This window comes from Phocoena phocoena, chromosome 9, assembly GCF_963924675.1.
Source record: "Phocoena phocoena chromosome 9, mPhoPho1.1, whole genome shotgun sequence".
Lineage (NCBI taxonomy): Eukaryota > Metazoa > Chordata > Mammalia > Artiodactyla > Phocoenidae > Phocoena > Phocoena phocoena.
This window is the reverse complement of record NC_089227.1, coordinates 29,834,701-30,123,058: the sequence shown is the minus strand read 5'-3', so window position 1 is coordinate 30,123,058 and position 288,358 is coordinate 29,834,701. Positions and strand designations below refer to the sequence as shown.

General features: G+C 40.5%; 3 protein-coding genes across 4 annotated transcripts in view; 2 read left to right on the top strand and 1 right to left on the bottom strand.

Annotated features, from left to right (window-relative positions):
- ABCB1 (ATP binding cassette subfamily B member 1) overlaps nt 1-105,806 on the top strand; it is a 114,912-nt gene extending 9,106 nt beyond the window's left edge. Inside the window, exons 4-29 of one of the 2 annotated variants that reach the window (XM_065883533.1) lie at nt 15,057-15,232; nt 22,190-22,194; nt 29,294-29,345; nt 32,216-32,407; nt 32,829-33,000; nt 43,471-43,595; nt 57,856-58,027; nt 59,080-59,193; nt 59,328-59,438; nt 59,835-59,960; nt 60,065-60,268; nt 60,959-61,129; nt 63,648-63,809; nt 64,853-65,029; nt 65,546-65,692; nt 68,172-68,279; nt 71,962-72,039; nt 75,556-75,639; nt 82,293-82,496; nt 88,329-88,429; nt 89,686-89,826; nt 92,499-92,655; nt 93,143-93,340; nt 100,976-101,182; nt 104,584-104,730; nt 105,522-105,806. In XM_065883533.1, the coding sequence (XP_065739605.1) occupies nt 15,057-15,232; nt 22,190-22,194; nt 29,294-29,345; nt 32,216-32,407; nt 32,829-33,000; nt 43,471-43,595; nt 57,856-58,027; nt 59,080-59,193; nt 59,328-59,438; nt 59,835-59,960; nt 60,065-60,268; nt 60,959-61,129; nt 63,648-63,809; nt 64,853-65,029; nt 65,546-65,692; nt 68,172-68,279; nt 71,962-72,039; nt 75,556-75,639; nt 82,293-82,496; nt 88,329-88,429; nt 89,686-89,826; nt 92,499-92,655; nt 93,143-93,340; nt 100,976-101,182; nt 104,584-104,730; nt 105,522-105,725 (3,735 nt within the window). In that variant the 3' untranslated portion in view covers nt 105,726-105,806. The remainder of the gene's footprint in view (nt 1-15,056; nt 15,233-22,189; nt 22,195-29,293; nt 29,346-32,215; nt 32,408-32,828; nt 33,001-43,470; nt 43,596-57,855; nt 58,028-59,079; nt 59,194-59,327; nt 59,439-59,834; nt 59,961-60,064; nt 60,269-60,958; nt 61,130-63,647; nt 63,810-64,852; nt 65,030-65,545; nt 65,693-68,171; nt 68,280-71,961; nt 72,040-75,555; nt 75,640-82,292; nt 82,497-88,328; nt 88,430-89,685; nt 89,827-92,498; nt 92,656-93,142; nt 93,341-100,975; nt 101,183-104,583; nt 104,731-105,521) is intronic. The other variant, XM_065883534.1, reaches the window with a different exon arrangement.
- A 25,665-nt stretch (nt 105,807-131,471) lies between these two features.
- On the top strand, nt 131,472-212,185 carry ABCB4 (ATP binding cassette subfamily B member 4). Its single transcript, XM_065883546.1, has 27 exons — nt 131,472-131,554; nt 135,568-135,622; nt 139,330-139,480; nt 150,012-150,069; nt 151,705-151,896; nt 153,233-153,404; nt 155,019-155,143; nt 158,305-158,476; nt 160,763-160,876; nt 161,928-162,038; nt 162,261-162,386; nt 164,767-164,970; nt 165,319-165,489; nt 174,499-174,660; nt 177,432-177,593; nt 180,249-180,395; nt 182,920-183,024; nt 185,246-185,323; nt 186,648-186,731; nt 187,756-187,959; nt 192,525-192,625; nt 194,346-194,486; nt 197,311-197,467; nt 199,258-199,455; nt 200,929-201,135; nt 203,925-204,071; nt 211,982-212,185. Exons 1-27 carry the CDS (start codon nt 131,472-131,474, stop codon nt 212,183-212,185), a joined length of 3,831 nt encoding a protein of 1,276 aa, XP_065739618.1.
- Nucleotides 212,186-217,201: 5,016 nt separating this feature from the next.
- Nucleotides 217,202-274,676, bottom strand: CROT (carnitine O-octanoyltransferase). Its single transcript, XM_065883865.1, has 16 exons — nt 274,562-274,676; nt 272,959-273,083; nt 271,330-271,511; nt 271,034-271,158; nt 263,366-263,474; nt 249,013-249,106; nt 248,003-248,128; nt 246,278-246,379; nt 240,455-240,538; nt 239,933-240,040; nt 239,576-239,706; nt 232,191-232,314; nt 230,622-230,700; nt 230,435-230,528; nt 230,194-230,313; nt 217,202-217,322 (listed from the first exon to the last, which is right to left on the bottom strand). The coding sequence occupies exons 1-16, from the start codon at nt 274,674-274,676 to the stop codon at nt 217,202-217,204; spliced, it is 1,839 nt and encodes a 612-aa protein (XP_065739937.1).
- Nucleotides 274,677-288,358: the final 13,682 nt, after the last annotated feature.

The following is a 288,358-nucleotide window of genomic DNA, read 5'->3' as shown; positions in this document are numbered from 1 at the left end:
CCCTCCCCTTTATTCCAGCCACCCTCTCACATCCTGCATTTTGCTGTTGCTTGAAACTGTTCTACCTCCAAAGTACCATTTTGAAGCAGCCAGACTGAATTAGCCAGCCATCTCCTCTCTCTTCAATCTGCTCACTGTTTTCCTTGGACCTTGAGTCCCCTGACCCATCAGTTTCCCAATCAGCCCCTTCCTGTTTCCATTCCCTTTCTTTTTTTTTTGTACGTGGGCCCCTCACTGTTGTGGCCTCTCCCGCTGCGGAGCACAGGCTCCGGACGCGCAGGCTCAGCGGCCATGGCTCACGGGCCCAGCCGCTCCGCGGCACGTGGGATCTTCCCAGACCGGGGCACGAACCCGTGTCCCCTGCATCGGCAGGTGGACTCTCAACCACTGCGCCACCAGGGAAGCCCCCATTCCCTTTCTTATCAGTTTAGAGCAATGGTCATCACTTTAGTGATACTCTTGCCCGAACTATAAACTTCCTTTCACCTGTCACTTGTCATGCCCAGCCCAGGCAAAATCACCCATCTGCTTTCTTGGTGCCTGAACCCCGACATCTGATTGGTGCTGGAGAAAAGTCTCACGATAGGCTGTGTCCCACACAGAAACCCTATTCCTCCTCTTCTCGCTGAGTATGTTAAAACTCTACTCAGATTTCCCACTTTTCCCCACCTAACCCCAACTCTTGGTGGATGACCTCTTTTTTTATTTCACAAACCGAATGGAAGCCACCTGACAGAAGTTCCTCAGCTCTTCTCTCCCAGTCTAACAAACATACCTGTACCTGGATCAGTTGCTTCTTCCTTCCCTCCTATTGTAACAGGAAGCATTTGGTTCTTAAATCTAATCACCCACTTGAACACTGTATTTTGGCTTCTATATCCTCTGCCTTCTCAAGGACCTTACGTTATTATTATTACTATCCTTTCTCTTCTGTATCCTCAATCTCTCCCTCTCAACTGGGTCTTTCCAATTGGTATTTACATGTCACCTGTCTTTAATGTCACTAATGCCCTCCTTAAAGCCATCTCCTCTAGCTTGCTTCACACATAGGAGCTGCCTTTGCTGTCTGTTTCACCTCCAAATCACTTCTTAACATATTATGATTTGACTTCTATCTCCAGCACTCACCAAATTCAGTGGACAGTCTATCCTGACCTTTAAGTAGCACCTGACCCTGTGTACCGTATTCATTCCTCTTGTTTGCATCTGTGATGCCACAGTCTGCTCATTTTCCTCCTAGTTCTGCGGTTCTTTTCTTGTGTCATCTTTGCCTGTGAATTTAGAGTTCTCCACCCCTAATCCCAGGGGCCAGTGAGAGTGTTGGCAGCTCTCTAGTTTCACGTGACCACTTCCAAATTGTTTTCATGCAAAACTCCATCCCTGTTTGAGTTTGGTTCTGGACAATTATAATATCTTCTATCCATTTTCAGTGATACCCTCTACTGATTTCTAGTTACTTTTGCTCCTCCATTGAGGACCTTGTCGTTGGATTGCTTTTACTTCGTTCGCCTATGCTCTCATTCTTCTCTTTTGGTAACCTTATTAATGCCTCCTAAGCTCCACATTCTTTGACCTCTTCAGTTCCAACAACCTTCATCCCTTCCTTCCTTTAGTAAATTACACTGTGGACAAAGACCTTTGGTTTATCATCCGGGTGGACTCCCACCTCTAACGCTGTAAACTCAAATGGATGTCTTCCATCCCCGCTTATGATCCTTCTTGCTTGGCCATTGTTCCTTATTATCCATTTTTTGACATTGCGTATTCATGTTCTATTGCTGTCGGAACAAAATACCGCTAACTTAGTGGCTTAAAACAACACAAATGTATTCTCTTATAGTTCTGGGGCCCAAAGTCTCACTGGGCTAGTCAAGGTGCCAGCAGGGCTGGATTCTTCTGGAGGCTCTAAGAGAGAATCTGTTTCCTTCCTTGTTCAGCTTCTACAGGCTTCCTGCCTTCTTGGACTCGTGGCCCCTTCCTTACTTCACTCTACCCTCTTGCTTAGCATTTCTCCTACTACTGACTCTGATCCCCCTGGCTCCCTCTGATAAGGACCCTTATGGTGACATTGGGCCCGCTTGGGTAATCCAGGATAGTTTGCTCATCTCAATATCCTTCGTGTCTGCAGAGTCATTTTTGCCACGTGAGGACACATATTCACAGGTCCCTGGGGTTAGAATGTGCACCTGCTTGGAAGCCGGAGCATTTTTCTGCCCTCCTACACCTGGTCAAGACTTCACTGTCTCAACCACTGTGTTACCTCCTAGTTGCTCTCCTCCATGTTTGCGCTTCTAAAACTTATTCTACCCACAGTAGCCACATCAGATCACCTCCGTTCCATCCTTCAAACCCTCGAATGCCTTTCCTTTACGCTTAGATGGGAAGTTAACAGTAAAACCAAACTTCCTCCTCTGGCTATAAAATACCCTCCATAATCTGACCTCTGTCTCATCTCTGATATCACGGCAGGCAGATCTCCTTCACCCTCTTCTTGCCACAGTGGTAATTATGTTTGGTCCTTGAAACACTCTGAGCTTGTATTCACCCCAGGACCTTTGCATGTGTTCTTTCTGCCTGGAACCTCTGTCCCCAGATCATCACGTGACTTTTTCCTTCCTGTCACTGAGGACTGAGCTCAGATGTTGCCTTTTCACAGAGACTTTCCCCGCCCAGCCAATCTGAGCCCGCTGGTGCTTCCTGTCACTGTGGCACATCACCCTGTGTGATATGTCTTCTGAGTACTTAACCACTGTCTGATTTCTTGTTCATGTTTGTCTTCTTTTTTTTTTTTTAAACATCTTTATTGGGGTATAATTGCTTTACAATGGTGTGTTAGTTTCTGCTTTACAACAAAGTGAATCAGCTATACATATACATATGTTCCCATATGTCTCCCCTCTTGCGTCTCCCTCCCTCCCACTCTCCGCATCCCACCCTTCCAGGCTGTCACAAAGCACCGAGCTAATATCCCTGTGCCTTGCGGCTGCTTCCCCCCAGCTATCTACCTTACTACGTTTGTTAGTGTGTATATGTCCATGACTCTCTCTCGCCCTGTCAAAACTCACCCTTCCCCCTCCCCATATCCTTAAGTCCGTTCTCCAGTAGGTCTGCGTCTTTATTCCTATCTTACCCCTAGGTTCTTCATGACATTTTTTTTCCCTTAAATTCCATATATATGTGTTAGCATACGGTATTTGTCTTTTTCTTTCTGACTTACTTCACTCTGTATGACAGATTCTAGGTCTATCCATCTCATTACAAATAGCTCAATTTCATTTCTTTTTAAGGCTGAGTAATATTCCATTGTGTATATGTGCCACATCTTCTTTATCCATTCATCCGATGATGGGCGCTTAGGTTGTTTCCATGTCCTGGCTATTGTAAATAGAGCTGCAATGAACATTTTGGTACATGACTCTCTTTGAATTTTGGTTTTCTCAGGGTATATGCCAAGTAGTGGGATTGCTGGGTCATATGGTAATTCTATTTGTAGTTTTTTAAGGAACCTCCATACTGTTCTCCACAGTGGCTGAACCAATTCACATTCCCACCAGCAGTGCAAGAGTGTCCCCTTTTCTCCACACCCTCTCCAGCATTTATTGTTTCTTGATTTTTTGATGATGGCCATTCTGACTGGTGTGAGATGATATCTCATTGTAGTTTTTTTTTTTTTTTTTTTGTGGCAGTATGCAGGCCTCTCACTGCTGTGGCCTCTCCCGCTGCGGAGCACAGGCTCCGGACGCGCGGGCCCAGCGGCCATGGCTCACGGACCCAGCCGCTCCGCGGCACGCGGGATCCTCCCGGACCGGGGCACGAACCCGCATCCCCTGCATCGGCAGGCGGACTCTCAACCACTGCGCCACCGGGGAAGCCCCTCAGTGTAGTTTTGATTTGCATTTCTCTAATGATTAATGATGTTGAGCATTCTTTCATGTGTTTGTTGGCATTCTGTATATCTTCTTTGGAGAAATGTCTATTTAGGTCTTCTGCCCATTTTTTGGATGGGGTTGTTTGTTTTTTTGTTATTGAGCTGCATGAGCTGCTTGTAAATTTTGGAGATTAATCCTTTGTCAGTTGCTTCATTTGCAAATGTTTTCTCCCATTCTGAGGGTTGTCTTTTGGTCTTGGTTATGGTTTCCTTTGCTGTGCAAAAGCTTTGAAGTTTCATTAGGTCCCATTTGTTTATTTTTGTTTTTATTTCCATTACTCTAGGAGGTGGGTCAGAAAGGATCTTGCTGTGATTTATGTCATAGAGTGTTCTTCCTATGTTTTCTTCTAAGAGTTTGATAGTTTCTGGCCTTACATTTAGGTCTTTAATCCATTTTGAGCTTATTTTTGTGTATGGTGTTAGGGAGTGATCTAATCTCATACTTTTACATGTACCTGTCCAGTTTTCCCAGCACCATTTATTGAAGAGGCTGTCCTTTCTCCACTGTACATTCCTGCCTCCTTTATCAAAGATAAGGTGTCCATATGTGCGTGGGTTTATCTCTGGGCTTTCTATCCTGTTCCACTGATCTATCTTTCTGTTTTTGTGCCAGTACCATACTGTGTTGATTACTGTTGCTTTGTAATATAGTCTGAAGTCAGGGAGCCTTATTCCTCCAGCTCCTTTTTTCGTTCTAAAGATTGCTTTGGCTATTCGGGGTCTTTTGTGTTTCCATACAAATTGCGAAATTTTTTGTTCTAGTTCTGTGAAAAATGCCAGTGGTAGTTTGATAGGGATTGCATTGAATCTGTAGATTGCTTTGGGTAGTAGAGTCATTTTCACAATGTTGATTCTTCCCATCCAAGAACATGGTATATCTCTCCATCTATTTGTATCATCTTTAATTTCTTTCATCAGTGTCTTATAATTTTCTGCATACAGGTCTTTCGTATCCTTAGGTAGGTTTATTCCTAGATATTTTATTCTTTTTGTTGCAATGGTAAATGGGAGTGTTTTCTTGATTTCCCTTTCAGATTTTTCATCCTTAGTATATAGGAATGCCAGAGATTTCTGTGCATTAATTTTGTATCCTGCTACTTTACCAAATTCATTGATTAGCTCTAGTAGTTTTCTGGTAGCATCTTTAGGATTCTCTATGTATAGTATCATGTCATCTGCAAACAGTGACAGCTTTACTTCTTCTTTTCCGATTTGGATTCCTTTTATTTCCTTTTCTTCTCTGATTGCTGTGGCTAAAACTTCCAAAACTGTGTTGAATAAGAGTGGTGAGAGTGGGCAACCTTGTCTTGTTCCTGATCTTAGTGGAAATGCTTTCAGTTTTTCACCATTGAGGATGATGTTTGCTGTGGGCTTGTCATATATGGCCTTTATTATGTTGAGGAAAGTTCCCTCTATGCCTACTTTCTGGAGGGTTTTTATCATAAATGGGTGTTGAATTTTGTTGAAAGCTTTCTCTGCATCTATTGAGATGATCATATGGTTTTTCTCCTTCAATTTGTTAATATGGTTTATCACATTGATAGATTTGCGTATATTGAAGAATCCTTGCATTCCTGGAATAAACCCCACTTGATCATGGTGTATGATCCTTTTAATGTGCTGTTGGATTCTGTTTGCTAGTATTTTGTTGAGGATTTTTGCATCTATGTTCATCAGTGATATTGGCCTGTAGTTTTCTTTCTTTGTGACATCCTTGTCTGGTTTTGGTATCAAGGTGATGGTGGCTTCGTAGAAGGAATTTGGGAGTGTTCCTCCCTCTGCTATATTTTGGAAGAGTTTGAGAAGGATAGGTGTTAGTGCTTCTCTAAACGTTTGATAGAATTCACCTGTGAAGCCATCTGGTCCTGGGCTTTTGTTTGTTGGAAGGTTTTTAATCACAGTTTCAATTTCAGTGCTTGTGATTGGTCTGTTCATATTTTCTATTTCTTCCTGATTCAGTCTTGGCAGGTTGTGCATTTCTAAGAATTTGTCCATTTCTTCCAGATTGTCCATTTTATTGGCATAGAGTTGCTTGTAGTAATCTCTCATGATTTTTTTTATTTCTGCAGTGTCAGTTGTTACTTCTCCTTTTTCATTTCTAATTCTATTGATTTGAGTCTTCTCCCTTTTTTTCTTGATGAGTCTGGCTAGTGGTTTATCTATTTTGTTTATCTTCTCAAAGAACCAGCTTTTAGTTTTATTGATCTTTGCTATTGTTTCCTTCATTTCTTTTTCATTTATTTCTGATCTGATTTTTATGATTTCTTTCCTTCTGCTAGCTTTGGGGTTTTTTTGTTCTTCTTTCTCTAATTGCTTGAGGTGCAAGGTTAGGTTGTTTATTCGAGATGTTTCCTGCTTCTTAAGGTGGGCTTGTATTGCTATAAACTTCCCCCTTAGAACTGCTTTTGCTGCATCCCATAGGTTTTGGGTCGTTGTGTCTCCATTGTCATTTGTTTCTAGGTATTTTTTTATTTCCTCTTTGATTTCTTCAGTGATCACTTCATTATTAAGTAGTGTATTGTTTAGCCTCCATGTGTTTGTATTTTTTACAGATCTTTTCCTGTAATTGATATCTAGTCTCATGGCGTTGTGGTCAGAAAAGATACTTGATACAATTTCAATTTTCTTAAATTTACCAAGGCTTGATTTGTGACCCAAGATATGATCTATCCTGGAGAATGTTCCATGAGCACTTGAGAAAAATGTGTATTCTGTTGTTTTTGGATGGAGTGTCCTATAAATATCAATTAAGTCCATCTTGTTTAATGTATCATTTAAAGCTTGTGTTTCCTTATTTATTTTCATTTTGGATGATCTGTCCATGGGTGAAAGTGGGGTGTTAAAGTCCCCTACTATGAATGTGTTACTGTTGATCTCCCCTTTTATGGTTGTTAGTATTTGCCTTATGTATTGAGGTGCTCCTATGTTGGGTGCATAAATATTTACAATTGTTATATCTTCTTCTTGGATCGATCCCTTGATCATTATGTAGTGTCCTTCTTTGTCCCTTTTAATAGTCCTTATTTTAAAGTCTATTTTGTCTGATATGAGAATTGCTACTCCAGCTTTCTTTTGGTTTCCATTTGCATGGAATATCTTTTTCCATCCCCTTACTTTCAGTCTGTATGTGTCTCTAGTTCTGAAGTGGGTCTCTTGTAGACAGCATATATAAGGGTCTTGTTTTTGTATCCATTCAGCCAATCTGTGTCTTTTGGTGGGAGCATTTAGTCCATTTACATTTAAGGTAATTATTGATATGTATGTTCCTATTTCCATTTTATATATTGTTTTGGGTTCGCTACTATAGGTCATTTCCTTCTCTTGTGTTTCTTGTCTAGAGAAGTTCCTTTAGCATTTGTTGTAAAGCTGGTTTGGTGGTGCTGAACTCTCTCAGCTTTTGCTTGTCTGTAAAGGTTTTAATTTCTCCATCAAATGTGAATGAGATCCTTGCTGGGTAGAGTAGTCTTGGTTTCAGGCTATTCTCCTTCATCACTTTCAGTATGTCCTGCCACTCCCTTCTGGCTTGTAGGGTTTCTGCTGAGAGATCAGCTGTTAACCTTATGGGGATTCCCTTGTGTGTTATTTGTTGTTTTTCCCTTGCTGCTTTTAATATGCTTTCTTTGTATTTAATTTTTGACAGTTTGATTAATATGTGTCTTGGCGTGTTTCTCCTTGTATTTATCCTGTATGGGACCCTCTGTGCTTCCTGGACTTGATTAACTATTTCCTTTCCCATATTAGGGAAGTTTTCAACTATAATCTCTTCAAATATTTTCTCAGTCCCTTTCTTTCTTTCTTCTTCTTCTGGAACCCCTATAATTCGAATGTTGGTGCGTTTCATGTTGTCCCAGAGGTCTCTGAGACTGTCCTCAGTTCTTTTCATTCTTTTTTCTTTATTCTGCTCTGCAGTAGTTATTTCCACTACTTTATCTTCCAGGTCACTTACCCGTTCTTCTGCCTCAGTTATTCTGCTATTGATCCTATCTAGAGTGATTTTAATTTCATTTATTGCATTGTTCATCGTTGCTTGTTTCATCTTTAGTTCTTGTAGGTCCTTGTTAACTGTTTCTTGCATTTTGTCCATTCTACTTCCAAGATTTGGATCATCCTTACTATCATTATTCTGAATTCTTTTTCAGGTAGATTGCCTATTTCCTCTTCATTTGTTAGGTCTGGTGGGTTTTTATCTTGCTCCTTCATCTGCTGTGTGTTTTTCTGTCTTCTCATTTTGCTTATCTTACTGTGTTTGGGGTCTCCTTTTTGCAGGCTGCAGGTTCGTAGTTCCCGTTGTTTTTGATGTCTGTCTCCAGTGGCTAAGGTTGTTTCAGTGGGTTGTGTAGGCTTCCTGGTGGAGGGGACTAGTGCCTGTGTTGTGGTGGATGAGGCTGGATCTTGTCTCTCTAGTGGGCAGGTTCACGTCTGGTGGTGTGTTTTGGGGTGTCTGTGGCCTTATTATGATTTTAGGCAGCCTCTCTGCTAATGGGTGGGGTTGTGTTCCTGTTTTGCTAGTTGTTTGGCATAGGTTGTCCAGCACTGTGGCTTGCTGGTCGTTAAGTGAAGCTGGGTGCTGGTGTTAAGATGGAGGTCTCTGGGAGATTTCCGCTGTTTAATATTATGTGGAGCTGGGAGGTCTCTTGTTGACCAGTGACCTGAAGTTGGCTCTCCTACCTCAGAGGCAGAGCCCTGCCTCCTGGGCTGGAGCACCAAGAGCCTTTCATCCACACGGCTCAGAATAAAAGGGAGAAAAAGTAGAGAGAATTAGTAGAAGTATGAGGAAAGAAAGAAGGAAAGGAGGAAAGGAAGGAAGGAAGAAAGAAGCAAAGAAGGAAAGAAAGGAGGGAGGGAGGGAGGGAGGAAGGAAGGAAGGAGGGAAAGAAGGAAAAAAAGACAGAAAGAAAGATGATACAGTAAAAATAAAATAAAGTATAATATAGTTATTGAATTAAAAAATATTTAGAAAAAAAAAAAAAGGGACGGATAGAACCTTAGGACAAATGTTGGAAGCAAAGCTATACAGAGAAAATCTTACACAGAAGCATACACATACACCTTCACAAAAAGAGGTAAAGGGGGAAAAATCATAAATCCTGCTCCCTGAGACCACCTCCTCAATTTGGGGTGATTCGTTGTCTAAAGGAGGGAGGGAAGGAAGGAAAGAAAGAAAAAACGAAGGTAAAGTATAATAAAGTTATTACAATTAAACTTAATTATTGAGAAAAAGAATTTTAAAAAAAAAGTCATGGACGGATAGAGCCCTAGGACAAATGGTGGAAGCTAGAGTATACAGACTAGATGTCACACAGGAGCATACACGTACACCTTCACAAAAAGAGGAAAAGGGAAAAAAATCATAGATTTCGCTCCTAAATTCCACCTCTTCAATTTGGGATCATTCCTTGTCTATTCAGGTATTCCACAGATGCAGGGTATATCAAGTTGATTGTGGAGCTTTAATCCGCTCCTTCTGTGGCTGCTGGGAGAGATTTCCCTTTCTCTTCTTTGTTCTCACAGCTCACAGGAGCTCAGCTTTGGATTTGGCCCTGCCTCTGCGTGTAGGTCGCTGGAGGGCGTCTGTTTTTTCGCTCAGACAGGATGGGGTTAAAGGAGCCGCTGATTCGGGGCCTCCGGCTCGCTCAGGCCGGGGGTTGGGGGATGGGGGAAGGAGGGGCACTGCGTGCGGGGCGGGCCTGCGGCGGCAGAGGCAGCGTGACATTGCGGCAGAGGCCGGAGTGACGTTGCACCAGCCTGAGGCCCGCCGTGCGCTGTCCCGGGGAAGTTGTCCCTGGATCCCGGGAACCTGGCAGTGGCGGGCTGCACAGGCTCCGCGGAAGAGGGGTGTGGAGAGTGACCTGTGCTCGCACACAGGCCCCTTGGTGGCGGCAGCAGCAGCCTTAGCGTCTCCCGCCCGTCTCTGGGGTCCGCGGTTTTAGCCGCGGCTCGCGCCCGTCTCTGGGGTTTGCGCTTTCAGCCGCGGCTCGCGCCCGTCTCGGGGGCTCGCGCCCTCAGCCGCGGCTCGCGCCCGTCTCTGGGGTTCGCGCTTTTAGCCGCGGCTCGCGCCCGTCTCTGGAGTTCCTTTAAGCAGCGCTCTTAAACCCCTCTCCTCGCGCACCAGGAAACAAAGAGGGAAGAAAAAGTCTCTTGCCTCTTCGGCCGGTGCAGGCTTTTCCCCGAACTCCCTCCCGGCTAGTCGTGGTGCACTAACCCCTTCAGGCTATGTTCAAGCCGCCAACCCCAGTCCTCTCCCTGAGCTCCGTCCAAAACCAAAACCCGAGCCTCAGCTCGCAGCCCCGCCCGCCCCGGTGGGTGAGCAGCAAGCCTCTCGGGTTGGTGAGTGCCGGTCAGCACCGATCGTCTGTGCAGGAATCTCCCCGCTTTGCCCTCCGCACCCGTCGCTGTGCACTACTCCGCGGTCCCGAAACTCCCCCCTCCGCCTCCCGCAGTCTCCGCCCGCGGAGGGGCTTCCTAGTGTGTGGAAACTTTTCCTCCTTCACAGCTCCCTCCCACTGGTGCAGGTGCCGTCCTTATTCTTTTGTCTCTGTTTTTTCTTTTGCCCTACCCAGTTACGTGGGGAGTTTCTTGCCTTTTGGGAGGTCTGAGGTCTTCTGCCAGCCTTCAGTAGGAGTTCTGTAGGAGTTGTTCCACGTGTGGATGTATTTCTGGTGTATCCGTGGGGAGGAAGGCGATCTCCGCGTCTTACTCTTCCGCCATCTTCAAGGTCCCCCATGTTTGTCTTCTTTCTGAATCTAAGCTCCATGAGGGCAGGTGGTTTTGTGTGATTCCTTCCTTGCTGTGCTCCAAGTGCCTAGAACCATGCCTGGAACTTTAATAGGTACTTAGATATTGAATGAATGTTGAATGCGACTCTTCCCTCTTGTACTATTTGCATACTACTTGTGTGGTTCTGGTTTGCCCCCTCACTTCCCTGTCAACATCTGACCAAACATTTTCCATTTCCTTGTACTTAAAGGGCTGTGATTATAGTGAAACTCCTGTTCTACACTTCACCTGATGTGTTACAACATTTTTTTTGTCTACCTGCTCCCTCACTGTAAGCTCCTGAGAAGTTTTATTAACTGTTAGGTTTCTAAAACCGATCACAGTACCTGCTTGTGTTGTATGTTATTATATCCAATGCCTAATAAGGTTTCTTTTATTAACTATCATTTTTAGCCTCATTACAGCTATGTGACGCTTTCTGTGTATATGAGTATCTTCCTCATTTTATAAATGTAGAAACTGAAGCTCAAGGTTATTAAGAGACTTTTTCCCCCCCAAAGTCTCCTTTCTAGTATATAACAGAGGCGGGACATTGCACTGAGGCTTTATGTTACCCCTTTCCTCAAAGCTTCTTGCCACTTTCCCTCCAGAAATCAATCCTGCCTCACCTCACAAATAAATATCAGGTTTGAACTGTCTCAACTTTACCCTCATTCTCAGACACTTGTTTGTATCTGTGCTCACTTTTAGCTCATTCCTTCTAGCCTGAGATCAGGAGACATGCCTTTGCCTGTTGGAGAACCAACCTGCTTTTACAAAGTTTTATTTTGATTTTTCAAACATATAGAAAGGTGCAGTAGTAAAATTCATACTCATATAACCATTATCTATAACTAATAATGGTTAACATTTTGCCACACATTTTAGCTGGAATTAGAGATTTCATGATGTTTTGTAAGTAACTACCTCTGTTTATATCTCTTAAAGATTTTACTACCAAACATTTTGCTCTAAAACATAATACAATGATCATATTTAACAAAATGAGCAGTAATTCCGTAATACTATCTAATAGTCAGTTATATTCACGTTTTTCCAGTTAGCTCCCCCAAATGTCTCTTATAGTTGATTTGTTCAAAACAGGATCCAGTCAGTGATGGTATTTGAATACTGTGTCTCTCCTGAATCTAGGTAGAACACTTTTCTCCTTTTTTGGGGCTGCACTGCACTGCTTGTGGAATTCTAGTTCCCCGACCAGGAATCTAATCTGGGCCCTTGGCATTGAGAGCGTGGAGTCCTAACCACTGGACTTCTAGGGAATTCCAAAGTTTTATCCTCTTTTTAAATGACATTGACCTGTGAAACAATAGTACCGATAGTCCTATAGAATGCTTCACTTTCTGGACGATTTTTATTTCTTCCTTATGGTGTCATTTAACTTGTTATTCCATGCCTTGTATTTCTTTTTTTTTTTTTGCGGTACGCGGGCCTCTCACTGTTGTGGCCTCTCTCCTTGCGGAGCACAGGCTCCGGACGCGCAGGCTCAGCGGCCATGGCTCACGGGCCCAGCCGCTCCGCGGCACATGGGATCTTCCCGGACCGGGGCACGAACCCGCATCCCCTGAATCGGCAGGCGGACTCTCAACCACTGCGCCACCAGGGAAGCCCCTCCAAATTGTTCTTAATCCACTCATTATTTCTTGCTAGATGATCTTGTCCACGCCCATGACTTCTGCTACATACGCTAGTGTCACAAAAGTACTCCTCAAACTGAATTTTCTCGTATTCCCTGGATGGGCATGAAACAGGACCAAATGAGATTTCTCTGCCCCTTCTCTGTCCCCTTCCCCCCATATCTTTGCCTATTCTGGTTTGCCTTGTCTCAGTGAAGGGTACTTCTTGGTCAGTTAGCTTCTTCCTGCTGCTTCTACACCTCACACCCCAAGCCTGGGAGACCCCAGTCTTCTCTGGGCACACTGTGATCATTCTTGCCTCAACTTAGCGTCCTTTCTGGTTGGAATGCCTTCCTCCTTGCTTTTAAGCCCTTGCTAAACTGTTAAAGCTGGGAGGAAGCATCACCTCTATGAAGCTTTTCCACAAAGGAGGCAATGACCCATTCGCTCAGTTTTGTATCTGCTCTACACTCTATACCATGCTGTCAAGGCATGCAGAATGTATATTGAATATACTTTTTTTGCTTTGCCTCCATCCTTTAAACACTCTGGAAGCAGGAGTTGTAACTTTGATATTTATTTCTGGCTTTTTTCAGTCATTGAGTAGGCATTTAGTAAATATTTATATTCATGGCCTGCTTGCTTTTATTATAATAGCCAGCGTTAGTTTTCGAGGTAAAATGTCCTTGGGGTTGGTGATGAGGGGAAATCCTTGTGTATCAACCATCTTCTCTTCCTCTACTGAGGAATTTGATACTTTGTCCATTTTATAGTCTCTGATAGAAGATACTAGATACTAAATGGTTTCTGCTCATCTCTAACTCCTTTTTTTTTTTTTCCTTAGGTGGATGAATGCTTAGTTAAGACAAAGTAAATAGTGGCAAAATTTAGCCTGTGTTTCAATGAAATACGAAAAAAAGGCAAAACGTGTTCTCCCTTAAAGGTTTTAATTTGTAAATAGGATGTTTTTAGATTATGGAAAATACGTCATTAATTTAAGCTCATTTGATTACAAATCCTTCTTTCTTTCCTTCCTTCCTTCCTCCCGCGCCCCCCCCCCACTCCTCCCTTCCTTCCCTCTCTTCTTTCTTTCAATTTGCCTGCAGTTAAAGAGATTATGCACGTCTGTACTGGTCTCTGGGAAGCATGCATCTAACTCATTTCTCTCTTTTTCCTTCTTACTATGGAGACCTAATTACATTAACATCATTTCACATTTGTGCTAATGCTGTTAGGTAGCAGATCTTTGACCCAAGCCACTTTTTTAAAGCCACAACACATGTTTCCTCAATGGTGATTTTTCTGGGTTGAAAAATCTTGAGCTGAAAAGTCGCTTCCATTCATGGAAATCAGAGTCACAAATGCTGTCTTTCTGTTACGGTGTCATTATAGATTTTTGTAATTTCCCAGAATGTCCTATGCTTCTCATGAAACCCGCATACGTAAGAGAAGAAGGCAGATGAAATCTGGCATGTTCAAGGTGGTATGGCTGTAACTTGGTGCAGCCCCTATGGAAAACAGTATGGAGGTTCTTCGAAAAACTACAAATAGAACCACTATATGATTCAGTAATTCCACTATTAGGTATAGATCCAAAGAAAAGAAAAACACTAATTTGGAAAGATATGTGCATCCCAGTATTCTTAATAACATTATTTACAATTGCCAAGATATGGAAGCAAACTAAGTGTCCGTCAACAGATGGATGGATAAAGATGTGGCACACACACACACACAGTGGAATACTACTCAGTCATAAAAAAGAATGAAGTTCTGCCATTTGCAACAACATGGATGGATGTAGAGTGTATTATGCTTAGTGAAATAAGTCAGACCTGAGAAAGACAGATACTGGATGTTAACACTTACATGTGGACTCTAAAAAATACAACAAATAAATATAACAAACCAGAAACTGACTCACAGATACAGAAATCAAACTGGTGTTATCAGTGGGGAGAGGGAAGGTAGGAGGGACGAGATAGGGGTAGGGGATTAAAGAGGTACAAACTACTGTGTATAAAATAAGTAAGCTACAAGGTACAACACAGGGAATATAGCCAATATTTTATAATAAGTTTAAATAGAGTATAATCCATAAAGTTGTTGAATCACTGTTGCACGCCTGAAACTAATATATTGTAAATCAACTAAACTTGAATTTAAAAAAAGAAGACAGACTGAGTCCAATATAAAGAAGAAGGTCAGAACTCAAAAAAAGAAACAAACACCTATTTCTTTTCTTTTTTTAAATTACCTCAATACATTTATTTTTATTTATCTATTTATTTTTTATTTTTGGCTGCATTGGGTCTTCATTGCTGTGCGTGGGCTTTTCTCTAGTTGCGGCGAGCGGGGGCTCCTCTTTGTTGCAGTGCATAGGCTTCTCATTGCAGTGGCTTCTCTTGTTGCAGAGCATGGGCTCTAGGCGTGCGGGCTTCAGTAGTCGTGGCACGCAGGCTCAATAGTTGTGGCGCACGGGCTTCGTCGCTCCGTGACATGTGGGATCGTCCCGGACCAGGGCTTGAACCCGTGTCCCCTGCATTGGCAGGCAGATTCTTAACCACTGTGCCACCAGGGAAGTCCCAAATGCCTATTTCTAATTAGGTTATCAGACCAAGGTGGTCGCAGTAGTAGTCTGAGAACTGTTTAGATTTCAGATATATTTGGAAAGTAGAGCTAACCATCCGTGAAGTTGTGCTAATTGTTCCTCTTCTCTGTGTTTTCTCATTCTTTAGTTTCGCTATTCGAGTTGGCTTGATAAGCTGTATATGGTGTTGGGGACTGTGGCCGCCATCATCCACGGAACCGGACTCCCCCTCATGATGCTGGTGTTTGGAGACATGACGGATAGCTTTGCAAATGCAGGACATTTAGGAAACCTAACGATTTCAGGATTAGCTAATGGAAGTAAGTATTGTTTGCTGTGCTGATTTTGTTGGAATCTTTGCAGAAAAATCATTCACTCAGAATGAAGCCTGTGGAGCCCTTACTAAATATGCACTAGAGTGTTTAGTGCTGTGGAGGGGTCTGAACTATAGTTCATATTTGTAATGAATCCCAGAAGATAATATTCACAAGCCTTAGAGTATACAGTGGAAGTGCTGGTAGAGATATGTAGAAAAAGAGAGAGCTCTGTGTGAAGTCAGAAATATCCCAGGCAGTTTCAGGAAGAGGTATAGGAACCTAATCTGGACTTTGAATGATAACTAGGAATCACTTGCGAGATTCTCTGACATATTAGACGTGGGTATAAGAGACAGGAGTTTAAGATGATTCAATAGTTTTTAGCTGGATAAACTGGATAAACTGGACACAGTTACCATCAGTTGAGATGAGGAAGGTGGAGGGGAGAGTATTTTGGCAGTAAACACCAGAAATTTAATTTTGGACATTGCCACAGGTTAGGCTCTTTGTTTTTTTCAAAGCCATTTATTTATTTGGTTGCACCAGGTCTTAGTTGTAGCTTGTGGACTCCTTAGTTGTGGCTTACAAGCTCCTTAGTTGTGGCATGTGAACTCTTAGTTGCGGCATGCATGTGGGATCTAGTTCCCTTACCAGGGATCGAACCCAGGCCCCCTGCCTTGGGAGCTTGGAGTGTTACCCACTGCGCCACTGGGGAAGTCCCAGGTTAGACTCCTTGGAAACATGAAAATGGAGAAATGGGGACAAGAGAAGTTGTGTGTGTGTGTGTGTGTGTGTGTGTGTGTGTGTGTGTGTTTTAGGATGAGAGAAATAACAGCTTGTTTGTATGCTAATGGAAATGATCCAAAAGAGAGGAGAAAGTGATGCTCTGCGAGAAAGGAAAGAAATTTGTTTGAGTGATATCCTTGAGAAAGGATGGAATCTTATGCTCAAGATGGAGTACTTGCTTGAGGTAGGAGCACAAATAGTTCACCCACAATAACGGGTGGGAAGAGAGAGTATTTGAGTGTCAATGCCCAAAGGTGGGTAGACGAGGACGTGAGAACTTGTGGAACTTTTCTTCTGATAACTTCAACTTTTTCAGTCAAATAAAAAGTAAGACATTTGGCTGAAAAAGAAAGGAGATCAAAAACAAGTTTATGGGAATTCCCTGGCAGTCCAGTGGTTGGGACTCTGCGCTCTCACTGCTGAGGGCCTGGGTTTGATTCCTGGCTGGGGAACTAAAATTCCATAAGCCTTGTGGCATGGCCAAAAGAAAAAACAAGTTTCTTAGGAGAGTGAGAAAGTGAATGGACTAGGGTGTCACACACACACACTTTCACACTCTTGAACTTGATTGAGGAGGGACTGGTTGATAGCTGTGAGCTCCCAAGTCACCTTTGGTCAAGCATACCCGAAGACTTACAGCCTCTTTTGCAGTCAAGGGGTAGAAACCTTGATGAGGCCTGTTTGAGAACACACGGGAGAATAAAGTGATGTAGCTTTTGCATAAGTCTCTGATGAATGCTATGAATCCTTTCCCCCAGAATATATGCATGCCAATTGGGGGTATTTATGGATCCTCTGATACCTGTCTGTGGATCCGGGGAGCTCTTTTTTGTGATTCTGAAGAGCACATTGTTTACCCTGAGGCGGGACTGCTTCAGGTCTGTGAAGACAGGTAATGAATTGGGCCAGAAAATTTTATAGTATGTTTGAGCTCAGTAAAATTCTTACGCATTTATTATGCCCCTTCATGGCATTCAAAGGGACCTGGCAGGGCTTCTCTGGTGGCGCAGTGGTTGAGAGTCCGCCTGTCGATGCAGCGGACACGGGTTCGTGCCCCGGTTCTGGGAAGATCCCACATGCCGCGGAGCGGCTGGGCCTCTGAGCCATGGCTGCTGAGCCTGCGCGTCGTCCGGAGCCTGTGCTCTGCAACGGGAGAGGCCATAACAGTGAGAGGCCCGCATACCGCAAAAAAAAAAAAAAAAAAAAAAAGGGACCTGGCAAAAGATGTTGTTCTACGTTTGGACTGGCACCTTTCTTTCATACCGTTCACCAAAGGGAAGCACTTGGTGCTCTCTGAGTTCATTGGTTCCCAGGCATGCTATAATTTAGCAATACTCTTTGGAGTTGGTTCTCTCACTACTTTTCAGGGCTCTGTGGCAGCTCAGCTGACTTTATATGTACATCTGTGCCCATTCTTATCCTACCCACTTTTTATGAAATCCAGACACACACATTGATCTAACTGTGGGAGGTGTTCTACTTATTATGCTGTGTACCTGCATACATTCCATGGAGGGCCAGCTGCTGAACTCAGCTGTGTTTATCAGGAAATATTGGGCTATTAACACAACTGTTGAAAATTGGCCCAGTCTGGGAAGAGTAGACTATTACATGGCTGCCTGAAGCTAGCAGAGCTGAACTTGGATGGGCCACAGTAGACTCACTTGTGCTATGTGGATTGGTCTTCTTCAAAATTTATTTTCTATTTTTTAATTTAAATTTTTTTTTGCGGTATGCGGGCCTCTCACTGTTGTGGTCTCTCCTGTTGCGGAGCACAGGCTCTGGACGCGCAGGCTCAGCGGCCATGGCTCACGGGCCCAGCCGCTCCGTGGTATGTGGGATCTTCCCGGACCGGGGCATGAACCCGTGTCCCCTCCATCGGCAGGCGGACTCTCAACCACTGCACCACCAGGGAAACCCCTAAATTTTTTTTTATACAATGTTTCATGGTTACTTTCTATTTCCAGTTATTACAAAATACTGGCTATATTCCCCGTGTTGTACAATACATCCCTGACCCTGTCTTACACCCAGTAGTTTGTATCTCCCACTCCTCCACCCCTATATTGCTCCCACACACACTGGTAACCACTAGTTAGTACTCTGTATCTGTGAGTCTGCTTCTCTTTTATTATATTTACTAGTTTGTTGTGTTTTTATTTATTTATTTATTCGATTTATTTTTGGCTGCGTTGGGTCTTCGTTGCTGTGCGCGGGCTTTCTCTAGTTGTGGCTAGCGGGGGGCTACTCTTCATTGCAGTACGCGGGCTTCTCGTTGTGGTGGCTTCTCTTGTTGTGGAGCATGGGCACTAGGTGCTCAGGCTTCACTAGTTGCAGCATGCGGGCTCAGTAGTTGTGGCTCGCGGGCTCTAGAGCGCAGGCTCAGTAGTCATGGCGCACAGGCTTAGTCGCTCTGTGGCATGTGGGATCTTCCCAGACTAGGGCTCGAACCCGTGTCTCCTGCATCGGCAGGTGGATTCTTAACCACTGTGCCATCAGGGAAGCCCTGTTGTGTTTTTTAGGTTCCACATATAAGTGATAATATCATACAATATTTGTCTTTCTTTGTCTGACATTTCACTTATCGTAATGCCCTCCAAGTCCATGCATGTTGCTGCCAGTGCCAAAAGTTTGTTCTTTTCTGTGGCTGAGTAGTATTCTATTATATATATGTACCACATCTTCTTTATTTATCTGTCAGTGGGCACTTAGGTTGCTTCCATATCTTGGCAGTTGCAAATAATGCTGCTGTGAACGTTGGGGTGCATGTTTGACTAGTCTTTTAAAAAAAAAAAAACAACCAAGTGCGTTAACATATACATACATTATATCTCCATCACCCAGATGTTAATTGACCTTTACTCTCATAAGGAAATAATTGATCTCTTTAAGTAGAAGTACTGACGATTACTATGTCTTGGTGTTTGTTACCTGGTCCACCTTTAGACATGTGAGATGGGCAGTCACCTGTCTTAGTTACCCAACAGCATACATAAGTTCTCAGAACGGTCCAGCTGTGGGGACTAGCTCCTCCTAGGCCTCTGCATTAGCTCGTAAGCTGGTGGTTTGGACTGCATCTTCATAGATGTCCGGATCATAGGGTTTCCAACGGGGGTAGTAGTTGACGTTGCATTTCTTGCCAATCCTTCCCATTCAGCTCCCTCTTCCAATCTTGGGAAAATTTAGAGAACTATTTGGAAGTTTTGTCTCTGTCTGTGTCACCTTCTTGAGGGGCACTGTATTCAGTGGTTAAAGTGCAGGCTCTGGAGTTGGGCTGCCTGTGACTGAAACCCCACCTTTGCCCCACTTTTTAGTTAGGTTTGGGGAATGTTTTCATACTTTAATCTCTCAACTTCAAAAAAAGGTTGGATAACAATAGAACCTACTTCATAGAATGGTGGTGAAAATTCAGTGGATTCTTTATTTAAGGCTCATGGAAGAGAATTTAGTCATAAAAACGTACTCAATGTTAATTATTGTTATTATTATCAACAGGAAACTCATACTTCCATGTTCCTCACAAATGAACCTTCGTAACCTGCAGTGATGATATGGTTCCTTATCTCATTTCATCTTTATAGAGCTCTGTGATACTACCTCAGTTTTCATATTTGTTGAAAGGCATACTGCAAATCACTCAGTACGTGTTATAGATGTGAATTACCCCTTTCAGCGGCATTTCCTTAGTAACTGTGGACAGCTAGGCAGGCCTATCACGGAAGGCAAAGGTCCTCAAACTTTGGCCCGTGGGCAATATCTGGCCTCTTGCCTCTTTTTATGCCACTTGTGAGCTCAGAATGATTTTTACGTTTTTAAATCACTGGGAAAAATTAAAAGAAGAATATTTTTGTGTCACATAAAAATGATATGAAGTTGAAATTTCAGTATCTATACATAAAGTTTTAATGGAACACAGCCATGCCATTCATTTGAGTATTATCTGTGGCTACTTTCACAACACAGTGGTGCAGTAGAGTTGTTGTGACAGAGACCATATGGTCCACAAAGCCTCAAGTATTATCTGATCCTTTACAGGAAAGGATTGCCAATCTCTGAGGCAGGGTATTGAGTAGGGGGTTATTATCTTCGATCAGTCCACCAGTGAATATGTATTAAAGCATTCTGTGAGCCAGCCATAGTATGTGTCCTAAGTATTCATTCCCATCCCCCAAGAAATTTAGCATAATGGGCAGAATGGACAAGGGAGCCAACAAATGCAGTTGGATATGATTAGTGCTATGATACAGAGATACACAAACTACTTGGGAAGGAGAGGATGGGTGTCTGGCTCCGTCTAGGAATCATGGCAGGCTTCCAAGAGGAGGTGATAACCAAGTTTGGTCAGATGGTACCTCTCTCATGCACAAAATAGACATGTTCTATGTGACAAGTAAAACCATTTAAAAACAAATATTAAATTAAAAAATACAGTTAATACCCTTCTCTCACCACCATTCCTGATTGCCACTCCCCTGTATATCCTTCTGTGTCTTTTCAAGGCTCCATGCTATCTCTGTTGTAACTTTTACCCTAGAACACTCAGTATCTTGTCATAAATGTGTTTGTAGATTCAGACTTCCAAATGTCCTGAAAGCTGCCTAGGTGAGGGGAGTGGATAGCAAAGGTTTTGATGCTGGTCCTGGAGCCGAGGGCAAATGAGCTCTCTGATGCTTCTGGTGGGAGGGCCAGCCTACTGGGGCCTCAGACACTCTCAGACCTTTCTTCTTGCCGTTCCCTGGGTAGAACCTCATGACCTCTCTGTGGGGGTAGGCTAGGTACCAGAGCCTCCTTGTTGGACAGGAAGTATTCCTTGCTTCAGGAGACTTAGATTTGCTAAGGCTCCTGAAAGCCTCAGAGTTTTACACTAAACATAGGATTTAACTAGACAGTTTGAAAAACTTTTTGAGCAAGCAGATCCTTTTTTTTTTTTTGCAGTACGCGGGCCTCTCACTGTGTGGCCTCTCCTGTTGCGGAGCACAGGCTCCGGACGCGCAGGCTCAGCGGCCATGGCTCACGGGCCCAGCCGCTCTGCGGCATGTGGGATCTTCCGGGACCAGGGCACGAACCCGTGTCCCCTGCATCGGCAGGCGGACTCTCAACCACTGCGCCACCAGGGAAGCCCCAGGCAGATCCTTTTATGCTGCTGTAATAGACCCCTCAAAGGCTTTCTCTTCTCCCAATGCCTTTCTCTGTTTATCAGACAGTGGCCTTCATTCTGTTCTTTTTGTTGTGGATCTGATTTCCTGACATCCTTCTCCCTTATATCTATCTTGTTAGGTTTTGCCTTTGCCTTAAAATCTCTGACGACTTGGGCCTTGCAAAGTCATCTGTGTGAACAGAACTTAACCACTGCTGAAATTCTGTAGTATTCTGTGAATTCTCATCTTCCTCATGAGACTATTCACTGCCTGCACATGAGCCTGGATAAAGGTGCTTGTGATTTTAGACACGTTGTGTTAAAGGTGACAAGTTGCGTACAAGTGTAAATGATATCCAGGCAGTTTAAGAAATGAGACTGAATCTTGGCATAAAGAATTGGACTAGAGATTTGACAACATTTGAGTTGAAGGAATGATAAATCTCCTGGGATAGGATATGGGGAAAAGTAAAAGGAATGGGGAGTTCTAAGCCTTGAGGAAGACTCAATTTTTAGCAGTAACTAAAGCCAATTTTTATTGAGCACTTAATATGTGCTGGGCACTGTTCTTAGTGCTTTACATATATTAACTCCTTTATTTCTTTCATGGACGTGAGGTTGATACTATTATTATCTATACGTTACAGATGAGGAAACCAGGGCCCAGAGGGTTGAGTATATTTAAGTTGCCTGAGGTCATAGAGTTAGTAATTAGTTAGTATTTGAACCCATGCAGACCAGTACCAAGTCCATGCACTGAAGGAGACAGAGGGACACCCAGAAAGGAAGACAGTGAGGATTATGTGTTAATCGAGAAATGAAAGTACGTGAGGGAGATCTGCCGTGTCTCATTGTGGGTAACACCCAGAAGTACTCTTCACATAAACTCTTCATTATTTATTGTCTCTAATGGTTCAGTCGATGGTACATCCACATGAATGGCTTCTCTCTTTCTCCATAACTATATCATGGTTGGTTTTGTTTAATCTCCTACCAGATTGTGGGCTGAGGAATGGAACAAATGAGATACTCAAATTCTAGTACAAGTTAATAATTCAGAGAAAAAGGGGAAATGTGGAACTATATTTATAACTTATATTTATCATTTACCATTTCTACTCTCACTTCTCTGAAACTCATATGAGGAACATGGAAATTTTGTAAAATGCCAGTTCTCAAAATAATACCTGTATTTTGCTGCTTAAACTATGAGCATGTAGGGCTTCCCTGGTGGCGCAGTGGTTGAGAGTCTACCTGCCGATGCAGGGGACACGGGTTCGTGCCCCGGTCCGGGAGGATCCCACATGCCGCGGAGCGGCTGCACCCGTGAGCTATGGCCGCTGAGCCTGCGCGTCCGGAGCCTGTTGCTCCGCAACGGGTGAGGCCACAACAGTGAGAGGCCCGCGTACCGCAAAAAAAAAAAAAAAAAAAACTATGAGCATGTAAATCATATGCAGATCTTGAATGTGTGTTTCAAGACTTTGGTGTTGTAAACAGAAAACATTGCCATCTCTGTCCTCAAGGCTAGCATTATGAGTATTCTCCAGACTAGAATGTTAGTTAATACTTCAGTTCTAAGTACTTCATAAAAATTTCTGTGATGGATGTTTTCTTTTCGTTTGCTCAAGGCTTTTTCTCTGCTGCTAACCATTTCATGGGAAAAATTCTGAGAGAGAAATTTCTGGAAAATTGAATACCAAATAATGACAGAATATTTAGAAGTATATTGTTTTGTGTGGCAGCTTATTTATTTCATTATTTTAAAAATTATTTATTTATTTCTTTGGCTGCACCAGGTCTTAGTTGTGGCACGTGGGATCTTTGTTGCTACGTGCGGGATCTTTAGTTGCCGCACGTGGGATCTTTAGTTGTGGTGTGCAGGATCTTTTAGTTGTGACGTGCAGGCTCTTAGTTGCGGCATGCGTGTGGAATTTAGTTCCCTGGCCAGGGATTGAACCTGGGCCCCCTGCATTGGGAGTGTGGAGTCTTAACCATCAGGGAAGTCCCAGTGTGGTAGTTTATTTTTAAGTTTGAGTTAAAACTTAAAATATGACTAGTTTTTCTGGAATAGTAGTAGTAGTGTAGTATGGTCAGATTTTTTTGTTTTTTTTGGTTAGTATTGGGGAAATGTTTCTTCGAGCCAAAAAGTAGATTAGTTAGAATGTAATCTCTACAATATATTATAAAAGTCAGCCAGAAAAAAATGAAGATAGACAACATGTGACCCATTATAGGTGCTTAAGAAGTGGGATGAATAAATGAAAGACAGAATCACAGAATTTTGTAGGTGAAAAAGAGCCTAGAAAATTATCTGGCCCAAACCCATAATTTGATAGCTGTGGAAACCAGTGCTCAGGAAGTTGAGACAAAGTGACCAGAATGGAATTGCTTCTTAGTGGACAGAGCTGAGTTCCTGGGTCAGGAATCCTGCCTTTTATTCTGGTATTTTTCCCACTCTACTTGTGGTTTCAAACTCTGCCTAAAATTGAAGCAAACGCTAGTACTTTTCACTTGGTCTTTTCTCTCCCTAAGGTGCCATCCTGTAGACTTACGTACTGGTATATCAGGCAGGTCAGCCCCAAGGCACAGCTCTTCAGGCCAGTGTGAAAGCAGCACACGTGAGGTGACTGTGGCTCTCAGAGTCACCTCTGTCACGTGCAGTCAGCTCAGCCACACTGTCAGGCAAGTGTCAGAGGGATTGATCTAGGCAGAAGGTCCAAATTCCTCTTGCTTGTGTGTTTTTTTTTTTTTAATTGGGGTATAATTGCTTTACTATGTTGTGTTCGTTTCTGCTGTACAGTGCCGTGAATCAGCTCTATGTATACATACAGCCCCTCCCTCTTGCATCTCCCTCCCATCCCACCCACCTAGGTCGTCACAGAGCACGGAGCTGAGTTTCCTGTGCTTTATAGCATGTTCCTGCTAGCTATCTATTTTACATATGATAGTGTATATATGTCAGTCCTAATCCTCTTGCTTGTGTTTGATGGAGTTTCCTGCACAAGACTGGGAAAACTGGAATCCTAGCATTCTTGAGCTAGAATGGACCTTGAAGACCATTGAAAGCAGTGGTTTACTAACGTCTTTAATCAGGGAGTCCCTGGGTGTAAATTACATCTGTCATGGATGCTTGCCAGGTAAAATAGCAAGGTTGCGGCATGCGGGATCTTTTAGTTGCAGCATGGAGACTTCTTAGTTGCGGCATGTGAACTTTTAGTTGCAGCATGCGTGAGGGATCTAGTTCCCCCACCAGGGATCGAACCTGGGCCCCTTGCATTGGGAGCGTGGAGTCTTACCCACTGGACCACCAGGGAAGTCCCTTACTTGGTTTTAGAAAAGGCTTTCCTTACCCCAGGTAGTAGGGTAGTGGTCTGTTGTCTCTCTGTTTAATTCTACAATATGTGAGACGCATATACAAAATAAGAGAATGGTTGGTTGGAATATTTTCGTAAATGGTCTGCATGTGTGGTAGCTCTGTGAAACCTTTGTACATCTTTGGGACAAGCTTGCGTACAGCAGGTAGAGCAGGGTGTGCACCGAGAGTACAAAGATAAATGTACCCTCCTGTTCTCTAGGAGGTCACACCAATGGGAATGGAAGGAGGAGATGGCTATAAACCATGGTATGTCTATTCTAGTGTTGATTTAGTAAATTGAATCGTGTCAGTCACTCTGGAATCCTGTCAGTCACCCTCTTTGGGGGTAAGCCACTTGGAAGGAGGTCATATTGAGCTCATTCATGGAGGAGAGGTCTTTTCCAGGAGTGACATCGTGGTGAAAGGGTAGAGAGAGGGGAACGAATAAGGCTTGGAGGAGGAAAGCTGTCATCACTTCTCTACTGCCTCTCATCTTAGTATGTGAAAAGTAGTTTTTAGTCTAAAAGGGCGGAGCTTAGTCTCATGAAATTTAAGCAAAATATTTTGTCGTGCCCATTTTCCTCTCTAGTCCCCAAGGGCAAAGACTTCAGGAACACAACAGTCAAGCAGAGACTTGGGCACTGTTTTCTTTTATGCTGCAGCTTCCCCGACCCCGACCCCGAGATGGTGACTGTGCAGTGCCCTGGCTACTGTGATGAGGTGAAAGGTGTGGGGTTAAAAGTCATCTGGAAAGTCATTGTGTGACTTATTGTGGTAAGATTACAAAGGGACCAATAGGACATGTGATGGATCCTGGACTTTATCCTTCATGCAGTGGACTGTCATTGAAGGTTATTAACAGAAGCACCATAATTATATTCTTGTTCCCAAAGATAAAATCTGGTGGCAATCTAAAGATCTGATTGGAGTAGAAAGACCAGTTAGGAGGCTCTTGTTAGAGCAGAGGTAAGAGATGACGGAGACCTGAACCAGAGCACTAGCCGTGAGGACGCAGAGCATTTTAGTGGCTTTAGGACAGATGCAGGAGTCACTGAAGCTGCAGAAGTGGTCGAGGTCATCCTGGGAGTGAGCATAAAATTCTGGGAAACACCAGCATGGAGAGAGGAGGGAGAGCATGAGGAACCGGTGAATGAGACCGAGAGAGAGATCAGAGTGGCGGGAGAACCAGGAGAATGAGGTTCTGGTATGTGGGCCTCTCATTGCTGTGGCCTCTCCCGTTGCGGAGCACAGGCTCCGGACACGCAGTCTCAGCTGCTCCGCGGCATGTGGGATCCTCCCGGACTGGGGCACGAACCCGCGTCCCCTGCATCGGCAGGCGGACTCTCAACCACTGCGCCACCAGGGAAGCCCCAGCCAAGTATTTTATTAAAATAAAAGCTACACTGAAATGTTTGCCTTTTCTTGTTGGGGGAGTGGGGATAAATTAGGAGGTTGGGATTAACATACACGCACTACTATATATAAAATAGATAACCAACAAGGACCTACTGTATAGCACAGGGAACTCTTCTCAATATTCTGTAATAACCAATACGGGGAAAAGAATCTAAAAAAAGTACATATATATATATATATATATGAATCACTGTGCTGTATACCTGAAACTAATACAACATTGTAAATCAACTATAATTAAAAAAAAGATTTGGTTTTAGGATAAAAAAAATTTGGCTTTTCTCTACTGATTATTTGGCTGATATTGTTATACAGCCCAGAGAGTTTCTGGATTTTCTCACTGAAAAATAATAATAATTTTGGGATACTTTTCCAGTATTCTTCTTTATAATGGTTGGTCTGGGCAGTAGCCCTTTGAGATCCATACAGGTAAAAAGTTATTGGGTTATATGATCTCTAAAGTCATTTTAGCCTGAAAGTTTTGGTTTTCTGGAAAAAAAAATGCCTCAGGATAAGAATTTTATGAGAAGCTCATAGAGGCAAGAAAAATCTCTGGGCCAGAGAGCTCTTAATTAATAAAAGTTGATTGGAGGAAAAGAAAAGTTGATTGGAGGGAGTCTAAAGAACATATCTTTATTTCATTCTTTGGTGAGTAGAGATCATCTCTGTCAGAGGACTTGAATGCTCCATTTTTTAATTTACTGGTGCACTTTGGCACCACCAAAGCACAAATAAAAGGTACTTGGTGCAAGAGTTGGTTTCTGATGACTGAAATTATATATATATATATATATATATATATGCACACACACACACACTGAGAGAGAGAGAATATTGTACACATAAACATAAAGGACTCAGTTTTGACCTTGAACATAATTTTTACTTTCTGAGCTGAATAAATGTGATGGTAGACCTAGAAGACACCGTTGCCAAAGAATGTTTGTTCAAATTCTCTTGGTCCCTTATCTCTAGAATTGAGAAAACTGGTAGTAGCAATGAGTAGAAAACAGATATTTAGTTAGACTTGAAAATTTGTCTTGATTTGGTTGTGATACACACTCTTGACATTTCCTGCCTAGATCATCTGCAATGAGAGATCTTCTGAGACTGATGTGGAGAAAAATCTTCACCCAGCTATCAATATTTAATATTCTGTTTTATCTTTGAAAATATGGAGCAGAAGCAATATCATAACTGATTAGAAATTTATCTGTACACTTATTCCAGTTGACATAAAGTGGAAGCTGTCGAGTTTCTCTGCTGCATGTTTTGCTACATCTCTGCATCTCTGTATGACTCCCTACTTTCTCTCTTACTCCTAAATGTAGCCGTCCGTGGGGTGCTGTGCTTGGTTGTCATTTCCTCCCTACCTGCCATCCTGTCCTCACAGGTTAGAAGAGATGGCTTTTTTCTTTCTTGAATTTAGCTATGACCTCTAAGATGTGAGACTGCTACATCTTAAGACCTAACTCTGTCTAGAACTGGAGGGCCACAGTTTGAATACTTACTGGACATCTTCAGTAGAATGTCCCAGGTACCACAGAATAAAGATCTTCAGAACTGAACTAATAATCTGCTCACATCTGCCCAGATCTCATGTTTTTGCTGACTTCTTATGTCCCACCATGGCATCACCCTTGTCCTGATGCTTAAACTCAAGGTCTTGGTCTTTTTTTTTAATTGTTACTCTTGCTACTTCTGTTCCATCGGTTGCTAGAGCCTGTAACTTCTCACTCTCTAAATCTTATGGGTACTTTCCTTCTTTCCTATTCTCATTTCCACCCTCTTTCCTTACTTAATTGCAGTAGCTCCATCTGTCAGTCTCCCCTGTTCCAGTTAAACTTACACATTTCTGGTAGCTAAGTCATCCTAGACCAAACCTCTACTCTTGTCCTTTTCTGCTCAAAACCAGGGAATACTTACTAGTTTTTGTACACCGTACCTGTGGGGCCTAGATTATCTTTCAACCATATATCCACCTCCTTCCATCCACACAACACACCCACACCCCTGCCAAAGCGGCTTATTCATTCTTCAGACATGTGCTGAACTTTTGTCTATGTTGTTCCCTTTGCCAGAAAAACTTTTCTTCCTCTTTCATGCACCTGTCAAAATCACACTCATCTGACCCAGGCTGTCTCACGTTACACTGTAACTTTTGAAATAACTACAGGATTTATAGTGTGCCTCCCTATTGATCCAGCCGTCTTGATTATGAAAACTTACCCTGCAAAAATATTCACCGTATTTAATATATATGTACAGGTTTAATGCAGCATTGCTTGTAAAAGTAAGATATTGGAAGCAACTGAAATAGATGCAACTTAGAAAAAATAAAGATATACATATATACACACATACTGACATGGAAAATTGGCCAGAGTGTGGACTGTGATTCTGCCTTTTAAAATAAGCATGTATGTGTATATGTGTATGTGTATACTTGCATACAGAAAAGAAAATCTGAAAAAAATTCATCCCAGAATAATGAACAGTGGCTAGTGCGTGCGTGTGTGTGTGTGTGTATTTAGGCGGGGGTGTTAAAGTTTTAATGTACCTTGTCCCAAAGCGTTAACATTTGCTAATAATGCATGATGAGCTGACTGGTATTTATGACATTTTTTTTTTGTATTTTCTCTCTATATATATATTTTAGCAATTCTTTTATTTATATTTATTTATTTAGTTGCGGCTCCCTGGCTCCTTAGTTGCGGCAGGTGGGCTCCTTAGTTGTGGCTCACCAGCTCCATAGTTTTGGCAGGTGAGCTCCTTAGTTGAGGCTCGCTGGCTTCTTAGTTGTGGCTCACAGGCTCCTTAGCTGTGGCATGTGAACTGTTAGTTGTGGCATGCATGTGGGATCTAGTTCCCTGACCAGGGATTGAACCCGGGCCCCCTGCGTTGGGAGCTCAGAATCTTAACTGCTGCACCACCAGGGAAGTCCCTGTATTTTATATTTTTAAAATAAAAATAAAAACTGGAGAAATGCAGTGTTCTATTTGAAATACTAAGTGCTTTAGTGTCAAGTCTGCACTGATATTTATCAGGACAAAGCGGCTAGAAAAGATTTTTCTCTATGTCATCTTGCAGTGCTATTGCATAAAATATTTTAATCCAGGGACACTAGTATTTCTGCTGACAGACTCCTTACTCAGTGTGGCTTTCTTCTTGCAAATAAGCTTCAATGAATTTAGTGTGTGTGTGGTTGCACACAGCTGGTAGTAAAAGATTTGAATGCATGCCGTGGTGCTTACACATAATTGAAGTTAAATCAGTTTGACCTATTTTTGTGTAAATTGTTAAGTGACACAAGTTTGATTCATTTTTAATGGAAAACAAAGAGACATAACGGTATATGCTTTGTGATAATCTAGGTTTTATGGACAGTACATATTTCGGCAAAAAGCTGGAGGAGGAAATGACCACGTGAGTAGATGTTTTCCTTACTATTGCTAAGTATTTCAGTCTCAGTCCAGCTGTAGCAATGTTTAAAATTTTGCGTTATTATAATAAAGATTCAAAGTTTTGAGGAGAGCAACATCATTGTTTCTAGGAGGATACAACGTAGGATATTTTTTTTTAAAGAAAATAATTTGCTGCATAAGATGTGCTAAAGTTAAGGTTAAGCCTGGATTGGACTGAGGTATGCATTGGTAAATATAGAATATCATCTATAGGGAAATTAGAGGAGTTCAAAGTGGCCTTATTTAAAATGCAGTTAAATTAGGAATCACATTATTTGCAATGGCTTTGTAATTATTAGTTTGATTCCTGGATATTTTTAGTCATGATATCATGAGATCAGTCAACAGGATTTTTTTTTTGTAACACAGCATCTAATTCTAATATATGAAACAAGGCGTCCCAGAATAAATATAGTCCTTTTAACCTTAAGTTACCTTGGGGAGGCTTTCATTAATGATTTACTTATCTTGAAGTTTGCTCTTAGAACAGCTTATAAAACATGTCCAAAGGTATTACTTGGTGATTCAGAAGATAATGATTCCACACTATCCTATAAATGGTTCTGTAGATTTGAGGAAAATGGAGATATTTGACCATATTTTGAAAGATGAGAATTACCTCCAAATACTCCTATAGAGAGGCATTTTTAAAATATTGATGAAAAACAGCATGTCTTGTAATCATTTTATAAATGTTTAAACACAGGTGTGTTTTGAGTAAACATAGACTGACGGCCTACAATACATTAATTCATTGTCAAAGCATGCATTCTACTTCTTAAATGAGGTTTCTTTTTAACTGTCTCGCTATATCATTAACACTTGGATAATAATTCAGTATTGTTATCTATTAAGTAAAATTTAGTATTCTAATTACATCTTCCCTGATAAATACTTTGTAAATTACCAGGTATAGCTTGGGGAAGATATGTTTACACCAGGTTGCAAACATTGACATCAGCAACTATATGGTTATCACACTGCCATTTTTTAAAATTTAATTTTATTTATTTATTTTTTAACATCTTTATTGGAGTATAATTGCTTTACAATGGTGTGTTGGTTTCTGCTTTATAGCAAAGTGAATCAGTTATACGTATATATATGTTCCCATATCTCTTCCCTCTTGCGTCTCCCTCCCTCCCACCCTTCCTATCCCACGCCTCTAGGTGGTCACACAGCACCGAGCTGATCTCCCTGTGCTGTGCGGCTGCTTCCCACTAGCTATCTATTTTACGGTTGGTAGTGTATGTATGTCCATGCCACTCTCTTACTTCGTCCCAGCTTACCCTTCCCTTTCCCCTTCCCCATGTCCTCAAGTCCATTCTCTAGTAGGTCTGTGTCTTTATTCCCGTCTTGCCCCTAGGTTCTTCATGACCTTTTTTTCTTTTTTTTTTCTTAGATTCCATATATATGTGTTAGCATACGGTATTTGTCTTTCTCCTGACTTACTTCCCTCTGTATGACAGACTCTAGGTCCATCCACCTCACTACAAATAACTCAATTTCGTTTCTTTTTCACAATGCCATTCTTATAGCTTCTGCATGGTTTATAGAAGCATTTTTCTTTGAGGGTGGCAAGTAGTGAACTTTTAAAAACTTTTAAATCCTGTATTTCATTTTAGCATGTTTGTCTTTACCTAAAATGTAAGTGCTTAGTGAAGCACATGAGTTGCTTGCTTTTTTTCAGCATGAAGACTCAGATGTGGAAACACAGATTTAGCATTTCTAGATGGTCAAGGGTCTGGATTTAGAAGATGCTCATGTTCTTTATTTTTAGAATTTAAACTGGAAGGACTGCTACTTGATTCATTAAGCATTTCAGGATAACTTATGATGGCCAGTTGGGCAGATGATATAACAATACTTTTCATTTTCAATTGTCCCGTGGCATCTAAGCTCTGCCAGATGAATAACCCAAAAGATCAGGGGACCATTTCCATCTCTTGGTTCCACTTTCTGGCAAATTCTGTCACTTGTTTCCACTCTCCAATGTGCAGAAACCACCCCAAGTGCTCATCAGCTGATACGGAGGTAATCCAACTACGCAGGATGACAGCGGTAGATTACCTGACGCTGTGATGCTTCAAGGCACCACACAAGTCTTTCACAATAACCGGCATTCTCTGGGTGCTAACTCTGTGCTGGGCATGGGCCCAAGTGTATTCATACGTTACTGTGTAACAGTTTTTTTTTTTTTTTAATGGCCGTGCCTCGCGGCGTGCGGGATCTTAGTTCCCCAGACAGGGATCGAACCCACGCCCCCTGCAGTGGAAGCGTGGCGTCTTAACTGCTGGACTGCCAGGGAAGTCCCACTGTGTTATAGTTCTTCTCTCCATTTTACCAGTCAGAAAACTGAGGCTTAGAAAGGTTAAGCAATGCTACACAGCAGTTAAGTGAAGAGCGGGGCTTTGAGCCAAAACAGAAACCACAGTCTTTTTTTTTTTTTTTTTTTGCGGTACGCGGGCCTCTCACTGTTGTGGCCTCTCCCGTTGCGGAGCACAGGCTCCGGACGCGCAGGCTCAGCGGCCATGGCTCACGGGCCCAGCCGCTCCGCGGCATGTGGGATCCTCCCGGACCGGGGCATGAACCCGTGTCCCCTGCATCGGCAGGCGGACTCCCAACCACTGCGCCACCAGGGAAGCCCTAGAAACCACACTCTTAAGCATGACACTGTAACAGGGCAGCCATAGTTGGATGCCGACCATCAACTCTGCTTGTGAAGGCGGTCAAGATAGCCAGACAACCAGAAAAGGCAGGATGAGTGGTCTGTTGTGGGAAGGTGCATTGATGAGAAAGCAGAGCATGTGCAGTTTTCTTGTCGTTTTTCAGGTACGCCTATTATTACAGTGGAATCGGGGCTGGCGTGCTTGTCGCCGCTTACATCCAGGTTTCATTCTGGTGCCTGGCAGCAGGAAGACAAGTATACAAAATTAGAAAACAGTTTTTTCATGCTATCATGCGGCAGGAGATAGGCTGGTTTGACATGCATGACACTGGGGAGCTTAACACCCGGCTCGCAGAGTAAGTACCTGGGTTTATGTCGAACTCCGACGTGCTTCTGACTCTTACAAAATGAAAGAGAAGTCATCAGATCTGTTAGGAGACATTAGTGCATCACTCAGAAGTAATTATGAAACGAAATTCCTTCTGAGCCGCAGTCGTGTCTCACGCATCTTTTCATTCCCAGAACCCTGGCAGGGTATGAGGGGACTTGCATGACTAGCAATGAATGAGGTGTTGGGCTTGCCAGACTCGAGAAAATCCTCTGGGAGTGTGCATTAGAGCAGCAGCGTGATGCTTGCTGGGGACATGACTGTGCAAGATCCTAGGTGTAAGCTAATTTACCCCACACTGAAACAAACAAGAAAACCAGCTAGGTTCAGGAGGAAAGTTCTGTGTTCACAATTCTGATGTTTATTTCTAACACTGTCTCCTCGTTTAGTGACGTCTCCAAAATTAATGAAGGAATTGGTGACAAAATTGGAATATTCTTTCAGTCAATGGCAACATTCTTCACCGGTTTTACAGTAGGATTTACACAAGGTTGGAAGTTAACCCTTGTGATTTTAGCCGTCAGTCCTGTTCTTGGTCTGTCAGCTGCTATCTGGGCAAAGGTAGGTGAAGCCTGTGAATCCGGATTTTAAACTGTCTCCACTCCCGAAACACCCCATAACTCCATGCAGCGGAAGGCTGTTTTTCTCACTTGATAACCCTGACTCTATATTTGATACTTGGTTTCGAACCTTCTCTTCACGATCAGTGGGAATAAGCAGGTGCAATCTCAGTGAGTCTTATAACTACCAAGGACTCTGTGCTGTCCTTGCCCTGCAGTTATTTGGGGAAGGGATGAGAAAGAAAGAAGTAGCTGTCCCATCTCATCCTCTGCCTTCATGTAAAAGGCGTGCTCAGCTTTTGGCGAGCTGTGTTCCCTGGTGGCCAGTTCCATATTCATAAGTAGGGATTCAGGAAGAGCTTCAAGTTCAATGAACAACACATAGGTCCCATTCAATAACCATTATTGATTTGAATGTTTTTGTAGATTTAATTTAATTTGGTAATTGATTGAACAGTTTTGTCAGCGTTATAAATGACTGTTTATACATACTTAAATCCCTTGGTGTGAAAACAGTTTTTTAAAAAGAGGTATCTTCTAGTCCCATATGCATGTCAATCCAAAGTCTACAGTTCTTTCTCCCAGTCACAAAGGCAGAGCAGTACAAACGACCCTCCCCACCTCCATACACAGGCCTTTCTCTTTCAAGACTGCGTGTGGTGTTCATATTAAACTGATTTCATGTAAGAGTGGGTGGCAGTGGAGAGATTGGCCCAGTACATAATTTCTTAGAGAAGAAGAAAAATTGGAGAAAGCATTACACATTTATGTGGCAAAAGGTCATAAAATGACAGAGGGCCAACCAAAGCCAAGCCTAACACAAAATAAATCAGGCTGTAAGTATTAAGAAATTTAAAAAACTTAACCCTGTAGGGTGGATATTGTTTTGTTATTGTAAACAATAACTGCCATGTTTTTAGTATCTACTGTGTCAGGCAAATACATATTTTTCTTTTTTAAACTTATTTTATTGAGGTACAGTTAATTTACAATGTGATAATTTCTGCTGTACAGCAAAGTGATTCAGTTATACATCTATATACATTCTTTTTCATTATGGTTTATCACAGGATATTGAATATAGTTTCCTGTGTCATACAATAGGACCTTGTTATCCAGATGCCACTTTTTTTTTTTTTTTTTTTTTTTAACGGTACGTGGGCCTCTCACTGCTGTGGCCTCTCCCCTTGTGGAGCACAGGCTCCGGACGCACAGGCTCAGCGGCCATGGCTCACGGGCCCAGCTGCTCCATGGCATGTGGGATCTTCCTGGACCGGGGCACAAACCCGTGTCCCCTGAATCGGCAGGCGGACTCTCAACCACTGCGCCACCAGGGAAGCCCATATCCCATTTTTTAGGTTAAAAAATCCCAGGGAATTTCAGAGAATAAAATAACAACATATTTTAATCTCCCCCAGAATTAGCAGATGTTATGCCTTTTGCAGTATTTAACTGTAATATTTTCTATATATGAAGAAGGAGGTTGTAGAATATTACAGAATATTTTCCCCTCACTCTATCATATTATCTTTTCTTCTTCCTCAAAGGCATGAAATACATATTTTTCTGAAGTATAGATATTATCTCATTTAATGGAGGAAGAAATTGAAGTTCTGAGAACTCTGTTATTTGTTGCTGAGACTAACACAGTGTTTAAGTGGTGTTCTTGGTGGCTAAATTGTATCTCTGCATTAGTCTGTTGAAATATTTGGCAGAAGCTTTTGTGTTAATTGATTTTCTTGTTTACTAGGATATTAAGCAAGTCAGATGGCAGATGCTTCATATCAGTATTTGTTGAAAAACTGTTTTAAAATATATTCACGTTTGTTCTAGTTAAGTTACGGGAAAAAGCAGTAAGTTAATCTCTTAATAAGTAATTGTGCATTGCTTCAGATACTATTTCTTTAATAAATGGAGCCCTAGACTTATTGCTGGAGACCTAAGTTCACTCTGCCATAAGCTTTTGGTATGGTTTCAAATAAAGTTCTTAAGTTACCTGGTTGTCAACCATATTAAAAAAGAAATGTGGCCCAGTTTAGGAAGCTCCTGTGAGCCTGAGGCTGTCTTCTCTAACCCAGAGGCACCAGTGCAAGAATGTAGAACAGGAAGGGACTTAGTCCCAGCAAGCTTCCTAGTCCAGGAGGCCTCCTTTGATCTCTACATGTAACTTTCTAACCCCACCCAGAGACACTGGGTCAGCTAGAGGGCACAGGGAGGGGAAGCTACCATATCCTGCCCCTACAAGAGATACTTGGTGGTCTGATCTTAAGAAATCACTTCCACTCCCTCAGGTAGCAGAAGCAGGGGCCCCAGCAGCTCTAGATAAACCATGCTGGCAAAAAATAATACCAGAAAGACTCTGAATGTAAAACTGCTACTGGAACCATAGCTCACAAAAGTAGGTCAAGAATTGCATGCTAAACCCAAACAGGGTAACTGCTTGCTAAAATAAAAGATTTATACAGGACTCAGAGTCTCCTAACATAATAGACAAAATGTCCAGGATATAATAAAAAATCACTTTTGTCATACCAAAAAAGAAAATCACAGCTTGAAAGAGAAAAAGACAGTTAATTGACCACTCTTGAGATAATTCATGTGTTAAAATTGTTCGGCATGGATTTTGGAGCAGTGATCATAAAAATGCTTCACTAATCAATTACAAATTCTCCTGAAACCAAAGAAAATAGAAAATACCAGCAGTGAAAAAGAAGTTATGAAAAAAGGACAGAATGAAATTAGAGAACGGAAAGATATAGCAGCAGAAATAAAAGTCATGATGGATGGGCTTAATCTTGTTAAGTGGAGATGACAAGAGAGAGGTAGAACAATAGAATTTACACACCCCCCCACCCCCAAACAGGGAAAATGAAAAGAGCCTCAGGCACCTGTTGGACAATAACAAAAAAAAGAATATTTGTTGCCGTCAGAGTTCCAAAAGAAAGAAAAGTAAGGCTGATGGAGTATTGGAAGAAATAACTGCTGAAAATTTCCAATATTTGTGAAAGACAAACCTTCAGGTCCGGGACTTCCCTGGTAGCGCAGTGATTAAGAATCTGCCTGCCAGTGCAAGGGACACGGGTTCGATTCCTGGTCAGGGAAGATCCCATGTGCTGCGGAGCAACTAAGCTCATGTGCCACAACTACTGAGCCTGTGCTCTAGAGCCCGCGAGCCAACACTACTGAAGCCCCTGCACCTAGAGCCTGTGCTCCACAGCAAGAGAAGCCACTGCAATGAGTAGCCTGTGCACCGAAACGAAGAGTAGCCCCTGCTCGGCACAACTAGAGAAAGCCCGCATGCAGAAATGAAGACCCAATGCAGCCAAAAAACCCTTGAGATCCAAGAAGCTAAGCTAACCTCAAACAGGATGAACTCAAAGAAATCCATGATTAAACAAATTGTAATTAAATTACTGAAAACTAAAGACAAAGAAAAAAATTAAAAACAGCTAAAGAGCAACAACACATTACCTACTACGGAACACAAATTTGAATGACATTATATTTCTCATCTGAAACTACAAAAGACCAGAAGGAAGTGGCAAAATATTTCTCAAGTTCTTAAAGAAAAGAACTGTCAACTGAATACTTGGTAAAAGTATTTTTCAGGAATGGTGGGGAAATAAAAAACATTCTCAGATCATGGAAAACTATAGAAGAACCTTCCATTAGCATACCTACTATTAAAGACTGGCTAAGTGAAGCTCTTCAAACAGAAGGGAAGTGATATAAGAAATATTGGAGCATCAGGAAGGGAAAAGGGACAATGGAAAGAGCAGAAATTTGGGCTTTTCTTTCTCCAGGAGATTTCTAAATCATATTTGATGATTGAACCAAAAATTATAAGTGGTAAAATGTTGATGTTTATAAGTCACATATGAACATTATAACATCCAGAACAGCTATTACAAAACCTAAGCAAAAAGATATATTCAAAACCACTATAAATAAATCAAGATGGAATCCTAAAACTTGATCAAGTAACTCTCAGGAAGGCAAGAGAAGCAGAGGAATGAGAAACAGAGGAAATATATAGAAAACAGATAGTAAAATGGTAGACGTAACTGCTCACATATTAATTACCTTAACTGTAAATATACAAATCAAAAAAGAAATTGGCAGAGTTGATTTAAAAAACATGACCTACCGAGTATCTGCTGCTTACAAGAAACTTCAAATTCAACAACGTAGGTAGAGGGAAGTAACAGGATGGAAAAAGATATACATGAAAACATTACTTTTTTTAGGGAATGGCTATATTGATATCTGATAATATAAACTTCAGAACAAAGAAAATTACTACAAAAAAGAGGAGCATTACATAATGATGATAGGGATCATTCCACCAGGAAGACATAATGATCCAAAATATGTATGCACCAAATAACAAAGCCTCAAATTAAATGAAGTAAAAACTGAGAACATTGAAGGGAGAAATAGAAAAACCACAATTATTTTATTATCCTTGCTCAGCATTGATAGAATTACTAGACAAAAAATCAGACTGTAGAAGATCTGACCAACACAGTCAACCAATAGGATCTAATTGGTGTTCATAAAACATTGTACCCAACAACAGTAGGATACACATTAAACATTCACCAATATAGATCATATCCTGGGCCATAAAACAAACCTCAACAAATTTAAAAGAATTGAAACCATCAAAGTGTTTTCTATGACTACAGTGGTATCCCACTAGAAACAAATAACAACACTGAGAAAGTCTCTAAATACTTGGTAATTAAACAATACATGTTAAAATAATCCATGGGTTGTAAAAGAAGTTTCAGAGAAAAAAAAAATAACTGAATGAAAACAAACCCATAAAATACCAAAATATTTGGGTGCAGCTAAAGAAGTGTTGAGAGAAATTTATAGCATTAAATATCTACATTAGAAATGAGCAAGGATCTAAAATCAATAATGTAAGTTCCTACCTCAAGAAACTAGAAAAAAGAAGAGCAAAATAAAACCAAAGCAAGCAGAATAAGGAAACAATAAAGGTAAGAGCAGAAATCAGTGAACTTGAAAATAGGAAAGTAATAGAGAAAATCAAGGAAACAGAAAGTTCGTTCTTCAAAACAAAATCAATAAAATTAGCAAGACTGACAAAAGGAAGACACAAATCACAATATCCAGATTGAAATATGGAATATTACTACAAATCCCACAGACATTAAAAAGATAAAGGAAATATTACGAAAAACTTTATCCTCACAAATTTGAAAACTTAGAGATCAACTCCTTGATAACTGCAAACTACCAAAATTCAACTAAGATGAAATAGACAATCTTCATAGCCCTATAATCATCAAAGAAGTTTATTTTGTAACTTCAGAGCTCCTGAGAAAGAATTCTCCAGGCACGGATGATTTTACTGGAAAAGTTTACCAGACATTTAAAGAAGAACTAACACCAATTTTATACAGTCTCCCCCAGAAGAAAGAAGACTTTTACTTCTTTCCCCCAAAGCAGGAATGCTTCCCAGCTCATTTATGAAACCAGTATTAAGCTGATACCAAAACCAGACAAAGTCAATACAAAAAAAAAAAGAAAGAAAGAAAATGGTAGATCAGTATCTTTCATGGACTAAGAATAAAAATTCTTCAATAACATATTAGCAAACTAGATTTGGCAATGTATAGAAAGAATAATTTACTATGAGCAGGTGGAATTTGTTTCAGCTATGCAAGGCTGCTTCAACATTTGAAAATCAATCCATGTTATCTACCATATCAGTAAGCTAAAGAAGAAAACCTGTGTGATCATATCAGTTGACAGAGAAAAAACATTTGACAGTATCTAACACACATTGATGATGAAAGAAAAACCTCTCAGGAAGTGAAGAAAAGAAAGATATTACCTCAGCTTGATGAAGATCATCTGTGAAAACTCCACAGTTAATATCATGCTTAATAGTGAAAGACTGAATGTTTTCCCCTTAAGACTGGAAATAAAGAAGATAAGGAAGACCATGCTCACCACTGTTTCAACAAAGTACTAGAACTTCTAGCCACTGCAACAAGACAAGAAAAAGAAATAAAAGGCATATAGATGAGAAAGGAAGAAATAAAACTATAGATAATGTAATCTTCTAAGTTGAAAATCTCAAGGAATCTACAATTTCCTAGGACTAACAACTGAGTTTGGAAAGGTCAAAGGATACCAGATCAATTGCATTTCTGCATACTAACAATGAACATGCATAAACCAATATTTAAATATTAAATTAAAATTAATACCATTTAGAGTCACTCCAAGTAAAATGAAATGCTTAAGTGTACATTTCACAAAACATATATAGGATCTGTATGCTGAAAATTATTAAATGTGATGAAAGAAATCAAGGCTAAATAAATGGAGAGACATAGTGTGTTCATGGATTAGAAGACTGAACACAGTAAAATGGTGATTTCTTTTTTCAAACTGATCTATAGGTTTAAGGCATTTCCTATAAAAAAATTCCAGAAAGGTTTTTTTGTGGACATAGGTAAGCAAGTTTATTTTAAAATTTATATGGAAAGATACAGGCTCTAGAATAGCTAAAACAATTTTGACAAAGAAGAATAAAGTGAGAGGAATATGTCTGCCTGATACTAAAGCTTACTATATAGCTATAGTATATTGGTGGAGGGATAGACACATAGATCAATGAAACAATAGAGAACCCAGAAATATACTTACACAGATACGCCCAGCTGATGTTTGATGAAGGTGCGAGAGCAATTCAGTGGCAGAAGAATGGTCTTTTCAGCAAATAGTGCTGAAACAATTGGACATCCAGAGGTTAAAGAAAAAAGGCAAAACTTCATCCAAAACTTCACACTCTACCCAAAAATTAACTAAAAATGGATTGTGGATTTATATGTAAAATGTAAAGCTATAAAACTTTTAGAAAGAAAATAGGAGAAAATCTTTGGGATCTAGGCCTAGGCAAAGAGTTCTTAGATTTGATTACTAAAAGCTTGATCCTTAAAAAGAAATTAAAGGGCTTCCCTGGTGGCGCAGTGGTTGAGAGTCCGCCTGCCGATGCAGGGGACGCGGGTTCGTGCCCCAGTCTGGGAAGATCCTACGTGCCGTGGAGCGGCTGGGCCCATGAGCCATGGCCGCTGAGCCTGCGCGTCTGGAGCCTGTGCTTCTCAATGGGAGGGGCCGCAACGGTGAGAGGCCCGTGTACTGCAAAAAAAAAGAAAAAGAAATTATAAATTAGACTTTGTCAAAATTCATAACTTTTGCTCTCTGAAAGCCATGTAAAGGGGATGAAAAGACAAGCTACACACTTGGAAAAAAATAATATGAAAATCATATATCTGACAAAGGGCTAGTATCGACTATAATGTAAATATAAAGAATGCTCAAAATTCGATAGTTAAAAAAAAAACCCCAAATAAACCAATTAGAGAATGGGCAAAGGACATGAACAGACATTTCATCAGAGAGGATATACACGTGACAGTTAAGCACATGAAAGATTGTTTAGCATCATTAGCCATCAGTGAAAAGCAAATTAAACTGCAGTGAGATATCATACATCTACCAAAATGGCTAAACTAAAAAATAGTGAAACACCAAATGCTGCTGAGATGCAGCGAAACAGGATCACTCATAGATTGTTGGTGGGAATGAAAAATGGTACAGCAACCTGAAAAATAGTTTGCAGTTTCTTATAAAACTAAACATGCAATTACCATACAATCCAGCAAATTGTACTGGGCATTTATCTAAGAGAAAAGAAAATCATGTTCATGTAAAAATCTATAGTCAAATGTTCATAGCAGCTTTATTAGTAATAGCCCCAAACTGAAACAACCCCAGATATTCTTCAATAGGTTAATGGTTAAACAACTGTGGTGCATCCATACTATGGGTACTGTCCAGTGATAAAAAGGAAAGAAGTATTGATATACACACACCAACCTGGATGCGTCTCCAGAGATTTGTACTTGGTGAAAAACGCCAATCCCCAAAGGTCAAATACTTTATGACTCCATTTATATAATATTCTTGAAATGATGAAATTGTAGATAGAGCAAATTAGCGGTTTTCAGGGCTTAGGGATGGTAGGGAGGGGAGAAGTGAGGAGTAGGGAAGAAAGTGGCTGTGACTACGAAAAGTAGCACTGAGGGATCCTTGTGATGGAATTGTTCTGTATCGTGACTGTAGTCATACGAATCTACATAGGTGATAACATTGCTTGGAGCTAAACACACACATACACACACACGAGTGCATGTAAAACTAGTAAATCTGAATAACGTTGATGGATTAATGTTAAATGTTAAATTTCTGGCTGTGATATTGTTCTGAAGTTTTGAAGGTGTTATTTGGGGAACACTAGATGAAGGGGATATGGGCTCTGACTGTATTGTTTCTTATGACTGCTTTTATGTCTACAACTATCTCAAAATATCAAGTTAAAAAAAAATAAAGCATGTATAAATTATCTCAAACAAAATAAAACAAAAACCTACATTGAGAATTGGAAAAAAGGGACAAAGATGAAGGTCCAAACATCTGTGGTGGTCAAAACTATTGCTTCTGACTATATTAGTTTGAACAATATAAAGTGGCCGATACTAGATTTTAACTTACAGGAATAACAATTTCATGTGTCTTGCACTAATTCAGTTAGGCCTTGTTAAGAACTTAACAGCCTTTGGAATAAGGGATGAGTTAGTGATATTTTATATAGTTTATGTGGGTCATTGTGAAGTATCACCATTCTGTTATTTTATATTAGAGGAACAGCAAGTTGGCTTTCCCTATCCCTCAGAATATTTTGGAGGTTATTTTCTTTCAGTAAGCATGATATCTTAAAAAACAAAGAACGAAACAAAACACTTAATGAAGATTCTACCATAGTCTTGCCTAATCATATGCTTATAGTTATGGAAGGTTGTAGAGAAGCCAGGTATATTGAATCAATTGGAATGGTACTTGATACTTTAACAATAAATTAAAATAGCATGTTTTGCAGCTCCTAATTCAAAAATATTTCTAGTAATCTTTCTGTTGTCAGCTGCTTCTGGTGTGGTTGATAGTTGTGGGGTGAGATTTCAAAAGGAGCAGAGAAAAATAGCCAAAGCATATTGTATGCACCTCTTGCATTATGCAGACCTGTTTGTTCAAGAATGACAATGACCTCCCTGACTCAGCCCCAGCGCTGTGAGTGATTCTGGCAAGTGTGCTGGGACAGCCCTAGGTAGGTCACTTTGAGAGGTCAGGAAGGTCTAGTGCATCAGTGGGTTGTTGTTTTGGGTACCAAAGAAGAAAGTACATACAGCACAACATCTGCACATAGAATCTAGTTAATAAATGTTCATTTGCCTTCACCCACCCATTCCTGCATCTATCATAGCTCCTTTTACTTTCACACACAGCAAAGGAAGAGATACACTATTAAAATCAAAATAATTTTGAGCTTTTTATGACATGAAGAAATACACTGTTACTACGTACACATACGAGTCCACAAATGCTGTAAATTATTTATTGAAAGAGTGTAATACTGTTTACTCAGAATTTTATTTGAATTGCTTGTGCGTAATATTTAGTTAGGTGGTTGACTAGTCAGGTATTCCAGGTTAAAATATTAACCTTAGTCCTTTGCCCATGCCAGTTGATCCAGTTTTTATCACAGGGCCATCTGGGTTCCCAGAGGGGTCCACGTGTCAGTGGCTGGTATTAGAAAGATTCACTCCAGTGGCTGTTAATTCGTGCTTTGAAGCCTTGAATCCTGGCTATTTCACATATTAGGAAATTACTTGACCTCTTCATCCCTCCATTTCCTCATGTATAGAGTGGGGAAAATAATACCTACTTCACTGCGCAAATGAGAAGAATCAATGAGATCCTGTGTATACAAAGGACCCAGTACTGTTCCTTCCACAGAACATGCTCAGGGACCAAACAGAAGGATCAAAGCGCATCCACAAAACAGAGACCTCCCTGGTGGATTAACGTATTGCTCAGAAACATCAGCAGAGAGAACTCTGCTTCCCCGGCATGTGAAACCTTCTTAAAGTCCTGTCACTACTCAGTACTTGGTCCCCTGCGTTCTTCTGGCCTCCTACCTTGATATTTCTGAGCTAGAGTACAATTAGCAATTGCTGTGTTGAGTACACACCCTATTTCCTTGATGTACTGCCCCTTTTGCTATATTGGTTTATGTTAATAGTATACACCTTCTGAGATTTAAAGTCCCAGATTTATTTATTTATATGAGGATCCATGGGGTATAGTGAGAAAATAAAAATTTTAATTTAATTTGTTTTATACCATCTCAGTCCAAAAAGAATTTGAAGTGGCTTATAATATGTACACTAAAAAGTAGGACATGATGACCAAAGATGAGTAAAAGATTTATATACAGTAACATACAAGGAGCATTTGTGTATATATTTATTTTTTCTTTACAAAAGATACAATTGTTAAATTTTAAATTATCTGCAATTGTGTTTTTAAACAGATACTATCTTCATTTACTGATAAAGAACTCTTGGCATATGCAAAAGCTGGAGCAGTAGCTGAAGAGGTCTTAGCAGCGATTAGAACTGTGATTGCATTTGGAGGACAAAAGAAAGAACTTGAAAGGTGTGAGTCTCTTTTTTTAAGTTGGTAGAGATGTTAAATTCTGTCATTTTATATGCCCTTCCGGTTGACGGTGATGACTATAAGAGTACTCTCTGATATATATGTTTCCTTAAGTAGCTTCATGGATATGTTACAGCATAGTTAATACTCTGGAAAAGTTGTAATTCTAATTGTACTCTTCTTATATCTGCTTATTCAAAGCATTTTCTAGAGTCTTCTAGGTCATTAGTGACATAAAATAATACCTTAAGGCTGAAACATAGTAATTCTTGATTCTCTAAGAATGAATGAGTATTTTGTGTTAGATCTATGGGGTCATTAAGTCAGAATAATGGTTACCTCTGGGGGAGATGAGTTGGTGATAAGAGAGGGACACAGGGCCGGGGGCATCTGTGGGTCTGATGGTTTGCTCAGTTGTGCACAGTGACCTCAATTGTGCTTACGTGGGTGTTCACTGTATATTCTTTAAACTGTACATATGTGTTTGGAGTACACTTTGTTTATATGATATATTTCATACCCACAAAGATATCCTCTGAGAATGGTTTGTGATGGCTATGTACCTACCATAGTTCAAAGGGAAGTAATATCTGTGCTCCACCTCAGTTTTTGCTAAGGTTTTTGCTTTTGCCTTAAAATATGTCTGACTAATAAAATGTGAAGTCTTGCTTAATTACCTGGCAAACATCCAATTAAATGAAGCCTCTCTTCTCTTGGTGGTGGAGGCGACAGGTCCAAATAACCACAAATGAACAAAATATCGAACATACCAGTTAGGGTAGATAACTATTTGGGGAAATAAAATACTCAATGAGAGTCATAGGGGAGTCTTTACTATTTAGAGAGATTATTCAGCAAAGTCCTTTCTGAATAGTGAATGTTTGAATAGACACGGAATGAAGTTTTTTTTTTAAAAATAAATTTATTTATTTGATTTTTATTTAGTTTTGGCTGCTTTGGGTGTTTGTTGCTTCGCGCAGGCTTTCTCTAGTTGCAACGAGCAGGGGCTACTCTTCCTTGCAGTCCACGGGCTTTTCACTGCGGTGGCTTCTCTTGTTGTGGAGCATGGGCTGTAGGCTCATGGGCTTCAGTAGTTGTGGCTCGCAGGCTCTAGAGCGCAGACTCAGTAGCTGTGTTGCACGGGCTTAGTTGTTCCCCGGCATGTGGGATCTTCCTGGACCAGGTCTCAAACCCATGTGCCCTGCATTGGCAGGTGGATTCTTAACCACTGCACCACCAGGGAAGCCCCAAAATGAGGTTTTAAACTTGCGATTTGTTTCCAGTTTTCCTCAGTGGAAAGCTGGACCAGAAAAAGAATGCATCCACCAGCACAGGGAGACAAACAAGGCCTATCTGCTTCTGCCTAGTTTTTGAGCTGGGGGAAAGAATCTCTCCATAGAAATCAAAGTCTCAGGCCTCACCTTCAGGCGCTGCTAGAGTCTGAATTTATAATACTCTGTGGACTAGGGAGCTATCTCTTCCTAAAACTGAGGATTTCGCATTAAAAATGAATCCAAGTCCAGTGCTACCACTAGGGTGTTTGGTAGAAGAAAATTTTAAATTGCTGAAAATTAATGAATCAAACAGCCAAATTAAGGACTTAGAAAAAGAACAATAGAGAAAAGGAAGTACAAGAAGGAAATAATATAGATAAGAGCATAAAAATAATTTAATAGAAAAAAAGATAAAAAAGCAGAGTTGACAAAAATCCATAAACTAATTCTTTGAAAACACAGTTAAACAATGAAGTAGTATTTTGTAAGTTTTTAAAAATTAATTAATTAATTTTATTTATTTATTTTTGGCTGTGTTGGGTCTTCGTTGCTGCGTGCGGGCTTTCTCTACTTGCAGTGAGTGGAGGCTACTCTTCATTGCGGTGCAAGAGCTTCTCATTGCAATGGCTTTTCGTGTGGAACACAGGCTCTAAGCACGCGGGCTTCAGTAGTTGTGGCACGCAGGCTCAGTAGTTGTGGCTCGTGGGCTTTAGAATGCAGGCTCAGTAGTTGTGGCACACGGGCTTAGTTGCTCTGCAGCATATCGGATCTTCCCGGACCAGGGCCTGAACCTGTGTCCCCTGCATTGGCAGGCGGATTCTTAACCACTGTGCCACCAGGGAAGCCCTTTGCAAGTTTAATGAGGAACAAAATAAGAATGAATAAGGAAAGAATTGCTACAGATTTTTAAAAATCTATTTAAAAAATTAGTTTTATACCAATAAATTGTAAAATCCTGATGAAATAGACAATATCCCAGAAAAATATAGGTTAAAATTCTCTTAAGAAGAAAACTTGAGTAGAACTATAATCATTAAAGGAATCGAATCCAGTTTAAAATCTCCATCCCTTGCCTTTACATATACGTACACACCAAGTAGAAACCACCAGGTCCAGATAATTTTACAGGCAAGATTTTAACAAAACTTCAAGCAAGAGATAACCCCATCTTACACAGATTGTTTGTGAGAATGAAAAATATATATAGAAAGTTGTTAGTTCATTTTAGGAGGCTAGTATAACTTTGACACCATACCAGACAGCAGGTATATGAGAAAGGAAAATTGTAATATAGTTTCACCTAAAACATAGATGCAGAAAATCTAGATAAATTATTAGCTAAATGAATCAATGTGAAAAATATCAGATTTAAAAAAAATCCTGAACCTGGTGGCTTGATCCTATAAATGCAAAGATGATTTAACCTTAGGAAATCTATTAATATAATTAACCACACTAGCAGATTGAAAGAAACATTTTGTTTTGATGGATGAGGAAAAAGCATTAATTGCATATGATTCTTGACAAAAATTTTCTTAATCTGATAAACCAGATACCCACAGGAAACTTTGTATTAAATGGTAAAATGTCAAAAGCATTTCTTTAAAATAATGAATGAAACAAGTATGTCCGCTAGAATCATTTCTATTCAATGTTGTACTGGTATTACATAATAAAATGAAGGAAAAAATAAGAGTAAGAATAATAAATAAAAATAAAGTGAAAAGCTCTAAGGGCTGGAAAACAAAAAGCAAAACTGTCATTATGTACAGATGATCTGATTGTCTACATAGGAATTCCAGTAACAGTATAGTAAGGTCTGCAGACCAACAATGTATGGTAAGGTCTCCGGGTACCTGATGACAATTCAGAAAAAAAAATGGCATTCCTGTGAACAAATAGAGAATATGTAGTATTTCATCAATTCTGAGATGCACATTTTTCTCTCACAATTCATCATCTCTGAAATTCAGATAAATCCTACAGTCAGAGCCATCTAACAGTTGCTATGGGACTGGATTGAGAACTCAAGTTCTGCGGGAAGGATTTGTGTTTGCTTCTGCCGTTCACTGGGGGCACTATTAACCTGAAACCACTTTTGGGTCCCAGCTGTATATGGAGTGCCCTATTAAACTCCTTTTTTTTTTTTCCATTTACTTCTCAATGTGTGAGATTTCTTTTTTTCTTTTTAAACATCTTTATAGGAGTATAATTGCTTTACAATGTTGTGTTAGTTTCTGCTGTATAACAAAGTGAATCTGCTATATCCATATGTATATCCCCATATCACCTCTCTCTTGCATCTCCCTCCCACCCTCCTTATCCCACCCCTCCAGGTGGTTGCAAAGCACTGAGCTGATCTCCCTGTGTTGTGTAGCTGCTTCCCACTAGCTAGCTATTTTACATTTGGTGGTACATATCTGTCAGTGCTACTCTTTACCTTGTCCCAGCTTACCCTTCCCCCTCCCCATGTCCTCAAGTCCATTCTCTGTGTCTGCATCTTTATTCCGGTCCTGCCCCACTTTATTCCGGTCCTGCCCCTAGGTTCATCAGAACCAATTCTTTTTCTTTAGATTCCATATATATGTGTTAACCTGCAGTATTTGTTTTTCTCTTTCTGACTTACTTCACTCTGTATGACACTCTAGGTCCATCCACCTCACTACAAATGACTCAATTTCGATTCTTTTTATGGCTGAGTAATATTCCATTGTATATATATGCCACATCTTCTTTATCCATTCATCTGTCAATAGACACTTAGGCTGCTTCCATGTCCTGGCTATTGTAAATAGTGCTGCAATGAACATTGTGGTACATGACTCTTTTTGAATTATGGTTTTCTCATGGTATATGCCCAGTAGTGGGATCGCTGGGTCCTATGGTAGTTTTCTTTTTAGTTTTTTAAGGAACCTCCATACTGTTCTCCATAGTGACTGTATCAATTTACATGCCCACCAACAGTGCAAGAGGGTTCCCTTTTCTCCACACCCTCTCCAGCATTTATTGTTTGTAGATTTTTTTGACGATGGCCATTCTGACTGGTGTGAGGTGATACCTCATTGTAGTTTTCATTTGCATTTCTCTAATGATTAGTGATGTTGAGCATCCTTTCATGTGTTTGTTTGCTATCTGTATATCTTCTGTGGAGAGATGTCTATTTAGTTCTTCTGCCCATTTTTGGATTGGGTTTGTTTTTTTGATATTGAGCTGCATGAGCTGCTTGTATATTTTGGAGATTAATCCTTTGTCTGTTGCTTCGTTTGCAAATATTTTTTCCCATTCTGAGGGTTGTCTTTTCGTCTTGTTTATAGTTTCCTTTACTGTACAACAGCTTTAAAGTTTCATTAGGTCCCATTTGTTTATTTTTGTTTTTATTTCCATTTCTCTAGGAGGTGGGTCAAAAAGGGTCTTGCTGTGATTTATGTCATAGAGGGTCCTGCCTATGTTTTCCTCTAAGAGTTTGATAGTGTCTGACCTTATATTTAGGTCTTTAATCCATTTTGAGTTTATTTTTGTGTATGGTGTTAGAGAGTGTTCTAATTTCATTCTTTTACATGTAGCTGTCCAGTTTTCCCAGCACCACTCATTGAAGAAGCTGTCTTTTCTCCATTGTATATTCTTGCCTCCTTTATCAAAGATAAGTTGACCATATGTGCATGGGTTTATGTCTGGGATTTCTATCCTGTTCCATTGATCTATATTTCTGTTTTTGTGCCAGTACCATACTGTCTTGATTACTGTAGCTTTGTAGTATAGTCTAAAATCAGGGAGCCTGATTCCTCCACCTCTGTTTTTCTTTCTCAAATTGTTTTGGCTATTTGGTCTTTTGTGTTTCCATACACGTTGTGCAATTTTTTGTTCTAGTTCTGTGAAAAATGCCATTGGTATTTTGATAGGGATTGCATTGAATCTGTAGATTGCTTTGGGTAGTATAGTCATTTTCACAATGTTGATTCTTCCAATCCAAGAACATAGTATATCTCTCCATCTATCTGTATCATCTTTAATTTCTTTCATCAGTGTCTTACAGTTTTCTGCATACAGGTCTTTTGTCTCCTGAGGTAGGTTTATTCCTAGGTATTTTTTTCTTTTTGATGCAGTGGCAAATGGGAGTGTTTCCTTAATTTCTCTTTCAGATTTTTCATCATTAGTGTATAGGAATACAAGACATTTCTGTGCATTAATTTTGTATCCTGCTACTTTACCAAATTCATTGAATAGCTCTAGTAGTTTTCTGGTAACATCTTTAGGATTCTCTATGTATAGTATCATGTCTTCTGCAAACAGTGACACTTTTACTTCTTTTCCAATTTGTATTCCTTTTATTTCTTTTTCTTCTCTGATTGCTGTGGCTAGGACTTCCAAAACAATGTTGAGTAATAGTGGTGAGACTGGGCAACGTTGTCTTGTTCCTGATCTTAGAGGAAATGGTTTCAGTTTTCCACCATTGAGAATGATGTTGGCTGTGCATTTTTTGTATATGGCCTTTATTATGTTGAGGTAAGTTCCCTCTATGCCTACTTTCTGGAGGGTTTTTATCATAAATGGGTGTTGAATTTTGTCAAAAGCTTTCTCTGCATCTATTGAGATGATCATATGGTTTTTATCCTTCAATTTGTTAACATGGTGTATCACATTGATTGATTTGTGTATATTGAAGAATCCTTGCATTCCTGGGATAAACCCCACTTGATCATGGTGTATGATCCTTTTAGTGTGCTGTTGGATTCTGTTTGCTAGTATTTTGTTGAGGATTTTTGCATCTGTGTTCAGCAGTGATATTGGCCTGTAGTTTTCTTTTTTTGTGACATCTTTGTCTGGTTTTGGTAACAGGGTGATGGTGGTCTCGTAGAATGAGTTTGGGAGTGTTTCTCCATCTGCTATATTTTGGAAGAGTTTGAGAAAGATAGGTGTTAGCGCTTCTCTAAATATTTGATAGAGTTCACCTGTGAAGCCATTTGGTCTTGGGCTTTTGTTGGAAGATTTTTAATCACTGTTTCAATTTCAGTGCTTGTGATTGGTCTGTTTATATTTTCTATTTCTTCCTGGTTCAGTCTTGGAAGGTTGTGCTTTGCTAAGAATTTGTCCATTTCTTCCAGGTTGTCCATTTTATTGGTATATAATTGCTTGTAGTAATCTCTCAGGATCCTTTGATTTCTGCAGTGTCAGTTGTTCTCCTTTTTCATTTCTAATTCTATAGACTCGAGTCTTCTCCCTTTTTTCTTGATGAGTCTGGCTAATGGTTTATCAATTTTGTTTATCTTCTCAAAGAACCAGTTTTTAGTTTTATTGATCTTTGCTATTGTTTCATTCATTTCTATTACATTTATTTCTGCTCTGATCTTTATGATTTCTTTCCTTCTGCTAACTTTGGGTGTTTTTTTTCTTCTTTCTCTAATTGATTTAGGTGTAAGGTTAGGTTGTTTATTTGAGATTTTTCTTGTTCCTTGAGGTAGGATTGTGTTGCTATAAACTTACCTCTTATAACTGCTTTTGCTGCATCTCATAGATTTTGGGTCGTTGTGTTTTCATTGTCATTTGTTTCTAGATATTTTTTAATTTCCTCTTTCATTTCTTCAGTGATCTCTTGGTTATTTAGTAGTGTATTGTTTAGCCTCATGTGTTTGTTTGTTTTTTACAGTTTTTTTTCCTGTAATTGATATCTAGTCTCATAGCGTTGTGGTCGGAAAAGATACTTGATACGATTTCAGTTTTCTTAATTTACCTAGGCTTGATTTATGATCTAAGATATGGTCTATCCTGGAGAATGTTCCATGAGCACTGAAAGAAAGTGTATTCTGTTGTTTTTGGATGGAATGTCCTGTAAATATCAATTAAGTCCATCTTGTTTAATGTATCAGTTAAAGTTTGTGTTTCCTTATATATTTTCATTTTGCTTGATCTGTCCATTGGTGAAAGTGGGGTGTTAAAGTCCCCTACTATGATTGTGTTACTGTCGATTTCCCTTATTATGGCTGTTAGCATTTGCCTATGTATTGAGGTGCTCCTATGTTGGGTGCATAAATATTTACAATTGTTATATCTTCTTGGATTGATCCCTTGATTATTATGTAGTGTCCTTCTTTGTCTCTTGTGGTAGTCTTTATTTTAAAGTCTACTTTGTCTGATATGAGAATTGCTACTACAGTTTTCTTTTGATTTCCATTCGCATGGAATATCTTTTTCCATCCCCTCACTTTTAGTCTGTATGTGTTCCTAGGTTTGAAGTGGGTCTCTTGTAGACAGCTTATATATGGGTCTTGTTTTTGTATCCATTCAGCCAGTCTATGTGTTTTTTGGTTGGAGCATTAATCCATTTACATTTAAGGTAGTTGTCAATATGTATCTTTCTATTACCATTTTCTTAATTGTTTTGGGTTTGTTATTGTAGGTCTTTTCCTTCTCTTGTGTTTCCCGCCTAGAGAAGTTCCTATAGCATTTGCTGTAAGGCTGGTTTGGTGGTGCTGAATTCTCTTAGCTTTTGCTTGTCTGTAAAGGTTTTAATTCCTTCATCGAATCTGAATGATATCCTTGCTGGTTTAGTAATCTTCATTGTAGGTTTTTCCCTTTCATCACTTTAAATATGTCCTGCCAGTCCCTTCTCGCTTGCAGAGTTTCTGCTGAAAGATCAGCTGTTAACCTTATGGGGATTCCCTTGTATGTTATTTGTTGCTTTTCTCTTGCTGCTTTTAATATTTTTTCTTTGTAGTTAAGTTTTGATAGTTTGGTTAATACGGGTCTCGGCATGTTTCAATTTGGGTTTATCCTGTATGGGACTCTGCGCTTCCTGAACTTGACTATTTCCTTTCCCATGTTAGGGAAGTTTTTGACTATAATTTCTTCAAATAGTTTCTCAGACCTTTTCTGTTTCTCTTCTTCTTCTGGGACCCTGATAACTCAAATGTTGGTACATTTAATGTTGTCCCAGAGGTCTCTGAGACTGTCCTTATCTTTTAATTCTTTTTTTCTTTATTCTGCTCCCTGCCAGTTATTTCCACCATTTTATCTTCCAGCTCACTTATATATTCTTCTGCCTCAGTTATTCTGTTATTGATTACTTGTAGAGTATTTTTAATTTCAGTAATTGTGTTTATCACTGTTTGTTTGCTCTTTAGTTCTTCTAGATCCTTGTTAAATGTTTCTTGTATTTTCTCCATTCTGTTTTCAAGATTTTGGATCATCTTTACTATCATTACTCTGAATTCTTTTTCAGGTAGGTTGCCTATTTTGTCTTCATTTATTTGGTCTTGTAGGTTTTTACCTTGCTCCTTCGTCTGTCGTTTAATTTTTTTTTTTTTTGGATGGGTGGTGCTGTAATTCTGTCTTACTGGGTGTTTGGCCTGTGTCATCCAGCACTGGAGTTTGCAGGCAGTTGGATAGAGCTGGGTCTTGGTGCTTTGATGAGGACCTATGGGAGGCCTTACTCTAATTGATATTCCTTGGGTTCTGAGGTTCCCTGTAGTCCAGCGCTTTAGAGTCGGAGCTCCCATCGCAGGAGATCGGGCCCGATCTCTTGCCCGGGAACCAAGATTCTGCAAGCTCGCGGCACAGTAAGGAAAAAAAAAAAAAAGCCTTGGCTATGGGGGCGGAGTTTAGGCGGGGTAGAACTTAGGCAGGGGTGGGGTTTAGGGTGGGGCGGGACCTAGACGGGTTGGGGGATGACGTTTGAGCATTTGATAGAGCCTAGGTGGGGCTGTGTTCAAGCTTGGGGCGGGGCGTCTGCTTAGGACCTGGTGGAATGGGAGAGGCATCACCCAAGGAGGGCTTCTGGAGTGTGGCGTTCCGGAGTTTGGAGGTAAGTCCCTGGTGAGGGTGTGTGGGTGGGTTTTAGGCCGAGCTTGTGGGAGGGCGTCTCTGAGTGTAGAGGTAGGGCCCTGGGTGGGCGTGTAGGGGCGGGGCTTGGGCTCTGCGTGGTAGGAGGAGGGCAGAGTATTAGGCCCAGGAGCTCAACAGGCTTCCCCGTTCCTAAGTGGTGAGGGAAAGAGCTGGCCCCGTTTACGTTACTTCGTGGCCCTCCCCCACTGTCTCGCCCCGGATCTCCCCCATTGCTGCTGGACCCCTAATGGTGGGTGGGTCCTGCTGGGTGTAGGAATTCCTCCCTTCCCCTAGCCGCCCCTCAGGGGTGCTGGTCCCAGAGGTCTGGCCTTTATTTTTGCTCCCCCTTTTCTCCTTCCCACTCCCTCAGGACCTGCGCAGCTGGAGGGGGCCTCAGTGGGCAGAGGATCAGGCCTCGGATCTCAGCAGGTTCCTGGGGTTCCAAGTGGCAGGGGAAACCTGGCCACGCTCCGTTTTGATCCTCTGCCCTCCCAGTGGTCCCCCAATTTCCCCCTTCGGGCGTTGGATCCGTTCCCCTCCCCCAGCTGCCCCTCAGGGGTGCTGGTCCTGTCCTGCCTCCACTTCTCCTCCCCCCTCCCCCCACTCCCCACATCCTACCCGGTCGCAGGGGGTTCCTCCCATCCCCTTAGGTGTCCATGGTCCCCCAGGGGTGCCTGGTAGGTGCCCTTTTTGTGAGGAGACGCGAATTCTGCGTCCTTTTAGTACGCTATCTTGACTCCACCTCCTATACTCCTTTTTAATGCTACATAAAACAACAAAATTATAATACTTTTTATTTTTTATTTTTATTTTTTTGGCTGCATTGGGTCTTCATTGCTTTGCACTGGCTTTCTCTAGTTGTGGCGAGCGGGGGTTAGTCTTTGTTGCAGTGCGCAGGCTTCTCATTATGATAGCTTCTCATTGGGGAGCATGGGCTCTAGCCACGCAGGCTTCAGTAGTTGCAGAATGTGGACTCAATAGTTGTAGCATGTGGGCTCTAGGGCATGCAGGCTTCAGTAGTTGTGGCTCCCAGGATTTAGTAGTTGTGTCTCTTCGGCTTAGTTACTCCGCAGCATATGGGATCTTCCTGGACCAGGGATCAAACCCACGTCCCCTGCATTGGCAGGTGGATTCTTAACTACTGTGCCAGCAGGGAAGTCCCTATAATACTTTTTAAATTAATGGCATCCAAAATTTGAAGAACATAAGTTGAGAAGATATTATTATTAGCGATGAAAAACAATAATGATGTATGTGATGTCACCTGGGTAAGGAGGGAAAGGACATAATAGGAGTCAAGTCCAATATTCAGAACTTAGATAAATCTGATCATTTTAGTTCACTGAAATTTTAAAAGAATTGAGGTTTTTTAAATGGAGTGCTTTAAGTAATTAGGTACAAATTTTTTTGTTTTAGAGAAGATTTTGATTAACTTTTTATTATAAGAATAAGCAAATGGGCTTACACAGGTATATTCAAAGATTCATTTTAGGTGTAGAATCATTTCTTCAGAAGATATTAGTTACTGGAATGTATTTTTGAAAGATCATTCTCCTCTAGGGAACTGGAAGTTAGTTAGTTTTTTTTTTTTTTTTTGCAGTACGCGGGCCTCTCATTGTTGTGGCCTCTCCCGTTGCGGAGCACAGGCTCCGGACGCGCAGGCTCAGCGGCCATGGCTCACGGGCCCAGCCGCTCCACGGCATGTGGGATCGTCCCAGACCGGGGCACAAACCCGTGTCCCCTGCATCGGCAGGCGGGCTCTCAACCGCTGCGCCACCAGGGAAGCCCTGGAAGTTAGTTTTGCCTGAAGATCGAGAGTAGGCTCAGGACTGCCACCTGATGGCCTAAGGTTCTTTCCATCTTGGCCATTTCTTGAAAGTTCAGTTCATTCAGCAAATTTATCCAGCATCTAACACACCCCACGGACTATGCTAGGCTCTGGGGATATTTGCCTTCGTGTTATCCCCAGTCAAAACAGTAAGGTGAAGAAAAGGGAAGGAAGAGAGGCAGGAAAGTAGTAAGGAAGATAAGAACGAAATCATCAAAGACATGAATTAAATCATGAATTTTTAAAATGTGCTATGAAACAATCAAAGAGTGTGCCCATGAGAGTAAGGAGGGCAAATTTACTTGAACGATGGTGGTCAAGGAAGGTATGATGGATGTTTGAGGTGGTTTCATGGAGGCTGGGACTTGAGGGATGAGGAAAATCCTGCCCTAGTAGGGGTAGGGATAGAGGAGTCTTCCAGATTTCCTGAGGTGGCAAAGACTTTGGTATATTCTAGAAAATATTCTAAGGCTTGTGTGCCTGGAGTACAGTTGAGTGAGAGGAGATTGAGATGAAGAAAGGCTGTTGAGGGTGGGTGGGGGCCGGAACAAGGGGACTTGCAGACCCTGGTGCGGAGTTAGGATCTAACTCTAAGGGCACAGGGAAGCGGTTGAGGGTTTTAAACAAGGGAGTGACCGTCTACATTACGTTTTAAAACCATTTCTCTGCCTGTAATTGGTCTGGTGAATGTATGAGAGCCGTCAAAGATTTGCTCGGAAGACTGTTGAAGTAGTCCAGGAGAAGGGTGATAAATTCCTAGATTGAGGATTTAATTTGGAAGTAGAATTGTTAAAATTATCCTTAGACCAAATATAATTCTTCAGTTTTCTCTCTAGTTCTTGCTCTTCCCTTCTCTGCTTCCACATAGACAAGTAATTAAGGTCTTAGTCTGATTTTCTCTTGAAATTAGCAGGTATAGTAGGATCTCTCAAAGTCTTTCAGAATTTAGAGTGAATTTAATTCAGTAGTATACAATAGTTTTATTCTCCTTCATTTAAATATATATTTCTCTAGTGTGTGTCTTGCATATGTTGACCTGTTAGTATTGATTTCTCTTTGCTTAGCAAAAATTGTTCCTTGCTCTCGTAAGGGGCTATTTGCGTCACTGATATATATTTTCATATTATTTAAGAATTTTTTTTCTAAATGTCATTGTTTTATTATGTAACTTTGCCTCTTTTAGGAAATCCTACATTATCATTTTCATACTAAAGCTTATAATGAATTAATGATTTTAATATCTGGTGTTATATGTGTATCAAAGCCTATGTAAAAGTAGTATTGTTTGTTTTTCCTTCTTCCTTACCCTCTTATTTTCTTCCTTCATCTTTTCTGGCATCTAAATGATTTTCTTCCTTGTTTCTTCTGCCTGTGCAAAAGTTTCCTCTGGCTGCTTGGGACACAGCATATCAGTGAAATGATTTCTGCATTAGTCTTGGTAAGCAAGAACTGAATTAAAGGAAATAACAGGGTGTGACTCATAGCATTAAAGTTACTTAAATGTCATCATGTATAATTTATGCCTAGTAATACTTTCACATCAAATCACTTCAAAAAGTGGGAGGGATATATATCAACCATTGAAATGCATTTCTCAAAAATAATTTTTTGGTCAAAGATTATAACTGGCAAGTTTGGGACTTACATTTTTGGCGGGAGAAACTCTAATAATATATTACCATTTTATCACCATGAAGTTCTGTTTAAATTTGCTCTTTAAGCAGTAGTCATGTAATTTTCATTTGGCCATGCTTTGGTAACTGGTTATTGGTGAAGTAGTTTTTAAAAGGCATGAAGGCAAGAAAGAAGGCATGCTCATATCTGAGCAAGGCTTGACCTTTGCTTCTACATTCTAACGAATGGGACAGATGCTCCAAAACATAAATATAATACTGCATAATATTTACATAGTCACGTGTTTATGGATCAGAGACCTCAAAATGTACACTCTGTATGGAAATAAATCCTTTCATGTCAACAATTGTGAGCTCCTGTTCCTGCAAGGAGTTGTGATTGAGAGGCTAAGGACAGATTTAAGGCTCAATTATAATCTGTCCTATTTCTCTAAGAATTTTACCGTGATTCTGTATTTGCAAAGATCCTTCTTTTTCTTTAAATTAGGGCCCCATTTGCTTATCTCCACATCTCTCTTCTTAAGGAAAGCAGTCTGCCATGTTCCTTTCAAATGAAGGTAAAGTTACAGAGGCCATCTCCTTTACTTACCTTGAATATCAGAAATTAACCGGTTTCCCAGGGTGTAAAAAGTACTTGAATTGCCGTTTGGGAGTAAGTGTTAAGTGATTAGAAAGAGAGAGAAATATCTGTCAGTGGACTCTAACATTGCTTTGGTTTTTGTTTGCTTCCTTGCTTTTGCCCTCTTTTGTGTATTTCCCTGTATATGCTGTAAGAATTATTAACAGGTGTTCTCCAAGTTTGGCTAATGTAGTGCAGATTTTTGTGCTGTGAACAGATTACAGGGTTATAGTACTGAGATCTTGATTTGCTCCATCCTTGAGGCAGCCAGAAGGCCTTGGGTGGCCCAAGCCACCAGGGAGAGCCCCTCCCTCCAGTAGTGAGTAGCCATGACAGGACCAACGTCGGAAGCATTGACAGAGAGGATGGGTAGTAGGCAACGTATAGAAAGGCTGAGGAAGGGGACACTGATACATAGTGATGGATTATTATATACTTTAAGCCAAATAATTTTTTCAGGTCAGTGATTTTTAAAATAAACATCTGTGGAAGTAAGATAAACTAGACAGTTTATTTACATGTAAAAAGTCTTAGATGGCAATTCAGAGCTCTTAAAATGCTCTCACACATGTATTTTCTCATTTGGTTCTTCCGGCAGACCCAGGGGGAAGCAGGGCAGGGAGCAGACTTGATATTCAGAGGTTTAAAGGACTCACCTATATTGAGCACTTTCTAGCATTTTATCTTCATTTTATTAGTACATTTAAAACACATGCAGATTTTCAAGGGAAAACGCAGGTGTTTTCATAGCTTCTGTTTTGTCTTATGTATGAAACGATTCAAGTTCTGGAAGTTCGCTAAGTATTACTTCATTTATTTCACTATTGCTAAAGTCAGAGAAGGTGCTTTTTAGAACATCCCTCGACAAATTACTTAATTTCCATAAGGCCTCAGTTTCGTCTTCTACAAGAAGGGATTAACATAATACTAACATCAGAGGATCAGTGTGTGGACAAAAGGAGAAAATACATGTGAAACACCTCCCCCAGGCCGTGGCACATCCTGTGTACGCAATAACCATCATGCTGTATTGACCCATTTCATAAGATTTATAGGTATGTGTGCTAATTTTTGTTACTTCTCCCAGGTACAACAAAAATTTGGAAGAAGCTAAAAGAATTGGAATAAAGAAAGCTATTACAGCCAACATTTCTATAGGTGCTGCTTTCCTGTTGATCTATGCATCATATGCTCTGGCATTCTGGTATGGGACCTCCTTAGTCCTGTCAGAAGAATATTCTGTTGGACAAGTACTCACTGTAAGTGATGTTATATTAAGAGATGACTCACTATTAAAATGCCAGTGAAATTTCGTAGTGTTGGTTTGACTGTTGGAGAATATATTTTCGAAGAATTATTAAATAATGCAAAGAATAGCGAGCAAGAGACTGGGATTTGATATCAGGCCATCTTGGTTCAAATTCCGGCTCTGCCACTTAGTAGCTGTATGATTCGCTTCAGCCACGTAGACTTTTCAAGACTCTCTTACCTCTTCTGCAACATGGAAATGACAGGAATAAGGTGCCATATGTTTTAGTGTTGTTGTGAAGGACTAACCGAGAACGTGAGTAGAGAATCACAGAGCAAAATTCCTTCTGTGTAAGTTGTTGGGTAATATAACTACTGTGTGATCTAGAAAGAAACGAATAGTGACATTAGTTCCCTTTAACCCCTGAAGGAAAACGGTATCAAGTCTACCAATAAGAAACGGATTTGGGCAAAATGAAAAAAAAACAAACAAAAATAAACGGTTCATCAGACCTCAAAGAGTATACAATCTGGTGGAGGGCAGACAGACTCCATCTGTTAAAGAATGTGTGCTTTATACTTCACAAAATACTTTCATATGTACCATTTCACTTGATACAAGAACACTAAGGTTGCCCGGTAGGGAAAATAGATAGAATCTTGCCTGTTTTTGCAAATAAAGAAATTGAAGCCCAGAGATCTAGGAGAATCACCTGAAGACATAGAGCCAGTCAGTGCTCAATCCAGGATTCAGACTTTGGGCTTCTGACTCTCATAATAGGGTTTGTTTCCACTGTACCCTACTGATGACCTGAACCAAAATTCTTGGCCATAGAAGACATATAAAAATATTCTAGTCATACAGAATTTATTGTTTCACTGAGCCGGTAAGACTAATTCAGCCTTCTAAACTGTAAAGTACTTCAACTTTAAAAATATTTTTAACAGCCAGTATTGATAGGTTGCCTTTGCCATTTAAAAATTTAATTAGCGATGTTAGAAGAAGTATGAAAAAATGTACTAAACACTAAGTAACTTGATGTTTTTCCTTCACATTCCTCAGGTCTTCTTTTCCGTATTAATTGGGGCTTTTAGTGTTGGACAGGCATCTCCAAGCATTGAGGCATTTGCAAATGCAAGAGGAGCAGCTTATGAAATCTTTAAGATCATTGATAACGTAAGTCTGGGCTGGCCATTTATCTATCTGTCGAAAAAAGTCGATTTTCTTTATCACTTTATTCAACTCTCTGCAGATGTCACTAAAAGTAGTTATTGTAACCTAGTCATCTTCTGAAATTTTATTCTGTTTAGAAACCAAGCATCGACAGCTATTCGAAGAACGGGCGCAAACCCGATAATATTAAGGGAAATCTGGAATTCAGAAATGTTCACTTCAATTACCCATCTCGAAACGAAGTTAAGGTACAGTGATAAATGATTAATCAGTGATTCAACAATGTATTGGATGAAGTGTGTCTGATACTTCCCTTTAGAGATTGTTTTAAAAAAATGTATGTTTAAACGTAGTTTTTTTGTTTTTTTTTTTTGCGGTACATGGGCCTCTCACTGTTGTGGCCTCTCCCGTTGCGGAGCAAGGCTCCGGACACGCAGGCCCAGCAGCCATGGCTCATGGGCCCAGCCGCTCCGCGGCCTGTGGGATCTTCGCGGACCGGGGCACGAGCCCGTGTCCGCTGCATCGGCAGGCGGACTCTCAACCACTGCGCCACCAGGGAAGCCCTTAAACCTAGTTTTGAATTGAGTTCATAGTCTCAAAATCTGTGTATTGCCTTTAAGTTTATTTCTCATTCATCGTGATAGATCTTGAAGGGCCTCAACTTGAAGGTAGAGAGCGGGCAGACGGTGGCACTGGTTGGAAACAGCGGCTGTGGGAAAAGCACGACGGTCCAGCTGATACAGAGGCTCTATGACCCCACGGAGGGCGTGGTGAGATGACTTGCTGAACTAGGTGCTGCGGCACTGAGTTACCTTTGCAGATTATATGTCGCAAGTCTGCAGTGTGTGAATATCACACCTACTTTTTATTTCAGATCAGTATTGACGGACAGGACATCAGGACCATCAATGTAAGGTATCTGCGGGAAATTATCGGTGTGGTGAGTCAGGAACCTGTTTTGTTTGCTACCACCATAGCCGAGAACATTCGCTACGGCCGTGAAAATGTAACCATGGATGAGATTGAGAAAGCTGTGAAGGAAGCCAGCGCCTATGACTTCATCATGAAACTGCCTAATGTAAGTCCTTCTCGATCTTTGTCATGCTAGAGGGTTATAAAATGCTGGCCTGATGCATAGGAAGTTAGGAAATGACTATAAACTGGAGGAGCCTCCTAAGAAGGGAAATCAAGATGACTTCAGATTTTAAAGCTCTAGCAGCATCAACTAGTGGTAGACATACATATTTTTTTTAATTAGGGTTGGTTATTACTAAGTTTAAGGAACTGGACCATACTGCCTGTGAGGCTTGGGTTGTTTATGGGATTGCTTCCCATCTTTTTTTTTTTTTTTAATAAATTTATTTATTTTTTGGCTGCGTTGGGTCTTCGTTGCTGTGTGCAGGCTTTCTCTAGCTGTGGCGAGCGGGGGCTACTCTTTGTTGCAGTGTGCGGGCTTCTCATCATGGTGGTTTCTCTTTGTTGTGGAGCACAGGCTCTTGGCATGTGGGCTGCAGTAGTTGTGGCACGCGGGCTCAGTAGTTGTGGCTTGCGGGCTCTAGAGCGCCGGCTCAGTAGTTGTGGCACACAGGCTTAGTTGCTCCGTGGCATGAGGGATCTTCCCGGACCAGGGCTCGACCCCGGGTTTCCTGCATTGGCAGGTGGATTCTTAACCATTGCGCCACCAGGGAAGTCCCTGCTTGCCACCTTATAATCTGAGCTGAGATAGCTTATTCTGTTGCTTAATGCTCCTGTGGTTTCTGTGTTGTAGAAATTTGACACCCTGGTTGGAGAGAGAGGGGCCCAGCTGAGTGGTGGACAGAAGCAGAGAATCGCCATCGCTCGGGCTCTGGTTCGCAACCCCAAGATCCTGCTGCTGGATGAGGCCACCTCAGCGCTGGACACTGAGAGTGAAGCGGTGGTTCAGGTGGCCCTGGATAAGGTGGGTGAACCTCATTTCAAACCTAGCTGATTTATAAGCACAAGAACATTCCATTGTTAATTCTTAATGTTTAAAAAAAAAATCTCTTCTAAAGTGATTCTTAAAGCTATTAAAACCATCAAGCCTCTTTGCGTCTGTTTGTTTAACTTCTATTTCTCTGGTATTTTTTAGGTAGCGATGAATAAGCTTTCACTGAAAGATACTTGCAAATTTTTTTTTTTTCCTTTATTTTTGGCTACATTGGGTCTTTATTGCTGTGCATGGGCTTTCTCTAGTTGCAGCGAGTGGGGGCTACTCTTTGTTGTGGTGCGTGGGCTTCTCATTGCGGTGGCTTCTCCTGATGCAGAGCACGGGCTCTAGGTGTGTGGGTTTCAGTAGTTGTGGCATGCGGGCTCAGTAGTTGTGGCACACAGGCTTAGTTACTCTGTGGCATGTGGGATCTTCCCGGACCAGGGCTCGAACCCTTGTCCCCTGTGTTGGCAGGTGGATTCTTATTGTGATCTTGAAAACTTATTAGCCTTAGCGATGACCCTGTTATTTAGGTTCTGTGAGTTTTTGTCAACAAGAGGAAGGTTTACAGTTTCCAAGATGTTAGATGCCTCTTGAAGACTCTGTAGGAAATGAGAAACCTCTTATCTTCAGGAAAGTGCCGGAGAGCTGCCGATGTTGGAAAACCTGAGCCATGAAATGTCCTTGACCATCAACAGAGTTTGACCTTCCAGCAGTTCTCGAGTCTGTGTGACTCATTCACCAGTTTGGACTTGAGTGCTCGTGCTGTGCCAGGCACTGTGCTTGGTCTCTGGTGTATGATGGTAACCAGGCCAGCTCTGTGAGGACAAGAAACGGGGAAACCTTTTAACCCATAAATGCTCCGAGTTGAAGTGTCCCAGTAGAATTCAAAGATGAACTCACAGGCTTCCCTGGTGGCGCAGTGGTTGAGAATCTGCCTGCCGATGGAGAGAACACGGGTTCGTGCCCCGGTTTGGGAAGATCCCACATGCCGCGGAGCGGCTGGGCCCATGAGCCATGGCCGCTGAGCCTGCGCATCCGGAGCCTGTGCTCCGCAACGGGAGAGGCCACAACAGTGAGAGGCCCGCGTACCGCAAAAAAAAAAAAAAAAAAAGATGAACTCATATTTGCTCCAGTTCCTATTCTGTATAATAACAGAACAACGCTGTTTCTCTAAACATCCTGTCAGAGTGTGTAATAGATTGTTGAGAGAAGAAAAAGCAGGTCACTAAAACTTCTGTGAACCAAAATAGAAAGAGATGGGATTGTGGCTGCGTTTTCCCCCTTCACTTTGCTTATCTATAATGTCACATCTGTATTTTCTTATAATTCTACCATGGCACTGTGTATTAAATTATAAATAAAATGAATTTAGAAAGGTTGCATTTAAAAATACCTTTTCTTTAGCCTGCACATTTTGGGGGGGAATACCACATCTCCGACTTTTGAAAACATCCATGGAGCTGATCCGTTGTCTTCTCTACTGTCTAGTTGCTACCACCTACAGAGTATTTTTCTGACATGTATTTATTTTTTCTTCTCAGTTTTTCACTTCTCTTTTTCATACTGATCCTGATACCTTTTTTTTTGTTAGCTTGTTTTGAGAATTTTGTTGCTAGTTCCTGGAGAGAAATATAGAGTAACAAACATTATAAGCACTGGGAGTTACAAAGGTTAAAGAAATCTCAGGCGACTTCTAGTTCTCTGGCTCTGTTCCATATGAAAATAAAAATGAGATTGGGCGTTTAAACATTTACATAGCTCTTCAGTTTTTCCATAATGCTTCTCCCTAGGAATAAGAATCATTTATTAAGCATTTACTGTGTACATCACAGTGCTTCCTGTGCATTGTTGTATTTAGTTATCACAACTACTCTAAAAATTAGCACTATATTAATATCCCCATTTTATATCTGAATAAGTTGAGCCTCACACAGGTTAAAAGATTTGTATAAAATCCTGGAATTCATAAATGGCAGAACTAAGATTTGAGTTCAGATCAATGTAACACTGAAGTCTGTACTTTGTTGCTTCACATTTATTATTTGTCTTGATCATCCAAATGTCCTGTGAGATAGGACATGATGATTCCCAGGACTGATGCTAGCTCGTATGCACCAGTATAGCAACTGGCCTGTACCTGCTCTGATTGACCAATTCTTGGGCTGTAGGGTGTTTTACTTTATATAAGCCCCTGATTATTACTATAAACAGGCTACGAGAGGTTGAGTAAAATACTTAGAGGCTTACATAATATTAACATGAGACTATCATATTTGTGTTTATAGTTATAATAGAACATTATTTTATTTTTATTATTTTTAAATTTTTTTTTAGAACATCATTTTAAACCACTAACTGTACATTTACTGAAGGCAGAGACTGTCTTATATAGCTTACACAGTTTTGCAATGTCCAAGGCATTGGTGGTCAGCAAATATAACTTGAATTAATGAATTTTTCCAGATAGTTGTTCATGTATTCCAAAACCAAATTTTTCTCTCTTTAGGCCAGAGAAGGCCGGACCACCATTGTGATCGCACATCGTTTGTCCACAGTTCGTAATGCTGATGTCATTGCTGGTCTTGATGATGGAGTCACTGTGGAGAAAGGCAGTCATGATGAACTCATGAAGGAGAAAGGCATTTACTTCAAACTTGTCACAATGCAGGTATAGTCTAACTCTAGCATTTTCCTAAAGCACAATATGTTAGGCATAAGCTGATTTTGCTGTGTTCAGTGCTATAAATAAATGTTACCGTTGATTATCTTGAGAAGAGGGAAAAAATACTTGGGTGGGATTCAGGATCCGACCAGTGTTTTTTTAGAGGTTTTTTCTTTCTCTTGAAAGGAGGGAAAATAAAGAAGGATAATTAGAAAAAAGTAAAGTTAAAAAAGGCTTAAAAGTGAGCTATCCACTCAAGTAGCCACTAGCCACATGTGGTTATTGAGCACTTCAGCGGTGGTTAATCTGAATTGAAGTGTTTGTAAGCTGAAAATGCATACCAGAGTCCAAAGACTTAGACTTAGTCTACCAGAAAAAAAGCAGGATATCTCAAAAAGTCTTTACACTGATTACATGTTGATCTAATACCTTGGATACATTAGGTTAGATAAAATATACAATTAAAATTGATTTTAGGGTTTCCCTGGTGGCACAGTGGTTGAGAGTCTGCCTGCCGATGCAGGGGACGTGGGTTCGTGTCCTGGTCCGGGAAGATCCCACATGCCGCGGAGCGGCTGGGCCCGTGAGCCATGGCTGCTGAGCCTGCGCATCCGGAGCCTGTGCTCTGCAACAGGAGAGGCCACAGCAGTGAGAGGCCCACGTACCGCAAAAAAAAAAAAAAAAATGATTTTACCTCTCTTACTTTTTTTAGCATGGCTACTGAAAAAAATTGTGGCTCACAATATGGTTTGCACCATATTTCTGTTGATAACACCGGTCCAAAGCAAATATGACTGAGCCAAAAACACCCACAAAAAGTATATGACTAGATACATGGAATGGATGCCATGTTGTTTCAGCATATTTTATGGGAATACTCATTTAGTTTTTAATTTTCAAATATAATCACACCAGAAAATAGCAGTGTAACTTTATCCTTTTCCTATACAGACTTAAATTGCCGTTTCCTTGATATTTGCTGTTAAGCGATTAGTTTTTGTTGGTTAACTGAGCCTAACCAGCTTATTCATATTTCTTATTTATTTTAGACAAAAGGAAATGAAATTGAATTAGAAAATGCAGCTGGTGGATCCGAAAGTGAAATTGATGTCTTGGACATGTCCCCCAAAGATTTAGGATCCAGTCTAATAAGAAGAAAATCAACTCGCAAGAGTATCCATGGACCACAAAGCCAAAACAGAAAGCTTAGTACAGAAGAGACTTTGGTACGGAGGAGGCTGCGGACTTATGTCTTCACCAGTGGGCTAAGGCTGGGATACGAGTGGGAACAAGAAATGGTTATCCAGAATCCTCCTGTCCTATCCCCTAACCTGTTCCACAAATCCAAATCTCAACATTTTAGACTCAAGTTGGAATTTATAGGACAAGAATTTTAGAATTAGAATTTATAATGTAAAGAGAGAGATTACAGTGGGTCTTCAAATACAAACATTTTTGTTCTTTCATCCTTACTTATAAATATACTTGTCACGTTCCAACTGTCAGGTCAGACTTAAATGTTTATGGAATCATTTATTTTTAAGAAATAAAGGAACGATATAACAGAATCTGTCAGCACTTTTTTTTTTTAAAGGTAAATAGCCATCAGTTGATAAGGAAGTAAGAAAAAGATATATTCATTTAAAAATTTTTGTGCATACAAAAGAACTGTACATCAATTAAATCAGTTAAGTATCAGTTCTTTTCCTGATGAGTTTGTTGTATTATTTTGTGTTCTCCAGGATGAAAATGTACCTCCAGTTTCTTTTTGGAGGATTCTGAAGCTGAACATAACTGAATGGCCTTATTTTGTGGTTGGTATATTTTGTGCCATTATAAATGGAGGTCTGCAACCAGCATTTTCAGTAATATTTTCAAAGATTGTAGGGGTAAGTGTTTATGTCCATTTTGGAGATTTACTTGTGAGTCCTGACTAAAGAATGAACTGTTTGTGTTTGTAACTTTATATAGAAACCACAAAAACATGCAGCTCACCTTCATATGACACTAAGCAGCTTGTAGATGTAGGAATAGAAGTCTTGTTTGTGATAGGAAAACTAATTTTTCAAAGCTTCCTTGGTCGTGGCATTTGCTTTCTATCCTAGGGCCCTGGGAACGAGATCCCTGAAAAATAGTCCATGAAACTGACTAGGTGACTGTCCCCTACCTGCCGTCATTGGACTCTGAGTCCAATGGAACTGTCCTATCACCAGGGTGGGAAGAGACTTCCTTGTATGTTCATCACACTGGCTCAAGACAGAGCTGCTCTCTGACTCATGTGCTTGTCAGGACGTAAGCAGGCTGAGCGCTGGGCCTCTGTGAGATGTCCATCCCATGTGTTAAGGTGAAACAAATGGGACGGCTTCCAAAAGATGGAGGCTGACAGATGCCGGTTGCACCTGCTTTTCATTTTGGCATTTTCAACAAAGAAGTTACAATCCAGGCAGGAGTGCCCTCTGTTAATGGCAGATGTTCAGACAAGCTGAGGACACCTTTGCCATAACTGCTAGAAACATTGTAGAGAAAGAGATGGATCACTACACAAAATATAGACCAAACGCTAACTTTTGATTATATTAAAAGATACATAAATATGCCGGTCCACGGTTGGCGTTCACATGTTTGATGTAGTCCTTCAAGGAATATCTTCATTGTCTGCTTTGTGCCACGTACTGTTCTACGTGCTGAAAAAGTACCAGGAAAGAGAGGAAGTGTCTGATTCCATGGAGCATATGTTCTAGGCCAGGGGTTAGCAAACTTTGTCTATAAACGCTAAGAGAGTAGATACTTTAGGCTGTGCAGGCCAGATGGTCTGCTTTGCAAATGCTCAACCTTGCCATTGTAGTGCGCAAGTAACCATTCAGAAGCAAAGGAACATGGTTTTGTTTCATAGCCACCATAGATTGGCTGGGGCCAGTCCCTGTTCTAATATTTGTCTTGCAGGCACAGAGGTAGACAGTGGCATCATCAGGGGAAAAAAAGGAATTGGATTAGTTAGGAATAGGTTTGGCTGTGTATAACAAAAACTTACAAATTTTCTGTTTTCCTCATTCCTTGTGTGACAACAGACCTGGAAACAGGTGGTCCAAGGCAGACATCTTAGCTCCTAGATATTGGGTAGGGAAAAAGCTCTCTGCCTCATTGAAGGTTTGTAACACAGAATTTAGGATTGTGGGCTCTGAGTTAGATTGCTTGGGGGTATAGCCTTGGGTCATCACTTGGTGGCTGTGTTACCTTGAACAAGTTAATTAACTTCTCTGTGCTTCAGTTTCCCTCTATGTAAAATGGTGATGATAAGAAACCTCAGGAGGTGGTTGTGAGGGTAAAGGATAGTATACATGAGTTTAGAATAACACCTGGCACAGAGTAAGAGCTCACTGATTGTTAGGTCTTTTTTTTTTTTTTTTTTTTTTTTCTGTACGCGGGCCTCTCACTGTTGTGGCCTCTCCCGTTGCGGAGCACAGGCTCCGGACGCGCAGGCTCAGCGTCCATGGCTCACGGGCCCAGCTGCTCCGCGGCAGGTGGGATCTTCCTGGACCGGGGCTCGAACCCGAGTCCCCTGCATCGGCAGGCGGACTCTCAACCACTGCGCCACCAGGGGAGCCCAGGTCTTATTTTTGTTGGAATGACTAATCAAGAAAAATTAACTTCTTCCAAAAAGCTTTTTTTTTTTTTTTCCTTTATAAGGGATAAAGTTGTCTGGGTTGGCTTAGGAATATGGCTCTCACAAGACTGATTTTGGCCCACTGTGAAGGGAGGTGATTTTCTTTCCCTGTGGCATGGTTATTCTCTGTTCTTGAAGCCCAGGGCATCCTGTAAGCTCTTCTAACCCAGGTCTCCACATGTGGTTCTAGGTGAGCTGGCTGCAGTTGCCCACTGGCTATCTAACTGGCCATCCTACAGAGGCTGGCTCAAGGAACCTCCTTTCTTTGGAGAGGCCTGGGCTGAATGAATGAGCACCTTTCCTGGGTTCACTGAAACCACATCAGCAGATGTGTCTCCAGACACCTTGGGACAGTTCGAAATGTCCAACTTGTAAAACAACAGATCGACACACAGTGTAGTTTCCTGTCAAAGGAAGCAGAGAGTATTTGTTCCCAATTCTGCTGTGGTGGGTGTGGCGCCCCCTTGTGGCACTCTTACTCCAAGAAGTAGTATGAGCAGAAAAAGAGCTGGATAGACTGATGAATGACGGGCCCACTCTTGGTCCCCAGGGAAGGCAGAATATGTCCCCCTTTAGGGAAGCCAGCCTGACCTCCACATACTAAGGCTCCCTTGACCCCGAATACTCTGCTAGATGCAAAATGGGTCAGACTTTGAATGATTTCTTCAGTGGTACTGAAAACGCTTTAAATATTTTCTTGACAGGTTTTTACCAGAGATGACGATCCTGAAACCAAACGACAGAATAGTAACTTGTTTTCACTCTTGTTTCTAATCCTTGGAATTATTTCTTTTATTACGTTTTTCCTTCAGGTAAGTGTCTACATTTTCACTTTGAGAAATGTACCATTGTTCGACGGGGGGAATTTATTAAACATCTGTGTAATAACTGGCTTTTTAGTGGAATTGCTCCTCTAGTTGCTGGGCTGTTAGCAGCCACTTGCTCTGACATTTTTAAAACAAAGATGTTTTGCTTCCTCTGGCTCCCTTGCTTCCTTCCTTCCCACCTTCTCCTCCCCCAACTGGAAATGTTAATGAAGTCAGAGGGAGCAGAGAGTATTTGATCTAATCTGGTGATTGGAAATGAAAGCTGGTGTTGCCTTAAAAAGATGCACAGTGTGAGAGTTGCGAGTTAAGTTTTTTTTGGCTGCGTTGGGTCATTGTTGCTGCACGCGGGCTTTCTCTAGTTGCGTCGAGCGGGGGCTACTCTTCGTTGCGGTGCGCGGGCTTCTCATTGTGGTGGCTTCTCTTGCTGTGGAGCACGGGCTCTAGGTGCTTGGGCTTCAGTAGTTGTGGCACGCACGCTCAGTAGTTGGGGCTCACGGGCTCTAGAGTGCAGGCTCAGTAGTCGGGGCGCACAGGCTTAGTTGCTCCGTGGCATGTGGCATCTTCCCGGACCAGGGCTCGAACCCGTGTCCCCTGCATTGGCAGGCAGATTCTTAACCATTGCACCACCATGGAAGTCCCATGTGTTAAGTTTTATTTGGGGCAAGTTGAGGACTGCAGCCAGGGAGACAGCATCTCAGATAGCTTGGAGAAACTGCTCCTAGGAGGGAGAGGGGAAGGTCTATATATATATATGATTTTGGTGAAGGGGGAGTACATTGCAATCAAGCACATATTTTTTTGCAGGTTTCTGCTAGTCACGAGGAGCAGTTGTCACCATGAAGGATTTTAGTGCTTTTCTAGGTATGAGGAGATACACGAAATGGGCTCATAAAATTGGCTCCTGAAAATATCTATCTGAAGAACAGTTCTGCCAGTTTTTCCCAGAGCACAGAGTGCCTCCTTACTGCTCTCCACCCTGAGCTCCTTTCAGGGGGTGTTGAAGGTCAGCAGCTGCAGCAGCTCATGATTTAATCCTTGTAGAGGTAGATGGCAAGTGCCAATTTGTTGCTGACACTAGGCTCTAAAAAATGGGATTTAGGGGAGCTTTGGACATATGTTTGGATATAAGTACTGCTTGTCAGTTTAAATACTTAAATGTCTTCCAGTGTTCTAAAAGCAACAACAAAACCCAGAACCACATAAGCCAGTTACACTGATTTAAAAAATGTTTGAAGAGTTTATCATTTATCTTTTGCTAAAGGAGAAGGAACACTTTTAATGATGGAAAAATGTCAGTCTTCAAACAAAAACTGTAGGAAACATTTGTAAAGAGTCAGGTTTTACAAGTTGCAAATCATTTGGCTGAGGTGAAATTGCAAGGAATCAAGTGCTCTAAAAAGCTCAGCATGGTAAGACAGTGTGGGCTTTGGTGTTAGGCTAGGGTCAAGTATGAGTTACTCCAGTTGCTAATTTTGTGTCCTTGGGCAAGTAAGTAACTTAAACTGTGTAAGCCTCAGTTTCCTCATCTGTAAAATGGGGATAATGGTAGCTGATGCTTGATGATTAAAAGAGATGATAAGACTAAGTTCCTAGGTCTGTGTGAGGCAGTTGCAAACACAATCACTTATTAAATGAATGAATGATTAGTCACATGTAATTTTTTAAGATAGATCTCTCAATAGGTCTCTTTATTTTACATGGTGTAAGCATGTATTCCTATTTTGAACAGACAGAACACTTTTCTGGACATGATAGGAGGTCCAAAGCTCTGGACTCTTGTTACTGAGTACTTGAAGTCTCTTTGGGGAATTTGATCATACTGGAATAAATGTGATCTCTAATTGTATGTGAGATTGCCTTACCAACTATTAATGCCATAGGACTTGGGAGAAGGTGGAGATTGCTGAGGGTGTAGTTGGTTAAGAAATTTGGAGGGAGGTAGGCTTTGAACTGGAGATTTGAATTGGTGAAGCAAAGGCAGTTCAAGTGGTACCTTTGTAACATAATGATGCTCAGAGAAACTGGAGCCTGGTTTGCTTGGCAAACCGAGGTGAAAACAAAAGGCTCTGAATCCCAGGACCTCAGACGTGCAGAGGTGGCCCAGTGCCTAATGGTGATGTTAGAATGCCAACTCCTCATTTAGAAATGCAAGGAAGGAGCTGACTGTGGGGTTCAATCCCAGGCTCTGGGTTCTCATTCTGGTTAAGATTCTTTTAGACGAAGATTCAGATTCCGACTCTGCCGCCTTAGAACTGTAGCCTCCGGCAATTTACCAGCCTCTCTAAACCTCCATTTCTTCTGTAAAGTGGTGATTATAGGTTTGTCCTGAGGACTTACAATGTTTGTGAAGTACTTAATGAAAGTTCTCAACAAGATAGCAACAGTAACATTCCTGTAGTGGGCAAGATAGTTCAGATTTCATTCGGTCTAATAGCAGAAACCTTCGTCTGGTCATTTCCAAGTAAAGCTAATCATTTTGATAACTTCGGGCGTCAACTCAGTTAATCCAGGGTTTCTCCCTCTCCCCCTTCTCCCTGGATTGGTGTCTATTTTCGCAGAAGGATTAGGCAGCATCACAGCACTGGGCAGAGGGTGGTGGTCTGTGCACCTCCCCTGCCCCCCTGCCTCATGTTGGTGACCCGAGGGGCTGGTGGCCTTCCGTTACATGGTCCAACCTGTCTTCCTTGGTCAGGAGCACGTGGAAGAGTGTTCTTTGCACGTGTTTCTTCCCTCGCTCTCCGTAATGTCCAACACACTAGGCTGTTATTAGGGCTTCTCCTCTTCTGATACACCATCCAGCCATTTCCGCTCTGCTTTCTGCAGACCATTGTGTGGCAAGCCTCATCCGTAAACCGCCACCCCCCAGCGCTCCAGGTAGAAATGGGAGCAATGCTTCCTTCTGGTCCTGTATCCCCAAACTCACTGGGATGAGGGTCTGTCCTCGTTCCTCCCCAGACAGGGCCCAGCATGGCCATACAATCACATCTTACTTTCTTCTTTCCCCAAACTCTCTTCTTTCCTCCCAGACACAGATTTTATCCTTGGGGAAACGGGAAGGGCAGTGCAGAAAATTCTCTCTCAGTAAGTCTTCCTTTCCAACTATTTTGCTGCTAGACTTTGGCTTTTTCTTTTTTTTTAACTTGGAAACTAAGAATTTGATATCTTTGTTGTCTGTATCTTTTATGGCCGGGGTGGCTGTATATTCTTGTCTTCCCAGGTTGCACCTCGGGTCCTGGTGTACTTATGATATATCCCCCCTTCTCACGCTCAAAAATGTTCTGGTTTGGATGATACGTAATATAAACCCCCGGTTTAGAGTGCCTTCTGCCTTGGGAACAACTCCCCAGCTTCCTGAGTGACAGACCCTGTTTCATGGGGAGAAATAAGCGGGAGGGGGAACGGGGGACAGAGAAACCACGTCCTAATAAATCCCCAACGGGCCCACCTGGGGAGCGGCAGTGTTGATTTCAGCTGTCCCGGCTCTGCCAGCAGTGCGGCTACCCGCCATAGTACACTGCCACCGAAAGAGAGCCACGCCTTGAAATCGGGCTTTCTGACTTTGTCTGGTGTCCTGCTTTAGCGGTGACACCAAGTCCCCCTCCTGTTGTGTCATCAGCGGCTGGGTCTCTGACAAGTCTTTTCCCTTGGGGCATGTTACTCTTCACAGGGCTACACGTTTGGCAAGGCCGGAGAGATCCTCACCAAGCGACTCCGATACATGGTTTTCAGATCCATGCTGAGACAGGTATGTCTGTTGAGGGCTGTGCCTGGGATATGCAAAACGCCCCGCTGTGCCATGTTGCGGGGAAGCAGTGGGGCGCCGTCTGGTCATTCAGAGCTCCTGTATTGATCTTCCCTCAGTCGCATATCAGAGATGCTGCTGAACCGCCCACCAGGTCAGGCTCAGAGCCCTGCCCTGGGAGGTCTCCTCTGGGTGGGCGCAAGGGCGGGGGGTCCCCGCGAGACAAATGGGAGTCTCCAGGGCAGATTCACCTCCAGCCTCTGTCTCAGCAGCTGTAGGCAGAGTAGGTGGAAGCGATCTTCCATGCTTCTCATCCCTTTCCTCTCTTTCTTTCCGTCTTTCCCCTGGGAAACCCAGGATACTTGTGTTTCTTCCCACCAGGAAATGCCTCCTGTACCGTTTCTTTCCACAGATCAGAAGTCATCCCCATGGCCCATTCCCTGCTGCTCAGTTTCTTCACTGGGGCTAGCTAGACTGGTAGATTAATTCCAGCTGCAGTGTTGCTAGCTGATAATGATTTAATGGAATGTCTCTCACACTTAACACCTTCAGAACCCTAACGACAGACAGATGTGAATGTTTTTCTGGGGAAAGGGGGAAGGGGATTCTGGACATGCAACCCAGAGCAGCCCAGTTCAAAGGGGAAAGTTTCTTTAACAATCATGCAAATTTTGTCTGTGACTTTGTAACTTTCCATTTTAAACTCACTAATACTATGATGCTCCATCTGGATGCCCCGGATATGCTGGGCGTACTTGAACCCTGGCTGAGGAACACCACTTGGCTGTGTTGATTTCTCGATGACATTCACATTTTCGCAGCTGTCTTTCGTTCTTCAGTCCTTTCCTACTCCTACCCCTGCCACTTAAAAAGAAGACATATTTATGGGGATTGCTAGCTTGTGACTGACAGAGCCAGGACTGAATCCATCGAGTGAAAGAGCACTGTTTGGTCGAGGGCCCTGTGTTAGAATTTTCGGTCAAACCATATTTGTAAGTGACATTTGATTTAGACTCAAGACTTTGGTCCAGGGCTAAATGCCCCATTGCCCCTACAGCCCCCAGGTCAACTCCTAGGTCCATTATTCTTTGGAAGCTGAGCTGATGATTTGTGTAATGCCCTCTCCATACATTATTAAGTCCAGCCATCATGCATTAAGGGCCTTCTGCTGACAAGGCATAATACTAGGTATTGTAAGGCCTTCACATCAGAATGGTACCTAGTACACGGAAGTTACATTTCAGTGGGGGAGGCACTTAAGCACTGAACAATTTTTAAAAGCAAACGGATACATACTATAAGATATTATAATGCTGTGGTTATTTCCTTCATTATTTTTGGGGAAAATGATAGATACTGCTTTAATTGCAAATCACCCATTGAGGTAACTTCTTAGGACCATAGTTATTCTTGTAACAGACATAAACTGGTACTTCAAACTCACAGTCTTTTGAGTATTTTTGTATTGAAAAGTGTAAGTGGTTTTCCAAAGAAAATCCTATTTTATATTGAATGCTAAATTTTTTTTTTTTTTTTTTTGCGGTACGCGGGCCTCTCACTGTTGTGGCCTCTCCTGTTGCGGAGCACAGGCTCCGGACGCGCAGGCTCAGCGGCCATGGCTCACGGGCCCAGCCGCTCTGCGGCATGTGGGATCCTCCCGGACCGGGGCACGAACTGGCGTGCCCTGCATCGGCAGGCGGACTCTCAACCACTGCGCCACCAGGGAAGCCCTGAATGCTAAATTTTAATCTAGATTTCTTTTGTCGATTTTTTTTTTTAAACCCAATTGGTTTATTCTGCCCTGAACCACAGTTATCTGTTTATTTGACTTCTCTGTGTGAATGTCTATTAAGCATTCCATACCTAATATTTCCAAAATTGAACTTCTGACTCTCCCCTCCCCACAAGGCTTGCTCCTTTCCTGGTCCTCCCCCATATCAGTAAATGGCACCTCCGTTCTACCCGTTGTGCAGGCTAATGACCTTGGAGTCGTCCTCGACTCTAGTTTGTTTAATATTACAACAGCCTCCTAATTGGTCCTGCTGCCTCCATCCTTATCCCAGTCCAGTGGGTTCATCGCCCGAGAGCCAGAATCATTCTTCTAAGATAAAAAGTCAAATCACATCCCTCTGCCCCATACCTGCTGAAAGCTACCCATATTGGTGAGGGTAAAATCTGGACTCTTTTTTTTTTTTTAATGTTCATTTATTTATTTGCTGTATCAGGTATTAGTTGCGGTGCACGGGCGCTAGAGTACCCAGGCCCATTAGTTGCAGCACAGGCTTAGTTGTCCTGCAGCATGTGGGATCTCAGTTCCCTGACCAGGGATCGAACTGGCATCCCCTGCATTGCAAGACCGATTCTTAACCACTGGACCACCAGGGAAGTCCCTGGACTCTTTATTTTCTTTTTTACTGTCCGTGCCGTGTAGCTTATGGGATCTTAGTTCCCTGACCAGGGATTGAATCCGGGCCCTTCGCAGTGAAAGTGTGGAGTCCTAACCACTGGACTGCTAGGGAAGTCCCCAAATCTGGAATCTTCACAGTTACCTATAAGGTCACACACGATGTGGTCCCCACTACCTCTCAGACCTCATCTCCTGTAGTTTCGCCCCCTCTCCCATACACAGTCTACTCTATACCCATTGGTTCATTGCATGCGGGTATGAGAGGAGTGGGAGAGCCCAGTGAGAACAGAAGTCTGTCCAGAGGAAGAGCTGGCTTTACACATTCCCACAGAGGTGCTTTTAAGACTGGTGGCAGGGCTTCCCTGGTGGCGCAGTGGTTGAGAGTCCGCCTGCCGATGCAGGGGACACGGGTTTGTGCCCCGGTCCGGGAAGATCTCACATGCCGTGGAGCGGCTGGGCCCGTGGGCCATGGCCGCTGAGCCTGCGCATCCGGAGCCTGTGCTCCACAACGGGAGAGGCCGCAGCAGTGAGAGGCCCGCGTACCGCAAAAAACAAACAAACAAAAAAAGACTGGTGGCAGCCCTTACAGCTTTCTTGCTTGTATGTGAACAGATCAAATATGCCTTTTCCTCGGGGCCTTTGCACATGCTCTCTCTTCCTTGTCTCAGATATTCTCATCCTTCTCTTCATTCAAGTCTCTGCTCAAACGTCACCTGAGAGAGGACTTCTCTCTCCCCTTCCCAATCTATAAAATAGTGCCTTTCCTCACTTTTTTTTCCTTCCTACCCCAGTCTGTTTTTCTTCCTATCATTTATTATCACCTGGCATGGTATATTTTTATCTGTGGTTTCCATCACTAGAATCTGGGCTTCATGAAATCAGCGACTTTGTCTTTCTTGTTCACTGTTGAATAGATCCAACACTTAAAAATTATGTTTGGAACAAAGTAGACACTCAAAAAGTTGATTTGACAAATGAAATGGTCTATTTATGACTTTGTCTCTTAAGTCCCTTTCTTGTCTATTCAGTATCAAATCCTGACTGCTTAATGTAGGAGGATAAGTGATAAATAAACCTGACCCTGTCACTGCCCATCATTTTCTGTATCACAGGATGTGAGCTGGTTTGACGACCCTAAAAACACCACAGGAGCCTTGACGACCAGGCTTGCCAGTGATGCTGCTCAAGTTCAAGGGGTACTGACTGCCTCCTTTCTGCTGTGATTATCCTAATGGGCCATTTTGAATTTCAGCGTGAAATTAATTTTCTCCCTACAGTTAATTCTCATCATTAAGAAAATGTTCAAACTTTAACCTATGCAATATATCAAGTGCCTTATGGCAAAAAATGTTAACTCTTTAAATATCATGTACTGTATAGTGTATAGATAGCTTGTAAGCTTTGTTTTGTTATTTGCCATCTTATTTGTGCTATTAACAAAATACATGTGGAAGGGTAATTATTTAGAAAAGGAAGTGTTTATCATCATATCATGAAGGTTCAGTCTGCGTTAATGCTTTGCTAATCCCCAGAAAATTATAATAGCTACTGAAAAAAAGAATGTGTGTAGTTGCTGTAAGAAAGTTAAGGGGCACTAAAGTTCAGAGGGGAGCAAAGAAAATCTTAAAAACGTTGAAAGAACAGATGAATGGATAAAGCAGATGTGGCACATATATACAATGGAATATTACTCAACCATTAAAAGGAACAAAATTGAGTTATTTGTAGTGAGGTGGATGGACCTAGAGTCTGCCATACAGATTTGAAATAAGTCAGAAAGAGAAAATCAAATTCCATATGCTAACGCATATATATGAAATTTAAAAAAGCGGTACTGATGAACCTAGTGGCAGGGCAGGCATAAAGACGCAGACGTAGAGAACGGACTTGAGGGCCTGGGGGTTGGGGAGGGGGAACGGTAAGCTGGGACGAAGTGAGAGAGTGGCATGGACATATATACACTACCAAATGTAAAATAGATAGCTAGTGGGAAGCAGCCGCATAGCACAGGGAGATCAGCTCGGTGCTTTGTGACCACCTAGAGGGGTGGGATAGGGAGGGTGGGAGGAAGACGCAAGAGGGAGGGGATATGGGGATATATGTATATGTATAGCTGATTCAGTTTGTTGTACAGCAGGAACTAACACAACATTGCAAAGCATTTATACTCCAATAAAGATGTGAAAAAAAAAAAGATTGAAAGAGATGCAAAGAGCATGAAAAAATTGAAACAAAGGTAGAAGGAACAACTTGCTCAGACTATAAAACTTAAAGTCTGCTACTATGTGAATCTCTTTAAGGGATATAACCAGAAACTGTTGAACCAGCAGATTTTGATTTGTGGATAAAGTGACAACTTATCCTTTAACTACAACTGTTTATGACAAAAATCTACAGGATGATGTGGAATTTGGGGGGAAAAAAGCATGTGATCTCTGCCATGTCTTTCCCTCCCTTGAACCTTAGCAATCTTTAGCTTTTAATCTTTCTGTAAGAGTACTATGATTACATTTCTTATAACTAATATATGGGGCTTCTGTAAAAATAAATTAGGTTATGAATGTGGAAGCAGATACAGTTATAAAATCTCAATATAAACCGTGAGCATTGTTGCTTTAATACTTAAAGCAAACAAATCAACAGAAATTGAGGTTTAGCTCAAGCTGTGCAGAATCTAACAGAACAGAACGTACACTGCCTGAAATAACTTGGAACTTCCTAAAAGAGACAACAGCCATGGCCTTCCTGAGCCCTTATGGGATGTCAGATTGTCATAAGAGCTGTGGAAGAAAATGGCAGCAGGATATGGTGGTAGGGGCTTGCTGGTTGTCAGGGAAGGAAGGCCGCAATCTCGATGATGCGGCAACATATTCAAGAGGCATGAAGGAGGGAAAGATGCCGGCCCTATAGATGTCTAGGGTGGCACATTCTGAAGGATCAGCAAGTGCAAAGGCCCTGAGGTTGGAGCGTTTATTTCTACAACTGTTCCCCAAACAGCAAGGAGGATAGTGTGGCTGGAATAAAATGAGTGAAAGGGAAAGTCATTTAAGACTTGAGATCAGCATCATATCTGAAATTATATGAGAAACCATTGTAGGGTTTTGAATATAGGAGGGACATGATCTGAAAGTTTGTGGGTTTTTTTTGCGGTACGCGGGCCTCTCACTGTTGTGGCCTCTCCTGTTGCGGAGCACAGGCTCTGGACGCACAGGTTCAGCGGCCATGGCTCACGGGCCCAGCCGCTCCGCGGCATGTGGGATCTTCCCGGACCGGGGCACGAACCCGTGTCCCCTGCATCGGCAGGTGGACTCTCAACCACTGCGCCACCAGGGAAGCCCCATGATCTGAAATTTTTAAAGGCTGCTGTGTGAATAGGCTGAAGGGGTCAGGGAGAGGCAGGGAGTCTATTGCAATCATCCAGGGGGAGGGAAGATAGTGTTTTAGACTAGGAGAGTCATAGTGAAAGTGATAACAAGAAATCAGATTCTGGATATAGTTTGAAGGTACAGCCAACGGAATTTGTTGGCCAGCTGAATGTGGTATGAGATATTAGAGAAAAGGGATTTAAATATGACTCCACAATTTTGGACCTGCACAACTGAAGAAATGGAGTTGCTTTTTAATGAAACTGGGAAGCCCGTTGAGAGAGTTGTGTCTGGGACGTGTTGAGTTTGAGATGCCCACAGTAGACATCCAAGCGGAGATGTCCAGACAGCAGATGGATTTGCAAGTCTGGAGGTTAGCAGAGAAGTCTGGTCTGGAAAAACACATCTGGAGATTTTTCAGCACATGAATAGCGTTTAAAGCCATGAGGGAGGACGAGATAGCCAAGGAAGCGTGGGAGGATAGAGAAGATGGCAAGGTCTGGGCCCTGAGCTCAGGGCTATGAGATGACCCAGCAAAGAAGAGCAAGCATAAGTGGCCAGTGAGGGAGAAGGGCAGTGTCCAAGAACAACATGAAGAGAGCATTTTAAGGAGGGAGCAGTCTAGGATCTCAAATACTGCTGATAAGCTTGTAAGACGAGCAAACATTGTACAACACTGTATCCACCCAGAGGTGCTTATGGTTCGAACAAGAACTGTTTCAGGGGTGCAATGGGAGCAAAAGCCTGATGGGAATGGGATTACGTGAAAGATGGAAAGAAGGTTAGGGCACAGTTGGACAAATCATTACAGGATTTTCTGGTAAATGGGGCAGAGAAATGGGTTGGTAGGTGGAGGAGGATGTAAAGTATTACTCTTTTATTTTTTATTTAAATTAGCATAAGAATCAACAAGCTTGGGATTAATCCATTCGGCTAGCTCCCTGGGAGAGCCTTTCCTGGGGATGGTGATCACCGGGGACAAATTGTGTCCTGAAATTTCCTCAGTCATGAATTCCCTAGCTAAACTTTGCTGCCATAACTTTAGTATCCCTTTCACATAGACCTTGTCGTGTACGCTCATGTGGTTTCACCGACACACACGTCCCACATCCCATTTAGCACAGGGGGACACGTCCTGGAGGAAACACACTAATTCAGCCCCTTGCAGCCAAACCCTGAGTGGATGCTGTCTGGACACTGTGCACTGGCGGTCAGGCCTTCATAATTCCTCTAAGTCATGTCTTTCCTGTGTTTGTAGAATTAGTGCTCAGTCCTTCCCCTCTGCAGTGTTGTTTGTGAGGCCCTCGGCCACATCCAGGGACTCCATTCTGCTTAATTGCCTATCTGGGTCAGGTGTCTGCTTCTCGCTTGTTTCCTCCAACTCCCACTTTCATGGCCCCAGTAGCACGGATGACACCTGCACACCTTGTATGAGCCAGCCACTCTGAGTCAGAACTGTTCTCCAGAATGTAAAAGTGGCTAAAAAAGAGACCAGGGAAGAGGAGGCAATCAGATTGGGGAGCATCATTGGAACCAGGAAAGCCCAGTATAGCTGTTATCACAAATTGGCTGAGAGAGGACAGGTGAATCCCCTTTATGGCACCAGCTGACCTGTTTATGATAGTGGATACATGTGTGTATGTATATACATTTATACATATATATCCACACACATATATACATATTCACGTGTGTGTGTATCTGTTTCGTAGTGTAATTTTTATGTATATAAATATCTAAGCCAAGCAGTCCTGTCAAAGATCATTGCCACGTAAAACAGGGTGAACTCAAGTCTTTGTGTATATAGTTAGTGATGATGCTTATCTAAGTTAAATTTTTTTCATATTTCACCATCAATGAAACATTTTCTCTGTTGTATTTTTGAGCAAGTAGTTTAATTCTGCTAACCGTAAATCAGAAGAAACTATATTTAAATACTTCGCTTATGAAATTGTGGGCTTTTAAATTTAATTTTCCTGTAAGGATTAGAATTCTGAGAAAAAAGCAAATGAGAGCCATATAGAAGTCAAAAGCAGCTATGTATTAAAAAAAAAAATTTTTCCCCCCCTGGGAGAAGGTATTTGAGGGAACGATGAAGTTAAACGTTCTTAATTTTAAAAGGAGTTTCAGGAAGTAGGCTTCTTTTTCCTCCAGTAAGCACACATATATTAAAATTGGACTTTAAGCCATATGATGGTGCTTTGAGGAGGAAATAAATAGCCAGAGAGGGGAAAACAGGGAAAGATGGGGAGAAAAATGAGTGGGAGAGCAAGTGTTACAAGTATGTGATAGCACAGTGGGATAAAGACACTGTGAGGAGACTCTTAGTGGGTTTCAGGTATTAAAGCGTTTTGTCTTACCTTGCTTCACTCTTGGACTCTGGTTTTGGAGTATTACCTACTCTCATTCTTACTTTCAAAATGAAAATGACTTGGCTACTACTAATAATCCATGCTCTCCCGTGGAGCGTCCTAGAGACATCTTCTCTGTGTGAGGAATAGATGATGGGACAGTGAGTGTCAGTCTTTAAAGATTGGTAACCAGTGCAATGTCCCTGGAAGCATTAAATCACATTAAGCCAAGGGGCTTACTTTCCTTCCAGCTTAAGGTTCTAGGTCTTTTAGATCATCTTTCATGTACACTAAAGAAGAATTTGTCATCTGTAATACATTTTACTTATTTCTGTGGCCTTGGCTACCATCCACAGGTGAACATTTATATCTGTGAAACTTTAGGTATTGGAGTAATTCGTCTGCTGTGAACTTGGGGAATGTTCTGAATGCTTCTCTCAGGTGCTGTGGGAAATGAATTCTGAGTAGGAATTGTACATACGGAGCACAGGAACAGTCTCGACGATCCCTGTGCCACAGATTTACTCCAGGTTGGAATCTTTGACTCTGAGATTGAAAATGTGCAAATACAGAGAGCTGGCTTTGAAGGCCACTCTACTCTTTGACTTACACCAAGTTTGGCTAAGCATCCCTTTATCATAAGCTCAGTGACTGCATCAAATAAAAATAAATGCTCTGTTATTTATGCTGTTTCTTTCAGCCCTGGTGCAGTTCCCTGGTATAGAATTTAATGTGTAGAGTTACTGGTAGTTTACTTTAACAGCATTTTCCCGTAAGTACTGGTTTGGTGTTTATATCAACATAGGTGTTGAATGATTTCAGAGGGTCGATACTGAGACACGGGGCTTGTAAAGAATTCTGTCCTAAAAATTCAGAGCTGACAGAAGCTTCAGTTATTAATCGATGTACCTGCTCATTTTGGGGTTGGAGAGAATTTGTCCACAGTCATAGAGGTAGCAGTGACCGTTCTAGACTGTACTCCATCATGATCTTTCCCTGAGACTGGCCCCCTTCAGGCAGAGGACATTTGGGGAGTGGAAAAAACATGGGCCATTTCCAGAAAAGCAGATCCAGGGACCAGGGCGGGAATTCGGAAAGGCTTGAGGGCATGGGGTGTTTCCAGGGTAAAGGAGAGGAGTGTAGAGTAGTGGAGTGAATTGACTTTATGTTTCGACTTCTGGCTTTTGAGTTGGAAATAACTGCATGCTCCTGAAAATCATGCTTCAGGCTCCCTCTGGCATATAAGCTGAAGGCTCTGATGCCTGCTTAATATTCTAAATTTAAATTCCATAACTTGCAGCTCTGTGGGTTTTTTTTTTTTTTTGCGGTACGCGGGCCTCTCACCGCTGTGGCCTCTCCCGTTGCAGAGCACAGGCTCCAGACGCGCAGGCTCAGCGGTCGTGGCTCACGGGCCCAGCCTCTCCGTGGCATGTGGGATCTTCCCAGACCGGGGCACGAACCCGCGTCCCCTGCATCCGCAGGCGGACTCTCAACCACTGCGCCACCAGGGAAGCCCAGCTCTGTGTATTTTTTCTAAACAGTATAAGCATCTGAAATAGGCCAAGAGATGTTGGGTTGGCCAAAAAGTTCGTTCAGTTAGTGAATACATTGTTCAATAAAGTTCTTCGTGAAAATGAAAAATGTTTTTTATTTTTACTTAAAGCTGAACGAACTTTTTAGCCAACCCAGTGTTTGTATACCCTCAATGACAAATACTAGGCTTAAGTTATGGGTAGTTATGTATCTATCTAACACTGCAAATTTCCAACAGTCCCAGTTGAATATAACTGTCAGACTGTTTTATCCTGCTAATTTGCAGAGCTTGCATTAGGGATCATGGTGTCATTGTTTAATGAAAATTTTCTTGGTATTAAAAAATCAGATGAGAGAGAAATATGTAATTGAACTCTGAATGATTGAGCTACTTTTAGTATTTATTCTGGAGTTGTGGAGATCCACATTTTAGAAACCAAATAGACTTACAAGTAAACCTTTACTTTTTATTTCATAACCGAGGAGATGAGATTTTCACGAAGCTGGATTATCATAATCCTTAAAAAAATATATAAGCATGGATTTTAAAGATAATATGAAAGTGTCTCTCTGACAGTGTTTTGTTTGTTTGTTTTGCAGGCTATAGGTTCCAGGCTTGCTGTACTTACCCAGAATATAGCAAATCTTGGGACAGGCATTGTTATATCCTTAATCTATGGCTGGCAGTTAACACTTTTACTGTTAGCAATTGTACCCATCATTGCAGTAGCAGGAGTTATTGAAATGAAAATGCTGTCTGGACAAGTACTGAAAGATAAGAAAGAACTAGAAGATGCCGGGAAGGTGAGTCAGATGGAGTATAATCGCTGACCTAAGTAGAGTAAAATATTCTAATCAGTGTCGTTCAGTTACAAGTACTTCCTGAGCTCCAGGAATGTTTTTATAACCATTCCTCAGAGCGGTCTTATTTGACGCTTGTTCAGCGGTTGAAAACTGAAGAAAAGTAACAAAACAAATTCTTAGACCCACAGACTGACAACTAATTTTGTCAGGCTTTTCTAGTTTCAGGCGATTATCTTCACACTCCTCCCTCCCTCTTTCTCTGGAGCAAGCAGAAATCCATTGCTTTATTGAGGAAAGGAGGCCCATTTAATTACATATGAGGGGGGGAGATTTAAAAAAATGGGAAAGTCTTAAAGGTATTTATTCTGTCTGGCTTAAAATATTATCATTCTTTCCCTTTCATACACCTCCTCCCTTCATGTTATTTCTGTTTACCCTTACCCTAATACTTTTTCTTTTGAGGGGCGGTGTTGTATACTTGTCTGTCTGTTGTTGTTGTTGATTTGCATTTTGCGTCTCCCTTTATTTTTTAAAGAATTTTTACTTTACAGTGGCGTATCGTTGATTAACAACGTTGTGTCAGTTTCAGGTGTACCGCAAAGCGATTCAATTATATATATACGTGTATCTTTTCTTTCTCAGGTTCTTTTCCCATTTAGATTACTACAGAGTATTGAGCAGGGTTGTTGTCCTGAACAAATGCTTATATGGCAATGGCTTTACTTCTCAGGGTGACCCTGTGAGATAGGTTCTATTATAGCTCCTTTTTCAGGTGAGGCTGTCACAGGCAGGTAATGCCACCAATGCCTTAGAGCTCGTGAGTTTAAGTTTCAGAGCCAGGATTCAAACCCAGACAGTCGTACTCCCAAGTTGTGCCTCTGTTAAGAAACGAAGAGGTCTGCAGATGGCGGAAAAGAATCTGATACCATGTGATCTGTATCATTGTAGAAATGAGTGGTCAGAGCACCCCCAAAACTGGGGCTACCATCTAGGATAGGGATACATCTATCAGTGGACCCTTCAAGGTTCCCAAGAGTCAGGGCAGGGACCCAGGCAGATCCAGTGGCCCAGGTGTCTGAGGTACTTTGCCTCTGGACCAGGCAGCTCACGAATAGGAGGAAGGAGGGGGTCCTGGAGGTTGGTTAATACCACTCACACTTTGTCCTCCACCTCCCTGCCATCTCCTCAGAATTTTTACCCTGTGGGATTCCTTCAGGAAACTCCTCTGGACCAGCTTTAGTGCCTCTCAGTGATTGCCAGTGAGGGAAAGACCTCACGTGAAGTTTCCCTTCAGGCCATCAGAGGCCCGGTTCTTAGGTTCAGCAGGATGGTGTGGGCCCCCAGGTGTCTGGAGTCCATCCTGTGACTAGTCACTTCATTTAATCCTGTACTTTGTTGGTTTCTCCCCTATGGTGTTGACTTTTCCTCTGATGAGAAGATGGAAAAAATGTGTATAAAAAGAAAGTGCATTACTCTTTTATAGTGTCATTGTTTACTGAGATGTTCAAAATGTCCCAGAAGAGTCTTAGGTTGTTCGTAGGAAGAAGATGACCGATCGGAAGTTAATGCACTGCAAACCACAGGTTGGCACCTTCAAAGTGGTGCATCAGGTTTAAGACTCTGGGAGTTCTGTCAGAGGGGACAGGGGAAGGGGTGCAGATGGAAATAGATACATGTGAATATGGCAGGTTTTCTGGGTAAAGGTTGGGGGTGAGGTGAATGTTCTGCTCCATTGGTGGTTCATGAGAGAGGAAACTGCAGGTAGGGAACGTGGTGGCTGCTGTACCAGCCGGTCCATGAAATAGTAAAAATCAACTCCCACCTGATCACCATTCTCAGGTTACCGTTTATTGCCTGTTTATTGTATACCAGACATTCTGCTAAGAGCTCTACATGCATTACCTCATTTGACACTCTCAATAACCCTTTTGAATTATCCCTGTTAGGTAATAAAACCCAAGGTTCAGAGAAGTCACACACAGCAGCCTAACTGATCTGTCTGCTTTCTATATTCCTCTTACAGAAGGCACACTCCTCTCTTACAAACACAAACAAAATCATGCTAACCTTTAACTCCTGCAGTGGCTTTTTTCACACACACACACACACACACACACACACTGTATTTTATTTTTACAAGAGATAAATAAACTGACACCAAGCATTGTAAATGGATGAACACAACAAAAGCAACAATGATTGCAATTACGAAACACAAAACACTCTCATACTATGTCATAATATTGACATTCAGGCCAGTAATCCTCCACTGTAACAGCTCCTTTACTTTGCAGTGAGAATTGATTTGTATATTTTTTGCCTCTGAGTCCTTGTGGGATTTTTTTTTTTTTGTTCAAATAGAAAGTCACAAAAATTATCATCATCCTCATCAGTTCACTCAGTCCCATGTAATTAATCTTTTTTCATCTTGATCTTTTGTTAGCACGTTTATGAGTTCATCAGTTTTCCATTGGAGTTCGGAAAATGCTTATTCATTCAGTTCAGCAGTGTAGTCAGTTACCAGAAACCTGTGCTTGTCAGAGTCTTTTCCATGAATTCCTTGACGATGAAACCCTTTTATAGGAACATTTTTGCGAAAGCATCAGAGTACACCCAGAACTGTCTGTAAATGACAAAAGACTTAAAAATGACCACGGTTAAAGATTTGATGAAAGTTCATAATAATGCAATTGAGAAGGATATTTAGTTATTTCTGAGATACACATTTTCAAGTAATAACTAGAATTATGCCTTATAACATTATACCAGAACATATAAGATTTTTAGAAATTTCATGTAATGTCTGGAACATTTATATTAACATATTTCCGTACAAATAACCCAAAGAAAGTTTAGCATTAGTTCTTTTGTTTGTTTGTTTGTTTATTCTGCAGGTTCTTATTAGTCATCAGTCTTATCCTCCAGTGGCTTCTGATCACACTTGCAATAAAATCAGCCCTTTAATCCTGGGCTATAAAAACTCTGCATGACTCAGCCCCATGACTTCTCTGACCCTGTCTTGCACTAATGTTTCCCTCACCCACCCAGCTCTGGCCTCATGGGCCTTCTTTCAGTTCCTAGAACACTCCAAGCTCGTTCCCTCTGATCTTCATATCTCAGAATTATTACTCTTCAGAGACGTCTTTCCTGGCACTTGAATTAATTCCTGATACTTCTCAGCACTTTATTTTTTTCCAATTTCTTTATTGATTAATGGTCTGTCTTCCCTACTGAAATGGGGACCAGGACCGTATCTGTTGGTTTGCCCTTAGAGGGACAGAGCAGGCCCGGGATTCCAGAGCAGGATTGTGTGATGTCAGAGCCAGCTGATAACCTCTACCTTGCCTGTGGTCCGTGTTCCATCGATTTTGTCACATTATTATTGACGAATGAACATTTTTATAGAATAGATGCTTTTTCTTTTTAGAAATAAAAGCTGTAATCAGTTTATTTGAGGGTAGGAAGAGAAGTGTGAGTTTTTTCTAGAAATATATATGTATTTTTTCCTTTCTTAAAAAATTGTTTAGTACATGATGATTTCTGAGGAAAACTCAGTGCTATTTCCTGTTCTTGAATTACAAGTGCTCTCTCTTGATAGTGGTTACTGAATGTCTATTTAAAAGTCTTGGAGCGCCCCCCCCAAAAAAAAATAAAAGTCTTGGAGCAAATGAAGCTGCAAGAATGCAGAGTACTAATTAATCCTTTTCCTAATTGCTTCATCGTGTGGCAAGATAAAGGCAGTTGTTTAGTGATTATATTGTTTTACTCACTTTTCAAGGTCTGTAACTCATAAACTCTCTTTTATTGGGCTGTTCACTCTAAAAAGCAATGACATTTACAAACCAGTCACAAACAAAACAGACCTGACTTAGAAGAATGTGTGCAGAAAATATTTCTTAAAATCATTACACTGAAATTTACAGTAAAGTCTGTTTTTCAGCAGACATTGTTATAGTTTGTTGAATTTTCTTACTGATGCAAAAAACCACTTTGTTTGAAGCCTTATAATTGAAAATATTTCTACCATGGGTCTGAACAAGGATTGTCTTTGGGGGTTTGACTGGAGGTCAATCTTTTCCTCTAACTTTTTGCTTTCTACACTTTTAGCATTTTCTAAAAAGAGTATATACTATTTTTATAATATGTGAAGAATTTTATAAAATATTTTGACATAAATTGAATCTGGACATTTTCCTGTATTGTTAGTAGCTTATGGTAAACATAGTGCAATCTTCTTGCCCTGCTGGCTCAGAGTATAATATTTTTGACTTTATTTTTTAAATATCTTTTTGTTTTGAAGATTATGGTATTAATTTTTTTCTTCTAATATTTTTTGCATTAGTCTTTAAAACCAACAATGTCATATCAAATATCCACTATTATCTTTGAAGTTAGGTATTTGTGTAGGATTCAGTAAAGAATAAGTAAGATTTTGGGTTTGTGATTTTTTTGTGTGTGCTGTAAATCACTCTCATGTAATTGAATGTGTCTGTATTAGAATCAGTTCCGACCAGTGTAGAGGCCAGAGAAAGGAAGAACGTGTTAAACAATAAGGATAATTTCTCTTACTGATTTATAATTTAGACTTACAATTCTAAAAATTATTTCTCTTGGAATTAGGGTTAAGAGGGACTTCAGAGACCCTCTTGTCCATCCTACTCATTTTACAGATGAGGAGAACAAGATAGAAGGGCACTTCAGGGTCTCATGCTGGTGCAGGCCGCAATCTCCTTTTGTACACTGATGTTTTTTGTATTTTCCATAGCTCTTTTACCCAGACTCCAAAAGGTGGTAAAGGACGTATTTGTCCTAGTCAAATAGCCTTGTTGGAAGTTAAATTCAATTAAAATATAGATAGAAACTTTCTGGAAAACCAATTGATAATATGTGCTGTGTTCCTTAAAAAGTAGTTTATTCCCTTTGACCTAGTAATTTAACTTTTAAGAACTTCTCCTAAGAAAATAATTCAAAAAAAAAAAGAAGAGTATTCAATATGGACAAACGTTTATGTATGAAGATGTTTATCACAGCATTATTTTTCATAAGAATTGAAAGCTCTGTTGAGCAGTAAAGGAATGCTTAGCTGGCTGGGGTAGTAAGTGGCCCTTTAAACATCCCGTTGTTAATGGATATTTAATGACCTTTGAAACGTCTCTTTATTTGTTAAGGTAAAAAAGAAGGCTATGGAGCCAAACATAGAACTTGAGCCCAATTTTGTTAAACAGGTATAGTTTAGAAAATAACAACATGTAAGCTATTATGCAAAATACACCAGTATGTAACTTTTCATTACCTTCTCTGTCTTTTCAGTATTTTCCAAATATTCTTTAGTTGTCTCAAATGCCAATTATACAGAGAAAGATATAAACATTACATTTTATAGGTATTTTAATAATATTATAATTTAATGACATTATAATAACTTTTATATATATAATAATTATAAACTTTAAATGTGACCATCATAGAAGAAAGGGCACTGCAATGGAGATAAAATACGGAGTTCTTAGGTTAATTTTGCTACTGTAAATTTTGCTACTGTAAAGCCATGTGGCTTTAGGTAAGGGCCTTCATCTGTTGAAGCTTCAGTTTCTCTTTCTGTAGAGAGGAGTTTGAATTAGCCCATCTTCCTTCCAGACCTAAATCTCGATTTGATAAGTCACTTGGTATCCTTTTCTATAGCAAAGACGCTCAGGAGTCATAATAAATATTATTTAATATGTAAATAATACTTATTAATAAAATTAATTTTACGAATCTCTTATATGGAATTCAAACTAATTGCCACTGTTGGCCTTGGTGCCTTTAGTAACGGGACATTCTCTGTTACAGATTGCCACGGAAGCAATAGAAAACTTCCGAACTGTTGTTTCTTTGACTCGGGAGGAGAAGTTTGAATATATGTATGCCCTGAGTTTGCAGGTACCATACAGGTAATAACCACTGAAGAGTAGGAGGGGAGTATGGGAAGTTTTTCAATCACCAGATTTGTTTTCAGGAAGATTGCTTTGGCCAGAAGGTAGGGAACAAGTGGAGAGACTTCTAGAAGGGAACCAATTGGGAAGCAATTATAATTAATCCAAGAGAGGAATCACAAGACCTGACCTAAGGCAGGGACATCTCTGAGGCAGAGCCTGTAGGAGCAGATAACTGAGGGGAGGGGAGGGAGAGAGGATGTTGAGAATGACTCTGATGCTACGTTTGCATGATGACGCTCTTATATGTTCCCACTGGGAATGAGTTTTTTGTGGAACATGAAATTTGAGGTATCTGTGGAGCCTGAGGGGGTGGTCTTCCTGGGTATACCCTTCCTTTTTCTCTTTACCCTTCTCTCGTGCAGACCTTCTGTTCTTCCTTTAATGAACTCACAGTGAGGGCTCTAAAAAGTGATGTGAACATAAGCAAGCCCATCCTCTCTGAGTCTCCTTTCTTCTTTTACCAGTGGGTTTTCAAAGTTTTTAAAATGAGAGTAGAGTCTTTTTTTATGAAAAAAAATTCACTTGAAATCTCAGTATATGAAACAGATAAAAGCAGAAGTTGATCTGATTAAAGCAGGAGTAGGCAACCCACTCACCAGCCTCTCGCACCTCCACATCACCCAGTTCCATGTGGATCAGAAAATCCACGTGTTAACTCCTTTGCAGAGCCTTCTCTAACTCCCCTAGAGGCTTAGTGCTTCTCCTTTCGTCCTTTAACACATGATTCATAAGGTACTTCCATTGCATAAATAACAATCCAACTTGACTCCTTGGTCCCCAAGGGCAAGAACATGCCTGGTTCCTTTGTGTTGGCCCTTCCTGGTCCCTCGAGCTTGTGGTTTTGGGTCAACGTGTGTTGAACGAATGTTTACTATAGAGTACGTACGTATTATATGTCCATGGGTGGGGGAAAGGGAAGGAAGTTATTAATCCCTAACAAGCTCTTCTTGTTGTCTTTGGCTTATTTTAACTTGACCTTAATGCTTTGAGGTGTGGTTACTTCTCCATTAAAGATGAAGACACTGAGGTTCAGAGACAAGGTATTTTCCTAAATTCTCACAAGTGGTGATGTGGGGACCGAACTTAGTGTTTGGAGACGAAACCCATTTTGGTCTGCTACACCTTCATACCCCACTGCTAACCTATGAAAGGGTACGTTTTAAGGACTGAGAATTGAAAGTCAAGTAAGTTTCAGAATGTCGTCTTTTCAGAAACTCTCTGAGGAAAGCACACATCTTTGGAATCACGTTTTCCATCACCCAGGCAATGATGTACTTTTCTTACGCTGGCTGTTTCCGTTTTGGCGCCTACTTGGTGGCACATGGCATCATGGACTTTGAGGATGTTCTCTTGTAAGTATGGGGGTCGTCTTTACAGTTAACTCTAGAAATCAAACCAAGGCGCACATCTCATGCCTGGATAGAAAAGCTTACTGTGAAGCTTCATGAAGAGATTTTGGTGATTCAGAAGATGGCATTTTGCCTCTGAGTCTCCGTGTATTATCCTGGAAGCATCTCATTTCATTTGGGGAATCTGTGTCTACCCTTCTCCCCGACGCTGACTCACACATTTGACCTTCTTGAATCCATGGCTACCTGGGGTGGTGATTCAATGAGGAGTTTCCAGAAGGCCTGGGTGTTTTGGGAAGAAGCCTAACCCAGGGCCAAGGACCTGGTTCCTTTTAAAGCCTTCTAAACAGGGCGGCCAAAGAATGAGTGTGGAGCACTGAGTTCTGAGAGCCCTGGAAGATTCCAGGATAAATTTGCTTTCTTTCATAAGAGAAAAGCAGTTAGAAGGTAAGAGCTGGAGAAATGCAGAAATGACAAAGGAAGCTCGATTGGAGTATCTGCTCCATCACTGTGAATGCAGACAATTGTACCTCAGTCAGGAGAAGAGAGACCTGGACTTAACTAATATTTCTAAAATACTAAAATATGTAGTTTGGTAGTGAAAAACACGTGTAATTTTTCCGAGTGTCTAGGTTTGGTGATGGCTGAGCTGCCCTTTGATACCATACCATAATTAGTGGTGATACAGTTTTACATTTAAAGCACCATCATCGAAGCCTGGGAATATGTGTTAGTGTGATATTTCCATCCTATTTAGACATTGACTTGTGCGTGCGTTACAGTTTTCTCAGGATGACTCCAACAGAAGATTTAAAATTTCCACTCAATAGCACCTGCATAATTGATATGCAGGTGCTATTTATAACTATAACCAAAAGATCAAAACCAGGCACCATTGGCATTGGTGCTTTGATTAGATAATTATCTGGTATATCGCTTTACTCCGAGGTTAAGGTATTCAATTGATGGAAATTGCTGACTCTTGGACTTTCAGATTCGGAAAATCCATCTTCCAAGTAAGGGATAGGGGAGACCTGGCTGAAGAGCAGTCCATTTTGAACAGATTCCACAGGTCTAAATGATAACAAGACCAAGATGAACCATCTGTGTGATTTATTTAGAGCTATTAAAAAGAAAAAAACACTGTGTGCTACATTAACTCAGGAATAGAGTCCAAAGGAATGGACCTGATGGACTCATGGCATTATTCTAGGAGATTCCTAATATTATACTCGCTGTTTAAAAAGCCTTTTTTTTTTTTTTTTTTTTTTTTCCGGTACGCGGGCCTCTCACTGCTGTGGCCTCTCCCGTTGCGGAGCACAGGCTCCAGACGCGCAGGGTCAGCAGCCATGGCTCACGGGCCCAGCCGATCTGCGGCATGTGGGATCTTCCTGGACCGGGGCACGAACCCGCATCCCCTGCATTGGCAGACGGACTCTCAGCCACTGCACCACCAGGGAAGCCCTGAAAAGGCATTTTGATAAACGTGTCCAGAGAAGGGCAGCTGAAATGTTGAAAGTGAAGGGACTTACCAAAGATGCAAAGGGTTTTGAAAATAATATTCCAGTACTTTGAAGGGATGTATTATGCAAAAGGATGTACATTTTTCTTGGTTTGAAAAGGAACTTTTTAACAATAGAGTTCCTCAATCAAACTTCCTCCGTCCTAAAACCAAGGATGGAAGCTAGCTTAGGGGATGTGCCCTGGCACAAGCATTGAGAGCTGGACTTGACATTCTGTGAAGTCCTTCCCAACTTTCAGCTGCTATGACTCCCATGTCATAGATTAAGAACGCCGATGCAGGGAATTCCCTGGTGGCCCAGTGGTTAGGAGCCGGCGCTTTCAGTGTGGTGGCCTGGGTTCGATCCCTGGTGGGGGAACTAAGATCCTGCAAGCCGTGTGGCATGGGCAAAAAAAAAAAAAAAGAATGTCGATGCATCTTGCAAGCAGCATGATATCTGGCTCTTTAAGGAACTGTCTGTGGTACAGTTCACAGCTTTTCTAAGAATCTGATGTAATCCAGCAGAATGCCTATATCCGTTATTGATTGCCACAAATAACGCTGCATGACAACCACCCACTATGCCCCAGTGACACACGATAATAAACATTTATTTTTGCCCTTAAGTTTGGGGGTTAGCTGGGCAGTTCTGCTGATCTGGGAATAGTGGATCTCAGCTGGGCTTGCTCTTGTGTGCAATGGGTAACAGGCTGGTTGGCTGGGGCCCACGGCACTCTTCTGTCTGTGCCTTGTCCTCCAGCAGCTAGGTGGGCTTGTGGTAGTGGCGGGGAGAGAGAGAAACATGCACGGCCCCCTGAGTCATAGGCTTGGACCTGGCAACAGTCACTTCCTCCACATCCTGTTGGCTAAAGCAAATTCCAAGGCCAACCCAGATTCAAAGGGTAGGAAAACAAATTCTCCTTCTTCAATGGAGGAGCTGCAAAGTCACTTACAAGAAGGTGAGGACACAGAGAGAGATGAAACATGGGGTCAGTTTACAATCAGTCAGTTATACCGATATGAACTTACAAGGAAAAGTGTTTGGTTTTTTTTTTTGAAACTTTTTGACTAACGTGTTGCGACTGTTTGAGACAGTGCTCTCTGGGTGTAGGAGTGTCACCTTTCTAGCATTGCAGTCCTAACTCTTTGCACATTTTGTCTTTGTCATTGGCAGAGTTTTCTCAGCCATTGTCTTTGGCGCAATGGCTGTGGGTCAGGTCAGTTCATTTGCTCCTGACTATGCCAAGGCCAAAGTGTCAGCAGCCCACGTCATCATGGTCATTGAAAAAACCCCTGTGATTGACAGCTACAGCACGGAAGGCCTAAAGCCGGTCAGTTTGATGTTTTGATTATATGATCTGCTCCTGACTGATGAATTTTAGTATTCTAAGTGGAAGTTTAATAAAATCTGTCCTTTTTTTATTTGGTGGTAATAAAATGAAAGTTTCTCTGTCATTTTAGTTCATTTTAGTAAATGCTGGTAATACACATTAGCGTCTAGTACTTTTGTAGAACAAAGCCACACGGATGTAGAAATACTGCCCATTTTATACACAAATCCTGCTAATCAGGTTTTATTATATGTAGGTTACCCTATTCTTGGGGAACAGATTTGAGTTTTCACATTTGTATTGTGTTAATGAGACATGCTATGAAAACACTGACCCTTTTAGATCTTATGTATTACATTTTAGCAGTTACAATTGAAGCCTGACTGTAGTACAAGTTCACTACCTTCTGATACCTAGCGGTAGAGAGGGTTGGCTGTTGTGAATTTTCAGGATTGCAGCAAATTTAATGTTATTGTTCTGATTTTAGAATACAGTGGAAGGAAATGTGACATTTAATGAAGTCGTGTTCAACTATCCCACTCGACCAGACATCCCAGTGCTTCAGGGGCTGAGCCTCGAGGTGAAGAAGGGCCAGACGCTGGCCCTGGTGGGCAGCAGCGGCTGTGGGAAAAGCACGGTGGTCCAGCTCCTGGAGCGGTTCTACGACCCCTTGGCTGGAACAGTGGTGAGCACACTTTTTTTTCTTCTTTTTAAAAAAAATTTATTGGAGTAGAGTTGATTTACAGTATTGTAAATCACTCAGCAAAGTGATTGAGTTATATATATATACATATATTCATTTATTTTCAGATTCTTTATCTGTATAGGTTATTACAGAATACCGAGTAGAGTTCCCTATACTGTAGGGAACATATACAGTAGGTCCTTGTTGGTTATCTATTTTATATATAGTATTGTGTGTATGTTAATCCCAGGCTCATAATTTATTCCTCCCTGCCATGTTTCCCCTTTGGTAACCCTAAGTTTGCTTTCTATGTCTGTGAGTCTATTTCTGTTTTGTAAATAAGTTCATTTTTATTATTTTTTGAGATTGCACATATAAGTGATATTATATGATATTTGTCTTTCTCTGTCTGACTTCACTTAGTGTCATAATCTCTAGGTCTGAGCACACTTTCTTATTCAGTGCATTTCAGTTTTTTCATCTTCTAAATGCCTAGATGTATTTTTTTTCAGATTTTTTTTTTGATGTGGACTATTTTCAAAGTCTTTATTGAATTTGTTACAATATTACCTCTGTTCCATGCTTTGGCCTTTTGGCCATGTGGCATGTGGGATCCCAGCTCCCCGACCAGGGATCGAACCCACACTGGAAGGCAAGGTGTCAACCACTGGACTGCCAGGGAAACCCCTGCCTAGATGTATTTAATTCTCAACTATAAGCCGTGGCTTCACACACTTTTAAACAGTGGTCCCACTTAAAGTCTGACATCCTAGATATAGTCTCCAAGCTGTGTCCACTGCCCCAGCCAACTTCTCCAGCCTTTCCCTCAACCCTGCTACTCTGCCTTCCTCTGCAAGCAGCCTTTTTACCAGCCATCCCCCTTCCCTTGGTTAGGTCTCAGTTTACATGAGCAGATGCAGGAAAAAAAGCCAGAAAGACAGAGGAGGGGTGCTGAGAGAGACTAGTAACATGGACGCCAGCGATGGGAAGGGTTTCAACAAGGAGAAGGTAGTCGGCACCGACAAATGCCATGGAGAGATGGGGTAAGACGGAGACTGAAAAGACATGGGAGGATTTCGCAATGAATGGGCTGCTTCTGACATTTCACAGTCTTCTCAGTGAAGTGATGGTGGTAGGAAACAGTTGAGCATGGCTGAGGTGTGGTCAGGAGGGGAAATGGAGACTGAGCGAAGTGTAGACTAGCTAGAAGATCAAAGGAGAAGGAAAGGAAAATAAAAATGGGGAGGCAGAGCCCAGGGAAGATGCTTAGCATGGGGAATCTTGAACATTTTTATGGCTGAGGATGAGATAAAACCATTGATGGAGAGACGGAATTCAAACACCTTCTAAGGAAAAAGAAAAAAAGCGAGATCAACAAATTTGGGAGACAGATAAAGAACATAGAGGGATTCTCTTTTGTTTCCTGAACAAAAGAGTAAGTGAAGGGTCAGATTTATTCATGCAACATTCAATAAACTGTCAGTGAGTTCCTGTCAGGGACTGTCTTAGGTACTGGGAATGAGATAGGAGTCTTGAAGGGAGTAGTGACATTTTACTATTATTATTTTTTGGCCATGCTGCACAGCTTGTGGGATCTTAGTTCCCCAACCAGGGATTGAACCTGGGCCATGGCAGTGAAAGTGCGAAGTCCTAACCACTGGACCGCCAGGGAACTCCTGGGAGTAGTGGATTTTTTTTTTTTTTTTTTTTTGCGGTACGCGGGCCTCTCACTGTTATGGCCTCTCTCGTTGCGGAGCACAGGCTCCGGACGCGCAGGCTCAGCGGCCATGGCTCACGGGCTTAGCCGCTCCGCAGCATGTGGGATCTTCCCCGACCGGGGCACAAACCCATGTCCCCTGCATCGGCAGGTGGACTCCCAACCACTGCGCCACCAGGGAAGCCCAAGTAGTGGATTTTTAAATGACTATAATGGGGACTAGGAAAAGAATCAAACTAGGTAGGAATGGAATTCAGAGGAAAACATTTTCATTATGTAGGCACTGAGTTACTGGTCAAACTCAGAGGTGATATTCAAAATATTTAACAACTGGAATGGGCCTGGGTGCTGCCCATCCAGGATGGACACCTACTTTGTATAGTCAGACCAATGCCTGCCAGCTCTGTATGGACCCTACTTGCGTTAATGATTGATGTGAAAATAGAATTTTCATCCTGTAGGCCAGGGCCCTTTTCACTTCCCCACGGTAGTCACAGTTATCATAAATATTTCTTACTGTATTCACAGACAGCTACGCCTTTACTCAGTCCATTCTTTGACAGTTGTGGAAACTTTGTTCGTCCTTAAGCTTTGTTCCTTATTTGTACTACCTTGTTTTATATCTTCTGTGAATTCTGACTTCATGCTTCAATTTTGTGGTTAAAGTTTGGACAGAGAACTCTCAATGAAAACCTTGCTGACACGTGAAGCAATCAGAGGAGGAAATTTCAGCTCTCAGACACTGATCGTGGTCCCTAAGAGACATTTCTTAAGCAGTGTGTTAAATGTTGAGCTCTAATGAGTTATAGGGGATGGTGTCTGTCCTCAAAGATTTCAACTGAAGAGATGGGACATATCCTTCCATGAGTTCTATTAAAGAAGAAGACAGGCCTAGAGCTGGTTCTCAAGGGATAATTAGAGCTGGTTGCATTAAAGCTGTAAGGGTGAGCAGTCAAGACATCGTTCGATGAAAGAGATAACGTGAGCTGTGGCTGATGATTGTTCCCGATGCAGCAGATAGGCCAGTTTGGCTGAAATAGCAGATTTAATTAGAGTAATGGTTCTCAAACTTTTTTGATTATAACCCACTTAGGAAAGACCAAAAGAATTCCACCCCCCCACACCTCACTACACTCACAGTCACTGTAATGGGAAAAAACACTTGGTGTTAATAGTGTTGGAGTTGAAAACAACAATGGTAAACATACGTGCAGTAATTAGACAGGAAGAAAGTAAAGAAATTAATGATTATTCTCCATGTTCATAAGCACAAGGGGAGCGAAATTGAAAACATGGACCGTATCAGTTATGGTTCAGTGTAGGAAACAGAAACTGCTCTGGGTATTTCAAGCAGATACATATTCAGTAAGGGGAATTCGGTGCTTACAGAATCACTGGAAGGGCTGGAAGAGTGGAAGTAAAAGTAAAAGTCAGCACTCCCAACATTCAAATTACAGCATCTCAGCTGGGGTCCTGTGGCCAGGAGGTTGTAGGAAATTATGCCAGTGTCACAGCTGCTCCAAACCTGAAGACACAAGACCAGAGTCTGGGTGTTGTAGAAACTTCCGTCTGCCAAAACACAGGTGTTTCTTTACCACGGCCTCTGTCTCCCAGATTTTGCACACTGCATCTCACTGGTAGAACCTCAGTTACTTCTAGAACCAGGAGCGAGCCTGGGAAACAGTTTTTAGTCCTCTACTCCCTTGATATGTGGAAGGACAGACACAGAAGAATATGGAAATGAATGCTGAGTGTATAGGATAGTAACCATCTCAAGACAACACTGATCATGCCCTGAAAACATAGTGTCCTCTTCCATTGCAGGGAATACGATGATCTTCTCCTGCGCATTTACACTAGAGCTTCGAAATACTGCCAAGTGCTCCACAGCAGCCAGACTTCTTAGTGGAAGTGCCCTCGATAAACATTAGTAAATGTGCCAAGTTTTGTTTATGAATGTCAATTAGTGACCCTGAATAACTCAGTTAATAGGTTATTAGTGATTAGTTCTTTCTTTCTTTTCTTTTTTTTTTTTGCCACACCTCGTGGCATGCAGGATCTTAGTTCCCCCACCAGGGATTGAACCCACACCCCTTGCAGTGGAAGCTTGGAGTCTTTTTAAAAATATTTATTTATTTATTTATTTGGTTAGTTGCACCGGGTCTTAGTTGTGGCAGGTGGGCTCCTTAACTGCAGCTTGCCAGCGCCTTAGTTGCAGCATGCAGTCTTCTTAGTTGTGGCATGTGGGCTCCTGAGTTGTGGCAGGCCGGCTTCTTAGTTGTGGCATGCAGGCTCCTTAGTTGTGGCATGCATGTGGGATTTAGTTCCCTGACCAGGGATCGAACCCAGGCCCCCTGCATTGGGAGCTTGGAGGTCTTATCCACTGTGCCACCAGGGAAGTCCCGAAGCGCATGGAGTCTTAACTGCTGGACCGCCAGGGAAGTCCTATGATTAGTTCTTGTTGCCATAAAAAATGAGTCTATGCATTTGAGCATCATTTGATCATAATGATCATTTGAAGCAAGGACTTGACCCTGAGGAGGTCAGGAAATCCTCATGACCGTCAACGAGCCTCGAATCACACTCTGAGAAACATTGACCTGAGCGGAGGTTCTCAAGCTGGCGTGGATCATAATGGCCTAGAGAGCTAATAGAGAACACAGCCACCCCGGCTCATTTACGAAGGTCAGGGCCTAGCCTTTTCATTTTTATGATTTTTCCCAGGTGATTCTGATGCCAGCCAGAGGTGGAGAACCTCTGAACTGATAACTTTAAAAGGTTTAGGTCAAATTGTGGCGAGTCTTGCAAAACCAAGCTATGGAATTGTTCAGAGAGTGGAGTTTCCAAGTTTGGTGGGACCTGAAAGTTGTACAATTTCAGGGACTCTACTTGAAAGAATACAAAGTTATGAACACACAATTAGATATGAAAGTGAATATTTCCTTCAAATGAGAAAAATTCACAACAAAATATTGAAACCTTCAAGACTCTGGTCCCTCTCCTTTTTAGGCAGGTTATCCTAAATGCTTACCCAGAAGACCTGGGCTCTCTCCCATCCAGAACACCATTCAACTCCCAGCATTTGCCCGCAAATGGGTGTCCTTGAATCTTAAGTTCATTAGCTTCACTGAGACTCACTCTGGTTTGAGTCTTCCCCTGACCTTTCCTTTCTTCCCTTGCCAGCCCATGCTATGCGCTGCCACCAGAGTCCTCTCTCCCCCTTAGGACACAGTTAGCAGCCTGTTGTCTGGGTATTACCCAGTGGGTGCCGGGGCTAAGATGGAGACATTGCTCTTTTGAGGGAAGACAGTATTTTTCAATTCCGAGACACTGTGTTGCTAAAATCCAACCTGTAGTGTGTAGGTCCGATCTGAGCTCCCTCAATCACTAAGAATGTGACCTTGCACAAGTGACTTAGCTCTGCTCATGTCCTCATCGGTAAAATGGGGATTAAACTCACATTTACCTCGCGAGCGTTGTCATGAATATTAAACGAGAGAGGGCCTGAGGTGTGCTTACAACAGGACCTATAATATAGTCAATGCTCAATATTTTATCTATGATTACCATTTCAGAGTAAATACATACAGCAGGATAATACATATTTAACATTTGATTGTGCTACTGAAATCAGGTAGTAGATTTAAGTTTGGAATAGAGATAGCTCGTCATTTTAATTTAGGCTTTCATTGTTTTTGTTTATTTGTTTGTTTTTTGGCCTTCCATTGTTATTGTCAGTGTGTTACTTTAAGTTTTTATTTAGGCCAGTATCTTTTTTTTTCTTTTTTTTTTTTTTATCCCGCCATGCCACACAGCATGTGGGATCTTAGTTCCCCAACCAGGGATCAAACCTACAGCCCCTGCATTGGAAGTGCAGAGTCTTAACCACTGGACCGCCAGGGAAGTCCCAGGACCAGTATCTTCTGAGCAGTGTTCACTGACGCCCTGGACTTCCTTGGTCTTCCCTCAGACGGCCATCCATGCCTCAGCCAAAGAAGCTCTACGTTGATCTTTTTATATTTGGTCTTCTAAACGTGTTTCCCCTAAGGAAAGGATTCTTTAGCAAACACAGGTTTTAAATAGTTTGTAGTTGCTGTGTGTAGCATGGGGCTGAGGAGGCCCAAGCGTCTTCTTGTATGCAGTGTGATGGAGAAACTCATGAAAACTTCCTGGGATCGGTTATATTTGTCTGACTGTATTCGTTTGATGGTGTCTATTTTTTCTCCCAGGGGTATAAGCTTGGAAAAAAGTTTTTTAAAAAACTACTCTTTCTTTCCTCAGATTTCCGTTTTTCACACTGTTCCAGCTAACAAGATCTGCTGTTTCGCCACATACTTGTATGGTTTTTCCTGCCTCTCTTCACTCTCTACTTTCCACCTTCACTTAACACTGTGAGGAAGCCTGGAGCATAGGTGCTTGGAACAGTCTCCATGGCAACCGGGCTTGGTACTAATAAGGTCATGGGTGTGTTTTCCATCCATCCTTGCACCTGCCAGCTTCACAAACAGAAGCTGTCTTCCTGCAGCAAAGACTGTACCCTACCCCTGGCCAGCTGTCTCCCAGAGGCACCCAGCCAGGTACACGGGATTCAAAGTGTATATATAGCTCAGGACATACTCATCACCACTATTATAAAAGCTCAAAGCTGAGTCACTGCTGTCTTCTTCAGGGAGGATGAACAGCTCTCACTTGAATGCCAGCGTTCTCTTGCAAAGTAGGTCTCTGGGGCAGACACATCTGCACCAGAGAGCAAGGATTATTATCGGCCAGGCTGTATGGGTATGCCCCAGGCTTCTGCAGGATAATCCAAGGGGAGACAGGTCACTAGAGAAAGGGCAGCCTCTCCCTCCAGCTCCTTTGGGTCAGATCCAGATCGCAGCACTGTGCTCAGTAGGGTTCATACATGACTTCATTTAATCCTCAATTCTTTGACTTTAGGAATTATCATTCCCAGTTTACACACAAAGAAACTAAGAGACATTAATTCACATTCCTAAGATCAACAATGATTTAGAGATATAACAGCCACCTTCCGACACTCACTTCTGTTTCATTTTAAGTCCTCAAAAACTTGATCCTAACTAACAGGTCAGATCAGAAACGTGACCTACAAACCTATTCTACGGTATAGCAGTTAGTTATTTCCAATCTAATGGTGGCTACTTTTCCTGTGAAAAATCAGTACATAAGAATAAGGATGCCAGAATACATCCCAGAATTAGAATGCATTTTATTAGTTTCCTGTGGCAGCTATAACAAATGACAGCAAATTTAGTGGGATGAAACGACACAAATTTATCTTACAAATTCTGGAGGTCATAAGTCCAAAGTGGATCTCACTGGGCTAAAGTCACGGTGTCAGCAGGGCTCTGTGCCTTCTGAAGGCTCTAGGGGAGAATCTGCTTTCTTACCTTTTCTAGCCCGTGGCCCCTTCCTGCATCTTCAAAGCCGGCAGTGACCGGTTGAGTCTTTCTCATATTGCTCCACTGTGATACACGCTCTCCTGCCCCCCTCTTGCACAGTTAAGGACCCTTATGATTATGTTGGGTCCACCTGGATAATCTAAGGTAACCTCGACATTTTGAGATCAGCTGACAAGCAACCTTACATCGTAATTCCGTCTACACTTGTGAGTAACATTCGCAGGTTTCATGAACGAGAACATGGATGTCTTGGATGGAGGAGAGGTGCATTATTCTGCCTACCACATGCATAGGGTTGAAACAGAAGAAATATGATGGTTCCTCAAAGCATACAATTATGACCTTATTCAGTTAACCTTGACAATCCAAACTGAAAACAACAACAAAAGTCTCATAATAACTTGGCAGTCTTAATGTATGAAATAACGATATTAATTTTGCTAAATTCAAAAAATGTGCTGGTTCTGAAGATGATCTGTGATCTCTTGTTTTCAGCTAATTGACGGCAAGGAAATAAAGCACCTGAATGTCCAGTGGCTCCGAGCACACATGGGCATCGTGTCCCAGGAGCCCATCCTGTTTGACTGCAGCATCGGCGAGAACATCGCCTACGGGGACAACAGCCGGGTCGTGTCACAGGAGGAGATCGTGCAGGCAGCCAAGGAGGCCAACATACACCCCTTCGTCGAGACGCTGCCTGATGTAAGTCTCTCTCCAAATAAGGTGCCTGGGAGCCTGTGGCAGCCCCCCTGGCCTATGCTTGTGACTTCGAAAGGGCTGGATCCCAAAGGTGAAATGAGCAGCTAAAACACACGTCCACCTGTATACAAGCATCTGCCTGCACTTCCCATCCCCAGTGGATGCGATGTTTACCTGATCACCCGACTCACTCCCTGTGAGCAGCCTGACCGAAAAATACATATGCCTGGGAGGCCTTTCCTTCCAAGTCTGGGTGCAGGGCCCACAGAAGCAAGAGTGACCCTCCCCCACCATTTCTCTCCCAACCTTCCTTCTGCCTCCTTGCCACTCTCCCCCAAGCCTCAAACCTCCCTCTGTGGAGTTGGGCCAGGCCAGGGAACTGGCCCCGTGCCAGAAAGAAGGCTCTGAGTAAGGCTGAGCCATTGGAGTGTCATCTCTCACCATTGCACATTCCATGCGCCCCAACCTCTGCTTCCTGATTATTGAAACCTTCCCTGGGCTGTTGTCCCACAGATGCCTTCTGAATTCCTCCTACGAAGTTAGGTAAATGGAACCTCTTGCCCTCTCTTAAGCCTCTTAGGTCCTGTATTTTGCATTGCAATCTAGACCTATCTTCTCTAACCCACCCGCCCCCCATTATCATAAGTTATGTTCTTTATTTTAAGGAAGTGCCCCCCTAAAAAGTAAAGCTCAGTAGCCTGAAACTGGCGGAGAAGGTCCTCTCCTCATGGGGAAAGATGGCAATGCCTTATGGCCCCAACCCTCTCCCAAGATTTCCTTTTCTGGAGGCTCTTCTTTGGATACCTGCTGTCACCACACATCATAGGCTCCAGGGAAGAGGCGTTGTCCACTCCCCTCCTTTAACCTTCTAGCCCATCTGTGGATAATTGGCCCTTCCCAAGGCTAGAACATTTAAAGCATGTAACTTTAATTCCCTTTACTCATGGTGAGGTCAGTGTTCTCAAAGTCTGGGCGTGGGCCAGAACATCAGCGTCACCTGGGATCTTGTAAGAAATGCAGATTTTCAGGCCTGACCCCAGACCTACTGAATCAGAAACTTGGAGGTAGGGTCTAGCAATCTGTGTTTTAATATCCCAGGTGATGCTGATGCAGGTAAAGTGTGAGAACCACTGGGCTAGGGGTTAACAAAAGCAAATACAGAGAGTAATTATTATCTAGCTTATGAAATATACCTTGCCCCTCTCACTTTTGTCTGCCACCGGGACCTACCTTTCTGGGCTCTGGGCTCTGTTTACGGAGCACACTTGTAGACATCATAAGTCTTTTCCTCAATGTCTAGACCTGGAAAGAGAAGGCAAAACCACTTAAGTCCTATTTTCTGTCCAAGGACCTACTTCTTCACCTGAGTGGTTCGCACTAGGATTTACCTCACCCTGCAGTGGGCTGGTCTAGTTTCCTCCTCTCAGGGGTACAGCCCTGCCTTTATCTGCCTCAACAGGGTCGATACTGTGGCAGTGCAGCCTGGCAACCTCTGCACCCTCATGGGACTCACTCCAGTGCTCTAGCCTCCCTGGTGGCTGCAGCTCTGGGCTGGGCCAGTCCCAAGCATCTGCCGGAACCTCCCCTGGGCTTGCTTACTCCACCTGCAGGTGGAGAGCTCTGTGTTGAATGCCATAGAACTAAGGTTGCCAGAAATAGCAAGTAAAAACAGGCAATCCTACATAGAATGAATTTTTTTAAAATTGAAGGATAGTTGATTCACAATGTTGTGTTAATTTGTGCTGTACAGCAAAGTGATTCGGCCATATATATACACACATTCTTTTTTTAATATTCTTTTTCATTATGCTTTATCATAGGATACTGAATATAGTTCTCTGTGCCATACAGTAGGACCTTGTTGTGTATCCATTCCATATATAATAGCTTACATCTGCTAACCCCAGCCTCCCACTCCGTCCCTCCCCTCCCCACTTCCCCCTTGGCAACCACAAGTCTATTCTCTATGGCTATGAGTCTGTTTCTGTTTCGTAGACAGGTTCATTTGTGTCATATTTTAGATTCTGGAAATGTATAAGTGATATCATAATGGTATTTGTCTTTCTCTTTCTGACTGACTTCACTTAGTATGATAATCTCTAGTTGCATCCATGTTGCTGCAAATCCATTATTTTGTTCTTTTTTATGGCTGAGTAATATTCCATCGTATATATGTACCACATCTTCTTTATTCATCTGTCAATGGACATCTAGGTTGCTTCCATGTCTTGCTATTGTGAATAGTGCTGCTGTAAACATAGGGGTGCATGTGTCTTTTTGAGTTATAGTTTTGTCTGGATATTTGCCCAGGAGTGGGATTGCTGGATCATACGGTAATTCTATTTTTAGTTTTCTGAAGAACCGTCATACTGTTTTGCATAGTGGCTGCACCAGCTTAACATTCCCACCAACAGTGTAGGAAGTGGAACGTGAATTTTAAAGTCAAACTCTGGATGTCAGAATCAGAGCCCACAGTTTGACTAACATTTCAGCCTGGCAAGGACCTGAAAATAAAAAGATAATATGGTTTTTTTAGGTTACACATTACATTTCTACTCTTCCCTACATACCCTATTAATTCCTGTCCTATTGTCACATTGGATACTTAGTGAGCGTTATCTGCTCTGGGAAACAATATGTGAAAAATTTCAGGAGAACTCTGAAAACAAAAATCAATCAGGAGATTTCAGCTTTTCCAGTTAGATATCGAATAGAGTTTCTTAGCATCCATTAAAATTGTTGAAGCTTTAGAGATAGTCTTATTAAAACAGACAGCAAAAGGCTAGCATCCCAAGAATTTCTTCCCTTCCTCACTTTATTTTTTTTAAAACGATATTATCATAATCGACATTTTATTTTTTTTAACATCTTTATTGGCATATAATTGCTTTACAATGGTGTGTTAGTTTCTGCTCTATAACAAAGTGAATCAGCTATACATATATGTACATCCCATATCCCCTCCCTCTTGCGTCCTTCCTCACTTTAAAATAATGCAGAGAGCATCACCTGCTGGTTATAAATAAAATGAGTTTCAATTATTTTATTATGCATAGCCTGTTGAAATCAAATTTCCTTCCTCCTACCAATCTTTGTCCCAAATGCAATGAAACCAGAAGGCTGAAAGAGCCTCACATTGCAACAGTCATCTTCCTCATAAATATGTTGACTTGTCTGCACTAAAGCATAACTTTTAAGACCCAAACGTCTGTCTTCAAGAAGAGAGGTTAATCCTGCCATTCAGAGCTATTTTTTTGTTGTTTAACTCTCCTTCAACCCATTCTTAGCTTCTGAACCTAAACTTTTTTGTGTATGTGGAAGTGGTTATCCTATTTTCTGCAAGCACACACTATTTCAGAACTTTATCAGTTCTACTTTTCATCATAACAAAACCCTATTTACAGAAATATAACACCAGAGTAGGAGACAAAGGAACTCAGCTCTCTGGTGGCCAGAAGCAGCGCATTGCGATAGCTCGTGCCCTCGTTAGACAGCCTCGTATATTGCTTCTGGATGAAGCTACATCAGCTCTGGATACAGAAAGTGAAAAGGTAAGAATTTAACGTGGACTCATTCACACATGAAGCAGTTGTCCCTTAAAAGGTTTTAAATTTATGCTTCTGTCTTCTACAGTAGAGAACACAATTCAGCCAGATACTGAGTTTTGTTACTTTCAGTGGAATTTAAACACTTTCGGTAGCTGTCATTCAAGAGAACTAAGATGAAACAAGGCAGATTAGTCTTATAACGCTTGTGCTCCAAAAGTCAGCCCCGGATCACTTTGTATTGGTCTAAGAAGCTGCATTCAGGAGCCATAGTCCCATTACTACTGGCAGCATCTCCTCAACAACTATATAAAAAAAGTGGAAGCACAGAACAGTGTTAAAAGCTGACTGTACTTGAAGGTAAATACTAGCAATTGTTCTCAGTTTGAGAAGAAGTGGAGTGTTCAGGTGTCTGAAAGATAAACTCATTCTGAGTTTTTTTTAATCTTAAAAATAACAAAATTCAAGGAGGCTGTGTTTGGCCTGTGCTCAGGCTTCCTGTATTTACTGTAGTGCTAGACCAGAAGGATGTCACGAGGCTGGGGACACTACTAAGTGCTTCTAAATGATTGCATAGGCTGTATTTACAGTCATAACTCTGAGATAAACCAAATTAGGATTCAGTATTCTTCTGATACGACAGATCCCTTGCTTTGTAAAATCTGTTATATTCCATTGACACCACTGTTAAAGAAGCACGTATCGTTGGAGAAATTAATTGTGAGGCTTGTTATGGAGGAGAAATTCAAGGGAGTGGATTATTATGATCAGAGTTAATTTGTGTGATTATTGAACAGGTTGTCCAAGAAGCCCTGGACAAAGCCCAAGAAGGGCGCACCTGTATCGTCATCGCTCACCGCCTGTCCACCATTCAGAATGCAGACTTGATAGTGGTGTTTCAGAACGGCAAAGTCAAGGAGCACGGCACACACCAGCAGCTGCTGGCACAGAGAGGCATCTACTTCTCCATGGTCAGTGTCCAGGCTGGAGCAAAGCGCTAGCGAACTGTGACCATATGAGCTATTAAATATTGCCTAATATTTGTGTTAAAATATGGCATTTAATCAAAATTGAAAAAGTGAGCACTTCCTGGGAAAACTATGTAGAGTTACTTATTTAACATTTCCTGCTTCAGTGGAAGATCATTCCACCCAGTTCAGAGTCTTCAGAGACTATAATTGAAGGAACAGAAAGAAACAGCATCAATTGGAGAACAGTAATGGTTTTAATTGCATTATAAAATTTATAGAATCATTCAAAGTAGATTTTGTTAATAAAGTGTATAATTTGTGTTTCTATTTTCTTATTCAGACTGTAACTGACTACCTTGCTAAAAGATTGTAGAAGTAGCAAAAAGTACTGAACGTTTGCGTAAAGTGCCTATAATAAAACTAAACTTTTATATGACTGGAGTCATCTTGTCTAAAGTGCCTGTAAATCTATCGTCTCCCAGTTGGACTACTGAAGATCATTTCTGCACTTTAAAAAAAGGACTTCTTTAAAAACTCTCATTAATTTTTGTAAGAATGGTTAAACAGTGTAACAATTCCTATTGTACATGTCTTTTCACGTTGGGTTCTACAAAGCCATCTGGCTTCATTCTTCTTGGACTTGATCCTGCTGATTCTTGAACTTCCAACTTTATGCTGGCTGTCAAACCAACCACATAGATCAATACAGGATTTCAGGGGCTGAGATGGGGCAGAGGATGGACAGTTGTGAAGTGTATACTCTGATGTACATTGAATATCTTGCCTTGCTCTTATAAAGGGCTCTCACAGGATTTTAATACTTTTGCATTTTTAAAAATACAGTTCTTTTTCTGTTTTGATAATGCATCACTTTCCCCAGTAATTGGTCTCTTCCAAAGTTGATCCTTCTGGTGGCAGGTGATTAAAATGTGCCATAAGTTTAAATACATCATCATGAAAACATGACGAAAAAGGAAAATATCACCAGAAAATGATACCCTGACTATAAAAAGAGAAGCCAAAAAGCACTATAAACATGATTGAGAGTCACAAGCTGGGAGCAGTATTTGCCATATTTATTATAAATAATTGGTATTGTTACTATATAAAGAATTTTAAAAGGAAGAAAATGCCATCATCTCCAAGGAAGAATTGGCAGAGGACATGGTCCAGTAAATCCCGAAGAAGAAATTGAGGAGAAAGAAAGTGCACACTCTCAAAGAAATGTAGATTAGATCAACAAACCCTTGAGGGGTAACATGAGCCCCATGGCGGAATAAGACATCCTTTGTTTCTCCCTCAAGGACATAATTTGGCATCCAAGCACAGACAAAAGTACCTTTTTGGGAGTTGTGGGATCCAGCATCATATGCCAAGGGACCTAAGAGGATCCTTGCTTCCCCGTGAGTCAGCTAATAGGGATAAAGACCTGGGTCCTGGCTGTGGACCGTGCAGTAGCCTGTGAACTGGCTCCAGTGCCCCTTGGCCTTGGTCCAGGAGCCCCTGGAAAACACTGTCTAAGACAATCACCCACAGACCATAGAGCCTTTGTACAACTCCGGGTTTCCAGATGAGAAGTTCCAGCACACCTTTGGAGCAAAAAAACCTCGAAGTTTGGAAGCATTGAGAGGATGAGAGGAACAGCTTGTCCTGACTTGCACCATCCCTCCCCCCAAGGGGACACAGCTTAGGGCCAAGAGAGATCTCAGCCTGTGATTTCTCTCAGGGAAAGTGAGAGCTTGTGAGTGACACGTGGCTCACAGGAGGCTGCCAAAGGAACTCCTTTCCCTCTCCCCACATCCAGAGTACTGAAACATGAACTGCATGACTGAGAGGCAGGAAGAGACGGAGAATGGCACGTAGCTCCCTCAGAGGGTGTTAAAGGGGCACAGAGCCTGCTAACCACATTCAAGAAGCCTGCCCTGAAGCCGCTGGGAATGCCTCACCTGCAGATCCTCCAACGGGTGCACGGGTGTCCCCAGTGCTCAGTATGCCTCACCCACACAAACCCCCTGACCCTGTGGCTGGCTCCCTGTGTGTGCTCCCAGCAGCAGTGGTGAGAGCAGGGTCTGGCAGATGGTGAGTGAAATTCAAGCACACAAAGAATGCAGACTTGAATCTGCAGGCCAGGGAGAAGCCACAAATGAGCTTTAGGGCCACCTTTGAAAAAAGGGAGGCAGCCAATACATGGTTTGGTGCATTGCAGATCAAGGGGAGGCATATAAGCTTAAGGATTCTGCCACAAGAGGGGGCAAGAAGTGTGGATCAGGTGTAACCAGAGAAGGCCTGAGAAAGCCTCAGAATCACTAGCAGGGCTGATGGAAGATACTTCTCTCCTGAAGCCAGTTAATAAAGACAGGAGGAGGTGACTTTAACTTCAAATGGGAAGACAGCAATGCAGAACTTCAAGGAATATGAAAAATCAAGGGAACATGACACCACCAAAGGGTCACAATAATCTTCCAGTAACCAACCCAAGACATGGAGATCTGTGATTTTTCTCGTAGTGAATTCAAATATGGTGTTCTAAGGAAACTCTGTGAGTTCAAAGAAAACACAAAGACAAGTCAACAAAATTAGAAAAACAGTACACAAACAAAATGAGAAATTTGACAAAGAGATAGAAAATATTAAAAGGAACCAAACAAATTCTGAAGCTGAGGAATACAGTGAATGAAATGAAAAATATAATAAAGAGCATCAGTAGCACCTAAATATATTCAGCAAATACTAAGAGATCTGAAGTGAGAAATAGACAACAATACTATAATAGTAGGGGACTTCAATATCCTACTTTCAACAATAAAGGGATCATCAACAAAGAAATGTTGGATCTGGACTACACTTTAGACCAAATGGATTAGCAGACATGTAGGGAACATTCCATCCAACAGCAGCAGAATACACGTGCTTCTCAAGTACACATGTAAAAAGTAGCAGAATAGGTCAGTCAGAAGACAGAAGAGAAGAACTTTGAAGTTACCTAGTCAGAGGAGAGAACAAAGAAAAAAGAACGGAAGAGAGTGAGAAAGCCTACATGATATATACAGTACTATCCAAAGAACCAGTTTGTGAATTATTGGTGTTCTGGAAGGAGAAGAGAGGACAGAAAGCTTATTTAAAGAAATAGTGGCTAAGAATTTTTTCCAGACCTGGGCAGAGATTTAGATCTCCAAATTCATGAAGCTGGTAGGCCACCCAACAAAATCAACCTAGAGAGATCCTCTCCAATACACATTATAATAAAACTGTTAAAAATCTAAAACAAGGAATCTTAAAAGCATGAAGAGAGGAAAAAAGCTTATAACTTTCAAAAGAACCTGCATGAGGCTATCAGTGGATTTCTCAGCAGAAACCTGACAGGCCAGGAGAGAGTGGGATGATACATTCAAAGTGCTGAAAGGAAAAAAAAAAAAAAAAGCCCTGCCAGTCAAGAATTCTCTGTCCAGCAAAGTTGTCCTTCATAAACGAAGGAGAGAGACTTTCTCAGACAAACAGAAGCTGACAGAATTCACCACCACAAGACCTGCCTTACAAGAAATGCTGACAGGAGTTCTTCAAGCTGTAATGAAAGGATGCTAATTAGTAACACGTAGCCAACTTCAGAATACTCTGATACTGTCATATGGTGCTGTATTAAAAGTTATAGGACAGGGCTTCCCTGGTGGCGCGGTGGTTGGGAGTCCGCCTGCCGATGCAGGGGACGGGGGTTCGTGCCCCGGTCTGGGAGGATCCCGCGTGCCGCGGAGCGGCTGGGCCCGTGGGCCATGGCCGCTGGGCCTGCGTGTCCGGAGCCTGTGCTCCGCAGTGGGAGAGGCCGCGACGGTGAGAGGCCCGCGTACCGCAAAAAAAAAAAAAAAAAAAAAAAAAAAAGTTATAGGACAGTATAAAGGTTAAAGGACAAGGGTATTAATAATAGCTATAGCTACAACTTATTAATAAATACTCAATATAAAGAGGTAAATTGTGGACTTCCCTGGTGGCACAGTGGTTAAGAATCTGCCTGCCTGCCAATGGAGGGGACATGGGTTCAAGCCTGGGTCTGGGAAGATCCCACATGCCGTGGAGCAACTAAGCTCGTGTGCCACAACTAGTGAGCCCGTGCACCACAACTACTGGAGCCTGTGCGCCACAGCTACTGAAGCCTGCATGCCTAGAGCCCGTGCTCCGCAACAAGAGAAGACACCACAATGAGAAGCCCGCGCACCACAAAGAAGAGTAGCCCCCGCTCGCCGCAACTAGAGAAAGCCCACGTGCAGCAACAAAGACCCAACGCAGCCAAAAATAAATAAATAATTTTTTTAAAAAAGAGGTAAATTGTGACATCAAAAACATAAAAAGGGGGAGTAAAAGGTTAGAGTTATTGTATGCAAAGTTGTTATCAGTGTAAAATAAACTATTATATCTGTAAGATGTTTTATGTAAGCTTCATGGTAACCACAAAGCAAAACCCTGTAGCAGATTCACAAAAGAGAAGAGAATCAGAGCATACCACTATGGAAAATCATCAATTCACAAAGGAAGGCAGCAAGAGAGGAAGAAAGGAACAAGGGAACTACAAAATAGCCAAAAAGCAATTAACAAGATAGCACTAAGAAGTCATTACCTATCAATAATTACTGTAAATGTATGTTGATTAAATTCTCCAAAATAGGCATAGAGTGGCTGGATAAGACGCAGTTATATGCCGACTACAAGAGACTTGCTTTAACTTTAAGGGCACACATAGGCTCAAAGTGAAGGCATGAAAAAGATACTCCATGCAAGTAGAAACCAAAAGAGAACAGAGCTAGCTATACTTATATCAGAGAAAATAGACTTAAAGCCAAAAACAATAACAAGAGACAAAGAAGGTCATTATATAATGATAAAGGAGTCAATTCATCAAGAAGATATCACAGTTGTGAATATATATGTGCCCAACATTGGAGCACCTAAATATATTCAGCAAATACTAAGAGATCTGAAGTAGTGAGAAGTAGACAACAATACTATAATAGTAGGGGACTTCGGTATCCTACTTTCAACAATAAAGGGAACATCAACAAAGAAATGTTGGATCTGGACTACACTTTAGACCAAATGGATTAGCAGACATGTAGGGAACATTCCATCCAACAGCAGCAGAATACACATGCTTCTCAAGTACACATGTAAAATTCTCCAGGAGAGGTCATATGATAAGTCACAAAGCAAGTGTTAGTAAATTTAAGAAGATTAAAATGATACCAAGTATATTTTTCAACCACAGTGATAGACACCTAAAATCAATGACAGGAGGAAAGTTGGAAAACTAACAATAATATGGAAATTAAACACTCCTGAACAACCAATGGGTTAAGGAAGAAAACAAAGGGGAAATTTTTAAAAATATCTTGAAGCCAATGAAGATGGAAATACAACATACCAAAACCTATGAAATGCAGCAATAGATGTCTTAAGAGGGAAGTTTATGGAGATAAATGCCTACATTAAGAAACAAGAAAGATCTCAGAAAAGCTATGTTTACAGTTCAAGAAACTAGGAAAAGAAAAATAAACTAAGACCAAAGTTATCAGCAGAAAGGAAATAAGATCAGAACAGAAATAAATAAAGACTAGAAAAACAAAAGAAAAGAACAATGAAAATAATAACTTTTTTGGAAAGATAAGCAATATTGACAAAAGTAGCTAGAAAGAGAAACAGAAATCAAATAAAATTGGAAATGAAAGAGGAGAAATTACAACTGATGGCACAGAAATAGAAAGGTTCATAAGAGACTACTATAAAGTTATACACCAAAAAATTGGATAAAAACAAACTGATAAATTCTTAGAAACATACCATACCAAGACTGAATCATGAAGAAGTCAAAAATCTGAATAGACCAATAATGAGTAAGGAGATTAAGTCAGTAAACCAAACCTCCCAACAAAGAAAAACCCAGGGCCAGATGGTTTCACTGGTGAATTCTACCAAACATTTAAAGAAGAATAACACCAGTGTTTCTCAAACTCTTCCAAAAAATTGAATAGGAGGGACCACTTCCAAAGTCATTTTACAAGGCCAGCATTGTCCTGATCAAAAAGCCAAGTAAGAACATTACATGGAAACAACAGACAAATACCTGTGATGAATACTGATGCAAAAATTCTTGATAAAATGCTAGCAAACTGGATTTAACTGCATGTTAGAAGGATCATACAGCATGATCAAGGGGGCTTTATCCCTGGGATGCAAGGATGGTTCAACACATGCAAATCAATAATTTATTAATAAATTAATTTTATTAAATTAATAAAATGAATAATAAAAATGAGATCATCTCAATAGATGCAGAAAAGAATTTGACAAAGTACAACATCCTTTCATGGTAAAAACTTTCAACAAATTGATTATATAGGGAATATACCTTAACACAATAAAGGCCATATATTGTAAGCCTACAGCTAACAGCATACTCATTGGTGAAAGGTTGAAAGCTTTTCCTCTAAGATCAGTAATGAAATAAGAGTCCCCACTCCTGACTCCTAGTCAACATAGTATAGGGCATTCTAGCCAGAGTAATCAGGCAAGAAAGAAAAAATGGCATTCAAATCAGAAAGGAAGAAGTAAAATTGTCTTTGCAGATGATAAGATCATATACACATACAGAATGTCCTAAAGTTTCTACCAAAAAATGTGTCTTTCTCTGCCTGGCTTATTTCACGTAGCATAATGCCCTCCAGGTTCATTCGTGTTGCCACAAATGCAGGATTTCCTTCTTTTTATGGCTGAACAGTATTCCATTGTAGTATATACCACATTTTCTTTATCCAGTCATACTTTGATGGATACTTAGATTGTTTCCAAATTTTGGCTACTGTGAATAATGTGGCAATGAGCGTGCAGTGCTGATTTCATTTCCTTCAGATATATACCTAGAAGTGGAATTGCTGGATCATGTGGTAGTTCTGTTTTTAATTTTTTTGGTATAACTTCCATACTGTTTTCCATGTTAAGCCGTCAAATTTGTGGTAATTGGTTACAGTAGCCTTGGGAAACTGATACAGGCTTCAAATCAGGGAAGCTAAATATAATGCTTTTATTTTATTTTTTAAAAAAGGGGTCTAATGAGGCTCTGAGTTGGGCTAATGAAAAGAGGGAAGGACGGGTGGCTGTGAGAAATATCCATAGTCTAGATGTGAGAGGTAGAGGGAGGAAAAAAAATTGGCTAGGAAAATGCTGTAACATTGATGGAGGTGAGGAACTCTTAGGAGGAAGATGATGCGTTCATATGGCTTGAAGGTGACATCATAGTAGAAGCTTTTGAAAAGTGTGGCCCTTGGGTACTAACTAAACACAGATGGGTCCCCTGTGTGCTGTTTGCTTGAATTCAACTTTTATTTTCTTAGTTCCATCCTGCGATTCTTCAGCTCTGTCCAACTCTAAACAATGATGGTGATTTTGTTCACCAGAACGAACTTCTGAATTCAGGCTAAAGTGTGTTTCTGTTTCATGACATAAAGAGCAGCCACTTGTTACCAGGTCTCAATAATAAGAAGTCTTTTTGATTAATTTTTCTTACTCACATCTTCATTTCAGATGCCTGCTTCTAATTTGTGAACCTTTTGAGGAAAGGATTATGTCTTTGCATCACTTTGCTCTTTTGTCTGGCAACATCCTTAGTATATACTCGAGGTTCAGTGTCTGTTCTTTTGCCAATTTTTTTTTTTTTTTTTTTTTTATCTAGTATGTACTTTCCTCTGGGTCAATTTTGCTTTATCAAAAATTAACATCTGAAAAGTCATTTGTTAATATAAGATATATTAACAGTATTCTTATCTAAGGCCATACAGTTCTGCATAAAAAACAGGGAAGGGAGTTCATCTTTACCATAAGACCTGTGACCCACCTTTACCTACTCTACCAAATAAAAGGGAAAACTGTATGGGAATTGTGTCCATAATTTTGTAAAAGAAAAAAATGTTTTTAAGAAATTAGAGTAGGCTGATAACAGTATTATACCAGTGCCAATGTCCTGCGTTTGATTTTGTATTATAGTTACTACCTGCTGTCATTCAGGGAAGCTGGATGAAGGGTACACAGGACTCTACAATTTTTGCAACTTCCTATGAGTCTATGATTATTTAACAAGAAAAAGTTAAAAGAGAAATAGGAGAATCATATGGTGAAACTTTACTTAGAGACTTGCTGCTCTTGGAATTATCTGGCAGTCCAGTGGTTAGGACTCTGCGCTTCCACTGCAGGGGGTACGGGTTTGATCCCAGATCAGGGAACTAAGATCCTGCAAGCCACATGGCGTGGCCAAGAAAAAAAAATTTGCTGCTCTTGAAGTGATAGTAATTTGGGCTAAAATCTGAAAAATGAGAAAGAGTTACCCAGGAAATGGTGTGAGTGTGGAAGACAGGACATAGGGATGAAGGGACAGCATTTCAGGTGGAGGAAACAGCCTGTTCCTAAAGGATTTGAAGTACAGAAGGAAGGATGTTGTGGTTGGAGCTGGCTGATCAAGGCGGAGAGTGGCATGAGACACTCTGGCCTGCTACCTCCGGGAGCCCTGCCTGACAAAGTGGAGTTTGGGAGTGTTTTACCCCTCCCTCTCAGAACCCAGCCACTGTGCCATAAGAAGCAGCCTGAGTTACATGGGAAGGCCACGTGACTTGACTCAGCAGAGTCCCCAGCCCACAGCCAGTATCAAGTCCCAGGCACGTGAGTGGGTATCTCAGACATCCAGCCCAGTCAAGCCTTCAGATGACTGCAGCCCCAGCCAGTATCTGACTGTATGCTCATGAGATGAGAACCACCCAGCTGATCCCAGTCAATCTGAAGAACCATAAGAGATAAAAAAAAAAAAACATTATTTTGAACCAATTGATAACTAGAATGAGTAATAACCCTTCTAGTTGCAGAGCCTATAAAGGATTTTCGCTTGCCTTAACTCTCTTGATCTTCAAAAGTATGCTGTAGGCTGTAATATCTTGGTGGGCATCTGGTTCATCATTGTAATCCAACACCTCCATCAATGTAGAAAGTCCTCAATAAAAATCTTTGTTAAATGAAAACGAAAAAAGATTTGTCAGTCTTAAAAAAAGATTAGACAAAAGATTTTCTGGAGCACCGTCTGTAACTGTAGTCCTTTGTCCCACTTGGAACTTCTAACACTAAGATGAAAGACCTCTGCCCTTGGCGTCAGGAGAAATCAGAATAGGAAAGAGAAGAGCAGCAGTGCTTACAGATACGTGCAAGAGGCAAAGATACATGATGAAATATTTTTACCAGGACTCTTTCAAAAGAGCCAATTTTGGTCATAAGGAAAAGTGACCTTTGAATTGGAAAAAGCATTTTTGCTTTCGGCACTAGGCAGCAAAATTTAAATGTTTTCCCTTCTTATTGATTGTTGCTTGTTATGTGGAGAAGCACCAAGGCGCTCCAGCGAGAAAACCTGGGTTTCTCTTCTGGCTGCCTGTTTGTTACGCATGTGATTCTTTGGGCCAGTTACTTATTTTCTCTAAACCTTTATTTCCTCCTTGGGACTTAAGGAATTTCAATAGCTACCTCATTGGATTACTTGAGCACTAAATATTATAATAAAGTATTTAGGACAATACTCAACAGATAGAATATAGCAAAAGGAAAATTTGCCTTCACTCCGTGTGTTTCTTGCTCTTCAAGGCCACCAATTCTCATGAAAAGGAAGTTCTGTTTTATATTTATTCACCTAAGAATTATCTTAAGTGCCTATGGGCTAGATATTAGGAGCACACTGATAAGACAAGGAGCCATGGTTTAAGGAGAGAGGAAATAAGTTTAGTAACGTGTGTAGGTGTCATAACACAAGACTTCTTGGGAAACTAAGAAGAGAGCCATCACTTCTCCTGGGAGTGCTTAGAGGGTTTAAAAAAAACTTCCTAGAGAACTGAGAATCTACTTGTCAAATGGACAGTAGAGAAAATCTATGCATGTGGAGAGCAGTGTAAACAGCCTGGAAGGCTGCATCAGAAGTGACTCACGGTGCTCAGTTTCAGGTGTTGGGAGGAGTGGGTGGTGCCCACCACAGGGATGAGTCTGGGAAGTCGGGTAGGAACCAAGCCTGAGGGGTCTGGTATGCCAGAATAAGTGTATTTTTATTCTTGCTGTGGTTTATTTGAAATGGTGAGAGAATTGAGATATGCCCTATTTTTTTTTTTTTTTTTTTGCGGTATGCGGGCCTCTCACTGTTGTGGCCTCTCCCGTTGCGGAGCACAGGCTGCGGACGCGCAGGCTCAGTGGCCATGGCTCACGGGCCCAGCCGCTCTGCGGCATGTGGGATCTTCCCGGACCGGGGCACGAACCCGTGTGCCCTGCATTGGCAGGCGGACTCTCAACCACTGCGCCACCAGGGAAGCCCTGCCCTACTTCTGAGTGTCCACATTCCTACAAAGGTACCTGTGCAGTAAGATATTATAAAATAAATCACATTTAACCTCTTTGATTTCTGTTATGCAGATGGACATACCACCCTTTTACAAACTCCTTAAGTAAAGGAAGAAAAGAACCCACTTTAGAAACCTACCGTGTAACCCTTTCACATGTGGGAAACCTGCAAGAGAGTTTCTGCAACTGGAGTATTTCAACCACAAGCATCAGGGGCCCCAACATCCTAGCATCTCAGGCCAGAAATCACACTGTTCTTTATGGGAAGGAGGGGAAAAGACAAGGTGAGGGAAAGAGGGTTTTGTTTGTTTGTTTTTTTAGTGAAGAGATAGAGAAAGCTAAACGATGTTATCAGGTCATACTTCTAATATTTATTTCTGTCATTAAGCAGTGGGCATTTGAGGCTTTCCTGTTCTATCAGAATTTGAGTATGACAGTTTTTGCATTTCCCAAAGAGTTCATTGTCCCTGTTCAATTCCCTCTTATGCAAAACATGTCTGTCAGTGTGGGCAATGACCCCACTACTCCCACTCTTTAGAGTTTAAATAGATGACTCAGGCAATGAGTCATTTTTCCATGGATTGTCTATGTTGCTTGGAAAAGTGGCAGTTCCAGCCAAGCTATGGCTGAGACTACCTGAATTATTTGGAAAACACTATGGCCATAGTAATCTGCCTCCTTAGACTAAAAAAAAAAAATGGTATAAAATTCTTTGGGATCAGGGAGCCCAGGTTTGGAACATGTACATATAGATAAAACCTGGAGCGCAATATGCTAAAGGGAAGTGGTTGGGTTAAAGTGAAAAAAACAATTTTGTGGATTCCCTCTGTGAGAACAAATACAAAATACTGGATGTTTCATAAAAGTTTGCATTTATGAATAAGTCTTTTGCATATATTTCAATTCTGAAAGCGACTTTTTGGAGAAGCTAAATTTTTTATTGGCTATTAATAGATGAAATTAAACTTCAAGTACATTTTCTTTTTAAATTTTTAAAAAAATTTATTTATTTAATTTATTTATTTTTGGCTGTGTTGGGTCTTCATTGCTGCGCACGGGCTTTTTCTAGTTGCGGCGAGCAGGGGCTACTCTTCATTGCGGTGCGCGGGCTTCTCATTGCTGTGGCCTCTCGTTGCTGAGCATGGGCTCTAGGCACGTGGGCTTCAGTAGTTGTGGCTCGTGGGCTCTAGAGCGCAGGCTCAGTAGTTGTGGCACATGGGCTTAGTTGCTCTGCAGCATGTAGGATCTTCCCGGACCAGGGCTCGAACCCTTGTCCCCTGCGTTGGCAGGCGGATTCTTAACCACTGCTCCACCAGGGCGCCCTCAAGTACATTTTCAATTTTCAGAATTTGCATTTACACTGGAAAGTCTACTTTGGCCAACAATTTTAGCCTTGCATATCAAGGCCAAGGTCATAGGTTAGCTATGCGATTCTCTGCACCAAACTCCCATATACTTTCTACACCTCTTCAAGTTTACGTTTCACACTATATTTCAAATATTTGCTTATTTTTTCTCTCTGTTTATAGGTATTTTATGTACGTGAGGGCGAAGTCTTTATCTTGTAGTCTATACATCTTCTCTGTGCTCAGGGCAGTATCTTGACATAGCATGTGCCCTCTTCAAAAGTGTTGCAAGAATCATGAATAGACACAGCTAGGCAGGAAATGGTAGAGTTGCCAGTTTCCAGATTCTTCTGCCTTGAGACGTGTCAAATATCTTCTCTTTGCCCTTCCATATTTACTCTCCTCCCTTCTCTCCACACTGCTTTCTGCCCTGGGAGATTGACTTCTGTGGGTTCAGCTAAAGGGAAACCTGGGGGACAGTTGGAGGGGATCACTGTCCTTTTCAAAGCAGTTTTCTCTACATGACACTCATAAGGGTGCGGGGAGGGAGAAGTTCTGGTAACTTCTCCCTCCCTGCACCCATGCTGGCCTAGGAAAGGCAATGCCCGCCCCCCATTTTTGTGGCTCCAACATACTACACTATCCATTATGGTGTATCCACTATACCCTATGTTCTGCCCATACCTTTATAAATAGTCACTTCGTTAAATCCTCCTTTAATATCCTAATTTTGATGCTCCTTTCCTCTCCTCCTGGGACTTCAACTGATAAAAGACAATTCCACTTATTTCACAAAGAAACCACCATTCTTGACAAGGTAATGATTGCTTTCTAAAAACCTTCTCAATTATGTCTGTGAGTCTAGATTCCTACTTAATGTATGAAGCCTCTCACATATCCCACCACGTCCTTATCTGCCTTTTGCCTCAAATGAAGATCACTCGTCATTTTTATCTATTTTTTGTATTATTTCCCTGCTTTTGGACTTTTAGAATTATTTCTCTTAGCTGTAACTTCATATGTGAGATTAGAGAATATGAATTTTCTATTTTCAATGGGTACTGTGGGTTGGGAGTGGAGGGAAGAAACACACCTAAAAAAAGTTAAATGGGGGGAAGGGTAAGCTGGGCCAAAGTGAGAGTGGCATGGACATATATACACTACCAAAAGTAAGGTAGATAGCTAGTGGGAAGCAGCCTCATAGCACAGGGAGATCAGCTCGGTGCTTTGTGACCGCCTAGAGGGGTGGGATAGGGAGGGTGGGAGGGAGGGAGACGCAAGAGGGAAGAGATATGGGAACATATGTATATGTATAACTGATTCACTTTGTTATAAAACACAAACTAACACGTCATTGTAAAGCAGTTATACTCCAATAAAGATGTTAAAAAAAAAAAGTTAAATGGCCTTGTTACTATAGAGCTCTCAAAGAGTTTGATATGCCTCAGGACCTTTGAGAGAGCAGCATGGTCACCAGCATTCCTGAAACTTATTTGACCATGGAACCCTTGTTATAGGAACCCTTGTTATCTAAGAACCTGCTGGTATTCCTCGGGTCACACTTTGGAAAAGCTTGCTCTTTAAAATCCGTCCTTCTATTCCTCCATAAATATTTCTTGAACAAATATTGACAAAACTGGTCAGAACTCTAAGAGACGGGGTGTGGAAGACAGGTTCCACAACCCTTTCTTTTTAATCCTTCGGTGACTGTTGTGTCAGAATCTTCAAAGATGTGCGTGGTGGGGTGGGAGGTAGCTAGCACTTCCTGCAAGATCTAGTTTGAGGTACTGATTGATGGTACTTGGATATTCAATTAGAGGTCTTCTCCAAGCCTAGATTAATTGTGGATGCAGTTTCTCCTTTGGGCTTTCTGCCTTGATTCCTGAACTAGCTGGGGGTGCAAAAGAGGTGGGAAAGAAGGTAGAGCAGAGTGTTTATCAGGTGCTTGCAATGTGCCAGGTACTAAATTTAGTTCATCTCCTTTCTTAAAGGAGCTCACAGTCTAGTAGGAAGAAAAAGATGTAAGAATAATTAATGCAGTGTAATATATAATATAACATAAGGCTATAATGAATAAAGAACTTACACCCTGGTTTCTTTAGTGGTACCTTGTTATTCTGTGGCAAGGTCTGTAGTTACAGCGTTTATGCTTTGTTACAGACTTTATGCTTTGTTGCCGAGTAAGTTTAAGGTCAGACTGAGACAGTGTCCACCTACTTGCATGTCTTACATAGAAAAACATAGATTTTTTTTTTAAAGACACCAATTGTACTTGAACATGTTACTTTTTAAAAATTTTATTTATTTATTTATTTTTGGCTGTGTTGGGTCTTTGTTTCTGTGCAAGGCCTTTCTCTAGTTGTGGCAAGCAGGGGCCACTCTTCATCGCGGTGCACGGGCCTCTCACTATCGTGGCCTCTCTTGTTGAGGAACACAGGCTCCAGACGCGCAGGCTCAGTAGTTGTGGCTCACGGCCCTAGTTGCTTCGCGGCATGTGGGATCTTCCCAGACCAGGGCTCGAACCCGTGTCCCCTGCATTGGCAGGCAGATTCTCAACCACTGCGCCACCAGGGAAGCCCAACACAAATTTTTATAAGTAGACATGATCTACTGGAGGTTACTAAGGTGGTGAGAGAGTGTGGAGGAGGGGAATGAGTAGATAAGTTAGAGAAATCTTTTTATCTAATACTTCATATCCCTTTTTCTATTGATGAACAAATACAAAGATTGGCTAATTTGATTTTAGAATCTTCTTCCTTTGCCTTGGCACCCTATTAGAGAAAATGGATTTTTAAAATCTGGTAGCAACTTCCAAGAAGATGGAGTAGACATATTTTTCCCTATTCCTCCTGCTAAGTACAACCAGAAATACAGAATGTTATTTATAAAACAATCATAAGAGTACTCTGAAAAGTGAAGAGAAGACAAAGTAGCTAAGGACCTTGGAATCCAAAGAATGACATGGTGGTGAGTTCTTCATTTTTGTTTTTGGCCTGTGGTTTTTTGTGTTTTTTTTTCCTTTAATTGAAGTATAGTTGATTTATAATATTGTGTTAGTTTCAGATGTATACAGCAAAGTGATTTGGTCATACATATATATGTATATATATTCTTTTTTCTATTATAGTTTATTACAAGATATTGAGTATAGTTCCCTGTGCTATACAGTGAATCCTTGTTTTTTATCTATTTTATATAAAGTAGTGTGCATCTGTTAATCCCATATTTCAAATTTATCCCTCTGCCCTTTCCCCTTTGGTAACCATAGGTTTGTTTTCTATGTCTGTGAGTTGGTTTCTGTTTTATAAATAAGTTCACTTGTACTGTTTTTTAGATTCCACCTATAAGTGATATCATATAGTATTTGTCTTTCTCTGTCTAACTTACTTCACTTAGTATGATAATTTCTAGATCCATCCATGTTGCTGCAAATGATGTTATTTCCTTCTTTTTTATGGTTAAGTAATACTGCACTGTATATGTATACCACTTATTCTTTATACATTCATCTGTCAGTGAGCATTTGGGTTGCTTCTCTGTCTTAGCTATTGTAAATAGTGCTGCAATGAACATTGGGGTGCATATATACTTTTCTTAAAATTAATTAATTAATTTATTTATTTATTTTTGGCTGCATTGGGTCTTCGTTGCTGCACGCGGGCTTTCTCCAGCTGTGGCAAGCGGGGGCCGCTTCTTGTTGCAGTGGCTTCTCTTGTTGCGGAGCACGGGCTCTAGGCGCACAGGCTTCAGTAGTTGTGGCATGCAGGCTCAGTAGTTGTGGCTCACGGGGCTCTAGAGTGCAGGCTCAGTAGTTGTGGTGCACGGGCTTAGTTGCTCTGCAGCATGTGGGATCTTCCTGGACCAGGGCTGGAACCCTTGTCCCCTGCATTGGCAGGCAGATTCCTAACCACTGTGCCACCGGGCAAGTCCCTGCATGTATACTTTTGAACCATGGTTTTCTTCATATATATGTCCAGGAGTGGGATTTCTGGATCATATGGTAACTCTATTTTTAGTTTTATTAAGGAACCTCCATACTCTTTTCCATAGTGGCTGCACCAATTTACATTCCCACCAACAGTGTAGGAGGCTTCCCTTTTCTCATTATGCTCTCCAGAATTTATTGTTTGTGGACTTTCTAAAAAAAATTTTTATTGGAGTATAGTTGATTTACAGTGTTGTGTTATTTGCGGACTTTTTGATGATGGCCATTCTGACCAGTGTGAGGTGATACCTCATTGTAGTTTTGATTGCATTTCTCTAACAATTAGTGATATTGAGCATCTTTTCAAGTGCCTATTGGCCATCTGTATGTTCTCTTTGGAGAAATGTCTATTTAGGTCTTCTGCCCATTTTCTGATTGGATTGTTTGTTTTTTTGTTATTGATTTGTATGAGCTGTTTGTATGTTTTGGAAATTGAGCCCTTGCTGGTTGTGTGGTTTGCAAAGATTTTCTCCCAGTCTGTAGGTTGTCTTTTTGTTTTGTTTATGGTTTCCTTTGCTGTACAAAAGCTTATAAGCTTGATGAGGTCTCATTTGTTTATTTTTGCTTGTATTTTTGCTTGTATTAGCCTTGGGAGACTGACCTAAGAAAGCATTGCTACGATTTATGTCAGAGAATGTTTTGCCTATGTTCTCTTCTAGGAGTTTTATGGTGTCATGTCTTAAATATAAAGTCTTTAAGCCATTTTGAGTTTATTTTTGTGTATGGTATGAGGGTGTGTTCTAACTTCATTGAATTAATTATGGCGGTCCAGCTTTCCCATCACCACCTGCTGAAGAGACTGTCTTTTCTCCATTGTATATTTTTGCCTCCTTTGTTGAAGGTGTGTGGGTTTACTTCTGGGCTCTCTGTTCTGTTCCATTGATCTATATGTCTATTTTTGTGCCAGTACCATGCTGTTTTGATAATTGTAGCTTTGTAGTATTGTCTGAAGTCTGGGAGGGTTATGCCTCCAGCTTTGTTATTTTTCCTCAGGATTGCTTTGGCAATTCTGGGTCTTCTGTGATTCCATATAAATTTTAGAATTATTAAATTGTTCTAGTTCTGTGAAAAATATTATGGGTAATTTGATAGGGATCACATTAAATCTGTAGACTGCTTTGGGTAGTATGACCATTTTAACTATGTTAATTCTTCCAATCCAACAACATGGGATATCTTTCCATTTCCTTGAATCATACTCAACTTCCTTTATCAGTGTTCTGTAGTTCTCAGTGTATAAGTCTTTCACCTCTTTGGTTAAGTTTATTCCTAGGTATTTTTTAATGTGATTTTTAAACAGGATTGTTTTTTGTTTTTTGATTTCTGATATTTCATTATTAGTGTAAAGAAATGCAACTGATTTCTATATATTAATCTTGTATTCTGCTACCGTGCTGAGTTCATTTATCAGTTCAAATAGTTTTTGTGTGGAGTCTTTAGGGTTTTCTGTACAGAGTATCGTATCATCTGCATATAATGACAGTTTTACCTCTTCCTTCCAATTTCGATACCTTTTATTTCTTTTTCTTGTCTGATGTTTTGTCTTGGTTTGCTTTATTCTTGCCTTGTATATCCCATACTTGGAGCTGAAGAAGGTGAAAACGCAGAAATGCCAATGTGCACAGACAAAAAGGAGCCCCAACAAAAGCCTGCTCTCTCTAACCAAAGGACCAGGAAAGGGGCAGCCCAGCAAGATAGAAAATGTTTAGACATTTTCTAGCCTCTCTACTCTAGCCAAACATCATAGGAAAATAACTATAGCACCATCCAGGCCCACGCCTGAAAAGGCTGAGTGGCAGGCCTTGACTTCTACCGTTGCGAGGCTGTAACAAGGCACCCTAACCTCACCATCTGAGCCCCACCACGGTGGTGTCAGAGAAAGCCAAGCAGGGAGCTGACTATTCATCCCCACTACAGGAATGAGGTACCACCTCCCCTCTCCTCTGGGATGGTATTAGAGGGGGCATAGTAGAGGCTCAGGACTTTCCCTATTCAGCAGTAACAAGGCCACCTCCGCACCCCTGTGGTGTCAGTGAGACCATGTGGAGAGCTGTAACAATGCACTCGCACTCTGCCCAGCTAGGAAGGTATCAATGGAGTCTATTAGGGAGTCAGAACCCCCGCCTCTGCTCGGCAGTATCAGGGAGCCCCTCCCACCTCAGGGGTCAGTGGAGACCAAGTGAGGAATCTGGACTTCTACCCTCACTTACAGTAATGACACCCCTTTCCCTGGTGGAGCAGTGTTCCCAAATCAAGGAAAATAAAAGGTTTAACTAAGATCTAGAATCTCACAACATAATACCTTAAATGTCCAGGTTTCAAGGTAACATTAGTCAACAGACCAAAATCCCTTATCAATTCGGACACAAAAATACAATATATTACCATTGGGGAAACTAAGAAGACTGTACATCTGATCTCCCTGTATTATTCTTACAACTGTATGTGAATCTATAAACATCTCAAAAATTTAATTAAAAAGAAGACAGCAAGGGAGCAGGATAAAGAGAATTATAGATTCTACCTAATATTAGTAGGGTTCCATAAATAATGCACAGGTGATTGCAAACCCAAGTTAATTTTGCTTCAGTAGATTTCTGAACATTTCACAACACTCTTTAAAGTGATTGAAGAGCCCTTAAGATGCCACAATTTTAGGGCTAGGATATAGTTCTGTGAGTAACTGAGAACTAACATCAAATGCCAACATAACATTCCTGTTCTTTTTTGTTATATTATCTATAGATATTTTAGTACGATATGAACAAATATTTTAATCTGTAGCAAAGTACGTACACTAGTTTGAAAAGGTACGGTTTTAGAATAACCCTGAGAGTCAACATTAATGACCTAAAGCACAGTGACCCTAGCTGGTGCTCATTCATTTAATCTCTGACCTTGGCACCCTGCAGGCCTTCCTGTCCACCCAACAGTTACCATAACTTTCACAGAGCACAAGAATTCCATTAGGCAATGTGACCTTGGAACTCTCAATGTGCCATTACTTTATCCTGGTAGAAATGACACTGATTGATAACAAACTCTTCCCGGCTGCTTTAAATTTTGTCGTGGTACCTTTGCAAGCCTACCCTGGTTTAAGAGGGTATAAGGAAGAGTTCATTGGAAAAGTTCGTTGGAACTATCAGTGAAAACCAGTTTCATTGGAAATTAGCATTACCCTCATCTTCAACCTCTTATGAATGCCTTCCAGTGTGCTGGGGCCAAATTAGATGAGTTTTATAATGAGGAAAAGAAAAGTGAGACCAAAAGGAAATGATTTTTTAGGAGATAAGAGGTCAGAGGTGGAGAGGGATTTTTGTTTTGTTTTTCACGCAGGTTAAGAAGGGTTTTGAAAAGAATTTGGGGAGAAAATTACAAGATGTAACATGGTTTGAAGGCAGTGAAGACAGGAGAAATCAAGATCTATCAACTCTGAAAGGAAGATGGAAGATTTAAGCAGAGGTATTGGTGGCAGAAAATTTGGAAACAGAATGTAGTAAAGTGTGGCAGCATGCAAATATAATAGTCAAAGGTAGCATCTAGCTGTCTCTTCAGAGATGAAAGGTCAGGGAATTGTTAGCCACAAATAAAATATAGTGGGAGAAAGACCAGAGAGCATATTACCATCAAGCTAAAGATCAACTGGACAGAGAACTGAGTCCATCATTCTCTCTTCAGAGAAAACTGTTGCAAAGTAATTTATATTTAAATATAATATAAAATACATAATAGAGCATATTCAATTATTGTAATATTATTACACTATAGAAAATATTCAGTATTTTAAAATACTTTGGGAGGTAGAGTTTGTTCTTCCCTTTGGCCCTTACTTACAGTACACTCTTTTTTACATATAAATCTTTTATGCTCTAGCTTAAAACTATTGATCTATTCAATGCACATTTGATGAGCCTCTAGTGCTGTGGGTACTAGATCCAGAGATAGGCATGGCCTCGGCCTGGCAGCAGTCCTCCCCAGGGTGTCCTAATTCCATTCACTTACTTTTTAGGAATTCCAGTTTCCACACCTTTAAACCGAGAATGATACCGCCTCACTTGTTTTCCTTAAACATACTTCTTCTTTTGAGATTTGAATGAGGTGATATATATGTGTGACGGGCTCTATAACTTTATAAAACACTATACAGATCTGATTTTTGTACTGGCTTATTCTCAGTTCATTTTGAGGCAGGAGCTAAGCCCCGTTTTTCTTTATATCCTCAAACCCTTGCACAGGGTCTGGTACATAGTAAGTGTGGGCAGCAAATGTTGGATATCTCATTGAACAAAACAGAGGAAAATATCTTTATTCTTGTGGGTCTTACATTACTACTGAGGTGACAATAAACAGCAAGCATAATCATTTCATAAATTGTATAGTGTACTAGAAGGTGTAAAATGGTATGGGAAGAAAAATTGGAGTAGAGTAAGGGGAATTGGGAGTGCTGGGGATAAGGTTTTTAAAGAGGTCAGGATTGGTCTCATTGACAGGATGGTAATCAAGAAGAGACTTGTAGGATGTGAAGGTTTCAGCCGTGTGAATATTTGGAGGAAGAGACTTTGGGAAACAACCAGCACAAACACCCTGAGGTGGAACCCCGCCTCAAGAAACTAGTGTGGCTGGCAGGGAGAGAGGCAGAGAGAGAAGTAGAAAACGAGGTTAGAGAAGTTAACGGAGAGGGTGAGCCACTGCAGGCCATGGCTCCAAATGAACTGGGGGCCACTGGGGAATTTGGAGCAGAGGCGTCACGTGATCTGACTCACTTTTCAAAAGAATCACTCTGGCTGCTGCTTTGAGAATGGACAGAGGCAGGAGAGGAGGTAAAGACAGGAGCAGAGAGACCGTTACGAAGCTCTTGTAGTCAGATGAGAACGGCTTGCACCATGCTGGTAGAACTGGAGAGAAACAAGTGGTCAGATTCTGGATATATTTTTTTTTTTAACTTTTTTTTTAATGTGGACCATCTTTTTTAAAGTCTTTATTGAATTTGTTATGATATTGCTTCTGTTTTGTGTTTTGGTGTTTTGGCCGCAAGGCATGTGGGATCTTAGTGCCCCCAACCAGGGATCGAACCTGCACCCCTTGCGTTGGAAGACAAAGTCCTAACCACTGGTCCGCTGGGGAAGTCCCTGATTCTGGATCCATTTTGAAGGTAGAACCAATAAGATTTCCTGACAGAGTTATGGGCTGTAGAAGAAAGAGAAGAATGCAGCATGACTTTAATATTTTTGCTGATCAGCTGGACGGCTGGAGGTGCCAACTGAGAAGGAGAAAAACCCGCTGGAGGGGCCAGCTTGGGGGAAAGGTCAGGAGTCAAGGTTGGGAACACGAAACATCCAAGTAGGGCTTCCCTGGTGGCGCAGTGGTTGGGAGTCCGCCTGCCGATGCAGGGGACACGGGTTCGTGCCCCGGTCCGGGAAGGTCCCACATGCCGCGGAGCGGCCGGGCCCGTGAGCCATGACCGCTGAGCCAGCGTGGCCGGAGCCTGTGCTCCGCAATGGGAGAGGCCGCAATAGTGAGAGGCCCGCGTACCGCAAAAAAAAAAAAAAAATTAAAAAGAGAAGGAGGGAAATGTGATAGTAGTTGGTAAGAAAAGTGAGGTCAAGAAGATTTTTTGTTTGTAAGGTGGAAGAAATAACAGCATGTGTACCAGCAGGGCTGGGACAGAAAAGTTGATGATGCAGGAGAGACGGGGAGTAATGGCTCCCAATGAAGTCATTTTTGAGGAGGTGAGATCCGTCGCTGCAAAGTACAAACACAAGGACTGCCTGCATATAGACACATGGATAGTTCATTTAGAGAAGCAGGGGGAAAGGCAGGCTGTTGGGTGCAGCCGCTGGTATGCGGGCACATGTCCTGGCGGGAGACAATGGCAGTTCCCTCCTGAGCACCGCGATTTCCGTCAATGAAATAAGAAGCATGTGACGATATGGAATGTGAAGCAGAAGGTGAAGATATGGAATGGATGATAGACGTTGGAGGAAAGAGGAACTATGAAATGATGATCCAGGAAAGTGGAAGAGTAAATGCACTAAGGAAACATTTGCTTTTGGGCAGCAAAGGTTGGGGTATACTAGTGTATAAGACAGAAAAAAAACCTTTGTTCGTAGGAATCTTGCATCCCGCAGAGTGGACAATAAATAATATGCATAATAAATACATTAAGTATATAGTAAAGGGCCATTTAGTTTCGTGGTGGGACCCTCCAGATGGTTTTGTGTTTTTCTTTAGCCATGTTCTGTTGCATGGTGGAAGCTTGTAGTAGTCGGATAATTTAAATAAGCAGGGTTGTAGTTTTACCAAGCAAGCCTGGTAAAGAGAGAAGGCAAGGGAGTAGCAGATGTTTGCAAGATTGGTGGAACACAGTACACCAAAAGAGTGAGGAAGAGTTAAAAGCTGGTAAGATCAATGGATTGGAGGAAGAAGATGTTTAACCATCCGATACATTTGATCCATCTCCTCTATCCCCACTTCCCTGCCCTAGTTTAATGTGGTGGCTAAGAAGAGTGCCACGATTAGAATTCTAGCTCTGTCAATTATAAAATCTCTATTCTGTTTCATTTTAATTTTGTTTATCCCTGTCTAAAACACATTGCCTTAATTACTATAGTTTCATAATAAAAGTCTTGATATCCAGTAAGGCAAATCTTTAAATAATTTTTCAGATTGAAGGTGAGATACATTTTCTCAGCTTTTTTTTTCTCCCTGAAAATTTATCACCGACTTAAAGGAAACACAAAAATGTTCTTTAGGTAAAAGGAAAATGATCCAAGATACTGGCTCTGAGATGTAGGAAGAAATAAAGAGAAAGAAAATGATAATAAATATATAGATAAATCTAAATAATATTGACTATAAAGTAATATTCTCATAAGGGTCATAAAAGAAAAAATTAAAGTACATGACAATAGTAGTGTGTAAGTCAGAAATGGATAAATGAGGTTTGAGAATTCTGAAGTTCTTGCATTGTCCTGGAAGAGGAAAAAGTACCACTGATTAGTCAAAGATACGTCATAATCTCTAGGAAGGAGTTAACTGTTAAATGGAAAAATAGAAGAATATATACTTAATAAGTCAAGGGAAAAGAAACAGGATAAAAATATTTAATTGCTCCAAGAGAGAGCAAAAATTAAGATTAGAAAAGAAAGGACTAGTGGAACATGTAGAAAAAGTAAGACAGAGAGGGGGAAGGACATTAACCCGACCTCAAAGAGAGCAAAGCAGAAGTATCTCAATATCCTAGAACAAAAGAAAGTTAAGACTTCTTACAGCCTGAGTATCACTGAGAAATCTCCAGTGTATCATAGTGGCTTAAATATTGTTTTTGAATGAACAACCAGATGGATGCACCGGGTAATGTTGTTTTATTGTTATCAAATAAATATAAAAGTGGCCCTTGGAATGGGCTGTAACACAGGCAAAAACGTAAACAGAGTCATGTGGACATGGCTCCTCTCTCCCCACAAACATGCCTCAGATGCAGAATACACATGATGAGCACTTCTTATGGGGACAACTTTGTGAATAGACTCTGAGAGACAGACAGACAGGCACACACATCTTATTCCTGGGTCCTTTTGTTTGTTTTTTTGTTTTCGTCTTTAGTTCAGAAACTTCCTACTTTCTCAGGTATCCACCTTTTCTCTCAAGTTGTCTTTTATAGAAACTGAACAGGCTAGCATCTCCTTATAGGCTATGAAGTTTTATAATGTCCTTCAGTCACCACCAAGCTTTCTTTCAAGCTAAACAATTCCAATTGCCTTAATCTCAGAGTATTTTAACCTAGTGATCTGACCACCTGTTAGATTTGTGAGGAAGAGGAATTCTGATTGATCAAAGAAGAGAATCCTCATGATTGTGGTAGACAGGATAAGAAGAAAAAACATTTTGAGGAAAATCCGTAAATAAATTCATTTCTAATAATTCCGGAGCATGCCATAGTTTTTTTGTTGTTGTTTGTTTTTTTATTAATTTATTAATGTATTACTTCTTTTTGGTTGCATTGGGTCTTTGTTGCTGCGCGTGGGCTTTCTCTAGTTGCGGCAAGCGGGGGCTACTCTTCGTTGCGGTGCGTGGGCTTCTCATCGCGGTGGCTTCTCTTGTTGCACAGCACGGGCTCTAGGCATGCGGGCTTCAGTAGTTGTGGCTCACAGGCTCAGTAGTTGTGTCTCGCGGGCTCTAGAGCACAGGCTCAGTAGTTGTGGCGCACGGGCTTAGTTGCTCCGCAGCATGTGGGATCTTCCCAGACCAGGGCTCGAACCCGTGTCCCCTGCACTGGCAGGCGGGTTCTTAACCACTGCACCACCAGGGAAGTCCAATGCCATAGTTTCAATCAACTCCCAGCATCTCTTCAAGTCAACTTCTGCCTAGCTCAAGGTAACAGGCAGAGCAGGATGGAGATGAGTGGCGTATTTAAGAGTGAGTGCTAGAGCTGCTGGCTCCTATCCCAGTCTCTCCTCATAAGCCTCTTCTGATCTTTTAACTCTTAATGCTAGTTATCATTTATAAGGTACCTCCTATATATGCCAGGCACTTTGCACACATTATGTCTAATCCTAACAACACCCCTGTTTTATGGTTTCGGAGACTGGATCAAGAATTAAATAAACTGCCGAAGTCCAGACAGCTAGTAAGTGGTAGAGATGGGATTAATTCCAGGGTCTGCCAACAACACCACCTCTTACAGGATGCTCTGCTTTAAGGTTCTCTGGGAACCCAAGAAAGCCATGGGATGACTTTTGTGTTAATAAGACAGAGCAGCAGCAAGGACCAGCAGGTAATCCTGCTACCTGGTTGGGAGGAAGGAAAGCCATATTTATGGAGTGTGTTCTGTTTTAGGCTCAGTACTAGCTCCTTGTACCTTCTTAGTTCATTTATTCCTCACAGTGACCTGGTAAAGGAGATGTTTTATCTTTATGTTACATATGAGGAAACTGAGGTTTAGACAAGTGAGAAAGTGTCCAAGGTCACATAGCTAATAAGATGTGAAGCTTCAAAGCCATGATAGCATATTGCTCCCTGTTTCAGATTCTTCCTGTCCAAGATCAGAGCAGTATGACACAGGAGGACACTGGAGACTGGACCCTGGTCTGGAGGATGCAGCCTCAGGCGGGACTTAACCTCTCTGGGCATCAGTTTCTTATTGTTTTAAAAAAAAAAAAAAAAAAAGCGGGTTTTGAATTAGACGATCTCTGAAGTCCTGTGCCTCTAAGAATTAAGAGGGCACCGACGGAGAGAAGCGTAATGTGATGATTCCGGGTGGCCCTGCCCAGCTCTCGTCCTCCCTGGAGATGGTTGGGTTTGGTGCCCCGGGGACCAGACCTGGGGATGCAGAAGCGGGAGGCGAGCCTAGGGGTCTTTCTTGGTCCTCGACTGTCCCATGATTAGTGAGCGTCTAGAAACTGTCCCCGGCATGGGTTTAAAAAGAACACTGAGCGCCGAGGGAGTGTGACAGTCACTTTGGAGGGCTCGGGTGGCCAGCCGGGCGAGGCTTTCGGAACACCCGGCGGCACCGGGCTGGTCGCGGGCTTATCAGCAGCAGCTGGTGCAGCGGCCCGGGGCTGGCTGCTCGCCCGGGTGGGCGGCGGCCGGCTGGGCACCTCCGGCGGCGAGGGCGGCGTGCCGGGCCCTTCTCCGCGCTTGGCCCGCCGTGTGAGCCGGGCGGGCGGCGGGAGGGCGGCGGGAGGGGCTCCTGTGGCCCGGGGGCCCTCACCGGCCCGAAGTGCGCAGGGGGGGTGGGTGGGCGGGAGCGAGGCCGCCGGGAACAAAGTCCAGGCCCCGCGGCCGCAGCCCTCGTGCGCCCAGCAGCTCGGCCAGAGACGCGCGAGGTCCCAGGTGAGGGGAGCTTGGGCGCGCCGGCTCCGACCAGGGGACTCTGGCGACAGTGGGCTCCGGGCGGCGGCGGCGCGACCTCCACGCGGCATCCCCGGGCCCCGCGGACCTGTCAGCCGGTCCCGATCCCTCGAGCAGGGCTTGCGAGGAGGCTGGTCGACCTCCCCGCGGTGGGTGGGTGTTCTTGGACCTGAGACTGTGGTTTCTCCCTAGGCTGAGATGGATCTAGAGGCGGGAAGGCTCGCAACAGTCCGGATCCCCAAGAAAACGGAGGACGAATTTGAACGTGGCAGCAGCAGCAGGTACATAACCCGCAGCCGCCGCTTTTCCGCGACACGTGAATCAGCAGGGCCAAATCTGGCTGAGGGAAGAAGTTGAGAAAATCTGATGATGCCTTTGACCTTTGTTTTGGAGCTTCCGTAGAGTCTTGTCTGAGGTTCTGACCTTACCCAAGGAATGTCACTGAGGCTTCTTTTGCAGCAGGCTCAGGAAGAAGAGGATGTGTTTAAAAGTGCCCGCTTCTCTTTGTGCAGGGTGATTCGATGAATATGTGTGGTGTAACATTCCTTGCGTTATGTAACTCAAAACTTTGCCGAAAAACTTTCATAAACATCATCTGATCTTTTATGCTTGCAGAGCGTCAGACATGTGTCATTGACGGTTGTGCTTTTTAAACAAGCGTAGTGAAGCAGAAGCCTCCTTCCTCCCCCTCGTTATTCCTCTTCCTCATTTTACCCATCCCACCCCGCTCCTCCCAGCGCCAGGCTCTTCCGTCTTTCTCCCCTGTGGGTGGTGAGGGGTGAAGGGGGTAGGGGCACCTGGAGCAGCCTCATTCGTCCTAACCTGTGCTTCCAAAGAAATTTTTGTTCAGATGCAAGGGGGAGACCTCTTTCTTGAACGTCTTCCTTCCTGTGACGGCTCTCGGGTTCCCAAAGGCCCTTGTTGCCCACACTTCACGGACCTCAGTAGGGGCAGAAGCAAACCAGTCAGTGACATGTTGTCATTGTCCGACTTTCACCGTGGGAATAGTGAATCACTTCCGCCTTCAGCCTCAGTTTACGAGGCTGTTGTGGTCTCTGAGTTCATGCCAGGCCACCCAGAACTAATTGAACTGTGTCATCCAGTGATTACCCCGAAGGACAAATTTTATCAGGTTCTGTAGTGTGTCCTCAAGCTGCAAGGGACCTGATTAGTCAACGGAAAACATGCCTATCTGGTGGTTCAACTGAGGCATTATTTTTGTCTGTTAACGTCTTCATCCAGTGATCTTGCCTTATTCCTTCTATGTACCATGGTATTCATTCATAGAAAATTTGGCATGCCACATAAAATTGGTATTATTTCTGCTAGAAAATAATTGATATTCTTTCTACTAGAAAAATGTGGGTTTCGTCAGCTGACAATTTAGACTGGGATTGACTGTGAATCTATAAATAGATGGCATTTTCTGGGAGAAGGCTATTTATGTATTGCACTGGCTGAACATTTGATGAGTGTACAGAGGGGGTTTCCTGCAAAAGATGCAGTGACAGAACCCAAGGAAATTCTCAGAAGTGGAGCTCACAGCCTTGTGTTGGAAAGAAGACAGTTCAAAAGAGAAATACAAAAAGCTAAGAATAAGTTGAAACTGTAAGATTATGAAATGAAGTGTAAGGAGACAAATTTTTATAAAAAGCAGACTAAAGCTTATACATTAAAGGAAGTTCAGCTCACTTCAGTTATTTAGGGCAAATTGAGAGTTAGTTACATGCTTGTTGCTATCATGCTGTTATTGCCTATGGCACATTCTTTTGAACATATTTCATTGCAGATGTCCGTCCTTTGATTTTAGCGAATGTTCTAGATAATTTGGGATCGAGTCCTATGAGTAAAACTTTGTCACCTACCTGGACATTTAAGCTAAATAAATTCATTTTAGGTTTAAAAAAAAAGTCAGCTCTCCTAGAGTTTGCATTTATTGTATGGAAGATAGATATAAATAATACATATGCTGAATATGTAAACTACAGCAAATGTTCAGCAAATGAATGAACGCTATGGAAAAGCATTAATCAAGGCTAAAGAAATCAGGAGTGCAAAAAGGAAGTCGTTTGCAATTTTAAGTAGGGTGGTTAAGGGAGGTTTTATTGAGTAGGCAATATCTGAGCAAGAACTTGAAAGAAATGAGAGAAGTGTGTAGCATCTGAAGGAGACCATTCCTGGCAGAGGTAGTAAAGACCCTGCGATGGGAGCATGTCTGGAAGGTTCACAGAACAGCGACGACAGAGACACCAGGGTGGCTGGAGCAGAGCAAGCAGCAGTGGGAACGGGCACTGTGGTCAGAGAGGTGACAAGGAAACATCATGTGGGGCCCTAGAGGCTAATGTTAGGATTTGGCTTTTACTCTGAGAAAAGTGGAAGCCATTGTAAGTCTTTGAGCAGAGGGGTAGCATGATACGAATTGAGAGTTTTTTAAAAATCTGCGTTATTGACGTATAGTTGATTTACAATGTTGTGTTAATTTCTGCTGTACAGCAAAGTGATTTAGTTATGCATATATATGCATTCTTTTTTTATTCTTTTCCATTATGGTTTATCACAGGATATTGAATATAGTTCCCTGTGCTATACAGTAGGACCTTGTTGTTTATCCATCCTACATGTAATAGTTTGCGTCTGCTAGCCGCAAACTCCCAATCCATCCCTCTCCCCACAACTCTTGGCAACCACGTGACGTGAGTTTTTAAATGACTACTCTGACTACTGTGTTGAGGAAAGACTAAAGTGGGCATAAGTGGAAGTGGAGAAACAAGGCAGGAGTTCTCCTGGCTATTGGGATAGCCATAAAATTGGTGAGCAGTGGTTGAATTCTAGATGTATTTTGAATGCAGGGTTGACAGGATTTCCTGACACCACTCCCTGTAATCATTCAGAAGGGTAGCCTTTACTAATTTTATTTGATTATTTATTTATTTAATATAAATTTTAAAATTTAATTTTATTTATATTTGGCTGCGTTGGGTCTTCGTTGCTGCGTGCGGGCTTTCTCTAGTTGCAACAAGCGGAGGCTACTCTTTGTTGCGGTGTGCAGGCTTCTCATCGCGGTGGCTTCTCTTGTTGCGGAGCACGGACTCTAGGTGCATGGGCTTCAATAGTTGTGGCACACGGGCTCAGTAGTAGAGGCTCGCGGGCTCTAGGGCTCAGGCTCAGTAGTTGTGGTGCACGGGCTTAGTTGATCCACGTCACGTGGGATCTTTCGTGAACAGGGCTTAAACCTGTGTCCCCTGCGTTGGCAGGAGGATTCTTAACCACTGCGCCACCAGGGAAGTCCCAGCCTTTACTAATTTTAGATCAATATGTATGATTTTAGCAAGTGAAGGATTAATTGATCTGGAGGACACTGTTAACATAGTCATCTTCCCTCTGTGCGTGAGCTCTGCGAGACAGGTGACCGTCTCCCGGTTATCCAGAGATTCCTATAGTAACTTGGATGGTGACCTTTGCACTTGGTGATTGCCTTGCAGTCAAAAGTGGATAATTTCGACAATTTGTGTACATCACTATTTTATATTTGAAAGTATAATGTTGATACCCTGAGAAAACCATAATTCAAAAAGAGACATGTACCACACTGTTCACTGCCGCACTATTTACAATAGCCAGGACATGGAAGCAGCCTAAGTGTCCATTGACAGATGAATGGATAAAGAAGGTGTGGCACATAGATACAATGGAATGTTACTTGGCCATAAAAAGAAACAAAATTGAGTTATTTGTAGTGAGGTGGATGGACCTAGAGTCTGTCTTATAGAGTGAAGTAAGTCAGAAAGACAAAAACAAATACCATACACTAACGCATATATATGGAATCTAAAAAAAAAAAATGGTTCTAATGAACCTAGGGGCAGGACAGGAATAAAGACGCAGATGTAGAGAATGGACTTGAAGACATGCGACCAGCGGGGAGAGGAGGCTGGGACAAAGTGAGAGAGTGGCACTGACATATATACACTACCAAATGTAAAATAGATAGCTAGTGGGAAGCAGCCACATAGCACAGGGAGATCAGCTCGGTGCCTTGTGACCACCTAGAGGGGTGGGATAGGGAGGGTGGGAGGGAGATGCAAGAGGGAGGAGATATGGGGATATATGTATACATACAGCTGATTCACTTTGTTATACAGCAGAAACTAACACAACATTGTAAAGCAATTATACTCCAATAAAGATGTTAAATATATATATAATATTGAATATGATAACTACTCAAATTTATATTCAATTGAAATATTTTGTAACAGTTTTTAAATTCAGTCAATTATATTTTTTTTTACAGCAAACAAGATAAGGAGAAAACGAAGAAAGTAAATTTGATTGGACCATTAGCATTGGTAAGCTGTGAAATGTTAAATATGAATAGTTCCTGCCTTCAGTTAGATTTGATGTCTCGGATCCATAGTTACGGCAGTACTTTAAGACTGTCTACAGGCAGCAGTAGGTTTTCCCTGCTGCACCTGTGCTGTCCTGGATGATAAAAGAGGTAGGGATAGGCTGGCCGTGAGAGCAGAGCTAACTGGTGTACTGGGAAATTGAAAATAGGACTTGTGTTCGTAGCAGCATGCAAACCAACCAATTTCAGGAAAATGCATCTCAGCACTTGTTTCACAAAAAAACCCGAATTTAGTTTAAAATAAGCTTGCATATAAAGAGATTGTTAACTACAGAAAATTGTAAATGATTAAGAAATTTATTATGTTCACGTTGGCTTCCAGGAAAATTGATTAAATATGGAGTTACTGTTATGGACTCAGATATGTTTACAACAATTCTCAGTGGTTTTCTGCTGGTCCAAGGCAAGCCAACATACTTTTGGAAGAAGTCAAATCTGTTTTTCATTTGTAATATGTCTTAGACAGGGGACCCATGAAAGTGTTTGCCCACTGTTGGTGAATATGATGTGTTTCAAACTATGACGGCCATTTTTTGATAGCAGAGAAGTTGGTATTAAGCGGCATGTCAGCTGAAACCTCCAACTTATTAAGTAAGGGATGAGAGGACACCAAAATGTCCACACTCTGGAGCATTGCTGCATTCGTCTCATGTCACCATAAAGCCCCTGTTCATTCTCTTCTCCCTTATGCTTGTGATGTTTTTGTTTAAAAGTCTCAGTAAGGGTAACATTTTTTCAATTTAGTACTTTAGAGAATAAATTGTTTGTGAAACTAAATCTGGTTTTAATGCATAGGTTTTATTTATTTTTATTTATTTTTGGCTGTGTTGGATCTTCATTGCTGCGCGTGGGCTTTCTCTAGTTGCGGCGAGCGGGGGCTACTCTTCGTTGCAGTGCATGGGCTTCTCACTGCGGTGGTTTCTCTTGTTGCGGAGCATAGGCTCTAGGCGCGCGAGCTTCAATACTTGTGACTCGCGGGCTCTAGAGCGCAGGCTCAGTAGTTGTGGTGCACAGGCTTAGTTGCTCTGTGGCATGTGGGATCTTCCCAGACCAGGGATCAAACCCGTGTCCCCTGCATTGGCAGGTGGATTCTTAACCACTGCACCACCAGGGAAATCAAGTGCACAAGTTTTAAATCTGCCTCGTAGAGAAAACAAAATGTCACTAACTTTAAAGTGGAAACAATCATTTGAATCTAAAAGTTTAACCTTAAGTTAAATGTAAGTGTAATCTTTTTCACCCTCTGAATAGATATTTTTGCTGTTGTTCTGTGTTTTTTGCGGTATGTGGGCCTCTCACTGTTGTGGCCTCTCCCGTTGCGGAGCACAGGCTCCGGACGCACAGGCTCAACGGCCATGGCTCACGGGCCCAGCCGCTCCGCGGCATGTGGGATCCTCCCGGACCGGGGCACAAACCTGCGTCCCCTGCATCGGCAGGCAGACCCTCAACCACTGCGCCAGCAGGGAAGCCCAAAAGTATGTTTTTTAATAGGAGTTAGAATGCATTCTTTTTGTTCTTTTTGATCTGAAAACAGATCTAGGTTTACTTAGGGTATTGCTGTGAAATTCATGGATTTTAAATTGAAGCTTGGAGACAATGTTTTATTTAATTAATATGAAAAACTTTTAAAATTGAGGTACAATTAACATATTACATTATATGAGTTTCAGATGTACCATGAAAAGCACTTAAAACATTCCTCCATTTCACATAAATGTTCACTGAAGGAACATTATATGACAGCCTGCTGCTGTGCTTGAACTGTGGCCCATAGACCCGAGGGCTCTATCTCCCTTCCGCAGGAGCCATAAAACAAACCTTGGGGACACTGGTCCCTTTTGTAGCAGTTTTAGGGGCCCTTCCCCGCTTGTCCTTGACTTTACCTGCTCCCCTTGTTCCATTACAGGCCCCACCTGGCTTCTGACCCCTTGTCTCTTTCAGCACTCTTGCTTGCCCTACATGCTTGATGATGGAATGTGGTCTCCCAGACTGAACCCCTGGAACTCTTTGAGAACAGTTTGCACACACACCCCTCACTCCCCGCCTTGTGCTTTTGACCTCAGGGTGCCCCTGCATAGTGAGCCCGTCTGACTCAGCCTGCACCCTCAGGAGTCCCACTCCACCAAGCCTGACTCATCATCCATTCTTCGGGTTACCGATCCTTGTCCCCCAAAGGGGGTGGGGTGAGGGAAATGGGCAGAAGGAAAGGTTAAAAAGACAGGAAGGATGCAAGGGACAGAGAGGAAGGTATAGAAACAGAAAACTTATAGCCGGAAGATGTAGTCCGGAAGGCAGAGGAGGAAAGAAGAACAAAGAGAGAGAGCCATAGTTCAGTCAATCAGAAATGGTGAGAAAACCATTGTGGGGCAATTGTACTCCGGTAGAGGTGTAAAAAAAAAAAAAGAAAAAAAGAAAAAAAAATGGTGAGAAAAAGTGAGAATTTGGAGAGGACTAAAAAGATGGCGAGGGACAGAGTGTTTTGGAGAATTATGACACTGATTGGCTCCTCTGTAGGTGGTACTAAGTCCAGGATTGTTGGTGTGGCCCACCAGGCCTTTTAGACCTTTCTCTAGTATCATCTTCCACGCTTTGTACTGTGCACTCAGGAATTCCACTGCGTGGAGTCACCCGAGTACTCGTGTGGTTTCTAGTCCCCCTGCTGTTCTAAGCCTCAACATCCTCCACTTCCTCTGCACTTCCCATTGCTTCTTCAGCTAATTCCCCCTTACCTTTCAAGATTCTACAATGAGCGTCATCTCCATGAGCAAGTCTTCCCTAAAGTACACACTCAGGCACTCCTTAATGTTTGTTGCACTTCACTGTGGAGCTGCCTTCTAAAAGCGAACTTAAACCTCTTAAAGGGATCTTTAACCCAGAGGATTAAACCCAGAGGATCTGTTTCCCCCAACCCCTTTATAATTCTCCCTTTGAACTATTCTGAATGTCTTTCTTTTAAAATTTTATTTATTTATTTTTGGCTGCGTTGGGTCTTCGTTGCTGCGCGCGGGCTTTCTCTAGTTGCAGCGAGCGGGGGCTGCTCTTTGTTGCTGTGCGCAGGCTTCTCAGTGCGGTGGCTTCCCTTGTTGCAGAGCATGGGCTTCAGTAGTTGTGGCACGCGGGCTCAGTAATTGTGGCACCCGGGCTTAGTTGCTCCATGGCATGTGGGATCTTCCCAGACTGGGGCTTGAACCCGTGTCCCCTACATTGGCAGGTGGATTCTTAACCACTGTGCCACCGGGGAAGCCCTGAATGTCTTTTTAAAGGGCATACTATGTGTGTGTATGTAAATGATGTCTACCCCTAGCTGCTCTTAATTCACTACCTCAGTAGCTCTAGAAAATCAAACAATATTTCTTAATGGGACCAAACCTTCGTCCCTTCTGATCATATTGCACTTATCCAAATAAGATAGTGATTAAATGGAGTTAGATTGATTTCCTCACAGAATACAAAATAAATAGAATCATGAAATTAATCTGTCAGTGATTGGATTGAAATTCTTTCTTCCCTAATACCTTTATTCGAAACCGTTACGAAAGTACTGACATTAAATAAAAATCCGAAGAACATATCATTGTGAAAAAAGAGAAATCCTGTTACACGAGCTAAGTATTCTTATCTTTCCTTTCTTTTTCTTTTTTTTTCTAGTTTCGATATTCTGATTGGCAGGATAAATTATTTATGTCCTTCGGCACTATCATGGCCATAGCTCATGGGTCAGGTCTCCCCCTCATGATGGTAGTATTTGGAGAAATGACTGACAGATTTGTTAATATTGGAGGAAACTTCTCCTTTCCAGGTAAGCATTTCTCTATTTAAAAATATATATATGTATTTTATATATATGTTTAACTGAGTGGAAGATTAGAACTTGATTTTTCTATTCATCCTCTACTTGCTTCATGGTTCAGACATCTGGGTGACTCCAGATATCACAGAAGGGGTTGTAACAGTCTCAGAAAACTTCCTCAAATACTCATTTAAATTTCAACCAATAGGTGTATGCTATTTGACTTTAAATATAGAATAAGGAAACACCCATCTCCAGAAAGTTTTTTTTTTTTTTTTTTTTTTAATTTTTTTAACATCTTTATTAGAGTATAATTGCTTTACAATGGTGTTTAGTTTCTGCTTTATAACAAAATGAATCAGTTACACGTGTACATATGTCCCCATATCTCTTCCCTCTTGCATCTCCCTCCCTCCCACCCTCCTTATCCCACCCCTTTAGGTGGTCACAAAGCACTGAGCTGATCTCCCTGTGCTATGCGGCTGCTTCCCACTAGCTACCTATTTTACGTTTGGTGGTATATATATGTCCATGCCACTCTCTCATTTTGTCCCAGCTTACCCTTCCCCCTCCCCATATCCTCAAGTCCATTCTCTAGTAGGTCTGCATCTTTATTCCTGTCTTGCCCCTAGGTTCTTCTGACCATTTTGGGTTTTTTTTTTTTTTTAAACATCTTTATTGGGATATAATTGCTTTACAATGGTGTGTTAGTTTCTGCTTTACAACAAAGTGAATCAGCTATACATATACATATGTTCCCATATGTCTCCCCTCTTGCGTCTCCCTCCCTCCCACTCTCCCCATCCCACCCTTCCAGGCTGTCACAAAGCACCGAGCTAATATCCCTGTGCCTTGTGGCTGCTTCCCCCCAGCTATCTACCTTACTACGTTTGTTAGTGTGTATATGTCCATGACTCTCTCTCGCCCTGTCAAAACTCACCCTTCCCCCTCCCCATATCCTTAAGTCCGTTCTCCAGTAGGTCTGCGTCTTTATTCCTATCTTACCCCTAGGTTCTTCATGACATTTTTTTCCCTTAAATTCCATACATATGTGTTAGCATACGGTATTTGTCTTTTTCTTTCTGACTTACTTCACTCTGTATGACAGATTCTAGGTCTATCCATCTCATTACAAATAGCTCAATTTCATTTCTTTTTAAGGCTGAGTAATATTCCATTGTGTATATGTGCCACATCTTCTTTATCCATTCATCCGATGATGGGCGCTTAGGTTGTTTCCATGTCCTGGCTATTGTAAATAGAGCTGCAATGAACATTTTGGTACATGACTCTCTTTGAATTTTGGTTTTCTCAGGGTATATGCCAAGTAGTGGGATTGCTGGGTCATATGGTAATTCTATTTGTAGTTTTTTAAGGAACCTCCATACTGTTCTCCACAGTGGCTGAACCAATTCACATTCCCACCAGCAGTGCAAGAGTGTCCCCTTTTCTCCACACCCTCTCCAGCATTTATTGTTTCTAGATTTTTTGATGATGGCCATTCTGACTGGTGTGAGATGATATCTCATTGTAGTTTTGATTTGCATTTCTCTAATGATTAATGATGTTGAGCATTCTTTCATGTGTTTGTTGGCATTCTGTATATCTTCTTTGGAGAAATGTCTATTTAGGTCTTCTGCCCATTTTTGGATTGGGTTGTTTGTTTTTTTGTTATTGAGCTGCATGAGCTGCTTGTAAATTTTGGAGATTAATCCTTTGTCAGTTGCTTCATTTGCAAATGTTTTCTCCCATTCTGAGGGTTGTCTTTTGGTCTTGGTTATGGTTTCCTTTGCTGTGCAAAAGCTTTGAAGTTTCATTAGGTCCCATTTGTTTATTTTTGTTTTTATTTCCATTTCTCTAGGAGGTGGGTCAGAAAGGATCTTGCTGTGATTTATGTCATAGAGTGTTCTTCCTATGTTTTCTTCTAAGAGTTTGATAGTTTCTGGCCTTACATTTAGGTCTTTAATCCATTTTGAGCTTATTTTTGTGTATGGTGTTAGGGAGTGATCTAATCTCATACTTTTACATGTACCTGTCCAGTTTTCCCAGCACCATTTATTGAAGAGGCTGTCCTTTCTCCACTGTACATTCCTGCCTCCTTTATCAAAGATAAGGTGTCCATATGTGCGTGGGTTTATCTCTGGGCTTTCTATCCTGTTCCACTGATCTATCTTTCTGTTTTTGTGCCAGTACCATACTGTCTTGATTACTGTTGCTTTGTAATATAGTCTGAAGTCAGGGAGCCTTATTCCTCCAGCTCCTTTTTTCGTTCTAAAGATTGCTTTGGCTATTCGGGGTCTTTTGTGTTTCCATACAAATTGCAAAATTTTTTGTTCTAGTTCTGTGAAAAATGCCAGTGGTAGTTTGATAGGGATTGCATTGAATCTGTAGATTGCTTTGGGTAGTAGAGTCATTTTCACAATGTTGATTCTTCCCATCCAAGAACATGGTATATCTCTCCATCTATTTGTATCATCTTTAATTTCTTTCATCAGTGTCTTATAATTTTCTGCATACAGGTCTTTCGTATCCTTAGGTAGGTTTATTCCTAGATATTTTATTCTTTTTGTTGCAATGGTAAATGGGAGTGTTTTCTTGATTTCACTTTCAGATTTTTCATCATTAGTATATAGGAATGCCAGAGATTTCTGTGCATTAATTTTGTATCCTGCTACTTTACCAAATTCATTGATTAGCTCTAGTAGTTTTCTGGTAGCATCTTTAGGATTCTCTATGTATAGTATCATGTCATCTGCAAACAGTGACAGCTTTACTTCTTCTTTTCCGATTTGGATTCCTTTTATTTCCTTTTCTTCTCTGATTGCTGTGGCTAAAACTTCCAAAACTATGTTGAATAAGAGTGGTGAGAGTGGGCAACCTTGTCTTGTTCCTGATCTTAGTGGAAATGCTTTCAGTTTTTCACCATTGAGGATGATGTTTGCTGTGGGCTTGTCATATATGGCTTTTATTATGTTTAGGAAAGTTCCCTCTATACCTACTTTCTGGAGGGTTTTTATCATAAATGGGTGTTGAATTTTGTCGAAAGCTTTCTCTGCATCTATTGAGATGATCATATGGTTTTTCTCCTTCAATTTGTTAATATGGTTTATCACATTGATAGATTTGCGTATATTGAAGAATCCTTGCATTCCTGGAATAAACCCCACTTGATCATGGTGTATGATCCTTTTAATGTGCTGTTGGATTCTGTTTGCTAGTATTTTGTTGAGGATTTTTGCATCTATGTTCATCAGTGATATTGGCCTGTAGTTTTCTTTCTTTGTGACATCCTTGTCTGGTTTTGGTATCAAGGTGATGGTGGCTTCGTAGAAGGAATTTGGGAGTGTTCCTCCCTCTGCTATATTTTGGAAGAGTTTGAGAAGGATAGGTGTTAGCTCTTCTCTAAACGTTTGATAGAATTCACCTGTGAAGCCATCTGGTCCTGGGCTTTTGTTTGTTGGAAGGTTTTTAATCACAGTTTCAATTTCAGTGCTTGTGATTGGTCTGTTCATATTTTCTATTTCTTCCTGATTCAGTCTTGGCAGGTTGTGCATTTCTAAGAATTTGTCCATTTCTTCCAGATTGTCCATTTTATTGGCATAGAGTTGCTTGTAGTAATCTCTCATGATTTTTTTTATTTCTGCTGTGTCAGTTGTTACTTCTCCTTTTTCATTTCTAATTCTATTGATTTGAGTCTTCTCCCTTTTTTTCTTGATGAGTCTGGCTAGTGGTTTATCTATTTTGTTTATCTTCTCAAAGAACCAGCTTTTAGTTTTATTGATCTTTGCTATTGTTTCCTTCATTTCTTTTTCATTTATTTCTGATCTGATTTTTATGATTTCTTTCCTTCTGCTAGCTTTGGGGTTTTTTTGTTCTTCTTTCTCTAATTGCTTGAGGTGCAAGGTTAGGTTGTTTATTCGAGATGTTTCCTGCTTCTTAAGGTGGGCTTGTATTGCTATAAACTTCCCCCTTAGAACTGCTTTTGCTGCATCCCGTAGGTTTTGGGTCGTTGTGTCTCCATTGTCGTTTGTTTCTAGGTATTTTTTTATTTCCTCTTTGATTTCTTCAGTGATCACTTCATTATTAAGTAGTGTATTGTTTAGCCTCCATGTGTTTGTATTTTTTACAGATCTTTTCCTGTAATTGATATCTAGTCTCATGGCGTTGTGGTCGGAAAAGATACTTGATACAATTTCAGTTTTCTTAAATTTACCAAGGCTTGATTTGTGACCCAAGATATGATCTATCCTGGAGAATGTTCCATGAGCACTTGAGAAAAATGTGTATTCTATTGTTTTTGGATGGAGTGTCCTATAAATATCAATTAAGTCCATCTTGTTTAATGTATCATTTAAAGCTTGTGTTTCCTTATTTATTTTCATTTTGGATGATCTGTCCATGGGTGAAAGTGGGGTGTTGAAGTCCCCTACTATGAATGTGTTATTGTTGATCTCCCCTTTTATGGTTGTTAGTATTTGCCTTATGTATTGAGGTGCTCCTATGTTGGGTGCATAAATATTTACAATTGTTATATCTTCTTCTTGGATCGATCCCTTGATCATTATGTAGTGTCCTTCTTTGTCCCTTTTAATAGTCCTTATTTTAAAGTCTATTTTGTCTGATATGAGAATTGCTACTCCAGCTTTCTTTTGGTTTCCATTCGCATGGAATATCTTTTTCCATCCCCTTACTTTCAGTCTGTATGTGTCTCTAGTTCTGAAGTGGGTCTCTTGTAGACAGCATATATAAGGGTCTTGTTTTTGTATCCATTCAGCCAATCTGTGTCTTTTGGTGGGAGCATTTAGTCCATTTACATTTAAGGTAATTATTGATATGTATGTTCCTATTTCCATTTTATATATTGTTTTGGGTTCGCTACTATAGGTCATTTCCTTCTCTTGTGTTTCGTGTCTAGAGAAGTTCCTTTAGCATTTGTTGTAAAGCTGGTTTGGTGGTGCTGAACTCTCTCAGCTTTTGCTTGTCTGTAAAGGTTTTAATTTCTCCATCAAATGTGAATGAGATCCTTGCTGGGTAGAGTAGTCTTGGTTTCAGGCTATTCTCCTTCATCACTTTCAGTATGTCCTGCCACTCTCCAGAAAGTTTTGCATTTAAATAAAGTAAGGAAGTCAGTCTACGTGAGGATGGTGGAACTATAACAGAGTATGTCTGTGCCGGGTCCATCCCATTAGTGATTACTGATGAGCTTCAGAATATATCAGTTTGCGTGGTAGTACTTCTTAGCTATGCTCAGCTTGTAGGTCTGTTTCTGGTTTTCTTTTTTTTATATCCCCCCATCCTTTTTGCTAAAATTAGACCCACTTTCTGTCTCTAATTTTTGGATCAACAAGGTTGACTGTTACTTGACAGAATACTAAAGAGTCAATGGACTCAATGTGAAAATGATGTGCTTTGAAACTCACGCAAAGGACTGTAATTACTGAAGAGCCAGAGGAGTCCTGTAAGTTAATGTCATCTACGTGAGAGGCTGTGTCAACAGCACTGGAGTGCGGTTTCAATGCACAAAGTTATTTTCACATTAGCCAGATTTAACATAGAAAGGAAGATGTTCATGCTTTCTGCGAAGCATGGTAGCTCAGTTCCTCCCAAGAGACCTGTGAGCACTAGGCTGGAGAAGACCGAGTGAAGCTTTACTGGCACACAGATGGTGGAATAGAAGGAAAACAACCGATAGAGGAAAGGCTGCTTTCATAGTAAAGATATCTGAGAAAAAGTGGACCCTATAATTTAGATGACACTCAGTAAGAGTTTTCAGTGTTCACTGATTGAGAACTACATATTTGCTTAGCATTGTAGGGCTTAATTGTAATTACCTAAGAGAACATGATTGCTTAATTTATACAACAGGAAGAAAAAGCTGTACTTTACATAAATATTGATGAATATTAATGCCTTTTAGAAGTCTAGTAAAAGCATCCTTCAAAAGTTAAATCAAGCTCCTACAAAAATAGTTTATTTACTCTCCAGTACTCTTGTCTCTGAGAAGAACCTCTTTATAATAAATATAACACCAATAATAGTAACCTTTCATTGTGTATATCGTGTGCTAGGTCTTATTTCACTTAAGCCTCCAAGAACCGTCCCACACAGTAGGTAATATTATTTTCTGTGACACGTGAAGACACTGAGGCTTGTCCAGAGTTATACAGTATTAGGGCAGAATTCAAACCCAGGTCTTTCTGCCATCCCAGCCATGCCCATGATCATATACATTATACTGCCAATGTAAATAACTTTCTCCTTTAAAAAGATGTGTTTGGGAAAGTTTTAAATGGATTACTTGTGCTTGACCAGTGGCCAGAACTTCAACACCATAAAGGTAAAATTGGAGTAAGATAGGGTAGTTTAAAAAGCCTTCATGGAAATGAGGAATTTTCTATTTGTTTTCCTTGTACTTCTTATAAGATCTATATCTATAAGACACACACACACACACATACAGTAGGATGATGCCTATATTCGAACGCATCAATAACAAATTGGTCTCAACTCAGGATTTAAAAAAATCAGATTAACGAATGAGTGGATAAACAAAATGTGTTATATACATACAAGGGAATATTATTCAGCCTCAATAAGGAAGTTCAGACACCTGCTACAACATGGTTGACCCTTGAGGACATTATGCTAAGTGAAAAAAGCCTGTCACAAAAAGACAATTATTGTATTATTCCACTTATATGAGGTGTCTATAGTAGCCAAATTCATAGAAACAGAAAGTAAGATAGTGGTAGCAGGCTTGGGGGAGGAGAAAACGGGGAGTTGTTGTTTAATGGGCATAGTTTCAGTTGGGGGAAGGTGAAAAAGTTCTGGAGGTTGGTTGTACAACAGCGTGAATATATTTAACACTGCTTAACTATACACTTAAAACGGTTAAGATGGTTTTGTGTATATTATCACAATTAAATTTTTTGAAAAATCTGATGCAGTGCTCTTATCACAGGGGAGTTGGCATTTGGTTCGGTTTTATTCGTCCTATTTTTGTTTTTGCTAACACCACAGTAATTCCACAACTTTCTTATTTGGAGCAGTTTGCTTGTCTTTTCTGTGTTTCTAATTATGCAACCGTATCGCTTTGAAGCTGGAATGGCAGACAGGTGCCATGTACTGTGCCCAGGGCTAAATTCAAGGTCTCTCTGGGGCATGGCATGAGCTTACTTACAGACCTGTAATACCTGGAGTGATAAACTCACCCGAGTTGCCAACTTAGTTTCAGTGGCCTCCGAATTAAATGACACTTGGTCCTCTACAGCCACATTTGTTATTAGGCATTATCAGCTCTCTTGGAGGGTTTGGCATGGGAAGTACCTCAAATGTTATTAATTCCAATGTCCACTCTTTAGTAGTGTGTACAAATAATACTCCCGTGCCTCTTTGGAGAAGACGAGGTTGTTATATTGCATACTCAGAGAGCTCATTGGTATGTTTGCATTTGTAGTTTAGCAAAAATCCTGGGGATTGAGAGTAGATAGAGTATTCAGCTGTACTTAGCTGAGCTCACTAGCTCATCTCATAGAGATGATGTTATTTAGAATCTGTTCTTTAGAATCGTTGGATTCTTGGACAGCTAGACTAAATGGGAGCCAAATGAGAAGGGAATGTTAGAAGAAAAAAAGGTTTAATTACAGGAGGGCCTGATGGTGACTTACTGTGAACAGAGCCCATCCTTGTCAACAGAATAAAGGCTCTGTGACAAGGTTGTTCCGTCACAATGACTCAGTTGTGCAGAAACTATGCATAAAACATTCCTCATCCAAACCTAAGAATGGAGTCATAGGAAACAGTTTTTCTGCCGAGTATTAGGAACCTGATATTTTATGCCAAGTCTGTGTGACTGTAATAATGTGGGAGATTCTGTGGAGAAATCAATATACCCTGCGTGCCCTTGCATTGCCACATAGTTGAGAGGAAAAGGCAGTTTTGAGCCCCAGTTACCTTAATTAATTACCCACACTGCCAAAGCTGCCTGGACATGCACCCACTCTGTCCTGTTCTGAGTGTTTCTATATAATAAAAGAAGTCCTGGGCAGGATCAAGGAAGGCAGACATTGATTTACTTTGAGACTCAGAGTGACCTTATGTAATGTCTCCCCATGTAATCCTTAAGGTACACATTTATTATTTAGGCCCTTACCAGCTTATGACTTCGGGCAAATTACTTAACCTCTATAATCCCTACTGTTCTCACCTTTGAAAGGTAGACTTACTGATAGAATTAAATGAGACAGTTTATGTCAAGTGTCTGGAACATAAATATTGGGGGAAAACTAGCTGTAAGAACTTGGAAATGAAGCAACCACTCTAAGATTCTGTCTCCCCATCTACGAAATGGATGAATTATATGGGAGCTCTCTAAAATGAATAGGCGGCCTCTAGAATTCCCCATTTCCTCATTCTGGGAGGCATTCAGGCAGACTAGAGTAGGAGTTCTCCATCCTGGAACATTAGAATCAGTTGGGGACACTTTTTAGAATTATGATCTAGACTCAGCCAGAGGTTCTGATTGAGCTGGTCTTGGATGGAGCCTGGGCATCTATATTTTTTCACGCTCCCCACGGGATTCTAACAGGCAGACAGCGTTGTGAAGCATTCAACCACATAACTACTTAAAGACCGTTTAGGAGACTGAAGCCTAATAGGTAGCATCTGAGAAGACCAGGTCGAGGCCTTTTCCAGAACTAATTCCATGAGCTTTCCAGGTCTAGAATTCCAGATTTCGTTCCATGACTCTTCCAGGAACGAGACATCAACACACATTTGCCTCACCTTTGTCGTCAGGCAGCAGAAACTCTTGGTTTCCTGAGGGCTTTGGGGCTCCTACGGTTACTAACCCAGAATTAGATTGCCATTCTTGGCCTGGGACTCTGAGAAAGGAGCAGGTCAAACTTGGATTATTTGTAGATTCTTATTTCCTAGGAGGGAGGGTCAATCTGAGTTGTAATATTGGTGTTGGAGGAGAGTAAAACTCATTCTAGGATTTCACCTGATTTCTACATTCAGGGGGAAAAAATAGCCAGGTACCCATATATCTGCAGGTTGCCTGTGGTTTTGAACAATGGTTTCTACAAATACCACAGCTTTAGGATAGCTTGTCTGCCTCTAATTCGAAACACGGTTCCAATGTAGCATATCAAAGGTGTCAGATTTATGAACTCAGGAAGGAAATGTGCTTGCAAAACGAAACGGATAAGAACAGAAGTAAAATACGGTCTGATTCCTCAAGGATCTAGTAACTGATAAAGAGCTAGATTAATAAGCAGAAACACTTCACTATGAACATCCGTAGAAAGAACAATCCTAAGGGAAAAATTATGCCACCATCAGGGCCACATGCCTGGCAATTGATCCTGACAGTAGTTTAAAATAAATTTCTACCTTATTTTCCTTTGGAGGAAGGTAAGAATGGTGACACAGCACCCAGAAAACATGATCTAAGGCTAGTACAAAGACTAGTTTCTCTGCTAGCATCATGGTAAATGGGAAATGCCTACCCTGGTGTACTTTCTCATCAATGCTGTGGTGACATTTTATCCTATTATTATGTGAATGCAGTAGATATGGGCTGCTTCCTTTTTATTTTTTCACTTTGTGTTTTTGAAAAAGTGAAAATAAGTCATTACCACATGAATCAATCACTGTAGTATAGTGTCACGAGCTGTATGGTATAGTGTTAGGACTCTCAGCCTACTTGCTAGCTGTGTGACTTTGGGTAAGTTACTTTATCTCCCTGTGCTTCAATTTCTTCATCTGTAAAATGGGAATTTATGAAATAGTCCTACCTCATAGAGTTGCTGTGAAACTTAAACGAAGTAATGCATGTAAAGTGTTGAGAACAATGCCTGGCATGTAATAAATGCTCAATAAATCCTAGCTATTACTAAAACATGTAAACCAGGAAAGGCACATTGACATTTTAATCAAATTAGGTCAAACTAAAAGACAATTTCCTTCCAGTTAATACTGCTTTAAAAATACCAGGACAGGGAATGCAGGATGGTGACCAAGTACCAGTGATCTACTGACTTGTCTTTGAGCAACTCAGCTATCTTTTCTTTTCTTTAACTTTTCTTCCTTTGCAATGAATGTAATTCAGCCTTTCTATTACTTACGTCGTGAGGAAGCATGTAAGGGAAAACACACACATATAGTAAAGTAAAATCAAAAGAAGCAAGTATATGGGAAGTGCTTTGCGCCACTAAGAAAAAAAGTGCCCCTTAAATCTTGTGTTTTCTATGTGGACCATTTCTTTTTTCCCCCTCTGCCTTCTGTATGCCCTTCGTCAGCTCCTCTCTGCTGCCTTAGGAAGCTGGTTTGCTTCAAGGCCCTCTAGGAAGGGGGCTGAACCTGGGAGGGCTTAACTTCCCCCAACTGGACCCTAAGTGCACCTAAACCCTTGGGCCCTTTACATGAGTCAAATGAAAAGAGTGACTTGAGAGTGAAAAAGAAAGAGAAAAAAGATTTTTAAAACCTGGCAGTGCCTTTCAAAAATGTCTTATTTTTGTTTTGTTTTGTTTTTATTTAGTGAATTTTTCCTTGTTAATGCTAAATCCAGCCAGAATTCTGGAAGAAGAAATGACTAGGTAATTGGCTAATACATGCATATATACATATGTACTTCTTTATGGTGTACTTTTAAAAACATTTTATTTGAAAATAATTTCAAACTTACGAATAGTTTTAAGAATGTACAAAGAGTCCCTATATACGCTTTACCTTTTGTTAGACACTTTAACCTATTGTTTTCATTTATTCCCCCTCCCCTGCCATTTAAATAAGCTGTGCAGAGTATGACCCTTTACTCATAAATTCTTCAGCATGGTTCCTAAGAATAGGACATTCTCTTTACAACCACAGTACAGCTATCAACCTCAGTACATTTAATATTGACACAATACTTTGATCCAATCTACCATCTGTATTCCAGTTTTGTCCGTTGATCCAGTAATGTCATTTATGGCATTTTCCCCCTCATTCAGCCTTCTTCGTAGAAATCCCAAAAGCCTGTCACATAACGTTTGTATGTTTACTTACTGACTAATGCTGCTGACGTAAATGAGTACTGTCTGTTTGCCATAGCAGGCCTGAAAGGCTTCTATCTGGAAACAGTTTGTAAAATGATGTAAAAAATATATTTGAGAGTATTGAAATTGAATTTATTACTTTTAAAGATAGTAACTTGTGGGACTTCCCTCATGGTCCTGTGGTTAAGACTCCGCGCTTCCAATGCAGGGGGCACAATTTCCATCCCTGGTAGAGGAACTAAGATGCCACATGCTGCGGGGCATGCCCAAAAAACTAAAAATAAATTAATTAAATTAAAAAAAATAAAGGTACTAACTTTCCTCTAATTTAGTGAAGACTTCAAATTGGTTTGAATTCATGACAGTTTAGTGTTCTATTTTTTTTTTTATTTTTTAAGATGTTGGGGGTAGGAGATTATTAATTAATTAATTTATTTTGGCTGTGTTGGGTCTTCGTTTCTGTGCGAGGGCTTTCTCTAGTTGTGGCAAGTGGGGGCCACTCTTCATCGCGGTGCGCGGGCCTCTCACTATTGCGGCCTCTCTTGTTGCGGGGCACAGGCTCCAGACGCGCACAGGCTCAGTAGTTGTAGCTCACGGGCCCAGTCGCTCCGCGGCATGTGGGGTCCTCCCAGACCAGGGCTCGAACCCGTGTCCCCTGCATTAGCAGGCAGATTCTCAACCACTGCACCACCGGGGAAGCCCCTAGCGTTCTATTTTTAAAACACCTTTTAACTTCTGCCAATTAGGAAGAGGGTTTTTTGTTCTTTGTGTAAACAATACGGGAAAACTTATACTAAGAACCATTTTGCATGCTCCGTCTGTTTAGTCCTGTATTTGCAATGTGGTGCACTTTTTAAGTACAGTAAGATATGCAAGTCTAGAATATGAATTGTGAAAGAGGCAAATTGTGTTTACAAACTGTCATTACCAGTTTAGAAATGGTTCATGAACACCATTATATTTTTGCAGTTAACCACAAAGCTTTATTTTACCTTTGGCTGATCATTCAAGTGGATAGGTTTGCCATTATCCTCTTATAATTTAAGAAAAGAGAAAAAAATTCATGTGTGTTTGTTATAGTGTCCTGCATGGTCTTTGTGATCTGTCTGTAAATTGACTAATTCCCAGTTCTGAATATTTCTCCCCAAAGAGATAAAGACTATATTTAAAAGAAACTTTTGAATTATTTTCCAGATATGCATATTATTATTCAGGTTTAGGTGCTGGAGTTCTCGTTGCTGCCTATATACAAGTTTCATTTTGGACTTTGGCAGCTGGCCGACAGATTAAGAAAATTAGGCAAGAGTTTTTTCATGCTATTCTACGACAGGAAATAGGCTGGTTTGACATCAATGACACCACTGAACTCAATACTCGGCTAACAGAGTAAGTATACTGTTAACACTACACTTTCATAAAGAAATTAACTGCTAAGTATGTGAAAATATGTCCAAGGAAGGTTTTAAATGAAAAAAAATTTTTTTCCTAGATTAAGCATTTGGTGTGTATTGGGAATAGATTGTCTGATAACCATCTTTAGCAATTACAGCCTATGCCATAGTGTATTTTCTTATCTGTTAGATTTTTTTGCCTTAGTTACGTAGTAGGCGTATTTGAGGAATGAGCTTACATCCTTTACTTGTGGCCTCTCCCGTTGCGGAGCACAGGCTCCGGACGCGCAGGCTCAGCGGCCATGGCCCACGGGCCCAGCCGCTCCACAGCATGTGGGATCTTCCTGGACCAGGGCACGAACCCGTGTCCCCTGCATCGGCAGGCAGACTCTCAACCACTGCGCCACCAGGGAAGCCCTTGAGGGCCTATTATGTGCCAAACAGTGTTCTAGATGTTTGTGATATACCAATGAATGAGACAAAGATCTCCTTCCTCTTGTTGCTTACGTTCCAGCAGGGGGACATAGATGATAATCTTTTCCTGACTGGAGGTCCTGGCAAGAGGGTAGTGAGCATATGAGGTCCAAGAGAAGGGAGGATCAGAGCATGTAGGGCCTGGCTGGCCTCAGCTTTGCCACTGGGCATTTTTGATCTGAGGAGTAGCATGTTCAGATTTCCATTTTCAAAGGATCACATTGGCTGCTGTATTGAGAATAGAGTGCGTTGAAAATATCATCAAGGGTAGAAGCAAGGAGCCCTTCCCTATTCCTGTTGCAATGCCCTTCCTAGCTCCTGCTTTTACTTTTTTTTTTTTTTTTTTTTTTTTTTTTTTGCGGCACGCGGGCCTCCCGTCGCCGTGGCCCCTCCCGCCGCGGAGCACAGGCTCCGGACACGCAGGCCCAGCGGGCACGGCCCACGGGCCCAACAGCTCCGTGGCATGCGAGATCCCCCCGGACCGGGGCACGAACCCGCGTCCCCCGCATCGGCAGGTGGACCCCCAACCACTGCGCCACCAGGGAAGCCCCCTAGCTCCTGCCTTTAAACAAATTGACTCATAGGTTCAAAATGCTAATGTTTCTCTAACAGGATTAACTAATTGAATAGCATCAACTTTTAATGCTATTAACTTCTTAGAAGCGTGAACTAATCCTGAATTTCTTCCTTTGTACAGTATTTAGGTGGGGAAAATGTCATTCAAGAGGCTAAGACTGTGAAAGAGGCTTGCAGGAGTCTGAACCAGTGTTGCCTGTCTCTGTGTTTGTTAGATGTCTGCTTCACCTTTCTGACTGAAGACCTCCTGCCTGTAACCACTTAGGTGTGATCTTTTTTAGTGACATCTCCAAAATCAGTGAAGGAATTGGTGACAAGGTTGGAATGTTCTTTCAAGCAATAGCCACGTTTTTTGCAGGATTCGTAGTGGGGTTTCTCAGAGGATGGAAGCTCACCCTTGTGATAATGGCCATCAGCCCTATCCTGGGACTCTCTACAGCTGTTTGGGCAAAGGTATGTGAAACGTGGGCATTTCCGTGTGTGCTAACCCACGCAGACAGTTATTTTCAGTATGCAGGATTCTGGTACTTGTGCAGATCCATGTTAAATGGCATTTGAAACCACGTTCAGGACCGTGTTGTTAATCTGGTGCTCTAATAAGGAAGGTTGTTTTTAATGTGATGCAAAATGTCACAGTTGTTACCTCAGTTACATTTTGTTTTTGGAACTGTTACTACGTTAGGTAAATCTTCTGGCATACTAATTTAAATTACATAAATGGTCATGTCCTTATTTCAGGAAACATACTTTAAAAAATATGACGTTCCTTCAAACTATTGCATGAATATAAAACATTTAAATAAGTTTAGATTTGTCCTATTTATTTTGAATTGTTACCTGTGACAGTTAAATGGCACTCTGACAATTTTGCCTTGCAGTAAAATCTACAAAACCTGTTCTATTTCAACCAACACTCCAGAGTTGAGAAACTTTACCGGCAATTTTTGCTCATTCTGGGGTTGATGATTTACTTAGTAGACTCTGGCATCTCTTTTGTTTCGATTCTTCCTTTACTGTTCTCCTGCAACATCTTGTTTAGCCATCTTATTCAGTAGAATACCCGTGAGTAGGTCTGGAAGTATGGTTTTCAAAGTGATTAAAAGTCGTGACACAATAAAAAAAAAGGATGGTGAATCCTTTCCAAGTAGTAAGGTTTTATTTTAGTTTATTTTGCAATTAACAGAGAACAAACGGTAGTAGATACAGAACTCCACACTGTTCCCAAAAAACACTATCTAGAGAACTACGTGTGGATTTCCTTTTGCTGACTGTTACCGAATCAAGTCCGGCTGCTCGCCGCTTAAAAACAATCAATACTTGCAAAAGTTGGTAGAAAGGAAAGTTACTTTTAATCGGAATGCTGGCAGTCTGGGGAGTTGGTGGACTTGATGTCCCCCAAAAACCATCTCTGAAGATTCTGTTCAGTCATGAAAGCTTTTCAATGGAAAAGGGGAAGTAACCTCAGTTAATTGTTGAGATAGGGGGTCAGAATCATCGCCCTCCTCCATTGCGTGCAGGCTTGTGTGCGGGCTTGTTGACCTCTTGTGATCTTTCTTTAGATGCTATCTTGTTCACACAGTTTGTTCACGAGATTATTGAAGGGGAAGCTAGGGAAAAGATCTGGTCATCTGTTAATTACTTATTCTGCATTTCTACATCTTTGATCTATGGAAAGAACCAACAAGTTACACAAAGTATTGCGTGATCAAAAGATCTGAAAGGTGTGCTAGGGCCAGAGGTGAGTAGAGCATGGGGGCGCCTGGTTTAAGGTTAGCGACAAGACCAAGGGGCCTCCTGCAGAGAGCTCTTTCCTGCAAAGGGCGCTTTCCTGCCGAAAGCTGCTTAGGACTCCTCTTGGGGAGCATATCACCAGGGCGGATCAAATCCGCCCCTTGTAGGGAGTGGAAGCAGCCGTTGGATCAGGTACAGTGAGTGTGGTTTGCTTCATATCTAGAATGTTTGATAAAGGACAGGGTTTGGGAAGAAAAAGTAAGTGAAAGAGTTGATCAGACAGTCTTTTAACATTTTTCCTCATACAAAAGGCATGAATGTTTCTCTCTTTTCCAGATTCTCTCAGCATTTAGCGACAAAGAACTAGCTGCGTATGCAAAAGCAGGTGCTGTGGCAGAAGAGGCTCTGGGGGCCATCAAGACTGTGATAGCTTTTGGGGGCCAGAACAGAGAGCTGAAAAGGTCAGAAAGGTTTTTTGTCCACTAGTTCAAAGAACCCACTTTTACGTTTTGTTACTTATTCTTTTGTGATATGTGTCTACTGCTTTCCTTTACCTAATATTAACCCCTCACCCACAAAATATAGGCACCCTTTACTGATGGCTAGAGTTTAACGTCAGACTTTACAGCAGGGTTCTGACCTTTTTATGTTCCATGGACTTCTTTGGCAGTCTGATGAAACCTATGGACTCCCTTCTTAAAATAATGATTTTAAATGCATAACACAAAATACGTAGGATTACAAAGGAAACCAGTTATAGTGAAGTACAGTTATCGAAACATTTTAAAAGTGTCATGTGGTAATTACATATCTCTATTCTTAACCTATTAAATACTAAGAACTAAATACAGGTCAAATATTTACTGTAATTCAAAGTAGGGTTGCAGGTAAAAGATACTTTAAGATATCTGTAACAATTAGAACAGTGGTATGAAAATGATCTAGGATTCTTTTGGCAACACAGGCACAGTTACTGCTAACCATACAGCAGTTTGTTGCCTGCCTTGAGAATTGAAGGAAATGCTAAATTCCGGTTAGAAGTTAGTGAAATTAAATATGTAAGTTCTTTCCCATTCAAGTTCCTTAACCGGGGATTCCATGTGGAGTACCCCTGATCTAAAGGAACTTGATAGGCGAAAACCTATATGCCAGAGCAAAGCCCCCTAATAAAGGCTACTCAGCTCTCCTTAAATGCCCCAACCAGTTTTCTTTAAATAATAACATCCCCTAATATCGCTGAAGTATGACTCCATGTGAAGTATTTTCTTTTGCCATCCTATGGGACTCCTGATACCCACAACTCTTTTTTTTTTTTTTTTGCGGTACGCGGGCCTCTCACTGCTGTGGCCTCTCCCGTTGCGGAGCACAGGCCCCGGACGCGCAGGCTCAGCGGCCATGGTTCACGGGCCCAGCCGCTCCGCGGCATGTGGGATCTTCCTGGACCGGGGCACGAACCCGTGTCCCCTGCATCGGCAGGCGGACTCTCAACCACTGTGCCACCAGCGAAGCCCCACCCACAACTCTTTGAAAGGGAAATTCTCAGGAAATTCTCCAGCCTTAAAAGCAAAGGTTCCCTACTCCCCTCTTTTTCATTTTCTATTTTTCTGTTCCTTAAGCCCTCTTCAAAGCCAGCCTATGCCTGGTTCTCTAACTCTTCCTTTCTCTCTCTCACTGCTGCTTGCTGTACACAGTAGCCCACACGCCTCAGGATGAGTGTAATCAGTGCCTCTCCATTGACAGCAGTAAGCGAGCTGCCTCAGCGAAGGTACTTAACAGCATGTCCACCACTGTCCCTGGAGCCCCGTGTCACGTTGGGGCTGACGTGCCCACACCTTGCGGCCGGGCCACCTGGGACTAAGCACAGTGCTGGGCGTGGCGAGCTGGCTGTCTCCCCAGGGACGCAGCTCAGCTAAATGTATGCATCGTCCAACACCGAGGAAACAGCACTGGAGAGTAGGGTGCTTTAAGTAATTGAAAGACATAATTTTTGGTGGCAACGTACATTTTAAAAAAATGAACAAATTCTCAACATCTTATTTGGTTAAACTGAAAAAGAAATGATGTTGTTTGTCTTTTGTTAGAAATAGAAACGCTCTAATGTATGTGGTATTTTCTCTAAAGTCTCATTGTATATCAGTAGGCTTTTTTTTTTCTGATTTTATGGAGCCAAAATCAAAATTTATAGGCTCTTTTGCATCTAGCCTGGAAGGCTTAACTGAAATTGATGGAAAAAATATTATTTGACAGAACCATTCTAGACATTTATACCTTTATGTCAAATCCTAGAAGGCAGTAATATGAATTTTAATTAATATTCAAAAATATGACAATAATAGAATGAGCGATATTTAGGAAGACATTAACTTCTAAAACAATAGTAATAATAATAGGAAGAGGAATTATCAGGTTTTGCCACCTATACACCAGCACTGCACTAACAGCTGTCTGTCATTATCTGTCAACCTCATAATTGTTTTGCGAGGTAGGCATTAGTAGCTCCATTTTATAATGCCATTTGCAGCAACATGGATGGACCTAGAGCTTATCATCCTAAGTGAAGTAAGCCAGTCTGTGAAAGACAGACATCATATGATATCGATTACATGTGGATTTAAAAGACATGATACACGTGAACTTATTTACAAAAGAGAAAGAGACTCACAGATACAGAAAACAAACTTATGGTTACCAAAGGCGAAAGGGAGGGAAGGGATAAATTAGGAGTTTAGGACTAACATATACGTACTACTATATATAAAATAGATAACCAACAAGGACCTACTGTATAACACAGGGAACTATACTCAATCTCTTGTAATAATCCATAAGGTAAAAGAATCTGAATAAGAATATATATATGTATGTATAACTGAACCACTTTGCTGTACACCTGAAACTGACACAACATTGTAAATCAACTGTATACTTCAATTAAAAAAAGAGCAACTCCATTTTACAAGTGATGAAACTAAAATCTAGAAAAGTTGAGTAAGGGCCTGTATCCCATAAGCAGTGACCAATTTATAACCTTGTACCCAGGCTTGACAGTTGAAGTTCAGCCTGATGAAAACCAAAACAAAACAAAAACCAAACCAAAGCAAAACAAAAAAGTAAAAGCCCAAGTATAAGTACACAAACGTGTAAAATTCCTGTCGCTCACCCGATGGGGCTGTGGAAGGAGGGTTTTCTCTGGAGAAGACAAATTGGCCTGTGTTAAGAATCTGTTTTAAGAGTGCCAAATAGTATTTACATTTTGGCGTCATTCCTGGTTGGCTTGGCTTGGTTTCTCTTCTTCCACCTTTACCTTGACTTGTGATGCTGGCCATGAAGGGACAGTGAGGTTCTCCCAGGGATGGGAGTTCAATCCTGGAACAGCTATGGGAACATTGGTGGGACTGGTAGGGACCAAGGGAGATGGGTCCAGGCCAGTAAAGAAAAGGCTAAGATGGGTTCTAGTCCTGGCCGATTCTGAATTGGTTGAGTTCCCAGGAAGCTGGGTCTCACCAGAGCTTTCTTACTTTTATGGCTTTGTGCCTTAAACCTCCAACTATCAAGGAGGTGAATATGGCTCAGATTATGGATTGTTTTCTTATTATCATGTTTTCCCCTCATTTTCTGGTAGGTATCAGAAACATCTAGAAAATGCCAAAAAGATTGGAATTAAAAAAGCTATTTCGGCGAACATTTCCATGGGCATTGCCTTCCTGTTAATATATGCATCATATGCGTTGGCCTTCTGGTATGCATCCACTCTAGTTATAGCAAAAGAATACACTGTTGGAAATGCAATGACGGTAAGTTGTTTTCCTAATATTTATGAAGAATCTGAAAATGTTTATCCATCTACCTTTTCTTTTCTTTCATTCTCCTCCTTTTTGAAGGATGAGCCATGGTTATAGGCTTTTTTCATTCTGTGAATCTTTGCTCTGTCCTGTGGGCAGAGCTGACCTTCTAGAATACACAGGGCATAACATGTAGATAGACCAATCGAGAAACATATGGAGCATATAAATTTTAAAAAATGGAATGAATTTATGAATGAACAAATATGTACTGGCGCCATCCTCATTCTGCCTTTGAGTTTCATTATATAAGAAAGTAAACATTATTATACATAGGTCATACTATGAGAGAATGTTAAATTTACGTGATATAAAACATCAGCTATCCAAATACAAGATGAAAAGTTATTTTAGTTTCTTTTTCTTTTACAAAATGAAAATATCTTCATTTTTTGATTATAAAAATATATACTAGTTATACAAAGAATTAGAAGAATTTTAAAAATTAGAAATTACTTAGAATTACTTGTGATCTAATAATCCATATATACTTAATGATAACTTTTGGTGTATATCTTCCGGATTTTTTTCTGTATGTGGATTTTGTTTCCTTTCAAAACTGGGATTGTATTATGCATACCTTTTTGTAAACGTTTTATAAACTAGCAATGTATTGTGACCTTCTTTCCGCGTCAGTGACAGTCAGGACAACATGTAACCATTCAACTAGCCTTTTTTTTTTTTTTTTTTTTTTTGCGGTACGCGGGCCTCTCACTGCTGTGGCCTCTCCCGTTGCGGAGCACAGGCTCCGGACGCACAGGCTCAGCGGCCATGGCTCATGGGCCCAGCCGCTCCGTGGCATGTGGGATCTTCCCGGACCAGGGCACGAACCTGTGTCCCCTGCATTGGCAGGCGGACTCTCAACCACTGTGCCACCAGGGAAGCCCTAGCCATGTTTTAGAACCTGCACTTCCCTGTCTTTCTAAACAGAGGACCCCTTGATGATGACTTAGGGACATTATAAAAATTTATCATTTCAAAATGTTGTCTAGGGTGGTACCTTCAGACTGCATTGACGTTTTGAGGGTTGGTTGGCTGGATGAGCTTTCGTCATTGCTGAGTCTGTTTTTTCTCCATTTGGTCTCCTCTCTGGTTGTCAGCTCGGAAGCTCTCCACCTCTCTTTACTTCCTCATTTGCTAAATTTTAGGAAGAGAGGAGATTGAATCCTGACTCTGCCATTCACCCTTTGTGATGAGTGGGCCCTCTCTGGCCTGGTCTCCCCATTTATAGTATGTAGACAGTGACTTCTCCCGAGTAGGGCTACAGAGTGATACCCGTGATGCAGGGAGCCCAGCGATGCCCTCTGCATAAAGACCGAGAACTCTAGTGCATTGACTTCATAGCATTGCTTTTGGTAGAGACGGTTTTGCTCTCTTACTGGTCTTTCTCTGTATTGCAGATAGTGGATAGATGTTTGAGAGATATTTGAGTTCTGGGTATGTGAAGTGTTACTGTTACCGTCTTCTGAGAAAAGAGAAACTATAAGTAGATGTTTCAGCATGCCCAGAGATAAAGGAGTAATTTCTCTTCATTTATGTTTTCTTCAGTTAACGTTTGTTAATAATCTGGATTCCTGAAGCTATAGTGTTGACTTTTCTATATCAATTTATTTTCCTAGTGAAAAAATATAAAGGGAAATGTGTTAAGTTTGTGTGCTGTAGTACAGAATAATTGTATATTAATCATTGCACACAGGTGTGATTTAGTGTTTTATAATGTATGAACTATTATTTTTTATATTAAAAGTCTTACCAAAATATGTATTAATACATAACATAGTACTTTTTAAGGAAAATTTCATGGGGCCAAAATCTGTTTTATCTTGAACATTCTGTGTAATTCCATGAATAGTTAGAGAAAATCATATAGGACTGAAAAATAATACTGATGGAAAATGTTTTCCTCTGGTGGCAATAGCTTCAGAATCAAGGAAGTAGGTTTGAAAAATCTTTCTGACTTTGTCTAAGTCCAGGAGAAAAGCAACAGATAGTTTGGCTAGCTAGACAAAAAATATATTTTTTTTTCAAAAAAAAAATTTTTTGAGAATGAAGAAACCTGTTCATGCAGTAAAATGCTATAGTAACCTTGTAAATTTTGCTCTTTTGCCAAAAAAATTTTGAAGGGATAAACCTAATCGCGATCCTTTGGGTAGTGTATGTTCCAAACAAATCATATTTGAGATGATGGTGGACTCCAGAATAGGACTTAGAACTTTTCCTTGTGTTCTTTTTGCTCAGGTCTTTTTCTCAATCATGATCGGAGCCTTCAGCATTGGACAGGCTGCTCCCTGTATTGATGCTTTTGCCAATGCAAGAGGAGCAGCATATGCGATCTTTGCTATTATTGATAATGTGAGTCATTTATTATTTTAATGCCGAAAAATTCTTTGAGGTCTGGCTAATTAAATCTGGCTTTCAGTTAAACATCTTATGAAAATTTTGCCAAGTGAACAACTTCTCCCTAGTAACAAATGAAATCAAATGCCTCTTACTAATATTTCTGAAAGTTTATCTTTAAATAATCAAATAGCACTGATCTCATTTTGGGAAAGTACATCTGCACTGGTGTGTTATTATTAGAGTTCAAAGCAAAGATGTTTGTCTTCCTAGTTTTCCTCCTTTTCTCTTTCATTTTGTAGCCAGACTAAGAATATTATGATTTGTATACAGGATGAGTGGATGGAAAAGTTACTGGTGGGACCAAAATTGATAGTATGCTTTGCTGTGGGTTGCCCCCTGTCAAAAAAAAAAAAAATGATCACTGCGCATGATATAATTTTGAATCAACTATATTGCATAAGTTGTACTGACTGCAGTGAAATAAAGAAAATCATTTTGACATAAGTATGTCACTGCATTTACACAGAGAAAATGCAAACTAGGTAACTGAAATGTGATTGTTTAATCTAAGCAATTCCTATTTCATTAATCTAAGTCATGAGAAAATTGTTCAGCTTCTGCATATATACAAAATTTACATCGTTCCTAAATAACTTGGCTCTAACCAATTGTTCAGTCTTCTCAACCCAGTCCATTACATTTGTTGTTTAGGAATAAGCTAATTTTCACTAAATGCTGAAATACCTGGATATACCCATGGTAGTATGTTTTTGTTATTGTAGCTGTAGGAATGTGCATGCTTGACCATTTAGAAAATTTATGAGGATATGCCAGAAACTTAAAGTGAAATATCGTATGAAATGAAATGAATATATCCCTTATGTACTTTTCAAGAAAAGCCTATTTTCTGAGAAGGAATATTTCCTTAAACGCACAAACACACACCGTCTTCAACTTGAGATGCCATTCTGGGTCCTGTTTTTGGAATTTGCTGAAGCATATTCCTTAAAAATGCAATTGTTTGTCCTATGATGGAATAGTCATTGAATTTTGTTTTATTTAGAATCCTAAAATTGACAGTTTTTCAGAGAGAGGACACAAACCAGATAACATCAAAGGGAATTTGGAGTTCAAAGATGTTCATTTCTGTTATCCAGCTCGACCTGATGTCAAGGTATTGTAAGTAATATTTATAGGAATTCCTAATTCAGACTGATTGTTTAATCATCTTAAAGAATCCGTAGTCTCTATTATTTTGATATGTATGTGCTTTTTTCCTTTTGAGATTATATTCCCTTATTTGGTACTTTTTTTCCAAATTTAAAATTGAATCAGATTACTCCCCTTTTAGGCTTTTGTTGTGAAGTGTGTTCTTTTTCTCTCTTTTCCCTCATAGATCTTAAAGGCCCTCAACTTGAAGGTAGAGAGCGGTCAGATGGTGGCCCTGGTTGGGAACAGCGGCTGTGGGAAAAGCACGGTGGTCCAGCTGATACAGAGGCTCTATGACCCCACAGAGGGCATGGTAAGTGGGAAGAGCCATGTTCTCCAAAGTGGGAAGCTGGATACCAATTAGGCCTTTGAAATTGTTTTGTTTTGTTTGTTAAAAAATTTGCATGTGAATCCAATTTTGGTAAAAAGACTATAGAATTGCAATGCATCTGGATAATGCATTCAAAACCTTGGGCTGTTTTAACGAAAGTATTCAAGATAATAAAAGCCAAAGAAGCTAGACTACACTCTCCTCTGTTCCAACTAAGCTTTTCATAACCCACTAGGTCACTGGAAAATAGTCATCCAAACCACTGGGAGGACTTACTGAGTTTGGTCAAAAATATTCCATATAGCAATTATTAATAACCTTGTGTTCAGGATCACAAGAAATCTTAGGACAGTAATTAAATTCATCAAAGGCAGTTGAGTTTTCTTAATTGTTGGAATATCTGAAGGGGAAAGTGGGTTAGTCTCTAAGAAGCTTCTGGGGACATGGAGAACAGTAATGGCCTAGGGAATATTTTTTGGCCTTTAAAAATTTTGTTATAAATTCTAACTTATTTATATTTATTGGAGTATAGTTGATTTACAATTTGTGTTAGTTTCAGGTGTACTGCAAAGCAGAATATATTTTCTGAGAAGAAGACATTCTCTTACATAATCACAAAACAATCATCAAAATCAGTAAATTTAATGTTAATACAATACGAGCCCACAGTATATATTCAGATTTCCTCAACTGCACCAACTTTTGGACATTGAGTTTACCTGACAATGAAATGTATTATAATTCAACAATAATGAAAACAGAAGTTTACAAGTTACAAAGAAAAACAAAAAAAACCTAAAAAGGCATTGAGATACAACAGAGATTGCAGGAATGAATACAAAGTTTTCTAGGATACACAAATTATTTATTTATTTACTTTAATAAAATTAACAAACCTTCTTTGAAAAATCTGATACACCAAGGAGGAACATAGGGCCATCCTCATTTCCTAAAGCAAACTCTAGGTTGGTTCAAGTGTAAACAGTTTTATTCATTTTTAAAAAAGAACATAGTAAATACTAATCATTGAGGATAAGCATTTGAAAACATCTTATTTTTTAAATTATTATTGGAGTAATACATTTTTTAAAGAAAATACATGTCAGCAGGGAAAAACATCTTCAGAAATTCTATAACTCAGAGATATTCACTGTTCACATTGTGATTTAGCAATTTTATTACTGCTGAAATAATAGAAAAAATGCCCAGTGGTACAGTTCACTGATTCAATTTTTCCTTAAATCTCTCCCCATAAAAATCAGTAAAACTATAATAAAAGAAAGCAATAAATTGGAACAAATAATTTATGATATATGTGGGAAAACTGTTATCACTATTTTAGAAATTAATATGAATCTATCATAGGATATGAACATGCAAATCTTTCGAGAATAAATGTAGATTTGTAAAAAGTTTAAAGAAATGTTCAACCTCACTTATAATTGTATATGAATTAAATATAAGCTACCACCACACACTTATTAATTAGAAAAGACATTAAAATGATAAAAGCTAATAAATTACAATGAAGCAGATATATATTCCTGCTGACATTGTAAATTATTAAAAATCTTTTTAGAGGGTTGTTTATTCAACCTTTATTCAGCACATAATAAATGCCCAACATATGCCAATCACTATATAAGTTAAGCAGTTGTTATCGGAGAAGAAAAAATAAATCATACGCTTCGGCCTGGTATTTCTGTGCTTTTACAGTGATTGTCCTTCAGTGTTCCTTGAAGGAAGCCAGATATTCAGCAGGTGGGAAATGCTGAAGTAAATTATGGTATATTACATACAGTAAAACATCATAATGCCATCAAAATGATATGTAGACTAGGTAGGTAAAGGGACATTTTAATTCAGATTTAGTGATGGTAAGCAAAAATAATAGTTATGCCAAAAATGTATAACCAAATATATAATCACTTATGGAGAATAATCCATCCATAAAAAAACTCTAAATGTAAGATAATAAATATCAAAAGAGAGAATATACTTTTTTTTTTTTCCCGCTATGCGGGCCTTTCACCGTTGTGGCCTCTCCCGTTGCCAAGCGCAGGCTCAGCGGCCATGGCTCATGGGCCCAGCCGCTCCGCGGCATGTGGGATCTTCCCGGACCAGGGCACGAACCTGTTTCCCCTGCATCGGCAGGCGGACTCTCAACCACTGCGCCACCAGGGAAGCCCAAGAATACACTTTTTATTTTCAGTCTTCCACATTGCTTTATTTCCAATTCTCATTTCTAACCACTGAAATAAGTTAAATATTAGCTAAGGCTTTTTTGGTAACAAATTAGAGTCTTGATGCTTTATATATCAGAAGGTTTAAAATATTTAATGGAAGTATTTTGTTTTTTCAGATTACCATCGATGGGCAGGATATTAGGATGTTTAACTTAAGGTACCTGAGGGAAATAATTGGAGTGGTGAGTCAGGAGCCGGTGCTATTTTCTACCACCATTGCTGAAAATATTCGTTATGGCCGTGGAAATGTAACAATGGATGAAATAAAGAAAGCTGTCAAGGAGGCCAACGCCTATGAGTTTATCATGAAACTACCACAGGTAAAGCCTCTGTTAATGTAGTTGCCCTCGAAATGAGAATTTCACCTCATGTGAGTTCTTTCTTCAAAGGCTAAGCTGATAATGTTTGAGGTACAAGGTTGTCCAACTTTGCTAGGTAAGTCCCTTGAATTATCCAGTTGGAGCATATAGCTTGGTACATGAAACATACAGAATTTTATACGGAGTATGTTAGTAGTTTGTCAGAATTTGATATTATTTATTTTATTATAATTTGTGACTCATTACGATGGTCAAAATGAAGCTCCCTGATGTCTTCATGAATTTTTAGGCTCTATAGCTTTTTCTAGTTGAAATACTTCAAGAGCTCCACCATGCTTTCTCTTGTAGAAATTTGACACCCTGGTTGGAGAGAGAGGGGCCCAGCTGAGTGGTGGACAGAAGCAGAGAATCGCCATCGCTCGGGCTCTGGTTCGCAACCCCAAGATCCTCCTGCTGGATGAGGCCACCTCAGCGCTGGACACTGAGAGCGAAGCTGAGGTACAGGCAGCTTTGGATAAGGTCAGTGGACCCTAAACACCTGAAGGCCAGCCAGTTGAAACTTTATTGAAAATTCTTGCCGATGCTTTGTGAGTCTAGGTTGAAAAACATAAACATAAGAGCAAATGAAGCTCTCCCGTGGGGCTTTCTTGGTTTCTCCTTTCTGTCAAGGCGCATTGCAGAGAGAGGTGGGCAGCCCATTAACTGGCTTGCTTTGACCAAGGTGCAGTGAGCCCTAATCCAAACCTGTGCAGTGAGCCGCTTAGCTTTGTTTTTTTCTTGCACATAGGCTAGGGCTTTGATTAAAAGTAGTTGTGGTAAAATGTACAAAGAAAAATCTGGTTACTTACGCAGTGGTCCAGCTGAAAAGCAGTTCAAATATTTGCCTTATTTTGTAGGCAGTACATCGTCTTTATCTATTCATGAAAATGAATGGATGCTTTCTGGAAATAAAGTTCAACTTGCATGTTTTTCTAAGCATATAAATAAGCAACACTTTTTTAAAAAAATTATTTATTTTTGGCTGTGTTGGGTCTTCGTTTCTGTGCAAGGGCTTTCTGTAGTTGCGGTGAGCGGGGGCCACTCTTCATCGCGGTCCGCGGGCCTCTCACTGTCGAGGCCTCTCTTGTTGCGGAGCACAGGCTCCAGATTCACAGGCTCAGTAGTTGTGGCTCACGGGCCCAGTTGCTACGCGGCATGTGGGATCTTCCCAGACCAGGGCTCGAACCCGTGTCCCCTGCATCGGCAGGTGGATCCTCAACCACAATAAGCAACACTTTTTAAGGCTGCTGAGCTCATGGGCCCGGCTCAGAGTTTCTAAATCTCTCACTGTTATCTTTACTAAACTAAAGCTTCAAAGGAAGAACCTTATCTTGGGACACTTTCAAGGTCAGTGCTGAAGTCATCTGTAATAACAACACAGTATTAAAACCAGAGTCAGATGACGTCATGTAAATGGGTTTCAAACACATAAGTATCATAAATATATTTGATTTGAGAAAGTTTAGTAATAAAATGTGCAAGTTACTTGGTCTATCCAACCTGCCTCTTGAAATTTTATTTTTTTGAATTGACCTATTTTATTTTGTTTTATTTTTGATTTTTATTGAAATATAGTTGATTTACAATGTTGTGTTAGTTTCAGGTATACAGCAAAGTGACTCAATTATACGTAGTATCTATCGTCTTGATATTTTAGACATGAACTGTATGAACCTTATTTTCTCAGGAAAATTTATACCTGAATCCTAAGTAAACACAGTTGCCTTGTGTGCTATAAACTGTAGTTAATTCATGCTTCCTGGTTTACCAGATTAATATTTTGGTTTATCTTATATAATGTAATTTAATAATTAATGAAAGATTATGATAATTATTCCTCACAAATTTTTATACTCAATTATATTCCTTTCATGTATATCAAGTCTCAATATTAAGGAAACAAAATATAATACATAGGAGAATTGTATTTGCTTAGTTAATTAGAAGTGACTTAAATGAAGAAATCATAAAAATAAATACATGCATAAATTAAATAATCAATTTTAACTCAAAACACATAAATGGTCATTCATGTGTCAATATAGACTTTTTAGCATAAAGTTAGGTAGGATAAGAGAGAGATTTATGTGGGAAAAAAAAGTCCTATTCAGCCCTAGGACCCATGTCCCAATACTTTGTAGGATACAAACATTCAATATGTTAGCCCTTGCTGTGCTAAATGAACAGAATTACTGGAGATGTTGTTTTTCATGATATGAATTCTGTCAGCAAAAATTATAGCCTTGCAAGTTTTAATTCATATTTGGACAGGTTACTTCATTCAGTTTTAGCAATTTGTGTTCTGTAGGATTGTGGCCCCCTCCTCAGTTGATAACCTTTTACATATTGACTTTAAAAACAGCTGATGAATCACTCCCAGTTTTTTTAAATCTCCAAGAAAAGCCATTAGCAGCTTGGGGTGGTGCTTAAGGGCACAGGTTGTGGTGCCAGGCAGGCTGAGGTGAAAGTCCTCTAAGCCTGAGATATTGCAGAAGTCATTGGGGTGGGGGGCAGGGGGAGAAATAATGTCATAGGACGATTGAATAGATTAAATGAGATACTGCATGTAAAGCTCTTAGCACATACCTTGCCCATGAGAAACAATGCAGTTATTATGGTGATTACCATTACCGTGATTATTATTCCTTTTATTGATTGCTGAATCAGTTACCTATTGCTGCATAACAAACCCAAATTCAGGCTTAAAGCAATACTTCTGTAGATTGGGTGGATCTTCTGCCATTTTTACCTGAGCACATATATGGCTGTATTTACCTGGAGGGTTGACTTAGCTAAAATGGTCCAAGATGGCCTCACTCACGTGCTGGCTGTTGGTTGAACGTCTCATACTCATGCTTGTACTCACTCATGCAATAGGCTAACCCAGCTTCTTTACACAGAAGTCTCAGGCCAGTGTACCTAGAGGCAGAAGCTATAAGACGTCTAGAGGCTTAGACTCCAGAACTCACACAGTGTCACTTTCACCACATTCTATTGGTCACAGAAAGTCGCAAGGCTAGCCCAGATTGAAGGAGTGAGGAAATAGATTCTGTTTCTTGATGGGTGAGCTGTAAAGGATCTATGACCATATTTAATCTTCCACAGCACACTCTCTGCCACAATTATTTACATTTCTCCCAAGTGCAAAATAAATCCACTTCTTCCCAAGACCCTCAAAATTTTCATACAGTTATGAGATCAGGCTCAAAGTCAGTACCTGAAGACGTGTATGTGGTCCAGATATGGATGAGATTCTTCATGTTAAGCTCATCTTGATCCAGAGGACTATGAACTAAAGAGACGTTATCTTCCACACATATACCCACCATGTAATGGTGAGGCAGGGACAGGCTAATTATAGCAGACGCTCCTATTCAAAAAGGAAAACAGGAAGCACATAGCAGTTACTGCTCCATAGCAATTTTGAAATGCAGTGAGATGCATGTTGCCAATTACCCCAGTGCTCCAAGGAAAGGAAACATTCCTTGATTAAGGCTCAATTCTACCCTTAGTAGAATGGGTTCCCTAGTGCACTTTTTCTGCTTGGTTTGGGGCTCCAACCTCTGGGCTCTCAGATTCTCCCTCTGAGAGCTCTTTCCTTTCCCATAAGAAAGGGCCCATGTCTGCAGCTGAGTAACTTTCTCAGCATACTTTCTGCTCACAGAAATTTGAGACCCAGAGGCCTCTTTACATTTTTAATTTTCTCAGTCTCTTTTAGTCCAAGCTGATGGACTCTCTTAAAGACTTTGTGAGTTTGCTTAGAATTTGACTGTAGTTTGCTTAAGCCCCAAAAGTTACATCTTTAATTTTTTGGGGGGGCAAGCCTCTCTCTACTTTGGGCTGTATATGAAGCTGCCATTAGAAAACCCTTTAGAGCCTTAGAAGCCCTAAGTAGCAGAGAGTGTCTACTAGAATTTGCCATAAAATTTTCAGAGATTTTAACAAAAAAATCTTACACCTACACCCTGATTTGATCTTTGGTCTCATTTGATTGGATGATTAACAATTCATTTTCCAACCCAGCAAGTACTGCGTCTTCTTTGTAGCTTCTAAATTCACCTTGCAAACCAAATGGCTTCTTCTTTAGCTCATCATTTTCTTCTCATACCTTATCATATACAGCGTGGCACTTTCAACATTCTGTTTAGAGATCTCTGGAATCTCCTTAGCCAGATGTACAAGTTCATTAGATAAAATATCTTTCTTCCAAGTTACTACAGGGAACAATTTTTCCAGTTATTCTAAGGTTACATAACACAGGTCACTGTCTTTCCAGCCTCCAATAGCAATTTCCTTACTTTTCTTCCGGTCTCCACTAACAGTATCATCACCTCCCTTCTTGCCACTGCCTGCCACTCAGATCCCAGTCCCAAATCCAATGTCACATGTTTTAGGGTTTTGTTACAGTAGCATCCCAGTCTAATTACCAATTTCCATATCAGTTGCTTTAATCCAGCACTTAGTGGGCTGGCTGGTGTGATTCCTCTATTGGTTTTGCCTAGTCTCCCCAGGCAGCTACACTCAGCTCAGGGTCATCTGGGCTGGAATGTTCAAGATGGCCTCCCTCATGTGCCTAGAAATTGGTGATGGCTGTTGCCTGAGGCAGCTTGATTCTCCTCCAGTAGGCTTCTCATCTTCAAGTAGACCAGACAAGTTTTCTTTCCAGGTAGCTTTCAAAGATGGCAAACACACAAGCTATAAGGCCTCTTGAAGTCTATGCTTCAGAAATTGCACAAGCATTAATTCCTTCATATTGTTAGGTCAAAGCAAGTCACAAGGACTGCCCAGATTTGATGAGGTGGAAAAATAGACTCCACCTCTGAAAGGGAGTAGCTGCAAAGTGTTTGTGACCATGTTTTATCTACCGTAGTTGCTGCAGATAGTTTATAATCTACCCAATTGACTCCATACATTGCGAGATAACTACACTGATGTATTTTGCAGACTATAAACTGTGTCTTTAAAAGGGAAATCCTGGGCTTCCCTGGTGGCGCAGTTGTTGAGAGTCCGCCTGCTGATGCAGGGGACACGGGTTCATGCCCCGGTCCGGGAAGATCCCACATGCCACGGAGCAGCTGGGCCCATGAGCCATGGCCGCTGTGCCTGCGTGTCCGGGGCCTGTGCTCCGCAACGGGAGAGGCCACAACGGTGAGAGGCCGCGTACCGCAAAAAAAAAAAAAAAAAAAAAAAAGGGAAATCCTTCATTACTGTACTGCCCCCAGTGATACTAGTCAGTCAATTGGCTGGTCCATCTATTTATATACCACCTCTCTTTTAACAATGAAAAGTTGAATTTTGTAATTAATTATTTTTCCTCTGAGGAGCATAAGGATATACTACTATTATAGTTATTGTTTTTCCTCCCTTATTACCTAGCCTGGAAGAATAATATTTTCCTTTTGTGGATCCTTTATACATTTATCAATACCCCTTGTGGTACCAAGTTATTGTAGTTAGCTATTTATTTATATGCCTCCTCTGTCTTAGAAAGAATAAACCCCCAAAAGGCAGAATTAAATAAATGGTTCATGTTTGTGTCTCTATAGCACCTACTCCAGTGCCCTGCCCATAGTAAAGCCTAAATAAATTTTTACTGAATTGATTACCATGGCCAAGCTCATTGAGATAATACATGTCTACATTAAAAAAATTACTAATGACCATTTCTGCTTTGGGCTCAATAGATAGCAGTTATTCATCAAAATAAATAATAGGTTCTTCCAATATAAGGTCTTAAAGAAGAATAGAAAAGCAGACTTGATATTTTGATTTTTTTTTTTTTTTTTTTTTTTTTTTTTTGCAGTACGTGGGCCTCTCACTGTTGTGGCCTCTCTCGTTGCGGAGTCCAGGCTCCGGACGCACAGGCTCAGCGGCCATGGCTCACGGGCCCAGCCGCTCCGCGGCATGTGGGATCTTCCCGGACCGGGGCACGAACCTGTGTCCCCTGCATCGGCAGGCGGACTCTCAACCACTGCGCCACCAGGGAAGCCCGATATTTTGATTTTTAAAGAAAGTCAATAATCACAAAGTTTCATACCTACACACACTCTCCTACTCATAGTGTTTCCATACTGGAGGGGCAAGAAAAGAACCAGAGTAGTGATTTAATGAAATGATCGCCAAAAGTTTCATTTTATGCTTTTTTTTCAGAAGTTCCAGAAAGGCTCATGGAATAGTAGTACTTCCTTTGTTCGGGCCTGCCTTTCATTCCTACACATCCAAAATTAGTAGAAGTTCCAAATTTCTTAATAGTTGGTGTCCTTGAATCTAGGGTATTTATTTGCCAATGTTTTGTCATCACTGGGGTGTTTGAAAATAGCCCTTTGTGTCAGATCTCCTCTACTCTGGCCAAAGAATCTCGGTCAAGGGTGACAGTTGCTACACTTTGTTTCTCCTGCACACCAGTCATCTACTCACAAGTCTGACTCCGATTCCTCTGTTTTTTTTAAGTTGATACAGCATCAACCTATTATTATCATAATGATAACCCAGGCACTGCCTCATCATACATGGACAAAGCCATGAAGCTTCCATGTCAGTAAATCAGTAAATATTTATGAATGTTTCTTTGGGGCCCATATGCTAAAAATCAAAGAACAGTCTTAAATGTTGTCCAATAGTTATGCTCTAGTCTCTCTCTCTTTTTATGATGTAACTCTTTTATATTTATTTAAACACAATTGATTCATCAGGTTATTTTAGAGTAAGGAGTGAAGAAGAAAGACCACATTATTTTTTTCCAGGTGGCTACAAAATTGGCTCCATAGTCCACCTTCTGTCTACAGAGAGACAGAGACAAAGCATATTTATTCATACTATCATACTAATTCTTAAATGTTTCATGTCTATTTCTGGACTCTCTATATGGTTCTTTTGATCAAATTGTCTTTTCACGTGATAGCTTCCCCCAGACTTTACTATTTTAATTGCTGTAGCTTTTTTTTGTTTTAATTAATTTATTTATTTTTGGCTGCATTGGGTTTTTGTTGCTGCCTGCGGGCTTTTTCCAGTTGTGGTGAGCAGGGGGGCTACTCTTCATTGCGGTGCGTGGGCTTCTCATTGTGGTGGCTTCTCTTGTTGTGGAGCACGCGAGCTCTAGGCGCGCGGGCTGAGTAGTTGTGGCTCATGGGCTCTAGAGCGCAGGCTCAGTAGTTGTGGCGCACGGGCTTAGTTGCTCCGCGGCATGTGGGATCTTCCTGGACCAGGGCTCGAACCCGTGTGCCCTGCGTTGGCAGGTGGATACTTAACCACTGCGCCACCAGGGAAGCCCTAATTGCTGTAGCTTTTTATGTTTTAGTATCTGGTGGAGATATTACCCAGATACTCATTAACTTTTTCAGAATTTTCATGGATGCTCTTTTTAAAAAAGTTGAGATATAATTCAGATACCATAAAGTTCACCCTTTTAAAATGCACAATTCATTGTTTTTTTCAATTCATTCACAAGATTTTGCAACCATCAGCACAGTCTCGCTGCAGAATATTTTCATCATCCTGAAAGGAAACCTTGTACCGATTAGCAGTCACTCTCCATTCCACCCTCACCCTTGCTCTTGGCAACCAATAATCTGCTTTCTCTCTCTATGGATTTGCCCATTCTGGACATTTTATATAAATAGAATCATACGAGGCATGGTCTTTTGTGACTGGCTTCTTTCACTTAGCATAATGTTTTCAAGGTTCATCCATATTGAAACACGCATCAGAATCTCATTCCTTTTTCTGGCCCATTATTATTCCATTGTATGGATATACCACCTTGCATTTATCTTTTGATCAACTGATGAACATTTGGATTTGTTCTCACTTTTTGGCTATTATAAATCTAGCCTTTTTTTTAACATCTTTATTAGAGTATAATTGCTTTACAGTGTTGTGTTAGTTTCTGCTGTGTGACAAAGTGAATCAGCTATATGCACACGTATATCCCCATATCCCCTCCCTCTTGCATCTCCCTCCCACCCTCCTTATCCCATCCCTCTAGGTGGTCGCAAAGCACGGAGCTGACCTCCCTGTGCCATGCAGCTGCTTCCCACTAGCTATCTATTTTACATCTGGCAGTGTATATATGTCAATGCTACTCTCTTACTTCGTCCCAGCTTACCCTTCCCCCTCCCCGTGGCCTCAAGTCCATTCTCTACGTCTGTGTCTTTATTCCTGTCCTGCCCCTAGGTTCATCAGAACCTTTTTTTCCTTTTTTTAGGTTCCATATATATGTGTTAGCATATGGTGTTTGTTTTTCTCTTTCTGACTTACTTCACTCTGTATGACAGACTCTAGGTCCATCCACCTCACTACAAATAACTCAATTTTGTTTCTTTTATGGCTGAGTAATATTCCATTGTATATATGTGCCACATCTTCTTTATCCATTCATCTGTTGATGGACATTTAGGTTGTTTCCATGTCTTGGCTATTGTAAATAGAGCTGCAGTGAACATTGTGGTACATGACTCTTTTTGAATTATGGTTTTCTCAGGGTATATGCCCAGTATTGGGATTGCTGGATCCCATGGTGGCTCTATTTTTAGTTTTTTAAGGAACCTCCATACTGTTCCCCATAGTGGCTGTATCCATTTACATTCCCATCAACAGTGCAAGAGGGTTCCCTTTTCTCCACACCCTCTCCAGCATTTACTGTTTGTAGATTTTTTGATGATTAGCCTCTCGTTTCTATCTTTTTAACTACTTAGGTGACTTTGGCTGTACTCTAATAACCATCCTAGGGATGTGGCTTTATTGCCTCAGAGTAGGAGTGGTCTTAAGAAGTGGTTAGTCTTGATAGGGCTAATGAGTATTAAAAAACAATAGCCATTGTTAATGACATAACATGAAGACTTTGATGGGCACTTTCCAGGTTGTAAATGACCGTTCATACACCCACCAAGCCAATAACATGTGAGTTCAGGGAGCTACTTAGGGGGGTGATTTGTAGATTTCAGCATCTGTAAAAATCACCTGAAGCACTTGTTAAAAATCATAGTTAATGGCCCCACTCCAGAGTTTGGAATTCAGACGGTCTTTGAACCACGATGTGAACCATCCATATCCCAGGGTGTGTTTTCACCTAAGCTGCCTGCATGTCGTCCATTAGAATTACAGTCAAGATCAGGTACTACAGAAGTGCTCTGGAGAAGACTGTATGTGGCAACAACTTCTGAACATGCCTCTGCTAAAGTCTCTCGCATATCGTATAACTCAGAACGAGGGCTCCTCACACAGGTATGAAAACATTTGAGAAGGGTTGTAGACCTCCAGAGTTATCCATCCTCATCCTGGAGGGACTGGCCTCCTGTCTGGTCCAGAACTTAAGTCTCCTTTTAGCCATTCACAGGTGAGTGATGCCTTTGTGGCCTAATCACCCGGGGATGGTGAGCTGCTCTTGCATCATCCGCAAACACCTCCATCCAAGTGCTTAATTGTGTGTTAATTGACAGTGCGGGACATCGTAACCCTCCTGCCTTACATGTTTGTCCTTCTCCCCTTTAGGCCAGGGAAGGCCGGACCACCGTAGTGATAGCACACCGATTGTCTACAATCCGAAATGCAGATGTCATTGCTGGGTTTGAGGATGGCGTCATTGTGGAGCAAGGAAGCCACAAAGAACTAATGAAGAAGGAAGGGGTGTACTTCAGGCTTGTTAACATGCAGGTATCTGCTTCCTGGGAAGTTTTTCTGCTGCTTTCTCAATATAGTATTCTTTATTTTGTTTATTAAAATATCACGTAGCTAATGCCATGTTGAGAAATAAGAAGTTTTCAGGAAGATGCCTAAAATATACATCTGAGACTTTAATTCAGAGTCGTTGAAAGAATCTCTAAAGAGAAAGGTGAGGGGGGAGGAAAATAAAGGAAAATGCCCAAAACAGTTTGAACTTACTCTTTAGGACAGAGATTCTTAATTGCCTGGGGAATGAACTTCTTGAGCAACTTTGCAAAATAAATAACCTAAAAATATGTTATTCTGTAAACATGATTCTTATATTTGTAAAAGTATATACATTTGCTTTGATACAACTGTAACTAGTGTGTACATAATTGTGTTCTTTTTCTTCACATTTCAGATACACATCACCCAGATCCTATCATTTTAATGGGTCCTCAGCATCTTTTCACATGTTCCTTGGCTGTTTGTCTATTTTCCTCTGTGAAAGCGTCTGTTCCTGTATTAGGCTGTTTCCTGTTGAGTTGTTCATGATATTCTTATTGATTTATAAGAACACCTTGCATAAAAAGGAAATACACATTTCTCTTGCATGTATTGGAAGTATTTTTCCTGCTTTGTTCTCTCAACTTCACTTGGTTGTTTGGTTGGCTGCCATCAAAAAAGCTTTAAAATTGTATGTGATTAGATTATCATTTTTCCTCTCCATGTCTTCAGGATTTGGGGTTCTCAGGATATTCACCCATATTTCCTTTCAACATTTATTGTTTTATTTTTTTTTATGGTTGAATATTTGAGGCAGCTGAAGTATATCCAGGTGTAGGAAATAAGGGCTATTGGTTTCAAGTATATACTTTTTATCAACTGGTGAAAAGTGGCCATCTTGGCTTTGGAGCTCAATGACCTCAGCTCCCAGTAAATGAGGGCTTTAGGTGAGGCACAGAAAAGTATATTATGAGGTAGAGAGAGGGATTATGCATTTGGTCATAGAAGAAGTCTAAAATCGGAATGGGCTTATTGGAAGAACTGTCTGTGGAGATAGCATGGACAAGATGACAAAAGGAGAAAAAGATAAGAAAAGGATCGATGAGAAGTGGTTCAGTGTGACTTGCCATGTGCTAGAATTTGGGGGAGCCAGGCTCGAGCATGTGGTGGGGAACCATGGAAGACTATTGAGCTGGGGTGTGATTTGAGCAGGACTGCCCTTCAGGAAAGTGACTCTGATAGCAGCGCAGGAGTGGGTGGAAGTGAGGATGTGGGGACAGTTACAAGACTGAGTCTGTAAGCTAGGTTGTTTTTTTTGTTGTTTAATAAATCTATTTCTTATTTATTTATTTTTGGCTACGTTGGGTCTTTGTTGCGGTGCATGGGCTTCTCATTGCGGTGGCTTCTCTTGTTGCAGAGCGTGAGCTCTAGGCACGCGGGCTTCTGTAGTTGTGGCTCACGGGCTCTAGAGCGCAGGCTCAGTAGTTGTAGCGCACGGGCTTAGCTGCTCCGTGGCATGTGGGATCTTCCCAGACCAGGGATCGAACGCGTGTCCCCTGCATTGGCAGGTGGATTCTTAACCACTGCGCCACCAGGGAAGTCCCACTAGGTTGGCTTTTGCTGGGAGATGGTATGAAACCGTTCCAGTGGGAAATAAGGAAGTCCACCAAGCAGAGCGTACCTTCAGTGGGGTTCAAGGCACAAGGGCAATATTCTGTCAGGTGCTGAAAGCACAACTGGAAAGTAGGATCAGATTAGATCCAGAGCTCAAGACAGACAGCCTCTGTGGGTACAGTAAGGCACTAGCCAGATAACTGGGTTTGGGGACAGGACCTGAAGGGAAAAAGACAATAGCACAAGAACTGAGGTCCTGGACAAAGCATTAAGATGTGGACTCAGACATGGCGGAAGCAAACGGAGAACAAAGTTAGACTCCAGGAAGGTTGGGTTGATATTCCCTCATCTAGCATTGAGCTAAAGGTCCTTAAATTATCCCTCTTCCTGACCCTTTAAGGAGAGAGTTGATCCCAAAGTGGGCATTGAGGCTGAACCTGCAGGACTGTTCCCCTGGGGTGAGGTGTGGATGAATCTCTGCAGGACTCTGAGGAAGAAACATGATGGTACTCAGCCAGATTAACAGCCTCCCTCGGGCAGTGACCAGCTGTTCCTTGTTTATAAAAATAAGCCCTGGGGGCTTCCCTGGTGGCGCAGTGGTTGAGAGTCCGCCTGCTGATGCCCGGGACACGGGTTCGTGCGCCGGTCTGGGAAGATCCCGCATGCCGCGGAGCGGCTGGGCCCGTGAGCCATGGCCGCTGAGCCTGCGCGTCCGGAGCCTGTGCTCCGCAACGGGAGAGGCCACAACAGTGAGAGGCCCGCGTACCGCAAAAAAAAAAAAAAAAAAAAAAAAGGAGCCCGGGTAATGTTTCTGTTTATTCTTCTGCCCTGTGGTGGTCTCTAACTTGCTCTCTAGATCCTGGCATATGGAGGAAATTCCCAGTTACCTGCTGGATAATGAAAACTTTGCCTTTTAATTTTTAGAGAATATTTTTATATTCCAGGTTTCACACTGAATTTAACCTTTCGTCCTTTGTAACCTCTTTTACTTCCACGTGTTGATATACTTCGTGACACTTTGCAGCTAACTTTGAGAAGCTGTGACGGAATCTGAAAGTCTTGACACGTGATATTCAAATGGCTGTATGGCTCTAAACTTGGAGGTTACATCCGTCCGGACACAGGCACACCCACAGTTCAATGTTTTGTTCTTCTTTTAGACATTAAGAAGCCAGATCCAGCCAGAAGAATTTAAAGTTGCACGAACTGATGAAAACCCTGCCATGGGTTTGGCTCGTCCCGTAGCTAGGAGTTCTTTTCATAAAAGCCTGAGGAATTCGCGAAAGTATCAGAATGCCTTTGATGTGGAAACCATTGAACTTGTGAGTTGTTTTTCACTTAAATCTTTAGTTGTTTAGTTTTGCTGTTGAAATTCTTAGTCTTGCAACTATATTGCAGGCACAGAGGATTCCTGCCATGAGCCATACTCTTCTTAAAAAAGGGAAATATCATGGGCTTCCCTGGTGGCGCAGTGGCTGGGAGTCCGCCTGCCGATGCGGGCGACGCGGGTTCGTGCCCCGGTCTGGGAGGATCCCACATGGCGCGGAGCGGCTGGGCCCGTGAGCCATGGCCGCTAAGCCTGTGCATCCAGAGCCTGTGCTCTGCAGTGGGAGAGGCCACAGCGGTGAGAGGCCCGCGTACCGCAAAAAAAAAAAAAAAAAAGGAAATATCAAATTTTAAATGTATTTGTCAAAAATTGAAATCAATTCCAATTAAAATTGGATTTCCAATGAAAAAAGATCCAAAAATATAGTCTTTGTGCTTAGATGCTTAAAATTAAAACTAGATATTCCACTTATTTTTGAGGTCCAGAGATAAATAAGGCTGGTCTAAAGTAAGAGGCCCTGATATTTGCATGCTCTAGTAGGTAGGATTACTTTTGATTTCTGTGCTAGGAAACTCAGATTAATATCAGTTTAAGAAAAGTAAGAGGTTTTATTTCTCTTTCACATAAAAAAATCTTAAAGGTGAGAAACCCAGGGCTAGAATGGTGACTCTGCCATGGTTACCATGGATTCAGGTTCCTTTCATATTTATCCTCACTATCCTGGCATGTAGCTTCCATTCTCAATGATCGAAAATGGCTCCTGAAGCTCCAGCCATCACATCTGTGTTCCAAGGAGCAAGAAGAAGCAAAGATTTTCCATAAGTCTGATACAGTGCTTTTATTTATATGTCACTGGCCATAACTTAATCACATGGCGCTACTTAGCTACAAGGAAGGGTAGATAATTGAATCTTTTTGCTATATGCATTGCTACTCTGAATAAGATTGGAATTCTCTTACTAAGACAAAGGAGAATAACCAGAAATAGCCAAAGTGTACATTCTTTAACGTTTCTCACCTGAAGACTTGGGATGTTATTAATTCAAGTTAACAGAAGCCTTTATAATATTGATAAAAAGGGAATCCATTCCAAGAAAAGATATTTTATGATTTTAAGAAATGGTTTGAGAATGCCTTTTGATGTTATTTATTGATAAAAGCTGAGTTTATTTTTACTTTTGTATTGGCCTGAAGACACTAATCCTACCGAGAATTCACTGCATCTGTTTTTCTCTGCCCACAATGTTATTGACTGCAGAGATTATGAGGGCTCTCTCAGAGGTCTCAATCTTGGTGTATTTATGGAAAGAGAATAACAATTGAATTATTGTGGAGCTGCATTATCATCCGTAAGATAAACAATTTCCCCCTTTTTGGCTGTGGAAGTATTTACTTCTCATTTCCTCATTTATCTGGACAGTTATGCTGCTAAATCTTGAGAGTCTGTTATTTTAGAGGAGCCCTTCTCTTTGAGAAATGCACAGAGAAGAGTGGGAGTCAGAAAATGCCACATCAACAAGACTGTCCTAAGTGCCATCATAGAGGGATAAACAATGTGCCCAAGGAGCGGGGGAAATTAAGTCTGATCAGAAGGGCCTGGAGGACCTGTGGGTGTGTGAAGAGCAGCCTCAGCTCGTTTAACAGGCTGGAGACCAGCGCTACACGATGTTAACTAGGGAGGAAAAAAACACCCTAAAATGCAGAGAAAATGGGTGGCTTGAAAGAGGAGGGCTGAATAGAAACTACTCCCATGTTCTCTTTTTCATAGAGACACAAACATGACCTATTTAAACAACTGTAAGGCTGTGGGATTCCATTGGCACCTTTTGTATCTAGTTTACTGTTAAACCACCTCTGTAGTCAGAATACTCTCCTTTATGTGACCTAAATCCTTCATGCTTGACCAGACACTGAGTTCAGCATTTGCTGAGAACCCGATGTGTGCCAGGCATTGGGCTATTTCTAGGGATATAAAGACATAGTCTTCACCTTAAAAACAAACAAATAAGTAGAGTCATGTAAACAAAGGAAAACAAACAAAGAAGCAGAGTCATGTAAACAAACAGGGTGGGGGGATCACAAAACAAGCTAAGCTATGCAATAGAAGAAGTCCACAGAGGGAACAGTGGTGAAAGAAAAGGGGAGTAGTTACTTTAGTTTTGTCAGCTGGGAACACGTCACAGAAAAGGCATTGCTGGGCAGGGTTCCGGGGTGAGGAGACCAGGCCCATGTCCTCAGGTTAATCATGGCGCCTTGTGTTGGTGAGGACACTTACCCATCCCTTCATGGGTCTTGTCTCATGTGACCCCAACATCATGCCGGACTTGAACTGGACTTGAATTCTAGGGCATTTTGTGCCCAGATCCTGCTTCTGCCCACTCTGCCGAGGCTGGAATAGAGATGGGCTGGTCACACCATGAAGATTGCTTCTTGGGTGAAGGACTCATACTCAGCTTACGCTGTGTAGTCAATGGACAGAGTTAACATTTGATAACATCCTGTCCAACCCTCTGGTAGTTCGCTGGAGCCTGGTCACTCTCTGCACCTAGTTAGCAAGTTCCTGGAGGGTGATGCCAGGCCTTCTCTGTGTCCATAAACTCCAGTGACGGTAGTGTTGTCACCTTTTTGTCCTGACATGTATGTGTTCTAGGATGAAACTGTGCCGTCGGTGTCTTTTATGAAGATCCTGAAACTGAATAAAACAGAATGGCCCTACTTTGTGGTGGGAACTCTGTGTGCTGTTGCCAACGGGGCACTGCAGCCGGCCTTCTCGGTCATCTTCTCAGAGATTATAGAGGTGAGGCTGAAAACACCACGGGACAGCTTGATGATGAAGTGATGAAATCACTTCACCATTACATCAGTTCTCATGCCGACCTGGTCCATCTTGCAGTAAAGCAGCCTCACATTAAACTAAGCCCGAGGTTTTAATTCCCTTTGGAGGAAAGCTGTGAGGCAAAAGAAAAAACAGGCAGGTTATGCTATCAATGAAATTAGAAACTGTAAATTCCCTGAAGAAGGCATTCTGATTCACTCTCTTCGTTTGGATGAACTGTTGTCAGGCAGTGATCCCCATCCCGTCTGTGGAGAGGAGATGCATGTCTCACTGGATGGTTGGGTGGTGGGGCAGGGGAAGAGTTCAACTCTCAAGTGTTCAAGAGGCTAGGCTCTGGGGACAGACCGGCCTCACCACTTAATCACTGTGCAAATTGGGCAAATGCTTTCCCTTGCTGTACCTCAGTTTCTTCATCTGCAAAATAAACCTACCTCCTAGGATGGCTGAGGATTAAAAGATGATTTAGGTAACTATTTAAGAGTGTCTGCCTCGAAGTAAGGATTCAGAAAGTTGCTACATCATTGTTTAGCAATCCTTACAAGCCTTGGGGAGGCTAAGAAGGAAAACCTACACTATCCAGTTGTTAAATTCATTGGGGGATATTTATCAGAAGTGATCAGAAATATCTAAGGCTCCATAAAATCCAACATTTATATTTTATAACCTTAGTCAATCTCTAATGTTATTGGAGAGACTTTTTTGTTAAAGATGAATTATTCTCCATCTCCATCATATTACGACTTTATTCTACTGTTTTTCAATCTTTGTTTTTTTTTTTTTTTTTTTTTTTTCGGTACGCGGGCCTCTCACCGTTGTGGCCTCTCCCACTGCGGAGCACAGGCTCCGGACGCGCAGGCTCAGCGGCCATGGCTCACGGGCCCAGCCGCGCCACGGCATGTGGGATCCTCCTGGACCGGGGCACAAACCCGCGTCCTCTGCGTCGGCAGGCGGACTGTCAACAACTGTGCTACCAGGGAAGCCCTCTATCTTTGTTTTTTGAGCTTCATATAATGTATTATCCTTCAAAGTTTTTTATTTTATTTTATTTCTTAATTAATTTTTATTGGAGTATAGTTGCTAAGAGTTTATTATGCTTGTGACTTTGAACATTGGTTTAAGACCACAAGCTAAAAAACAAATTAGGAAGAACCCTCCAACTGTTCTTACATTACAAAATAAGGCAATCCCTGGCTCTCCTGCAATTCAAGAGCTGTGTGGCTTGTATTTATATTTGGGGGCATCTCCTTTGTGTCAAATGCTGGTCTTGGAGACCAAGCAGGAAACAAAATAAACTAAGTTCTGCCCTCAAACAGCTTACCTTCTATTGGGACAGACACAGAATACAACCAAAAAGCAAATAATGTAATGTGTCACAGCATAGCAAGCATTTTAAAAGCAGGGGCTGGAGCTGGAGGTGCTGTTTCATGCGGGAGGGTCAGGAGAGGCCTGTTGGGGCAGAGGCCCCATGGAGTGGAGGGTGGTGAGCAGGTAGGGGTCAGGGAGGAAGGGTTCAGGGAGAGGGAACAGCAAATGCAGAGGAAAAGGCACAAACACGAAAATGTGCAGCCACACACAGTCCATAGGCAGTGTTTCAGCCTATGTTAATAACCGCAAACAATAAGTCCGCTACATGTGAACTTTCCAGTTGTGAACGCACGTGCCAGCCCCTGTATGCCAGCTGTTGTACTACTGTACTTTTCAAGGTACTGTACTGTAAGATTGAGACTGTTTTCTTTTTCTTTTTCTTTTTTTGTGGTACGTGGGCCTCTCACTGTTGGGGCCTCTCCCGTTGCGGAGCACAGGCTCCGGACACGCAGGCTCAGCGGCCATGGCTCACGGGCCCAGCCGCTCCGCGGCATGTGGGATCTTCTCGGACCGGGGCACGAACCCGTCTCCTGCATTGGCAGGCGGACTCTCAGCCACTGCGCCACCAGAGAAGCCCTGTTTTCTTTATTTTTCGTGTTTGTTTTTTATGTATGTATTATCTGTGTGAAAAGTATTATAAACCTGATACAGTACAGCACTATTGGTATATACCCGACTGTGTTAGTGGGGTACCTAGGCTAACTTTGTTGGACTTACGAACAAATTGGACTTACAAACGCGCTCTCAGAACGGAACTCGTATTGTATTCCTCCGATTCATAGAGACAGGAAGTAGAATGGTGGCTCCCAAATGGCTGGGGGGAGGGTCATGGGAGTTACTGTTTAATGAGTACAGAATTTCAGGTGTGGTTGATGAAGGAATTCTGGAGATGGATGGCAGTGAAGGTGGCACAACGCTGTCAGTACACTTAATGCCACTGACTCGTATACTTAAAATCTACTGTTCAGCCATTTTTATGTTATGTATATTTTAGCGCAGTTAAAAAAAAAACACGTATTCAAAACCTAGTTTTTAAAATGTGATGCTCAAGCCATTGTTTATGGGAGGAATAAACAAAGATCATGTAATCCAAGTGGGTGTTTTAAATGTTCTTTTGTAGATTTTTGGACCAGGGGACGATGAAGTGAAGCAGCAGAAATGCAACATGTTCTCATTGCTCTTTTTAGGTCTGGGAATTATTTCTTTTTTTACTTTCTTCCTTCAGGTAGGTACCTATGATTTGATCTTCTCATAGAGTCTATATTCAGTTAGAAAATACAGATTAATTACCTATTAATTAGATTTTTGTTAATTATCTGTTAATATAAATAATTGATTAATCAAATCCAATAAAAGAAACAGGTGATCAGAACCTTAGCTTTGATTTGGAACTTCCAAATCTTAGACTGAAATGAATTGCAGACACAGTTGGCACAAGGCTCTTTGAGAGGGCAGTGTCCTAAGCAGGGGGAATTGTGACTTCCCTGTGTGCTAAATTACGTCATGTTACAGGTTGGCCCTCAGCAAACATTCATTCCCAAGGACAAAAGAGACTTGAATTCACAGGACAACATAAGTCCCAGTTAAACTCAACTAGTCATAAACTGGAAAAAAATCAGTACAATAGCATTCTCTCTCTCTTTTTTTTTTTTTTTTTTTTTTTTGGCGGTACGTGGGCCTCTCACCATTGTAGCCTCTCCCGCTGTGGAGCAATGGCTCTGGAGGCGCAGACTCAGCGGCCATGGCTCATGGGCCCAGCCGCTCCATGGCATGGGGGATCTTCCCAGACCGGGGCACGAACCCGTGTCCCCTGCATCGGCAGGCGGACTCTCAACCACTGCGCCACCAGGGAAGCCCTCTCTTTTTTTTTTAAATAAATTTATTTTATTTTTGGCTGCGTTCTGTCTTCGTTGCTATGCACAGGCTTTCTCTAGTTGCGGCGAGCGGGGGCTACTCTTCGTGTGGTGCACGGGCTTCTCATTGCAGTGGCTTCTCTTGTTGTGGAGCACGGGATCTAGGTGCGCAGGCTTCAGTAGTTGTGGCTCGCGGGCTTCAGTAGTTGTGGCACATGGGCTTAGCTGTTCTGCGGCGTGTGAGATCTTCCCGGACCAGGGATCAAACCCGTGTCCCCTGCATTGGCAGGCGGATTCTTAACCACTGCGCCACCAGGGAAGCCCAGCATTCTCTTTTTGTTACTCTTCATATAATATCAAGTAACTTCTCTGATATTTTCTTCCTTACTTGATGAACTGTTTGAAAGAATGCACATTATATTGCATTTAGATATTGTAGACCCGGACAAAATGAACTAGTATACTTTGCTCAATGTCCAATGCAGCCGCAAGCCCTGGTGTGTTAGGGAGTAGAGCGTACATATGCCGCACCAACAGTGGGCTGATGGACGGAACTATGGAGCCCTCACGGGCCTTGAGCAATCTGCCAGCAAAGGCGGGAGGAGACCAGGGCAGTCTAGGCCTGGAGCCCTGGGGCAGACTCACCCTGAGCACTGACCACTGATCCTCTTGGTTTAGTGAAGACCTTGGATGCATCCTCCCCAGAGAGCACCCCACGTGCCCACCCCAACAGTCAGCGTGGCTGGAGGCTCACACCCATGCCAGTGCCTGGGAAGCGAACCCAGCTCTGGACATCTGGTCTGGTCTCCAGTTTGAACAGGATATAATTAGAAAGAGGGAAAGTGTCTGGCAAGGATGCTGGGGGAGAAGGAGTAGCCTAATTGTTCGCTAATCTGAGAGCAGGTGGAGATGTGACGGGGAAGCAGCAAACTCATCTGGAGTTTGATACTCCAGACATCCTCCCTCCCTCTACACTACAGGAGCCAAAACGCATCCCTGCATAGAATTTTGTTACTTCTCTTGGAGACTGATCTGCTTAAAGCATTAGGAACACACTGAACGTTGTAATTAAGTACAGTATTCTTCTCACTGAGATGTTGTCCTTGAGAGTTTTGAAAAGGAAGTCTATTTAGAATGCTTCAGAAGCCAGAACTAGATAACTTCTAAGGGTTTTGGTTTTAGGATTCTATTGTATACCAATGATTTAGAAGTATATGAATTTAAAAAAATTTTTTATGGAAGTATAGTTGATTTAAATGTGTTAATTTGTGCTGTAGCAAAGTGACTCGGTTATACATATACAAACATTCTTTCTTTAATATTCCTTTCCATTATGGTGTATCATAGGATACTGAATATCGTTCTCTGTGCTGTACAGTAGGTCCTTGCTGTTTATCCGTCCCATATATAATAGCTTACATCTAGCAGTACATGTACTTTAAGTTAGGACTTTGAGTTAGTATCTGGTCATAGACTTTGTTATTTGAATAGTTGATTCATAAATAAATATTATAGAAATCCATGCGAATACACCCACTTGTGTCAGAACGCTTGTGATCATCAAAAGGGACAAAAGCCTTTCTTCTCGCCCAGGGCTTCACATTTGGGAAGGCTGGTGAGATCCTCACCACAAGGCTGCGGTCCATGGCTTTTAAAGCGATGCTGAGACAGGTAGGTGTGTGCTCGGGAGCAGTTCTTTCCTTTCAAGCCTCTTCCTGTTCTGGCTGGTGTGCTGCCCTGTGTATTGTGTGTCCCAGGTGTTCATGCAAGGACTGGTCAGGGCCCAGCTAATTGTCCTGGTCCTTCAGTATCCAAAGACCTCTCAGGGTTTTCGTAGGAGTAAGCTGAATTTAGGTCACTTTGGGGGCTTATTTTGCAACTATCTCTATCCATGTGGATACTATCATTTCAAGGACCTGTATCTGTTTTCTGGATTCTACGCAGGCCCTGGTGAGTCATTTGAGACTCCAGGATGCCTTCCCACAAAGGAAAGGGTGGTTGGCAGTGTTCCTGTCCCACGATTGACAATACTAACTATAGGTTTTACCAAATGTTGGTAATTGAGTTTGTTAGAGCTCTGCTTTCCCGTTAATTCACTTGTTAATTCACTCAGTCATTACCCACTAGGTACCAGACAGTGTGCTAGTAGCTGGGCCTATAAAATGCCTTATCTGCCCTCTTGGGAAGGTCACAGCCCAGCGTAGGACATGTGGGAAAATGTGCAAACATGAATTCTCTATTTTTATAGAGAAGGCTTAAGAGAGGGCCAGAATATTGTCCAACCAATTGATACGAATCGATTACATTCCTGTTCACAAAAGGGCACAGAGCAGGTATCATATTTTGTGCAAGTCTGAATTTGCAGACCTCTTTCAGTGTCTTTTAAACTGTTGCTATGGAGGAAAAATTACTTTTTATGAAGCTTAAAGATGCTGTGGGTAAGTGGCTTATAATTAAAATCATATCTAAGATAGACTCTTTTAATCCTTGCTTCAAACAAAAAACAAAAACGTGGTGAGAAACCAGGGCTGATGATCTCATGCCTAGAATTTGCAAGAAAGAGCCGTGTCCAGCACAACTCCACCATGTCCAGCACAACTCCTTTGTGAGAGACACCACCCCATCAGGTACTACGGAAGTATCCGTAGTACAAGTTGTGAGGACTGGGTGATGGACCCACCCACGGGCTCGGGCTCCGGGGAAGCTGGCAGCGAGCACAGCTGCAATCTGGATAAGCCCCGCCCCCGGTCAGTGTGCTTTCCCAGCACAGCAGAGCCCGATGCAGGTGGGGATGGAGCTTGCATCCTGGTGGGGCTCCGAGGTGTATGCTCGAGGCAGGGACTAGAGCTCCCACTGCATGGGAGGTCTCCCCTCAACTCCAACACCCAAGTTAAGTGTGGATATTTCCTCAGCATTGGATGTTTGGGATGTTTCATCTGATTTTCTCTGCTTGTTTTAATTTGGAATGAATTTAAAGGTGTATTTTGTGCCATAGGACATGAGCTGGTTTGATGATCATAAAAACAGTACTGGTGCACTTTCTACGAGACTCGCGATAGATGCCTCCCAAGTCCAAGGGGTATGTAGACTGCACTCTACTACTGCTTTTCTTTAACATGGTTTGGAATAAACATATGGCATAGCTGCGACCTTTAAGCTGACTTCAGGTGCAAATAACAGAAAACTCAAACTGGCCTAAAAAATAAAGAGGAAGGTTGGACTTCAGGGCTCACAAGTGGCCCGAAGGACTTAGGCGTCTTCTGTCTATTGGCTCTGAGTGGCTTTCAGTCCTCAGGGTTGGCTTCACCCTGAGGCTCGTTCCCTCGTGGCCACAGGGCGGCTGCCAGGAGCAACCATAGCTACAAGCTTCCTTGTTTCCAATCCAGTGAAAGAGAGCGCACACCTAGGCCTCGACTGCCAAACAAACACCCTTCCCTTACATCTAATTAAGACTAATTTGGGTCACATGCCCAACCCTAACCAATAACTGGCTCCAAGTGCGGCTGTCTTCCTGGCTTCCCTCCCCAGCTCTGGAGCTGAGGTCTGTTACCTGGGAACTCCCTGCTTCTCCATAGTGCAGGAGAGCAGCAAGTCCCCTGCAGTGTCCCTCTGAGGGCCCTCATTTTCTCACTGGTGCAAACAGGACTTCATCTTTATGCATGCTTTACGGGGAGATGGTCTCTTAGGGTCTGTACCCTGGGTAACAGATGGTCTCTTGGGGCTCGTGAATCTCCCTCTTACACATTTGAAGTGAACAGGCTTTAAAATGACCAGAGTGCCCGGGGTGTGTTTCCTCTTTGAATGTTGCCTTCATGACAAAGTGTGCACCCCACAGCCTCTCCCGAAAGCAGAGCAGCTGATGACTTGCTTCTGCAGTGCTGAATCCGTATGGGCAGGAGAGGAAGGAGAGCTGAAAGGCACGAAGAAAAACCTGCAGAGCCTCCAAGTTACCCGCAGGTGTCTTGGGTTTATTGTAACAAAAGGGAGCAAATGTTAGTATAGGCACAGATCCCTCTCTCGTGGTTCTGACCGGGAAGCTGAAGGCTGCAGCTCATGGATTTGCAACTTAAAATACAGCTGCCTCTCTTCTTTTGCTCTTCCAGGCCACTGGGACCAGGTTGGCTTTAATTGCCCAGAACACAGCTAACCTTGGAACTGGTATCATCATAGCATTTGTCTACGGTTGGCAATTAACCCTGTTGATGTTATCGGTTGTTCCAATTATTGCTGTATCAGGAATTGTTGAAATGAAATTGCTGGCTGGAAATGCCAAAAGAGATAAAAAAGAACTGGAAACTGTTGGAAAGGTGGGTCAAATACGGCTTCCGTTGGTATAAGTATGGTTTTTAGACATGGGTTTTATTTGATTGATTGATTACAACACGCATGTTTTAATGATGTTAGTGCTTCCTACAACTAATCACGGTCAACGCTGTGTATGAAATATTTTACTGTGTCAATGCCTAGAACTTGAAAATGGGATAATTAATGTAAAGCTTTTATCCTATAGAAGGTGTTATATTCAGAAAATTTCTGAATTTTCAACGTTCATTTTACCTTTTACTTTGTATACCGATGCCATTATTAGGACAAAAGTTACCCCTGTTTTACAGATGAAGAGTCCTTAAGGCAGAGAATTATAAGTGTATTGTTCAAAGTAGGACATTTGCCAGTACATAAAAGACAGTCCTGTTCTTGGCTGTGATTTCTAGAGTTAATTAAGCTGGGCAGCCACCAGAGGACAGTAATGCTCTGATTTCTGGTTCTAATTATAATGGCAGTTGGGCACACACTTAACGTCGTGCCAGTTATTGTTCTAAGTATTTATATGTACCAGCTCACCCTCACAATAATCCTGTGAGGCAGATACTAACGTTACACCAAGTTTACAAATGTGGAACCTGAGAATGAAACAAGTTAAAGGCATGGCTGGGATTCAAGTCCTGGTCTAATTTCAAAGTTGTTTACTATATTACCTCTTCATATGGGTTTAAATGTGTCTAAATCTCCATATAAACATTTTATTTTCACGTACATGTATTTAAATGTTTAAATGTAGATAACAGCCGGGAATTTTTTTACCCTTATTTATGTAAATATTATACTATATTGAAACATTAGGAGGTGAAACAGACGGTGTATATAAATTGTGATAGTTTCTATAGCACAACACTTGCAAAGCCCTTTCACAGACAATACTGCATAGGCCTTAATACAATTATGGTTACGCAAGGTGGGACAGATAGTAGGCCTCGCTCGTGGGTTAGAAAGCAGTTAGCATGATTCCCACACCTAAGCTCTCGGGTACCCAGAGACCCTGAAGATCCTCTTGGCTGCTGGCTGTGGGTACTTTAGGGCAGTGGTCCCCAACCTTTTTGGCACCAGGGACTGGTTTCGTGGAAGACACTTTTTCCACGGAGAGGGACTGGGGGGGTGGGTAGTTCAGGCGGTAATGCGAGCGATGGGGAGAGGCAGATGGAGCTTCGCTCCGCTTTCCTGCCACTCGTCTCCTGCTGTGCGGCCCGATTCCTAACAGGCCATGGACCGGTACCGGTCTGCAGCCCGGGGGTTGGGGACCCCTGCTTTAGGGCATCATTTCCGTGATTTCTGTTTGTCACAACTAACTACTGAAAAAACACCCTGTAGTGTTCGTTTGCTTTCTCCTCCAGAACCCTACCACTTTTCACATTTCAGAAGGGAGATTGTCAGCAGGTAGAATGAAGATCAATTTTTCTTAGACTAGTCACATGAAAGAAAACATCTTGAGTCCAGTTAAGATAATAGAATCTTACTTCTATTAAAAATGGCTAATGACACTGAAAGTTGCCAGAGTTTTGGCAGGAGTAGGGCAGTTAGAATGGAACAACTTGGCAAACAAAACACCACCTTAGACCATCTGTCCTGGCCTTGCGGCCGCTCAGTATATCATACTGGAGAAGACCCCCCACTTCTCTGGTCTTCACTTTCCACTTCTGTAACGTGAGAAATTGTACCAGATGATGTCCCGGGTTCCTTTCAGCTAATACATTGTCGTTCCAGGGATCAGAGAATTAATAACTCAGACTGATCAGTCTGAAATATTTTTAGTAACTACTTTAACCTGATAAGGGTTTGGGTTTTTTTTAATGAGAGATTGGAAATTTTAAATGTTAATTATCAGCAATTCAATCACAGTTCAATTTTGTTTACTCAGTAAACTCCTGATTAACCCAAAATGAGGGTTAGAAAGGTCTTGGATACCACCCTCCACCACAACAACACTGTTTTCTCAAAAAAAAAAAAAAGTTCTCATTGACCTGGGTGCAGATTAATCACGGTTCAAGAACATGGGGATTTGGGATAACTTCCCATTTTCATTTTCCGGAAAAGGCTTAGTAATGAGGGTGTGATTGCTGGGCTGGGAGGAGGGGAGGGAGGCTGCAGACTCACCCTCTTGACTCAGGTCCTGCCTGATGACTGAGATTAGGGGCCTGCTGAGCCAGAATTAACCCTCAAAGCACTTAACCCATGATCAAAAAATCAAGAGTTGAGTGTAAAGTCCTAACAACTAGTTTCTCCGTGTGTAAATTACAAAGCAGGGGAAGCAGAAGAGCATAATGGGTTAAGAACATGGACTTGGCATCAGATAGATAGCCTTGTAGGGATCCTATCCTGCCTACTTATTAACTCTAGAGTCTTAGGCAAGTCACTTCACTTCTCTGTGCCTCGGGTCCTCACCTGTGCAAACAGGAAGAAGAACATGAACCTCACAGTGTTGTCAAATGAGGTAATACCTGGCACAGAGTAAAAGCCAATAAGTACTCTCTAATCTGGCTATAATTACTGTTAGATGTTTCATTTATAATAAAGATAGGGGGCTTTCCTGGTGGCACAGTGGTTAAGAATCCACCTGCCAATGCAGGGGACATGGGTTCGAGCCCTGGTCCAGGAAGATCCCACATGCCACAGAGCAACTAAGGCCATGTGCCACAACTACTGAGCCTGCGCTCTAGAGCCGCGAGCCACAAATAGTGAGCCCGCGAGCCACAACTACTGAAGCCCACGTACCTAAAGCCCGTGCTCTGCAACAAGAGAAGCCACCACAATGAGAGGCCTGCACACCACAACAAAGGGTAGCCACTGCTCGCTGCAACTAGAGAAAACCTGCGCACAGCAACGAAGACCTAATGCAGCCAAAAATAAATAAAGTAAAATAAAACTTAAAACTAATAAAAAAATAAAGATAGGGACTTCCCTGGTGGTCCAGCGCGTAAGACTCCACCCTCCTAATGCAGGGGGCCGAGGTTCGTTCCTGATCAGGGAACTAGATCCCGCATGCATGCTGCAACTAAAGATCCCGCATGCCCCAACAAAGATCCCGTGCGCCACAACTAAAACCTGGCGCAGCCAAAAATAAATAAATAAATATTTTAAAATATATACAATAAAGATATAGGTCTGTTTAGCTTAAGGTATTAAATATCTTGCTTTCATCTGGTTACAGAAGCTGAGAACTGAGATAAAAGTCTCCAAGCTGATAAGATTTCATTTTGGGTTTTTGTCTTATGCTCCTTGTGCCAATGGTTTAGATGAATCAACTGCTAAACTGTGATTTAGACTAAATAGCCACATCACAGACAATTAACATTAGTCAGGGGGGGTTTGGCTGCCAGAAAACTGCTCTGGCTGGTTTGGGTAAAAGGGGTTTGAAGTAAGGACACATGGAAGTGTGGGGAATACAGATGGCTTGTGGCAACTGCAGTGTCCCCAGCAGCTCTTCTCTTAGGACCATAAGCTTACTGTCTCAGAGTCTGTCTACATGTTTGTTCTGTTCCTCAGTCGCTGAATATTCAGACCAGCTTCCTACACATACCCTCCCTGGTGACCTTAACCTCTGAATCTGCAGGCCCCTCCCAGGACACACAGTTGCCTCCAAGTCCAGGAAACTGAATCCGAGAGGCCTCAATGTGTCAGGTGTCTGTCCCCGGTTTCATCAGGAATTTAAGGCAGGGTCCTGATGTTTACAACTGGGATGTTCTCAAATGTGGGTAAACATTTTTTTCTAAGAAGCGGTATGCTTTAGGGAAGAAATGATCGGCACCTTCAGTAGGCCCGTAGAAATCAGCCTGATTCTCTCTTCTAAGCTACTATCCTATGAAGAAAGCAAAGCCACAAAGGGGTTTGACTAAAGCCAGTCAAGTAACTGCCTGGGGGCAGGGCTAGGAATAGAATCAGGCTTCTGGTGCCTGGGCCACCATTCTTGCCCTAAGCTGGTCTGTCTCCCAGCATAGGGCATAGGAAGACTTGCCACCATAGTTAGCACAACCAGAGGTGCTTTTAAGATTGCCAGTTTTGGGCTTCCCTAGTGGCACAGTGGTTAAGAATCCGCCTGCCAATGTAGGGGACATGGGTTCGAGCCCTGGTCTGGGAAGATCCCACATGCCGCGGAGCACCTAAGCCCGTGCGCCACAACTGCTGAGCCTGTGCTCTAGAGCCCGCGAGCCACAACTACTGAGCCCGTGTGCCACAAGTACTGAAGCCCGCGCGCCTAGAGCCTGTGCTCCTCAACAAGAGAAGCCACTGCAATGAAAAGCCCGTGCACCGCAAAGAAGAGTAGCCCCCGCTCGCCGCAACTAGAGAAAAGCCTGCGCGCAGCAACGAAGACCGAACGCAGCCATAAATTAAAAAAAAAAAAAAAAAGATTGCCAGTTTTTTCATGGAGCTTGTCTTGAAGAACACATTATGCCTTTGCTTTCCAAATTTTAAAGGAATTGAAAACCTGTCAACATAACCTTCGGGCTTCTTTTGGCAGAACCCTAAGGCTCATATATATATTTTTATTATTTCAGAAGTAAAAGCCCCACTTCTAACCATGATCTGTTCTACATTACAGATTGCAACAGAGGCAATAGAAAATATTAGGACAGTTGTGTCCTTGACCCAGGAAAGAAAATTTGAATCAATGTATGTTGAAAAATTGTATGGAGCTTACAGGTAATGAGCGTATGACTGTTATTAAGAACCTAGTGTTTTCCTAGGCTGAATTATTGATTCCAATTTTTGTTCCTGCTGCAAACAATGATATGATTGTAAGGATGACATTTTTTTCAATAATTTTCATCTCAGTGAAAATTATCTCAGTGAAAATAAGTAACTTTTTGATGCAACTGGACCACAGGGTTGGGTTTTTACATCTCTTATAAAAAACAGTAAGATTGGGTCTCTAAGAGCTAAAAGGTACAGAGGGCTGCACAAGTATTTGTTCACCACTGCAGGTGACATAAACAACCCATCTGGTGATTCAGGATGAACATTCTTTTAGGGAATTGCTCAAACCTTTATTTTCTTTGCATTGTGTAGACTGAACCAAAGATGAGATTTGTTGTTGGGTTTAAGTGTTTCCTCTGTTCTCTGGGTGAGGACCAGATCTGTCCTAATCTGAAAACAAAGACACAGAGCCTATTGCATTGGTTTACACTTGAGCAGTTCGACAAACCTCCAGCACCTGTTTACCGCTTGTTTTCAACCAGGGCCTGTCCTTATAAATGAATATGTTTTAACACTAACAAAATTGAACACAATTTGAATCACAACTTTGTAGACTAGACCAATGGTTTTGAACATTTACATATTTGAACAGGGATAACTGAATTTCTCAGTGTATCCACCTTCCTAGTTATGTATACTTCATGCAGCTATTACATTTTTCTGGTCATTTGATGTCTGACATATATCTGTCAGTAGCAGTGTAAATTGTTCAGTAACATTAAGTATTGTAACACCATGCTCACAGCACAGGAGTTAAACTATCCAGATCAGTAATACTTCAAATTTTTCCTCTTGCCAAGTGCCTACCTTCTAATCTGAAAATAAATAAATGTTCTTCTGGAGGATTTAGAATAAAGTCAAATAAAGTAGCTAGGGCTTCCCTGGTGGTGCAGTGGTTGAGAGTCCGCCTGCCGATGCAGGGGACACGAGTTTGTGCCCCGGTCCGGGAGGATCCCACATGCTGCGGAGCGGCTGGGCCCATGAGCCATGGCCGCTGAGCCTGCGCGTCCGGAGCCTGTGCTCCGCAACGGGAGAGGCCACAACAGTGAGAGGCCCGCGTACTGCAAAAAAGAAAAAAAAAAAAGTAGCTAAACTAATAGAGGATAGCAAGGTCTAATTAGAAATGGTTCAAAACAAATTGTGTTGGGGATGGTGGGATCTAGCTCCGGGAAGAACTTCTGATGTGTGTCTAGATAAACCTCGGTGACCCTACTTTTCTGAATCTGAAATGTGAACTTTGATATGAGAGACTATAACTCAGCACAGAAGACAAGACAATAATATTAGACAACTGAATTTAGACAATTCAAACTTTAGTCCTAACTGTGAAATTCTTTATTTTTGATAATAATCATGTCTGAGTTCCCAGATATTCCTGTGTAATAATAACAGCAACTATCGTTTGAGCAACCACTATGAGCGAGGTACTGTGCTAGACGTTTGTATCGTCTATTTAGATCTCAAAACAGTTTTGTTTCATACTGGTTATCCCCCTCTTACAAGTCAGAAAACTGATGTGTAGAGAGGTTAAGTCACTTACGTTAATTATAACGGGGGGCAGAATTTAAACACAGGTTGACTAGACTTAGCAGCTGTGCTCTTTGGACAAGCCAGTGCTAAGCGAGGTTGAAGATAATGGTTACAGATATACCGATTTGCTTTTCAGGAATTCTGTGCGGAAAGCACACATCTATGGAATTACTTTTAGTATTTCACAGGCATTTATGTATTTTTCCCATGCCGGTTGTTTTCGGTTTGGTGCCTATCTCATTGTGAATGGACATATGCACTTCAGAGACGTTATTCTGTAAGTAACTTTTAATTTACTGAGATTATTCCATGATAAAGTTTCAATAGGTCTATGCAAAGGTTTGGAATAGACCGAAAAACTAACTTGTTCTATGATGAAGTCATCTAGAGAGTTGAATCTACCCCAGAAATCGAATGTTGTCGGTACTCCAAGGACAGTTTCATTATCCGCGTGGACTAAAATCAACCAAGCTCATGAAAATGAGCATAAACCAGAATTTCAGTAATACATAGAAGGACAGGAGGACAGCAGATGTTCTCAATGCAGAGATAAATCATAATTAGAAAACTGCTGGCGACCATGGACCCAAAACAGGTTGTAATAGCTTACTATTTACGGGCAATCAAAGATGGCCTTGACAGTGGGATGGGAACACTTGACTGAAGTCTGGCAAACACTCTTTTCCCTAACCAGCCCTGGGATGACCCTGCCAACTTTTGCCTCTTAGCCTTCCCTATTTTCTTGGTTTCCAAGGCTAACCAGTGGTCTTTCAAAATATGCTAAATACATTCAATTAGATTGCAGTCTACTCTTGCCAAAGAGAAGCCATGCTTTTAAGATCACTTTGGCGTTATTTCTGCTCTGATGGGATGATTTTTAAAAAGTAGCAAACAACTTAAAAAAAAAAAAACCCAGGGTCAAGACGGACTGAGTGAAAGAGTTTAAAAGCTGTACTTTTGTTTTCAAATTAAAATAACCATGAAAAAAGAATATATATCTTTGCATCGATCAAGATCCCAGCAGGGAACAAATGGCCCTACAGATGGGGTAATGGAGGACAATTTGCTAAAGGGTCTGTTTATAAAGGTGTGAGAAGTATTAAGGTCAGCAGTGCCCAGCTAGGCACCCCTAAGACCTTACTTAAGCCTAAAGGGCAAGAGGAGGGAAAGATTTTCAGAAGCCAGCGCAGGGGCCTTCTGTGCTCTTTGGTGGAAGGACGCCAACACCACACCTCTCCAACGGGAAAGAGACCAACACAACAAACGGCCTGGTCCCACTCCTCCAGCCTCCTTTCCTGCTATGCTGTTCCTTGCCAAACCCCATCGGGAGCCAGAGGACCAGAAAACCTTTTGATGCAGACCCTGAAGGTCAGCCTGTCAGGCATCGGGGATGGTATAAGATAGAGATGGGAGAGTAGCAAGTGGTTTTGAAGAGACAGATGGAAATAGCCAGCTGGGAATGACCACTTGGAGACATTCACTGTCTAGAAAAATACCAATGAAAAAATCGGCCCTGCTTTTAAAAACTGTTTTATCATTGAAATGTTAAATTCTGGATAACTGGAAGATAGCTTTTGAAATCTTTCATACTAAAGCTGCATTACAGGCTGTACAGGAAAGCTAGGCAGCTAGCTACATGTGAGTTGTTCATCACTCTTCTAAAATTTGATTTTTGATAATTAACCTCATCAACTATTGAAGGGAGAGCCTTACTCTACCGACACCATTCCCCCCACCCCCCGTGTACTTAAAATCCATTTTAATACCTTAGATTTACACTTTCTGCACAGCAGTGATTAATACAGCATTGTAAATCAACTATACTTCAATTAAAAAAAAAGAATTAAAAAATAATGTATTAGGGGCTTCCCTGGTGGCGCAGTGGTTGGGAGTCTGCCTGCCGATGCAGGGGACACGGGTTCATGCCCCGGTCCGGGAGGATCCCACATGCCGCGGAGCGCCTGGGCCCGTGAGCCATGACCGCTGAGCCTGCGCGTCCGGACCCTGTGCTCCGCAGCGGGAGAGGCCACAGCAGTGAGAGGCCCGCTTACCACAAAAATAAAAAAAAAAAAAAAAATTAAAAAATAATGTATTAAATTACAAACCAAAACAAGGAGCCAAATGCCCTGACACACCCAATCCAGAATTATTTATCTGGTCTGTATCAGGGATACAGAAGCAAAGCAGAAAATATTCAGTGCATGGAATTTATTTAATTTTTTCAAACTTACGGAACTTTGGTCTCTCTTATTTGAGTGTAGCTCAAAGAGACCAAAAAAAAAAAAAAAAAATAGTTTCCCCCCAAAATCTTAGATTTAGAAGTTTGGGGGAAGTTTTTTTAAGTTCTCTATTAGAGATTTTCCTACCCTCCCCTCTCTCTAGGGAGCTCTGGTGCCCAAAGTAAATAGCTTGATGGAGGCGCAAATCTCAGAATCTTTAGTTCCTCCTAGAAGTTATAATCCATATGCATTCTTTTAATTGGAGAATAGACCGTTAACTTAATTGTTTTTTCAGGGTCATAGTAATAGTTCTTTTACTTGTAAGAGAAAAGCTATTTGTAGTAAAGGCTTATTTTGCCCAGTAAGAATTCTTTAACCACAGTGACGATGATTATTGTTTGTGCGGGGCTGCAGAAGAAACCACGCCCTGGAGATCAGGGCTGTAGAGTCAGGAGGAAACCTCATTCCTTGTCTGGTACCGATCAAGTCCCTTCAGCCCCCAGAGCTTCAGTTCCCTCAAGTCTAAACGGGGTATGTGTCTTGTTACTAGAATTACCTGAGATCACAACTCAAGATTCTGTTAGCAGACGCTTCCTGAGAGAGGAGAGCTTTACTAAGTTACATGAAATCTAGGAAATGAGAAGCTCCTAAAGGAAGCCAGAAAGCAGTAGAAAAAAAGGAGACCCTCAGGCAGCGGGTGCCTCCTCCCCTCCCGGTCTCCTTTGGTCCTGGAATTTTCTAGTGATGTGTGGGGGAGGGAGGAGGGGGATTAGTAAGGGAGCGAAAACATCAGTACTGGCCAGCAGTGAGTCTTTGGGCTTTGAGACATCTCGGGGCTGAATTATATAAATTAATGTTTAAAATTCTTCTGCTCCCATCTAGGGTGTTTTCAGCGATCGTGTTGGGCGCCGTGGCTCTAGGACACGCGAGTTCCTTTGCTCCAGACTACGCTAAAGCCAAGCTGTCTGCAGCGCACTTATTCAGCCTGTTTGAAAGACAACCTTTGATTGACAGCCACAGTGAGGAAGGCCTGAGGCCTGTGAGTTCTCTGCTGTCTGATCAGCACTTGGTTAATTTTTTCCTAAACGTTTGCCGTCTGCTAGATCATGTCGACTGAAAAAAAAAAAAAAAAAAAAGGCACAACGTGAGAGCTGTGAGTTAAGTTTCATTCGGGGCAAAATGAGGACTGCAGCCCGGGAGACAGCATCTCAGAGAGCGCGGAGAAACTGCTCCTAAGAGGGAGGGGGAACGTCAGAGTTCCACAGGATTTTAGTGAAGGGGGCACGTGCAGTGAAGCACGCATTTTGGCAGAGCCTTGCTACTGCTCACGGGGAGCAGATGCCCCCATTAACGACTGTAGTGCTTTTCTAGGTACGAGAAGATGCAAGAAATTGGGTTCTTAAAATCTTCTCCTGAAAATACCTAACTATCTGAAGGCCTGCTCTGCCAGTTTTTCCCAGAGCACAGAGCGCCTCATTCCTCTCCTCCACCCTGAACTCCTTTTCAGGGGGTGCTGAAGGCTGGCGGCTGCCGCAGCTTGTAACTCTGTCCTTGCAGAGGCAGATGGCAAGTGGCAATTTTTAGTTGGCAGTTGGAACCACAGGATAAATCTGTAGTGATTACACGGACATTCACTTCACTGGCTTTGTGAGAGTTACAAGGCTAATGATATTTGGCCAACCTTCCTGGCATTTTCAAATTTCATAGGGGGTTGCAAAGGTGAGCACATCAGAAGTAAAGAACCCCCAAATCCAGATGTACTAGAACCTGAATAATTTCCATGAAAATTGTGAGTCGCTTCTGCATGGAAGGTATGTGTCTGTAGCTCTGTGTGTAACTGCGTTAGCAATTTGGCTTTCATCACATAATTGTCGTCACAGCGTTACGACGGGTGAGAAGGCCACTTTATTCAGAGTAGGAGGAATAATCCTTTACTGTCCCCAAACTTAGATGTCAGTGTTCTTTGTGTTCCTTGCCTAACACAAGCCGCCGCACGTTTTAATGCAGGCGAAGCAGTGTGGGTAAAGCGATGGGGACTTAGCACAACCGTTTTGGAACTTCACCAGGTATTTCCTGTTCTGAGAAAATAGCTGTGCCCAAGTGAGGGAGATAAAGAGGCCACCAGGGCTGCAGGCAAGGGCTGTCCACTGAGACGGCAGGTAGAAACTGCTCTAAATCCCCAAGCCTCCGAGCCTTGGGCCATTGACTTGGCTCCAGCCGCAAAATCATCAGTTGGGAAAGCTAAATAGTTGTCTTCAATGAACCAGAAATTTGGAGTTTAGTTAACAACTCTGTAATATGACTGTCTTTAACCTATACCCCTGGCTGCCATCTTCATTTTATATAACAAACTTGCTACCAATACTAACTGGTGGCCAGTACCTGTACTGAATATGAATTGTATGTTTCTCTGCTATAGTGTTTGGTAAAGCTTCCTTGGAATTATACTTTTTTTTTTTTTTTTTTTTTTTGGCTGCATTGGGTCCTCACTGCTGCACGCGGGCTTTCTCTAGTTGCGGCGAGTGGGAGCTACTCTTCGATGCGGTGCGTGGGCTTCTCGTTGCGGTGGCTTCTTGTGTTGCGGAACACGGATTCTAGGCGCATGGGCTTCATTAGTTGCGGCTCACGGGCTCAGTAGTTGTGGCGCACGGGGGCAGTATCTCCGCGGCATGTGGGATCTTCCCGGACCAGGGCTCGAACCCGTGTCCCCTGCATTGGCAGGCGGATTCTTAAGCACTGCGCCACCAGGGAAGGCCTTGAAATTATACTTTTTATTTCAGTCATTATCAGACCAATTACAATAGCAACATAAAAATACCTATTTTTTAGGATAAGTTTGAAGGAAATGTGACACTTAATGAAGTCGTGTTCAACTATCCCACGCGGCCAAACGTGCCTGTGCTTCAGGGGCTGAGCCTCGAGGTGAAGAAGGGCCAGACGCTGGCCCTGGTGGGCAGCAGCGGCTGTGGGAAAAGCACGGTGGTCCAGCTCCTGGAGCGGTTCTACGACCCCTTGGCTGGAACAGTGGTGAGCACACTTTCTTAAATTAGTAACTTGATTTAAGACAGTATTTCAAGTGGCTAAGCCAATATTCCCATAATATTGGAAAAAACTGGACAAGACCTATAATCCTAACTGATATGAGGACCACCATTCTCTAAACCCCAAGGTGGCACCCACAGTCAGACAGATATATGGGGACGGTAGGGTAGAACATCAGGAATGGAGTGTAGTTCAGAAAGTACTAAGTGTAAAGTTGACCTGTGCCCTGCCCTGGGCCTTCTGAGCCAGCTGGAGCCTCCTGCGTGAACACTCAGTCGCTTCCTGGGTTGTAAAGGTAAGCCGCACAGTCCTGCCAGAGTTCTGAGTAGACGCCCAGGACTCCCTCCCCTCCTCTTGCCTTTGCCATCTCTCTAACCCGTACTTCAGCCCTCTCATATTTGGCTTTCAGCATTGATGTTGTGGTGTCTGGCCCCTGGCCCTCTTCCGTGAGTGGAGACCTGGCTCTTAGCGATAATGCCTGCGTTTCCCATTACCTTGGGATGGTACCCACTGACCTAGCCCAGGAAGCCCACCCCCATTTAGACAGTCACCAGAATGTTAAACCTTGTTGAGTTGTTTCTTTGGGGGAAATCTTATGCTTCCACTATTACAATTACGCTGAAGGTATGAATACGGGCAAAGCAGCTCAACAGTACTCTGTAGGTGTGCTGTGCTAATACCACAGTGGGAATTTCTTTAGAGGGCAAGACTAGTTGGACTTTGTGTATTTCTTCACCGTGCCCTTTGCATTGCTGGAAGCTGTATTCTCAGTTAGCACATCACAAGGCTCCTCTAGAAGCATCATGCCTGCTGCTTACGGCAAACAAAAAAATAATCAAAGCCACCATCAACAAAGCCAGTTTTCCAAAGACAAAGATACTGCCCTTTGAGCTTGTCCACTTTCCACTGAACTCTTGTCCTTTAGTGCCATCAAAAAGAGAAATGGGGGAAGCTGAAGGCCGGTAGTTCTCAAGTGAAAGAGAGGTAGAGGTAGGAAAGGAGATAACCAACTTTCAAAATCTGGGGCCATGCTGCTGATCTGCTTTTTGTCCTGGTGTGCCTGGAGGAGGGGGATACAGTCAAGGTGAAAGGTTGCAGTTGTTCAGGCGACAGCAGATATGAGCAGGACACCTAACTGCATACTTCTTAAAGGCAGAGGACGGTACATTTGCCTGGATGAGGGCAGGTAGGAAGCAGAGAAAGTACTGTGGAAAGACGGGGCCAAATGTTCCACCATTTTTCCAGGTAGAACAAGAAAGGGATGGCCTAGTTAACAACAAGAAGTAATGGCTTTGTTGGCTGTGTTGGCCTCCAGCAGTGTAAGAGCTTACAGGCTGTGAGGGTTGGTATTTCACAAACTGCTGATGCCCACGTGGAACAGTCCTCCTAGTAACTTACTGTTTAGTTGTTTGTTTGTTTTTTAAGCCCTTCTTATAGTTTGTGGACTTTGGTTTTCAGCTCCTAGATGGTCAAGAAGCAAAGAAACTCAACGTCCAGTGGCTCAGAGCCCAACTCGGAATTGTGTCCCAGGAGCCCATCCTGTTTGACTGCAGCATTGCCGACAACATTGCCTATGGAGACAACAGCCGGTCTGTAAAGATGCCTGAAATTGTGAGTGCCGCCAAAGCAGCCAACATCCATCCTTTCATCGAGACCTTACCCGAAGTAAGTGAACTGGTAGCTTCCTAGGCTGATACCAGAATCAACTGCAAACTGTTTTCCTCCTCCAAGAGTTCCCAAAGTTATACTTCAAAGTCTTGCAACAGAACTTGCCTCTGTACTAGCACTGTGACCTTGGACAAGACACTGAAGTCCATGATACCAGGTTTCCTTACTGGTAAATGGGAAAATTAGGCGTGGTGTCTACCTTGTACAGATGTCGTGAGAAGCAAACGAGGTGATGTTAAGTCCCCTCAAACAGGTGCTTGAGGGCTGCGTTCGTACTGTAGCCATGTTTGCTTTATTCCTTACGGTACTTTCCTTTTTAAACATTTTATTTTGAGATAATTATAGATTCATGTGCACTTGTAAGGAATACAGAGATCTTGTGTACGCTTGACCCAGTTTCCTCCAATGACATCTTGCAAAACTAATAGGGTATGGCAACCACGATACTAATTTTGATACAATCCACTTATCTTGCTCAGACTTCCCCAGTTTTATTATACTTGTCTGCATCTGGATACGTCTGTAGTTCTACGCAATTTTACTGCGTGTGTAGACTCATGTATCCTCTCCCCCGTCAAGATATGGAACGTTTTCATCACCACAGATTCCTCCTTTTGCCCTTTTATAGCCACACACCCCTCCTCCCTGCCCTTACTCCCCACGACCCCTGGCAACCACTAACTGTTCTCCATTTCTGTAATCTTATACTTTAAGAATCTTATGTAAACATATGTACGGTATATAACCTTGTGAGATTAGCTTTTTCCCTCAGCATAATTCCCTGAAGCTGTTGTGTATACCTGTATACACAACAGTTCATGCCTTTTTATTGCCGAGTTGGATGGCTCCATGGTCTGGATGGCCCGCAGCTTTTAAAATTTTTATTGGGGTATAGTTGATTTACAATGCTGTGTTAGTTTCTGGTGTACAGCCAAGTGAATCACTTATGCATATACATTTATCCACTCTTTTAGATTCTTTTCCCATATAGGCCATTACAGAGTACTGAGTAGAGTCCCCTGTGCTATACAGTAGGTCCTAATTAGTTATCGATTTTATATCTAGTAGTGTGTATACGTCAATCCCAATCTCCCAATTTAACCCCCTCCCCTTACCTGCTGGTAACCATAAATTTATTTTCTACATCTGTAACTCTTATTTCTGTTTTGTAGAGAAAAGGGCACCCTCTTGCACTGTTCGTGGGAATGTAGATTGGTACAGCCACTATGGAGAACAGTATGGAGGTTCCTTACAAAAAGTAAAAATAGAGCTATCATATGGTCCTCAGCTTTTTTAACTAGTCACCTGTTGAAGTACATCTAGGTTGTTTCTGTTTGGGCTATTAAGAGTAAAGCTGCTATAAATACTGTGTACAGGCTTTAGTGTGACCCTAAATTTTTATTTCTCTGCGATAAATGCCCAGGAGCACAACTGCTAGACCATATGCTAATTGCTTGTTTAACTTTATAAGAAACTGCTCAACTGTTTTCCAAGGTGGCTCTGCCATTTCATTTTCCCACCAGCAAGTATGAGGGAGGGATACAGTTGCTCTGAATCTTTGCCACCATTTGCTGTTGCCACTGATTTTTCTACCATCCTGATAGGTGTACAGTGATATCTTACTGTGGTTTTAATTTGCATTTCCTAATGGCAGAGGACGTTGAACATGTTTTTATATAGTTATTTGCCACCTATATTTCCTCTTTGGTGGAATGTCTTTTCATGTCTTTTGCCCATTTTCTAATTGGATTATTTTTTACTGTTGAGTTTTGACAGATTTTTATATATTCATGTTACTAGTCCTGTGTTGGAAATGTAGTTTGCAAATATTTTCTCCCAGTTTGTAGCTTATTTTTTCAACCTTTTAACAGGGTCTTTTTCAGAGCTTCGGTTTTTAATTTTGATGAGGTCCAATTCATTTTTTCCTTTTACAGACTGTGCTTTTGATGTCGAGTCCAAGAACTCTTTGCCTAGCCCTTGGTCCTGAAGATTTTTCTCCACTATTTTCTAAATTTATGGTTTTACATTTTACTTTTAATTTCACACTCCATTTTGAGTTAATTTTGGTATAAGGTTGTTTTCTTTAGTGTTTCATTTCTTTGGAGAGGACTGTACTCTCCAATTTCCACGGTCCCCAACACTCCCTATTTATTACCTCATTATTAGCAGTTACGACTATAGCCAAATTGCAGTGAAATCAATATATATTTGAAAACAAAGAGTTCAGTGAAACAATTTTCACAGTGACTAGTAACTTGATCTTATATTGAGTGCTGTGTATATGTATTTTTTCTCTTGATTATATATTCCTTAAGGGTAAGAACACAGACAAATTCATTTTTATACTTCCCACAGTTCTGGCATAATAGGTAGCTGGTAAATATTTAAGTGAATGAATGAGTTTAAAAAAGAATAGGCTCCATGTGAGTCATGTGAATATTTCAAATAAAAAATGTTATACCTTAAACATTAACATGTAACCATTTTAGGACTCCAATGATAGCAGATCAACTGACATTTTTATAATGGTAGGAATTGGAGAATTTGTTGCAGCATACCATTGAAAACTAAGGTCATTAATTTTCTAGTTTGATTTTGAAAATGAATGTCCTGTTAAAAAAATTAAATGGACAACTCGGTAGTTGTTACAGAAACTTTTTAGTGATTCTAAGTAATTTTTTCTTAGAACTGTCAAGTGTTTGTTAAGAAGTAAAAGTTTATTCAATATGTCATTAGAATTTTTCTGAGCTAGAACTTTATTAACTTTACTAATGGCTAACTTGCAGAAATATGAAACAAGAGTGGGAGATAAGGGGACTCAGCTTTCAGGAGGTCAGAAACAGAGGATTGCTATTGCCCGAGCCCTCATCCGACACCCCCGAATCCTACTGTTGGATGAAGCTACATCAGCTCTGGATACTGAAAGTGAAAAGGTACGGCCTCCTACCTCATGTCCCATTTAATTTATAAAATAGAACTTCTTTGTGCAGTCAACCATGAAAAAATAGATAAACACACAAACAGCTCATACAGCTAAATATCCAGGGGGAAAAAAAAACCCAGTCAAGAAATGGGCAGAAGACCTAAACAGTTATTTCTCCAAAGAAGACATACAGATGGCCAACAAGCACATGAAAAGAGATGCTCACCATCACTAATTAATGGAGAAATGCAAATCAAAACTACAGTGAGTACCACCTCACACTGGTCAGAATGGCCATCATCAAAAAGTCAACAGGGACTTCCCTGGTGGCACAGTGGTTAAGAATCCACCTGCCAATTCAGGGGACATGGGTTGGATCCCTAGTCCTGGAAAATCCCACATGCTACAGAGCAACTGAGCCTGTGTGCCACAACTACTGAAGCCTGTACACCTAGAGCCCATGCTCTGCAACAATAGAAGCTGCCCACAATGAGAAGCCCGTGCACCGCAAGGAAGAGTAGCCCCTGCTTGCCACAACTAGAGAAAGCCTGCATGTGGCAACAAAGACCCAACACAGCCATCCATACATAAATAAATAAATTAAATAAATAAAATTTTATTTATTTAAAAAAAAGTCTACAAGTAACAAATGCTGGAGAGGGTGTGGAGAAAAGGGAACTCTCCTACACTGTTGGTGGGAATGTAAATTGGTACAACCATTATGGAGAACAGTATGGAAGTTCCTTAAAAAACTAAAAATAGAACTACCATATGACCCAGCAATCCCACTCCTGGGCATATATCTGGAGAATAACATAGTCTGAAAGTATACATGCACCCCAGTGTTCGTTGCAGCACTGTTTACAATAGCCAGGATATGGAAGCAACCTAAATGTCCATTGACGAATGGATAAAGAAGATGTGGTACATATATACAATGGAATGCTACTCAGCCATAAAAAAGAACAAAATAATGCCATTTGCAGCAACATGGATGGACCTAGAGATTATTATACTAAGTGAAGTAAGTCAGAGAAAGACAAATACCATTATGATATCACTCAAATGTGGAATCTAATTTAAAACTGATACAAAGGAACTTATTCACAAAACAGAAATAGACTCACAGACATAGAAAACAAACATGGTTGCCAAAGGGGAAAGGAGGGGAGGGATAAATTAGTCTGGTTTTAAAATGTACATACTACTATATATGAAATAGATAACCAATAAGGACCTACTGTGTAGCACAGGGAACTATACTCAATATGCTGTAACAACCTATATGAGAAAAGAACACACCACTGTAAATCAACTCTATTTCAATAAAATTTTAAAAGATAGGCAAGCACAGAAATAAACAAATGTAGATAGCGGTTATTTTGAGGTAGATATTTTAATTGAATCCCCAATATTTTAATTGAATCCCTTCCAGCATTTTCCAAATTTTCAAAAATGACCACGTATTACTTGTATAAAGTATTATTTTTTGCACTTTTCATTTGCTTTAGTGCATTCATTAATAATGGAAAACCTGGGAAATAAAATACTCAAAAGTGAAGTAAAGTTTAAATCATTTTGTGACTAGTGTGAGAATCCATTTTTCTTATAAAGAACATAACTATATGCAAAATGGATTATGTAGCTACCAACCACCAGTCCCTCCCATCAGGAAATTTGCACAAGCCTCTTAGATAGTGTCATCCACCAGAGGGCAGACAGCAGAAGCAAGAAGAACTATAATTCTGCAGCCTGTGGAACAAAAACCACATTCACAGAAAGACAGAGAAGATGAAAAGGCAGAGGGCTATATACCAGATGAAGGAACAAGATAAAACCCCAGAAGAACAACTAAATGAAGCAGAGATAGGCAACCTTCCAGAAAAAGAATTCAGAATAATGACAGTGAAGATGATCCAGGACCTTGGAAAAAGAATGGAGGCAAAGATCGAGAAGATGCAAGAAATGTTTAACAAAGACCTGGAAGAATTAAAGAACAAACAAACAGAAATTAACAATACAATAACTGAAATGAAAGATACACTAGAAGGAATCATTAGCAGAATAACTGAGGCAGAAGAACAGATGAGTGGCCTGGAAGACAGAATGATGGAATTCACTGCTGCAGAACAGACTAAAGAAAAAAGAATGAAAAGAAATGAAGACAGCCTAAGAGACCTCTGGGACAACATTAAACGCAACAACATTCGCATTATAGAGGTCCCAGAAGGAGAAGAAAGAGAGAAAGAACCAGAAAAAATAATCTGAAGACATTATAGTCAAAACCTTCCCTAACATGGGAACGGAAATAGCCACCCAAGTCCAGGAAGCGCAGAGAGTCCCATACAGGATAAACCCAAGGAGAAACATGCCGAGACACATAGTAATCAAATGGGCAAAAATTAAAGACAAAGAAAAATTACTGAAAGCAGCAAGGGAAAAACGTCAAATAACATAAAAGGGAACTCCCATAGGTTAACAGCTGATTTCTCAGCAGAAACTCTACAAGCCAGAAGGGAGTGGCAAGATGTACTTAAAGTGATGAAAGGGAGGAACCTACAACCAAGATTACTCTACCCAGCAAGGATCTCTTTCAGATTCGATGGAGGAATCAAAAGCTTTACAGACAAGCAAAAGCTAAGAGAATTCAGCACCACCAAACCAGCTCTACAACAAATGCTAAAGGAACTTCTCTAAGTGGGAAACACTAGAGAAGAAAAAGACCTACAAAAACCCAAAACAATTAAGAAAATGGTCATAGGAACATACATATCGATAATTACCTTAAACATGAATGGATTAAATGTTCCAACCAAAAGACACAGGCTTGCTGAATGGATACAAAAACAAGACCCATACATAGGCTGTCTACAAGACATCCACTTCAGACCTAGGGACATATACAGACTGAAAGTGAGGGGATGGAAAAAGATATTCCATGCAAACGGAAATCACAAGAAAGCTGGAGTAGCTATACTCAGATCAAATAAAATAGACTTTAAAATAAAGAATGTTACAAGAGACAAGGAAGGACACTACATAATGATCAAGGGATCAATCCAAGAAGAAGATATAACAATTATGTATGCACCCAACATAGGAGCACCTCAATACATAAGGCAACTGCTTTAAAAGAGGAAATCGACAGTAACACAATAATAGTAGAGGACTTTAACACCTCACTTACACCAATGGACAGATCATCCAAAATGAAAATCAGGAAACAGAAGCTTTAAATGACACAATAGACCAGATAGGTTTAATTGATATTTATAGGACATTCCATCCAAAAACAGCAGATTACACGTTCTTGAAGTGTGCACAGAACACTCTCCAGGATAGATCACATCTTGGGTCACAAATCAAACCTCAGTAAATTTAAGAAAATTGAAATCATATCAAGCATCTTTTCTGACCACAATGCTATGAGATTAGAACTGAATTACAGGGAAAAAAACGTAAAAAACACAAACACATGGAGGCTAAACAATATGTTACTAAATAACGAAGACTGAAGAAATCAAAGAGGAAATCAAAAAATACCTAGAGACAAATGCCAATGAAAACACAATGATCCAAAACCTATGGGATACAGCAAAAGCAGTTCTAAGAGGGAAGTTTATAGCTATACAAGCTTACCTCAAGAAACAAGAAAAATCTCAAGTAAACAATCTAACCTTACACCTAAAGGAACTAGAGAAAGAAGAACAAACAAAACCCAAAGTTAGCAGAAGGAAAGAAATCATAAAGATCAGAGCAGAAATAAATGAAATAGAAACAAAGAAAACAATAGCAAAGATCAATAAAACTAAAAGCTGGTTCTTTAAGAAGATAAACAAAATTGATAAACCATTGGCCAGACTCACCAAGAAAAAGAGGGAGAGGACTCAAATCAATAAAGTTAGAAATGAAAAAGGAGAAGTTACAATAGACACCACAGAAATACAAAGCATCCTAAGAGACTACTACAAGCAACTCTATGCCAATAAAATGGACAACCTGGAAGAAATGGACAAATTCTTAGAAAGGTATGAACTTCCAAGACTGAACCAGGAAGAAACAGAAAATATGAACAATTACAAGTAATGAAATTGAAACTGTGATTAAGAATCTTCCAACAAACAAAAGTCCAGGACCAGATGGCTTCACAAGTGAATTCTATCAAATATTTAGTGAAGAGCTAACAATCATCCTTCTCAAACTCTTAGAAAAAATTGCAGAGGAAGGAACACTCCCAAACTCACTGTATGAGGCCACCATCACCCTGACACCAAAACCAAAGATACTACAAAAAAATAAAATTACAGACCAATATCCCTGATGAATATAGATGCAAAAATCCTCAACAAAATACTAGCAAACAGAATCCAACAACACATTAAAAGGACCATCCACCATGATCAAGTGGGATTTACCCCAGGGATGCAAGAATTCTTCAATATAAGCAAATCAATCAGTGTGATACACCATATTAACATACTGAAGGAGAAAAACCATATGATCATCTCAATACATGCAGAAACAGCTTTTGAACAAAATTCAACACGCATTTATGATAAAAACTCTCCAGAAAGTGGGCATAGAGGGAACCTGCCTCAACATAATAAAGGCCATATACGACAAACCCACAGCCAACATCGTCCTCAATGGTGAAAAACTGAAAGCATTTCCTCTAAGATCAGGAACAAGACAAGGATGTCCACTCTCACCACTGTTATTCAACATAGCTTTAGAAGTCCTAGCCATGGCAATCAGAAGAAAAAGAAATAAAAGGAATACAAATTTGAAAAGAAGAAGTAAAACTGTCACTGTTTGAAGATGACATGATACTATACATAGAGAATCCTAAAAATGCCACCAGAAAACTACTAGAGCTAAACCATGAATTTGGTAAAGTTGCAGGATACAAAATTAATGCACAGAAATCTCTTGCATTCCTATACACTAATGATGAAAAATCTGAAAGAGAAATTAAGGAAACACTCCCATTTACCAAGGCAACAAAAAGAATAAAATACCTAGGAATAAACCTACCTAGGGAGACAAAAGACCTGTATGCAGAAAACTATAAGACACTGATGAAAGAAATTAAAGATGATACCAACAGATGGAGAGATATACCAAATTCTTGGATTAGAAGAATCAATATTGTGAAAATGGCTATACTACCCAAAGCAATCTACAGATTCAGTGCAATCCCTATCAAATTACCAATGGCATTTTTTATGGAACTAGAACAAATCATCTTAAAATTTGTATGGAGACACAAAAGACCCAGAATAGCCAAAGCAGTCTTTAGAGAAAAAAACGGAGCTGGAGGAATCAGACTCCCTGACTTCAGACTATACTACAAAGCTACAGTAATCAAGACAATATGGTCCTGGCACAAAAACAGAAACATAGATCAATGGAACAAGATACAAAGCCCAGAGATAAACCCACGCACCTATGGTCAACTAATCTATGACAAAGTAGGCAAAGATATACAATGGAGCAAGACAGTCTCTTCGATAAGTGGTGCTGGGAAAACTGGACAGCTACATGTAAAAGAATAAAATTAAAACCCTCCCTAACACCATACACAAAAATAAACTCAAAATGGATTCGAGACCTAAATGTAAGACCAGAGACTATAAAACTCTTAGAGGAAAACAAAGGAAAAACACTCTTTGAATCACAGCAAGATATTTTTTGATCTACCTCCTAGAATAATGGAAACATAAACAAATGGGACCTAATGAAACTTCACAGCTTTTGCATAGCAAAGGAAACCATAAACAAGACGAAAAGACAACCCTCAGGGGCTTCCCTGGTAACGCAGTGGTTGAGAATCTGCCTGCCAACGCAGGGGACACAGGTTTGAGCCCTGATCTGGGAAGATCCCACATGCCACGGAGCAACTGGCCCGTGAGCCACAACTACTAAGCCTGCGCGTCTGGAGCCTGTGCTCCACAATAAGAGGGGCCACAATAGTGAGAGGCCTGCGCACGGCGATGAAGAGTGGCCCCTGCTTGCCACAACTAGAGAAAGCCCTCGCACAGAAACGAAGACCCAACACAGCCAAAAATAAATATACATTAAGACAACCCTCAGAATGGGAGAAAATATTTGCAAACGAATCCATGGACAAAGGATTAATCTCCAAAATATATAAACAGCTCATGCAGCTCAATATTAAAGAAACAAACAACCCAATCCAAAAATGGGCAGGAGACCTAAATAAACATTTCTCCAAAGAAGACATACAGATGGCCAAGAAGCACATGAAAAGCTGTTCAACATCACTAATTATGAGAGAAATGCAAATCAAAACTACAATGAGGTATCACCTCACACCAGTTAGAATGGGCATTATCACAAAATCTACAAACAACAAATGCTGGAGAGGGTGTGGACCAAAGGGAACCCTCTTGCACTGTTGGTGGGAATGTAAATTGATACAGCCACAATGGAGAACAGTATGGAGGTTCCTTAAAAAACTAAAAATAGAATTAGCATATGATGCAGCAATCCCACTACTGGGCATATACCCAGAGAAAACCATAATTCAAAAAGACACATGCACCCCAATGTTCACTGCAGCACTATTTACAATAGTCAGGTCATGGAAGCAACCTAAATGCCCATCGACAGATGAATGGGTAAAGAAGATGTGGTACATATATACAATGGAATATTACTCAGCCATAAAAAGGAACGAAATTGAGTCATTTGTTGAGACGTGGTTGGATCTAGAGACTGTCATACAGAGTGAAGTAAGTCAGAAAGAGAAAAACAAATATCGTGTATTAACGCATGTATGTGGAACCTAGACTAATGGTACAGATGAGCCGGTCTGCAGGGCAGAAGTTGAGGCACAGATGTAGAGAACAAACGTATGGACACCAAGGGGGGAAAGCAGTGTGGGGGGAGGGTTGGGGTGAGGTGTGATGAATTGGGCTAATGGGACTGACATGTATACACTGATGTGTATAAAACTGATGCCTAATAAGAACCTGCAGTATAAAAAAACAAACTACTAAAACTAAACTTTCTTTGGGTTATTATTATGGAAAAATGTTAATATAAATGTTTCAGACATTCCATGAAATTTCTAAAAATCTTATGTTCTGGTATAATGTTATAAAGCATAATTCTAGTTATTACTTGAAAATGTATATCTCAGAATAACTAAATTTTCTTGTCAATTGCATTATTATGAACTTTCATCAAATCTTTAACCGTGGTCATTTTTAAGTCTTTTGTCATTTACAGACAGTTCTGGGTGTACTCTGATGCTTTTGCAAAACTGTTCCTATAAAAGGGTTTCATCTTCAAGGAATTCATGGAAAAGACTCTGACAAGTACAGGTTTCTGGTAACTGACTATACTGCTGATGTGAATGAATAAGCATTTTCAGAACTCTAATGGAAAACTGATGAACTCATAAAAGTGCTAACAAAAGATCAAGATAAAATTAATTACATGGGACTGAGTGAACTGATGAGGATGATTATAATTTTTGTGACTTTCTGTTTGAATAAAAAGAAATCCCACAAGGACTCAGAGGCAAAAAAATATACAAATCAGTTTTCAGTGCAAAGTAAAGGAACTGTTACAGTGCAGGATTACTGGACTGAATGTCAATATTATGACATAGTATGAGTGTGTTTCGTGTTTGGTAATTGCAATCATTGTTGCTTTTGTTGTGGTCATCCATTTACAATGCTTGGTGTCTATCTCTTGTAAAAATAAAATACAGTGTGTGTGTGTGAAAAAAAAGATGGATTATGTAAAAACATGCATAAAACTAAAGATTCAAAATGAGACAAGAAAGGTAATTTTCTTTTGTACATATGGTAAAATATTTAGATTTCCTTTACAGTTAAAACTTATTTCTACAATTTTTAAGATAAGGCTTCTGTTCTGATTTATCAATAGATTGTCCAAGAAGCTCTGGACAAAGCCCGAGAAGGCCGCACCTGCATTGTGATTGCTCACCGGCTGTCCACCATTCAGAATGCAGACTTGATAGTGGTGATTGAGAACGGCAAAGTCAGGGAGCACGGCACACACCAGCAGCTGCTAGCACAGAGAGGCATCTACTTCTCTATGGTCAATGTCCAGGCTGGGACACAGAAGTGATGAACTCTTGTTATAGTGTATCTTAAAAATAAATTCAAATCATTCTACAACTTTTTCTGATTTAGAGACTTCTTTTCTAAGTCATCATAAAATATAGGTATATCTTATTCCATATCAATTTAGAACATCCAATTTGGGGTTGGATATTATAGCATTTGAAAAGTAGGAGTTAAAAGTAACATCTGGCTTGATGAAGTATGAAAACAGCCTAGCTGTGAGTTACCAAAAACATATGGAGAGAATATCACTCAACCATAAAAAAGAACGAAGTAACGCCATTTGCAGCAACATGGATGGACCTACAGATCATCATGCTAAAGGAAATAAATCAGAGAAAAATACCACGTGATATCACTTATATGTGGAATCTAAAAAAAATATATGATACAAAGGAACTAATTTACAAAACAGAAAAAGACTCAGAAAACAAACTTATGGTTAGCAAAAGGGAAAGGGGGGAGGGATAAATTTGGAATTTAAGATCAACAGGTATGCACTACTATATATAAAAATAAACAGCAAGGATCTACTGTATAGCACAGGGAACAATATTCAATATCTTGAAATAACCTATAATGGAAAAGAACCTGAAAAAAATATATATATATATATAACTGAATCACTTTGCTGTACACCTGAAACACTATAAATCAACCATAGTTGAATAAAAAAATTTAAAAATCATATGGAGAAAGTGAAGAGCAGAGTTTAGGTATATAAAACTGTAGAAGATTCAATGCAATCCCTATCAAATTACCCAGGACATTTTTCACAGAACTAAAATTCATATGAAACCATAAAAGACACAACTACCAAAGCAATCCTGAAGAAAAAGAACAACCCATGGGCTTCCCTGGTGGCGCAGTGGTTGAGAGTCTGCCTGCCGATGCAGGGGATGCAGGTTCGTGCCCCGGTCCGGGAAGATGCCGCATGCCGTGGAGCAGCTGGGCCCGTGAGCCATGGCCGCTGGGCCTGCGCGTCTGGAGCTTGTGTTGTGCAACAGGAGAGGCCACAGTGAGAGGCCCGCATACCGCAAAAAAAAAAAAAGAACCCAGGAGGCATAACCCTCTCAGACTTCAGAGAGTACTACAAAGCTACAGTAATCAAAACAGCATGGAGGAACTTCCCTGGTGGGCCAGTGGTTAAGAATCCACCTGCCAATGCAGGGGACACAGGTTCAAGCCCTGGTCCAGGAAGATCCTACATGCCATAGAGCAACTAAGCCTGTGCACCACAACTACTGAGCCTGCGCTATAGAGCCCACAAGCCACAGCTACTGACCCCACGTGCCTGGAGCCCATACTCTGCAACTAGAGAAGCCACCACAATGAGAAGCCCACGCACCGCAACTAAGAGTAGCCCCCACCTGCTGCAACTAGAGAAAGCCCGCCTGCAGCAATGAAGACCCAACACAGCCAAAAATAAAAATAAATTAATTTTTTTAAATGTAAAGGTTTTAAAAAAAAACAGCATGGTATTGGCACAAAAACAGACATATGGATAAATGAAACAGGATAGAGAGCCCAGAAATAAACCCACATGCCTATGGTCAATTAATCTTTGACAAAGGAGGCAAGAATATACAATGGGAAAAAGACAGTCTCTTCAGCAAGTGATGCTGGGAAAGCTGAACAGCCACATGTAAATCAATGAAGCTAGAACACATCTTCACACCATACACAAAAATAAACTCAAAATGGCCTAAAGACTTAAACATAAGACATGACACTATAAAACTCCTAGAAGAGATAATTGGCAAAACATTCTCTGACATAACTTGTACCAATGTTTTCTTAGGTCAGTCTCCCAAGGCAATAGAAGTAAAAACAAAAATAAATGAATGGGACCCATTCAAACTTACAGGGTTTTGCACAGCAAAGGAAACTATAAACAAAATGAAAAGACAAGCTGCAGAATGGGAGAAAATATTTGCAAACAATGTGACCAACAACCGATTGATTTCCAAAATACACAAACAGCTCATACAACTTAACAAAAAAACCTAATCGAAAAATGGGCAGAAGACCTAAACAGACATTTCTCAAAGAAGACATACGGATGGCCAACAGGTACATGAAAAGATGCTCAACTTCCCTAATTATCTGAGAAATGCAATTCAAAAGGACAATGAGGTATCACCTCACGCTGGTCAGAATGGCCATCATTAAAAAGTCCACAAATAACAAATGCTGGAGGGGATGTGGAGAAAAGGGAACTCTCCTACACTGTTGGTGGGAATGTAAATTGGTACAGCCACTATGGAGAACAGTATGGAGGTTCCTCAGAAAACTAAAAATAGAGTTCCCATATGATCCAGCAATCCTGCTCCTGGGCATATATCCAGACAAAACTCTAATCCAAAGAGATACATGCACCCTTACGTTCATAGCAGCACTATTCACAATAACCAAGACATGCAAACAACCTAAATGTCCATTGACGAATGGATAAAGAAGATGTGTAACAGATATACAATGGAATACTACTCAACCATAAAAAAGAACAAAATAATGCCATTTGCAGCAACATGGATGCAACTAGATTATCATACTGAGTGAAGTCAGAAAGAGAAAGACAAATACCATATGATATCATTTATATGTGGAACCTAAAATATGACACAAATGAACCTATCCATGAAAAAGAAACATAATCATGCACATAGAGAACAGACTGGTGGTTGCCAAGGCGGAGGGGGGTGGGGGAGGGATGGAGTGGGAGGTTGGGGGTAGCAGATGTGAGCTTTTATATACACAATGGGTAAACAACAAGGTCCTACTATACAGCACATAGAACTATATTCAATGTCATGTGATAAACCATAATGGAAAAAATATATACAACTGAATCACTTTGCTGTACAGCAGAAATTAACATTGTAAATCAACCATACATCAATTAAAAATTAATTAATTAAATAAAACTGTAGAATTCAAAGAAGCCACAGACATAGGGAAAATTCTTATGGTCCTGATTCATTGGGTAGATGACAGGGTAGTTTGGGAACAATTTTCCTTGTTAAAATATATTGTTCAATAGCATACTCTCTTCATTGGTAAATTTTCAAGTTATTCTATTAGAGAATTGAGGTTTTAAAAAAAGGAATGTATTCCCAGATTTATCATCACATTCCAAGAGAAAATGGAATTGTCCTTAGACAAACTAACTGTAGGCACACATTTGTTCCATATAAAGAAAGAGGCATATTATTTAAATGTTTGAAACACATTAATAAAAACTATATTATCTCAGTGCAATTTGAAACATTTCAAAGAAACATCAATAAAATGCTGTTTCTATAGAACTGCATTACTTTTACAAATAGTTTTATTTTCCCAGAAGATTAATCCACTTCAACAAGAAGGAATATGTTTAGATGGAGACCAAAAAGAAATATTCTAGGCAACCCTTGGAAGCTAACCACTCTGAAATGTTTTTTCCTTAATTTACTGCAGCAATACCCATTCTCACTGCTATGACAGGTTGTTTAGGTCAGTAATCTATCCAAATCAGGTCTTCTATATGTAATAAATCATATATACCAAGGAATTTTTCAAATGTAACCATGTGTAGTAGTAGACTGAATTTCAGTTAACCAAGAGAGTGGGGCAAAGGGTACATTACCATAGTGACTCAAGGTGAGAATTCAACCTACTCTTATGTAATTATTCTCAAACTTGCCTGATAAGGATCATGGGGCATTTGCTCCTAGAAATTCTGACTCAGTAGGTGTGGGTAAGGCCCAGGAATCTTTTTGTAAAAAGCATTCCAGACAATTCTTAACTTCAGGCAGGTTAGAGGAACATGTTAAAAACATGAGTGAAAAGAGGTTTCTCTGCAGGAGGTGATCAGCTTCTAAAATACCCAATTCTTTAGATATTATTTAAAAACAATCAAAGAGGCCTTACAACTTCTACCTTTCACTCTTGGAACATTCTCACTGCCCAGTATGAAGTCCAGGCTAGAATCCTGAATGATCAAAGACCATGCAGAGAGAGGTCCAGCCAGTAAGTCCCCAGGCGGTGGTGAGGTTGTCTCAGACTTCCCAGCCTCACCCAGCAGCCTGGTGATGGCAGCAGTGTAACTCACTCAGGCAAGACAGAAGCAGAGCCATCCAAATGGGCACAGTCAACTAACACAGTCACGAGAAATGATCATAAGACAGTAGGTTTTGCATGGTTTATTACGCAATACATAACTGATCAGAAAGTACAAGGTCAAACAGGAATGAAGCACTTACTAAAACACTAAACAAGAAGCTATATGATTTTGAGAATTTTATTTTCTGAGAATAGAAACTACAAAACAGAACAAAGGAAAAATAAATCCTGACAATCTGATTTAGTATTTAATCCTTTTAAAGTCACTGATTTTAAATATAAATGCTTTAATTTCATATTCACAAAACTAATTATAACAATATACTATAATAAATTTTTTTAGGGTTTTTCATGTACGTCAGAGGGTCTAAACCTCCTTACTACAACCGAATTCTTTTGTCTGTTCAACATAAACTTTTTTTAGACTAAATTGTAGTGGTCTCTCCCAAACATAGTAGACTTATATCCCTGTGGTGAATGTGGAATCATTGATTTCAGGGAAATTAGCATCCAATCATGTATTTCATATCCTTTGGCAACTAGAAAATGTTAAAGTGCTTGAAAGATAGAGTCTATGAGGATGTTCAGAGAGAAGAATTGTTACCTATATAGGCACCAACAAAGATATTTAAACGTTAGATTTGCATTGTTAAAATCTGCAGATTTGCATTGTTGAGGCTAACCTTCAAGTTTGCATAGTTCTATAGTCATAATTTGCATTGCTGCTGCATCAGAGGAAGCTTAAAAATATTTCTACTTCCTATGTCAGAATAAATTTAGAGAACATAATTCTACTAATTTCTACATTCAACAAGTTTCCTTCAGTCAACATCTCTTCCTGTCTCACATCACCAACCCACTCCCAGCATCCAGTTTTATGATATGTTTTGTTAAGTGCTTACTAAATGATTAGTCTCTAAAGATGAGCAATGTCCATCAGTTGCATCATATCACTGAAAGCACGGAAAGTCTGCTGAACTAGCTTTTCTGCATCAGTCTCTGGACATGATTTCCAGGCTGTACAGGCCACAATAAACCTGTGAAGCACAAATAATAAATGATGAAGTAGAACACAAAAATCAGCACAAAAAGGCTCCAAATTGAGATGGTGAATAGAGCCATTACCTTTATTCCATCTGGCTGTTCACATATGAACTATGATTTATTGCTCACATTAGGTAAATGTAACCTGACACAATAGGAAGTATAGCCATATTTACATATAATGCTAGGAACACTTAATTTACTGCGTGACTAGAGCCTAAGGACAAAAAGGAAACAAAAAACTAGCCAGAGCTCAAGAGTGCTCTGGGGTCAGCTCTTATTGTGCTAAACAAACTCACCTCTTCCCGTAAAAGACCTTACCAACATGCGCCAAATGGAATGAGTTAGAATATGAATTCATGCCACTGTCTGCAATAAAACTTGACCTATTTTTAAAGAAAAAGAATATAGTGCTTGAAGAGAGTAAAAAAATAATAATAAAATAGAGAAGGAAGGATAAGAGGAGAGAAAGCCTGTTTCTAGAAAAACCAGAGAGAAACTCTCCTGACACCAAAATATGCCTTCCACTACCACATCCTTCTAGATGCTCCTGATGAAGAAGCCCCCTATCTGGCAGGTGATAAAAGTGGTCCCAAGAAGCTGAGACAAACAGGAAAGAAGCGTGGCTTCTGGTGGGCTCAGAGCCGAAACCTCACTACTAACACTCTTGGAACTAGCCTTCCCCTTTCCAGACACACAAATTTTCTACAGCAAAACATGCATTATGCTCAAGTTAAAATCAAAATGTTGTGTAAGGTAAAGCTTGTGGACGGCATGCAATTTTCACGTCACTAAAAATTAAGACTGGAAAGTACGTATCTTCGACATGTACTTTAGATTAAGCAGAACAAAATAAAAACATGTTCTGGTCCAGTATATAATAATGAAACCAATGTTTGAAAGGATTATATTTGCTGAAAGATATACAGCAACCTACAGAAATTCCTGCCTTGTTTTCACATAGTGATTCATGATCAGTAGGCATTTTCTCGCTATGTTGTGCATATACTTCTCAAATATTTAGCAAGATCTAAGTATTTCTTTGCGAAGAGTAACGATTTCTATTTATGTGTTAAACTTTTTAAAAATTCAGTTATATTTTTAAATTATAGAAAGAACAATCATTCCTACATGAACAATTCACAAAAGAATATACACAGATGTCAATAAACAAAGAGAAAATGTTTTGCTTCATAAGAATTCAGGTTAGGTTATTTTTCCCTACAAAATTTCTACAGACTGCTTTATAATGTCTAAAGCTGGCAATGATGTGATGAAATATGGAAAGATAAAACACTATCATTATTTGTAATGAGAAAAACTGGAAATAGTATGGAAGTGGCTAAATTATGAAATCCATAAGACTAGACATTCCTCAACCATTAAAATACCTCAAAGGATATTTAATGGCATTGGGAAATGCTTGAAGTAATATTAAGTGAGAGTGCAATTCACAAAAAGGATACTAAAATATTTACAATATGATCTAAATTTGTAATAATTACACACAATCTATGTATATTATAGATTAGAAAGATAATGGTCTTATGTCTTATAATGGAAATGTTAACTTTGTTCCTATATTTTTCCATATTTTACAAATTTTTTTACATTGAGCATGCAGTACATTTAAAATAAAATGTTGTACTCCCTCTTGCAAGAGCACTGGAATCACAACTAACTGCTGAACAATCGTCGACAGGAAGACACTGAAACTCACCAAAAAATATACCCCACATCCAGACACAGGAGAAGCCACAGTGAGAAGGTAGTAGAGGCGCAATCAAAATAAAATCAAATCCCAGGACCACTAGGTGGGTGACTCACAAACTGGAGAACAATAATACCAAAGAGGTCCACCCACTGGAGTGAAGGTTCTGAGTCCCATGTCAGGCTTCCCAATCTGGGGGTCTGGCAACGGGTGGAGGAATTCCCAGAGAATCAGACTTGAAGCCTAGTGGTATTTGATTGCAGGACTTTGACAGGACTGGGGGAAAACAGAGGCTCCACTCTTGGAAGGCACACACAAAGTAGTGTGCGCATTGGGACTCAGGGGAAGGAGCAGTGACCCCATAGGAGACTGAACCAGACCTGCCTGCTAGTGCTGGTGGGTCTCCTGAAGAGGCAGGGGTAGCTGTGGCTCAAAGTTCTGGGAAGTACTCCTTGGTGTGAGCCCTCCCAGAGTCCGCCATTAGCCCCACCAAACAGCCGGGTAGGCTCTAGGGCTGGGTTGCCTCAGGCCAAACAACTAACAGGGAGAGAACCGAGCCCCACCCAACAGCTGACAAGCAGATTAAAGTTTTACTGACCTCTCCCCACCAGAGCAACACCCAGCTCTACACACCACCAGTCCCTCCCATCAGGAAGCTTGCACAAGCCTCTTAGATAGCTGCATCCACCAGAGGGCAGACAGCAGAAGCAAGAAGAACTATAATTCTGCAGCCTGTGGAACGAAAACCACATTCACAGAAAGACAGACAAAATGAAAAGGCAGAGGACTATGTACCAGATGAAGGAATAAGATAAACCCCCAGAAAAACAGCTAAATGAAGTGGAGATAGGCAACCTTGCAGAAAAGAATTCAGAATAATGACAGTGAAGTTGATCCAGACCCTCAGAAAAAGAATGGAGGCAAAGATTGAGAAGATGCAAGAAATGTTTAACAAAGACCTAGAAGAATAAAAGAACAAACAGAGATGAACAATACAATAACTGAAATGAAAAATGAAAAATACACTAGAAGGAATCAACAGCAGAATAACTTAGGCAGAAGAACGGATAATGACCTGGAATACAGAATGGTGGAATTCACTGCCGTGGAACAGAATAAAGAAAAAAGAATGAAAAGAAATGAAGACAGCCTAGGAGAACACTGGGACAACATTAAACACAACAATTCCCATTACAGGGGTCCCAGAAGGAGAAGAGAGAGAGAAAAGAGCCGAGAAAATATGTGAAGAGATTATAATCAAAAACTTCCCCAACATGGGAAAGGAAATAGCCACCCAAGTCCAGGACACAGAAGAGTCCCAGGCACGATAAATCCAAGGAGAAACATGCCAAGACACATAGGAATCAAATTGGCAAAAATTAAAGACAAAGAAAAATTATTAAAAGCAACAAGGAAAAAACGACAACATACAAGGGAACTTCCATAAGGTTAACAGTTGACTTCTCAGCAGAAGCTTGACAAGCCAGAAGGGAGTGGCATGATATATTTAAAGTGATGAAAGGGAAGAACCTACAACCAAGATTACTCTACCCAGCAAGGATCTCATTCAGAATCGGTGAAGAAATCAAAAGCTTTACAGACAAGCAAAAGCTAAGAGGATTCAGCAACACCAAACCAGCTCTACAACAAATGCTAAAAGAACTTCTCTAAGTGGGAAACAAAAGAGAAGAAAAGAACCTCCAAAAACAATTAAGGAAACAGTAATAGGAACACACATATCAATAATTATCTTAAATGTGAATGGATTAAATGCTCCACCAAAAGACACAGGCTCACTGAATGGATGCAAAAACAAGACCCATATATATGCTGTCTACAAGAGACCCACTTCAGACCTAGGGACACATACAGACTGAAAGTGAGGGGATGGATAAAGATACTCCATGCAAATGGAAATGAAAAGAAAGCTGGAGTAGCAATACTCATATCAGATAAAATAGACTTTAAAATAAAGAATGCTGCAAGAGACAAGGAAGGACACTACATAATGATCAAGGGATCAATCCAAGAGGAAAATATAACAATTATAAATATATATACACCTAACATAGGAGCACCTCAGTACATAAGGCAAATGCTAACAGCTATAGAAGAGGAAATCGACAGTAACACAATAATAGTGGAGGACTTCAACATTTCACTAACACCAATGGATACATCATCCAGACAGAAAATTAAAAACGAAACACAAGCTTTAAATGACACAATAGACCAGTTAGATTTCATTGATATTTATAGGACATTCCATCCAAAAACAGCAGATTACACTTTCTTCTCGAGTGCACACAGAACATTCTCCAGGATAGATCACATCTTGGGTCACAAATCAAGCCTCGGTAAATTTAAGAAAATTGAAATCATATCAAGCATCTTTTCTGACCACAACGCAATGATATTAGAAATCAATTACAGGGAAAAACTGTAAAAAACACAAACACGTGGAGGCTAAACAGTACATTACTAAATAACCAAGAGATCACTGAAGACATCAAAGAGGAAATCAAATAAAACCTAGAGATAAATGACAACGAAAACACGATGTCCCAAAACCTATGGGATGCAGCAAAAGCAGTTCTAAGAGGGAAGTTTATAGCAATACAACCCTACCTCAAGAAACAAGAAAGGTCTCAAACAATCTAACCTTACTCCTAAAGGAACTAGAGACAGAAGAACAGACAAAACCCAAAGTTGATAGAAGGAAAGAAATCATAAAGATCAGAGCAGAAATAAATGAAATAGAAACAAAGAAAACAATAGCAAAGATCAATAAAACTAAAAGCTGGTTCTTTGAGAAGGTAAACAAAATTGACAAACCTTTAGCCAGATTCATCAAGGAAAAGAGGGAGATGACTCAAATCAATAATATTAGAAATGAAAAAAGGAGAAGTTACAATGGACACCACAGAAATACAAAGCATCCTAGGAGACTACTACAAGCAACTCTATGCCAATAAAATGGAAAACCTGGAAGAAATGGACAAATTTTTAGAAAAGTATAACCTTACAAGACTGACCAGGAAGAAACAGAAAATATGAACAGACCTATCACAAGTAATGAAATTGAAACTGTGATTAAGAATCCTCCAACGAACAAAAGTCCAGGACCAGATGACCTCAAAGGTGAAATCTACCAAGCATTTAGAGAAGAGCTAACACCCATCCTTCTCAAACTCTTCCAAAAAACTGCAGAGGCAGGAGCACTCCCAAACTCATTCTACGAGGCCACCATCACCCTGATACCAAAACTAGACAAAGATACTACAAAAAAAGAAAATTACTGACCAATATGACTGATGAATATAGATGCAAAAATTCTCAACAAAATACTAGCAAAAATTCTCAACAAAATACTAGGAAACACACTCCAACAACACATTAAAAGGATCATGCACCATGATCAAGTGGGATTTATCCCAGGGATGCAAGGATTCTTCAACATACACAAATCAATGTGATACACGATATTAACAAGTTGAAGAAAAAAAACCATATGATCATCTCAACAGATGCAGAAAAAGCTTTTGACAAAATGAACACCCATTTATGATAAAAACTCTCTAGAATGTGGGCAGAGAGGGAACCTACCTAAAAATAATAAAGGCCATGTACGACAAACCCACAGCAAACATCATTCTCAATGGTGAAAAACTGAAAGCATTTCCTCTAAGATCAGGAACAAGACAAGGATGTCCACTCTCACCACTATTATTCAACATAGTTTTGGAAGTTCTAACCATGGCAATCAGAGAAGAAAAGGAAATAAAAGGAATCCAAACTGGAAAAGAAGCAGTAAAACTATCACTGTTTGCAGATGATATGATACTGTACATAGATAATCCTAAAGATGCCACCAGAAAACTACTACAGCTAATCAATGCATTTGGTAAAGTTGCAGGATACACAATTAATGCACAGAAATCTCTTGCATTCCTATACACTAACAATGAAAGATCAGAAAGAGAAATTAAGGAAAGAATCCCATTCACCATTGCAGCAAAAGCATAAAATACCAAGGAATAAACCTACCTAAGGAGGTAAAAGACCTGTATGCAGAAAACTATAAGACAGTGATGAAAGAAGTCAAAGACGACACAAACAGATGGAGAGACAGATACCATGTTTTTGGACTGGAAGAATCAATATTGTGAAAATGACTATACTACCCAAAGCAATCTACAGATTCAATGCAATCCCTATCAAATTATCAGTGTCATTTTGTACAGAACTAGAACAAAAAATCTTAAAATTTGTATGAAGACACAAAAGAGCTCAATAGCCAAAGCAATTTTAAGGGAAAAAAACGGAGCTGGAGAAATCAGACCTCCTGACTGAAGACTATACTACAAAGCTACAGTAATCAAGACAATATGATTCTGGCACAAAAACAGAAATACATATCAGTGGAACAGGATATAAAGCCCAGAGATAAACCCACGCACCTATGGTCAACTAATCTATGAGAAAGGAAGCAAGGATATATACAATGGAGAAAAGACAGTCTTTTCAATAAGTGGTGCTGGGAAAACTAGACAGTTCATGTAAAAGGATGAAATTAGAACACTACCTAACACCATACACAAAAATAAACTCAAAATGGATTAAAGACCTAAATGTAAGACCGGACACTACACAACTCTTAGAGGAAAACATAGGAAGAATACTCTTTGACATAAAGAGTCTTTTTTGACCCACCTCCCAGGGTAATGGAAATAAAAACAAAAATAAACAAATGGGACCTAATGAAACTTAAAAGCTTTTGCACAGCAAAAGAAACTAGAAACAAGACGAAAAGACAACCCTCAGAATGGGAGAAAATATTTGCAAATGAATCAACAGATAAAGGATTTTCTCCAAAATATATAAACAGCTCATGCAGCTCAATATTAAAAAAAACCCAATCCCCAAATGGGCAGAAGACCTTAGTAGACATTTCTCCAAAGAAGACATACAGATGGCCAAGAGGCACATGAAAAGCTGCTAAACATCACTAATTACTAGAGAAATGCAAATCAAAACTACAGTGAGGTATCACCTCACATCGGTTAAAATGGGCATCATCAGAAAATCTACGAACAACCAATGGTGGCAAGGGTGTGGAGAATGCAACAGTGCATTCCCACCAAATGCGTTGTTGGTGGGAATGTAAACTGATACAGCAGCGACTGTGGAGAACAGTATGGAGGTTCCTTAAAAAACTAAAAATAGAATTACCATATGATCCAGCATTCCCACTACTGGGCATATACCCAGAACAAAACCGTAATTCAAAAAAGACACATGCACCCCAAGGTTCACTGCAGCACTATTTACAGTAGCCAGGTCATGGAAGCAATCTAAATGCCCATCAACAGACGAATGGATAAAGATGTGGTACATATATACAATGGACTATTACTCAGCCATAGAAAGGAATGAAATTGCATCGTTTGTTGAGACGTGGATGGACCTAGAGACTGTCATACAGAGTAAGTCAGAAAGGGAAAAACAAATAGCATATATTAACGCATATATGTGGAATCTAGAAAAATGATACAGATGAACCAGTTTGCAAGGCCAAAACAGACACACAGATGTAGAGAACAAACATATGGACACCAAGGGGGGAAAGTGGGGGGGTGAGGGATGGTGGGATGAATTGGGAGATAGGGATTGACACATATACACTAATATGCATAAAATAGATAACTAATAACAACCTACTGTATAAAAAAATAAAATTCCAAAAAAAAATTATTGTCCAAATATCCACATGCTGGGTGTTCATTAATTCCTCTAACAAATAATTTCACTTCACAATAAACATGGCACTGTAGTTCTAAAAATAAAATAAAATAAAATGCTATTTCAAAAATAAACCAATATTCTTTAGGCCACACATTTTCAAGCTTAATAGTGAATGAAAAAATTCCTTTCAGAGAATTTCCATGTACTGTTATTTCATTTAAAAACGATTTTGGGTGTATACATAGTAATGACTCATAAATGTACACTTCGAGATCTGACCTCTTTTCTGAGCTCCAAACATATATCCAACTGCCTACTGGCATATTCTCTTGTATATAAATTATAATAAATTCCTGTATTAGCAGAAATCTTGAAGTCACCATGTAGGAAACAAAATTGTTGATTCTACCCTAACATGGCCATTTCCCCCCTAATTTTCTCCATCCCAGTAAATGCCACCATCGGAATCAGCAATCCATCAGTAAATCTTACTGGTTCTACCTCCAAAATACCTCTCAAATACCTCTACTGCTCTCCACCCTCAGTATCAACTGCCTCGTTCAATGTATCATCCATGCTTCCTGATATCCTTCATCTCATTTTTTTTCCTTCATCTTATTCTTGCTCATAGTACTGTCCACCTAATTTATATGGCACGTAACAGCCAAGGATCCTTTTCACATGTAAATAAAATGTACCTTTCATGCTTAAAATTGGTAAAATGCTTTCTGTTACTTTTAGGAGAACATCCAGACTCCTTAGCATGTTACAAGGCCCTACATCAACTGACCACCGCAACCAAATCAGTATCTCCAGGAGTGCTGTTTTTAAAGCTCTCCAGGTGATTCTCATGTGTACTCAGGGCTGAGAACACTGCCCTCCCTACCAGATTTAGCTCTTGTCTACCGCTCTTCAATCTCTTCTTCTACCACCCTCCCACTCAATTGTTAATGTAGAGCCATAGTGCCTCTGTCCCTTAAAATTCCACGCTTTTCCCTACCCTCAGACCTGTATGCTTATGTTAAACAACAAAGTCATTGTGAAACATTTACTGAGTGCAACATATTTATGAGGTATGGTTACAGAGCTGGGGATACAAAAACAAAGACCATGTTTGTGGGACTGTATTCTAGGAAGGAAAGATAGGTAACATGCAAATAAGTACATACACACACAAACACACACACACGGTGGTTAAAATGCAGATGTGTGTGGGGAAGGGGGAAAAAATGCTATTTTAGATGGTCAGGGAAGGCCTCTCAGACGACAGCAAATACCTATCTGAAATAAGAGAGTCATCCTTGCACGTATTTCAAGGAAGAGACTACTAAGCCGAGGAAATCATGACCGTGAAGGCCTTGAGGAGGGCGCTTGCCTGGCATGTTCAAGGTACAAGGGAATCAGTGGCAGCCTTGTAGGAGACAGGGTCAGAGAGGTAGATGAGACCTAGATCATGTAGGGTCTCTCAGGAGGACTTTGGATCTTGCCTGAGTGAAAGAAAAAGCCCTCGGAGGCTTCTGAGTAGGAGAACCATACGAGTTGAGTTCCATTTGGCCATCAGGGCTGCTGTGTAGAGAACGGTCTGTAGGGAAGGACAGGTGGAGGCAAGAAGACCGCAGAGAACCTGTTGCAGTGACCTAAGTGGGAGAAGACGGTGGCTCAGCCAGGGTGGCAGAGTTGGAGAGAGCAAGCAGGGACCAGATTCTGGAGAGCTGTTTTCCTGGTTATTCGTATGACGGATTCCTTCACATCCTTAACATCTCAGTTTCATCATCCCTCCCTCAGACACCTTCCCTGACCACATACTATATAAAGCAGTGCTCTGTCCCTACCAGTTTGTCTCTATTACCACAACAATTTGATTATCTGCTCTACAACCTTCCTCACTATTTGCAGTTATCCTGCTTATTTGTTTGCTCTTGTTCCTGTTTCCCAAGTAGAAAATACTATCTTTAAGAGAGGGGTTTTGTCTGTCTTGTGTCCTTAGCACCTGAAACAATCCTTGGCACATTTTAAGTTCTCATTAAATATTTCCTGAATAAGCGAATGGAAAATGTCCCAGGATCATTAAAACTACATTTTTCAAAAAGTCAAAGAGCTGAGGCATATCTGGCTTAAACTCTTATCACTGCATGCAATGTAACATCCACGACTTGTCAGAGAATATGTTAGAATCCTTTAGTTATTCTCTGTATATGATGATGATTTTGGACCTGGTAAAGGATAAAAATGGCTAATAAGACCCATGTTTAACCTTTATCATTCAACCTTCAATTTCTAGATTAATGTACAGAAACTGAATACTATGGGAATACATCATCTAAGACTTGGATGCCAACAAATACAAGCACCTCTGGTATGCACAAATCACACATGACATGGAGACAGATGATAAAATTTTGAAAGAATAACACTAAATGTAAACTCTTTAAAAAAGGAAAAATAGAAAAACAGTACCTTAGAAACTGAACTATGTCACACTTTTTTTTTTTTTAAAGAAGACAGAATTTGTTAGAGGGAACGGTTGCTGCCAGAACAGTGGGCTGACTTCCTATTCCGAACATGTGCTATTAGTCAGTTTTTACAGCCAGAGAACAAAGGAATGGTCCAAGGTGAAAATTTCATTTACTGATTGGTCGAAGCATATATACCTTCCTTCTATAGAGTGGGAATGGGACAGGGCAGATGCCTTTCCTTATTTGGGACAGGTCCCATCGCCCAGGTGGGCTCAGGAATTTCATAACCATCACAACATGGTGGGGAGGGTGATTAAGAGTCCAGTAGGGGGTGTGACGCTGAATGTTTTCAGGCAGGGTCGTCCTTTGTCCTTGAAGCACCCTTGTCCTTGAAGCACCACAGCACGGAGTCTTGCTCACTGGACCACGAGGGAAGTCCCAGGAGGCTGATATTTAGAGAGGAAATTCCGGTGGAACATAGATGTTTAAAGGGAACTGCTGTGATGTTTGCCACGTGGTATGCAATATCACTCTTCTTCCACATCTCCTCCAAAAAATCTTCAGTAAAAGTTTATCGCTCCATCATGTACAGCAGACTGGAACTGGTCTCCTAGCATTGCATTTAAACACTGAATGCAGCCTCAGAGTGGACCAAGGGTGAGAGCTCTGGTTACCGTTGGGGGCCTTGCCACATCTGGCCACATCCGATTTTTTTTTTTTAAACATCTTTATTGGAGTATAATTGCTTTACAATGATGTGTTGGTTTCTGCTTTATAACAAAGTGAATCAGTTATACCTACACATATGTCCCCATATCTCTTCCCTCTTGCGTCTCCCTCCGTCCCACCATCCCTCTCCGACCCCTCTAGGTGGTCACAAAGCACCGAGCTGATCTCCCTGTGCTATGCGGCTGCTTCCCACTAGCTATCTATTTTACGTTTGGTAGTGTATATATGTCCATGCCACTCTCTCACTTTGTCCCAACTTCCCCCTCCCCGTATCCTCAAGTCCATTCTCTAGTAGGTCTGTGTCTTTATTCCCGTCTTGCCCCTAAGTTCTTCATGACCACTTTTTTTTTATTCCATACATATGTGTTAGCATACGGTATTTGTTTTTCTCTTTCTGACTTACTTCCCTCTGTATGACAGACTCTAGGTCCATCCACCTCACTACAAATAACTCAATTTCATTTCTTTTTATGGCTGAATAATATTCCATTGTATATATGTACCACATCTTCTTTATCCATTCATCTGACAATGGACACTTAGGTTGCTTCCATGTCCTGGCTATTGTAAATAGAGCTGCAATGAACACTTTGGTACATGACTCTTTTTGAATTATGGTTTTCGCAGGGTACATACCCAGTAGTGGGATTGCTGGGTCATACGGTAGTTCGGTTTTTAGTTTTTTAAGGAACCTCCATACTGTTCTCCATAGTGGCTGTATCAATTTACATTCCCACCAAGGGTGCAAGAGGGTTCCCTTTTCTCCACACCCTCTCCAGCATTTATTGTTTCTAGATTTTTGGATGATGGCCATTCTGACTGGTGTGAGATGATATCGCACTGGAGTTTTGATTTGCATTTCTCTAATGATTAGTGATGTTGAGCATTCTTTCATGTGTTTGTTGGCAATCTGTATATCTTCTTTGAAGAAATGTCTATTTAGGTCTTCTGCCCATTTTTGGATTGGGTTGTTTTTTTGATATTAAGCTGCATGAGCTGTCTGTAAATTTTGGAGATTAATCCTTAGTCAGTTGCTTCATTGGCAAATATTTTCTCCCATTCTGAGGGTTGTCTTTTCATCTTGTTTATCATTTCCTTTGCTGTTCAAAAGCTTTTAAGTTTCATTAGGTCCCATGTGTTTATTTTTGTTTCTACTTCCATTTCTCGAGGAGGTGGGTCAAAAAGGATCTTGCTGTTATTTATGTCATGGAGTGTTCTGCCTGTGTTTTCCTCTAAGAGTTTGATAGTTTCTGACCTTACATATAGGTCTTCAATCCATTTTGAATTTATTTCTGTGTATGGTGTTAGGGAGTGTCCTAATTTCATTCTTTTACATGTAGCTGTCCAGTTTTCCCAGCACCGCTTATTGAAGAGGCTGTCTTTTCTCCATTATATATTCTTGCCTCCTTTATCAAAGGTAAGGTGTCACACATATTATTATTCCCATTCCACCTGAAATGCCTCTAAGCCTGCTCTCTTCTTATTCATACAGTGCTATATGTAGCCCCATTATCTTAATTCCCAAGCTCTGACAGATCCCTGTGAAGAGACGGCCAGACTCTGTGAAAGGGGACTTTCCAAGCCTTTCTGTCAATTCGCTATTACCTTGTTCTCCACCTCTCTTTACCCTACCAGGTTTTAGTATTTTCTTTCTCATTCTTTCCACAAATTTAAGTCAAACCCCATACAACCAAAATGAAATGCATCTGAATTGGTAAAACATCCTTTTCTGAACACAAATTAATTGAGCTTGTCTCTTGTCTTGGTGTCATTAGTATTGTCTATGACCGCACTAACCACCAAATATTTACAGACCATCAAATTTTATCTGAACTTGTCATCAAATACCTTGGGTAGAACAAATATGGTAATATGTGTACTGATTTTGGAGGATGATGATGATGTGATCACTGAGTCAACCTGAAACAGTGCTCTGCATAAAACACCTAAAGGACTGATTTGACAAATGTCTCAAAAGCAGGAAAGAGAAACAAATACGCATTAAACACCTAAGTCGTAAAAAATAATTGCCCATGCAGCGAGTGACAGATGACAACACCAACAGAATCATAGCGTAGGAAAGACAAAAACAACAAAAGTGAGCACAGTTAAGAATAATAAAGATGTAAAAAAAAATAAAATAAATGAAATAGTATTCTAAAAAAATTTATAGATGCAAATAAAATATACTAAAATAAAAAATAATAAAAAGAGCAGCCTCACCTGTCATCTCTGATATGATAGAAAAATCCATAGCCATTGTGTACCATGGGAACCACCACTCCCTGGACTCTTAAATAACCAATCAGACTTGTTGAGAGAACAAAGTTTCCACCTCCTCCACTGTATGGCACAAAGAAAGGATATTTTACTAGGCTTACAGAAGCTTACATTGTTTCTGAAAAGCTTTTAACATTCAGGAAGAAAGAAACTGATGAGGTTACAAAACACTACGTTATATTACCTTCTGGAGAAAAGTGGGTCTGTAAAGAGTTCTGGAACAGGGAGACATTTCTCTTTTGCTATGAGTGAGAGACCTAACAGATGACGGTCAAATCCTGCAATAAAACCCCAAACCTGAAGTTAGAAAAATGTTTTCAGCACAAGAGAATTTTTTTTTAAGTCAGAAAAAAAAAAAACAATATACGTACCTTTTCCAGTTGAACAATCTTTCATCATTTTATTATGTTTTGCAAAAGCTTCTAACATCCTGTGCTGCTGCTCAAAAAGCTGTGTTAAAAATCAAGAGATACTTCAATAACAAACTGTACAGAAACCAAACAAAAAACCTGAGCTCAAAGTAATAAGAATTAGGCAGGACTTCCCTTGGGGCACAGTGGTTAAGAATCCGCCCGTCAGTGCAGGGGATACGGGTTCAAGCCCTGATCCGGGAAGATCCCACATGCTGTGGAGCAACTAAACCCGTACGCCACAACTACTGAGCCTGCGCTCTAGAGCCCACGAGCCACAACTACTGAGACTGCGTGCCACAACTACTGAAGCCCACACGCCTAGAGCCCGTGCTCTGCAACAAGAGGAGCCACCGCAATGAGAAGCCCACGCACCGCAACAAAGAGTAGCCCCCACTCGCTGCAACTAGAGAAAGCCCACACACAGCAACGAAGATCCAATGCAGCCAAAAAATTCATTCGTTCATTAATTTTTTTAAAAAGTAATTAGAATTTGGGTAATTTTGGAGAGAAAAAAGATTCTAAGACCTTGAGATGTATAACTTTTCTGTCTTTTTGCTCACTTCTTCCACTGCCTTTATTTTTTTTATTTTATATTGGAATATAGTTGATTAAGATGTTATGTTAGTTTCAGGTGTACAGCAAAGTGATATAGTTATACATATACATTTATCCATTCTTTTTCAGATTTTTTTTCCCATTTAGGTTATGACAGAATATTGAGCAGAGTCCCCTGTGCTATACAGTAGGTCCTTGTTGGTCATCTATTTTAAATATAGCAGTGTGTATATGTCAATCCCAAACTTCCAATCTATCCATCCCCCCTACCCTTACCCTCTTCCTCTGCCTTTTCTTTCCTACATGCCCTGCAACTTGATTATTTCTTTCCCAGAACAAGAAAACAGAAACTTGTGGGCAGCACAGAAGTGATATCAACAAGTGTAAAGACAGAAGCAATTACGATTTCAAAACTAAAGCATAGTTGTACAAAAATGATAATGAAGCAGCTCTATGAAATTAAAATAAGTTAACATATACATAACTATGTCAATCAAAACTAAAGAAACAAATGCAATACCAAAATAGTGGGAAGCAACTACCCTTTTGTGCCAATGCTTCAAGTATAAAACAAAACATATAAAGCTGTACTGGTTCTAATACACACGCAAAAAATCTGATTTCAAAAATGTTCAGCCACATCAAGAAAAGCTTCCTATTAAAGGTGCTTTGGGAGAGTCTACATTTTACGGGTGTTATCTAAAGGTAGATCAACAGTAGTGAAATACTCAAGGTGCTGAAGTTACTTTGCCTAGAAAATGACACAAATGGGCTTCTTATCAGGTCTTCCCTGTTTCTTATTCTTTCCAAGTATATACTTCACTGGCAAATGAAGAAATGTTTGTAAGTTTCCGGAAAAAAAGGTCTGAAAATATTTTACTGATCCAGGGATTTGAAGAAGTTAGTTATTTAAGAGCCAAGTTTCCTTTAGAACAGACAAATTCTGTTAATTTTTTCTTTTCAAATACTCACACTGGTAGAAGGATCCTGCATGGATTGGCACCATCTGACTGCTTCCACTGTACATGATCGCACAGTCTCTGTACGGCCATGATAAAAGTATCTTGTCATAGCTGTTTCATAGCAGCAACCAGGGCTACAAGAAAAAATCAAAATAAGAGAATGTATCATGAGAAAGAAAATGCTCTAATGTTATATTACAAAGAGAGTTCACCTAATAAACCTGGCTTTGGTCAGAGACTAAGTTCTACAATACAGACTACGACTGAGATTTTCAATAACAAAGAGGCTGTTTTCAACATCAAAGAGCAAAATGTACTGTGGCCTGGTATAACAGGAAATGCTTCAAAGGCTTGGCTGCTGTCAGGTTGTGAACATTGGCATCTGTGGCAGGTGGCCTCTGAGATGCCCCCAGTGATCCCTGCCTCCTGCAGATGCCCTGGTATAACCCCTCACGCTGCGTGTGGGATGGATTTAGTGTCTTCCTTCTAATGAAAGGAATATGACAAAAGTAATGAGATGTCACTTCTGAAAGCAGGTTACAAAGAGAGCTCTCTCATCTCCTTACATTGAGGAAAGCCTGCTGCCATGCTGGGAGTTGCCCTGTAGAGAGGCCCAGGTGGCAAGAAACAGAGAGGCCTCTGGACAACAGCTTGGGAGGAAATGAACCTTACTAATAACTATGTGAGTGAGACTGTAGGCAGATCCTCTTTAAGGGGTGCCTTCAGATGAAGACACGGTCCTGCCTGACACCCTGACTACAACCTGACAAGAGACCTGAAGCCAGAGGCACCCAGCTAAGCTGTGCCTGGACTCCTGACAGACAGAAAATGTGAGATGATACATGTTTATTGTTCTAAGCTACTAAGATACGGGGTAATAGAGTCCTTGGCCTTTAGTTTCCTCGTACAGAACATGAATGACTCTAGAATTAAGTAAAAGCATTATTTAAGAAGTGCCCTAGAATGATGACTGTTTCCCTGGGGTGGAGAATGATACAACAATTTTTGGTACAAAGCTCTCTTACTTTCCTGGTGATAGGAATTTAGAGTTAAAGCAATCAAACGGAAGAGTAAAAGGTCTGAACGTGGGCATTAAGAGGGCTCAAACAGTTGGTTTTTTTTCTTTTGGCCGTGACACGCAGCTTGTGGGATCTTAGTTCCCTGACCAGGGATTGAACCCAGGGTCCACGGCAGTGAAAGCACCGTGTCTTAACCACTGGACCACCAGGGAATTCCTGCAGTTATTGAGCCTCCTCTGTTCAGTGTTTCTGTAAGACTGTCTCCCTGAGCTGAAATAGTATCCTTTCAAAATGTGAAGGATAAAGTGTAAATAAAAATTTAAACCACCACTAAAATAGCATTCTTTAAAAAACAAAGATAAAAGCAGTAAGAATGAATGACAAAATATCACTACTCTGCAACCTGTAATGAAATAATAGATCTTGGTAATGATCATCAATGGCCACTAAAACCATTAGGTAAAAAAATCAGGGAGGAAACTTTATAATGGATGTTGGGTAACAACTGAACTCACCCTCCATCTGAACAGGATGCAATAGGAAACAAATAATACTAACTATTTGACTTACTGTTATAAAAAATAATAAAAATAATCGATTACTAGTCTCAAGTTGCCAAATCTAACTACCAGTTTATTGGAAACATGGGAGATAGAACAACAATGTTTAACAGTTTTTTTACTTAAAGGGTAAATACATAAAACAGTAATATAAGTTTATGTTAACGGACACACAATGTAAAAAGATGTAATCTGTGATAAAGAGGGCAGTACAGAGATGGATAAAAGCACAGTGTATACTATTAAAAGTAAGCTGGTATTATTTAAACTAAGTTGTTATAAATTTAAGATGTTAAATGTAATTTCCAAGGTAGCCATAAAGAAAATGGCTTAAAAAATACAAAGAAAGAATAGGGAAATCAAAATGGTACACTCCAAAAAAAAAAAATCAAAATCACTACTACCAAAAAAGAAAGTAATGGAGGAATTGAAGAACAAAAACATGTAAGAATACACAGCTAAATGGCAGAATTCTCCCTCCTTACCAGTAACTCTCCAATCAAAGGCAGAGACTGTTAAGATGAACAAAAAACATCATCTGTATACTGTCCACAAGAGATTCTGTTTAGAAACCAAGACAGTAAGAGGTTAAAAGTAAAATGATGAAAAAAGATAGTAACCAAAAGAGAGTTTGAGTGGCTATACAATTTTTTTTTTCCATTAGGAGTGGCTGTATATATATCAGACAAAATATATTTTAAGTAAAAAGGACGAATGAGACAAACAGGACAGTATTTACTGATAAAATGTTTAATTCATCAAGATATAACAATTATAAAAATATATGCACCAAACAACAGAGCTATAAGATATATGAAACAAACACTGACAGAATTGAAGAGAGAACTAGACAGCTCTACAATAGTTGCAGACTTCAATCCCCAACTTTCAATAATGGATAAAACACGTAGAAAGAAGATCTAATAAGGAAAGAGAAGACTTGAACAACACTATAAATAACTATACCTAAAAGACATATATAGAATATGCCACTAAGGAACAACAGAATACAAATTCTTCTCAAGTGCACATGGAACATTCTCCAGGATAGACCATATATTAGGCCACAAAATAAGTCTCAATAAATTTATAAAGATTGGAATCATACAAAGCATCTTCTTCAATGGCAATGGGATGAAGCTAAAAAGCAATAACAAGAAAAACTGAAAAATTCACAAATATGTAGAAATAAAACAACAAACTCTTAACCAATTGTTCAGGGAGAAATCAGAAGGTAAATTAGAAAACACCTTGTGATGAATGAAAAGTAGAACATACCACAATTTATGGAATGAAGCAAAAGCACTGTTCAGAGGCAAATTTATGGCTCTAAATACTTACATTAAAGAAGATCTCAAATCAGTAAACTAACTGCACACTTTAAAGAATTAAAAAAAAGAAAAGCAAACTAGCCCCAAAGCCAGCAAAAAAAGAAATTAACTAAGATTACAGTAGAGATAAACAAAATACAGAAATGAAAAATAAAGTTAACTAAACCAAAAGTTGGTTCTTTGCCAAGATCAACAAAATAGACAAGCTTTTACCTACACTAAGGAAAAAAAGGGAGAAGACTCCAATTACTACAATCAACTATGAGAAAGAGGGCATTACTACTGACTTTACAGAAATAAAAAGGATTGTAAGAGAATATTATGAACGGTACACAATAAACTGGATAGCCTAGATGAAATGGACATATTCTGAGAAACACACAAACTACCAAATCTAACTCAAGAAAAAATAGAAATCTGACTAGATGTATAACAAGTAACAAGATGAATGAGCAATCAAAAACCCCAACAAAGGTTAAGTCCTGGACCAGATGGCTTCACTGATGAATTCTAATACTTAAAGAATTGACACCAATCCTTCTCAAACTCTTCCAAAAACACTGGCGATTTCCTTACTCATAATAGGCGGCCAGCATTACCCTGATACCAAAACCAGGCAAAGACACTGCAAGAAAAGACACGGTAAGAAAAGACACTATAGACCAATATCCATTATGAATATAGATGCAAAAATCCTCAACAAATTACTAGCAAACAGCAGCAGATTAAAAGGATGATACACCATAACCAAGTGGGATTCATCTCAGGAATGCAAGGATGGTTCAACATATGAAAATCAATGTAATATACTACATTAATAGAATGAAGAAAAAGACCTATATGATCATCGCAATTGATACAGAAAAAGCCTTTGACAAAATCCAACCTATCTCTATTCACAGATGTGTGGTCTTATACATAAAACGCTAGAGTCCACAAAAAACTGTTAGAGCTAATAAGTGAAGTCAGCAGTTTCAGGATATAAAGTCAACATGCAAAAATCAGTTGCATTTCCATACACTAGCAATAAATAATCTGAAAAGAAAATCAAGAAAACAATTTACAACAGCATCAAAAAGAATCAAATACTTAGGATTAAGTTTAACCAAGGAGGCAAAAAGACCTGTACACCAAAAACTACAAAACACTGAAAGAAATTTGAAAAGACATAAATAAATGCAAAGGGACCCCATGTTCATGGATTAGAAGACTTAATATTGTTAAGATGACAATACTACTAAAAGAGATCTACAGATGCAATGCAATCTCTATCAAAATCCCAACGACATTTTTACAAAAATGGGAAAACCCATCCTAAAATTCATATGGAATTTCAAGGAACCCAGAGTCGCCAGAACAATCTTCTTTTCAAGAACAAAGGTGAAGGGGACTTCCCTGGTGGTCCAGTGGTAGAGAATCCGCCTTCCAATGCATGGGATGCAGGTTCAATCCCTGGTCAGGGAACTAAGATCCCACATGCCTTGGGACAACTAAGTCTGTGTGCCACAACTACTGAGTTTGTGCGCCTCAACTAGAGAGCCTGCATGCTGCAAACTACAGAGCCTGTGCACCCTGGAGCCTGCGCACCACAACTAGAGAAGAGAAAACCCACACGCCACAACTAGAGAGAAGCCCACGCGCCACAATGAAGAGCCCACGCACCTCAAAGCAAAGATCCTGCATGCGTCAACGAAGGTCCCGCATGCCCCAACTAAGATCTGACACAGCCAAAAATAATAATTATAATAAATAATAAATAAATCTTAAAAAAAAAAAGAACAAAGGTGAAGTACTCATTAGTTCCAGATTTCAAAACTTACTGCAAAGCTACAATAATCAAAACAGTGTCGTGTGAACACAAGAAGAGACACACTGAACAACACATTGACCCAGAAACAAACCGTCACATCTACGGTCAATTGATTTTGGACAAGAGTGTCAAGACCACTCAATAGGGAAAGGACAGTCTCTTCACAAATAATGCTAAGAAAACTGGGTATCCATATGCAAAAGAGTGAATTTTGATCCTTACCATACCCCCTACACAAAACTTAACTCAAAATGGATCAAAGACCTAAAGTAAGAGCTAAAACTATAAAACTCTTAGAAGAAAACATATGGGGAAAGTTTTGTAATACTGGATTTGGCAATGATTTCCTGGATATGACACCAAAAGCACAGGCAACAAATGAAATGAACACATAAATTGGACTTCAAAATTTAAAACTTTGTGCATCAAAGCATACTATCAAGAGAATGAAAAGACAACCTGCAGAATGAGAGAAAATATTTACAAAATACCTATCTGATAAGGGTTTCATATCTACAATACATAAAGAACCCTTAAAATTCAACAACAAAATGACAACCGAATTACCAAATGCACAAAGGATTTAAATAGACATTTTGCCAAAGAAGATATACAAATGGCCAATAAACACACGAAGATATTCAACCTCATTAGTCATTAAGGAAATGCAAATAAAAACCACAACGAGATACCACTTCACAAGTACTCTGGATGGCTTCTTTTTTTTTTAAACAGAAAAGTAAGTGTTGGCAAGGATGTAGAACAATTATACATTACTTTGTATATTGCTGGTGGGAATGTAAAAATGGTATCCATGGGGAAAACAGTTGGGCAGTTCCACAAAAAGTTAAACATAGAATTACCATACAGCCCAGCACTTCCACTCCTAGTTATTGACTCAAAAGAACTGAAAACAGGGATTCAAACCAATACATGTATGTGAATGCTCACAGCAGTGTTATTCACAATAGCCAAAAGGCAGAAACAACCCAAGCATCTGTCAACAGATGAATGGATAAACAAAATGTGGTATATTCATACAATGGAACATTATTCAGCCATGAAAGAACAAACATTGAAAATACTATCCTAAGTGAAATAAGCCAGATACAAAAGGACAAATAATGTATAATTCCACTTAGAGGAAATATCCAGAACAGGCGAATTCATATAGACAGAAAGTGGATTAGAGACTTCCAGGGGTTGGGATAGGAGAATAGGAAATTATTGCTTAATGAGTACAGAGTTTCTGTTTGGAGTGGTTAAAAAAAAGTTTGGAAATAGAGAGTGGTGATGGTTGCATAACACAGTCGATGTAATTAATGCCACTGGATCATATACTTAAAAATAGTTAAAATGGCAAGTTTTATTTTATTTATATTTTACCACAATAAAAGAAGATAATTGACTGTTGAAGGCAAAAATAGTAGTGCATCATTAGGTTGTTAACATATGTACAAGTATAATGTATGACAACAATAGCACAAAGAACGAGATAAGCATAATAGAAGCATTGTTTTCAGGTTCTTTCATTACACTTTAAGTGAAAATATCTGAAGGTAGATTGCAAGTTTAAAGATGTATTTTGGGCTTCCCTGGTGGCACAGTGGTTGAGAGTCCGCCTGCCAATGCAGGGGACACAGGTTCGTGCCCCGGTCCAGGAAGATCCCACATGCCGCGGAGCAGCTGGCCCGTGAGCCATGGCCACTGAGCCTGCTTGTCTGGAGCCTGTGCTCCGCAACAGGAGAGGCCACAACAGTGAGAGGCCTGAATACCGCAAAAAAAAAAAAAAGATGTATTTTGTAAAACCCTACCAATAGAAAAAAAACAGTGTAGCTGAAAATGGAGATAAAAGGAACAATAAAAAAAAACTAGGAATTCAAGAGAAGATAAAAAAACAAAGAAGAAACACAAAACAGATGGGATAAAGAGAAACAGCAGGACTGTAGACTTAAACCCAACCTTATTGATAATTATATTAAATGTAAATGATCTAAACACCCCATTTAAAGATACATATTCTCAGGTAAAATTTTAAAAAGGAAGATCAAGGAGCTTCCACTTCTGCTTAGGATGTAGAAAGTCATAACATACCATCTCTTCTATCCTAAAAATGAGTAAAGACTGTCTAATATATGAAATCATACTTTTTCATGAACCCACTTGAAAACAGGCTGCAAGAAAATCAAGCCATCTGAATTCCAAAGAATGACAAATCTCTCTCAGAAGAGAGCAGGCACTTCAAAAATATCAAGGTAATGAAAAACAAGGAAAGACTGTTGAAGTGTCACAGATGGAAACTCTAATAACACTGTTGATGAAAGTACAAACTAGGGCACAGTGCCAACTAGGAAAAACTTAAGAAAAAACACTGAGGAGGGGCTTCCCTGGTGGCGCAGTGGTTGAGAGTCCTCCTGCCGATGCAGGGGACATGGGTTCGTTCCCCAGTCTGGGAAGATCCCACATACCCCGGAGCACCTAGGCCCATGAGCCATGGCCGCTGAGCCTGCGCATCCAGAGCCTGTGCTCCGCAATGGGAGAGGCCACAACAGTGAGAGGCCCGCATACCGCAAAAAAAAAAAAAAAAAAAACACTGGCGAGTTACGACAGAATAGCTATAGTAAAGATAGCCTTGGACTTCAAGACTCTGAAAGTGGAAAATGAATGGTCCTCACCGTCCATGAAGTCTATAATAGGCCAGCTGAAGTGCCAGCTGAACAAAGGTATCAGGGTGAAGCTTCTTCTTCTTGGTTAGCTTTTTGCCAAAAGACGTAAAGGCATAGACCAAAAGCTGCAGATCAGATGCCTAATGAAAAGAATTAAATACGAACAGTGAAGAAACACCTAAAGAGAATACCCCAAAGATAACCAAAGTATCATTTGCATTAAAATAATCATCAGACATACATAAAGGTATCAAAGTTGTAATTTTTAAATGTTTTATGCCGTCATACTTGGATGATAGCCAAATATTCATATATAGTAGTTATAAGATAAAGTATCACTATCAAAGAGAAAAGTGAAAAATCTACCTGCTTGAAATATTGGGCTTTCGCTTGGTTGATGTCATTTAATACTTTTTCATCCACAGTGAAAACAAGCTCCTCTGGAAGTGGTATATCCCGTACTTTATCTGAACCCTGAAAATAGGGAAAACTTAAAAATATTATATCTATAAAAATATGAGGAGGGCTTCCCTGGTGGTGCAGTGGTTAAGAATCCACCTTCCAATGCAGGGGACACGCGTTCGAGCCCTGGTCTGGGAAGATCCTACATGCCGCGGAGCAACTAAGCCCGTGCACCACAACTACTCATTCTGTGCTCTAGAACCTGCGAGCCACAACTACTGAAGTCTGTGCGCCTAGAGCCCGTGCTCTGCAACAAGAGAAGCCACCGCAATGAGAAGCCCACGCACCGCAACGAAGAGTAGCCCCCACTCACCGCAACTAGAGAAAGCCCGTGCACAGCAATGAGGACCCAATGCAGCCAAAAATAAATAAATTTATAAAAAAAAATTATGAGGAGAAAGGGATGAAATATTTGTTCTAACATACCGTCCATCTTCCTTCACTCTCAAAAATTTTCTGATCAACATAATAGCTGATGCTTACGATAACCATTGCATCGTAAGGAGCATGCTAAAATGAAAATACACAAGACTGTGAATACGTTTTGTAAGTTAAAACTTGACCCATCCTTAAAACACTCAAAATAGAACTACCATATGACCCAGAAATCCCACTACGGGGCATATACCCTGAGAAAACGATAATTCAAAAAGAGTCATGTACCACAATGTTCACTGCAGCTCTATTTACAACAGCCCGGAGATGGAAACAACCTAAGTGTCCACCATCGGATGAATGGATAAAGAAGATGTGGCACATATATACAATGGAATATTACTCAGCCATAAAAAGAAACAAAATTGAGTTATTTGTAGTGAGGTGGATGGACCTAGAGTCTGTCATACAGAGTGAAATAAGTCAGAAAGAGATAAACAAATACCATATGCTGACACATATATATGGGATCTAAAAAAAAAAAAAAAATTGGTTCTGAAGAACCTAGGGGCAGGGCAGGAATAAAGACACAGATGTAGAGAATGGACCTGAGGACACCGAGAGGGGGAAGGGTAAGCTGGGACGAAGGACGAAGTGAGAGAGTGGCATGGACATATATACGCTACCAGATGTAAAATAGATAGCTAGTGGGAAGCAGCCGCATAGCACAGGGAGATCAGCTCAGTGCTTTGTGACCACCTAGAGGGGTGGGATAGGAAGGGTGGGAGGGAGATGCAAGAGGGAGGAGATATGGGGATATATGTTTATGTATACCTGATTCAGTGTTATAAAGCAGAAACTAACACACCATTGTAAAGCAATTATACTCCAATAAAAATGTTTAAAAATTTTTAAAAATGGAAAAATAAAAATTAGAGAAAATAAAAAATAAATATTAGATGCTTTAAAAAATAAAATAAAAAAATAAAGTATCTCTTTCAATTTTTACTTTATAAAAGTGGAAGACACTGAAGAGTTATGAACAGAGCACCGACATGATTTGTCTTACAATTTAAAAGGATCACTCTGATGGTTATGTTAAAAAGACAGTGTAACGGGAAATGAACGGCATTATGCATTTGGCAAAACCATAAAGTTGTACAACATAAAGAGTGAAACAATGTAATTCAGTTAACAATAATGTATCAGTATTGGTTCATCAAATGTAACAACATATACCAATACAAGATATAAAATGGGGTGCAGGAAAGAGAGCAAGTGAGCACTTTGTACTTTCTGCTTAATTTTCCTGTAAATCTGGAACTTGCTCTAAAAAGTAAAGTCTACTCATTAAAAAACAAAACAAAACTTGACCCAATATTTTATTTTCACCTTCTCTCCACTCTTAACACATAATAAAATGCAGAATTCTCAAATGCCTCACCTTGTAATGATAAAGAGATGGATATTCCACAGTATAGTAAGTAACTGATGTATTTTATTTTCTGAGAAAGAACAAATATTTAAAGTCAGAAGCACTTAATTAGGGCTCTTGAGGTAATGGGAAGGGATGTAAACATGAATAATCTAGAGAAAATAATTGCTATTTGTACTGGAAGTCAAAGGAGGTATACGTATGTACATATACAACGCTAAAATGTTCTGGAATTTTAAAAGCACTATGGAAAAGCAGATGGGGATGGCAGACTAAATCTGAAGGCTAAATGGAGGATGGGTATGAACTTCTTTTGGTAAACACACAGTCCACTAGATAAGCATTTAAAAGCATAATGATTTTGTGTATATATCTATAAGAGTGTTCAATATGGCAGAAATAATTCTCAATGTTTAAGGAATGTGGGAAAGATGCGCTGAGTTACAGGGGTGCCATAGTTTTGACAGCTGTATTTAGAGAAAGGAACTGTGGCTAGTGAATTTTCCCATCACTTATTCTGGAGAATAAACTTTTTGCCTTATCTTCTCCATGTTCCTTTGATGACAATTACATCACATGCAGTTTTTTCCCCTCTGGGTTAAGGCTACCAGTTTACATTACACACAATTACCATTCATGAACTGAAAGTGACACCGCTAGCCTTGGAGAGAAAGAAGGGAGGTTTAAGATATGAATCCAGCACACTTGGGCCCAGTTTCAGAGGGTGTAATTAGGTGTCTTAAATATCGCCTTAACATTACACAGCTTTGCTGCCCTGTATTACGGCCCCGTGGAGCCTAGAAACATGGTATATCGTTAGCAGGAAAGCAGCCACCAAAGCACCAGGAAAGGCTTACTAGGGAGGTCAGTACAAGATGCAAGAGCAGTTCATCCCGCCTGCCAGCAACAGCACATATAACAAGACTCAAAGGTCATGGACAAGACCCTTTTCTAACAGCATCTCACAGCTGTGTAGTACTTTGTAGCTTTACAAAGAACTTCCACAGATATTGCATATATTATTTCATTGAAGACAACAGTATTATACTGGAACCAGTAAGAAAGAGCATGACTGAAAGATATAAATCTCTTTGACTTATAATTTTACCCATTCATCTCCTGGCAGAAAGTTAATCATCAATTAAAAAAATATATATTAGGGCTTCCCTGGTGGCGCAGTGGTTGACAGTCCGCCTGCTGATGCAGGGGACACGGGTTCATGCCCCGGTCCGGGAAGATCCCACATGCCGCAGAGCGGCTGGGCCTGTGAGCCATGGCCGTTGAGCCTGCGCGTCTGGAGCCTGTCCTCCGCAACGGGAAAGTTAGGAAATAGAAAAAAAATAGAAATAGAAAATAGAATAGAAAAATAGAAAAAAATCAAACGCTTTCCTGATGCTTTATTTGTTCACATAAGTTTTATCTTTTTTTTTCATTTATATGGAGGCAATATGTGTAATATACTGTTTAATAATGTGGACTTGGGTTCTGAGTCCAAACATTACTACTTACTAGCTATATAAGTAAGTTAAGTTTCTCAAGTAAGTTACTTGAGAAAGTTACTTAATTCTTTAAGTAAACTGCCTCATCTGTTAGTAGGGAAAACAATACCTAGTTGCATACAGCAGCTAAGAAAAATGATTTCAATAATGCTTATAAAGTACTTACTAAAGATCCTGGCCCACAGCAATAATTAGTAACTACTGTTATTAACAACTAACGTTCATTACATGCTTCTTATGTACTTCTACAAAAGCCTACAACAAAGCCTATATAAGGAAGACAAAATAGCTGACCCCAGGATTTTAAATCCCAACAGGGAAATGCTATTATGTAGTATAATCACAAAAGTATATATTCAAGCACCAATGGAAGAGAGCAGCAATATGAATTTGGATTAAGAACAACTTAACTTTACAGTATATATACTTTACTAATAATGTTTTACATTGGTTAAGTAGCATTTTCAGTAATCATCGTAGGTTGCAAGGGGAACCTACATGGAATTTTAAAAGCATACTGTTGGGCTTCCCTGGTGGCGCAGTGGTTGACAGTCTGCCTGCCGATGCAGGGGACACGGGTTCGTGCCCCGGTCCGGGAAGACCCCACATTCTGCAGAGTGGCTGGGCCCGTGAGCCATGGCCGCTGAGCCTGCGCTCCACAACGGGAGAGGCCAGAGGCCCGCGTACCACAAAAAAATAAATAAATAAATAAATAAATAAATAAAAGCATACTGTCAAGTGGAGATCATCAGATCAATTTGATAAGTATATGGGTGACAATGCATACACATGAAACATGTCCATACACTTTACTACAGGAAAGCATTTCAGTTGTGCAAAGATATATGCTCATTATGGGACCAGTATTTTTATTCAAAGATAGAAACATCATTAAAGTTATTTTCTCCTGAATTTGAGCAAACAGCAGGATGTTGATGCCATCAGTAAAAATCCAAGTAGTGCAAGGTGGTGTTTTTAGGAGGTTGGGAGTGAGGGAGGAAAGCAAGATGATGAGTTCTTGATGATGAGAGTAACTAACCCTTACATAATAATGTAACATCCAGTTTGGACAATTTAACATATCATGAAACAAAACTCTCAAGATGAGAATAATAGGTAAAAACTGGAAAAATATAACTGCAAGCTACCTATGTAGAAATGGTCAATGAAACCATTGAACCAGAGAAAAGAGCAGACACAGGGGAAAACGGTTATGAATAATATTAAGCTCAGTTTTAGAATCCGGAGACCCAAAAAGACTGTTAGGAGGTTGAAGGCAGTGTCAGATGCATATGAAGAAGAGGGTAATCAACTGCAGCTGACAAGTCAACGAGATATGGAGGGAAGAAGCCAGAAGGTAGTGAGCTACTTTACAAAGGACAGATTCCAAGGAATAGTGAGGCTATGAACCAAACTGAGGAGGTCAAGAAGAAGCAAACAAGGAGCTGAAGGGAAAAAAGCTGAGGCAAGTAACACAAAATCTTTTGTCAACACTGGACTCGTAAGGAAGAGGACAGACAGCAAATCTTCAAAATGACTCATGGCAACCTTTCACCCTGATGATTTACTGTGGAAGACATTCTATTACCTGCACATCAACCACACCACCTTCCTCGGCAATAACAGCTACTTTATTTTTCTTTAGGCAATCAGCACACATCTCTGTGGTGGTTTGAATGAGTGATTCTACCAGCTAGGTCCCAAGGTTTGGTATGTGACCCAGGCCAGGCGAATCAGAGCAGCTAACTCCCTGGAATGTGCACAATTCACACAGGCCAATACAACAAATGAGCATTATTCCCAGGTCTTTTGCTGGAACCACTCGGGTTAAAAAAAAAAAAAAAAGCTGGCTATTTCCACAGAGAACACTAATCTACGAGGAGAGCTGTGAAAACATGAGACCGTAGGTACAACCATCACATGGTGTAGTCTACATGAAAATAAAGCCAAACATAGGAAAGTAATGCCAAAAAATGGAGAGAGAAGTTTCTAATGAAAGCATCTGGACACTGGAAGTCAGCATTACCCAAATTTAGCTGTACCCCTATGCCATAAATACCTTCATAAGCTAATGCCAATTTGACTTAGGTTTCGATCACCTAAAACTGAATAATACTGATTAATAGAACTATTGAACCCAGATCAACGTAACAGGATTTTTTTTAGTATCTTACAGTCACTAAATATCAATACTTCAGAGGAAAGCCCCCAAATACAAACAAAAAATCTACCTCATACTACTTTATACCAAATCATATACTTTATGAAAAGTATTATAATGAGGTTATAAGTATATATTGCAATTCTGATTTAGGTTGATTTTTTACTTTTCTTGGTTCATAGACCTCCTGAATGTCCATCAGAAAATGGCAAAGTAGAGCTAATAAAGACAACCATGGGAGAACAGAAAACAAACAAGTTGTGTGTGTGTGTGTGTGTGTGCGCATGTGTTTGTTTTATGAAGAAGGTAAAAAATGGAATTCAGTACCAGACATTTTAATATCCAGAAGTAAATAATGTTCCAAAGATCATGTGTCATTTTTTTTAACAAGGTCACAAAATTACTAGGTAAATGTAGAAATATATCCACATACATTTCTCCATGCATAGAACATATACTAATGCTATATCTTTTAAAATAGGTTGTAATTTTCAACAAGAGGTAACAGTGGATTTTAAAAGGGCTTATACTACATAAAAATGCATGCAAATTCCACTTTGTAGATACACACCACACTGTTATCCTTACTACAGATGAAAATAATTTGTCCTATACTCTATTTTCACTGAGAATTCATAACTAAACCTTTTACTCTAATGCTATAAAGCTAAATAAGTGTTTACTTATTCTACCACAGGACAGCGTAAGTATTGTAGATTACTGCCATTAAATTAAACTAAAAGAGTAAACGGAAAAAATAATTTCAGTAGTTTACTTACATCACAATTACAGCCAAATACTCCATTAGAAAAGGAAATCAAGTTATAAGATTTGTCACCCCAGCGTACTGTTGGATCTCCAGTAAGAACCTTTGTAGCAACCTAAAATAAATGTAACATTTCCAAATTTAAAGGATTTTAATATTGGCTTTTAAGTATTTATATCTTAAATACACACAAACACACACACAAACACACATGATCTCACTTTTCCTCTTCAGGTAAACCAAATTTAATAAAATATTATATTCAAGAGATAATAATTCTGGCCTTGACTTTAAATAGTACTCAAAATCCAAGAAATTCTACCAGAAAAGAGAATGATGGTACAACGTTCATGAATGTTTAGAGAATATACAATTGAAAGGACAAGGCTTTTGCAACTTGAATAGGATAAGAGGCATTGATAAGTTTAGTCATTAAAGTCTAGTTACAAGAAAAATATTTCAAGAATTCATATCCTACTAAGCCAGTTTCTCAAATGGTAAGTTTGGGCCGTAAGTGAGTCATGAAACCTCAGTAAACATTCTTTACAAGAAAGAATAAAATAGAACATAAATATCAGAGTACACCGCAGATAGTCAAAGTAATTATTACTGTTTTGTGAAACTTCTATGATGTATGTATGTGTAAGTGTGCACACGCTTGTGTGCGTGTGTGTGTGTGTGATGGGCTGCAATCTAAATATGCCTAACTGTAGATTGCAGCAAAATAGTTTGAGCAACACTTCATGAAAACACATTCTTCCTCAAGAAGCTTGTTGATTCTACTTAAAAACAAATGCAGCTAAGGAAGAGGAAAAATTGTTTTCTAGCTACAAGGTTTTTCAATCCTATATTATTTTATTTCTAACATTTAATATTGATGAATGTATTATGAAGTAACTTCAGTGTTTTCAAAAGACTCTGAGATTCCTACAAATATGACTACTACCTTTTATTTTTTTCCCAGGAAATGATATTACCCCAGAAAGAAAAAAGTAGGCCACAATTACCCTTAAATTCACTAAAATCAGTGTGTTCTATAAAATCAAATGATAAAATAAATCACAAGAATGATATAATTCTTAGGACAGACCTCACCAACTAAGATATCAAGGCCCACTGGTGTGGGTTATAGGTAGGTTCTCATGTCACCTTTGGTATGAAATCTCATTTAGCCCAGCATCTTATGCAAATTTCCTGTATATATGATCAATAAAAAGGTTGGGAACCACTGACATCTGATAAGCAAATAATAGACATACTTCTTTAAACAACATATAAGATGTCTAAATGGAGCTAAACAATGTGGCAAGAATTTACAGAGCATTATTTATGTATAATCTTCATTTGATACGTGTGTGTATATATATATATATATATATATATATATATATATATATAGCTAAGAAAATGTTTTAAAAGCCTGCATTAAATATTTTATGACTTAGTATTTGCACTTTCTTTTCTTAGCTGCCCCATTCTAAGATAAAAGGTGTTTCCAAGATACAGGAAACAACTGTCTTCACAATTATGTTTCACAGTGGTTTTATGGGTGTATATTTCAAACTCAGTAAGTTGTATACATTAAATATGTACAGCTTTTTGTATGTCAATTATACCTTAATAAAGTGGTTTAAAAAAAAAAGCCTGCATGTAACAAAATTCTTCTCATGTTCAATTTACACAAGAGTCCTCCAGAAAAATCTGTGGGAAGAAATAACAAAATAAGACAGTTGAATACCTGAGAATAATCTTCCGGTGTTACATGTGGACTGCCGTCATCTAAACAAAATACCAGTAAACTGCTCTGAATTTTTTCTAACATAGTCAAGTTCTCTGGATTAAGACTAATCAAATATTCTCGTGCCTAAAGGGCAAGGAGATAATAATAAAATGTTACAAATTAAATACAAAATATCCAGAAAATCTTAATAGGTTCTCAAAAAGTTACCAAAAAGGTTCATCAAGAAAAGTGTGAATTCAAGAACCTCTCTGTTGACTCCTGAACAGGTTTTTCCTCCAACTGCATGGCTGGTCCCTATACTTGTGCTACTAAATGCATAAAGGTATAAAGTTATGCCACCCCCTAGATTTTCTCTAATAGTTTAATATTGTACAATGTATTTAATGCTGCTTAAAACTTAAAGCTGTCTGTCCATTTATCTTTACTTCAAAAATCTGAACAAAGGGCCAGCATATACTTGAGCTCAGTGTTTGAAATTTAAATGTAAATAAAATAAAAATAGCATACCCTCACCCCAAAAGTGTAAATTAGTTAATAATGTTGTATTGCATATTTGAAAGCTTCTAGAGAGTATATCTTAAAAGTTCTCAAAAAAAAAAAAAGTTCTCATTACAAAAAATGTATTTTTTAGGGCTTCCCTGGTGGCGCAGTGGTTGACAGTCCGCCTGCCGATGCAGGGGACACAGGTTCGTGCCCCAGTCCGGGAAGATCCCACATGCCGCAGAGCAGCTGGGCCCGTGAGCCATGGCCGCTGAGCCTGCACGTCTGGAGCCTGTGCTCCGCAACGGGAGAAGCCACAACACTGAGAGGCCCGCGTACCGCAAAAAAAAAAAAAAAAAAAAAAAAAAAGTATTTTTTAGTTTTCTGTATGGTGATGGACGCTAACTAGACTTACTGTGGTGATTATTTCTCAATATATACAAATATTGAATCCTTATGTTGTATAGTTGAATATAATGTTGTAAGTCAATTATACCTCAAAAGAAAAGAAAAATGTAAATTATAACCTTAGCCCATCGAGTTCGCTCCTCACTAGTTAACGCTGCTACCCCAGGTCCATCAGGTTCACTATGGCACTTCTTTTGGATGTATGTCAATTGCCTTTGGAAGATTAAATAAAGAGGATTCAAAAAGAGCACAGGCAGGATCACTAGCTACTTTGGCCTTTAATAGGTTATAAAGTTTATAAGTATTTAAATGTTTTGATATATTATCCAAAGAGATTATGGTCTCAACAGCAATGGAGTTATTTCCTGCACATCTTTTTTTTTAAAGTGATTATGTGGCCTATTAATACCGTAAGTATACTTGACAAATCTCACAAATATTATGTACATTTTATCTAACTAAAAACTATGTGTATATATTAACAGAGGACTTATTCTGTACCCAAGTAATACTTGGGCTTAACCCCCAAAATAGAAATACCATGTAGTTAGTTTTAAATGTTTTCACATATGCCATTCTTACTTAAAATCATTACAAAGGCTATTAGCTAAAGATAAATTATTTCCCCCCATAGCATTCTATAATCCTAGTCTGATGAGTTTCACGTATCTTTAAACATATTAGCAGGTAAATAACAGGGTTCTTCCACAAAGAAATTTTCATCAAAAATCTACAGCTTATTTTCATCCCTACTTCCTCATAACATATGCTAAGAAATTACCTCAATTTAAACGCTTCCACAGGTTTCTCAGAAAGTGAGCTACTGTAGCTTAATAAATGCTCAAAACGCACCACTAGTAGCCATCCCTTATTTGTGACTTTATCATTCAAGGAATGAATTCCTTGCTGCAAAATTCCTCCGCCTTTATTTGAAACTAATGGTGTCCTGTGGAGTGGATGAAGCCTTCTATAACAAACAATCTGCATCTATGGTGGAAGCAACTTGCCTTATCTCTCCCTGCTTACTTGTCTGCTAACTCTGATTTTGCTTCAATTACAAATAAAGCTTACAGAGTTGGTGGTTATATGGCAGCCATAATAACTAGGATAAATTCTGAATGCTTAAGGAATAAAATCTACCTCACTGTTTTTCTCCATATGGTATGAGCTGCTGCCTTTCCCTTACCACCTGAGAGCACCAGTTTTTACTATGAAACTTTTCCCCACTCCCTGACATAGCCATTTTAATATCCAGTGGGAAAGGACCACGTCATAAAAAAACAGCCATTATCAGAGAGAAATCACCAGGAAAAATGCATTAAACCTGAAATGACATTTTAAGTTTGATAATAAAAGGTCAGATAGTAACTGCCAAATCCTCACCATTAAGAAGTCCATCCTACCTAAAGTGATCTACAGATTCAAGGCAACCCCTATTAAAATCCGATGGCATTTTTCACAGAAACAAGAAAAAGAATCCTAAAATTCATATGGTACCACAAAAAACTCCAAATAGACAAAGCAGTTTTAAGCAAGAAGAACAATGCTGGAGGCATCACACTTCCTGGTTTCAAAATATATTACAGAGCTTCAGTAATCAAAATAGTATGGCACAAATAACAGACATACAGGTCAATGGAACACAACAGAAAGTCTAGAAATAAATCCACTTACATACAGTCAACTGAGGTGCCAAGGAAGCCAAAAATACACAATGGGAAAAGGATAGCCCCTTAAATAAACAGTGTTGGGAAAATTACCACATACAAAAGAATGAAACTGGACCCCTATCTTACACCATACAGAAAAATCAATTCAAAACAGACTAAAGGCTTAAATGTAAAACCTGAAACAATAAAACTCCTGGAAGAAAACATGGGAAAAAATGCTTCTAGACATTGGCCTCAGCAAGCATTTCTTAGACATGATACCGAAAGCACAGGCAACAAAAGTAAAAACAGACAAGTAGGATTACATCAAACTAAAAGCTTCAGCACAGTTAACAACTAAGTGAAAAGGCAACCTACAGAATATGAGAAAATACATGCAAACCATACATCTGATAAGAGGTTAATATTCAAGGAACTCCTACAATTTAATAGCAAAAAAACAAATCTGATTAAAAAATGGGCAAAGGGACTGAACAGACATTTCTCCAAAGAAAATACAAAAATGGCCAACAGGTATATGAAAAGGTGCTCAACATCACTAATCATCAGGGAAATGTAAGTAAAAACCACAATGAGATATTACCTCATTCCTGTCAGAACGGCTATTAACAAAAAGATAAGTGATATCAAGTGTTGACGATGATGTGGAGAAAAGGGAACCCTTCTGCACTGTTGGCGGGACTCTCAATTGGTGAAGCCACTATAAAAAACTATGGAGGTTCCTCAAGAAATTAAAAATAGAAATACTATATGATCCAGCAATCCCAGTTCTGTGTATATATCCAAAGGAACTGAAATCAGGATCTTAAAGAGACATGTGCATTCCCAGGTTCCTTGCAGCATTACTCACAATAGCCAAGAGGCAAAAGCAACTTAAATATTCAACGAAGGATAAACGAGATGTGATATATACATACAAATGGAATTCTATTCTGCCTTAAAAAAGAAAGAAATCCCACCACTTGCAACAATGTGAATGAACCTGGAGGACACTACCCTAAGTGAAATATGCCAAACACAGAAGGACAAATACTGCATGGTATCACTTATACGTGGAATCTAAAATAGTTAGACTATTAGAAGCAGAATAGAATGGTGGGTGCCAGGGGCTGATCTAAGGAGGAAATGAGGAGGCATTAGTCAAAGGATACAAAGTTTCAGTTACATAAGATGAGTAAGTCCTAGAGAACTACTGTACAGCATAGTTCCTGTAGTTAATGATACTGTACTGTACACTTAAAAATTTGCTAAAAGGGGAGATCTTAACGTAAGTGTTCTTAACACAAAAAAATTAATTATTAAAAATAAATTAAGAGGGCGGGACACCTTTGGAGGTAATGAATATGTTTAGGATATAGACTGTGGTGATAGTTTCATCCATGTATACTTATCTCCAAACTCATCCAGTTGTACACAATAAATATGTACAGCTTTCTGTATGTCAATCATACCTCAAAAGTGGTTTAAAAATAATTATTCATATAAAAAAAGAGGTACAGATTTGGTAACTAAAATAACCCCTTTTCCTTTAATTTGGCTACCTATGCACCTGTTTTCAGCTACACATGCAATTTCTGATATTTAAAAGCACAAAGATTTGTATTAACAATGTTTATATTTCAGAATCACACACTTTTAAAATATTCTACCCTTGATATGTCCTCACAATCTTGTTTCTGCCTTCATTACTTCCCACTCATTCTTTAATTTACCATAATCGGGTTTTGTCCTCCAGTGATTATCCTGAAAGTATGTTTCTGAATGTTACCAATGGCATCCCATAAAATCCAGCAGCTTTATCTCAGTCTTATTTTCCTCATTGCAGTGTTTAAACACCCAGGAGTCAATATTAAAATTCTCTCTGCCTTGGCTTTTGTAGCACTGTTCCACTGTGGTCTCCCTAACTCACTGACTACTTGGTCTTTTTGACTAACCATTTGTTCTCGTTCCACTGTCAAATGTGTGTTTCACCAAATTTCTCTCAGTGGCCTCCCCCAACCTCTTCTACAAGTTTCTCCTTTGGTAATTTCATCCACTACTTTAATAGCTTCAACCATCACCTTTATATAAGAGGCAACCAAATCTCTAACTTCAACCCCATTTTCTCTCTAAATTTCTGGTACCAAATTTCCAAATGCTTATTGGATATATCTACCTCAATTTCTGTCAACATCCCCAATTAAATTTGGAATTTAAAAATTATCTCCCTGACCCCTCCTTATTAATACAAATTTTTAAAAAATTGATCTTAGAGAAAAACATAGGTATAAATCTTCATGACCTTGGATCAATCAGGCAATGGTTTCTAAGATATGACACTAAAAGCACAAGCAACAAAAGAATAGATAAATTAGACGTGGTCAAAATTAAAATATTTGTCCTTCAAAAGAGGCCATGAAGAAAGTGAAGAAACAACTCTAGAATGAGAGAAAATATTTGTAGTTTATATATTTGATAAGGGACTTATATCTAGAATATATAAAGAAGCTTTACAACTCAATAATAAAAAAGACAAACAACCCAATTAAAAATTGGCAAAGGATATGAATAGACATTTCTCCAAGTAAGATATACAAATGGTCACAGGCACATGAAAATATGTTCAACATCGTCATTATGGACATGCAGCTGTAAACCACAATGAGATCCCACTTCATACCCTCTAGGATGGCTACCATCAAAAAGGCAGACAATAACAAGTGCTGGTGAGAATGAAGATAAATCGGAATCCTCAAATACTGCTGATGTGAATGTAAAATGGTACAGTCATACTGGAAAACAGTCTGGCAGTTCCTCAAATGGTTCAACATAGAGTTATGATGCAGCAATTCCACTCCTAGGTATATATACCCAAGAGAAATAAAAACACATGTCCACACAAAAACCTGTACACAGATGTCCAGGACAGCATTACTCACAGCAGCCAAAAAGTGGAAACAACCCAAATGTCCATCTGATGAATGATTAAATAAAATGTGGTACAGCCTCAGAATGAAATATTTTTCAGCCAAAAAAGGAAAAAAGTACTAATACATGCTACAACATGGATGGATGTTGAAAACATCATATATGCTAAATGAAAGAATGCAGACAAAAAAGGCTATGTATTTTAAGACTCCATTTATATGAAATGTCCAGAATAGGCAAACCCATAGAGATAGATTAAGTGAAAGATAGAAAGGTTGCCTAGGGCTGGTGGGGTGGAAGTGTTTGGGAAATATGAGAAATGTCTGCTAATGGACGGGGTAAGAGTTGGGGAGCAAATGAGTTACTGCTTACGGGCTCAGGGTTACTTTTGGGGGTGACACAAATGTTCTAAAATTGATTGTGGAGATGACAGCACAATTCTGAATATTCTAAAAAATACTGAATTGTACACTTTGAATGGGTGGACTGTGTGGTGTGTGAATTGTCTCAAAGCTATTATTAAAAACAAGAAAAAAATTGAAAAGGTACCTCCTCGTGTGTTGCCTCCTCCTGTTACAATACTATCTGCTTACTCAGTCACATTTAACAGCTTCCTTTCTTTCTAAATCCAGTTACCAATTCATATTAATTTTATCTCCAAAACATTTTCTGCATTTATCCCATCTTTTTAAAAAAAAATTTTTTAACTGAAGTATAGTTGATTTACAATGTTGTGTTACTTTCTGATGTACAGCAAACTGATTCAGTTATACATATATATATATATTCTTTTTCAGATTCTTTTCCATCAGAGTTTACTATAAGATACTGAATATAGTTCCCTGTGCTATACAGTAGGACCTTATTGTTTATTTGATGTAGAGTGTCCCATATTTTAAAGTCCCAACCTCTTACTTCTTTACTGGATTACTGCAAATTTTAATACATCTCTTTTCAGGCTCTAACTCATTAAGATTCAGAATCTGACCAATCTATGTTACACTTCTAATATGTATCTTATGTTTCTAAATAAAATTTCAGCAGAGGGAATTAAAAAAAATAGACCTGGTAAGTAGTCTCTTAGAGCTCCATCTGCATGTGAAAACACAGAAATAAATGACTTCAATACAATTTAATAATCAATATAATAAAGATAAATATGAGGCATACAGAGAGTCTAAAGGAGTCTAAGTCCTTGGGCCATGAAGAGAAGAAAGAGAATGGAAAATCATGAAATAGGACATAAAATAGGAAGTAGTGACCTTGTGGTGACCTATGAACAGAAACAAAGCACGAGGAGGAATTCTTACTTAAAAGTGGACAAGGCAGGAGAAGGCAATCCAAACAGAAAGCATGAGCACATGCAAAGATCACAGATAACTTAACATGTTAGAACTGCAAGCAAAAATGGGGTAGGAGTGTAGGACGCACAGGGAGGAAGAGCAGGACAAGGCTGAAGGGACAGGCGAAGGTCAAATCCAGACCGTCACTAAAAAACTGGGACTCTATTCTAGACCCAAAGAAACCATTCAAGAATTAAGCCAAAGTGAGATAAAATCAAACTTGAATTTTAAAGTCACAGATGGATGACTGTAGAGCATGTAGGGAAGCAAGAAAACCACCTGAGAATTTGAATCAACAGAGAGTTAAAAATCTGAACAACACTTTGATTTTTCTTTTTTTTTTTTTTGCGGTATGCGGGCCGCTCACTGTTGTGGCCTCTCCCATTGCGGAGCACAGGCTCCAGACGCGCAGGCCCAGCGGCCATGGCTCACGGGCCTAGCCACTCTGCGGCATGTGGGATCCCCCCCCAGACCAGGGCACGAACCCGTGTCCCCTGCATCGGCAGGCGGACTCTCAACCACTGCGCCACCAGGGAAGCCCTGATTTATTTTTTTAAAAGAAATCAGATATCCGAATTTTTGTGTGAATTCAACCAGAAATCCATATGTTTCTGTGAATTCTCCTGATTTTAAAATAGTAATGTAAATTCTCTGTTATCCAAGCAAAACAGGCCACAGGCTGAATTCAGCCCACGGATCACGTGTTTCTGAGAGAGTGGCTTTCAGTAATAAAATTATTAGATCAGGCTTGTTAATTGTATGTCAAATTTGGAAATTTTAAAATATAGCTGGAACGTACAGAAAGATTATCCAAGACACAAAAGCAAAACACCTAAAAGCTGGATAATTCTGCCTATATCAAAATTAACAATGTCTGTTCAATTACCAAATAAATGTGTTAAATGGAAGAAAATGTTTGCAATCTGTATAACTGATAAATGATCAGTGCCCAGAAATATAATTACTACAAATCAATAAGAATAAAAAAATAGCCAATAGAAAAACAGGCAAGCCTACCTCAAGAAACCAGAAAAATCTCAAGTAAACAATCTAACCTTACACCTAAAGGAACTAAAGAAAGGAGAACAAACAAAACCCAAAGTCAGCAGAAGGAAAGAAATCATAAAGATCAGAGCAGAAATAAATGAAATAAAAAAAAACAATAGCAAAGATCAATAAAACTAAAAGCTAGTATTTCAGAAAATAAACAAAATTGATAAACCTTTAGCCAGACTCATCAAGAAAGAGAGAGGACTCAAATCAATAATATTAGAAATGAAAAAGGAGAAGTTACAACAGACACCACAGAAAGACAAAGCATCCTAAGAGACTACTACAAGCAACTTTATGCCAATAAAATGGACAACCTTGAAGAAATGGACAAATTCTTAGAAAGGTATAACCTTCCAAGACTGAACCAGGAAGAAACAGAAAATATGAACAGACCTATCACAAGTAATGAAATTGAAACTGTGATTAAAAATCTTCCAACAGGGCTTCCGTGGTGGCACAGCGGTTGAGAGTCCGCCTGCCGATGCAGGGGACATGGGTTCATGCCCCGGTCTGAGAAGATCCCACATGCCACGGAGCGGCTGGCCCCATGAGCCATGGCCACTGGGCCTGCGCGTCCGGAGCCTGTGCTCCGCAACGGAAGAGGCCACAGCAGTGAGAGGCCCGCGTACTGAAAAATAAAAAAAACTTCCAACAAACAAAACTCCAGGACCAGATAACTTCACAAGTGAATTCTATCAAACATTTAGAGAAGAGCTAAAACCCATCCTTCTCAAACTCTTCCAAAAAATTGCAGATGAAGGAACACTCCCAAACTCATTCTATGAGGCCACCATCACCCTGATACCAAAACCAGACAAAGATACTACAAAAAAAAGAAAATTACAGACCAATATCACTGATGAATACAGATGCCAAAATCCTCAACAAAATACTAGCAAACAGAATCCAACAACACATTAAAAGGATCATACACCATGATCAAGTGGGATTTATCCCAGGGATGCAAGGATTCTTCAATATAAGCAAATCAATCAATGTGATACACCGTATTAGCAAACTGAACAATAAAAACCATATGATCATCTCAATATATGCAGAAAAAGCTTCTGACAAAATTCAACACCCATTTATGATAAAAACTCTCCAGAAAGTGGGCATAGAGGGAACCTACCTCAACATAATAAAGGCCATATACGACAAACCCACAGCAAACATCATTCTCAATGGTGAAAAACTGAAAGCATTTCCTCTAAGATCAGGAACGAGACAAGGATGTCCACTCTCACCACTATTATTCAACATAGTTTTGGAAGTCCTAGCCATTGCAATCAGAGAAGAAAAAGAAATAAAAGGAATACAAATTGGAAAAGAAGTAAAAGTGTCACTGTTTGCAGATGACATGATACTATACATAGAGAATCCTAAAAGTGCCACCAGAAAATTACTAGAGCTAATCAATGAATTTGGTAACGTTGCAGGATACAAAATTAATGCACAGAAATCTCTTGCATTCCTATACACTAATGATGAAAAATCTGAAAGAGTAATTATGGAAAAACTCCCATTTACCATTGCAACAAACTGAATAAAATACCTACGAATAAACCTACCTAGGGAGACAAAAGACCTGTATGCAGAAAACTGTAAGACACTGATGAAAAAAATTAAAGATGATACCAAGAGCTGGAGAGATATACCACGTTCTTGGATTGGAAGAATCAATATTGTGAAAATGACTATACTACCAAAAGCAATCTACAGATTCAATGCAATCCCTATCAAATAACCAATGGCATATTTTACGGAACTAGAACAAAAGATCTTAAAATTTGTATGGAGACACGAAAAACCCCGCATAGCCAAAGCGGTCTTGAGGGGAAGAAAAGAAGCTGGAGGAATCAGACTCTCTGACTTCAGACCATACTACACAGCTACAGTAATCAAGACAGTATGATACTGGCACAAAAACAGAAACATAGATCAACGGAACAAGATACAAAGCCCAGAGATAAACCCATGCACATATGGTCAACTAATCTATGACAAAGGAGGCAAGGATATACAGTGGAGAAAAGACAGTCTCTTCAATAAGTGGTGCTGGGAAAACTGGACAACTACATGTAAAAGAATGAAATTAGAACACTCCCTAACACCATACACAAAAATAAACTCAAAATGGATTCGAGACCTAAATGTAAGACCGGACACTATAAAACTCTTACAGGAAAACATAGGAAGAACACTCTTTGATATAAATCACAGCAAGATCTTCTTTGCTCCACCTCCTAGAGTCATGGAAATAAAAACAAAAATAAACAAATGGGATGTAATGAAACTTCAAAGCTTTTGCACAGCAAAGGAAACCATAAACAAGACAAAAAGACAACCCTCAGAATAGGAGAAAATATTTGCAAACGAATCCACAAAGGATTAATCTCCAAAATATATAAACAGCTCATGCAGCTCAATATTAAAGAAACAAACAACCCAATCCAAAAATGGGCAGAAGACCTAAATAGACATTTCTCCAAAGAAGACATACAGATGGCCAAGAAGCACATGAAAAGCTGCTCAACATCACTAATTATTAGAGAAATGCAAATCAAACTACAATGAGGTATCACCTCACACCAGTTAGAATGGGCATCATCAGAAAATCTACAAACAACAAATGCTGGAGAGGGTGTTGAGAAAAGAGAACCCTCTTGCACTATTGGTGGGAATGTAAATTGATATAGCCACTATGGAGAACAGTATGGAGGTTCCTTAAAAAACTAAAAATAGAATTACCATATGATCCAGCAATCCCACTACTGGGCATATACCCAGAGAAAACCATAATTCAAAAAGACACATGCACCCCAATGCAGCACTATTTACAACAGCCAGGTCATGGAAGCAACCTAAATGCCCATCTACAGATGAATCGAAAAAGAAGTTGTGGTACATCTATACAATGGAATATTACTCAGCCATAAAAAGGAACAAAATTGAGTCATTTGTTGAGATGTGGATGGATCTAGAGACTGTCATACAGAGTGAAGTAAATCAGAAAGGGAAAAACAAATATCGTATATTAACACATGTGTGTGGAAGCTAGAAAAATGGTACAGATGAACTGGTTTGCAGGGCAGAAGTTGACACACAGATGCAGAGAACAAACGTATGGACACCAAGGGGGGAAAACTGTGGTGGGGTGGGGATGGTGGTGGTGGTGTGATGAATTGGGCAATTGCGATTGACATTAGTATACACTGATGCGTATAAAACTGATGGCTAATAAGAACCTGCAGAATAAACAAACAAACGAACAAAAGAACTAATGCTAAACTTTCTTTGGGTTATTTGTATGGAAATATGTTAATATAAATGTTTCAGACATTACATGAAATTTCTAAAAATCTTATATGTTCTGGTATAATGTTATAAGGCATAATTCTAGTTATTACTTGAAAATGTATATCTCAGAAATAACTAAATTTCCTTGTCAACTGCATTATTATGAACTTTCATCAAATCTTTAACTGTGGTCATTTTTAAGTCTTTTGTCATTTACAGACAGTTCTGGGTGTACTCTGATGCTTTTGCAAAAATGTTCCTATAAAAGGGTTTCATCTTCAAAGAATTCATGGAAAAGACTCTGACAAGTACAGGTTTCTGGTTACTGATTACACTGCTGAACTGAATCAATAGGCATTTTCAGAACTCTAATGGAAAACTGATGAATTATAAACGTGCTAACAAAAGATCAAGACAAAAAAATAATTACATGGGACTGAGTGAACTGATGACGATGATTTTAATTTTTGTGACTTTCTATTTGAATTAAAAAAAATCCCACAAGGACTCAGAGGCAAAAAATATACAAAATCAATTTTCACTGCAAAGTAAAGGAGCTGTTACAGTGGAGGATTACTGGACTGAATGTCAATATTATGACATAGTATGAGTGTGTTTCGTGTTTGGTAATTGCAATCATTGTTGCTTTTGTTGTCGTCATCCATTTACAATGCTTGATGTCAGTTTATTTATCTCTTGTAAAAATAAAATACAGTGTGTGTGTGTGTGTGTGTGAAAAAAATGAGGTTTCGTAAATTCTCTCTTAAATTTTCTTTTACTAACTGCTAGTATATAGAAATATTAATTTTTATATGAAGACGTCATACCCAGCTTGCTAAAGTCACTTATTAATTCTAATTCTATAGATCATTTTAGATTCTTTAATTATCTGGAAATAAAGTGTTATTTCTTTTTTTCTATCTTTAAAAAAAAAAAGAAAAATAGGCAAGGGACTTCCCTGGTGGCACACTGGCTAAGAATCTACCTGCCAATGCAGGGGACACAGATTCAATCCCTGGTCCAGGAAGATCCCACATGCCATGGAGCAACTAAGCCCATGCGCCACAACTACTGAGCTTGCGAGCCATAACGACTGAGCCCACATGCCACAACTACTTAGACCACACACCACAACTACTGAAGCCTGCACGCCTAGAGCCTATGCTCTGCAACAAGAGAAGCTACCACAATGAGAAGCCCATGCACCACAATGAAGAGTAGCCCCCGCTCGCTGCAACTAGAGAAAGCCTGCATGTAGCAACGAAGACCCAATGCAGCCAAAAATTAATTAATTAATTAATTTTAAACAGTACACACAAAGTACAATCCGTATGGTAAAAGATTGATAAATTAGACTACATTCAAATGTAGAGCTTCTGCTGATCAAAAAGACACTTTGAAACCCATGAAAAGCTCATATCCAGAATGTATAAGGAACTCCTACAACACGCCTAGTGTTGAACACACTAGTTCAAGCACTTATTAGCACAACTACTTTGGAAAGCTGGCACAACCACTGAGGCTGAACATACACATACACTATGACTCCCCAAGTCCTCTCCTGAGTGTAATCAGACAGAAGTGCATGCATGTATACATCAAAGACTTGTACGGGAATTTTCACAGCAGCATTTTTTGTACTAATAAAAACTGCAAGCAAGCTAAGTGATTATCCTTGAGAAGGAACAAAAGCCCAGTAACTGGAAAGTGGTATAAGGGAGATTTCTGGAGTAATGGAAACGTTCTGTATCTTGACCTGCGTGGTGGCTGCATGAGTAATTAGCTATGTACTTCTGTATGTGCTTTTGTACATGTCTGTAATACTCAATGAAAATAATTTAAAATATATATACCTTCATATAATTCAACATTTAGAAGACAATCTAGAAAATCTGAACAACTGTACTGATATATTAACATGCTAATGAATCCTTAACTTTTTAGAATGAGCAAGTCATTAGGTGTGATAATGGTAATGTATATTTATGTTTTTAAGACTCCTTATATCTTAGAGAGTCATACTATTTATAGTGAAAGGATATTATGTCTGAGATTTTCTTTAACATAATCCATGGGGGAGTGACGGGAGGGGCACAGCAGGTATAGTTGAAATGATGCTATGAATTTATAATTGTTGAAGCTAGGAGTTAAGAACTGTTGAAGCTGGGTGTGAGTACATGGAGGAGCTTCATTATATAATTCCTGCTACCTCTGGAAATTTTCCATAATACTAACTTTAAAAATATAAACATATGCAGCACTATTTACAATAGCCAGGTCACGGAAGCAACCTAAATGTCCATCAGCAGATGAATGGATAAAGAAGATGTGGTACAAATATACAATAGACTATTACTCAGCCATAAAAAGGAACAAAAATGGGTCATTTGTAGAGACGTGGGTGGACCTAGAAAGTGTCATAAAGAGTGAAGTAAGTCAGAAAGAGAAAAACAAATATCGTATATTAACGCATATATGTGGAATCTAGAAAAATGGTACAGATGAACCGGTTTGCAGGGCAGAAATAGAGACACAGATGTAGACAACAAATGTACAGACACCAAGGGGAGAAGGGGCGGATGGGATGAATTGGGAGACCGGAATTGACATATATACACTAATATGTATAAAATAGGTAACTAATGAGGACCTGCTGTATAGCACAGGGAACTTCACTTCGCTGTACAGTAGAAACTAACACAACATTGTAAAACAACTATACCCAGGACTTCCCTGGTGGTGCAGTGGTTAAGAATCTGCCTGCCAATGCAGCGGACACGGGTTCGAGCCCTGGTCCAGGAAGATCCCACATGCCATGGAGCAACTAAGCCTGTGCGCCACAACTACTGAGCCTGCGCTCTAGAGCCCGGGAGCCACAACTACCGAGCCCACGCGCCACAACTACTGAAGCCCAACGCCTCAAGCCTGTGCTCCGCAACAAGAGAAGCCACCGCAATGAAAAGCCCGCACACCACAAGAGTAGCCCCCCCCCACCACAACTAGAGAAAAGCCGACTCGCAGCAATGAAGACCCAATGCAGACAAAAATAAAGAAAACACAAAAAACATACAAAACAATATTCTCTCTGTATACACTATTATATATACATACTATTTGTATATATGTAATATATACTACATCTAAAATATACATGTATGTTCTTTTTTTAAAATCTGTATGTGCATATAAATTCACTGCAACAGATCTAGAAGGGTAGAATATACCAAGCTAGCAACAGTGATTAATTTGGGGACAGGGAATGGGATGAGTAATATTTGTAATGTTTATCTTTTCTCCAAGGAGAATATATTCATATACATCCAGTAAAATTTAAAGTTAATTTAAATTAAAAATAAAATAAAAATAGATTTTTTAAAATTAGCATATATACAATTCTTATTTCTCACCTTACCGTCACCTTTTAAAAAGGTAATTTTGAACATCTATTTTTTAACCTAAGCAAAATCTTAAGACCTAATGAGACTCAAGAAAGTAGTTTGAGGGACTTCCCTGGTGGTCCAGTGGTAAAGCATCCGCCTTCCAATGGAGGGGAGGCAGATTCAATGCCTGGGCGGAACTAAGATCCCCCATGCTGTGGGGCAACTACTGAGCCCGCGCGCTGCAACTAGAGAGCCCGCATGCCACAAACTACAGAGCCCACATGCTCTGGAGCCCAGGCGCCACAACTGGAGAGAGAAAACCCACACACCACAACTAGAGAGAAGCCCCTATGCCACAACTAGAGAGAAGCCCCTATGCCACAACTAGAGAGAAGCTCATGCACTGCAACGAAAATCCCACGTGCCGCAACTAAGACCACACAGCCAAAAATTAAAAATAAATAAATAAATAAAATTAAAAAAGAATGTAGTCTGAGGGATGAGGGACTGCCCTGGTGGTCCAGTGGTTGAGACTCCTCCTTCCAACACAGAGGACGCAGATTCGATCCCTGGTCCAAGAACTAAGATCCCACATGCCACGGGGCAACTAAGCCTGTGCACTACAACTACTGAGCCCACGTACTCTGGAGCCCACGTGCCACAACTAGAGAGAAGCCCACACACCACAACAAAAGATCCTGCATGCTGCAATGAAGATCCCGTCTGCCGCAACTAAGACCCGAAGCAGCCAAAAATAAATAAATAAAATAAATTTTAAAATATACAGAGATTTAAAAAAAAAGAAAGTAGTGTGAAAACCTGAGAATCTCTGGTGGGGTCATCAAACATCCTTCATGCATTACATCGAACACAAAAACTCGGCCTCGACACATCACTGCAATGTGACTTGGGCAATGCCCTTCACTCTCTGAAAAAAGAAAAAGAAAATAGAAGACTCAAATCTCTCAAAGTCAAGCAAGAGTAAAGCTGCATGTTTATAGCCAACAGAAAAAAAATTCCTCCAATATTTTATCTATCATATATTCATCAAATATGTCACATGAATAAAAATACTTTAATAAGGTGATAAAATTTCAGTTATGTCATAAATACATGTTCCTGAAACCCGTCCATGTAAAACATCTAGAAATCCACGGAAGTTTCAAATATTTGTATACCTTAAGAATCATATAAATTCCATATTATTGCAGGACTTTCTAGTTTTATTTATGGATAGGATGGGAAGAGAAAAGTGTCGCAGAGAAATCCTGGAGGAGAGCTATTTAAGTTTCTTTTGGGGTTTTTCTTTTTTTTTTTTTAACATCTTTATTGGAGTATATCTGCTTTAAAATGGTGTGCTAGTTTCTGCTTTATAACAAAGTGAATCAGCTATACATATACATATATCCCCATATCTCCTCCCTCTTGCGTCTCCCTCCCCCCCTCCCTCCCTATCCCCCCCTCCCTCCCTATCCCACCCCTCTAGATGGTCACAAAGCACCGAGCTGATCTCCCTGTGCTATGCGGCTGCTTCCCACTAGCTATCTATTTTACATTTCGTAGTATGTGTAAGTCCATGCCATTCTCTCACTTCGTCCCAGCTTACCCTTGCCCCTCCCTGTGTCCTCAAGTCCATTCTCTACGTCTGCGTCTTTATTCCTGTCCTGCTTGGGGATTATTTTAATGTTTATTGATCATCACATAATTTAACTGCAATAGTATCTAGCTGTGATTTCTCAATAAAATAGTTTTCAGTAGAATAAGGACACTGTATGCCTGGGTGGCAAAGAGAAAGCATTTTGCCCAATCTGTAGCATTACTCAAGGCTCTGATGACACCTGGTAAGCCACTGATAATTGATTCTATGACTCATTTGGCACATATTCATTCCCAAAGAACTATCTGAGATTTTTTTTGAGACTATCCTGATTTAGTCCCATTTTTCAAATACTAGTCCCTTTGAGAAGGGTCTTCCTATAAGATCTCTGCTCCTTCCCTCTCAAAAAAGAAAGAGGAGGAAGAAAGTTAGGAAAGACATATACTGCCACTGGAAGTAAATTTATTGGTTGACATTACGTACAAGGAACTGTGCTAAATGTTTTACACAGATTATCTAATGAAATCTATTCATCAGCTAAGAGGAAGAGCCATTTCCTGATAGCATTATTATTTTTTCTCTTATATCCTATTTCCTCAAGTCCTTGTAGGTGAGGTATGTATTTCCTTTGTCCCTCATGGCTATTTCCAAACCATTTCTTCTTTCTTCCCCTTCAAAAACCTCCATACCCTTTTACATTTACCACCACTACCTTTTATTGCTGTCCTCTATTACCTAAAATTTCAGGCTGCAAAAGAAAAAATAAAATAAACCTGATGCCAACTTAATCAATAAATATTTGGGAAGAGGATGACAGAAGGGTGCTGCCACAGGATGAGCATAAGAGGGGATATTTGAGCAGAGAAATGAAGCAAAGGTGTGAATACAGAAATACCTGCAGGAAGAGAGTTCCAGGTAGAGGAAACAGCAAGTACAAGGGCATTAGGACAAAAATGAGCTGGTCTGCTTAAAGGGAAACAAGGTCAGTGCAGCTACAGCAGAGAGAAATGGGTAGAATGGTAGAAAAAATTGGGGCCAGACCATATTGGCCTTAGAAAGGGCTTGCAATTTGAAGTATGATGGAAAAGAAGCCAATGGAAGGTTTTAAGCAGGATAGTAATAACGTCACCTAATTAATACTTTACAAAGGGCACTCTAGCTGCCATATGGAGAAGAGATTTTAAGAGGGAAGAAAATATACAGCAAGATCAGTTAGGAGGTAACTGAAGTGGTCCAGGTGAGAACCACCTAAGTGAGAGTTGATGGTGGCTTTGACTGGGGTGTGACACTTGAAGGAAGCAAGAGGTCAATTTTTTCTTTTTAAGAAGGGAGATATTACAAATTGGTACAACCCGCTAAAGAGGGAAGACTGTTAATGCAGCACAGAGAGAAAGGATAATGCAGAAGCAAGGTCCTTGATTAAACAAGAGGTGATGGAGCCCAGGGCACCTTACAGAAGGGTTATCCTTAGGAGTTAGAACAGTTCCACACTCTTAAAAAGAGAAGACAAAGTATATGAATATGCAGTAGTGTACAGCAAGGAGGTTACAGAATGGGCCAATATTTGAATGAATGTTTCTATGACTGCTGTAATAAATTACCACTAACTTAGTGGTAAATCACCACTAGCAACACAAATTTATTGTCTTACAGGTCTGGGGACCGAAGTCTGAAATGTGTCTCACTGGGCTAAAACGAGGGTGTCACCAAGTCTGTGTTCCTTCTGGAGGCTCTAGGGGAGAATCTGTTTTTCAGCCTCTAGAGGCTGCCCACATTCCTTGGCTCAGGGCCCCATTCCTCCATTTTTTTTTTTTGGCTGCCCCACACGGCTTGCAGGGTTTTAGTTCCCCGATCAGGGATCGAACCTGGACCCTGGCAGTGAAAGTGCTGAGTCCTAACCACTGGACCACCAGGGAATTCCCTCCATTCCTTCATCTTCAGAGCTATCAAGAGAGGATCATGACTTTCTCATGCTTGCATCCCTTTGGTTCTCTCCTCTGCCTCTTTCTTCACTTGTAAGAATTCTTATGATTACTCTGGGCGCACCTGAATAATCCAGGATAATCTCCCTATCTCAAGGTCAATTGATTAGCAAACTTAATTTCATCTGCAACCCAATTCCCCTTTACCATTTAAGGTAACACATTCAGTCGGCTCCAAGGATCAGGAAGTGGACATATTTGGGGGTCATTATTCTGCCTATCAGATAGGTTGGCAACTTCGGTGATAGAAACATTGCTTTACATTTGTTGAGAAATAAAAGAGTTCATTGGCTGGGAATAAAGAAGGAGAAAGGCATGAAACAGTCTTCTCTGGAAGTGAGAGAAGAGCTTGACAAAAGAATACAGCAAGGCAGTGCTTTCCGTCCACTTGAGGTTTGACTGAGAAAAGTTAAGTGATGTTTTGTGGTTTCCTTTGGCCAAGTGAATTGCTAGGGTAGGTGTCTTGAATATGTGGAGGAAAGACAGAAGACTGAAATTTAAAGTGCTGAGGCGGGGGTGGAGTGGGGAGGGAGGGAGCAGGTGAGCAAAGGTTTGAATGTATACGTAAGGAGTGGTGACAGGAAAGAACCACAGAGAGATGTGAAGATGTGGCCACGGGGAGGGAGAAATGAAACAGCGAAGAACTGCAGAGTAACTGAATTTTAAGTCAAGATGTGGTCAAAGAAATGGCTGAGGTGGACCCAAAGGAAGTGAGTTGTGAAAAGAAGGTGGAGGTCAGAGTGAGATGCCTACAACCACACTGCTGGAGGTGAGAGAGTTTTCGATTACAACAAGGTCTATGGCTGGGCCACGGGAGTGGGTGGCTGCTTGAGAAGGAGAGGAAGGAAGGAGAAGCCACGGGTCATCCACAAATGGAGGCTGAGGCCAGCAAGAATGTGACTGAGGTAATAATGGAGAGACAGACAGTGAGACTGGTGCTAAAGCAATCAATGAATGAAGGAAAGGGACCAAAAGGGAAGTCACTATGACAATGACAAGTAGGGGTGACATAACCTGATAGCATTTTTTTTTTCAAGAGCTCAAATTGCAAGGGAAAAGAAAACACGAAAAGGGCAACAGGAAATAAAGAAGACACCAACATCTCCTACTTGCCCTCCAGTACCAAAGTGTAAGAGAAAAACAAAATCCCCATTTGAGATGGTTATAGGAAAAGCAGTGTAAAAAATAACCAAGTTTCATGAACAGCACCTTTCAGGAGGAAAGGGGAACTTTCTGAGAAAAGGTGGAGAATATAATGGATTCTGCTGACCATGAGCTCCATCAAGTACAGCAGAAGGGTTTGGGAAGGAGTGGAGGGTGGGTCCCAGCAGTGGGGAACTTGAGTCAAATTAGGCTATGCACAAATCCATGAATCTAGATGACAAGAGATGACATTCGAAGTCTGAACTTCTTGGGCAAAACGAGGTGCACAGGATGAAAAGCAAAACTGAATTAGTCTTAATGGTCTCGTAAGGTAAAAAAAAAACAAAAAACAAAACTAGGTCTAACTTGCCTCGTTATTGAGACTAGCCTCTTATCTACAGCAAGCTGCATGCTGCCGTCCCCCTCAACACACATAATTTCTTCAATTTTCTCCTTATCCAGGATAGATTCTATAGCCAACATTACAATTTCTCCCTTGCAAAAATCCTCATTCCCTCTTCCTCTGCACCTGCCCCTGTTGAAGGAAAAAACACAACACACCACATAGTCTAACTTTAAATTCATAAAAACACATCTCAACACTGTTTAGCTACCCTATGTTTCCACAGAATGTTTGCTTTTCCCACTTTCCAAAGTGACCATTTCAAACCATCTCCTTTTTTTCTCAAATATTCCACCGCCACCTCAGTTCTTATTTCACCAAGGAAAACACAAGCAGTACATGGAACAGCCTCCTCTTCCTACAGCAAGATCAGCCCATCTGTGTGCATCTAGACGCACACTTTCTGCATTGCCTCTCATCCTTGCTCCTGCCAAAGACCAGTTCTTCCACCATTTCTGCTCTTATATTCTCAATGTCTTTGGTTCTTTATCCTTTCCCCTGCAAGATGATTTTTCCTTCTCTCCTACGTCATTCCTATGATGTATCACCCATCTTTTTTAAAATAAATAACACATACATACACACACACACACACACACACACACACACATACACAGACAAAATCTTCCACTGCACATCCAAACCTTTTGTGCAAGAATTATTTCCAAATGCTGCCACCACTTCTTCAGTTTGCTTTCATCTCCTCCAGCTGAGCTCCGTTCCTCAACTTCCACTAACACTGCTCTTGTCAGGGGCAGCCTCTGTCCACATCACTCTGACAAATCCAAGGGTCACTTCCAATTTCCACCTCATTTGACCTCATGGGAGCATTAGGTAAAACAGTTCTCTCTCGTGGCTCCTGGGAGACCACTGTTCTTGTTTTCTTCCTGCTTTGGTCTCTTTTGCTGGTTCCTCCTTCTCTGACCACCAAATACTGTATTTGACTGTGATCAGGATCAATACTGGTTCCCCTGATCAGCTTCAGCTACATGTATTCGAAAAGTAATCCTATTCTTAAGGGGGTAGAAATGATTTCTATGCCTGCTAATGATGACTCCTAAATCTTTATCTGCAATCCTGAATTCTCCCCAGTACCCCAAACTCTGTACCCAACTGCCTATTTACATTTCCACTTAGATGTCTAAAAGGCATCTTAAATTCAGTGCAGTCTAGGGAACTCTTTATTTTCTTCCCTATATATTTCCTCCCAGTTTTCCCCACCTCATGAACCAACACACCTATCTACCCGTTAGCTTCTCAAGCCCAGTAACTTGAGGGCATCTCTGATTCCTCTTTTTCTCTCACATCTCACAACCAATCTATGAATTCTGCTTACTCCAGATCCAAAATCTCTCCAGAATCTAGTAACTATTCACCACCTCCATGCTACCACCCTAGGACAAGTCATTATCATGGCTCACTGGGACTGCTAAAACAAGCTTCTAATTCATCTCCCTGCTGCTACATATCTCTCTCCTAAAAATGTATTCTTCAAACAGCAGGCAGAATGATCTTTTTTAAAACATAAACTGTTCACATCACTCTCTTGGTCAAAACCCGCTAATAGTATCTAATCACATTTTAAATAAAAGCCAAAAAACCTTAGTTGGCTTACAAAGTACTATATGATCCAGACGCTTTTACATCTTTACAATCCACCCCCTCCTTCTTGCCTACTCTGCTCCATCCACATTGCCCTTCGAACATGCCAAGTTTATTCATGCCCAGAAGATTCCCCCTCAACACACAAACACACACACACACACCCCACCACCACCTCTGCCTCCACCACTACCAACACACTGAACTAAACAAAAACAAAAATGAAAAGCAAAAAAACTGTGCCAAATCATCTTATTATTCAGATCCTCAGTGAGGTCTTCCCTGACTACCTAATCTAAAACAGCCCCCCAGTTACTCATGGGATTTGAATTCTCTATATAGCATTTGTCACAAACTCTATGATATTTTTCCATGTTTACTGATTCCCTCAGCTTTATCCCTATTTGCACGTATTCACCTAACTGTAAGTTCAAGAACATACTAACCATGACAGCTTAAACCACTGTATCAAGAAGTATATTATTAAATTAATGAATCCCCACCTTATGCACTGTTACTTAAAGAACTTACCTTGTCTACAGACATACCTATTAAGCGGTAAAAGATTGAATTCAAAACCAGGTCTATTGATCATCGTTCTTAACTAATATGCATATTATTTCTAGTTGCTACTGCTATTCTCCTATCAATTTTCTCCTGTTCATCTTTTCAATTCACATTTCAACGTTCAACTTTATGCCATAAATAACCAGGTTCCTAATTCTTTCTTTTAATTCTTTCTCTTGCAACATCAAGGTAAATGTGTCTGGTCTTAAGGACATTAAATATCTCAACCTCCTACAGAGTTTTACAAAAAGTTGAGTTCTACATGAAAGTAAACTTATACTTCTCACACTATAAGCAAAATTGGGTAATGAAATTTTACTTTTAAATAAAATTTTATATAAGAAAAATACCCATTCATAATGACATTCTGCAGTAATATAAACTATGTTATTAAATTTATAAGAAAAATTCCTGAAGTAACTGGAAACCACCAGTTACTACTACAGAATTTTCCCTTTGAAGATATGCTAGGACACCAAGCAGAAAGTGCCATTAAACTAACTGTAAAAACAAAAAGTTTGATGAGTCAATCTGAACTCATGTGCCTTCAAGAAGATGGGTATCAGGCTCTTACCTCATACGAAGAAGAGGGGTGGATTGAGGGGAGGAAAGCATACTCACAAAGACATGGGACATGATGAGCACATACAAACACTCAAAAAGAGAATTCAGATAAGAAAGGAGGGTAGAAAGAGAAGGATCCAGATCATATGCTCCAGATCTCCTAAAACTGATTCATAATCCTACTCTTGAACTAAAATTTAAACTCTCAAATGATGCAACATAAGCAACAGGTGTGTACAGAACCATGTAAGACAGTTGCAAAAAATCCATTCTCACAAATTACTTCCAGCTAATCACTATGACTGAAAGAAAAGGTTCATAGAAAGCTTCTAATTAGTCAAAATCCAGTAAGAAATATTTTTCAAAACAGTATGTTCCAAATTAAAAAAAAAAAGTATGTTCCACAGTGCCATGGGAATCCCCTGGTGGTCCAGTGCTTAGGACTCGGCACTTTCACTGCTGTGGGCCCAAGTTCTATCCTCGATCAGGGAACTACTATCTCGCAAGGCACACAGAGCAGCCAAAAAAAAAAAAGTATGTTCCACAGCATCACAGAAGAAACTGCAGCAAAACTACCCAAATCCCAATGCTTTTACCAGAAAAAGTACATGTGTTTGTTTTCTACTTACCAGTCCTAAAATAATTAATAACAGAATCTCTAGTAATTCCTGGAATCTTGCAGGTGGAGAACAGCATTCGGAATTGATTCATATCTAGAGGAGTATTTCCAACTTTATGAACAGGCAATTTTTCTCTATCAAAACAAACCAAAAAAGTATATTGACAAAGAAATCATTATAAAATTTATAAACCAAACAGTCACACCTACAGTATTCATCCCCAAATGAGTAAATTAAGCTTCTCAACATCTTGCGACCTGAGACCTTGGGTAAATATGTAACCAAATTGACATAACTATCCTTACTTCCTTAATAGCTGCCAGTAGTTCAAGATATGCCAAAGACTTATACTTCCTCTTTCCAATTGCGTGCCTTCCTTTGGAGGCCAATAGTGTTCAATATGGCTTGCAGCACCCCCAAAGTTGACATGCAGTTGTGATGGTATACGAACATCCAGGTAGGCAACATTCAGCCACCAGTCTTCCAGCTAAAAGAAATTGAGAACATCAGCCTAATGCTACTGATAATATTTCAGTGTGTAACTGCTGGGGGGGAAAAAAGCTCTATTTGTCCTTTTTTCTTTAATTAGTCTTCAACACCTAAAAACATGTTTCATTTTAAATCATCACAGATATTAAAAAACGGTACTGTGATCATTTCTTTCTTTCAGAATTATGGGATCTGAATTAAGTTCAACTACATTATCAAAAACATGAAACAAGAAAGCACTGAAACAAACACCTTCAGAATGATCATACTGAAATCACCAAGTACTCAGAGTACCAGGAGTACCCAACAAAGTACTCTAGGTGTGTTTCCTCAGAGTACCTGGGGTACAATAGATATTCAACAAATCCTCAATTATAACAATTATTAAGGCACTTATAATTTTCCTATTTCCTTTTTCATAGAAATATGAAAACTTTTCAGTAGGCTTAAAACTAATTTGGATTTTTCAGTGACACCACTTTCTATGTGTCCCTCTTTCATGATGTGCCAATTGAATTTCATGTATAAGTAAGGGGATGTCACCAAATTACCTGGAGCTCTTTTTGAAGAATTTGATGTTATAAACTATAATCAGTCATTTGGAAAAAGATATAAGGGAAAAGGATACAGGCAGAACAACAACTTCTTTACCTTTACCCTAATTTAATTAAAGTCACTCAAGGCTCAAGATTGAGAAAAAAGGCATCTTGAGGTATAAAATTTTATTATTCCATCATAGGTATCAAAGGAGAATGAGAAGATCAGCGTGCTTTTTATTTCTAAAACTAAATGAGAGTTACAATCATTATTTCTAGATTAAGGCAATATCTTAAATTACGGAAGCTCATCCTCTGGTTTGTACTACAGAAGCAGAGTAGTTAAGACGAAAAAGTCAAAGAAGACTCCTTGTGGCAAATTACCGAGATCCTCAGTAATTATGAAACGACTGTCTCCTCAAACTATCTAACTGAAACACAGAATACTCATAACCATTCTCCACTCCAGTTTTGTAATGGCCCTTTTCTCCTACGTACTGTTTAAATATCTGTATGCCACCAATGTGATGTTTATTTTAGTGTTGTGGGACTTTGATTATCTGGGCAAAATGTTTTTCTGAAGCATGGTCTACAGATGACCTGCATCAGAACCACATGGAGAAGTTGTGAAAATCAGGATTTCTAGGCCCCCATTCCAGAGATACTGAATCAGAATCACTGGTCCCAGGAACTCTGCATTTTAACAGGTTCCCCAAAAGGAGAGGAGCCCACACACACCACTTACTTAAAACTTCCCAGAGTTAAACGATTCACTCATTCTTTTGGATGATGATAAAGACAACAATAACTACAAGGATTTTACAGTACAGTAATAATTTAAAAATGAAAGCCACATACACTTTTATTTTTCATTAAGTATCAATATTCTAAGTACAATAACATAAATACCCAATTTCTTTTTTCTTTTGCCCTTTCAAGTAATTTCTGCTGCAATTTTTCTCCAATACCATTTTGAAATTTTTGGACAATTGCTTCAGTTTTCTTATATTCTTCTTCATTGGCAAATGGCTTTACTATAAAGAAAAAAATATGCATTAAAGTACTTAGATATCAAGTACCACAAACTCACCTCAATTATTATTACTTACACAAATCTTGACTCAGTTATATAAAACACTTATGTATTAGAGCAGTCCACTAAATTATAATAGAGTTTACAACATGAAAATGGCTGAAAAGCAATAATGCAAAATATTGGAAAAAATAAAACAGTGGATACTATGTAGTCTGATAACTACTTCCCCCAAAATTATTTAAAAATCATTCTAGACGATGATAGTTAAAATGACATACAGGACTATCATCTAGCTACTAGTCCAATAGGAAAGTAAACCCTGTTTAGCCATGACTGAGAGAAATTAAAGCTTCTTTCCACTAATGTTGAAGTAGAGCCTTAAACATTATGAACGTAAGTGCAATATGTATGTAAATTTAAGTGTAAAGCCTTCCCAAAGCACTGTAGGGTCCCTTCTGGCCAATAGCGATTTCACTCACACACACACACACACACACACACACACACACAAAGAATACAGGGGTCCTAGTCCATGAAAACCAAGTGTTCTGAAAATTAAGCTATAGATGAAAGTAAATTAGAAATCAAGGGACATTAATATCTTCCTTCTGTTTTATTTTTGTCACTTCAAAGTCTTCTCTTAAAGTTAATTTAAATAGCTGCATTCAGAGAGCACAAGTGAATAATCAGTGAATTTTTTAAAAAAGAAACTAGAATTCCAAGATGAAAGTAGATGCGAAAAAAGAACTAAAAAAAAAAAATCAGAGGGCTTCCAATTAAACAAAGGGAACTAAGGTCATAAATTTATCATCACTTCTAGAAACTCACTAAAATGAGAGTAATTAAAATGGCATAAATTCGGGGCTTCCCTCGTGGCGTAGTGGTTGAGAATCTGCCTGCCAATGCAGGGGACACGGGTTCAAACCCTGGTCTGGGAAGATCCCACATGCCGCGGAGCAACTGGGCCCATGAGCCACAATTACTGAGCCTGCGCGTCTGAAGCCTGTGCTCCGCAACAAGAGAGGCTGCAATAGTGAGGGGCCCGTGCACCACGATGAAGAGTTGCCCCCGCTTGCCACAACTAGAGAAAGCCCATGCACAGAAACGAAGACCCAACACAGTGAAAAATAAATAATTATTAAAAATAAAAAAAGAATGTTAGCTTAAATCTGGAGGTAAACACAAGAAGCAGATAAAATATTTCAAAATGCTTGCCTAAAGGCATGGGATTGGCAGTGGGGGAAATGAGGCAGAGGACTACTACTTCTTATTGTAAGCCTAAAAGTACTACCTGGCTTTTTAAACTATGGAAAAATTAACATGAGAGAGAAAGAAATGTTTTGGACATTTTAAGGATAATTTTAATTATCATAAGCCTAGAGGAAAAAGCAATTAGACCGTCATCAACTTCTAACAATTTCGCAGTTTTCTAAGTTGCTAGCAATATTAATATATGCTAAAAGACTACAAACATACCTGACTCAAGGTACTTCTTTAATGATTCTTCAAGTGAAGGAACAGGCAGTGATGGAAGAGAATCCTGGTACTGAAATGTTCTTTCTTCACTCGATTTAGCCAACTGATTTTCCATGATGCAATCACAACAGGAACACTAAAGAAAAAAAAAGCCCTCACAATTCAATTTCATAAATATTCTTTTAGATGCTAGTCCCAACTCACTACATCACTTTTTAGTGACCACAGCATATCTAGGACCTGGTCCTAGTCCTTAGGAATTCATGAACTTGTCAGAGAGAGAAAACCAATTAAAAAAAAAAGTGTAGACTCAAAAGTGCTAGAGGTCAAGGACTGATCAGTAAGACCAGTATAATTATCATTTATTGAGCACCTACTATTTGCCAAGTACTGCAATAAGCGTTATAGAAAATGTGTTATCTCTCTCATATTCATACTATCTCTGAAAGGTGTCGTTCACTGCCATTTTACATAAGAAGTCAAAACTCAAGAGAGATTTAGTAAACTGCCTAAGGTCAAAGCAACAACTCAAATCCAGACCTGTTTGACCACAATCTTCCTCCCATACAAAGGCTACATGATAGTGGGTGAGGTCTAAATGGGTAGGTAGAATTCAGATGTGTAGAAAAGGATAATGGGCTGAGAGAAAGAACTTTGAAGAGGAAAATATGAAAAGTTGTGGAAGAGTCATCCAACTATTACAAAATGTTACAGAGTACATAAATCATATGACAGGCTGCTGTAACCTAATCCTGCAGTGGTGTGAGGCCTAAACAGAATGATCTCAAGTATCCCAAAGCAATCTTGTACATTTTCCACAGATGTATTAATTTTCAGAAAAATCAAAGTAATACAAAATGTGAATAAAGAGGTTCCTCAAAGCCTTTATAAATTATATATTAAAATAGCAGTTGAGAAATGAAGAAACATTAATATTGAATAAGAATTTCCTGTCCTTTCAAATACTACCTGTTAAAACTAATAGCAAAGCCAAATAAAATATTCCACTCAGAAAGTTATAGAATAAAACATTATAAAAAAACAATGGTGTGGCAGAGACTGTTTTCAGCCAATATAACTTTCCCCCTTCTTTCTTAACAGAATCCTGAGTTTCAGCTGGGTAGATAGCCATATAGCTGTATCTTTCCTACTCTCCCTTGGAGCTCAGTATGGCTTTGCGATGTATATGTTGCCTCCAGATCATTCCCCTGTAAGGAACTACAGGTGTTCTCCTGTGCTTTCTCTCCTCCTCCCTGCCTATCAGGAAAGTCCCAACTGGAACAGCACTTTGTACCCATTTATGGGAGCCAGGTATTGAGGCTGTCAGAATCTTCCTACTAGCCCTGGACTCCTTCTTCTAGATGTATCAAAAAAAAAAAAAAATCTTTTATTTATGCCATTGTAGTTTGGCTTTCTTTGTTAGGGGAGAAGAGCTTAGCCTACACCACTAATATAACCCCAAAATGAGGTACAACAAAGATCTCAATTCCTCTGCTTCTTCCTATCTAAATAGGAAGAAGCACTTCACTTTGACCATCCGCAAACATGCCTTTAGATCTAATAGAAATGTAGATCTGGGTCCAAATACCAACTCGCCATTTTCTAGCCATATGCCCCTGCACAAATAACTTTACCTGAATTTCTTCATCTGTAGAAAGGATACTCAAATAATCAGACAGAGTTGTTGTTAGGGTTTTCTTTTTTTTTTTTAATACCTGCAAAGCTGCACTGTAAAAATAATCTAGTTTTGAGACAACCATATCAGGCTAGGTAGAATGTCTATGAGCGGCCCCCATGATTCTGCCCCCTCTAATACGCAGAACCTGTGAATATGAGATTATCACTTCCTTGACTGTAATGGTGTTATTGCACAATTGACCTTATTTGAAGTAGGGAGGTTATCCAGGTGGGCCTAATCCAATCACTTGAGCCCTCTGGACCAGAAAGCTTTCTCCAGGAGGTGGCAGAAGACTAGTCAGGGAGATTAAAAACATGAAAAGGACTGGAGGTGCTATCTGGCTTTGAAAATGCAGGTGGTCTCGTGGAACTGAGAGAGGCCCCAGCTGACAGCCATTAAGGAAACTGGAGCCTCGGTCCTACAGCTGCATGGAAATTAATTCTGCCAACAACTTCAATGAGCCTGGAGATGGATTCTCCCTCAGAAAGCCCAGACCAACAAACTTTTATTTCAGCTTTGTGAGATCCTAAGCAGCATACCCAGCTAAACCTACAGAGACCTCCCATCTACAGAGCTGCGAGTTAATAAGTTTGTGTTTTTTTAACTGTTAGGTTTGTGATAAATTGTTATGGTAGCAATAGGAAACTAACACACATATACAGAAAAAATAAGCTATTCTCTGTATACATCCCTACCACTCACTAGACTCTAGGAATCTGAGACCACGACTACCAGTACTATACTCACTACATACAGTCTTAACTCACCAAAAGGTACACAGTAAAAATAGGAAGTATCAGATTCTTTCATGGACGATTGTATTGAACTCTCAATCACAAAGATTAAATAATACAATTCTAAAATAACCTACAAATGCATTAAGAAAATGATGACGCTGGATTTAATTACAGTGGGCCTCCTGGGAGCAATAAGATGTAAACTCAAAGTAGAAAACAGAAACAGGTAAACAAGAAACAAACAAGTAAAATAAATAGCTTATCACATACCAGTACACCAAGATCAATTGTTTAGGGCTGCCAAGAGCGCGCAGAGCGCGCTGCAACAAATCTGTTTTGGAATCACAGAGATTTGAACTGGGCTGGTGACTGTGGGCAGGAAGAAAAACAAGTTTAACAATTGCAGGGGTAAAAAATTAACAGAAACTAGTTAAAGAAGGTGGAAAACAGACAACTTAGGGGTTGGAGGCCCCAAGCCTCAAACTTTTGGCAATCACAGCAAACTCACGCAAACAGTCCAGCTGCCAGAAAGCTGGATAAAAATTATTACACTACTAACTAGGTTAACTACTAGGACAACTACACTCCCTTCCATGAGACAGTCCCCAGAAACGATGTACCTCCCGGCGCCCGGGTATCTGGTGCCGGCGCTTTGTCGCAGAGCTGCAAGTTCAAAGCTTGGCTCTAGAGACGGGAGGAGCAGACGGCGACGAGAGGTCGGAGACTCCTCCCACCAACGCAAAAGCAGCTCCGCATACTTCAGAAGCCAGCAGGTGAGAGAAATTCAACCAAGCACCACGACGGCCCAGCCTAGCGGCCGAGCCTCAAGGATACCTCGCAGACCCCGGCAAGCGAGATGCCTTATGCCACCCCCGCCAGTCCTGGCAACTCACGCTCTCCACAGTTTAACTCTGTTCTAACGCCTTAACTTTTCCCCACCCGCGAAGGGTTAGCGGGGGAAGGAGGGAGGAAGAAGGGAGGGAGGGAGGAAAAAAGGAGGGAGGGAGGGAGGGAGCGCTACTCCGCGGGCTGGCTAGTCCCAACCCCCAGCGGCTGATAAACTCCGCCGCAGCGCACAGCTGCGCAGGCCCGCTTCCCTGAGGCCGCCCCGGAGCGGCAATTGGACGGAGAGCCGCGAAGGTCCCGCCCCACGAGCACCGGGTAACGGGGATTGGCTGGGAAGCCACGACGGTTCCTCCCCCCACCCCCCCGCGTACTTGAAGGCGGCGGGGGGGCGGGCCGGGCCTGCGCTCTGGTGCGACCTAGCCCCGCCTCCAGTCGTCCGTAGGGGGCAGGGTTCTAGACTGCGGGCGCCGGAAAGGCTCGGCTGGGCGGGCAAGAGAAACAGTCCAAACATAGCCCGGCAGCAGTCAACTGCTTGCTGCCAGTGGAGCTCAGCGCATTGCCAGGGACACGGAGGGCTCTAAGGGCCGTGCTCCGCTCACGCAGTTGCCTAACCGTCTGGAGCTGATATAGGAACAGATGGCCCATTTTCACCTGTTCCTCTTCTAGCCCCACCTATGGCTTACCAGCCGCTCTTACCCCGTTCCCCGTGTGATGCTTTTTGTAACCCCTAAGTAAGAATTTATACCAGCGCCTTAAAAAGGAATCCTATTTTTCACTCCGTGTTCTAGGAAGAGAACAGTAACCACATAAATCCCTACTTGACCTCTCTTTTCCTTCATCCACTGAGGGTGAAATTTGCCCAGCGTAGAGAAGCTGCAGCACTCTGCTCCTTCGGGGCTTCCTTTCCACAGGTCTTCTTGCTGCCCAAGGTCCTCCAAGCCCCCAGGGCTCACACTGCAAGCTTGAGGTTGATCTGATGTCTTTTACTATCGCACCAAGACATGAAGTTTTTAACCAGAGGGAACTAGGCAAGTTCTAGAGGAAGATCATAATATAGTTAACTTACTTTCACAGGCAAATCATTTTTACATTTACCTCCTGAAATATACTGTTTCATTTTTCATTTTAAATACACTTTCATTTTTGTGGAAGAAAAGACAAATAGTTTACAGTGGCTCTGAACTGGATATCAAATATAAATAATTGGATCCCAAATTAACGTGTCATTATAGATCACTTTATCTGTCTTTCCTAAGTCCCTTAATAGTCAAATCTGACCAGAAGGGAACTGAGGCTATGTATAACTGAATATTCATTTGGTGTGAATATTCATAAGTTCTCTACAGAAATATTAATGAGTTTGGTTACAATGCAACTTCCGCACTTGAGGGAGATGTTACTTAATGTGACAGACACACTTCTCTGATAAAAGTTCTGAATTCTGAAACATATCAGGCCAAAAAAGTTTTCAGATAAGGGATTGTAAAGTTGTAGTAGTAATTTCTGAAGGTGCGGTAACGAACTTTTCTCTCATAGTATTTAAGTTCTGTGTTCTGGATAATGTTCAAATTGGCTTACAAGATATTATTCTTAAACAGAATTTTAAAAATAGTCAAAAAACCTTCACTGTATTTTTTTTTTCCTTCCTAGTGAATTTTGGCACCGCTTAAAGTTTATGCATGTTTAATGACTGTGGGTGCCTTAGGGTCACTTAGCTTCACTGCCTCTCTCCTAGTCTTAATGTTTATTTAAAAGGAAACAAGATATTTCTGTAAAGATTCCTGGATTCTTAGAAAGAGAAAAACCTGTGGTACTGAGTGAAAAGGAGTGGAACAGAGACTTGAGTATGCAGGGGGAGAAAAGGTGATGTTTAAAAATATACTGATAAGGGCTTCTCTGGTGGCGCAGTAGTTGAGAGCCCGCCTGCTGATGCAGGGGATACGGGTTCGTGGCCCGGTCCGGGAAGATCCCACATGCCGCGGAGCGGCTGGGCCCGTGAGCCATGGCCACTGAGCCTGCGCGCCCAGAGGCTGTGCTCTGCAACGGGAGAGACCACAGCAGTGAGAGACCCGCGTACCACAAAAAATAAAAAAATAAAAATAAAAATATACTGATAAGCAGATGTACTAATAATCCCCCAAAGCATATATTTTAAAATGATTTGTTTTTCTTCAAAATACATAATATGTGTTTTATTGGAAGATTCCAAATTATGCTCTGTTCAGGTTAAATTTGAACTAGTTTTCATCTCTTAGAGTGGAGTGGGTGATAGTGGCTAGTGAGGCACATCACATATATTGATAACAAGACGTTGTCCCAAGATTAAAAATTGATTGTTGAGTCAAAATATTTTTCTAGAGAAAAACTTGTAAGTATTACAAGCGGTGATAATAAGGTTTTTAAGTTGACGTCAAAGGTCTTTCATTTTTACTCCCATGAGATCTTTCATTTTTTTTTTTTTTTTTTTTTTTTTTTGTGCTACGCGGGCCTCTCACTGTCGTGACCTCTCCCATTGCGGAGCACAGGCTCCAGACACGCAGGCTCAGCGGCTATGGCTCACGGGCCCAGCCGCTCCCCGGCACGTGGGATCCTCCCAGACTGGGGCACGAACTCGTGTCCCCCGCATCTGCAGGCGGACTCTCAACCACTGCGCCACCAGGGAAGCCCGAGATCTTTCATTTTTAATCCTATGTAGCTCTTTCTCAGTATACCACAAATAGAAACAGCTCTTTGTAGACAAGTCTATAGACAAAATCTTTTTTTTTTTTTTTTTTTTTTTTTCGGTACGCGGGCCTCTCACTGCTGTGGCCTCTCCCGTTGCGGAGCACAGGCTCCGGACGCGCAGGCTCCGCAGCCATGGCTCACGGGCCCAGTTGCTCCGCTGCATGTGGGATCTTCCCGGACCGGGACATGAATCCGTGTCCCCTGCATCAGCAGGCGGACTCTCAACCACTGCGCCACCAGGGAAGCCCTAGACAAAATCTTATAGACAAGTTTGGATAAGTTCCACCATAAAAAGTATTAAAAAACCAGGAATTTACATTTTGATCTGCATAGCTAGTTTACTGCTAAGACTTGTGGCTCTAAGAAGTAATGAGTTGTAGTATAAATAGCTCTAATCTATGAGACAGATCTTTAATCTACTTTCATCCCAATGTATAAAATGAACATATTGAAGAAATAATTCTATGATATTTTCTTATTTTTAATGAGGGGATGGGGGCAGTAGACAGGTAGTCACTTCACAAAGCAGCCTAACAGCAAATTAAAATATACTGGATGCCGAGAACTCCACCACCAACAGCAGATGAGCATACAAAGGGCCTCTTCTTAGTACTAGTCAGTGGTTTGGACTTGCCTTTAGTGATATTTACTGTATATAAAAATTTACCACTGAAATCCTAGGGAAGAGTTAAGATAACTATTATGTCTTTATATCTCAGAAGAATTCTGTATTACTAAACAGAACATGAACTAACAGCTTTGTCAAGATATAATTTACATACCATAAAGTTCCCCCGTTTAAAGTGTATAAATCACTGGATTTTACTATATTCACATGGTTATGCAATCACCATAAGCTAATTTTAGAACTTTTTTTTAGAATTATTTTTTAAAATAAATTTATTTATTTTATTTATTTATTTTTGGCTGTGTTGGGTCTTCATTGCTGCTCGCAGGCTTTCTCTAGTTGTGACGAGCAGGGGCTACTCTTTGTTGCGGTGCGCGGGCTTCTCTTTGCGGTGGCTTCTCTTGTTGCAGAGCATGGGCTCTAGGCGCACGGGCTTCAGTAGTTGTGGCATGCTGGCTCAGTAGTTGTGGCTCCTGGCCTCTAGAGTGCAGGCTCAGCAGTTGTGGTGCATGGGCTTAGTTGCTCCATGGCACATGGGATCTTCCTGGACCAGGGCTCGAACACGTGTCAGGTGGATTCTTAACCACTGCACCACCAGGGAAGCCCCCTAATTTTTTCTTACCAGGACACTAGTCATATTGAATTAGGGCCCACCCTAACAGCCTTATATTAACTTAATTGTCTCTTTAAAAGTTCTGTCCCTAAATACAGTCACATTCTGAGGTAATGGGGATTAGGGCTTCAACATATGAATTTTAAGGGATAGAATCGGTTCGTAACAACATGAAAATAAAAGATCCACAGGTCCACTAAAGTACTGCTAGTACTTGACTAGTACATGAGTACTGCTTGTACTAGTGAGGAAGAAGAAAGGATTCTATTAAGGTTTCTTTTTAAAAGACCTTAAGTTTGGCAAAGGATTCTTTGAAATGACACCAAAAGCGCAAGCAACAAAGGAAAGAAAAAACCAGATAAATTGGATTTCATCAGAACTGAAAACATTTTTGCATCAAAAGACACTATCAAGAGGGTGAAAATATAACCTACAGAATGTTAGAAAATATTTGCAAATTGTATATCTGATAAGGGTCTAGCATCCAAAATATATAAAGAACTCTTAAAACAGTGAGACAAAATTTTTTAAAAATCTGTCCAATTAAAAAAATGGGCAGAGGGTGACTTCCCTGGTGGCACAGTGCATAAGACTTCATGCTCCCAATTTAGGGGGCCTGGATTCGACCCCTGGTCAGGGAATTAGATGCCACATGCATGCCACAACTAAGAGTTCTCATGCCACAACTAAGGAGCACTAGAGCTGCAACTAAGGAGCCCGCTTGCCACAATGAAGGAGCCTGCCTGCTGCAACTAAGACCTGGTGCAACCATATAAATAAATATATATACATATATTTTTTTAAATGGGCAGAGGACTTACAAAGACATTTGTTCAAAGAAGATATACAAATGGCCAAAAAGAACATGAAAGGATACTCAACTCATTAATCATTTGGGAAATGCATACCAAAACCACAGTGAGAAACCACTTTATACCCACTAAGATGACTATTAAAAAAAAAAAAGCAAAATAACAAGTGTTGGGGAAAATGTGGAGAAATTAGAATCTTTGCATATTGCAGATGGAATAGAATAGTGCAGCTACGTTTTTTTTGTTGTTGGTTTTTTTTTTGTTTTTTTTGTTTTTTTTTGTTTTTTTTGCGGTACGCAGGCCTCTCGCTGCTGTAGCCTCTCCCGCCGCGGAGCACAGGCTCCAGACGCCCAGGCCCAGCGGCCATAGCTCACGGGCCCAGCCGCTCCGCGGCACGCGGGACCCTCCCGGACCGGGCCACGAACCCGTGTCCCCTGCATCGGCAGGCGGACTCCCAACGACGGCGCCACCAGGGAAGCCCGCAGCTACGTTTTTTTTTATTGAAGTATAATTGATTTACAATGTTGTGTTAATTTCTGCTGTACAGCAAAGTGATTTGGTTATACCCATATATACATTCATTTTTTTATATATTCTTTTCCATTATGGTTTATCATAGGACACTGAATATGGTTTTCTGTGCTATACAGTAGAACCTTGTTGTTTATCCATTTCATATATAATAGTTTACATCTGCTAACCTCAATCTCCCACTCCGTGCCTCCCCCAATCCCCTCCCCTGTGGCAACCACAAGTCTGTTCTCTATGTCCTTGAGTCTGCTTCTGTTTAGTAGATAGGTTCAATCGTGTGATATTTTATATTCCACATATAAGTGATACAGTATTTGTCTTCCTCTTTCTGACTTACTTCACTTAGTATGATAATCTCTAGTTGCATCCATGTTGCTGCAACTGGCATTCTTTCTTTCTTTTTTATGGCCAAGTAGTATAGTGCAACAACTTTGGAAAGCAGTTTGGCAATTCCTCAAAATGTTAAACATCGAGTTACTACATGACCCAGCAATTTCACTTCCAAATACAGACCCCAAAGAATTGAAAATAGGTATTCCAGCAATACTTACATACAAATGTTCATCGCAGCACTATTCACAGTAGCCAAAAGGTGGAATCAAGTCAAAAAGTCTGTCAACAGAGAAATGGATAAAGAGACTGGAATAGAAAGGAACAAAGTACTGATAAAACATGGATTAACCTTGAAAACATTACATTAAGTGAAAGAGGGCAAACAAGAAAGTCACATACGTGAGATTCCATTTATATGATTCCATAAATATCCCATTCATAGAACAAGCAAATCCATAGGGACAGAAAGTAAATTTGTAGTTACCAGGGTCTGGGGGGTGAGTGGAAAGGTGAAAGACTGCTAGTGGGTGTGGGGTGTCCTTTTGGAGTGATAAAAATGTTCTGGAATTAGATAGTGATGATGGTTGTATAACCTTGTGAATATATATTTTTAAACACTGGATTGTATAACTAAGAGGGTAAGTTTTATGATATGTGAATTATAGCTTATATTTTGAAATTTAAAAAATGTATTATTAAATATAATCATATGCACAATTTGTTTCTTCTCCTCACAAATTCTTATTTTTGAGTGTTAGAAATACAGGATAAAAAGAATGAAATTTTAAACTGATTAATTATCAGACTCACATTTATAAACAATCTGATTCATAGGAGAATATAATTTAGATAGCAATTCCTCTTTCGTAGGGAAGAGAACATTTTTAGGATAATAAAAGGAGGTTCAAATAAAGGAGAGAAGCAGCCTATATCTCTTAAGGAAAAAAAATAACATAACTGTACAGAGTTTAAATATGAAAGGAACACTTGAGACCAGAGATAGCTATTTAATTAATAGGAATTTCTAAAACTTCAAGGGATGCTTCCAAAGCTAGTCAAGCTTTCAGTTACAAGATGAACTTATTCTGGGGATCTCACAACATGGTGACTATAGTTAATAATATTGTATCGTATACTTGAAATTCGCTAAGAAAGCAGATCTTAAGTGTTCTCACTGCCAAAAAAAAAGAAACAAAAAGAAAAGAAAGTAACTATGTGAGGTGATGGATGTATTAATTAACTTGATTGTGGTAATCATTCACAATGTATACATACTAAATCATCAAGTTGTATACTCTAAATATATACACTTTTTATTGGTCAATTATACCTCCATAAAGCTGGAAAAAAATGAAATAAAACCAGTCATTCATAAACAGTTTTGCTGAACCTTCAGGATCCGTGTTGGAACAAATTTTCATTTTGAGAAGAGCTTAAAAATAAAGGCAGTCAGGTCATTTTTCTAAAGGTGCTTCTGAAAGAATAAAGAAATACTGTTTCCATGGAAACAGAGAATTAAGCCTAAACAGAAGATGGCAAAGTAGAAGGACGTGCGCTCACTCCCTCTTGCGAGAGCACCAGAATCACAACTAACTGCTGAACAATGATCGACAGGAAGACACTGGAATTAACCAGAAAACATACCCCACATCCAAAGACAAAGGAGAAGCCGCAGTGAGACGGTAGGAGGGGCCAATCACAATAAAATCAAATCCCATAAGCGCTGGATGGATGACTCACAAACTGGAGAGCAATCATACCACAGAAGTCCAACCACTGGAGTGAAGGTTCTGAGCCCCACATCAGGCTTCCCAACCTGGGGGTCTGGCAATGGGAGGAGGAATTCCCAGAGAATCAGACTTTGAAGGCTAGCAGGATTTGATTGCAGGACTTAGACAGGACTGCTGGAAACAGAGAATACACTCTTGAAGGGCACACACAAAATAGTGTGTGCATTGGGACCCAGGGGAAGGAGCAGTGAGACTGAACCAGACCTACCTGCTAGTGTTGGAGGGTCTCCTGCAGAGGCAGGGGGTGGCTGTGGTTCACCACGGGGACAAGGACACTGGCAGCAGAAGTTCTGGGAAGTATTCCTTGGCGTGAGCCCTCCTGGAGTCCACCATTAACCCCACCAAAGAGCCGGGTAGGCTCCAGTGTTGGGTCACCTCAGGGCAAACAACCAACAGGGAGGGAACTCAGCCCCAACCATCAGCAGACAAGTGGATCAAAGTTTTACTGAGCTCTACCCACCAGAGCAACACCCAGCTCTACCCACCACCAGTCCCTCCCATCAGGAAGCTTGCACAAGCCTCTTAGATAAGCTCATCCACCAGAGGGCAGACAGCAGAAGCAAGAACTACAATCCTGCAGCCTATGGAACGGAAACCACATTCACCAAAAGATAGATAAAATGAAAAGGCAGGGGACCATATACCAGATGAAGGAACAAGATAAAACTCCAGAAAAACAACTAAATGAAGCTGGGAGATAGGCAACCTTCCAGAAAAAGGATTCAGAAAAATAATAGTGAAGATGATCCAGGACCTCGGAAAAAGAATGGAGGCAAAGATCAAGAAGATGCAACAAATGTTTAACAAAGACCTAGAAGAATTAAAGAAAAAACACATAGAAGAATTAAAGAACAAACAAACAGAGATGAACAATACAATGACTGAAATGAAAAATACACTAGAAGGAATCAATAGCAGAATAATTGAGGCAGAAGAATGGATAAGTGACCTGGAAGACAGAAGGTAGAATTCACTACCTTGGAACAGAATTTTAAAAAAAGAATGAAAAGTAATGAAGACAGCCTAAGAGACCTCTCGGACAACATTAAATGCACCAACATTTGCATTATGGGTGTCCCAGAAGGAGAAGAGAGAAAGGACCAGAGAAAATATTTGAAGAGGTTATAATCGAAAACTTCCCCAACATGGGAAGGGAAATAGCTACCCAAGTCCAGGAAGCACAGGGAGTCCCAGGCACAATAAATCTAAGGAGAAACACGCCAAGACACATAGCAATCAAACTGAGAAAAATTAAAGACAAAGCAAAATTATTAAAAGCAACAAGGGAAAAATGACAACATACAAGGGAACTCCCATAAGGTTAACAGCTGATTTCTCAGCAGAAACTCTACAAGCCAGAAGAGAGTGGCATGACATATTTAAAGTGATGAAAGGGAAGAACCTACAACCAAGAGTACTCTATCCAGCAAGGATCTCATTCAGATTTGACAGAGAAATCAAAAGCTTTACAGACAAGCAAAAGCTAAGAGAATTCAGCACCACCAAACCAGCTCTACAACAAATGCTAAAGGAACTTCTCTAAGTGGGAAACACAAGAGAAGAAAAAGACCTACAAAAACAAACCCAGCATAAATGCGGGAAAATAGAAATCTCTTATTATGCTCCCAGCCTTGTGTGGATCCTGGGCTTGGGGCACTGTCCCCTGAATCCTCAGAAACCACCAAGAATGGAAACTCATGCCCAGCTGGGTTAAGTTAAAATCCTCAAGGTGAAAACCAGTTTTAGTTCTTTGCATACTTCTCTTATTTTTAGTTTTACTTAGCTTTTTGACTCTGAGAAGTCCTTTCTTGCTTGCTAACTCTTCAATGCATTTTAAGTTTTTTCCCTTATTTAATTCAGCATAAAAAAAAAAACTAGTGGAGTGTTTCTTAAAGATAGCTTGGGACTTCCCTGGTGGCTCAGTGGTTAAGAATCTGCCTGCCAATGCAGGGGACATGGGTTTGAGCCCTGGTCCAGGGAGATCCCACATGCCACAGAGCAACTAAGCCCCATGAGCCACAACTACTGAGCCTGTGCTCTGGAGCCCGTGAGCCACAACTGCTGAGCCCAAGTGCCACAACTACCGAAGCCCATGCGCCTAGAGCCCGAGCTCTGCAACAAGAGAAGCCACCGCAATGAGGAGCCCGTGCACCGCAACAAAGAGTAGCCCCCGCTCGCTGCAACTAGAGAAAGCCCGCGCACAGCAACAAAGACACAACGCAGCCAAAAATAAAATAAATAAATAATTGGAAAAATAAAAGAATATAAAAGATAGCTCATCCATAATACTGCTGGGAATTGATTTTCATGTTCTTTTAAAAAGATTACAAGAAATCATATCTGAGATTTGCTTTAAAATAATTTCATCCAAAAATAATAATACAAGGTTGGCAAAATGTTGAAGCTGGGTGTTCAGTACAAAGGGGTTCATTATACTACTCTTTCTACTTTTGTGTTTGAAATTTTCTTTACCTTTTTTTCTTAGTTTTTTTTGAAGTATAGTTGACTCAAAACATTGTGTTACGTTTCAGGTATAGAGAGCATGGTGATTTGTGGTTTGTTTGTTTGTTGCAGGTTATGTTCCATTATAGGTCATTACAAGATATTGGGTACAGTTCTCTGTGCTATACAGTAGATCCTTGTTGCTTCTCCATTTTATGTATAGCAGTTTGTATCTGTTAATCCCATACTCCTAAAATTATCCCTCTCCTCCCTCTCCCTTTTGGTAACTACAAGTCTGTTTTCTATGTCTGTGAGTCTGTTTCTGTTTTGTATACAGATTCATTTGTATTTGAAAATTTCTTTAATAAAAAAATTTTAATGAGACATAGAGAAAAAAGGAGAAATCAGATGTTTGATCACAAAATGTCTCCCTTCCTTTTCCTTTCCCCTCACGGTTATCTAATCCTCACCACTTTTTAGCCTCCAGCCACAACGTTGAACCCCTTCAATCCTTGTACAGGAGCGAGTGGGCTTCATGGCCAGATACCAATGCCAAGGGAATGCTCTTTGCAGGGAGAAAAGGCTTTATTGCAGGGCGGCCGAGTCAGGAGACAGGAGACAAACCTCAGATCTCTCTCCCCATCTGGGATTCCCTTACCCGTT

Excerpts from the sequence above, each read along its gene's own strand:
- ABCB4 (XM_065883546.1), top strand. The coding sequence starts at position 131,472 with ATGGATCTAGAGGCGGGAAGGCTCGCAACAGTCCGGATCCCCAAGAAA. Across the intron at positions 201,136-203,924 it reads TCATCGAGACCTTACCCGAA|AAATATGAAACAAGAGTGGG; the intron begins GTAAGTGAACTG and ends GCTAACTTGCAG. Across the intron at positions 204,072-211,981 it reads TGGATACTGAAAGTGAAAAG|ATTGTCCAAGAAGCTCTGGA; the intron begins GTACGGCCTCCT and ends ATTTATCAATAG.
- CROT (XM_065883865.1), bottom strand. The coding sequence starts at position 274,676 with ATGGAAAATCAGTTGGCTAAATCGAGTGAAGAAAGAACATTTCAGTAC. Across the intron at positions 232,315-239,575 it reads TATTATAGACTTCATGGACG|CCCTGGTTGCTGCTATGAAA; the intron begins GTGAGGACCATT and ends TTTTTCTTGTAG. Across the intron at positions 230,701-232,190 it reads TGCAGGATCCTTCTACCAGT|CTTTTTGAGCAGCAGCACAG; the intron begins GTGAGTATTTGA and ends TTTTTAACACAG.